General features: G+C 41.6%; 12 protein-coding genes and 1 long non-coding RNA gene across 23 annotated transcripts; 7 read left to right on the top strand and 6 right to left on the bottom strand.

Annotated features, from left to right (window-relative positions):
- Positions 1–2,272: 2,272 nt before the first annotated feature.
- Positions 2,273–18,112, top strand: scara3 (scavenger receptor class A, member 3). The gene is made up of 12 exons (XM_061812941.1): positions 2,273–2,704; positions 10,892–10,927; positions 11,035–11,079; positions 11,178–11,297; positions 13,251–13,331; positions 13,405–13,514; positions 13,617–13,861; positions 14,299–14,518; positions 14,917–15,005; positions 15,223–15,415; positions 15,505–15,682; positions 15,749–18,112. Exons 1-12 carry the CDS (start codon positions 2,698–2,700, stop codon positions 16,177–16,179), a joined length of 1,755 nt encoding a protein of 584 aa, XP_061668925.1. The 5' UTR covers positions 2,273–2,697; the 3' UTR covers positions 16,180–18,112.
- Positions 18,113–31,031: 12,919 nt separating this feature from the next.
- On the bottom strand, positions 31,032–37,890 carry LOC133497030 (adenylate kinase 7-like). Of its 2 annotated transcripts, none has more exons than XM_061813194.1 (18): positions 37,684–37,890; positions 37,468–37,608; positions 36,505–36,619; positions 36,329–36,423; positions 36,157–36,267; positions 35,994–36,077; positions 35,829–35,917; positions 35,658–35,748; positions 35,438–35,515; positions 34,387–34,536; positions 34,135–34,263; positions 33,799–33,895; positions 33,586–33,714; positions 33,444–33,506; positions 33,162–33,359; positions 32,003–32,220; positions 31,288–31,446; positions 31,032–31,189 (listed from the first exon to the last, which is right to left on the bottom strand). In XM_061813194.1, the coding sequence occupies exons 1-18, from the start codon at positions 37,756–37,758 to the stop codon at positions 31,157–31,159; spliced, it is 2,055 nt and encodes a 684-aa protein (XP_061669178.1). In that variant the 5' UTR covers positions 37,759–37,890; the 3' UTR covers positions 31,032–31,156. The 2 variants fall into 2 exon arrangements, with proteins under 2 accessions (XP_061669178.1, XP_061669177.1); XM_061813193.1 differs by having other exon boundaries at positions 31,364–31,446.
- Positions 37,891–43,981: 6,091 nt separating this feature from the next.
- On the top strand, positions 43,982–51,595 carry actc1a (actin alpha cardiac muscle 1a). The gene is made up of 10 exons (XM_061813195.1): positions 43,982–44,052; positions 48,044–48,243; positions 48,788–48,997; positions 49,675–49,827; positions 49,944–50,072; positions 50,159–50,354; positions 50,440–50,601; positions 50,746–50,937; positions 51,078–51,259; positions 51,345–51,595. Exons 4-10 carry the CDS (start codon positions 49,699–49,701, stop codon positions 51,486–51,488), a joined length of 1,134 nt encoding a protein of 377 aa, XP_061669179.1. The 5' UTR covers positions 43,982–44,052; positions 48,044–48,243; positions 48,788–48,997; positions 49,675–49,698; the 3' UTR covers positions 51,489–51,595.
- A 1,318-nt stretch (positions 51,596–52,913) lies between these two features.
- LOC133496998 (rho GTPase-activating protein 11A-like) lies at positions 52,914–55,625 on the top strand. Of its 2 annotated transcripts, none has more exons than XR_009793910.1 (8): positions 52,914–53,200; positions 53,282–53,378; positions 53,796–54,052; positions 54,593–54,744; positions 54,823–54,930; positions 55,029–55,185; positions 55,254–55,332; positions 55,393–55,451. XR_009793910.1 is itself a non-coding variant. In XM_061813135.1 (8 exons), exons 1-8 carry the CDS (start codon positions 53,025–53,027, stop codon positions 55,517–55,519), a joined length of 1,170 nt encoding a protein of 389 aa, XP_061669119.1. In that variant the 5' UTR covers positions 52,914–53,024; the 3' UTR covers positions 55,520–55,625. The 2 variants fall into 2 exon arrangements, 1 of the variants encoding a protein (XP_061669119.1); XM_061813135.1 differs by having other exon boundaries at positions 55,012–55,185; positions 55,393–55,625.
- Positions 55,394–59,275, top strand: LOC133496999 (neuroendocrine protein 7B2). Of its 2 annotated transcripts, none has more exons than XM_061813136.1 (6): positions 55,394–55,521; positions 56,488–56,701; positions 57,301–57,450; positions 57,545–57,657; positions 58,430–58,483; positions 58,662–59,275. In XM_061813136.1, exons 1-6 carry the CDS (start codon positions 55,519–55,521, stop codon positions 58,776–58,778), a joined length of 651 nt encoding a protein of 216 aa, XP_061669120.1. In that variant the 5' UTR covers positions 55,394–55,518; the 3' UTR covers positions 58,779–59,275. The 2 variants fall into 2 exon arrangements, with proteins under 2 accessions (XP_061669120.1, XP_061669121.1); XM_061813137.1 differs by lacking the exon at positions 55,394–55,521 and adding an exon at positions 56,060–56,179.
- A 117-nt stretch (positions 59,276–59,392) lies between these two features.
- Positions 59,393–60,587, top strand: grem1a (gremlin 1a, DAN family BMP antagonist). Its single transcript, XM_061812312.1, has 2 exons — positions 59,393–59,454; positions 59,569–60,587. The coding sequence occupies exon 2, from the start codon at positions 59,577–59,579 to the stop codon at positions 60,108–60,110; it is 534 nt and encodes a 177-aa protein (XP_061668296.1). The 5' UTR covers positions 59,393–59,454; positions 59,569–59,576; the 3' UTR covers positions 60,111–60,587.
- A 150-nt stretch (positions 60,588–60,737) lies between these two features.
- Positions 60,738–84,729, bottom strand: fmn1 (formin 1). 3 transcript variants are annotated; one of them, XM_061812309.1, is made up of 19 exons: positions 84,572–84,729; positions 82,926–84,457; positions 79,367–79,539; positions 73,803–73,911; positions 72,674–72,735; positions 71,910–72,529; positions 71,631–71,769; positions 70,951–71,038; positions 70,388–70,449; positions 70,220–70,308; positions 69,943–70,072; positions 69,462–69,608; positions 68,836–68,895; positions 68,624–68,744; positions 63,833–63,925; positions 62,492–62,543; positions 62,250–62,399; positions 61,721–61,802; positions 60,738–61,608 (listed from the first exon to the last, which is right to left on the bottom strand). In XM_061812309.1, the coding sequence occupies exons 2-19, from the start codon at positions 84,343–84,345 to the stop codon at positions 61,564–61,566; spliced, it is 3,642 nt and encodes a 1,213-aa protein (XP_061668293.1). In that variant the 5' UTR covers positions 84,346–84,457; positions 84,572–84,729; the 3' UTR covers positions 60,738–61,563. The 3 variants fall into 3 exon arrangements, with proteins under 3 accessions (XP_061668293.1, XP_061668295.1, XP_061668294.1); XM_061812311.1 differs by lacking the exon at positions 84,572–84,729 and having other exon boundaries at positions 82,926–83,162; positions 83,239–83,374; XM_061812310.1 differs by lacking the exon at positions 60,738–61,608 and having other exon boundaries at positions 62,215–62,399.
- Positions 84,730–88,086: 3,357 nt separating this feature from the next.
- Positions 88,087–184,713, top strand: ryr3 (ryanodine receptor 3). Its single transcript, XM_061812966.1, has 105 exons — positions 88,087–88,259; positions 100,860–100,979; positions 106,204–106,308; positions 110,510–110,584; positions 110,764–110,842; positions 111,070–111,182; positions 114,443–114,542; positions 114,943–115,036; positions 115,968–116,042; positions 116,698–116,854; positions 118,069–118,233; positions 121,018–121,139; positions 121,778–121,958; positions 123,383–123,518; positions 127,774–127,869; positions 127,981–128,099; positions 128,518–128,651; positions 128,883–129,124; positions 129,338–129,530; positions 129,756–129,972; positions 131,956–132,060; positions 132,180–132,283; positions 132,750–132,833; positions 133,623–133,782; positions 133,898–134,042; positions 134,931–135,136; positions 135,419–135,593; positions 137,688–137,896; positions 138,064–138,227; positions 138,378–138,426; positions 138,544–138,704; positions 138,875–139,037; positions 139,517–139,603; positions 141,816–142,042; positions 142,931–143,143; positions 143,222–143,822; positions 144,269–144,469; positions 147,604–147,706; positions 147,792–147,926; positions 150,014–150,287; positions 150,370–150,484; positions 150,597–150,729; positions 151,660–151,763; positions 152,403–152,538; positions 152,760–152,943; positions 153,252–153,354; positions 153,448–153,568; positions 154,329–154,498; positions 154,614–154,834; positions 156,517–156,607; positions 156,879–157,019; positions 157,317–157,480; positions 157,655–157,733; positions 157,820–157,909; positions 158,013–158,156; positions 158,828–158,890; positions 159,212–159,287; positions 159,399–159,522; positions 159,670–159,785; positions 159,879–159,946; positions 160,947–161,068; positions 161,171–161,220; positions 161,328–161,388; positions 161,474–161,712; positions 161,805–161,886; positions 162,394–162,524; positions 162,624–162,742; positions 162,929–163,127; positions 163,225–163,319; positions 163,426–163,571; positions 163,696–163,783; positions 163,872–163,964; positions 164,249–164,416; positions 164,586–164,645; positions 164,784–164,918; positions 165,237–165,349; positions 166,327–166,711; positions 167,802–167,914; positions 168,011–168,062; positions 168,149–168,205; positions 168,774–168,873; positions 168,944–169,023; positions 169,108–169,184; positions 169,265–169,338; positions 171,482–171,562; positions 171,643–171,731; positions 172,088–172,216; positions 172,295–172,399; positions 172,495–172,576; positions 172,663–173,945; positions 174,035–174,087; positions 174,155–174,317; positions 174,653–174,739; positions 175,102–175,287; positions 175,714–175,844; positions 176,439–176,481; positions 177,332–177,459; positions 178,218–178,278; positions 178,361–178,507; positions 179,596–179,730; positions 179,925–180,081; positions 180,193–180,257; positions 182,683–182,783; positions 182,852–182,903; positions 183,975–184,713. The coding sequence occupies exons 1-105, from the start codon at positions 88,212–88,214 to the stop codon at positions 184,068–184,070; spliced, it is 14,793 nt and encodes a 4,930-aa protein (XP_061668950.1). The 5' UTR covers positions 88,087–88,211; the 3' UTR covers positions 184,071–184,713.
- Positions 114,580–137,200, bottom strand: LOC133496897 (uncharacterized). 3 transcript variants are annotated; one of them, XR_009793884.1, is made up of 9 exons: positions 136,465–137,200; positions 131,023–131,136; positions 129,741–129,865; positions 129,300–129,540; positions 128,998–129,147; positions 123,425–123,566; positions 120,181–120,325; positions 118,061–118,219; positions 114,580–115,005 (listed from the first exon to the last, which is right to left on the bottom strand). It is a non-coding gene; the product is annotated as an uncharacterized LOC133496897 (long non-coding RNA). The 3 variants fall into 3 exon arrangements; XR_009793885.1 differs by lacking the exon at positions 114,580–115,005 and adding an exon at positions 116,203–116,794; XR_009793886.1 differs by lacking the exon at positions 114,580–115,005 and adding an exon at positions 116,814–116,937.
- A 190-nt stretch (positions 184,714–184,903) lies between the features above and the next one.
- On the bottom strand, positions 184,904–209,905 carry aven (apoptosis, caspase activation inhibitor). The gene is made up of 6 exons (XM_061812965.1): positions 209,630–209,905; positions 206,059–206,227; positions 188,958–189,028; positions 187,038–187,133; positions 186,384–186,678; positions 184,904–185,662 (listed from the first exon to the last, which is right to left on the bottom strand). Exons 1-6 carry the CDS (start codon positions 209,822–209,824, stop codon positions 185,517–185,519), a joined length of 972 nt encoding a protein of 323 aa, XP_061668949.1. The 5' UTR covers positions 209,825–209,905; the 3' UTR covers positions 184,904–185,516.
- chrm5b (cholinergic receptor, muscarinic 5b) lies at positions 199,396–214,623 on the top strand. 4 transcript variants are annotated; one of them, XM_061812964.1, is made up of 3 exons: positions 199,923–200,153; positions 204,616–204,721; positions 210,676–214,623. In XM_061812964.1, exon 3 carries the CDS (start codon positions 210,757–210,759, stop codon positions 212,287–212,289), a length of 1,533 nt encoding a protein of 510 aa, XP_061668948.1. In that variant the 5' UTR covers positions 199,923–200,153; positions 204,616–204,721; positions 210,676–210,756; the 3' UTR covers positions 212,290–214,623. The 4 variants fall into 4 exon arrangements, with proteins under 4 accessions (XP_061668944.1, XP_061668948.1, XP_061668945.1 ...); XM_061812962.1 differs by lacking the exon at positions 199,923–200,153 and adding an exon at positions 202,335–202,441; XM_061812960.1 differs by lacking the exons at positions 199,923–200,153; positions 204,616–204,721 and adding an exon at positions 199,396–199,587 and having other exon boundaries at positions 210,676–214,621.
- A 1,102-nt stretch (positions 214,624–215,725) lies between these two features.
- On the bottom strand, positions 215,726–218,735 carry emc7b (ER membrane protein complex subunit 7b). Its single transcript, XM_061812306.1, has 5 exons — positions 218,383–218,735; positions 217,528–217,647; positions 217,307–217,445; positions 216,752–216,832; positions 215,726–216,303 (listed from the first exon to the last, which is right to left on the bottom strand). Exons 1-5 carry the CDS (start codon positions 218,604–218,606, stop codon positions 216,154–216,156), a joined length of 714 nt encoding a protein of 237 aa, XP_061668290.1. The 5' UTR covers positions 218,607–218,735; the 3' UTR covers positions 215,726–216,153.
- Positions 218,736–218,901: 166 nt separating this feature from the next.
- On the bottom strand, positions 218,902–225,108 carry katnbl1 (katanin p80 subunit B-like 1). The gene is made up of 10 exons (XM_061813130.1): positions 224,841–225,108; positions 224,313–224,378; positions 224,109–224,146; positions 223,688–223,967; positions 223,494–223,609; positions 223,369–223,419; positions 222,229–222,318; positions 220,463–220,564; positions 220,025–220,118; positions 218,902–219,466 (listed from the first exon to the last, which is right to left on the bottom strand). The coding sequence occupies exons 2-10, from the start codon at positions 224,319–224,321 to the stop codon at positions 219,434–219,436; spliced, it is 813 nt and encodes a 270-aa protein (XP_061669114.1). The 5' UTR covers positions 224,322–224,378; positions 224,841–225,108; the 3' UTR covers positions 218,902–219,433.
- Between the last annotated feature and the right edge of the window lie 26,141 nt (positions 225,109–251,249).

The following is a 251,249-nucleotide window of genomic DNA, read 5'->3' as shown; positions in this document are numbered from 1 at the left end:
GAGGTTCGTACAGCTTTAAAATATGTTAAAATAATAATTTCCAAAAAACATAATTGGACGATACTTTCCAGATTCCACCTACTGCAGGTATGGTCTGGAACCTCACCATCGCAATAACCGAGGAAGTTTGAGGTCCTGACCCACCAGTTGAGAATGAGTGCCCTACAAGGACGAAAATACGGTCAGCACGATTGTCTGCAGATTTAACGGACGCCATGAATTTTACCACAAATGCGAAGAGAACGTCTTAGTGAGTCGCCTCTGGCACACGCCGCAATTATCACCGGGGTTGACGCGTCCCACGGGTGATATTGAGCGAGCCGCCGCTAATTGGCTCCAGATGGACTTCAGAAAAATCAAATCGAATCAAAGTAATCGGGGTGATTCTGGTATGAATTTAGCTGGAGCTTTGAGCCCGGTGACGGGCATGAGCATGTTTCCGTCGGAATGTGTACTGATTTAGAAGCGAGGCACGATATAATTCTTTGTGATCAAAGGACCGCTGAGAGATGTTTGTCATTGGATACATTTCTGGTTTGGATAATGGCGCTTGTGGCCTCGGAGCAATGCAGGGACGTAGACGTCACACAACAAGGATGTTACGCTAAAGTGTTAGCTGCAAAGAATTTCCTCCAGGATCTTCGGCGTGTTCTTGATTATTTTTTTTTCCTGCGTTCGTCGACTATCGTGTTCTATTTTAAAAGAACCTTGCAAATGGATAAAAGTGTTTTCATAGGTGGAAGTTCACCACAATATAATATTTGATGTTGATGGTAGGCTGTCTCGTCTCTCTCGTTACCTTTGCAAAGCGTGTGTCATCATCTCGTGTTGCACTTGTACTTCACCAGGTGCACTTACAGTAAAGTGCCCTGCGATTGGCTGGCAACCAGTTCAGGGTGTACCGTGCCTCCTTCCAATTGAGAGCTGGGATAGGCTCCAGCACGCCCCGCGACCCTTGTGAGGATAAGCGGCTGAGGAAATGCATGGATGTACAGTTCCAGTAAATGGCAGTCATCCTAAAAGTATCGAGTACCACAGATATACACACACAAACAGCTCTCCAAGTATCACCATATCGACCGACATTAAAATACAATAATGTAGTAGGCCTGCGTGTTCAGCTCTCGTACACATGATGCAGAGGTTTTATTACTAAAAACTATATTTACAGTATTACTGGCACGGTGGCTCCGTTGTAAAGTGTTGGCCTCACAGTTCTGAGGTCCAAGGTTCGATCCCGGCCCTGCCTGTGTGGAGTTTGCATGTTCTCCCCGTGCCTGCGTGGGTTTTCTCCGGGCACTCTGGGTTCCTCCCACATCCCAAAAACAGGCAACATTGATTGGACACTCTAAATGGCCCCTCGGTGTGATTGTGAGTGCGACTGTTGTTTGTCTGCGATAGGTTGGCAACCAGTTCACCAGTTCAGGGTGGCTGGGACCAACTCCAGCACTCCCTGTGACCCTTGTGGGAATAAGCGGCTAAGAAAATGGATGGATGGATGCTTATTACTCCAACCAACTTTGACATTCTGTACATTTTGAACAGTAACACTGCACTTAAATCTAGCAAAAAGTACCATTGATTCATTTAAAATGTATTGCACATATGTCAAATTAAATCTGTACAGGACTTCAATAAACTATTTAAACAAGCAGTTATTAAAGATTAAATGCAGATGTATGGGAGTTTATGAAAACTTATTGTACTTGTAAAATAACAAAATTATCTCAAAAGATTTATACTTAAAAAAGGAGGCTGTCTGCAGAGATGTAAGTTTCGTTCTAAATATTTGTCGTACATGAGTAATAAAGTACATTTTGGTGTTCTGTGACTATTAAAAACAGATAAACTGGCTGCCCTGGTCAAATTTCATGCTAGATGACAAAAAGTCACAAATTTGGACACAAGGCCATGTTGGGTGCATGAGTACTCAATGACATTGTAATGGCACCTGCTGTCAGGGTTCTGGGACGCCACGTTGTGGTCAGCAAAACGAGAATAGCGCCATCTTGGAATTGTGCTTTTGGTATGTGCAGGTGTTCCCTTCAAGCTGTTTTCTAGCGTTACTTTCCAAGGCTGCATGTATTCAAGGTGCTCATTCTTGTCATGTCCAAACATTTGTTCATCATTAACTCAGCCACAAAACACACCCAGACCCCTCCCCCTTGCCTTGCCTTCTTCTTGTTTTTTGTCCCAGTTCCAGGCCCTCCCTCATGTTTCCAGTTTCTTTGTTTCCCTGTCTCGCGCTCTCATTTTTTCATCTTCCTCCCTCCCTCTGAAAGTTGCACATGGATTCATTTGTGCAGAGGTTCTTTAGTCTCCTCGGGCAGTGGATGGGAAAGGGATGAAATCACAGAGCTCCAATCCCATGCGCTTTGAGCACTTTCAATACCATTATTATAATTCATCTCAAGATCAGACCACGATTAAACGACACGTATACATTTTTGTCTATTTTAAGATGCAAATAAATTAGCTTGTTTTGCACCATTTTTTCCACTCTGGCTGTACATTGAGGAGCTTTTGGACTTTTACCTTTTTTTTTTTTTGTAGGGGGGTGGGAATTGGAAAATGAATGTCAATGCCTCAAGCTGCTGACTGCCTTGACCCGTGCACTTGTTTTGCGGAAAGGAGCGGAGGAGGCTGCGACATCACCACCACAAACACGTGTGTCAAACCGAGCCGAAGTGAGGAACCATGAAAGGTGAAAAATCTATTTCAGACTTTAACAACATGTGTGAACATCACCTTAAAAACAGATTCTGCCACGGGGGAATGTGCTTGGCACACTTCTTATAGTTCAGGCTTTGAATCTCAAGTGGGATTTGAGTGTACAGTATTTTGAATGCTTGTGTAGTTTGGTTTGTTTGGTGGGTGTACCGTGACATTTTTTGTAAGGTAAAAAAATATACCTTGTCTTTGTAAAGGTTCCGAAACACATGTTTATATGTGCTCTGTGATTGGCTGACAACGAATCCAGGCTGCAGCGTGCTTTTTTACTGAAGTCACCTGTGATATATTCCCAATGAGGACAAGTACGACAGGAAATAGATTTGTGTATCATAAAGCTTCATTATTATTGGTGGCCATGTAATAAAAGATGTGTATGTATCTCTACGGACCGAGTAGAATGTTAAAAAACGACTTGGGCAATAATGCTATGAGGCTAACGATGTCACATCATAGTAACAACGGCAGAGTTTAGACTGGGGGTGTCAAAGTCATTTTTGTTGTTGGCCACATTGTAGTTACAGTTTTCCTCAGACGGCCGTTATGACTGTGAAACCATAAAAAAATATTAATCGCTGCATCATATTTAAAACCCTGAAACTTATGAACTAGTTTGGGAATCAGAAATCAAGGGTAATGAGTTTTTTCAGCCATTAATCATGTTTGGCAACACAAAAAGGCATATAATATCTCAACACTATCATTTATATGGCAGTTTGAAAATTTGGTCCAGATTCTCACACGAATCATGGAATTTGACACAGATGATTTGCCTCCGCGGGCCACACAAAATCATGTGGCGGGCCGCACCTGGCCCCCGGGCCTTGAGTTTGACACATGTGGTTTAGACCATCCCCCCCAACCCCCTGGCGTCACTGAGGCAAGGCACCTATTCTACATGAGAAAATATCAGTTTAAAATTCTCAATTTTCCTTACAGTTTTCCTGGGTGTAAATTTTGTGCTCATTGATAGTGGTTGAACACATGGCCGATTAGTGGATTCTTCTGCCATCTAGTGGAAAAGCGTTTATAATTTTTTTGCCTGCCTCTGTTTGTCGCTGGCTTAGATCGATGACCTAAACTGCATTATTTGTCATAAATAAATCAGAATTTTCACACCTATGAAGGGAAATTGGTTAATTTCCGGGTCTAATGTGCCGCAGGACTGTGGTTGGTAACCACTAGGTTAATCACAAGAGGCCTTTCTGGCGAGTGAGAGCGATTGGCGGGAGACCAGGCCACCCTCTCACCCAAAGTGGGCTCAAATAGGCTCCCAGCTGAGCTCCCTGCGAGCCCGATAAGGAAAAGCGGTATGGAAAGTGGTTGGCAGGCTATCGTAGTGTGGTACCTGCTGTGGTAAGACACAGTCATACACCTGCAAAAAGTAGCACATATGGTTAAAATCTACAGCACTGAGAAAGAAGCGCTTTGTTGATCTTGGGTCCAAAACTATAATCTGTCACCTTTTTAAATCGCAATGCGTGTGTGCGCATATTACATCGGCATTACTTTGACAAAAATTTCTGTGCCGTAGCCAAATTTCCCACATCTTGACTCCTCTTCGAGAGAGTAAGAGAACATAAGGATGGAAACAATATTGTATGAAGTCGGCAGCACAGTGACCAACTGGTTAGTGTATCTGCCTCACAGTTCTCAAGATCCGGGTTCAAAACCAGCCTAGCCTGGGTGGGACTCCGGTTTCCTCCCACATCCTAAAAACATCTCTGGTAGGTTAGCTGAACCCTAACTCTGAATTCCCCCTAGGTGTGAATGTGAGTGCGAACGGCCTGCGACTGGCTGGCAATCGGTTCAGGGTTGAACAGTTAACTGGGATAGGCTCCAGCACAGCCGTGACCCAAGTGAGGATAAGCGCTGCAGAAAATGGATGGCTGGATGGCTGGTATGAAGGCGAAGCTTGCCAGGGGGCTTCGAGGAGGGCAAGAGCGTTACATGTTTCCCACACCGGCTTTGTGCTGAGCCACAGAGGTTTGACTGGAAGCCCAAGTGAGACTCGAGGGATACAGTTGGGATGAGGAAGTGGGAGGAAATACCACATGTGGGCTAACAGCTTGAAATGATGTAAGCCTTGACGGCACTAAAAAACAACAAAAAAGAAAAAAAAAAGTCAACATTCAGGCCAATGAGGGCATCACAGTATTAGATCCAACAGTTGGCACTGATGTTGCTTCTTTTCCAAGACTCGAGCTATTTTAGATTTAATAGATTGACTCAAACAGATTAGTCAGACTCTTATTTGCCCTTTTTAATGTTATAAACAGAAAAGTCAACTAATTTCAGTAATGTACTGAACCAATTGCCATTTAATTGGTTCACCGAGCAACAAGTGGCTAATGGTAACAACAATAAGAATAAGAATAAGAAAAGGAATAAGTTAGATTTACATAGTGATTTTCCCAAGGATGCTTGTCATCGACACTTTTTTTTCTGTTGGCAAATCACTTTTTAAAATGTTTCTATCCAAATCCAAATCCCCAAAAAGTCCAAACTACTGTTCTGGAGTCAGCTTTTGCGTTTCATCACTCCAAAACCTTCACAAATGTTTATTTGAGCTCAATATGTGAACCCAAAACTTGACTCAGCACTCTTGTGTTAAAATTTAATGAGATGATTCAATCCATTTGATTTACTGATCATTTTCTTTTCCCGTCTGCTTGGAGGGTTCATGTAGTGTACCTATTAGGATCCAAAATACGGAAATCAGATTTATGTACCGATCCCCGGTTAGCGGTGAATTTATTTCCCACAAGACAGAACAACCGACTTTCCAGATGTAAAATACACAAACTAGCGTGTTGACGCTATGACGATGAAAAGAATTTCTTCGATTAACTCAGATCGGAGAACAGAAAAAAATCAGCAACGACTTTTGAATAGTACAGTGCGTACGGTTGACTTTATTTTAAAACAGATGGTTAGTGTCACACGATGAAGTTTTAATGTATCCTGTCCCTCATTCAAATAAACCTTTACCTTTTTCCATACTTCCTTCGACGGTGAACTCTCAAGCCTGTGGGGTAGGACACCTTTGTTTGTTTCCAGTTCCTCGTAACCATGACAACCCGACCACGTTGTTTCCACAGTCCCTACCCGAATGTTTGATCTGTGCTTTACCAGTATAAGCACGAAGGCAGGAATGTATATCATCTGAATACCTGAGTGTAATTGACCGATTCAGCCGTCTACTGTATGTTGCTATTTCAGCAGGTCCGGTCCAGTTGTTAATCACAGAGTGCTTCGAAGCTGTTTCACATGACGTGAGATTGTGTTTGGATTTGACATCGCCGATGAATAGTAATCACCCCCATCTTGCACCCTTTACCCTTTGAGAATTCTGGGAGGTGGTAAAGTGGTCGGGAGCCACGTGGCGGCGCAGCCAATGAACTCCAAGAACATGTACGGTGTGTTCCGAAGCCAAAGAGTACAACGGCTCTGTTGATGTGGTTTTCCAAAGTTTTTCTGAGGGTGAGTCCAGCCCAGTTCGACCAGGGCAAAATATGCTGCCTCATACATTCCTCACAGGGTGGGAGAGGGTCCGGACGATGGGCGGGTCTTCGCAAGCTCTGGGGAAAGAGTGAGCAAAGTGCCGATCGGTACTGTACGTAACTTTGTAGAGAAAACCAATTCAAGGGGTAGTTCCGAGAGACTTGAATCCAGAATATCTTGACTACGGGGCAGGCACTTTAACCACCACCATAAAATGCCGTAGACAACCACGCATTAAAAGTTATCTAGCATCAAAACAAGTCATATTAGAGCCTTGCTCGGGCAACCCCTGATGGGACAAACCGAAAGTCACAATTTGGTAATTTGGTGGAGACAGGGATTTGCTGTTGGTGCACCCCAGACTCGTTGCCCAAATAGCTTTCAGATAAACATGATAGGTTTGCAGCTTCGGGCCCTTTAAAGATCCTTTTTCACTGCTGTAACACAATAAAAGAATCTTGGTTCTCATGAAGCCTCAACTTCAACTCGAGCTTCACAGTTCAGGGCAAGAAATTTAAAACATTTATATTTATTTTTAGGAGACGACATGTACAGTACATTCCAGTCGGAGGGCAACTAAATAATCAACGGAGATTTGTTAGTTCAAACCCCCGACTTGACGTGGAGCATTTTTTCAAGTCTTGCTTTCATTTGCAACTCGGCTCGTGAAGGAAGACTGAAGACAATCTGTACAACTGATATTCAGTTGGTGATGGTTCCTCTCATAACCACCTGATGAAATACTTATCCAGATAGTATCCTGATAGTCTTCTTCTTTTCCTTTCTGCTTGTCCCGTTAGGGGTCGCCACAGCATGTCATCTTTTTCCATCTAAGCCTTTCTTGAGCATCTGCTTCTCAAACTCCCACTGTCCTCATGTTCCCCCCTAACACCATCCATCAACCTTTTCTTTGGTCTTCCTCTCGCTCTTTTGCCTGGCAGCTCCATCGTCAGCACCCTTCTACCAATATACTCACTCTCTTGTCTCTGAACATGTCCAAACCATCTAACTGTACTCTCTCTAACCTTGTCTCCAAAATATCCAACTTTGGCTGTCACTCTAATGAGCTCGTTTCTAATCCTATCCAACCTGCTCACTCTGAGCGAGAACCTCAACATCTTCATTTCTGCCACCTCCAGTTCTGCTTCTTGTTGTTTCTTCAGTGCCACCGTCTCTAATCCGTAGATCATCACCATTGCTTTATCAACTTTGCCCATCATCCAAGCAGAGACTCTTCTGTCACATAACACACCAGACACCTTCCTCCAGCTGTTCCAACCTGCCTGGACCCGTTTCTTCACTTTCTTACCACACTAAGTGCAACTACCTAACTTCCCCAAATAGTAACCGCCATCAATCTAATAGAGGCCGTGTGGACACAACTAATTGTGTAAGACAATTAACATCTTGGTGGCTGACATGGTAATAATTTTCAGTTTAGTGGTCTGGTCTACAGCGGAGATGTGAGTTATTCGTGCATTAATGCGGTTTGTCTCTTGTTGGGTTCATCTGGTTTATGCTGGATCCTATCTGCATTGAGCTGAAATAGGAAATGGTTGAATTTATTTGATTTAGGAAGAGGACATTTTCCAGCCTTGGTGGTAAATCCTTTACACGTACTGGAAGTCATGACAAGGCTAAATTGTGCACTTGTTTTGCTCTCGGTCCAGTTTTCCATCCACGGTTTGGGCACGACGTCAGTGTTTGGTCTCCGCTGCACAACAGAGCATTTATTACATAATATTACATGGAGAGCTGCAGTTATATCTTTAAACAACAAAGCATGGCTTCTATTCTGTATAGACCAAAGTATTGGGACACCTGGACATCACACCTACATGAAGTGGAAATGGAACAAATGAAGTTATTCTTCCCTTCCTCCACTCTTCCAGGAAGACGTTCTCCAAAATGTCAAAATGTGCCTTTCAGGAGGAATTCATGGAAAACTAAAAACACCCTAAACTGGCTGCCGGTCAGTCGCAGCCGGCCCAGCTCCTTATTGATAAATGAACTGATTAAGAATAATGAGGCTCAATACTCGAGATGGAGATTTTGATTCTTAGACATGATATGAATGGTAGTTTTCCAGCCCAATTTTTTTTATTTTCTTTCCTGATGTCAATTATTGGGGATACAGACTGGGGCACGGGGTCCACTGTTCTTGAATTAAATGCAACCAGAAACCATAGACCTAAAGAATAACAGTAACTGTAAAGCAAAACAAAATATAACTAGATCAAAACCGAGCTGTCTCAATTCATATTCATGTTGCTTATGGCAGATGTATATTTCAATTACACGCAAATGGACACTTACTCAAAAAGAGCTGAATTTATTTTTAGTGGTTGCACATGGTTTGGCTGTGACTTAGCTGTTTAGGTGTGATTTTGCTCAGCCATGTTGTTGCGGCGCTGTCAGCTCAGCACTGCTCCGTATGTGTTGGACCGGCCCGCTTCCTCACTAACGAGTCAGACGGGAGGATTTTTATTATTATTTTTTTTTTTCCCACAGGGTGAAATGAAAACATGAGTGAAGGAGAAAGGGCTGGTGTTGCGCAGGGTGGGAAGGCTTGACGAGCAGACAAATATTTGAGGGTGGATACCCATTTAGGTTCTAAACAATGTGCTGATACTTTAGATTTGCAGGGAAAGTCCAAAAAATCGGCAATAGTTTGGCACTTTGGTAAGGAGACTAAGTTCAAACCCGAATGGCATATGAAAACTCTCAAATATGCATTCTGGAAGCAAAGAATGTCATGTTGACCCAAGATCACCTGGTGTTAAATATGATTTCTGTTGACAAGCAAAGCAATTATTAGTTATTAATGATTGAGGGAAAAACAATTGCTTTGCTACAAGGAATATTTCATCTAAAGTTGACTTCAGTTGTCAATAATATTGGTGAGCCAGCTTAGAGACTTAACAAATAGCTACAAACGGTTTACCATCAAACTGAATCAATGGGTTCATTTTCTTCTTCTTCTTCTTCTTCTTTGTAGTTATCACTTTTTTTTCGATCATGTCAGCCTTGCCCGGATGGAGTGCAACCACAGAGTTTTCATTGTGGCCGCAAGTAAATTTTCTCACATCGAATGAAGGTCACAGTGTAAATTTATGTCAGATGTCAGATTTACTTATCAGGTTTTTTTTTCAAGTTTGGACTCTGGGAACATTTTTGTTGAGATCTAGGCCAAAAATCACAACAGAGCTAAAACTACTTGGTCTTTAAGAATATTTATTTATTTTATCAGGGCTGAAACTTTTTTTTTTCAAATGGACTGAGCTCAATAAAAGGTAATATTACTGATCTACACTCACTTTTTCATCTTTCAGATTTTTAGCTCTAGAAATGGAATAAAACAAAAATGCTCACAGTGACCGTTGCTTAAATTTTCACTATGTGAACGTCATGACACCAACGTTGATGATTCTGACCTTTGCCCTATTCCAGTACTTCTTCCTTTGCTTTCCTTCCTTTCTTCAGCTCCTGATGATGTTGTTTGACCAAATATGGTTTTTGCAGCCTATTTTACTGATCAAAGCTTACACATCTCTAAGGGTATGCCCTCAAACAACATAAACACATATTCCTCGCTTGTGCCATGTGTTTCAGTGGAATACTTATTAATTTTCCATGACTCAAAAAGGAAAAAAAGTGCCCATGTTGACTACTAAACTTGTAATATGACTACAGTCATTACATAATCATAAATTAGAAGCATAAGAGGTTTCTCGTCATTTACCCGCCTTGTCTCTGGAATGTTTTTAAGGTTTCCCTGCAGGTATGCTGACTGGTCTCATTACCTGACATCATGGTTCAGTCTGCGAGTTATGTTTGTGTGTTCCATGCAGTTATTAAAAACATTAAAAAAGATTTAGGTACCAAGATTTTTTACGACCACGGTGTGGTTCATTTGATCCTCTTCTGGAGCTCAATACTCTTTTCATCAGCGTGTGTGACTGGATACATACTGAGTGTGAGTCAGCATGTTCATGGCAACGTTGTATATACATATTTTTCAAGTGTAAAAAACAATATAAAGTACACGGTATATGTGTGGAGATCAACTGGAATCGGAATTGGAATGTTCAGCGCCATTGACGCCGCTCACCCCTGAGCCAGGGTCTTTCATTTAATTATTTCATTGTTCATAATTATTTCAGGAAAATACAAAATACATGCAGAATTTACAAATACATTTTCAGTAACCAATGTTGAGCGAAAGTAATGCAACACATCAACAAACTCTTGATAATGTAACTGTTCGGTGGACCAGATAAAAGAATGGGAAGGGCTGTTTTTTTTTTTGCCCCGAGGCCATACTTTGCACACACTAGTTTTAGGAGCTAAGGCAATCTTTTATCAGTGTTGGAGTTGAAAGTGAACACAAGTCTACAGGTGTTCTGGCTGGTCCACAAATATAAGATACCAAGCAAAGTACTGTAAGCGATCTGGAGTCACTGTGATAATGATAGATACTGTACACCATTCACCAGGGTAGCATGAGCATGATTTTGAAAGATATTCTACACATTATAGCTTTAGATCTCTTAAGTTGTCATGAGAGCCAATTTTAGAGAGGAGCTGGTTTGTATGATTTATGGCAGTGGTGATGAAAATTAATGCTTCTTACATTATGTCTTTCTTCCCTTGACAGAAAGCTATGGAGGGTACGAGAACCAGCTTTTCAAAGGTAATAATATTACGGCCCCCTTGGCGGTCATCCGTTACGTCATAGCTATGAATCTGATGAAGTCAAATGTGATGTGATGTTGTCTTGTTTTTATTTGTGTTTTGTAGAGGAGGAGTTCAATGGCGAGGAGGAGGAAACGCCTCCGTTTAGAGGTGACGGTCACATGCACACAAGTGTATTGACGAGAAAAAATGGCTTTTATTTCGTTGCCAATACAGAATTGAAACGATCCATGTGACGGTGTGTCCAGGTCGCACCCGAGGAGGTTGTGTGAGGTGCCAGCTGAGCCATTCCCTCCAACTGGCTGTCAAAGTCCTGTACGCCTTAGTTGCATTCCTGATCATCACTGTTGTCGTGCTGGCCTCGCTAGGTGAGTTATGATTGATTGTTTAATCAACCGCAATAAGGCAACACCCTGTCAATCCTGTCAGTTATGGACTAACACAACCCGAGCTTTCATGGGAAGAATGTATGGCAATTGAGAGCTTGCAGTGTTGAACATCCACCGATCAAACAAATGGGCGCCATCTTTTTACCTGACAGCTGCGTGTTGCCAACAGATGTTTTACACATCAGCGGCCCCATTTATTGGCTCAGAGAGCAGTAAATTAGAATAATTTACTGTCAGTTGACTCTCAGAGGGGAAGGTGAAGCTCGGTGCTGATGTGAAATTTAAGAAGATACTCTCACACAGGACGAGGTTCAAGTCCAGATTAAAGTACTGTATAGTAAGAAATTAGGCCTGTAAGCCATATAGCCTTTAAAGTAGCTGAACAAAAAATATTATAATAACCACCACTAGTACAAGATACTTACTATTTGTTTTGAATAAGTGCCTTGGTAAAAGCTACAAAAAACAAGAAAAAAAGAAATGGTAATGCAGTGTTGATGCTTGAACACACGTTCAAGTTTTGTATCAATATAAAAGCTTGTTTTCATCCAAAACTTCAAATTTAGAATTGCATGAATGCAGTTTATCTGTAAAGTAGATTTGTTTCCAGCGTTCTTATTTTGTTGTGGAAAAATGATCCTGGTTTATGACAGTAAAGGTTATGTAGTGGGCGGCACGGTGGATCAGCTGGAAAGCGTTGGCCTCACAGTTCTGAGGTCCTGGGTTCACAAGGGTCATGGGGAGTGCTGGAGCCTATCCCAGCTGTCAACGGGCAGGAGGTGGGGTACACCCCAGACAGGTTGCCAGCCAATCGCGGGGCACATTGACAAATAAAACAGTCGCACTCACAATCACACTTAGGGGAAATTTAGAGTATCCTAATAATCTTGTATGTTTTTGGGATGTGGGAGGAAACCGGAGTGCCCAAAACAAAACACACACAGGCATGGGGAGAACATGTAAAGTCCACGAAGGCGGATCCGGGATTGAACCCCGGACCTCAGAACTGTGAGGCCAACGGTTTGTAGTTGATCCACTGTGACACCCTCCAGTGGTCTAATAATGCCTGTACATATTTTGGCCTAGGGCACACATATAATATAAGCAGTCCCAGCAAAAAACTTCAATCTTTACACTATATTGTATTGTTTTTGTTTGATAGTCCTTCAAACGACCTATTGGACCGATTTTTAACACAAGATACTCACTCAAAAACCTGTACAGTTGCCGAATCATGAATTCACAGAAGCATCATGAGTCTCACGGTCACAACAGCCATGAGAATGCAAGGCAAACAGGTGGTCTGCACAAAATGTTCACCCCCCCCCCTCCTCCCCATAGCATCATTTGGACACGTTTATTTGGCCTCGCATAGCCACATCACTCCCCTGAGTCAGCAGTTAGGATATGGAAAATGTTGGAAAATGCAAACCAGTCACTCAAACGCTCTCAAAAACGCTATTGGGAAATCTGTGGGGGGTTGGAGGATCTGAGCAGGCTGCATTTGCACAACCCTAACCCACATAATTTCATGTAAGAACCGAAATCACAGATGGAGATGTTTGAAATTCTTCATCTAAGTCTGCCATAGATTATTTTTTTCAGCAGGTAGCCTTGTACACCACTTTGAAGCCAAACATATACAAATGACAAAGAAATGTGTGTGCAGTCACTGCAGTGTGAAGTTGGATTGTTAGTTACCGTACTTGTCTACCTCCTAGTTTTATTTGTTGTATGTTCATATTTTTTGTGAGTAAACAGTTCTTGAGAACTCAGTCAAAAAAAAACCACGTCTCTTTCTTTCCTCAATGTTGACCTATTCATATTTATACTTAGCTATTAAGTGTATTCAGAAGCTATTCAGCAGTTATGGTTGTGGTTGTATACGACGATACAACAAATATCATTTTCCCCAAACTGTTCTTTCTCCAGTGTTTCGGAAGGTTAACTATCTATCTGAGGAAGAGTTAGTCTATGACAAGAAGATCACCAGGGCACAGAAAGTCATAGACGGTAATGCGTATTCATTATTCATCATACACGTTTTTTTTTTTCATGCTATCTTGAAACATAACTGATATTTTAGAAATCAGCAACTGCTCCGGCTGTCTGGATGTGACCTTGTACAGTGAGGAGATCAGTCGACTCAAACAGGAGTTTGAGGACATCCAGAAAATGTTACTGGGACAAGAGCAGGTACAATGGCTCACTGTGGAATTAAAATCCATGTGTACAATAAGATAACAAGGCTTCACAAATTATTGGTGTTCACCGTACCACGGTTGCTGTCCTTCTCAGGTCCTGGACCAAGCCTCTCAGACCCAGACCAAGCTAACAGCCACCAGCAGACAGCTTAGCACAGATATGCAGAACCATGTCATGTCAATCAAATTTCTCAACCAGCTGCTGGTGAGATACCAAGACCAGGTGGAGGGTTGGAAGGACGTGCTCGAGGAAACGGAAGAGAGAATGAAAACTCTGACGGAGGATCAGTATGACGTTAAAGCTGCTGCCCAGCAAATCAACACGACAGTGGCCCTTAGGTGAGTGGAAAACTGTGAGGATGACAGAAAGACACTGGCCAAAACTTTTTTGTCCATCTTGATATGCACTACAGGTCCACGCTGGTGTCGATTTTTTTGACAATTTGAGGTCTGAAATGTGTAATTAAGAACTTTTATTGAGTTCTACCTAAAAACAAGGGCCCTTATTTTTTTGCACTGTCGTTATTGTCGTAGCATTTTAGTCAGTACTGGCTCACTTTTGAAGGACCACATATGGAAAACATTTGGCAATCAGTGATACTCCAATAAAGAATCACATCAATCTCAGGCTAAAGCTACGATTGATGGAGTTTGTCATGCAGATCTTTTGATTCTTTCAGTGTGTACAATATTCAAAAGGAACATGCATCTGGATCTTAAATCTAAGCTGTTGTCATTGCAGGAAATCATTTATCTCTGTTATCTTTCTTCTCTAGCACTATGTGGATTGATGCCCTGCAGAAAAAATCAGATGAGGAGATTCTGGTCCTCCAGAAGTTGACCAACGACTGGCAGAACTACAGTCATGTTTTAGGCATGATTAAATCCAATGCTAGTGGCAATACCCAAATGTTACGATCCCTCCAAAACAGCATCATTGCCGACCACCAGAGAATCTCCATTTCTTCCGAGATGTACTATGAGCTCAGTCAGCAGGTGTGTGTTTCTGAATTCTGATACTGTTGCTGAGCTTCATGTGAAAGTTGTTTATTCCAGATGAATCATTTAACTACTCAACAGTAAAGTCATGGAACAGAGGTTAATGACTGTGAAGACGCTAGATGATACTGTTGATACTTTATGATCCTCTTTCCATTTTACGCTAAAATTGAAACACAAATATTTACAGTAGGGCTTGGTTCCTATCCCTGCAAATAGCTGGGAGGGGGGGGGGGTTCACTGTGTGTCTGTATTTAGGAGTGGGTGGTTGTGTTTTAGGATGACAAATTTCTGAGTGAAGTTCAATTGATACGCGTTGATTTGCGGGCCGGTGGTTTACTAGGTCAGAGATATGGTTCAGGGGAATGTAATTGACTATGTAATGTCTTTTTCAGGTGATGAACCTGCAGGTCCAACTCGACAATGTGACATCTTTCATGGATGAACATGAGGAGAACATGCATGACTTGCACTACCATTCCAAGTATGTTTGGTCCTCCTCACGCTTATCATGGGGCATCCGTTCTAGATTTACCTGCGATAGGTGGAAAAAGTTCGACATAAAGAGACCATATTAAAATTTTTTTAAATAGTCTTACCCCACCCATGTGCGATAAAAAGATTAACTAATTGAAACACACTTTTTGCCGTCATATACAGTAATATGAGAAATTAAAGCATCACTTAATCGTTATCATTAGATACTATGAAAACCGGACTGGGGAACGTTTCTCCGCCTTGGATGGTCGGCTGAACTCTATCGAGATGGAGATAGAGACGATATCATCCAGCATCAATGCCACCGTCAGTCATGTCCAGAGCATGTATAAATACATCAACATTGAGAGCTCCACCTGCCAAAGCCGCCTGAGCAGACAAATGGAAGATCTGCAGGTTGTTGCCACACTGAAACACCAAAAAAGAATGTGATGGTATGGCCAGACCACATTCTCATGTCCTTTCTCTGTCTCTACCATTTACAGAACATAAACAGCAGCGTCTTGTTACTTCTTAACTCAGCGGACACACTGAAGCAGCAGAACATGTTGTTAAAGGTCCGTTTGGATGTAGATGTCAGGAACCTGTCCATAGTGATGGAGGAGATGAAGTTGGTTGACACTCACCATACGCAACTGATCAAGAACTTCACTATATTAAGAGGTAGGGTAGTTGTTGTGTATATATATGTTTTCTGTGTATCACCTTCATGGAGGCATCCATCAACAGGTGCTTCAGGACCCCCTGGGCCCAAAGGTAACCGTGGAGAGACTGGGTTAAAAGGACCTCTTGGACTGACTGGGGCCAAAGGTGATACAGGCCCAGTAGGTGGCCGTGGATCGCAAGGAGAAAAGGGCTATCCTGGGCCCAGAGGTGTGCCTGGTCAATCTGGCCCTAGTGGCAATAAAGGACTGAAAGGTAATGCAGGACCCAAAGGAGGCCCTGGTCAACAAGGACCACGTGGTGAGAAGGGCCAGAAAGGAGATATGGGTCCAATTGGTAAAAATGGGGTTTCAGGACCAAGAGGTCCTTCAGGGATCCAGGGTCAGACAGGACTACCAGGTATCATTGGACCACCCGGATCCAGGGGGAAACCAGGACCACCTGGGCCCCCTGGACCACCTGGAACCCCTGGACCTCCAGGAGCAGCACAACAATAACATAATCCATCCACCACACAAGAGAGAAGCCAACCTGCCGCCGGAGCCAAAAGACAGTAGCAGGCAGGAATTGGACGCGGACTCAATAGAGTTAAATGGAGCACAAATAAACAACTGAGGAAGAGTTTTGAAAACAAGCCTCCACCCCCAATATAAAAAACCTGCAGTCATTAAAGCAGGACATTTGAAGATGATGAAGATTCCCAAAAATGGTAGCGAGCACTTCCTACAGACAGAACATCATCTGACACCTTACATTTTCGAGTAATTACAGATTGCCTTCATTCACCTTGCCACTACAGATAATAACGGATGTTATTGTTTTTTTTCCAAGGGTAAAACACTACTACTAAGCGATGACCAAACATGGCTGTTATTAAACTCGAATGTACTGACTGAGGATGAGGGTTGTTTGTGCCATACGAAGGAGGGTTACTACTAACTTCAAACAAAGTAGTCTTGATTGATTATCGACATGTAGAGATTTCTTTCTCTGAAGGACGGCACTTTAACGGTTCTATCATTGAAGATGAGCAATTCGTCATTCTGTGGCTTTTCGGAGCAGGTACTCTGAAGATGAGATTTGCATCTGCTGTGTTGAACAGGTGATTGAAGAATTTGAAAATCGAGTTGTACAATTCATTTGAAGTCTCCAGTGGCCATAAGCAGCTTACGACACCGGTACTGTATGTACAATGTTGAGCTTGGACATTGTCATTTTTGCTAAAACGTTGGTGGTGAATGTATTCTATCACCGTGAAAAAGATTTGAACGATTGTATTGTGTTGGTGTCCTAAAAAAGTGGAATGTAGCCAGAAGGCAATTCTCTTAGCATAGGTTATTACATAAAATGTATTTAACAAATTGTTGGTTGAAAGTAAGGGTAAATGCCACAATTACCTGCCAAACTATCTGAGACCAAGACTTCCCTGTGACCAGAGCTCACCAAGAAAAGACAATAACCTTTGGGAGTTGAGACCAAGTCAAGACCAAGATCAAGGCAAGACCAAGACCGGAACAAGCCGAGACTGTGAAAAGACCAAAAGGATAAAAATCAATTTTAAAAACCATGACCATGACTCTTTCCAGACATATTCATTTAAAAAGATGCTGTTACCTACAGTTAACATTAGCTTACCTGTTTTGTTTAGTTTTAAGATTCCCGCTGATATTTAACTTTGTACCCGCTGTTTCAGCAAGTTGAGGAAGGCAGAATTTGCACACCACGGTGTTTTCCTTCGCATGTTGTTTTATATATATGAAGTCTTTTTGGTAGAGGAAGCCAAATTTAATCATCGTTGATTTGGTGGACATGTCTTGCTCTGGACTCTCCTCCCTCAGTTTTGTACTTAGCTTTACTCGCGCTTGCATGCGCATCGCCAAGTTTGAAGTCATCAAGGGGGTGACGAGAGGTTAGCAAACAAACAAACTGAGCGTATTTGTCATTTTATCAAGGTCCATCTGGACCGGTCTTGATGGAAAATCCTGAGTTCGGCCAGTCTGAGACAAGACCAAGACGTTCAAAATGTGGTCTCGGGACCAAGACTGGTCTCGAGCGCTACATTAGTGTAGGGAACAGACATGTCGTCTTTATGTTGGTTTTTATGCTAAGCTAAGGCTAATCAGCTAACCTCGCACCACACACAGAAACTGACGAAGAATACATACCATTGGTTATGTTTGTCAAGTGAGAATAAGGTCTGAGGTTTTTGTCAACTGACTAAAAAGTGCTTTGACTGGTGTATTACCACAGTTTGTACTTCTGCTGTGATAGTAGAGTCATCACTTTTATGCGTGGAAATGTATTTTATATCAAAGGAATAAAAATACATTCATACTATTTTTTTCATATAAAAGGGAGTTTTGTCATGAAATGCAACCGGTTTGCATTGAACAATAAAAGTCGACGTTGAAGCGGTGGTCTTGCTTTTATCCGTCTTGCAGAACATTGTTATTGTTGCCTTGTGAAGGAAAGGGAGCGGCTCTGTTATTAACACAAAACACATGTCGGAGCCTCGCGTCACATTTTTGGGGTTTTCTGCCAGGAACTTAAAGAGATTGTCAAGAATTGCAGTGATCTGCTGAAAAATGTACACATTACATAATTCGGTGTAATGTCGACTACAGTAACATATATTTCCAGTAAAGCACGAATATATGTCCGCCATTTATTATTCTTTGCTATGCTGATATCTCCATTTACAAATCATAGCAATTTTCCTTTCTTTATTTTTCATTACGTTTAATACTTTTCTCCCAATTTCCTTGAACCACGGCAGAGATTTTCTCGCTTTCATATCACTTAGGGTAATATGCACCAGTTCATATTTCAGACTGTCAGGCAGCCACGATCAAATTGAGGTCCACTTGAGAAATATGTGAAACTTAGAGGGGGAAACCTCTTCAGTGTTTATACTGGCAGGAATCTCTTCTTATTTTCATTTTCCCTACATGGTTCTCGTATTGGCAGCTAAATTTGAGCATTATCATATTTCAAGAGGTTGAAGTTTAATAATGCTATTCCCCGAACTCATTTATCTATTTTTTTCCCCACAGAAATGCAAAGAATTTTAGTCTGACAGAGGGGAGAATAGGGGTCGCATTCACCAGTAATAAACTGAAATGAACAGAAATGTCACTTTCCTTGGAAACTATGTAAGGATGCTGAGGAAGAAGATAAACAACAGCAACAAAGAATAATGAATCTTCATGCTCAAAGAGTGAAAACAACGTATGATAGATCGCATATCAAAAGTGATCATTTTTGAGTACTAATCCATTTGCGGCGGTAATATTACCGTGTTCTCTCCTCATAAAGCAGTTTTTGCAAGCGAGTTTTCTTCACAGTCTCTGCCAGCCATATGTAAGCAGCATGTAATGCACGTTCTTGACAGCAAAAAGTTAATTTGCCACCATAATACTTTTCAAACTTTTCGGAACAAAATCAAACATGGAAAAAAAAAACAACAAGACCTTACCATTTCCACGCATTGCGTATGTTCTAAGCAGAGCCAAACGTTTGAGCGGCATCTTCAAAGAAAGGCACAGGAACAATGATTTTGTCAGAAGACTGCCTGGCCGCCTGTTCTGGTACATTCAATATAGTCTAGGAGTATTTAGAAAATTGAGTCCTATTCCTTTATTATTTTTTTTCTGTGGGGGAAAAGCATTTGGGGTTTACTCTAAAACATGAATATGCGATGAAAGACCATCCTTTGAGCTTTTATTTTCTGGTGTTTACATCTCAATCTGATGCATCTGGTTACACACATGCTATACCTCTAAAAGTACCGGATCAAGAATCCCCCCCCCACCCACACTTTTGATCGCAGTCTCGGTCCCATTTTTTGATGTTTGAAAAAGATGATCCTGTTCGGATCAGCTACGGTTTATGAGGCCTCTTTAATGGCCAAGTGTGTAAAAACACAAGGAATTTTTCTATGGCAGTCCGTGCTGCCCTGGTACGACATGCAGAACAAAGAACAACGAACAACATAGCAACAAGAACAAAGAACAAGAGACATTTCTGTTTATAGGAACTATTCCTTATAAGACGTGCAAGATGAAAATTGGTGGAGGTACACAGTACTGATTGGATAACCGCTGTGTAGAATTGTCTCAGCAGTTCTTGTAACAGGCTGTGCTTCCTCAGAAACCGCAAGAAGTACATCCTTTGCTGGGCTTTATTGAGGATGGAGTTGATGTTCGTCCCCCACTTCAGGTCCTCTGAGTCTGTAATTCCCAAGAACTTGAAGCTCTCGACAGTTTACACAAAACATGGACAGCGTCAGTGGCAGCTGTGGTGAAAAATGTCTCCTGAAATCCACAATCATCTCCACAGTCTTTAGATTGTTCAACGTTCCAGGTTGTGTTGACCACACCAAAGCTCCAGTCTCGCCACAATACGCAGACTCGTTGCCATCTTTGATGAGCCCAACGACCATGGTGTTATCTGCGAACTTCAGGAGTTTGAGAGTCGGATGCCACGAGGTGCAGCCGTTTGGCAGACTTCAGGATGGTGTTGTCTTTGTGGCAGGCGACACCGTCAAGCATCAACAGGGTGTAGAGGATGGTGCAGAAGACGTATCCTTGTGGTCTGCCTGGGATTGTGGTGATGCTGGCTGAAATCCCGTTACCAATCTTGACAGAAAGTGGGCTTCTAGTGAAGACGTCTTGGAGCCAGTCACAGAGGGTGGAGTTCAGACTGAGTGTAGACAGTTTATGGGGGAGTCTGTAATGGCCGTGTTATGTCAAAATACAATTTATCTTCTTTCATTACAGTGCTACTGGTCTGTAGTTATTCTAGGCTGGTCTTCTTGGGAAGAAGTACAATAAATTGCCTTGTAAAGCAGGAGGGAACGCTACTATGGATGTGGAAGAGGTTGTAGATAAATGTGAGGACATCAGCCAGTTCATTAGCACATGCTCTGAGGGCCTTCACAGGATGTCGTTTGGTCCCTTGGCTTTGTGGGGGTAGCTATTCCTCAGTGGTTTGTGAAGTTGGGCTGGTAAAATGGTTGGATTGGGTGAGGGGGGGTTTGGTGGTCTGGGTGTGTTTTGGCCACTCCCCTGCGCTGCAGCTGGAGGGCTCACAAATGGGTACAGAAGATGTTGAGGTCATCTGGCAGGCTGCCTCTTGAGCTGAAAGTGCCAGTGGGGTCTTGCAGTCTGAGATGTTTACAGACATTGTGTTCACATACTTAAAAATGAACATTCTTTATCATTATTCAGACATTCACATTTGTTTCTTCACATTTCTTGTTTAGCAGTGTCTGAATTTTTTCTTTAATTGTTGGTACCTTTCTGGATTGTTAAAACCCATTAATTTTGTTTATAAAAACTGGGGTTTGCACTTTCACCAAAAGCTGTAAATCTATGACAATAAACCACAAAACCAGATTGTACAGCCGGGACTAGAAGATGAAGACAACAGAGCCTCTGTTGGGTGGTAGACAATCTTTTTACTTTTTTAGTCAGTCGCAGTTGCAAATACAGAATCTTGAAAGGCTGACCTCATTCTTTAGTTCTACGTGGTGTTTCTGGTTTGCTGTTGATGTGGATGTGTGGTGTTGGTTTTTGAAACGCAGCAGGCAAAAAGGTAAGACGTTTTTTTGCCACCTGGATCATCATTGATCTTTTCATAAAAATGTTTTATGTCATTATCCAAAAATGCAGTATTAATCGTCATAGTATGCTTGGTTCTCCCTGGCCCAAAATCTGAACAGGTTTGCACAACACCATCAGCAGTGGAATAGAAAACCAGCTTCTGTCTGCACTGTTTCTTGGCTGTTGGCCGTAGTTTCTGGGATTTTTTCCAGGTCCAGGTGGGATATACTCTGTTCAGTCATTTCGTTTATTGTGTTTGTAGAACCATTATTGGGAGGATGTAACACCCCCTCCAAATCTCTTTATTTCAACACGACCCACTGTGAAGTGGCTTAAGCGGCTGTAATGTACCCTAATAAGAGTTAATGGCATGTTACCTAACATTTCCTGCAGGTCCAATGGGTTCTATTGACTCACCAATAGGATTTTGTTGCCTTTTTCATTTATTCTCAAGTTTTTTCGGGTCCCTTAAAAGGTATTTTATGGACTGATTCAGATTCTTTGTTTGCCAACTGTATTTCAATTTTTAACATGTTAGGAAGGTTCCAGCAATATGCCACTTTGTAACGGATTGGTCTAAAGGTGTACTGCCCATTGTGTGTATAATAGAGTTCAGCATGCATGCATGAGCGTTTGAGCTAACTTACTTCTACAGACTAAGACATGAGCTAACTGCAGACTTGACAGCCCCCCGAAGAGATTTTTTTCATTGGCAGCTGTAACAACAAATACAGTCCAAGTTGCTATTATTCTGTTTATGTTTGAAATATGGCCGGAATCACACCTGCGGCAGCACAAATGTCGCTAACTATCAGAAAAGGTGCACAGTGCCCAAGACTGTGTGTAGCGAATGCACACCATCAAGGCTTGCCAACAAATGGCTGTCCAGCAATAATACACAGGCTATAGAAGTTTTATGATAATGCAACTCTACCAAAACCAACAGTGGGTAGATGGGTCGCCTCACTCTTTCCGAGTGCCTCGGCCAGTCCGGGGTAACGCCCGGAGGCTCATTTATTCCTGCTGACCTCAGCCTTCAAAATTGCTCTACTAAGTGTCACAAAAAATACATCAACAAATCTGTTCTACAGTCATAAGACAAATTTGAGTTACTGTCTTAACTAAACTTGGTTGGCAGTAGCAAGTGTCACAAAAAAAAAAAAAAAAAGATTTACTGTCTGAACTAAGCTTGGTTCACTCTACCAAGTCTCACAAAAAAAAATCTACATTAGTATTCTATAGTTAAAAGATAAATTTGAGTTACTGTCTGAACTAAGCTTGGTTCGCTCTACCAAGTGTCACAAAAAAAACCTCTACATTAATGTTCTATAGTTAAAAAACAAATTTGAGTTACTGTCTTAACTAAACTTGGTTGGCACTACCAAGTGTCGCAAAAAAAAAAAAAAGATTTACTGTCTGAACTAAGCTTGGTTCACTCTACCAAGTCTCACAAAAAAAAAATCTACATTAGTATTCTATAGTTAAAAGATAAATTTGAGTTACTGTCTGAACTAAGCTTGGTTCGCTCTACCAAGTGTCACAAAAAAAACCTCTACATTAATGTTCTATAGTTAAAAAACAAATTTGAGTTACTGTCTTAACTAAACTTGGTTGGCACTACCAAGTGTCGCAAAAAAAAAAAAAATCTACATCAACGTTCTATAGTTATAAGACAAATACGAGTTACCGTTTTAACTAAGCATGGTTGGCACTACCGAGTGTCACAAAAAAAAAAAAAAAGATTTACTGTCTGAATTGAGCTTGGGTTGCTCTACCAAGTGTCACACACACAAAAAAAATCTACATTTACGTTCTATAGTTATACGACAAATTTTAGTTGCTCTCCCAACTAAGCTTGGTTCGCACTACTGAGTGTCACACACACACACAAAAAAGATTTACTGTCTGAATCAAACTTGGTTCGCTCTACCAAGTGTCACAAAAAAATATAAAGTAATGTTCTACAGTTAGAAGGTACTTTCCAGTGTACGCTGACAAAACTTTGGTTCTTTCTTACCACAATGTGTAGGTACTGGAAATGCTTGTTCAGACTCAACGAGGGCAAAAGTATAATGACATCATTATTCTACAAGTAAATACAATTGCAGAGTTGGTACACGCTTTGCAGCTAGTACTAATCAGTATATAACAACTTCCCACTCTACCTGGAAGACTTTTCATCCCAGTGCGGCATTCAGTAACTAGTTTCGACATTGTCCTTCTCGAGGTTATAAATCATATCAACAGTTACAGCAATGATCATTAAAAGTTCAATGAAGCACACGTTCCTCTGAATGCAAGTCCACAAAATCACAACCTGTCAACTTTTAAAACAAAGCTTTTTCATTTACAAATGGTGCCAGTAAGCTCAATGTTAATAAAGATCTCAGTCACATAATTATCCAATTAAAAAAGGATTTGTAGATGAACGCAGTCATGGTGGAGTTTCAGCATTTAGATTTTTATGATAAATGTACTGTATGTGGGGAAAGTTGTACAAAGAACTGCGTCTTTATTATATTGTTATTATTACATTGTTATTAACATGTAACTTAGTCTCAATTTGTTTGTGCTGCCCAACTTTTTGGAGTGTGTTGCATGAAGACTCACATTATCAGTGAAAGTAACGACTGGACAAGCTCTTTCTTGAACATGATTTTAGTGATTACATTTCAATACAATTCCCTACTATCTATTACATCTGAGTTTAAAGAAGAAAAAAAAAACACACCAATGTGATTGTAAAAGTTTTCATCCCTAGGAAATTATGGAACTAATCCAGTTCAGGGCGCCATGGTGGCTCAGTTTGTGAAGTGTTGGCCTCACAGTTCTGAGGACCCGGGTTCAATCCCGGCCCTGCCTGTGTGGAGTTTTATCGGATTTGCTTTAAGTTTAGAATTTTGTGTAAATAGCCAGTTTTAATACTAAACACAATAAAGCACATATTCTTCTTCTTCTTCTTCTCAACACTCCTTGTTGAAACTTATCCATGTTTTGGAATAAATCTTACCCCCCTCCCCAGAAAAAAACAGCGCTTCAACAACTAATTGAAAATCATAAATGACACACACAGGTTCAATTCCCCTCCCACCCCTAAAATTTTTTTTTGGGACTCCAAAGGCTTTGAAAGGCCATGCTTTTCTTCAGCTGTGGAGCAAAATTCCAGACGGCGAGAGATGCAAATAAATTTAGCTATAAATACATCGCTGATGACTCAATGGCTTTTCCTAAATCATAAGCGTCAACAAGCTTTCAGTCCCCCCCCCCCAGGTCACTCCCATGTAATGTTTTGGGGAGGAGCTGCAGTATAGAAACCTCTCCTCATTTCTCTCCGTGTGTTTTTGAATAACAGAGTCCAGCTGCAGCCGACTTCAACTGACAACTTTATTTTTTTGCGCAAGTTCTGTTTTGGTACTCGCTTTTCTCTCCCTCTCTGTTTTACTTTAAGCGAGAGAGAGCGAGAACGAGCTATTTGATGAAGTGCGGCAGCTCGCCGCACACGGCATGTTAGCGATTACAAATCCAATTAAAATATCTTTGTGTTGTGCAACCAGATGGACAGTACATGGAAAAATTGCCTTTGACATTCAGTAACCACTAACTAACCGAACTGCGTGCTGCATTTATTTATTTGGTTGAGCTTTAATTGCGTGTATGGAACTAGTAGAGCGCAGTTGTCCACCCCAAAAAAATTAATGGAGTGCGGTATTTGTGTTTGTTTACCCAACCGTACTCTAGAAGGCCATTTTCTGGTCCGTAGAAAATAATCTGACATGACGAAATAGTCCCATTTATGATTGTGGGTTGATTTGGGGTGTTGTTTTCCCATAAACGGCAAAAAAAGGAAAGAAAATAAATTCACAAAAACCAAAACATTTATGGACCACGGATTCCATCTATTTAATTTATTAGCTAGCTTTAAGAGGAGCCACTGATGGTGTTGTAGTCCACGCTAATTCCTCTCTCTGCATTTATAGTCAAATTTGTATGAAAACGAAGGGATTTTGTGATTTATTTCACGCAAAAAAATTTGGTCAGATTGTGCAATCTCATCACACTAGTAGCATGCTAACAAGAGCATTGGTGGATACACCCACGGCCCTGGGCAGCTAGAGCACGAGGAATCAGTTGCATGTAAGCAAAGTTGGGGGTTCTGACACGACCACACGACCAGCCTGCAGCACTTTGTACGGGGTCATTATGGGATGTTTTTCAAGTCACTTCCTGAAACACGGAACCTCCATGACACAAGCATGTAAACACCGACAGGAATAAGACAAACAAACTGCTGTAGATGTGTTGTGGTGTCATGTTCTGTTTGAAAGACCCGCACAATTTGTCTCGAGACCTTCGCATTCTTCAAGTTATTGTTATTACTGTCGTATTTATTATGTATCTACTTTATCTGTATCTAGATTTATGAAAAGCTCTGCGTGTCCATATTCCCCTTTTCGTGTTCACAAGGGCCAGGACTGGCTGGAAGTTTCTCCTGAATCCGCTGAAGTAAACAAAAGCTGGCTCCCATTGAACATTTGGGAAGGATTCAGGTATTTGTATCTGAGACCAATTGGGAGTGCCCGTTTTCATCTGGACGCCAGCGCGGACTCTTCTTCTTCAGATTGTTCCAAGAGGATTGGAAAACGAACCAAATCCTGACAAGTTGAGAGGCTGAAACTTTCTTTTTTTTTTTTTTTAAACTTTGGAGTGATGTTTGGGATAATGTTGATGACAAGAACAGTTTCGTGTTGTTTGTCTGTGCCCTTCGATTAACTGACAGCCACTTAGGGGGCTGCAGCTCCCCCACAACCATAGATGGAATACATACCGTATCTCAAACGCAGCATCAGACTGAGATTTTATCTGAGTGGGCCGTTTCCATTACTAATATCATTAACATCCTCGTGATGAATGACAAAAATATCTTGTCTATTTGAACTAAAAAAATGACAAAATAAGTACAACTGAGGTGGCACGGTGGATCAGCTGGAAAAGCCTCAGCCTCACAATTCTGAGGACCCAGGTTCGATCCCGGCCCCACGTGTGTGGACTTTGCATGTTCACCCCGTGCCTGTGTGGGTTTTCTCCGGGCACTCCGGTTTCCTCCCACATCCCAAAAACATGCAACATTAATTGGACACTCGAAATTGCCCCGAGGTGTGATTGTGAGTGTGGCTGTTTCTCTCCATGTGCCCTGCGATTGGCTGGCAACCAGTTCAGCGCGTACCCCGCCTCCTGCCTGTTGACAGCTGGGATAGGCTCCGTCACTCCCTGTGGCTGTCGTGAGGATAAGCGGCAAATGAAAATGGATGGATGGATGGATGGATGGAGTCTGTTAAAGGAACATCATTGGACGGGACAAGACACGAGTAAAATATGCCCTTTCCCTTATAGTTACAACTTTTTCTTTGCAAAATTGCGTCGTCAACCTATCTCGGCTATTTAAATGGAATTGATAAGATATGATCATATGACAAAGTCGCAAACTTTATTGACGAGAAAAACAAAAGTGTGCAGATGTTAGGATCAAAACGCCTTGTGGTGTGGGGGACTGCTTTGTACGCACCCTTGAGCAAGTCTCAACACAAGGTCTTTACTACTGTTAAATAGATTAGTAATGTGTGTGTGTGCATGTGTGTGTGTGTGCATGTGTGTGTGTGTGTGTTTGCAGACAAATGAATATGTTGTGGTGCCATTTTACTGTACTTTAGTGTTCATGTGTGGTCTTCTATTTTTTTGGTGGCTACGTTTATTGTGTGGACATTTTGGCTTGTTATATGATGAGTTCTTTTCACACTTTAAAATGTGTGTGTGTGTTTGGGAGGGTGGGGGGTTGGGAAGGCATGGATGTGTGTAGGCTTCAAGTCCTCCTCCAGCCATTTTATGGAGAGCGTAGGTGTGTGTGGTCCTCATTCAGCATTTTCAACCACCAGCAGATGTTAGAATGACCACCATGACGGTTGTTACTTTTATAATGTGCCCACGAAAATGTGTGTGTCCGTGCGTGTGTGTGTGTGAGTGTGTGAGTGAGGGACCACAATACTACAAAATGGTGGGTAGTGGGATTATTGTAACTGGAAGCCTAGCAAGATAAAAAAAAACAAAAAACAAAAAACATGGTACAGACCACCACTAAAAGACCTTTTGGCACCGCTGCCAATTATACTGCAAACCATGAAGCAATATATAGCATAAAAACTTCTTCTTTTAGGAATGGTGTGGATATGATTTCTTACTGTATATAAAAGGAAAACAGAAGATCTCTAATTAGCCCTTGGGGCAAATTTTATGTTATCCCATTGCTTTGCAGGTCCTACATACAATCAGCCTTAATACTAGATATGGTCAGGGTAAAATAATTGTACTGTCTCACAGTATTTTGTCATATATTGTTCAGGGCCTTTTATTTAGCGTCAAGCTTTTGTTAAGGCAGTAAATCCCAACTATGAAAGGCCATCAGGGATTCAACAGGAAACAGTCCTTTACTAACAAATAAATCTTGATTCATCTACAGTATCGATGTGTCTCACTGATGTATATTAACGAGCAGAACAATAAAATATCATTGGATGGTTGGATGGAGGTCATATGGCTAACACCTACTGTATCAAGAAAAAGGACATTCTGGGCATTTTCCACCCAAATTATTCAACAGGGCATTAAAGATGATTAAAAATTGAATGTTGATGAAAGGGGAGGCAACATGGTGGGACGACTGGTTAGAGTTCAAATCCTGCTACCGCCTGTGTGCAGTTTGCATGTTCTCCCCGTGCCTGCGAGGGTTTTCTCTGGTTTCCTCCCACATCCCAAAAACATGCACTAACTGCACTCTCTAAATTGCCCGTAGGTGTGATTGTGAGTGCGACCGTTGTCTGTCTCCATGTGCCCTGCGATTGGCTGGCAACCAGTTCAGGGTGTACCCCACCTCCCGCTTGATGATAGCTGGGATAGGCTCCAGCACTCTCTGTGACGCTTGTGAGGATAAGCGGCAAAGAAAATGAATGGATGGATGATGCATTTAATGTCGAGTGGCCGGCGACTAATACAAAACAAAACTTGGAACCGACATTACAGAGCCGGTAAATGTGTTCCGTTTTTTTTTTTCCTCCTCCATAATTCTTCAGCACTTTGTAGACACTCAAGCATCTGTGATGATGACTCAGGTTTTCCAAACAGGCCTGAGGGCCAACACACAGCTTTGGCGGCGTCTGAATTCAGGCACCTCACTAAATATTTGTCACTTTGAATCTCCATTTCAAACCTGTTCCTGTGTACGGCAGAACAAAGAAACGCCGTCGTCGAATAAAATCCTGCTCCTAAAGCCATAAAGAATGCGACGTCTCAGAGGCCAGAAACGGTATTAGCGAGGGTCCTCAATCTGCTCAGCGGATAGACGAGTTTTGGGAAGCGTGGGCGTTTGGAAGGACATCGTGTCCTGTAATTAAGACAAAACTGTGACAAAACTGGACTGGCTGCGTACAGAGGAACTCTGTGCCCCTCTGCTTGTGTCAGCAGTATTATGGCCGACCATGCGAAATTCCATAGAACTTTTATTTATTTATTTTTTTTAATTTTCCGACGGGTTAATTCAAGTCCAGTCCATTAAATGTTATAACTGTCATCCATCCATTTTTCTGTACCACGTACGCCGTCTGGGGGTCATTCTTTGCCAGCTGCCTTTGGGCGAGAGGCGGCTCTGAAATGGTCACCAGCTAATCGCAGAGCATGAACCTATGGAATAACTCAAAATTTTCACCTTGTACCTCCAGTCTCAAAGTCTTTTTTACAATCCATTATTTATATTATCAAATATAAAAGATGTCATTTTTCTGCATGTTATTATTCGTGGTGCTTTTCATCATTGCACTGCACACTATTTTCCACATGGCGATTGCACTTTTTCCCCTCTAAAAATTAACGACTCAGATAAAATATTCCATTAAATGCGGTGTATAGTCTTGTTTTTGTTAATTTTAGATTCAGAATAGTCATATAACAAGTAGTCTTAACATCTGTACTGTACTTTACTAATGAATTATCAATATTCCACAATTACTTGAATAGATAGAAGAGCCCACCGTGAACTTTGATTATGATTCAATTTCAGTTTTCACATGACTTCCACTGTACAGTCTTGTCGCCATGGAGCTGATTTTGGATGTGATCACAACTCCATCTAGCGGTCACAAAGCAGAATTGAAGTGTATCCATGACTTCTCTAAAAGCTCATGTTAGCTTTAAACCCTATGAATTGAAAACGTCATCAAAAGAATTGAAATGTTTTTTGTTAAATTATAGCAAATATTGTCATCTCGTTGTTGTTGTTTGAAGCTTTATGACGGTGAACTTATTTGACATTCTGGTCAGATGTGCGCCCCTTCCAGGAAGTCTGCTGAGTCGTGAAGCATGCAGAGACTTGAAGATGACAAATTTGTTATGAGTGGAAAACTCATCAACTCTTAAATCCTGACATCCTGTCACATTTTGTGCTTTGTACTTTATTGAATAACACAAAAGCAACGTGTACTTCTTGAATACGGAAGAACGATAATTAAGTATCAAAATCAGAAATTAGAATCTTCCAAGAGAATTTTTTTAAATACAACTTTTGTTTCGGACCATATTATAACTGTATTGATCCGACATCAAGTAGACTGGACTTTTCTAGACTTTTCAATGTATTTTAGCTTTGATTGGGGGCGCTGCACAGTGTTCAGGTAGTGGAGGGTGGCTTTCCTGTAGAGGTGGCCTGCAACATAAAGGGCATTTTTTCATGCTGTACAAAAGGGCAAGTGCTTGAGCACAACTTGGGAGTCAATCTGTGCACATGCTTGCAGCTTTGTTAATATTACTAGGAATACTTATGGATCGATGTTTATATAAAGCACAAGGTTCTGGGTTCAAAACTCAGCTCAGGCCTTCTTTGTGTGGGGTTTCTGTGGTCCTGTTCTTTCTTCTTTCCACATTCCCCGCAAAAATAAGTTTTTCTGAAAACTGACCATAATTTCCGGCCTACAAGCCGCAACTTTTTCCCCACGCTTTCAACCCTGCGGCTTATGCAGTGATGCGGGTGTTTTTTGTGCATTTTTTCCAACAGCCACAAGGCGGCACTCGGGCGGAAAAGGTAAGCGTGAGACCAATGGAATATATGTGCCGAGAAAGTGACTTTTACCGGTATGTTTTTTTTTAACCGGCCTTGTTAGTGCTGCGCTAGCGTTAGTGCTGTGCTTGTGTGTTGCTTTTGTGTTATTGCCGTTTCTCAGTGATTTTTAGCGGTATGTTTATTTTTTAACTTTCCCTGTTAGTGTCGCGCCAGCGTGTTTCTGCTGTGTTACTGCCGCGTCTCAGTGATTTAGGTGCTTTTTTTTTTTTTTTAACCGGCTCTGTTCGTGCTGTACTACCGTGTTGCTACTGTGTAGCTGCCTTAGTTGTTTTTTTTCTTTTACCGGTATGTTTTTTTTAAACCAGCCTTGTTCGTCCTACCGTGTTTGTTGCTATGTTAAGATAAGCTAAATTATTAAAACTTTGAAAAGTCTTTCTGTGTTTCTTTGTAAATATCTCATGTTTCAATGTGGGTTTCAATGTGGACACTAGCGGCTTTTACACAGTTGTGATGGTATTTCCTTTACAAACATACTGGGTGAGTCTTATAATCCCGTGCGCTCTGTAGGCCGGAAATTACAGTAATTGCTCATGCTTTAAGATTAAAACAATTGCGTTCAAGCCAGTTCAGTAAAGTAACACAAATATTATTTCAATATTTATTCCAAATAATTTTCACCTGTGCCATCATCACCTTACCACCTTATCTTTGATCAGTGCACTGCAAAAAAATAAAATATATATATTTTTTTTAAAATCAATGAATGATGAATCAATCTTTGTCCATCCGAAGAAGATACTCTGCCTGTCAAAAAATGAAAACAAAAGATAGTCACTGTGTAGAATGCACATTTTCATAAAGAGAGAGTCCATAGAAAACACCATGCTAGGATGTGGTTGTACCAAAAAGCTAACTGGATCGTTAGGTTTGATCTTGGAGCATTCTTGCAAGGCTTCAGTGAGTGCCGGCATCACGTACTTCATCAAGTAGTTCCTCAGCGGGAGAGCTTTAGCTTCCAGAAGCTCGTGCTCCTGCCTCTTCACCTCGGCCAAATTATTTTGCTGAAAAAAACAAAACAATATAACAAGTCAGGAAACAAGCTGGTGTACGAAAATAAGATTGTCTTACTCGTCGGGCACAACGTTATGTACACCTGCTGATTCGATTTAATACAACGTACCATTTCAAAAACAATTATGCTCAGTTTTGATTAGCAATAATAAAACGATGGTACTGCATTTCAACGTTTAAGTGTATTTTTTTTGTGCACAAGTTGATGTTCTTTAACAAGGGATGGCTGGCTGGCAAAATTCACATGTGTTTCATCCATGTGACATCCTGTGACTCATCTAGTCTTCTTTTCAAAACAAACAAAATCTTGGACATAGAATTTAGTCTTGGTGTCATGATGACAAAAAGTGAACATCATAATGAAGAGGACTGCTTATAAATAACAATTTTAATGGAAGCAGGAAATGTATTTGTAGGAAACCCCTCATGTGATTTTTACCACTAAAGCTCTTTGTGAACAACAAACGGTGCAAAAAGTACTAAAACACGTACGTTTGATGTTTATTAAGTTTCATAGAAGGTCATTGTCAGTCACTTATTGCGTACCCATGCTTCGTACTGCGCTGCCATCTCAGCCAGCGAGGCTTCTTTCCTGCGTTTCCTCTCGGCCGCTTCTTCCGCCAGTTTCTGCTTCCTCTCGATTTCTCGCCTGCGGTCCTCCTCCTCCTGCTCCTCAGGACTAAGGCCGTAGTTTTTGGGAGCGCCCACCACCTCGATAATGTTGCTCACGATCTGTGTGAACTCGGGGTCGTCGGCTTTCACCTCTAGGCCAAGGAGCAACAGACGCTAGTGGGACATTTCTTGAAAATATTTTGCATAAAGGCCCAAAAATCTGATACTGCCCTGCCTTCCTAATGGCACTTAATGGATTTTAAAGACAGACAGAAGCAAATTTAGTTCTCTTTCTCAACAATTGGATAGGACAAAGATGTCAAACTCAAGGCCAGGGGGCCAGCTCTGGCCCCCACGTGATTTATTTGTGGCCCTCGTAGGCAAATCACGTGTCAATTTCCAAGATTCTTGTGTAAATCTGTGCCAAAATTTCTAATTGTCAAATATCATAAGTGATAACATTGAAATATTACAATCATTTTTGTTACAATACATGTAAAAAGTAAGTACACAATGCATGAACAATAGTTAAAAAAAAAATCCCATGACCTTCGATTTCTGATTCCAAAAGTAGTTCATAAATTTTGTGTCTAAATATGATGAGCTGGTTAAAGATTTTTATGGTTTCACAGTCATAGCGGCCCTCAGAGGGAAATTGTAATCACAATGTGGCCCGTGACAAAAATGAGTTTGACACCCCTGGGAAAGGACAATAGCATCCATCCATCCATTTTCTTTGCCGCTTATCCTCACAAGGGTCGCGGGGTGTGCTGGAGCCTATCCCAGCTGTCAACGGGCAGGAGGCAGGGTACACCCTGAACTGGTTGCCAGCCATTCGCAGGGCACATTGAGACAAACAACCACACTCACAATCCCACCTAGGGGCAATTTAGAGTGTCCAATTAATGTTGCGTGTTTTTGGAATGTGGGAGGAAACCGGAGTGCCCGGAGGAAACCCACACAGGCACGGGGAGAACATGCAAACTCCACACAGGCGGGTTTGGGATTGAGTCAACGCTATACCAGCTGATTCACCGTGCCACCCACAATAGCATTTGATCAAAAAAAAAAAAAAAAAAAAAAGGAACCTTACCAAGATATGCTGGATATATTTCCAGTTCATCAAAGTAGTCCAGGGCAGTTTCCCCGGCCCTGCTGAGTTGTCGGAATCTGGCCAGTCGAGGAACAAACTCATCCTGGGTTAAGCCTCTTTTCTGGGCTTCACTCTGAGGAAGATCTTGTACTTTCTTTGTCAGAAACTCATCGGATGCATCCAGGGCAAACACATATTCTAAGGGGGGAAATAAAAACACATTTTACACTATTTTCTCATTTGAGGGGTAAAGAAGAGAGAAGTCATCAGCAAATGGACAACCTGGAGTGATCTTGTTGTACGAGGGTGTCCCGTTGGGTGAGTCTTGGTTGTCTCCATCTTCAGCTGGACAACAAATATGCATATCAGGCGACTGGATCTTGTTATTTGCTCCTGAGCAACTGAATTACTTGGAGAAACGTACCACTGAACATCTGACTTGCTTGCTCAAAAGTCCTTGGGAACCCATAGAAAACAAAACCTTGGTTTCGACAAGGCTTCGAATTGAGCTTTTCTGTCAAAATTTCTAAAAGAAGATCGTCCTCCAGTCGACCTAATTGCGCAAAGAATTTTGTTGTCGTATGCTCTGAGATATTGAAATATGCTGTAGACTTCATGAAATCAGCAATGGCAAGACCTGCATTATTTTCCATGCTTGCTTTTATGGTTTCCAGTTGATCCTGCGCTGCTTCCTGTTCACTCACCTCAGCGTCACTTCTGGTCACGGTATCTTTCTGTAGAGTATGAACACTGAGTGCAGTATATCTTCTTCTTCTAGTATATATATATATATATATATATATAAAAAAAAATGACGCTGTAGGAAATTCACATCTTAAATTTTCTATAGTACTCGTCCTCATTTATTAATGTCACAGGTGTGCTGGAGCCTTTCCCAAATGACTTTGAGGACGTACATACAGATCTGCAATTTTTTTCGACAGGCAAAATACATTTTTTGGCGGTCACTGACCAGATGAGCCATCTTTTCGTCGATGACCTCTCGGATGTTGATGTGATGTATCCGGTAATGCTCGCATAGCTTCTCTGCCACTTTGCTTTTGCCCACAGCCGGCGGTCCAGTCAGGCAGATTCTGATCGGCTGTCAACGCGGGACAGAAAAAGAGCTTTTCAGGTTTTATCAATATCAACTTCTATCCAAACTGGCAACAGCATTCTAAAACCAACACGCATATTCAATTGCAATTTTGTTCGGCGGACTCACCAGTAATTTTCTCGTGTGTCTGTATTCTTCCACAAGGCCCTCGATATTGTCAATCATGCCACCTTCTGCTAACCAGGTGAAGCTAAAGGAGTCTTTCACAATAAAAGCATCCAGGCGAAGGTCAATGCTGAGATACTCCAACTCCTCTTGCTGAACACAAGATGGAAAACAAGGAATGAAAATAAAAGATTTGTGGGCAATAATGATCTTATGTTAAAATATCGAAGCTATAAAATCAAGCATGTTTTTGTTGCAAATGTCAACATATTTGGAACCCAAAACACTTACTGTACAGAAAACTATCTATCAAGGTTCCGACTCCCAACAGCAATCTACCGTAATTTCCACCCTATAAACCACAACTTTTTTTCACACGCTTTCAACCCTGCACTTTATGCGGTGATGTGGATAATTTGTGCATTTTTTCTAACGGCCGCAATGGAATATATGTGCACAGGAAGTGACTTTTACCGGTCCAGCCCTGTTAGCGCTGCGCTAGCGTGTTACTGCCGTGTCCCAGTGATTTTTACCAGTATGTTTATTTTTAACCGTCACCTGCGTGGCGGCGTTAGCGTGGCGGCGTTAGCGCGGCGGCGCTGGCTTTAAAACTCTCTGTGTACTGTCTTTCTTTGTAAATATGTCGTGTTTCAATGTGGGTTGCAATGTGGGCACTTGCGGCTTTTTCATAGCTGTGGCGTTTGTGGTATTTCCTTTACGAATGTACTGCGTGAGGCTTATAACCAAGTGCGCTCTGTAAGCGGGGAATTAAAGTAATTCACCTTTTACTTTTTACACCTTGGCATTCATACTGAGATCCAATCCAAGAATAACTGAAAAGTATGTAAAAAAAAAAAAACAATCTGCCTGTAAAAAGATGTTAACTTGCAGCAATATACATTTAGGAGATCTGACTTCTTGTTGACATATTGTGTACAAATGGTTACCGTCTTACTTTTTTCACTCTACCTCATTGTTACAGATCTAAATCTTATATGTAAAGTATGTGGCACACCAACACAAAGATTTATCATATAATGCAAACATAGTATACCTTATAGGCCTTCATAGCGATGGCTTCCTTCTCTGGTACTTGGCATATTCTTCCTGGCCCAAGCACATGACTTATGACCTAAAATGCAAAGAGGACAGATGCTCTTTGATCCCGTTTAATGTGAAATGTGTAAGTTGAGTAAAGAGTTTAAAAAGAAATGAAAAAATTGGGAGAATGTTCAACTGCACTACGTTGGGATTTCAATTCAGGCTGTATTTACCTTTACTATATCCATCAGTTTGTTCTTGGAGTCATCAATGGCAAGAATGTATTTCGACTTGGGTTTAACATCAATCAAATTCTGAATGATTCTAGAAAAAGAAATAACAGCCAGTTGCGTCAAACACAATCGACAAACAAACATCGACTGTAGATAAAAGCTGCACGTCACTGAGCAAGGTCAAGCACGTGGATGGTGGGGATGTAATTTGTGCCCTCTCCAAATATGGGAACTTTTGAACACTCGGACAGCCAAGACACCTAAACAACAAATGAAAAAAGAATATAATAACTGAGCAGGAACCAACAAGGACTGATTCTATACTGTAACGGCTACCTTGAAAAAGTAGTGGAAAAGGTTCTCTCCCCTTCCATACTGGATGCCCGCAGCCAAAACATAACCTTTCAGTTTATTTTTTTTCTGTAATACATAAAATCAGATGGATAGTCTTACCATACAAATAACAAGGACGTGAATTTTGCCAGGAGAAAGTCCTTACCCCTGTTCCCAGTTTAAGGACTTGTTTTTCCATGTTGTTGTGGTGTTTAAAGCTGGGATGAGGGCGTCTTTTTCTGAACTCCTCCTCGGTTACAAACGTTTCTACTTCCTCCTACAGGAGAAACGCGTGAGTAAACGTCATCGGCGCGCTCCCGGACACGCTCCACGCTCACCGTTTCCTGAGGTTTGGTCATTGCCCACGTCATCACCGTCGACACCAAAATGAACGTTTTCTTTGACTTGAAGTTTTCCATTTCACCGTGAAGGGCTACAAACGAGCGGAAAAAAATATGGTACGGTTCTAATGTCGGAACAATCAACTATGGAAATCCTTTTCTCTTTGCAAGACCTGTGATTGCCCAAGTTGCCTCCTCAATGTCATCTTGCGTCGCATTTTCCGAGATGTTGTACACCACCACGTCGCAGTCCAGCAGGCGGGGGAGGAGCTCCTCTCTGCTTAGCAACTGGAAAAGAAGAAAGGAAACATAGTTTAACATTGTCTAAACTGGATGGGGCAGCACAGTGTATTACTGATTCCAGCATCTGCCTCACAATTCTAAGGACCGGGGTTCAAATCCTGGCACCCGCCTGTGTGGAGTTTGAATATTCTCCCTGTGCCTGTGTGAGTTTTCTCCGGTTACTTCTGTTTCCTCCCACATCCCAAAAACATCAATTGGAGACTCTAAATTGCCCATAGGTGTGATTGTGAGTGCGACTGTTGTCTGTCTCTATGTGCCCTGCGATTGGCTGGCAACCAGTTTAGGGTGCGCCCCGCCTCCTCCCCAATATTAGCTGGGATAGGCGCCAGCACTCCCCTGTGAGGATAAGCGGCTCAAATAAATGAATAAAATGAATAGACTGACAGTAATAACTGCACACTATTGTTATAAAGGTAGTTTAAATTGAGAGGTATTTCCAATATTTTGGATACTTATAGCTATATAAAAGGGGCAAAATATTACAAAAAGCACTCATGTGATACTTTTATCTAAAAACAATTGTTTCATTGATTCATTTTAAATAATAACATTCAAAAATATTTCTTGTTTCTTGTATACTGATTAATTAACTAGAATTATGAATATATTTCAATTTGAAAACAATATATAATTTTATTATTGGAATTTTGTGGTGAAATATTGACGTATTTTAGTTTTTTTTTTTGTTTTTGCCGTATGAAGAATTGAAGTGACTTATCTGTTTTTAAAATCGAATGTGACCCTTGAGCACAGGTTTGTATAGTATGTAATGTACGCAAATGACTCTCCCCCCTATTTGTTGATTGACCTTTTTAAAAATGAAATGTACTTACCGAATACTGCTCAAGCAAAAAGTTCGCTTTCTCACAGGTGGACGAAGAGGACACGGTGCCGACCACTTGGAAGGCAGGTTCAGGAGACTGAGGCTCGCCGTCATCCTCTTCTTCAACCCTCTCACCGCAAGTCGATAAATACTGTACACGTAAGCCAGAAAATATTATTTGGGCACAGGCAAGTTCTGCTTCATCCATATAACGTTTATACTCCACCTCGGCGATGTGTTTGGAGGAATATTTGTCGACATCGTTCACGAAAATACGCCTGGGGCGTCTTCTGTCACCCATTTTGGATAAATGACAAGGTTGCTAATGTCTATGCACTTGTGTGCTTAAAAAAATGGGCTCAGCATACTAACGATTTCGGCCCCATTGTTTTAGTCTCAATTGTTTACAATGTGCACCTAGGAGACGGTGCGACGCGACAAGGAGTTGACGTCATCAATTAGGGACGACATACTCAGCAAGCAGCAGGTTTCACCCCCGAGGTTCGACCAAGATGGCGACCGAGGCAGACGCTTGTTATCGCAGCTGAGCATTTTTGGATCTCTATCCCTTACTCCTGCTATGTGAGTTTTACTATGCGGCTATAAATGTCTACAAGCAGTGTTTAAACAACCTCCTGGAGTTTTGGGACGCTTGTCCCACAATTTATAAAAGGATATTTTTTCCCCACGGCGGACGATAAACAGCTAAGCTTAAGCTAAGCTAAAAACAAGTCAAGGCTAATCTAAAGAAACAACGGAGTGACTGTACCGAACTTAACTAAACTTGACCATGCTAAGCGATAAAGGAACAAAGCGCAAAGACAAGAATAAAGAAGTTGCCTACCAAGAAGGAATGATTTTTGGCGTGCCCCTTGACGTGAACAAGGCTCGGCGTTCCTCCGCTGACGCTACGTCCAGGACTTCTTCCCATCCTTCTTCGGTCAATATGGACCATGACTATGACTGCACAGGTCTGCAGACCCAGCTCGATGGTGATGGTGGTCTGGTTCCTCTGCCGCCATCTGCCACGGATACTCCAGTCAAACCAAGAGAGAAAAAACAAAAGGCAGAGATGTCTTTAGCTGATCTACAAGCTAGCATCCTCACTGCAATCAATGTGCGCGCCGACAACTTGGAAGGCATGATTACTAAGAATGCGATGAGCATTGATGCCCTTAAAAAATCAGTTGATTTTGCTGAAGTTGAATCTCTTAAATCTAACATGAAGGAAGTCCAGGCTGCTAGCGTAAAATATGAACAACAGATTGCAGACTTGCAGCAAAAGGTCAATGAAGCAGAACGTTATACTCGCAGATGGAACCTCAGACTTCACGGCATCCCTGAAGACAACCCAGAAGACATCAAGGCCAAAGTTATCAACATTTGCTGTTCGATGTTGCCTGGTTCTCAGCAGAAAATTACAGATAATATTGACATTACACATCGCCTAGGGAAATACCAGAGTTCCCAAAACCAGCCAAGAACCACCATCATCCGCTTCACAAACAGATCCACAAGAGATCTTCTGTGGAGAGTGGCAAAAAAGAGCGAATACCTCAAAAACCACAAGCTGAGATTTACTGAAGATCTAACAGCTGAAGACAAGGCAATACGCAACAAGCTGTGGCCAATGATTGAAGCGGCAAGGAAAAATGGGAAAAAGGCTCACTTTGCAGGCACCCGTGTTATCATCGATGGAAAAGAAACACGCCCAGAGAATAGTGATGGTTTGCAGGCTAATACCCCATCCAGTGGTGGATCCACTCACAGTTAAAAGGTCGCTGAACTCAACGCAACTTCACTCAGGATGATCGACAAAGAAAATTGAAGAAGAATGAGGAGGAACAGAAGTGCCTTTACAGGTTGTAAAACACTGAAGACAACAGACAATACAAGGGCTCGTTATCACAAGTATGGCTAAAGTTTTAAGGGAGGAGCGTTAAAATTCAAAGGACAATTTTGGACCTTTATCTCTTCCCACTTAACTTCTTGTCCTTTTCTGGATTAAAAGTTTAAGTGTTGCTAAACTTCTATATGTTCTACCTCATTGATGGTATGTTTAACACTGGTTTATATGTTAATAGGTACATTTTTAAATTCTCAGGGATAGAGATTTTTTTTTTTCTTCGTTACTTGAAACTATCTTTCTATAGTTCTTGTTCTTAGTATATTTTTTTTGTTACATTGTCTTTCACTGTTGTTTCTCTTAATGTCAGGGGGTTAAGACAAAACGTTAAAAGAAAAGCTTTATTTTTATTTGCAAAACAACAAAAAACTGATTTCGCTTTCTTTCAGGAGACACACTCGCTTAAGAACGATACAACTTTTTGGAAGGCCCAATGGGGCAATGACATCTGGTTATCTCATTGTTCAGAAAGAGCAGCAGGTACAGCTGTTTTAAATAATTCCTTCAATGGGAAAATCTTGCACAGTGAAGCTGATACTAAAGGTCACTTTCTTATTATAATTATTAATACCAATGATACCATAATTTTCTTAGTTAACATATATGGATACAATTCAAAAAGTGAAAATGATACCCTATTCGGAGTTTTAGAATCTCGTTTCCTATATTGGCTCTCTAAATATCCAAGCGCAAAGATAATAATGGGCGGTGATTTTAACATTGCTCTTAACGGTCTCAAAGATAGGTGGCCTCCGCGCTCTAATCCCTCATTAGCATCTACTCTAATACAGTTCATGCATAAATTTGATTTGATTGACATATGGAGAGAAAAAAATCCTGGAATGTCCTTATATACTTGGAATAATAAAACTAACACTAGTTTGTCAAGAATAGATTTTTGGCTGATTTCCAATGGATTTGACAAAAATGTCATTACTGTCAATATTATTCCAACTCCTCTTACTGACCATAAAGCAATATCAATACAAATCCTTCTAAACCCTCGTACCTGTCGTAGGAATTCTTACTGGAAATTAAACAGCTCTATTCTTAAACATGAAGCTGCTTCTAAGACCATCCGATCTTTAATTGATCATTACTGGCAAAAAGCCTTACTTGAAAATAAGTTTTGCACTAATTGGGAACTTTTAAAATTCGAACTATCAAAATTTTTGAGGACATACAGTAGTTCAGTTGTTAAAGCAAAAAAAGCTGAAGAAGAAAACATTATCTCAGAAATAACGGCTTTGACACAAAAAAACAGAGCTAACTTATCTGAAAGTGAATCTCATCTCTTAATACAGTTACAACTTAATTTAGATGATTTATATAGGATGAAAGCTGAGGGGGCTTTTATTAGAAGTAGAAGGAGGTGGATGGAGGAAGGAGAACAGAATACTGCCTATTTTTTCCGGCTTGAAAAATCTCATGGCAAACTTAATACTATACAAAAACTAAACATTGACGGAAACATCACAGACGATCCCAAAAAGATAGCTAAATACTGCTCTGATTTTTATACCAAACTCTATGATTCTAAATACTGTGAAGACCTCACCAGCCACTTTATGGTATCTCTCACAAACACTAAGTCAATTGATCTCGGCCTGAAAGAGTCCTGTGACCAACCACTAATAATACAAGAAATTATCTCAGCAATAGATCATCTTAAATTAAATAAATCCCCAGGTACAGATGGCATTACTTCCGAATTTTACAAAGCTTTTTCTAAGCAGTTAGCTCCCTTCCTCCTCGCTCTCTTCTCAGAATGTATTCATAATGAATCCCTCCCTCCAACTTTAACTCAAGGCCTTATAACTTTAACACCCAAACCCAAAAAAGATTTACTTCTTATTGATAATTGGCGCCCAATATCATTACTAAATAATGACTACAAAATTTTTGCCTCAATATTTGCCAAAAGAATGAAATTTGTTTTAGATTATATAATTGATGAGACTCAATCTGGTTTTATGAGAAATAGACACATTTCCAACAATATAAGATTAGTTCTTGATTTAATTGACTATGCAGATCTATGTCCAGACGAAAGTTTCATCCTTTTCTTAGATTTCTATAAGGCTTTCGATACAATTGAACATAACTTTATATTCCATGCACTAGACAAGTTTAATTTTGGCCCACTTTTCAAAAGTGCTGTCCGAACAATGTACAAAAATGGAAACTCATCTATTAAACTGCATGCTGGCACTTCCCCCCGATTTCCTCTTAGACGTGGAGTAAGACAAGGATGTCCAATATCACCCTATCTCTTTCTTCTTTGTACACAGCTTCTCACCGACTCTATTAAGCTCAGCCCATTGAAAGGTATTCTAATAGAAGACAAAGAAATTTTCATAAGTCAGTTGGCCGATGATACTACACTTTTCTTAAAAAATAGATGTCAGATTCCTCTTGCTATTGATGTGGTTAACACTTTTTCTCTTGCCTCTGGGCTCTGCTTAAATATTAAAAAATGTGAACTACTTGCCCTCAAGACTTGTAATATCTCTTCAATCTGTAATATACCTGTAAAAGACTGTGTCACATATTTAGGCATATTTATAAATAAAGATATGGAAACTAGATGTGATTTAAACTTTAATCCTGTTATCGACAAAACTCAGAAAAAACTTAATCAGTGGCTGCAAAGGGATTTATCTTTGAGGGGCAGAATTTTATTAACTAAAGCTGAAGGTATATCCCGGCTCACCTATGCTGCCTCATCGCTTGGTGTTAATAAAAACATTCTAAAAAATATCGACAAAATGCTCTTTAACTTCGTATGGAAAAATAAAACTCACTATATTAAGAAATTGGTTGTAATGAATACTCATGACAAAGGAGGCCTAAATTTTTTAGACTTTCAAACATTAAATAATACTTTTAAAATTAATTGGCTGAAGCACTTCATTAAAGACCCCTCCTCAATTTGGAATTTCATACCAAATTTTGTCTTCTCAAAAGTAGGTGGCCTACATTTTCTTTTACTGTGCAATTACAAGATTGAAAAAATCCCATTGAAATTATCAAACTTTCACAAACAGATGCTTCTCTCATGGTCTTTATTATATAAACATAACTTCTCTCCGCACAGATATTACATATGGAATAACAAAGACATAACATACAGAAACAAATCCTTATTTTACCCTGCCTGGTTTTCTCATAATATACTACTGGTTCACCAGCTGTTTGATTCCGATGGCTTGCTGTTTACTTATGAAGAATTTATATCAAAACACAATGTGTTAATCCCTACTGACGAATTTAAGATAATCATTAATGCAATTCCTGCTGGTGTCTCTTTGCTATTTAGAAGCCCAGCGGACCAAATACCAGCTCCTTTGCATCTTGATCCATCTAAAAGCGAAGTAGGCAGGATTTGTTTCTCGAGAACACGTAAAAACAATCGTTCCATACGTACTTTATTTCAAAGGGACATAGTGTCTCTTCCTCACATAACATCTTATTGGAATCAATTATTACATAATCTTGACTGGAAAAGAATCTGGATCTTACCAACTAGATATATGATTAACAACAAAATAAAAGAAGTATCTTTTAAGTTAATTCATCAAATTTATCCTTCCAAAATATTTATTTTACAGCGTTTTAAAAAACAAATTGATACTGATTGCTCTTTCTGTTCAAACTGCCCTGAAGATAATTTTCACTTATTTTGGTCTTGCCCTGTCTCCAATAATTTCTGGAAAGATGTTTGTATTTTTATTTCTACTTTTATTGACAACAGTTTTACTCTTTGTTTTGAAAATATACTGTTTGGTTTCACGTCTTTTACCTCGTCTAAAAACAGACACTATTATATGATTAATCTTATAATTTTACTAGCTAAATTTCATATTCATAAATGTAGGTGTATAAATAAAAATCCTTGTTTTATTTTCTTTCAAAATGAAACTAGACAGTATATTCATACCATTAAGAATTCTATGAACGCTAAAGCCATTAAAACGGTAAATTTGTGTAGTTTATTTCATGTTTTTTTGTAGAATGTAATCTTCTTTTTGACCCCCCTGGCAAATTGTCTTCTGCGTTGAATTGTATTGTTCTGTTTAATGTTCAATAAAGGAAAAAAAAAAAATGTAACCCAATGCGGGCGAAAAAAAAAAAAAAAAAAGCAGGTTTCACCCCGACACAATTTTCTTCTACGGATTCGTAGATTCGTCAGTTTGAGGTTGAATTTATTGGACATCAAATACATTCAGCAGCCATGCGTCATCATTCATAAGTAGTTCATTAGATGTTGCTGCATCCTGTGTATGAAAGTGTGAGACTGTAAAGTGCTGAGCGTGTGACTGGTGGAAGGAAACAGGGTATGTGGTGCAAGAATGTGCAAGAATGGAATGTTTTAGAACAGACGGTGCTAACTGCAAGGAGGATGCGGAGACGGGAGGACTCGGAGGCAGTTGGTGGAAAAACTACGGTCAGGAAACCACCACCAGGAAGAGCCAGCACGCGAGTCTGCAGGGGAGGAGTCGGGCCAACATCCGGCGGACCAAAGGAGACCAATGAGAGAGCGCCAAGGATACCTGCAGGAGACACAGAACCAATAGTGAATCAGTAGATTGTACTATAAAAATTGTTCTGGGAAACTCGGAGGTAGGGTACGTCGGCTGGTGGCTACAGAGTCGTACAGGGTTGGAATGAGAGGGACCCGAGACCCAGGTGTGTGTTGAAGGAATAAATCCACTCGCGTGTGCAAATGCCGGCTTCCTGATACCTTCCTATTGCAGAACGAGCGCGCGTATTGTTGGATGAGTGGCCGTTGGGTAAGGTCACAAATTGGAGTCAACATTGCTAACTTAAGTTGATGATGATTTAGAAATATAAAATTCCAACAATATGTTTCACTTTGGTAAAGTTCCATTATAGAATATTGTGCAAATATTACGTACAGGTGCAGCTCAAATAGTTAGACTATCAGAAAAGGTCAATTTATGTCAGTGGTTCAATTAAAAAAGACGAAACTCCTATATTTTAAAGTTATTAAATACGCGGGGAAATAATTTTCAGAAGTCACGTTTACTGTTTCTTATGTTTAGCAGTATGGCATGACCATCAAAACTGTAAACGATAAAATGATTAAATCGTCACTCTAGTGCAGAAGTTCTTTCTCTCTCTCTCTCTCTCTCGGTCTCTCCTTTATTTATTTATTTATTTATTTTACACCAAGTACCTCCCCAAAAATATAAAATAAAAAATACTTATCTCTCTAAGTACTACCCTTATGACCACCCCAAATACACTAGGATAATACGCCTTAACGAGGTAGCGAGTTTCTACCTAGAAAGTATATTTAATATTATTGTAAGCCACTATCATGATATGCACTGTTTGACCATCAACAATGCGCTTACAATAAATGTATGTTAAAAAACAGTACTTCATAAATAACTGTCATAATAAGGCGATCAAAATGTACGACATATACAAGTTTAATACAAATGAACTCTACTTAGCAAATGTACTGGACTGTATTGAAAACATATTTAATCCATTATGAACAGTTTTAATTCCATTCATTTAATTCAGTGTTTTGTTATTTTAACATATCACACTTTGAGAACCACTCTTCTGGTAAATATTTTCAATATATCTGCTACAGTTGTTAAAGTGAACTACCAAAATAAAAAACATTTTTCACAATATTCTAATTAAAGGCACCAGAATGATAGGATGGGATGGGATAATATTAGTACTAAGAAAAAAATAAAACATAAATAAGAGACAAATGTAATTATAGAGATATCCATTCGAGCAGGATTTGGTAGACAGTACTTTACATTAAATGAAATTTGTGTTCCTCCCTTGAACCCAGCATACTAAAATATATTGTGAAGTGATATAATATTGAAGGTGAAGAACACAGGAGTCTTAAAAATGTATAAATTAAATATCAACCTGATGAAGACTGGCCTGGGATATATTGTTGATCCCCAACATAATTTTGGTAACGGCTCCCAAATGAGTGAAAATGACGACTGCCGCTGGTATTTTGAATGGCCAAAATGAAGTTAAGAATTGAGGACAATATATAATATATTGTCTTATAATGCTAGGTGTAATCACTTCTAATCGGCAGATAGCATGCAAATATTTTCCCGAGTTTATGAACGGTATGGATAACTTCAGAGCAATAAAATGAGACAAATCCTGTAGAAAAAAAACAAACAATAACTTGGATTTTATTTCAACTGCAATACATTCCACATTAAACTGTCAGCCAAGTGTCCGGCATGAATTATCCGCACTCTACTTTACATCTATTGCGCCGGTGTCATTTATCTTTCTCGTTAGAGCTTTATTTATCCAAGTTTCACACCACCCATGCTGTGATATTCACACATACACACACACCTGCGGGTGTCCTCACAGCGCCGGGACAATGGATCACTGACATGGAAACTTCCAAAGCACCTCATATATTTATAGCGCTGACATTATCTGACAAACTGCTGGCAAGCGCTGCGCGGCGTCTGCAGCACACAGGCCTTAGCACTCAGTAAAACACACACTCGGTGTGCAGAGATACTGAACGAGGAAAGCTGCTTAGGGGATGCCTGGTTTGCCCTTGCCATGTATAGTGACACACTAAATATATTGTTACAAATGATCAATTATTATGGATGTTGATTTTTTTCATTTTGCACTTAACATGACAGGCACAGCTGTTTACAGCAGGCCTGCTTCACATTACAGCGCAGTGATGCATGTTAGCGTCCAGCTCGATAATGCAAAATGCCATCGCTCATTGTCAGTGCCTGCTGCTGCTGAAATAGGCACCTCTGTCATGACAATATTTGGGTATCACTCATCGCGTCTTGCTAAAAACACACGCCGACGCAGTTTGAGATGATGCGAATAAAACTACCGGAGATTTACTGGTAGTTTTGGCTGGAAATTGAAACCGCGTGGACCAGTTCTTCTTTTAATGGGAGGTTTAATGCACTGAAATGTGATGGATGGATGGATTGAAATGACACAACGGTCTCGTCTACAAGTTATGGAGTGTAAATTGCTGTCAAAGTAGGGGATAGACCCAGCTATTATGAAAAAAAACCCAGTTGTTTCTAACAGCTGTTGAAGTGTGTGTGTGCGTGTGTGTCGGAGAGGTGGGGGCTCGTGTAGAGGGTTCAGCTGTCAAGACAAACGGTTTGCTTCCTACGTTTCCTTTTAAGGACGAAACGTGCCTCAAAATCCCAACCCGTTTGAGATCCGTCTGCTTGATCCAGATAAAGAAACAGTGATAAAGACACAAGTTGGTGTCTGCAAAAAGTGCCTGATTGGCATGAACGGGCTCTCTGTTGGTCTATCTATGTCAGTTATGTATATTGACAGGTGGAACAATGAAATGATATTCAATTTGATGGTGGAAGGTACAATAAAGCTGTGAATCGACAACATAAGTCATGATTTCCTGCAAGTACTGTATATCTGCTTTGTGTTCGATGAAATAGGTACAGAGTAAGTCAATTAGTGGGGTAACAAATACAAAATGCTGTAATTCCCGCCCTACAGAGAGTACCTTGTTATAAGCTTCACCCAGTGCATTTGTAAAGGAAATACCATTTGGTAAATACATACACTGCAGCTGTGTAAAAGCTGAAAGTGCCCACATTGAAACTCACGTTGAAACACGAGATATTTACAAAGATGGTACACACAGAGTTTAACGCTAGCACCACCGCGTTAATGCTAGCGCCGCGCTAACAGGGCCGGTTTAAAAAAAAAAGATACCGGTAAAAATCACTGAGACACGGCAGCAACATGCTAGCGCAGCGCTAACAGGTCCGGACCTGTAAAATTCACTTCCACGGCACATATATTCCACCGGTCTCACTCTTACCTTTTCCACTCGAGTGCCCCCTTGAAATGCACAAATTAGCCGGATCAAACGCATAAACCGCACGGTTGGAAGTGTGTGAAAAAAGTCGCGGCTTATAGGCCTGAAATTGTGGTAGTCATTATTTCAGTAGTGAGGTGCCGGGAGGTTTTTCATCTGTAAAATGGATGCTTTGGCTCAATAAAGGTTGGGAAATACAGTTTTAATCAATTGTGATGCTTCTATGCTCATCCAGCAAAAATGTAATTTAAAGTAAACGACCAAGCATTAATGAGCAAATAAAGTAGAACCATGAATACATTGTATCATGGCATTAATCATCAATGGGCAAATCAATCCTTGGCTGTCAACATATTTTAGCGACTGCTGCTGTAAGAAGGTAAATATAGAATGACAATATGGCAACAGCGAGTTTAGATGGGATCACGAGTAATCCATTTGTGGCAGAGCCAAATCCAAATTCCCTTGCTTTGATTAGCCCGATGTGGTGAACAATTCAAAGAACATCATATCATGTTTGCTATCGAGGTATCTTTCACATAAACTATCAGCTCTAAATAAATGGTTGTATTTTCCCACATTTTTCATCAATGTTTAGTCGCACTACTTCAAACTTTTTTAGGTGAATTTCTACCTGGCCGATTGCACAAAATACTCATAAGCGAAGGGATCAGACTATCAAATACACTTAAAAGCTCAGAATAGAAGTAAACAACAAGGCTTGGAACGTCACTCCTGGAAGTACATTACGCATGTCTACAAATAAAATGGTTGATGGCGCGGGAGGTATTTAAATTCTTATTACCCTCACAGGCCAGCTATGGCACCGGCATTGGAACTTGACGTATAAGGAGTCTGGGGGCTTGATGACCTCCAGGCAGCCCGTTGGGGGGGATGCAGCCGCCGGCACCTGTTACACTCCATTCCCCTAAAAGGAGACAAGGGAGCCAATCAGAATGGTGAAGGGAGGCCTGCTGCACAGGACATCCCAGGGAATCTGTCGTCTGCTGGAGGTCTGCTTCCCGCCCACCCCGCCTCCTCCCGCTCATGCAATATTGCGTCTCAGCTTTCTGGGTGGCGTCCTCCCAAACTTTACACAGGTCGTGACGTTGGCGAGCCCCCTCAGACGCCTCCTAGGCCGTTACTCAGATGGGAGCTCATGTTACTGTCACCTCCTTCGATCACTTACTTCGCTAGCGTTGTGCGAGACCTCGGTCATATTAACACATCTTAAGCAGTCTGCACTGGGGTGAGCCCAGTTGAAAGTATTGGAGCATTAAAAAAATAAAATAAAATAAATGCTGTGTGAAGACAATAATATTGCACCAAACATGAAAGTCCAACTTTTAAATAATTTCTGAAAGGTAGAGCATGACATAATTTTATCAAAATAGCATCAAAATCATTACCTGTGGTTTGATAAGAATGGCTTTTTCCCCCCACACTTATGAATCACAATATACAAAACATCACATAAAATCAATATATAACAATATTGCATAATTTTTATTCTTTAATTCGTTAAATGTGGACCTAATATTCCCATGTCATTCTAAGGCAACATGCCCGCATTTTGGTGGCATCCTCAACATAAGATCCACTTAACTCCCTCATCTTTCGGAGAAGCACATATTTGGACTTCTGTGAACGCCCGAGTACGCCCACCCTCCCCCTCCCCAGCCCAAGCTTGTTGGCGAATATTTAAGGATCCCCTCACACCCTGGTCCTTCGTCCCAGTGGAAACTCCAGTCTTGCATCAAACTCTCGGTGAGTCTGCTTTTGGTGTTGTGACTTTCTGTTTGTCTTTTTAATGGTGGTTCCGAGACGTAGTACTGCAATAGCATGGATGCATTTTAAACTGGGTTCATTTCACAGGAGATAGGGTACAGGTTTTATTATTCTGTGTATGAAGACAATTTGTTTTTCTTTTGGAGATGCTTCAGCGTGAACTTTAGGGCAAAGGGGAAGGATGCTGTGAAGTTGTGAACTGAAAACTGCATCAACAATGTTTATGCACAAGTTTATAAATGATGGGTTGGATTCTAATTTCCCAGTTGGAAAATGTCTTCAACTCCCTCAAACTCCAACGGCTAAAGTGGCTCTAAATGGTGGAATGACAACAGCTGAGGAAAGACCCAGGCCCTCGCTGCCACTTGTCAAAGAATGCAACACCTCAGCTGTTAAGTGGCTGTTGTTTAATAAAGAGATACGCATGGAAGACTGGGGGGAGTGAAGGGTCCCGTGACTAAAAATAGAGCCATGAGGAGGGGGTGAAGCCGTTTCCCATTTTGGCAAGATACAGAGAGATGACTGTACTTAAGAGAGCCTTGGAGCTCAATGTAGTGCAGCAGTGGTTCAGCATCACTGTGAAATGAGTGAAACTCTATTAAAGTGTGCAAAGTAAAAAACTAACCTACAATTAAAAATGTCCTTCTCTATTACAGAAGGCCAATCAAGAACCTAACATAATGTGTGACGACGACGAGACCACCGCCCTCGTGTGCGACAACGGTTCTGGCCTGGTCAAGGCTGGGTTTGCCGGTGATGATGCCCCACGTGCTGTCTTCCCATCCATTGTTGGCCGCCCCCGTCACCAGGTTAGCTAACTCGCATTACCATAAACTCAGCAACAATTCATGCGGAATGAAAGGCTTCTTATTAGCGATCTGTACCAATCTTCCTGATATTCTGAGATATGATGTTTTCTCCTCAGGGTGTGATGGTGGGTATGGGTCAGAAGGACAGTTATGTAGGAGATGAGGCCCAGAGCAAGAGGGGTATCCTGACCCTGAAGTACCCCATCGAGCACGGCATTATTACCAACTGGGACGACATGGAGAAGGTAAGAATCGGTGGTATGATTGCAATGTTACATAGCACCGCCATCATTCTAAATCACGTGTTGCTGACAAACTCTTAATTCATCAGATCTGGCACCACACCTTCTACAATGAGCTCCGTGTGGCCCCAGAGGAGCACCCCACCCTACTGACTGAGGCGCCCCTCAACCCCAAGGCCAACAGGGAGAAGATGACCCAGATCATGTTTGAGACCTTCAACGTCCCTGCCATGTATGTGGCCATCCAGGCCGTCTTGTCCCTGTACGCCTCCGGTCGTACCACCGGTGAGTTTCTCTGAACAATCCCTACCGCAATGTGTTAATTTGGTTGTGAGATGTGGTCTAACAATTGGTGGTGTCTCGTGAACAGGTATTGTGCTTGACTCTGGAGATGGTGTGACCCACAATGTGCCCATCTATGAGGGTTACGCTCTTCCCCACGCCATCATGCGTCTGGATCTGGCCGGTCGGGACCTGACTGACTACCTGATGAAAATCCTTACCGAGCGTGGCTACTCCTTCGTCACAACTGGTAATGACATTCAGAAAAATACCTCATGAAATTGTTAATGCTGTATTGTGAAACATCAAAAGTCTAACACAAACACACCTGGAATCCTCAATGGCTCCTTATTTCAACAACTAAATTGACAAATGTGAACCTTTTCTTCCTCAGCTGAGCGTGAGATTGTGCGTGACATCAAGGAGAAGCTGTGCTACGTCGCCCTGGACTTTGAGAACGAGATGGCCACTGCCGCCTCCTCCTCCTCTTTGGAGAAGAGCTACGAGCTGCCCGACGGTCAGGTCATCACCATCGGAAACGAGCGTTTCCGCTGCCCCGAGACCCTCTTCCAACCTTCCTTTATTGGTGAGATGTGATCCTTTAACAAAAACTCACCATTGTCAGTTTCTGCCTCGAGACCAACAAACTTAGATGTAAACAGTAATAATATAGCATTTACCAGTATGAGGTTTTTTTTTAGAGAGTAATAATAATGTCCTGCATAGGTATGGAGTCTGCTGGTATCCATGAAACGGCATACAACAGCATCATGAAGTGCGACATTGATATCCGTAAGGATCTGTACGCCAACAATGTCCTGTCCGGTGGTACTACCATGTACCCTGGTATTGCTGACCGTATGCAGAAAGAGATCACAGCCCTGGCCCCCAGCACCATGAAAATCAAGGTGAGCAACACTAACTGATTAATTTGGAATAAATTAAGAATCATTTGGTTGATGACTATCTTACCCAACTCTGCTTCACCTTTAGATCATCGCACCTCCCGAGAGGAAATACTCAGTCTGGATCGGTGGCTCCATCTTGGCCTCTCTGTCCACCTTCCAGCAGATGTGGATCAGCAAGCAGGAGTACGATGAGGCGGGCCCCTCCATTGTTCACAGGAAGTGCTTCTAAATCTCCAACCAGTGCCAAAACACCCCATCAAACTGCAACTTTCCTCCCCCTGTCTGTATTTCTACTGTGCCTTATGCTGTATATACATGTACCGTTGTAATAAAAAGAGCTGCTTTAACAGTACTCTGGTGTGTTTTATTAATAATACGCAGTGAGTATGAGGCTGAATAAGATAGACTACATCCACACCTTTCCGACACAGGATGTACTCATTAGGGTCAAGGGTAAACTGAACTAAACTCAGGTGACTGCGCAAAAGGAAGGAAATACTCTCTACAGGTCATCAGCCAATTGCAGGATACATATTGTAAAAACAAACAACCTTTCACAATCAAATTCACACCTATGGCCAAAAAAGGCTCTTCAGTTAACCTAACATACATGGTTGGAGGAAGCCAGAGAAACCCTGAGAGTGCCAGGAAACATGCAAACTTCCAACAGCAAAGCCTCAGCTGAGATTTTAACCTAGAATCTCTCTATACTGTGAGGCAGGCATGCTAACTACTTGTACTGGATACATAAATTAAAAGTACATTAAAACACACACTTTGAATTCAGAGGCATTTAACCTCTGATAAAGAAAGGTTTGCAGTTTCTTCTTTAACCTAGCATTAATGCTAAGATAAGCTTGCATGTTTAAGCGTTCAAGTTCTCTACAGCATAGAGTACAGTAGACTACTCACAAAATGGCAGGATGTACCCAAACTGCATTATAACCTTTACAGGCTAACTTCATCTGACCATGTCCAATGTTCAGAACAAAACGACACTGAACAATTGACTCAACAGTGTGTTGCCATTGTAAGTCGCCTAAGCTAACAAAAAGGCATCGAATGTTTTAATGGGCCAAAATCATCTTGTGGATTTTGCCTTTCATTTCTTTTTTTTTTTAGAGAATAGAGAGTTCCAAATGAATTTAACGCGTGAAGGCTGTAAAGCATAATGGGTTCATCTTGAAATGTCACCTGAAAGCTGAACATTCCTACATTCCTGTGAGTAGTGTATATTTTGAGTACTCTGTTGTCTTTATTCGTGTCATGTTTTGGATTTATGACTTTGTAGCTGCATTAACTTCCCTTTGTTCAAAAGACATTTACAGTCTACCTGAAAACCCTACTCAAAAATGGAAGAAATTTGCCTTATGTTGCATTCAATACAGTTGGGAAACAAGGCATGATCCAAGCTCAAGATGCAAACTCACAATGCTAACCAAAAAAAAATGACTGGTGACCTCAATAAAGACTGCTGATAGTTAAATTATTCAAAGCCAATATTAGCTTATGGATTTTTGTTGGACTGGAAGGTTGAATGGTCAAACTGTGGCATTTGGCAGGAGCTTTTCAGAATTCCCTGCAGCCTAGAATGCAACATCACTTCCTTAACAGCTTTGTGCCACAACCCTCAGGTGATATAAATGATCCCAATGAGGCCCACCTCCTTGACTCACTTGTGTTTTTAACCAAGTGGGCATCGTGTGCTTGGGAAGAGTTTTGTGAAACATCAAAATTTTAAATACCCTCTGCTGTTATTTCAAACATGAAGGTTACTGACAGTGGCGTGATTCGCTTTCACCTTCAAGTCATGCATGGAATAAATGTGAAAAGTATTGAGAGGAAAACAGAGAGAGTCTTCATCGGGGGTGCAAAGATTTTTGGCGTGCCTCTGGAGAATCTGTCAAGGAGTTTCATTCCGGAATTTGGCCTGGTTCCTGGGTGAGTGGAGGGGGGGCTGGGATGGTTGTGTTAACTAAATACAAATTGGATTTGTCTTTGAATGAATTTTTGGTGTCTCAGCTTTGTCGTAGACACTTGTTCATTTCTTCTGGAGCGCGCTGGGACGGTTGGCCTGTTCCGAAAACCAGGCTCTCTCCCTCGCATTAAGGCCCTCAGGGTAGGTGTCCTTACAGTTGAAACAGTCACATCTATTGCAACGTTTCCCAGGCTTTTATTTAGCCCGAGCACACATTTTGCACTAAAATGTCACCCAAACTCCAAAAAGTTTTTATAGAAAGGATACACTACTCACAAAAAGTTGGAGTTTTTCAGTTTCTGGAGAAATTTACAATTTCGGGTGAATTTTAGGTTCTCGAAGCTGAGCAAATGTAAGAGTGTGAACTGAAATTATTCTTGTATGACTAGCAAGAGGAAGAAACACTATGTACCTTTGGCCATCAAGAGAAGCGTTTAATCATTGTCTATTTAAGATGGCTGGAACAATGTATTGCAACTATTGCACACTGCCTTGGGATCAGTGATCTAGTTGTTTCCGCCAAGCATTGAACTTAACAATTCCTGATCGTTATTCCAGGCCAAGCTAAATCGTGGAGAGGCCTGTTTAGCCACAGCCTTTGCCTACGATGTGGCCACCCTCATCAAACAGTTCTGCAGGGAGCTTCCGGAGCCTCTGATTCCGGCAGAGATCCACACTACCATGCTGAAGGCCCAGTCGCTTGACTCCCTGCAGGACAGAACCTTGGCCCTCCAGATGCTGTCTTGCTTGCTGCCTGCCAGAAATGCCTCCTGTCTGCATTATTTGTTTGACTTCCTTTCCAAAGTGACCCAAAGGTTTGAGACAACACTTATCATAAGCAATGAGAGATTTTAGAGCTTGTGAATATTTTGGAGACCTTTTTGCATCCCACTGGGGATAATGCCAAAGTTGGATGTTTCGGAGATGAGGTTAGAGAGAGCCGACATCGATGGGTTGTACATGTTCAGAGCCGAGAGTGTGAGTATATCGGTAGAAGGGTGCTGAGGAAGGAGCTGCCAGGCAAAAGAGTGAGATGAAGACTGAAAAAAAAAAAAGGTTGATGGATGTTGTGAGAGAAGACATGAGGACAGTGGGTGTTAGAGAGGAGGATGCACGAGATAAGCTTAAATGGAAACAGATGACACTGTGTGGCGACCCCTAACGGGACAAGCCGAAAGGAAAAGACTTGTGCCATGCACAATAAGGACAGCCAAGTGTAACAGTTTTTGAACTTACCTTTCTAGTCATTTAGGGTTATGTACAGCAGATGGGGATCATTGGCAGAATAATGCACCTAATTTCTACATCATAACCCTTTTTTTTTAATGTTCTAATGCATGGTTTAAAATTGCCAGATGTGAAGAAAACTTGATGACCAGCACTAACCTGGCTACAGTCTTTGCTCCATGTCTCCTCCCACCTCCTAACAAGGAAGAGATGTCTGAACGACGCTTTGAACTCAGAATCCTTGTGTTGCGCACTTTCATCGAAAAACCACAATTGTTTGGTAAATCCCATCTGGTTATTACTTGTATCTGAAGGGATTTTAAAATGTATTCAACTTGTCATGATCTATGTTCATCAGGAGTGATTCCAAAAGCTGTTATGGATGGCATGGAAGTCCTGATGAACTTCCATCTTCTGAAGGATGCACATTCAAACAAAGAAACTCAAAAGAGGCACAATTTGAAAGGTTGACACAAGATTGACTGAATATCCGAAACAATTGCCGCGTGCGGGCTTTACTTTCTCAGTTTGCTTTAAATTCATACAGTTTTGTGGTCTGTAAAGACTGTGCCGTGGATTCAAAGGAAGTCAAAGGTCAGGCGGCAAGTCCGTCAGCAAAACCAGGAGTCCAACGTGAGGAAACGACCAACTCTCAGGAGGAGCCTGGGTCTGAAGGCTTTCCCGGATATTGTCTTTTTTAGGGCTTGTATGGCGTCTGAAGGTATAAACATAAAAGAAAACAAATTTGCTGTCTCTTGTTCAGACTTAAGCTTGTAACTGCTTGTGTAGACCAAAATTCATCACCTGGAGCTGCCATTTTGGATGCCTTGGATCTTTCTGGCAAATGGTCTTCTAATATGATATACGGGTAGGTAATGAGCAGCTAAACTTTCAATGGGGACATAAACCGAGTGCACTGTGATTACAGGGACCTGCGTCTTGGGACGTTCCCTGGGGTACACCGAGGACAGGATGCGGCCTCACATGCGCTCACTGGTGTGGGGAAGCTACAACTGGCATCCTGGAGTAGACGGATTTCTTTAATGCATGCCTGATGGTGATGTATTTTTGTGATCATTTAGATTTTATTTAAATTGTCATAACTATTTATTCAATTGTGGTCATGTGCCATTCATACCAAATAAAAAGCTTTCTTCCAGGTTTCTTTCCAGTTTTTGACAAGGTACGAGTGTTTCAGTTTAAAATGGGAGTCATACAAATATAAAATTATGGAAATAATGCTATGTCCGGGAACAATGTTTTTGAATGTAAATATTCAGTGTTAAACGTTTGCATCTGTGAGGCAAATATAATAGACTATTTGTCAGGGATGGAATTTGACACTCCGTTTTTGTCTCCTCCTGGTGAGCCATATTTGCAGAATAGCCAATCAGAAAAGTGGATTGTTGGTTACCAAGCAACCGAGGCTGGTTATCCAAAGCGGGAGCGTCTCCCGGAACTCCTGTCAACCTCTTTCAAAATATGCAGCTTTCACTTTTGTAATGATAACCCGATGTCTATTTACACAGCAAAATGAATTTTGATCACAAACTGCGAAGAGGAGCTTTCTAAATGTTTTAAAAGATAAGGGCTCATTTTGCGCCAACAAGTCGTTGCGCGTGTTTTATTCTGACGGCCGGAAGTCAAACTTTGCAAAGGTTGTACCTTGACCGGCATCTTGTTCGGTCGCCAGGTCTTTTTATTGACAAAATAAGGTAAGAAATGGTTACATTAATGGGGATTTATGGTTGCATGAAATTTGGTGAACGTTTTAACGCAACTAATCTAACTGTAAATAAAAGCGGGTTGTGATATTCTGCTACGCTGTACGAGGCTTCTTATTTACAGGCCATAATGGCTTGTTGGTCGACTGGAATAATTCCACCCAATTTCATCCTTTAGCGTTTGATTATGAAATTATGATTTTCGCTCGTCAAAATTCCGTCATGAATGCTCGAAGATTATTTTTTTTTTGTCCCACGCATCTTTCGCATCCTCAGTGTTTGTTTTTGAACACCTCCAGATGACGGAAATGTGGTCAGCGGTGCTCGGGCTCCTGTTGTGTCTGCAACCGGGCGCTGCTGCGGCCCGCAGCGTCCCGGGGGCCGACCAGGTGTCCGAGGCCGACATCCAGCGACTCCTGCACGGCGTCATGGAGCAGCTGGGTATCGCTCGGCCCAGGGTGGAGTATCCCGCCCACCAGGCCACAAATATCGTCGGGCCTCAAAGCATACAAGGTCATGTCAGATTCTGTTGGGGCCTCCACTTGGCTAGTTTTGGGTTTCTATGTGGACTAATTTAGTGCTTACTGTGTTTAAGCACAGTGAATGTTACATTGTCTCACAATAATCTTAATGTACGGTTTAGAAATAAAACTTTTGTCATTTTTGATAAACATTTGGTCTTACTATGCCACTGTAATTAAATATTGGTCATTATGAAGGTACCCGGAGAGTCAAGTAGTTGACACTTTGTGTAAAAAGTTTGAGAACCGCTGATCGAGACCGTTTGATTGTCCTGCTTGCCACAAGACGTCACTGACTTAGATAGATTGAGTGGGTGGGTGGTCTCATTAATATTTTTGGGTGCAAGTGAAATTGGATAATACCACGGCGCCCCTGTTTGGGACTTGTGTATTATTTTTGTCACAGAAGTTACATTATTGGCCTGTGCATCTACTTCAGGCAATATTTTTGATGGCGGGCCGTGAGGTTTTTCATGCCTTGGCACATATTTGGGGAAACACTGTTCTTCTGTAACTCTTAGAATCGGGCACCGACTGTATTCCAGTACTTGATATCAGGCCATAAACCTCACTACCTTTAATTTCCACTAGGTGGTGCTCATGAAGGGCTGCAGCACCTTGGTCCCTATGGGAACATTCCCAACATTGTGGCTGAGCTGGCAGGTGACAACGTTCCCAAGGACTTGAGCGATGATCACAACTACCCGGATCCACCAAACCCCTGTCCGCTGGGAAAGACTGGTACAATCTAGCATTCTATGCACATTTTTGGGGGGTGGGTAAGGGGTACCTTTTGTGATGATTGTGTGGTCTGTCTGCTGCATCACATTCACAGCAGCAGATGGGTGTCTGGAAAACGCCCCTGACACCGCCGACTTCAGCCGGGAGTTCCAAAAGCACAGACACCTTTACGGCTCCGGGAATGAGTACCCCGCTTTGATGAACTGGGTCAGTACACGTGAATTTCCTGCAGCAATCCTCACAAGGGTCGGGGAAAGTGCGAGAGCCAATCCCAGCTATCATCGGGCAGGAGGCGATACACCCTGAACTGGTTGCCAGCCAATCGTAGCTTTAGAAATATACAAAAACAATACAATAAATACTTGCTCGCTACTTCAGAGTTGATTTTTTGCGAGGGTGGTCTTGAATGTAGAAACTCCCTAACTAACTTTATTGCTGTACAGTTCTTTTTGCAGCATTTTTGTTTGTGCCTCTGCTCAATAAATGCAAAAAAAACCAGATGGCTCAGGTTTGACATGTTGCGCTAGCATGTTAGTGTTAATGCTACCCTGCTAGAAAAATTTCTACAGAAGATTTCTAAAGAATTTTGAAAGAACTTGAGGACCCAAGTCCTGTAGAATTTCTGTAGAAATTCTATTGTTCTGTAGAATTTCTATAGAAAATCACAGCCAAAGTTCTGTAGAACAAGTTGTTCTGTACAAATTCTATAGAATTCTATACATTTATTAAGACTTATGATACCCACAATGTCTCGGTCAAAAATGCATGTTAACTTCCATACAAGCTGTTTTTGTTTCTTGCTGGCTGCAAAACAGCGCCAACTCTTTATTAACCAAGTGAGGATGGTGGCAGTCAGAAACTTGAATCAGTTCGTCAAAGCTCTAAACAAACATATCGTTTGTGGTCGCTCGACCTGAAGATTTTTTTTTGTCGCCACATTTGTTTGAAGAAGTCATTGATTTGTGTAATGTTTTTGCAGAACAAGGAGCGTTTGTACCAAAAGCTGAAGGGAGGACCGAAAAGAAGAAAAAGGGTAGCTACTCGTTTTGTTTTTTTCCCCCCACTTTGTATTATTTCTAACCACATCAGAACAGCAGATCTGTGTCAAGACTCTTTGAAGAACTGAAAACGGTCGACTTGGGAATATTAGCTCATTACTGCATGTTGTGCGCTCGTGTCATTATGTTGATTTTTTTTTTTTTTGTCTGCAGAGTGTCAACCCGTACTTGAGGGGACAGAGACTGGACAACGTGGTCGCCAAGAAATCGGTTCCCAACTTCTACGAAGAGGAGGAGGGCGAGGCATCGACCGTCTCTGCGACAAATTAAAGAAGAAGATGGTCACAGTCTTTTCCAATGAATTATATGAAAATAATGCCTGAGATTCGTTTTAAACAATGTCACCAAACTGTTATTTGTTCATGACAATTATGGGGAAGAACTTTGAAAGAAATAATTTCTATTTCCACTTGGATATCAGACCTTGTAAATTTTTAATAAATCAGTCTTTTAATTTGATATAAAGGTAGTACAGATGATTAAATATGACCACTGAAAATATGTAGCTGTTAAAAGCCTAGAAAGATGTTGAGGTGAAAATTTCAAATGCAATTTTATTCAGATTAGTTTGAAACTGGCTATATAGAGATTAAAACACACAATGTTTAATTTTTGTACAGTAAATGTTAACACTTATGTGTACTTATCACTGCAATTTTTACTGGATGCGAATCCTTGCTGTAGCATGTAAAAAAAAAGTGTGCTTCTCCCGATGAAACCATAAAGTCAAGCAATTGTTATTATTTTTGTGAGATTAATTAAAATATCTGCATTGACAACAATGGAATTTTTTTCATCTAAATGGAGACAGAATGCGATCAGGTTTGTGGGTGTGTCTTAACGAGAACCAGAAAGTTGAACGTCATTCATAAAACCTCCACAGAGGACACAACATCCACAGGATACACACGCGTGGACTAATTTCAGTAGAAAAGAGAACCGACGGGTAAATAATAATTTTCCACTTTGCAGTTATTCTGATGTATCGGTTTGTAAAGTGCGTAATATGTGCGTAATAGCTGTGCGTAAAAGTCTCCCTTTTGTGACGGTTTCCTTTCAGCGTCCACGATGAGAAGTCATTCTCTGCTGAGTTTCCCCGCGGTTCTGGTTCTGCTGCTCAGCACGCCGAGGCATACCGCCACCTTTCAAGGCGCTTTCCCGTACCCGAACAAATCCAACCCGAACGAACCGGAGCGCTGCCAGCCACCCCCGATCAGCGGACTCATTTCTCGGGGGATGCCGCCCGGAGCCGCCACCGAGGAGGTTCTGGAGTCCAGTCAGGAGGCGCTGCACGTCACGGAGCGTCGGTACTTGCGGCTGGACTGGTGTAAGACCCAACCACTCAAGCAGACCATCCACGAAGAGGGATGCCTGAGCCGAACCATCATCAATCGGTTCTGTTACGGCCAGTGTAACTCCTTCTACATCCCGCGGCACATTTACCAGGACGGAAACGCCTTTGAGTCCTGTTCGGCGTGCAAACCCAAAACCTTCAGCACGGTCACTTACACGCTGGTCTGCCCCGGACAGACGCCCGGGACCAGGAAGAAACGGGTCCAGCGCGTAAAGCAGTGCAGGTGCACTACAATTAACACGGCTTAGAACCCAAATGGACCCTTCCGTTTCCACTGGGAAGGAAAAGAACGTTTTCCAAAATCTTTTTGGTGACTCTTTGCAAGGCTGCAGGAATTCAAATTTATTAACACCAGAGGAAGCTCCTAAAAACATTTTCATCTTTATATTAATACCACTTCTAAATAGAATGGACTCGGAACAATCCCATTAAGGATCTGACTGTGCACGTTCCTGAAGACGATCTACTTTTTAAACATACATGGATGTTGCCAATGAGAATATAATTGCTTTTAATACTGCATTAAACTCATAAAGTGTAAAAGCATGTGAATAAAATAAATGAGTCATTATCTCGATCAGTCGATTTAAAAAAACATTTTTATACCACACAAACATGATTTGATTTTTGTAAATAATTAATACAATAGTTATGTGGACTGGGTTGACATATGACATAAATGATAAAATACAAAGTCATCTATTTGATCACAGAAAGGGCGATTTTGTTTTTCAAGCGTTCTTGTGTGATGTTTGGGTCTAGTTTCCACGATGTGGAATATCATATGGTGAAAAGTTGGGAGAAAAATTGCTTCATGCTACGTCACAGTATACGCAATTTGTGTGTTTTCTACATTTGTGAATAAAAGCCATCACACCATCGTAATTAGTTATTTATTTGTAGATAAATAGTTTAGCGTTCACAAGATTCCTTCAAAAATCGGCTCAAGATCACCTTGTGACCCTGAAAAGGTGAAGCGGTAAAAAAAATATTGGGTGTGGAATGAAAAGTTTGTTTTATCTACATTTTTCGGTAGCACGACTTTCGTGAAAGTCGTCAGTCTTTATACATGTCAAAGCAAAAGAAAATGAAAAAATTTGAAAATAGAAAAGGGAATGGGCAGAGTTCAGTTCCCTGATTGTGATCCCGATCCATTCCGGTGCAGCTCAGCGAGGACAAGTGTGAGATTCACTTAGTATAGTGGGCACAAATTTCGAGGTAGTCAAACTCGGATTAAATGATAATAAGAAAACTTGTTATACACTGTAGAAGTGATAGATATTAATACTTTACCGTAATTTCCTGGGTCGTCATAAAAACCTTTATTCACTGTGCAGATAACATTTTAACATTATTAATACTCTCACATGTAAAAACAGTACAGAAAAAGGGTTGATTTCAGATGATTTTAGATTTTACAATCCTTTCTTATTTTACCATGGATGTTGACTTAATGTCGCTTCCGTCATATTGTAGTAAGAAGCCAGAACGGGGACGTGTGGAGTACTTCATCACAAAAGATTCCACTTCCTGTTCTGTGGTCAAAAGCGTGGGGGGGACATAAGGGGGAAGCGTCCCACCATTCGCCCAAAGCCAGATGGGAGAGGATGAGCAGAATAGAAAATGGATGTAAAGATGGATGGTACTTCCGAGGTTCCACTGTATAGCATAAATATAATTTCTGTTTTTCATTTTCAGATCTTAAATCGAAGTCATGTTCGCTTCCTTCTGCCGCAGTCGTTCTTTCTGTTGGGAGATAAAACACCATATAAGTGCAAAGAACACATTTGTATAAATTCCTTCATGACATTGATTGAATCCATAATAGATGTGGGTATCAACGAGGTGCCACACTTACCAGACTGTTCGGGATTATCTTTCTGGTCTCCACTTTCTTCTCTGCTGTGAGCTTCTTCACTGACTGCTGGGCCTCCTTTAACCTGTCATAATATCAATTCCAGAAATGTAATGTCAACCAGTCTCTAAATTAAAACAACGCTGCACTCAACACTCATCAGCGTTTGGTTACGTCAACCAATCAGCAGTACGTGTACAGAAATATCGGGACAACTAACCATTACCCAATAAGGAGTTAAATATGGAGTTATTCCCCGTTATCTTCTAAAAATACTTCTTTTGTTCGACGGAGACTTTGTTAGTGTGTTGGAGCAAAACTTTTCATGCCGCTGTCTATCCACACTTCAGGTCCTTGCTTTGGGCACAGGGGCAAAGACATGCTGGAAAATTAGACCGTTATCTTTCTTGTTAAAATGATTAGCTAAGATAAGAGTACTAAGTGATCAAACCCACACTGAATGATCAATTTTTCAATTATGAGTCCAAAATGAGTACCTATATTGCACATGCGTCTCTTTGCGGTACCAGACCTTTCTTTCGTGAAGTTCCGATTCTCCCTTTTCCACCTGGCCTTGAAGTCGGCGCAAAACTCAAACCACAGCATGAAGAAATGACCAGACGCCACCTCTGTTTCTCCCGTTTTCGGCTTCAGCCCAAAGTACACACACAAGTCCTGGAAACTGAGCAGCCACGTAAGAATGAAGCTATTAAGCAATCCACAGCAGTGATATTTTTTTTTAAATTTACAAGCCAAAGATGTTTTTTCGCTAACCGTTTTTGTGCTGTCATCAACTGATAGGAAGCCCCCAGGTGTTCTTTACGTGCTGAAAGGAAATTGACATGATCAGCATCATGTCGTACAAACAGCTACTTGGACATAAATACTGTAGCTACTTTATATTAACTCTCCATAAAAGAGTTTATTGAAGCTAATGATGTGTTGATGTACTAGTAGTTTCTTTGTAGGCTTATAGATACTGCAACCTTCCATCCATCCATATTCTTTGCTGCTTATCCTAGCAAGGGTTGTAGGGAGTGCTGGAGCCAATCCCAGCTGTTAACGTGCAGGAGGCGGGGTACACCCTGAACTGGTTGCCAGCCAATCACAGGGCACATAAGAGACAAACAGCCGCACTCACAATCACACTTGGGGGCAATTTAGAGTGTCCAATTAATGTTGGATGTTTTTGGGATGTTGGAGGAAACCGGAGTGCCCGGAGAAAACCCACGCAGGCACGGGGAGAACATGCAAACTCCACATAGGCGGGCCAGGATCGAACCCGGGTCCTCAAAATTGTGAGGCCTATGCTTTACCAGGTGATCCACCATGCCGCCAGATACTGTAACTTCTACGCTAATTTATACTAGCCCGTTTATGGCGTTTTGCATTATATGTTAGTGTTAAGATAGAATTCTTTTTGAACATATTGGCATTTAAATGTGCAGTATTTCATTTTCTGTTGTTCTATGTGTCAAGTGTTGTTTTAAAATGTTTGGTTTGATTTTTAAAGTATGTGGGATGGTTAAAACTATCCCAAAAGGTTTTTTTTTTTTTTTAAATACGGTCTGTCTATGTCACAAAATGAAGCTAATGACGTGTGATTGGTTTGTGAGCAAAGAAAAAAAATCCCAATTAATGGTTGTTCAGTTTTCTGGAGCACAGCTTTAGCACTTTTGTGGACGTACTCTAGATTTTATTGTACTTGGGATTCTCACTGAAAAACATCTTGAAACATTTGCGATATAATTTTTACAGGGGAATCAGAAGGAATGTTTGGTTCGGACGGAACATTGCTGGATTTGAAGAAATAGATTAAGCGATATAGAAAACGGATGGGTGGGTGCATGGGTTTAGATATTTGCTCACAGGTAAAAAATGTTTTTACATGTAAAATAAAAAGTACATGCTCAGACAAAGACATTGATATGTGTTGATATGTGAAAATGTAGATTACTATTGAATATATGTAAATATCTTGAGAACTTAATCGCTCTCCTATATAGGCAGGCATTCATTTTGTGGAGTTTTCAAGCAGGCTAATTAGCGAAATATTATAATTATCTCTGCCTTCAAGTGATTCATATTTTGGTTATATAAAACTTAACTACTCACCACTGAGAAGAAATGTCTCCATTCTGTCTTTAAATGGCTGCAGATGTTCCTCAGGGGAGTCTGAGCAGACCTTCTGCACGTCGTTTTCACATCCTTTAATAAACAAAAAACATCATACTCAAAAGAGGGAACGTAAAGAGTGGAAAATAGAACACAAGTTGTCGGTGTTTACGGTCCTACGCTCGCCTCCAAAAGCAGTGGAATAATAAGAGCTGGTCATTGTTAAGAGTTGAAAACAAAGATTCTAAAACAATTTTAGTGACAGCAGTGCCAACCAACTCCTTGAGGGGGTCAAGGTCTCACAATTATTGGGTTCAGAAAACTTCATGAATAAAAGTATATGGAATACTGAATGTGTGATTCTGTGTGAGAGAAAGAGGGCAAAAGAGGAAAAGTACCGCTAAAGGCCTTTTCATATTGCGCTTACCAACCCGCAGTATGCCGTCAACACACCCATTCATTGTGCATGAGCTGCGAGCAGGCGAGGACAGAATGGCGTGTCGTGTGGTGGTGTGACGCATTAGGTGGGGGTTTGCTTTCACCACAAAAATGTTGGAAAACATTCAACCGGAGCACATCTAATAGGAGAGGCGCTAGTGATGTAATTGCGGCGTGATAATAGCATTTGACAAACCATCTGCGAAAACTGCCATATTACTCCCTATTACTCAAAGAAAGACTGTAGGGATCTATGAACATATTGGTCACTTACCAATATCGGATGCGAGTTGCTTGGCTTGGTTTTGATGCTCGCGATTCAGAATGCAAGAGATTTTGATCAAGGGTATGATAATAAAAGAACATTTAAAAACTACCTCTAAAAGACAATTTGTGCCAGATCTTGAGAGCTAGAACCGCTATTGGACATGAGAACATGTGAGCTGTGGTTCCAAGTTATTAGCTGTGTTCAGCTTTTTCTTTGGCTTTTTCCCCCCTCATAGCTTAATTGTAACAGGCTTCTGAAAGGTTTGTTAACAGACGAAGAAGGTAGAGGAAACTGAATGTACCTGGACACAGCGAGCTTATCAGCTCAAGTTGCTCCTTAGATGTCACTTTGATTTGAATTGAGATGGCGACTGCAAAATCTGCCGCTTGGTTCCCTGCGTCCAATCAGTGGATCAGAGGAGCCAGTCTGCGCGGGCCAGTCATAATAGAGCCTGCACTCCTCCACCCTGACGCTTGATCAACATCTCCCAGATAAGATTACAAAAGAATACTGTTTTCATTCGGGATTTGTGTAAACTGTGGAGGTCAGAATCTTTGTCTGCATTGTGCACTGAGGCTTGCTTTCTTTTGTCTGGCTTTTGTGCCTTAAAAGTTTGCTTATAAGCGACTGAAGAGGGTGATAGACACTCATGTAAACAGAGCTGTCACTTATGAAAACACTTTTCTTTGATGCCGCATTAGATTTCAGTTGCTTCATAAGTAACTCTTTACCTCGTCGGGACCCAAAATTCATCCTCTAATGCGATGTTTCCAAACCTTAATTAAGCCAAGGCACGTACAGTCACGGCTCAAAATATTCTCACCACAGGGGTCCCGATGGTTTTACTAGTGACCTTTGAAAAATCCTGCCACAAGCCACCAAACAAAAATGTCTGAAAAGTTTATACAGAAAACGAAATTATGACAGTCTTATTTCAGTGAACTTAGTTAGGCCCATAAGGGTGATAGTACCTTCTGCCAGCCAATGAAAGTGCATGAAATTATTCCCACTGTCAATATATGTAGCTGTCACAAATATTTAAATAAAGATATTGTATACTATTTGCTCACTCATTGAGCCACAATATTTTATAGAGGAATAAAGATGATTAGCCACACAATTGGGAAATTGTTATGGGAAAGAGTAGTGGAGGCTAGACTCAGGACAGAAGTAAGTATCTGCGAGTAACAGTATGGTTTCATGCCGAGAAAGAACACCACAGATGCATTATTTGCCTTGAGGATGCTCGTGAAAAAGTACAGAGAAGGTCAGAAGGAGCTACATTGTGTCTTTGTAGACCTAGAGAAAGTCTATGACAGAGTACCAATAGAGGAACTGTGGTACTGCATGTGCAGGTCTGGTGTGGTGGAGAAATATATTAGAATAGTACAGGACATGTATGAGGGCAGCAAAACAGCGGTGAGGTGTGCCGTTGGTGTGTCAGAAGATTTTAAGGTGGAGGTGGGACTGCATCAGGGATTCGCGCTGAGCCCCTTCCTGTTTGCGGTCGTAATGGATAGGCTGACAGATGAGGTTAGACTGGAATCCCCTTGGACTATGATGTTCGCAGATGAAACTGTGATCTGCAGTGAAAGCAGGGAGCAAGTGGAGGAACAATTAGAAAAATGGAGGCACACACTGGAAAGGAGAGGAATGAAGTCAAACAGAATATATGTGCATGAATGTGAGGGGCGTAGGAGGAGGAGTGAAGCTTCAGGGAGAAGAGATAGCGAGGGTTGACGACTTCAAATACTTGGGGTCAACAATCCAGAGCAATGGTGAGTGTGGTAAGGAGGTTAAGAAATGGGTCCAAGCGGGATACAAACAGTTGGTGGAAGGTGTCTGGTGTTCTATGTGACAGAAATGTCTCCGCTAGGATGAAGGGTAAAGTTTATAATACAGTTGTTAGGCCGGCCATGATGTACGGTTTAGAGACGGTGGCAGTGAAGAGACAACAGGAAGCAGAACTGGAGGTGGCAGAAATGAAAATGCTGAGGTTCTCGCTTGGAGTGAACAGGTTGGATAGGATTAGAAACGAACTCTAGAGAGACAGCCAAAGTTGGATGTTATGGAGACAAAAGGTTAGAGAGAGCAGACTTAGATGGTTGAGAGAGTGAGTATATTGGTAGAAGGGTGTTGAGGATGGAGCTGCCAGGCAAAAGAGCGAGAGGAAGACCAAAGAAAAGGTTAATGGATGTTGTGATGGAGGACATGAGGACAGTGGGTGTTAAGAGAGGAGGATGCACAAGTTAGGCTTAGATGGAAAAAGATGACACGCTAACGGGACATGTCGAAAGGAAAAGAAGAAGATTGGGCCACAATATTGAAGACACATCCACAATTGCTTTAGATTCACTGAAAGGATAATAAAAATAAAGGGATAAAATAGTAATGCTCAGTTGATTGACGGACAACTTGTTAAAAACTTAAATGGAACTGAGTGGTAGAAATGTTTGAAATGGTAGGAAACGAAAAACATAAAAAAATAATCTAACTAGGCTGACCATGTGGGGAATTTTATCAGGCCTTTACAAATAAACACACAACATTCTTGGAACAGTACAACAACAAAAAATAAAAGGGGAGTTTGGGCAGGATTCTCTCTCGTTGTGACAATGTTTAGGACATTATTGTACACAGACTGGCTAATATTAACTTTGCCTCCTCAGAAATCGTTGGACATCAATGGATGATCCAAGGCAAAACTTTAGCTTAAACTTCATAACAACTATAGTACATGAGGCAGTGGAAACAAGTAAGCAAGTACAACAGTTGGTTGCTCTTGTGAAAAAAAAAAGCTTTTATCTTTTTAAATACATATTAGATACCTACTCATGTATTTACACTACAACTGTGGGGCTAATATTGCTAATGAGCTCAGTAAGAGTGTGTGGTTAGATCTCTGCCTCACAGTTCTAGGTTCTGGGTTAAGTTTGTCTACATGTCCCCTACGAGTGACTGGCAACAAGTCTAGGGTGCATCCTGCCTCTCCCTCAAATTCATCTGGAATCCGAATGAAAACAAGTGGGGGACAAAATAATGGGTATCAATAACGTTGAAATTCTTACAGTACTGCGTTTGGACTAACATCCTGAATGGGTTTCCGTCTGAGTTCCTGAAGTCAAGTGAGCGTGTGTGATTTTTGATTTGTAACATTCAACAAGGATTACAGAAGCTGATCTGCCGTCAACTCCGTCTGGAAGCATTTTATGTTACGCCGAAAGCAAACCGAGGGAGAGTGAAGAGCAACAATGATGGCGGTTCAAAGAGGCAGTACAATGAGAAGCCGCGATGGACGATCCAGATTACGCAGCGGTTTGGCTTGATGAAGTGATACTACGAAGCTGTGTTGAAAGTTAAAGAAAGCAATCTGCGGCGCACATCTTGGGGCCACACTGGAGCCCGGCCCGATACAGCCAAGATGGTTACGGGTCCGTGTGGAGGCCCGTGCAGAGATGGCTCAGATATGAGCGGTCTGGAGATTGCATAAGTGGGAAACTACGGTCTACGTTTGCTGGCGACGGGACAGGCGCACAAAGGACGGGAGATTTGATGGGCCAAAGGATTAGAAGCTGGATCTAAAAGGCGCCAGTCCAGTATCAGCAGCAAGACTCCTACTAGTCTCTGGATAGAGACACAGAACGTATGCAAACATATTACCATCTCCAAGGATTGTTCCGAATGGGGAAAATAATACAAGATAAACTGTCTTTTGGTCTTTAACAAGCCCAGGTTCTGCGAAGGGCCTTTAGTCCAAAGTATAAACATTTACAGGCGGGACCGGTGGTGGGAAGCCAAAATGAAGAGCTGCGTTGATTTGGGGGTGTTTGAGGGGAAGAAATGCTGCCAGACGGGAGATTTGGTGTGTGGGAAACTCCACAGAAAAACACAAAAAAGTTACACAGGCAGGCTGAGGTTTTTCAAACATGAAAACAAAACAAAATGACCAATCTTTTCTGGTCACGCAGTCTCATTTCATGTTATGGGGAATGATGCTAACCATCTGTAAGGGGTATTCATTCTGTTTTTCGTCCCCCCCACCTCGGGCAGGATTTCCAAGAGAGGGAGGGGACAACAAAGCATACCTGTTAGATCTCTCCCAATCCTTCTCAGCTCTGCATTGAGGTCCTCAAAATTGAGCTGCGCTGCCAGGAAGACATCCTGAGGTTCAGGAAGTGGGAATGCACTCTTTTCAGTTCCGGCATTCTGGCAAGTAAAAATCGACATTAAAGCAGAGACAATCACACTTGGACGTGAATTTGTGAGAAAACAGGTTGTTATCTTTTTGTCAAACTACCTTGTCAACATTTTCAAGATAATACGATACCACGTAGTCCACCAAGCTGATGCGGTTGTCCTAAGGAAAAAAAATTGAGGACTTATTTTTTGTCGGTATATTTTGTTTCTGAATAAAACATGTTTCAGCATGTATTTTCCATTCTGAGATCAATTCATCACATTCTATTATATTTCAGATGTGCAGATGTTGACAAACACGCATGAATGCAAGCTAATGATTTGGTTGAACTATTTTTTTGGGTGGGATGGGATGATTGTTCAACACGCATTGTCATTGACGTGACCCTTAGCATGCGTGACCTCTGTGAGACTCATAACCAGATGTGCTCTGTAGGCCGGGAATCACGGTACAAAACAAATCCAAAATAAATTCCCTAGTGTACAGCCAATTCTTGTTTTAAAACAATCATTCAAACCTGAAAAAAAGGAAACGATTTGCTCAGTTAAATAATTAAAAAGTATAACATTTAATAATTTATGCAATTCATGAGTGTATGGACTGTAAATGTCTGATCACAAGTGGGAGTCCCACTCTTTTCAGGTTTCATATGTGGAGCTTTGGCAAAACTTTGTAGTACCAAGAACTGTGAGCACTGCGGCCCCCCTTTGGTTAAGGTTCAGTACCCTGCTCTTGACATCTTTGAGTTTTGGAAGGATTTCTAGACCGAAGCCGTCAGCCTGGCCTCTCATCCTGTTGCCTCCGTTCATGTGATTTCCCAAAGCCAAGACCAGTCCCAGTACTTCCTTCACCCCATCTTTTTCCAGCAGAGCCTTTATGCAAAAACACACAGTCAATTTTTGTGTTAAGTGAGGCAAATAAATTATCTTTTTTTTCCCCCTGCACTAAATAGTTTATCATTTACTGTATACAAACTAGAATGTTGTTGGAAAACAGTACCTCAATTATCCTGAATAAGTTATTTAAAATTACGGGGATTTTGCCCTGACATGAATAAATTCTTGGGCAAAAATTGGCGTCCGTGGTATCACGGCCTGTCACTTTTGATCATTGAGTACCCTGAGACACCCAAGGGCCCCAAGATTTTATGGGGACACGCATTAGAAGACCTAATAGGGGTGTTTCCTCCGCCATGTTCCTTCCTACCTCACTCACGCATGAGAGAATCTGAAGTTTGTGTTGAATGGACGCCAGCCCGTCGTTGAAGGCTGCCTTGAAAATGACGCAGCGGGCTCGGCCTGCAAAGTCTGGAATCTGCGAGAGCTCATACAGGAACCTACATCACAAACATTCAACAGGGGAAGCAATCGTGTTATTATCCGAACCTCTAAAAGTGATTATTAACAAACTGTGGTTCGGCCTGGTGTTGGCCCAGTCACTGTTCACACACACTCAATCACAATTACGTTCTGTTTATACTGACTGCTCAGGTTTGTCCAAGAATTTAACCTCCTCTTCCTGAGATGTGTTGTAATGCGTCTTGATCTTCTCCAGCTCCTCTGGCTGAGCTCTCTGGCACATTGACATTTTCATTTTAATAACATTTTAATAAACAACTACTCGTATACACGTACTCCTGGCTAATACATACATTTTCGTACAGCGCCTCAATCGTCTCAAGGTCCACCACAGAGTTATCCACAGTCAGAACGGCTGGATAAAATAAAACAACTACCGATGACATTTGTGTTTAAAACACATATTGTGGTTAATTTTTTTTTTATCTCCTTTCAATATTTTTACTATTCATGATTTTTTTTTTTTTTAAAAGGTAGCTAAAACTGTAATTTACCTGCTTTGCCACTCTCAGGATCGAACCCTGGACCTCAGAACTGTGAGGCCAACATTTTACAGCTGAGTCACGGTGCCACCTTCATGCTACATTTCACACTTTATTATTTTCAAGTTTGCAAGCAAATAATAATGTTTGATTAATGGTGGCAACTATAACATGCTTGTTAGCTGAATTCAAAACTCTAAATTGCGAATGGCTCTTCATGTGAATCCTGGTATCAACTCAAGAACAAATCCGAATTTGCATTTAGAAAATGGAACATGAAGCCTGTTGCATTTGAGTTACTGCGAGCCTTTTAGAAAGTGGACTATGTTGTTTCTGAGGATCAGAGAGTGCGAGGTCGGCGGATTGGAACTGACCTTGTCGGATGTCTTTCATTTCCAAGTGGAGGCTTGATATGAGGATCCCGACAGCCTGCGAGCGTTTACTGTCCAGCAGCTTAATGATCTAACGCATAAACAGGCACAGAGGTCTGCTGTATACATTTAGATGCATACTGGTTGTTTATTTTCTTTGCTTGCTAACGGAGATAACACAAATTGAATATATTTGAGGTGATGGTCTCGTCTAGGTCAGTGATTCCCAACCAGTGTGCCGGGGTACATTAGTGTGCCGTGAGCGCTCCTCAGGTGTGGCGTGGGAAGTTATCCAATTTTATGAAATTGCTTAAAAAAAAAACATTTATTCCAAGATATAATGTATCTTTATTCATCTATTTATGCAAGTGAGGCACAATGACAGACAGAACAAAAAAAATCCCTCTTCTATTGGATGGCAGGAAGTATACACAGTAAATAAGTGATCCACTTGACATTTACTTTATTGGTGTGCCGTGGGATTTTTCAATTGTAAAATATGTGCCTTGGCTCTATAAAGGTTGGAAATCACTGCTCTAGGTCATGATGGACATTCTTCTATTAGCCTAAAAAGCACATTTTGGGAATGCAGGAGAAAATCAACCCGAATGGGAAAAACAATGTTAGCTACACACAGGAAAGCTGTAACCTAAATACATTTTGACCACCAAATGTTGTATTACCTTCTTGGCTTTTGTCTTCTCAAAATTTTCCACCAGTGGTCTCCTCTTGGGTCGTGTGGTGGTTTTGGCAAACAGTTCCTCAAACTCGACTGCATTCATGATATGTGGCTCTTCCAAAACATTCCACAGTGTGTTGTTCCTGAGAAAGAGGCAAAATCATTATTGATATTATTTTTGATTAAGTGTTTTGTGTTCAGACCCACTGGGGAAAAAAATTCAATTTCCATAACTCTCATTTTTAGTTTACATGGTTATTTTCATGTGTGGCTTGAAACGTACTTGTTGTCCTCAATCTGAATTCTGGTCCAGTACAGAGGCTTCATGGGACATGAAGGCTCCACCGCAGGTTTTCTGGGAGTTGCAAATAAAGATGGCGGCGTTGAGGAAGTTAAATGCGAGTTGAATGGAGGGGGCGGAGGTGGCGGAGGAGTTGCGTGTGACATAAATGGAGCGGGTGGAGGTGGCGGTGGGACGTTTGGTTGTTTGAGGGTCGGCAGCGGCGTGGAACATGGCAGAGGTGGAGGTGGTGGAATGATATCGCTTGGCGCGTGACATGGGGGGCCTCCCTCTCGCTGACCTGCCAAGCTCAAACTGATAGAAGCCAAGTCCATTTTTTGGGGGGTCACCCTCTGCTGGTGAGTTTGAGCGCAGGCTTTCTTCTGCCCGTTGTCATCGTTCTTCACGAAGGCCTCTCGGTCTGTTTGGATGCAGACGGTGCGGAAGGCTTTGTGTGGAAATATGTCATCTTGCGTGGACACGGCCACGTCTCTGAGTTCGCCGGGTCTGAAGGTGCCGAGCTGGGAGAGTTTGGTCCGAAGCTCAGCCAGGCTGAGCTCCATGCGGGACACTGTGACCTCGTTTTCGAGCCTCAGTCTGCACAGTTCCTGACTGAAGTCCTCCTGAAACATAGCAAACAAAGATAAGTCCAGATATAAATAATTTTTGTCAGTCCTCTTTATCGCAAATTTGTGCGATAATAAAATACTTCCAAACCGACTTCCCTTCATGCACAGAGAGAGCACAATTTGACATTTGAAACTGACCTGTAACTTTTCCACTTCTTCTCTGAATTCTCGCTTCAGCTGCAGAAGTGCTGCCTGGTGCTCTAAAACGAGACAGAACTGGAGATAATTGACATCAAATATTAAACATATAGAAAAAGTAAACGAGAGACCTAAAACAGCACTTTTTTTTAAATTTATGTAGTCATTTTTATACACAATACAGCATTTACTACTGTACAGTAATGTATGTGGAAGCTGTAGCGATAGCTTTGACCGCGTGGGGGCAGTATTGCAAGCCATGAAGGCCCCTTTGGCTAACAGAAATGATTGGATTGTCTTGAATTGCATTTGGTGTGCAATAGGCTCCAGCACTCCCGCGACCTCTGTGAGGATAAGTGGCTTGAAGAATGGATGGATAATGACAGAGATGCGTTTTAATAATGATGACCAGGGTCTATACATATTCAATATGTAGCATGCAGTACCAAAGTGATGCTTCACAGCTTATAAGAGAGTTGGGGAAAAATTATATACATATATATTTTTAAATTTATGAAACAAAGTGTCGTTGGGAAACTTATTAATTTGCGTGTTCTGACTTCCACATCTTCTACGTTTGTTTGCTGTGGACTCGTGGAGTTGTGTTTACCTTGAGGGATGAGGCGACTTATATGATCGATATCAAATATGACAGCAAACAGTACCACTGTCTGCATGCTTTGGAATTGCATCACATTTCCTGAGTGTTCTCAATAAACTTGGTTCTTTCCATTTTGCTTTGGCCTTCAATCAAAATTTAATAAGATTGCCAAACACAATAAAAAAACAACAACATTGTAATACTAAACTACTGAACAAAGGAAAAGTAAAATCAAGGATGGACATTGGGGGCAATGCTGCTTGGTTTTTTCATATCATAGTCATAAGGATATTTCCATAAATGATACAAACCCTCAATGATTTTTTGGATTAATTGAGATTTTTGCAGCACCCTCATATTTTTTTTTCAAAGAGATGCATCTAAAATGATTCCTTAAAAAATAAAAGACTAATTCTGACATGTTCAGAGAGCTCAGTTGCATTTTTAAGACCAATTTCGCTTTTTCGTTCAACTTTACAGGTTCACACTGAATATGTATGAAATATTTGGCCTAGTATACATCATTACCTGCTTCAGAATACTTCAGACCGATTTTCTCCTCCTTGGGTGGTGGCCAGACTGCTTGTAGACGGCCCGGAATTCGTTCTTCTTCTTCTGCTGGACTGGATGTTTCTGACTAGTTTGACCAACATAAAAACAGCAAAAAAAAATGAGAGGAATTTGTATGTTTAACACCAGAACAAACCACAATTCTTGAAACATAAATGATAACTATGACTTTATTTTCTCCCCATTTTTTTTAAATCTGTATGTCTGCATGCCAAGACTACTTATATCCATCCATCCATTATCTGAGCTGCTTATCCTCACAAGGGTCAAGGGAGTTAAAAGTGGATTAGGGTATTTTTTTTTTTTTGGATGGGTTGTGGACAGATTGTTAAAAAAAAAATGTACAGGGAGTTCTCGGTTTAGGATGTTCCCAAAATATGACATTTCAGGGTATAATAGGTGTAAAAACACACCTTCATATGGTAAAAGAAGGTAATTCCCTCAGGAACATATTTTCTGTTTTATGCTTTTATTTTGCTTTCTATGATCAAAAAAGTTGGTTGCAGTTGAGTTTCTTTACACTAGTATAGTGCTCAGAAAATCACTTTTAGAAACGTAAAGGTGTGTTCATGTAAAATATGTACATATATATTTGTTTTTGAAGGCCATTTTTAAAAAAAATATATTTTTCTACCTCTTTTTAAAAGTGTCCCAACCTAGCAAAAATAGGAAAATGTGGCTCCCAAAGTGACAATTGTTCAGAACCAATGTTTTCAAACCTAGGCGATTAAGGATGATTCTTTTATGAATGAGAACAAATACGACTTTTAAAAACTATAATTAGATCAATGATGCTCATACTGTGGATGTAGTTTTCCTCTCCAGGGTCTTGTTGGCAGGTCTCTCAAAAAATGCTTTCAGTGCATCTTTTTCCGTCCAGGTCTTCTTTCTGGCGGCGTTCAGGTCCAATTTCTCTGATGTTTCCTTCTTCAATGGCTTTGGTGTGAAAAAGGACTTGAATGCCTGAAAGGCTGCCTCTGCACCAGTCACTGGCGGTTTTGGGGACACATGTGACCCTGAGTTGTCCTCCTCAGTTTTTAGGTCTCCCTTCTGCTGCCCTTGACCACTTTCACTTCTATTCTCCGTGCTTTCTGCCTCTTCCTCTGCAAGAAGATCTATCTTCTCCTCACACTCTTCACTTTTTTTATCGGGGTTCAACAACAAGGAGATCTGGTCCAGGAAGCTTCCTTGGACTTTTGTCTCTCCCTCCTTCTCAGGCAAGACCCTTCTCTTTACCGCTTCAGTTACAGGTCGGATTTGTGCCACTGTGTTATGTTCAGGCCCGACCAGGCTCTTTCTGAGCACCCGAAGACCACTAAAGAGGGCGGGGAGCTGCCCCTGCTTCTCCATGGCAGAGCCTGGGCAGAAGGTGGATCTGAGTGGAGGAATATTGTCTCCAGATGATGTGACAACATGTGGTCTACAGTCATTTGAGCTGTCTGAAGATGGCCGATGGCTTAGCTCTTCAGTTCCCTCAAATGTCGGCTTTATTTTAAACTGCGACTCCCCCTCAATAGCGTGTTCCGTCCGAGTCACAGCAATCAAGACCCGTTTGGTTTTGGGAACTCTTTCTAATGCGAGCTCCTCACTTTTAGAATCATTCAAAAGAATGACATTCTCCGCGTGAAGATTTGAAGTTTGTATAGCTTTCCGGTCTCTTCTTGTGTCATGGTTGGGTTCTTCTCCAAAGTCCTGCTTGCAGAACATCTGCGCATCACAGTCGGTATTTGTACATTTGGTCTTTTGCAAACTTAGTTCACATTGTTTTGGCTTCTCCTGGTGCTCATCCTGTGAGTTTTCCGCCAGGCTACGACCTTCAGACGAGTCAATGAAGTCAAAATGAACAAGAGCAGGTTGATTTAGTCCCAGATCTTGTCCAACCACAGAGAAGGTATTTTCAGTTTTTACAGCAGTAATTTTCTCTCGGTATATTTTAGCATCACCTTCCTCGGCTTTTTCCTCCTCAGAGTTATTTCCTGTTCCTCCCTCTAGGTCGTAGGTCATCTTTTCTTCCCTCCCAGCAAAATATGTAACGTACAATAAAGTGTCAGCGCTCTCCTCCGGGGGAGTCGGTTTAAAAATCATATCCATCTTTTTCTTCAGCTTCACTTGAAGATTTGGTTCCTCTTGTGTTATGTCTACGTTGTGTTTTTCTGGAATAGACCTGAAAAATGTGAGGACGGCTGACTGTGGCTCCATTTGCAGTAGGTCTTGGGAAGTAGGAAAAAAAATAAAAAATCACTCACTCAAGACCAATTTTCCTTTCTGTTCACATTTGGAATGGAGTAATCCGGGGACAGACGCATGCACAGCATCCCCACATTTGTATGAATCGGTCCAGATTGAAAAGTCTTACTGAATAGCAGACCAGTTTCTTGAGAGGAAACACATCCATGCATGCAGCGTTCCCTCATGTCCAACCAGAGCGTTCATTTTCTTAGCCTAAAAGTGGAAACAGATGTTTATAGTACGGGGTTGCCAATGACAGACAAATCCACTCGGTGATCCTTAAACGTCACGTGGCATGTTCAAGTTCTTCTTCGTCGTCGTCGTCCCTTGCATCATGCTGTCAAGTCTTGTTATCGCCGGAAGCAGATGGAGGCCCGAGTCGTCTTCCCCCGTCGGCGGTCACCGTCTAAGACGGCACCCGGTGCACTCGAGAGCCGTAAGTCAGAGAAAGCCACACGGAACAGATGGAAGGAGGCCACACCCACAGCTGCAGGAGGGCAAACAGGACTGCCACGGATCACTTGTTTGAACATTTGGTTTGCCAAGCCAGAAAGGCCGGGAGGGCTCACAAGTCCCGTGCGTGTATTCTAGTGCAAGGGCAGGCTAATCTGGACCTTGCAGTGGTGTAAGACTCCCCTTCTGCCCCCCCCGAATCAACAGGCTAATTCTGCGCACAGAGAACCTGAAAGTTTACAATGTGATGTCATGAGCCAGCATAAATTAATACATACATTATAAAAATGTAGACTCTTACCTATTCAATTTAGCTTATTTCTCGAGAAAACATCACTTATTTTAAGAATGTTTTTTTTTTCATTTTTGACAAAGCAAATTTACGTTTTTGCTTTCTGAAAGATACAACATATTAACTTAAGCATCTTGTAAAGCCAATTCACAAGTTCCAATGGAATAAATTATTATTATATTATATATATACTATTATGACTATTATTATTATTATTATTGTTATTATTATTTATAAAATCCATCTTTGAGACAAAACATCTTTTAATTTTTTTTTCCTTGTTTTGAAACGGTACATTATTCCAGTATATTTTTGCTGAAGTATAAAGTAACATAAGGCGGCAACCTGGCTCAGCTGGTAAAGCGTTGGCCTCACAGTTCTGAGGACCCAGGTTCGATCCTGGCACCGCCTGTGTGGAGTTTGCATATTCTCCCCTTGTCTGCGTGGGTTTTCTTTGGGCACTCCGGTTTCCCCCTACATCCCAAAACCATGCAACATTAATTGGGCACTCTAAATTGCTCCTAGGTGTGATTGTGAACCAGTTCAGGGTCTACCCCGCCTCCTCCCCGTTGACAGCTGGGATATGCTCCAGCACTCCCCGCAACCCTTGTGAGGATAAGCGGCAAAAAAGAAAATGGATTGATGGATAAAGTAACATTAAGGAGATTGTTCATGATCATAAATACAATGTCGAATCGAAAAATTGAGTTTAAACAATATGTTGTCACCACATGAAGTGTGGAATGTAAATCAGAAAAGCCATTTTAAAAGCCTCATGAATAATCCTGACAGTGGTAATCCATACAAAATTAACCAAATTCCTGTATTCTGTTATTCTGGATCATGATTATATATTAGTAATGTACATTTTGAATGGATGCATATCCCCCCACCCCCAGTCTGGAAATGGGTGTATAAATTTTTCAAATGTTCTTGAACATCACATTAAGTTCTTCACAAGCTGTTTACTTTATTGGCCCGCCCTTGTTTGCTCATATTTGAGGTTAGAGGCAGCAGGTGAGCGACGCGACCTATTATCAATATTGTTACAGCATCGCGATCTCGGTGGCGGAGACATTGTTGTCGCTTTAAATTGCTTTGTTTAATCGCTGGGGCGTGAATAAAGACCCACCCGGGACATTGTGGCCTCCAAGCGAGGTATGTTTCTGTAAGAGGCATATGAATGCAGATAATCCCGTGGAATAGTATTAGACTAAGTGATGTAAATACTATTCAACAAACATAGAGAACCATATCCATCATTTATTGAAATAACATAATAAATTGAAATAATAATTGATAACTTTTTATAGGCGGCACGGTGAATCAGCTGGAAAGCGTTGGCCTCACAGTTCTGAGGTCCCGGGTTTGATCCCGGAGATGTCTGTGTGGAGTTTGCATGTTCTCCCCGTACCTGCGAGGGTTTTCTCCGGGTACTCTGGATTCTTCCCACATACCAAAAACATGCAACATTAATTGGAGACTCTAAATTGCCCCTGGGTGTGATTGTGAGTGCGACTGTTGTCTGTTTCCATGTGCCCTACGATTGGCTGGCAACCAGTTCAGGGTGTACCCCCCCCTCCTCCCCGCTGACAGCTGGGATATGCTCCAGCACTCTCTGCAACCCTCGTGAGGATAAGCGGCTCAGAAAATGGATGGATGGATGGATGGATAACTTTTCATAATTACTGTAGTACATACGACTTTGTAAAAAAATTGCAAAGTATAATTATTGTGTTCATCATATGGATTTCATGTTAATATTTGTAATGTACTTTTTAATGCGTGCCTGATGGAGTAACATAATTATTGCTTGTTGTAATTAAATATTGCTTCCTGCACAAGGTTTACTGGAGCTATCAAAAAAAGTTCATTTTAATATAATTGACGCTGTCCCAAAACTACAGCTGAATTTCACAGCTGAACTTTGTTAAGAAAACAATTATAAGCACAATAACTAATTTACATGCAGATCGAAAGAAACTAAGATTGGCACACAATGTTGAGAGTAGGAATAATCCGAATTCTCAATAACGGCATCATTTCAAGTTTGAGAATCAGCAACAGGGTGGCATTACATCCCGAGTTATGTAACCAGAAGAAACACAAACCTCCTTTGTTGTCGTCCGAGGCCGTTCCCTGCATGTAAATGGCTTTAAGACGACAACGGTGGTTACGAGTGAAGCATATTGGTCACTTTTATGGCAATTCCGGTTTAATGAGGACTTTCATCTTAATGCTTTTGCCTGATGCAGACTCATTAAACGTTACGTGAAGGCATTTTTAATATGTGACAGGTTCAGGGCCATATCATTTATACCACCCACTAAACCAAGTGACAAAAATTAAAATTCTCACAAGATTATGGCCCCTGTTGCTGAGAATTTAGTGTAGCATGAAATGAGCCTTAAATCCTTGTAACCTTCTTTTGGATTTTGGAACTCAAACAGAATCATATGATTCATCCTGCAATGGACAAATGATGTTTTGGACTGTAATTAACAGAGACAGGACAAAAGCACGATCAAGCTCGTTACACTCTACTCACGCTTAGGTCTGGTAACACGGGACTAGGTGTCCTGCTGATATCATCTTCGGGGGCGGTGATGCGCAGGAAGTCAATTAGCTTGGGTCGAGAAGGATGAGAGAACCACCTGCGGAACGACAGAGACTCCTCGATCTCCCGCTGCCAGAACTCCTGCTGTTTCTGCAGTGCTTCGTCTGGAGAAGACGAGAGGATTTCAAAATACACAAATATATAGTTGATCATTTACCCACCTGCAACATAGTACGATTTGAATGGGTTTTTGCACGCCTTCATTGTCATACCACATTTTGCCAAAGCATACAGAACAGCTGAGAGGGACAAGGAGATCTTCAAATAAACTCCAGTAATAGCAGTAGTACAGGAAATAAACACGAGAGGAAAAAACATATGAACCCTTGGAAATTTCTTACATTTCTGCATAAATTGGTCATAAATTGAAGACTGATTTTTTTTTTTTTTTTTGGTGTGTCCCCCTCGACTGTTTATATGAAGCAGAATGGAGAATCTGCATCCTCTTTTATGCCAGAGCAGTTTTACTGTGTCACAGTGGAGGCTTTGAGCTTCCTCTGTGATTTCTTGGCACTGTATTTTAATTGAAGTTTATCGAGGTTCAGAGTTCATCAGTTGAACAAAAGAGAATTTCTAGAAGGGCAAGACTGACAAAAACAAAGACAAAGCGCTAACTGAACAAAATGAGAAAAGCAAATCATTCCATATCTACCAAAAAAACCATTAAATATAGATGTTGCATGAGACTGTACTGCTACACCCTGGGAAGGAAGGACAGGACAAGAAAGGACAGGACCATTAAATCAAAAGAATGCTGTCCACTGAATCTTTTTCATTATTATATTTATTTTTTTAGCTTCTCGATCAGAGACACGTTTAAATTTTATTTTCATGACCAGAGCAGCTTTACGTCATGTTTTCAATCTAATCTCATTGATTGGACGACAGGTTGGATCACATCTGTCTCTGAGTAGCTCTTGGAGAATCTGTAGTCTAGTGGTTCACTTTTTCCTCCCTGTCGTGTGAATTTTGACGTTATTTTAAATAAAAATACAGTATGAAAACATTATTTGTGTGGCATTAGTTTAAGCACTTTTTATTCTTGTGATTGATCAGACCACATTTTATGACCAATTTGAGCAAAACTTTAACAAATTCCATATACTGTACTTTTTTTCTCCCACTGTATATCTCTGTAATATTTATGTATGCTGACTTTCCGTTTGTTGTTGCTGTGTATTAAGTAGCAGTTTTTTGAACCTTTATATTTACTGTAACACCTGTGTCAGTGTCCGGTAGCCGATCTACAGCAGTTTGCTTTGTGTTAGTAAACACATAAAGCTTACATATTACCATTAATCTGTCTGATTTACATTCAACAAAACTATATCAATTTGTTGAACATTTTGAATGTTTGAAAGTCCGATGTTTAATTCTCATTTAGTTTATGTCAGTTTTGCAGTAACGTTCAACTGGGAGTGCCGAACAACTTGACTTCTTATTTGGAGAACTGTGAACAAGACAGTGGGAACAAGTGCCAAGAATCCATCTATCCATCAATTTTCTTTTGCCGCTTATCCTCACGAGCGTCGTGGGGTGTGCTGGAGCCTATCCCAGCTGTCAACGGGCAGGAAGTGGGGTAGACCCTGAACTGGTTGCCAGCCAATCGCAGGGCACATAGAAACAAATAACCAATCGGACTCACAATCACACTTATGGGCAATCTAGAGTGTCCAATTAATGTTGCATGTTTTTGGGATGTGGGAGGAAACCGGAGTGCCCGAAGGAAATCCACACAGGCACGGAGAGAACATGCAAAATCGACACAGGCGGGTTGGGGATTGAACCCGAGACCTCAGAACTGTGAGGCCAACGCTTTACCAGCTGCTCCACCGTGCTGCCAGCTCCAAGAATACCTTTGATTAAAAAAAAAAAAAAAAATTATTGTATGTTTTTCATCGATTGCAGATGTTTTTTTTTTTTCTGTTTGTCGACACTCCCTGGAGCAAAAACCGTACAGCCGCAAGGTAGCAGGCATTTGAATGACAGCAAGGCTGGAAACTTGTTTTTAAACAAATATTTTTTATAATCTGAGGCTTAAGGAAAGCTTAGGTCAGAGAGTAAAAATCTTAACCTAAACCATATTGCCACCATGAGGCAATACAGTAAAACATCAGCTTCACCTTCATCTAATAATCTAAATAATTCAAAAAAAAAATCATTCAGGATATTCTCGAGACATTGCCAGCGTAAGATTGTAAAACATGGCACCTTTGACAACACAAAAAAATTAAGATAGTGGATTAACAAACAATGACAGATAAATCACAATAAATCAAATTTTGTGTCAGATATAGTGTCAGATATACTGTAGTCCTACCATAAACTGTGCCAAACAAATATGAGATGTTAAGATGTGGCGACCCTTAACGGGACAATCCGAAAGAAACGAATGTATATCTTGTGTAAATGTTATTCGTCTTGCTAGTCAACGACTATTATGAGTCGTTCTCCATTATCCTTTAACACACACACACACACACACACAACACACACACACACACACACACACACACACACACACACACACACACACACATCGTATTCACTGGCCTAATCCAAGCAGCAGCAACAGACAAAACCAGACTATTCAAGACTATTCAAATCTGCCCATTTTAAAGTATTTGTATTCAGAAAGAATGGTCCTTTATGCTTTGTATACTCCTGAAAGGTGGACTACTGCTAAACTGTATTTTAAGCTCATAAAAGTACTCAGTCGTACTCTGGCACAATTGAATATGATACATTACAAGTACCGTAGCTGAATTTATATGAAAATGGTGTTTAATTTGGTTGTAATGCATATTACACATAAAGTATTAGCATTATTGTAAAGTTACGTACATTTGAGGTATGAATCGCACTGTATCAACTAATCAATTGACATCTCTTTTATCGCATTTCATTCGATCATGCCAATGCAAAGCAAGTGATTTTCCGTTCATTTTCTCAAGCGCTTGTCCCCTTTTAGGGAACCTGCAGTCAATGCCAGCTGACTTTGGGGCAAGAGGACAAACCAAACACATTCACACCATGATCCACTTCAAAGAACATGCATGTTTTGGGAACGTGTAAGGAAACTGGACTCTCTGAAGAAATCCCGGCAAGGGATTTGTGGCACATAACAACTCCAGAGGTGAAATCCAAACCCAGAACCTCAGAACTGAGACAGATGTCCTAACCACCATTGTGCCTTGCTGCTCTCAAGCGAATTTTGAGGAATAAACTACACACTATATTTGGTATGTTCTCCATCCATAGAGTTGCATGTACAATCTTACTTCTACATCCGAGAGTTATTTCTGCTCAGTACTTTTCCTGTTATCCTGATCATTTTACTATCCCGACACTTCTTGTGTTCAAACTGTTGCAGCTTCGAGTTATGTAATGACTAAATATGAAGATGAAAAGCTTTCAAAATAATGGATTCAAGAGGCAGACATTAGAAATACAGTAGTACTGAAAGATTCAAGAGCTGTGTATGTTTTACCTGGGGACAGCAGGTCGTCTTGCTCAACGTCAGCTTCACCGAGGCATCTGTGCGTCTGCTCTCTCCATCTGCGATTAGTCCAATCGACGTTCTCCTTTTCGCTCCAGCTGTCCTTGGCTAATCTTGTCCAGAGTGCGCATCGGTCACATAGTTCATCTTTGCGCCGATTTTGCCTTGACGTGAATAAAGGCAATGTTGGAGACCGATGGGGCATCCCTGCACTTGTTGACAAGCAGCCTGCCAAAGAATTGTTATGCGCTGTTGAAATGTGCCGACCATATGATGGCATTCTCATGGGTGTGTTCTTATTTACGCTTTCATGTTCTCTCTGCGTGCATAATGACAACCACTCTTTGTTCTCTCCCTCCATCTTCAGGGCTCGTTGGAGACTCTCACTCAGTTCCTCGCCCAAACAACGGAGCTCGTCGACCAGCCGACGCTTGTCATATTTGCAGTCCTTGTCTTGGGTCTGGATTTGGGGGCCGTGCAGAGCCTTGTTGTCCATACACCTAGCTTTCGACGAATGAGACTCATCTTTTACATTTTTTCGGATCCAATTTGAACTGGTGCAGCTCACCCGACCGATGATGCCTTCCACCTCCTCAATCTTTCGCATTACGCGGGCTGCGGTGGCTGCCTGAGAATTTAGTTCCACTATCTCGTTTTGAGTATTGACCTTCGATTGTATCCTGTCCGCGTTACCTTCTTCAATCCTCGGTTCCGAATCAAAAAGGGAGCAGATGTCGTCATATTCGGAGAGGTCCGTCTCTGAGGAAGTCTCTTCCTCTCGGCACGAAAAAGGACATTTTCCGGTGACGCATGAAGAGCCTTTGGCAGAAAGCTTTGAGTGCTTAAAGTCAATTTGTCCATCATCCTTTTCAAACACTGAATCGCCTTTTGTCTCCCTTTCCTGCGGCAAAGTGGAAGGCATGCAAATGAAGTTCCTCTCTTCTTCAAATTTATCCTCAATTGTAGGAGTGCTTGTCCTCCAGAATTTAGGTAGCCTTCTTGGCTTTGGAGGGTGTGGTGGAGACTTGAGGTGAAGCAAAGGAGTTCCGGTGCAAACAAATCCATCTGTTCTCATCTTTGGTCTCCGAATTTCAGTGCTATTGACGTTTGTCTTGCTCCTGATGCTTTGTTGGTTGCCCATGTTCATGAAGGTCTGGTATTCCGAACACAGCAGCAGCAACTCTTTCATCCACACTAACTCAGATGAGCCAGTTAGCCTGAATTTGTCAAGACCAAGTTTGGCTGTCTCAACCAGACCCTCCTCCTTGTAGAAATGGGTTTGTTCAGGTTGGTGGTCTTGAGGTTCAATAGAAGGGCAAAATGGACCCCTGCTGAGAGATGTGCACAAATCGCTCATCTCATTTCCCCTGAAGGGGATGTAGAGGTGCATTGAGGCGTCGGTGCCCTTCATAGTTTTATTTAAGAGCCGTAGATCAAAAAAGTTTATGGTTCCTTTGAGTCCTCAATGCCGTGATGTAGATAATATTTTACAGATCGTCTGCTGCTGCACTGCGGTATGAATCCTGCCACACAAAAAAATATATGCATGTGAATATATTTCTCTCAGATTTGTCAAGCTATACATGCACAAAAATTGAAATATACAAGCAAAAATTTGAGGTAGATTTGACATATACCTTCCACTGCAAGATCCGCTAATGTAGGACTAATTTCACTACAATGCAGTTATTTGTAAGAACAACAAGTATAAATGTCAAGTATACAAAAGGCACTCCTGAGGGTACCTCCAAGTGACAAGCAATTTCAAAAATTGCCTTTTTTGATCTTTCAAGCGTCCATAACTTAAAACACGCCCCCTTGCTTTGATGTTATTCAACAGCCCGTGTACTGAAACCTTGAGAGAAAAAAACAGCGCAATTATTTGAAACATATAGCTCGGCTATGTTTTGCATGTCTCCTAACACACATACCTGTATTTCGACTTCCTTGCCACAGCAACCTGAGTGTTCTAGTTCACTCGCAGCAATGTTCTGAGTTGTAACCAACTGCTCATTGGCAGGATCGAGAGGCTTTCTCTCTCAGCCACCGCCTGGTGGCATTTGGACAGCTCTGATTCGCTCAACATATGGAAATCACTACTAAGCCCTTGCAGACTGACAAGTAATCAGGGGAACATGAACAAACAGACGGCGAGTTGAGTGAGGATTTGCACCAATCTCTCTAATCTGCTTGATTTAATAAAACTGAAAAGATACAAACCAGCGAGGGTGCAATTCCACTTTGACACTTGTTGCGCAGTGGATGGAAGTACATATATGTACATGCTTATAAGCTGCTCATTTGGCAGGCCAGCAACCCATAAGAACATGATGTGCACTATTTAGGTCATCAGCGTGCCAGTATGCGCTCCACCCGGCTCGGTGCGTGCACCAGCCTAATTGGACCCACTGCCCAAGCTGTTTCTGATGGATTACACAAGTTAAAAGAAAATCAGCAGCTGTTACTGTCACTGAAATCACCAGCAATAACATGCACAGGTAATCGGAATGATCTCTGAGCCAGTGGAATTATCAAAATGCTTTCCCCCCCAAAAAAATCAACACCATTATTACAAATGTAGAATAACACAGGATTAAATCCTTTAGGTTCAGACAAAAACTATACCAGGAGGTGCACAGTACAAAATTATATAACATTAAAACGACTAGTGTTTGTCATTAAAACACAAGCAGGCTTTTGTTGGCATGTTTATGATCTCTTTTTGCATTCTAGAAACATCACAAAGCTTTGGAACTTAAAAGAAAAATAACACACAAATAGCTTGGCCTTGATATGACATAAAGCTACAGTAGGGATGGAATTACATAAATGAGTAGTTGACGGGAAAGCGGAAAAGACAGTAGATGCTACGTTTAAATCATGAGAGTTTCGATTCCTTAGATTAATACTGAACTTTAGCCCATGTGATTTGATTTAGCTCCATTCCATTTACTCAACTTTCCATGTCTCTCCACGTCTTTTGGTAGTTCTTTCCCAGATTTTTTGGAACATCTTGCAGACATCAAATTCAGAATGATATTGTATAAAATGAAATAACATTTGTGTAAAATATAAATGCAATGAGCTCATCATCTGGTTTATGTCAACTTTGGACCTCAAAGAAAATCAAAGAATTCGTGAAGAAATTCTCTCGCATTATTTAAGCATTTAAGACAATGAAATAATTTTTGTGATCATGTCTGACCTGAATTAGGAGAGGTTTAGTGTCATTTGACTTGAAGCTGTCCATGAGTCGAGGGGAGCTGGACCCGAGAGCAGACGGAGGCGGATGTAATGTGGTGAACAGTTTACAGTATTTACAAAAGGTGATGGAGGTGGTCCAAGATACGCTGGCAGGCGGCGCCATGGATAGGTGGCTGGCTTTGTGGCAGGAACTGCGTGGGAGAGGAACACAGGGGAGCACAAGGGTTAACGAGGGAACTTTCTGAGTAGGTGGATTGTGGTGCCGTGAGGAAATTCTGCAATACTTTGGCGAAAGGGAAGGAAACAAGCAGGCTTAAATAGTAGTGGGGATGATGATGGCTGATGGAGAACAGGTGCTGGAAGAGAAGGCGGGGGGGGGGGGGGGAGGGGGGCAAGAGTGAGAGAGAGAGCGAGAGCAATATGTGAAACAGACAGTGAAACAAAAAATGAAACTTGTTTTTGCGCACTGTATGTAAATGGCTTCAACTGTATGCTCATAATTCCTCCATTAGAATGTACTTTGTGCGTGTTGAGTGTGAAAGGTTGGTCGTTCCTGTTCCCTGTGAGTGGGTGGTGACCAGTCCAGGGTGTACCCTGCCTCTCGCTCGGATATTCTGCTGCCCTAAGCGATTCGTAGCGATAAGAGATGTAGCCGCTTATCCTCACAATTGTCGCAGGAGTGCTGGGGCCTACCCCAGCTGTCATTGGACAGGAGCCAGGGTACGCCAGCCAATCGGAGGGCACACCAAGACAAACAGCCTCACTCACAATCACACCTAGGGACAATTTAGAGCGTCCAATTAATGTTGCATGTTTTTGGGATATGGGAGGAAACCGGAGTGCCCAGAGACAACCAACGCAGGCACGGGGCGAAAATGCAAACTCCACACAGGCGGCGCCCGTGTGACAGTCTGAGCGCTCCTGGCGCTGAAAAGTCTCCTTGTGATTAATGCGCACCCTGGAATATTTTGTAACCTTCTGGCCAGTCTGAAACATCCCCATCCATCCTTCAACCTGTGCCATCCGACAGCTTGTCGGCGACTGTTCATGTTCGCTATGGACGTCTCAGAAAGACAAACGCAGCGAACGTAGATTAGGGTTAGGTTATAACATATGTTAGCTCCCTCTATGTAGAAGAAGGGGAACTACGAGACCGGGTGATTTCCCAGTAAATGTCAGCTAGGAACCAAGAGGTCCCCTGTTAGTAATCACAATGAGACTTTTCAGCTCGGGGGAGCGCTCAGACCGTCACACCGGGATTGAACCTGGGACCTCAGAACTGTGAGGCCAATGGTTTCCAGCTGATCCACTGTGTCACCCTTTTTGTAATTCTTTCAGAGCAATTCTAGAGGAAGGGACAAGGGGGCGGGGGGCATATTATCGGGTGCTCATGAGCTATTTGGTAATTTACATAGTATTGAACAAACGTGTTTAAAAGCCACAATGTGGTATCTATTTTTATTCTCATGTTTGTACTGTACATGGGCGGTACGGTGGATCAGCTGTAAAGCGTTAGCCTCACAGTTCTAAGGATCTGAGTTCAAATCCTGGACCCCTGTGTGGAGTTTGCATGTTCTCCCCGTGCCTGCTGGATGACAGCTGGGATAGGCTCCAGCACTCACACGACCCTTGTGAGGATAAGCAGCTCAGATAATGGATGGATATACTGTAAATTATTTCAACTTTTGGCTTCACCGCTGCACCAGTCTCAGGATAGAAGATATTTCAATTATGTTCTCACTGTTCATCAGGCAAAAGCGTATTTTGTTTATGACGATATTAACAGCATTTGCGATCATGGATAAATGTTTTGCTTGGCTGCTGGTCCGCACTGCTGATGCTGCTTGAGGAAGAGGAGGAGGAGGAGGAGGAGGAAGAGGAGGAGAGAGGGCGTAAAAAGGAGGGGTGGGTGGGGGGGACGGGTCCTCGAAGAGGGGGTACTGGGGGTCTTCCCTATATGGCTTTGGACGAGCTCCATGCTAATCACGGCCAGGGGAGCGCCGCTTCGCGTTTCTCGCACTCGGCATTCCGTGGTGGCTCCCACTGTGTGAGCGAGAAAGCTCCTGCGCAGCCATGGCCGAGGGCGGAGAAGGCGAGGACGAGATCCAGTTCTTGAGAACTGTAAGTACTGTATTTAGAATTGCTTGCCGTTGGACGTAAATCCCGCATCCTCTTCCTCGGCTACAAATGGCCATTTAATGAATGGGGCGCGTTTCCTTTCTGCACAGTTGGATGTGAGTTTGGAGTTGGGCTTGGCTCCGGCAAGCATAATGGTGGTTTTTGGGAAGTTTGAAGCGTACATTTGCACCCGCTGTGGGTCGCCGTGCACTCGGGCTCTACGGGGGGAATGGTAATGAGGTTCTGGTGTGCAGGTGCAACTAGGGGGGGACTTCACCCCACCTTTGGCTGCTTTTCAAGACAATATCCTCTCACGCTTCTCCTTTAAATTTTTTTTTTTTTTTACATAAGACTCGAGCTATTTTCGAGCCTATTCCCTGTTTGCTCCATGAAAATAGTTGAAACAAGTTGCGCACACGTTGCGCACGCAAATCGAGACTACAGCATTTTGGATGTTTGACGCAGGACCCCAGGAGGCAAAATCGGCGGTCCCAGCAGGAGAAACATTTTTGTAAATGATATGCATGTTGGGATTCCCCCCCTCGTGCCACACGTAGTCTTCGGATTGTGGTTTTGTAGCATGAAGACAAGGCACTCCTGCTGAATTCATACACAGAATGGATGCTGAGAGTCACACCTGCCCCTTGAGACACATGTGAGGGATTATAAGGCACATAAATGCATTTCTGAAACTAACCTTTGAATTATTATTATTATTTTTTTTGCTCTGGAGTAAAAAAATATGTGGCTGCAGCGTCATTGCTGCGGAGAGGTGAGAAATAATTCTAGCAAGTTGCAACCCGTTTCCTGGTCCTATAATTAAAAAAAAAAAAGTATAGATACTGGCTAGTATGTCTGCATCGTCGTTCTTAGGTTGTGGGTTCATTTCCCAGCTCTGGTTTTCTTGTGTTTGCATGGACCTCCAGCACTTATGTGGATTTTTTTAGGGTGCTCACAGATTGCAAGAAACATTCTTAATGGTTATACAAGTGTATAAATAACCACTATTATTAATAAAACAACAACAAGAAAAAAACAAAATCTTAACTTGGTGCAGTGCGAAGGTACACTAAGTTGGGCCAATTTGGCAACATTTTCATTCTTTTTATTATTGTTAAAATGGGTTACACAATGTTAATTGTAAAACAATAACACAATTCCTGTCACGAACCAACAGTGCACGGGCGGACCCAAATGCAGGACTCCAAAACGAGGACATGATGTTCAGTAGGTTTTATTGTAAACGAAAGTCAGAGTCACGACAACACAGTCCAAGAAGGTGGGATCCAGAACACAAGAAACAATGTCCGATAACTATGAGTCAACTAAAGAGCATAACCAAAAGCGTGACTGAACTATAATGGCGCAGTGGCGGAGTAACCCTGGATGTGGGAAAACTTTTCACTTTGAGGCCATAAATGGAAAACAAATGAAAAACAGCAAGTGCACCGATAACGAGTGCGATGTAATGACGTATTATTCTTATGCTACTACGGCTGCCTATTTCATTGCGTGCTAGTTGTAACCTCAACGTGGTACGTGAATGTACACCACCTGTACACTTTTGATAGTAAGTGAAAATGTGCATTGAATATCTGTCACGTACCTTTTATTTTTTATTCTTCTGCCAAGCCCATTTGTGAGGCTTCATTTTGTTCTGAAACATGCGTTCATAAAATGAAAAGAAAAGGCAAAAATCATAATCGGGGTTAATTCTTCGACACCCGCTAAACTGAAATATGCTGACATCTCATGATGGATGAGAAGTTTTATTTTGATCAAGAGGTTTAGCTAGAAAGCTCCAAAAGTTTTGAAGGTCACTCGAAACTTTAAATTGAGCACTGACAATGAACACACAATTTGACTTCACACAAGTTGGACTGGACAACTGGATTATTAAGATTTTAGAATCAATATCTTTTGCATCTATCTATGGTAGTGATGTATCATGACAGGCAGAGCGTGCTTTTCCACTAGATGGCAGACAATCTGTGTCGTTTCCTGTTGCCATTCAACAAACTGCGGCATGAATGAATGACGTGTACAATTATGAAGCATCTTTGAGTGTCCTGAAAAGCCCTGCATAGGTTGGATAAATTATTATTCTTATTCTTATTAGTAGTATAATTTTAAAACACATTTTGTTCCGGTGACCACACCCAGATGTCAAATAATTGAGGTAACTGACACGACATACCGACCTCGTGCTGTTATAATTAATGGCATCTATTGACATGTATAAGTGAGTGAATGTGTTGTCACTCAATTAAAGCCATAAGTAAAACATACACGTGTGCGTGTTAATGCGGAGGCTCGGTCGGTGGCAGGGGAGGGACTCTTAACAGCTCCTAATGCTCCCCATGCCAGTCATTTGCTCACCGACGTCGCCGGGCCTCCGCTGTCAGAGTGGCATCCGAGTCATCCGATGACAACAGCAATTTGAGAGGGACAGGGGAGCGGAGGGGTCGTGGAGGTCCCCCACCCCCCCTCCCTCCCCTCCGCTCCCCTCAGCTGGGCTCGAGTCTTGTTATCAATCCTCAGCGCTGAGAGAAACATTCACTCACTGAGAGGCCTTAAAATAAGAGTGCAGATTTGAAATGCGGGACTTGAAGTCAGGTGAGATTGATTGAAGAAGTATCCGGTTAAGTGATGACGGGAATAGGTGGAAGACGCGATAGGTATCGGAACATCGGCCATCCCGGCTAAAGGAAATGAAAAGGAAACAACATATGGGCTCCACTCAGATGGGCACAAGAAGGATGTGCTGGGCTTGAGGGCAAGGATTTCAGGTTCTTCCACATCAAATTCATACAAGAAAGGGTCTAAGGACCTTGATTTGTGGACTGCTGAAAAACAAATCGCCTTTTTCCATCTCAATCGTGACCCCAATAAGGATAAGGTGTATAGATACAGTAATAGGTGGATGGATATTTGATCGTGAGGTGTGTCAGACCTTTTTGTCCATAATTTTTTCATTTCAGGTGGTGTTTTTCAGTCGTTACCTCTTCTGTAGACATACAGTGTGATGATAAAGTCAAAACTGTCACTAGCGCAGTAATCCAAGCCATGCCTGTGGAGGAAACTCCCATCAAGGTGGTGACAGAAGCATGAACACCCCCCCCCCCTCCCTTGATGTTTAATGGGGGTGCAGTTGGCAGCGATGAGAGCTGGAAAAAGAAAGTGAAAGAATAAAAATGTTACACCTCCACGGGGGGGGGGGGGAGCCTCTGTTTCGGAAGTAATGCATGTCTACATTAAAATGTATACAACAATCCAAGTAGGTCTATTATAACATTTCCGTAACAAAGTATCGCTGTCCAGGTAATAATGATATGTTGCTTCTCGTTTTATTTGACCGCAGCAAAAATAAGATTGCCTTGTTTAGTGGAGGGAATGCCTCTTTTTCCCCATGCCCAATTTAGAAAGCTCAATCTTGCATACAACATCGTAATAGCAACTTTCCTCTCTTTTAAAGCAAAAAAAAAGATGGTTCATAATATGTATTTCTTTACCAGTTTCCAGGATAGCAGAAACTATTACTTACAATCCGTCCCAAGATGCCAAGCCTTCTGAAAACCGTGAAAGTAACATGCTAAATGTTTTTCCTATTTTATGTAGCTACGAAGTATAGTTTTGTTAAATGGCGTAAACAACTGGCGCACAGAATCCATGAGAATTTGATGGAAAAAATTACATTTCCAAATTATCTTTGGGTTGAGCAATTTGGCAACAGCAGTACCTGTCAAGCATATGATGTTACATTTTTATGTATAGGTTTGTAAGATCTTATGGGGAGCCGCAATCTGTCATCAAGTTCTGCTTGGTAAATTTGGCTACCGTGGAACTTGCATACTGTTGTTCCAAATAAAAAATAAAAACAGTTTAGTCATACATGTGAGGCAAAACTTATTTAAAACTTATTTTATGCAGTCAAAAAGACAAGTGCAAAAACTTGAAAGGCTCATCAGGTAACTTCTGTGAGGTTATATTCTGAGTTGATGTGAGCCTTCCGCATTCTAAGTTGCAGGGGTTCATGTTTACCTGTTTTAAGGATGATGATGATGATGATGTCCTTGGCACGCCAACAAGGTTTTGGGGCAACATTTGACCAGTCATGCATTCGTACTCTTTTTATAGTGATAAATTGTGCAAAAATAATGATGGGGGAAAAATATGTTTTGTTGTGATCAATATGCAGGTGTACTAGAATACAATTATGTGGAAAATGTTTTTTTTTATTTCATATAATATAGTGGAACATCTGGTTACGAATTTAACTGAAACTTTCGAAAGTAATGTTTCCCATTGAAATGAATGCAAAAGACATTAATCTGTTCTAGCTGCAGACTGACCTTTCAGTGCGTTTACCTTATTTTGATGGTTGTGTTGTTAAAAATAAACACTGTGATATACGGAAATGCTCATCACCTCACAGAATTCAGAGCCAACGATGTTTATGCAGGGCTAGAAGGAATACAAAGTTCTGAGCCTTCTGCAGCAATGCCAAGACTTTTCATGAACTGATTTTTTTTCACAACAAACCGGTTTTCTTGCAAACTTATCAAGGGTAAATCCATTCTCCCGAGTGTTCAAGCAATGTCCAGCAATGCAATGAGCCAGCATTTTGGCTAACACGGAGGAACAACGAGCTACCTTCCCGGATGTAAAACTAATGGAAACAAACGAGTCCACTTGGGGGCGCCGCTGTCCTTTACGTCACTTCCTGCTTCTTCTGGAAAACAAATCCCTCGAGAGGATTTTCATGGCGGGAATTACAAAAAGCTGTATACGTCAAAATCATGTTTTGTGGTGAAAAAACGCATGGGCCCATTTTGGCTGTTGTTTTTTCATTAATAGCGTACTAAAAATATTCCATTTCATGACAGTAGCCCTTTAAATACTTTATATAATGAAATGATTTAAGAAATGCATTTATTTTTTGCTTAAAATGTATGCTTTTGTAGTAGAGTAGGCTAGGCTGGGAGTGCACTGCCGTATCTGTAGCGACTCCGCCCCCAGCCTTTGTAAACTTTTTTTTAACAAAAGTGCAGAATAACTTTAAACAACAAATAATGAGGGGGGGAAAAAAGCAAAGAAATTTTGTTTTTTATTTTTACAAAGTTAACAAAATCTTTGAAACAAAACAAAAATGCAGAAATGCTAATAGAACAGAAGATTATTAAAGTTCACAAGAAAAAAGCAATGCAAAACTATCAACTATCAAATCTCTTCGGTGGGGTTGACTCACCCCCTGGAAGTTCTTTTCTTTTTCCAAAGAATTTATCTAGTGTTACTTCTTTGGAGCCATGATTGGGGGTTAATAATCCTCAATAGGTAGAAAAAACAGTAAGTAAAAGTAGCTACCAGGACACCTCTGTGTACAGACGCTGCGTTATACACAATAACAAAGCGTGTCGTGGGTCAGCTGGTCGGGCCGCGCGCATTATGTGATTTCAGTTTTTTTTTGGGGGGGGGGGCATTCGAGTACTGGATTTTCATTCGAAAACATGAGCAAAAAAAAAAAATCTCAATTTTCGTTCGAAAACCGATTTGTTCGAGAAAGGGGATGTTCGAGAACCGAGTATTCACTGTACTTCCATTCTATACGGGTAGATTTGTAGAGCGAGTGTTGATGACAAAGGTAAGCGTCTCCCCACTGTGATGTGAACTGCTTTGACAGTTGCAAAAGGTTCTCGTCAGTCATTGGTTTTGAAGCACCGAGACCCCACTGCCAATGCGGATTATTTACAAATGCTAGTGGGTGGTGTGAATTTCATTGTGGGTTTGTGTGTCTTTCAAATAGCAATATCATGAGCCTCTTTTACACAGCCCATGCAGTGTTGCTGCAATCGTAATTGCTCCACCAGGCTAATTATTAATTAACAAGTGCCTCCAGTATCTGTCATAAACGTATGACAGCAGTGGCAGATCACACCTGTGTCCTATTTAGACGCCAATGCTGCAGTGTTACTCTCATTATTACTTGCTTGTTGGCATAACATCCCCTCCCTACACAGTTTTGTCTCTGGTACAGAAACAGCGCCGCAATGTTCCCGGTGAGGAAAACGTAGCTATGGATTTATTGATCAAAATGGTTTTGACCTTTGCAGCACGTTGGGCTCTGTGCTTTTGGTTTTAAATGCAGGCCCGTCATTTCAGTGTCAAGAGTTGCACTGGGAAACAGATGCACTGCTCTAAAGGTCCTGAAATCCCCACAGCGCTGATAAATCTGAAAGTGCACGAGATGCATAGTAGGTTGTGTACATCATAACTGATGCATTTTTTGAGGTCTTGCTGAACTGAAGAGTTCTGCAAAAGGAATTTGGTGCCACTATTCGCGGCTGTTACAAAGTTACAAGGAGTCACTGCAAGCTGCTTGTTTTCATTTGGAAATGATTACGTAAATGTTGCTTTCCACAGTGTGTTTGAGGACATGCAGTCAAGCAATTGGCTGGGTTTTGGTTGCCAGCAAGCTGTCAGAATATTCTTAAAACGGCCTTTTGTATTTGTTGTTGCGTATCCGTCTGGAACAGCTGCTGGAAGTGTAGAGGTGATGTTTTGGTGCTTGATGAAGCAAGAAATCATGAAGTTGTATGTTCAAAATCATTTTGATCATACTGTTCTTGGACATCTGCAATGCTGTCTTGCATTAAACTGTGGTGCAAATCTGCTCTTTGCAATATCTATAATTACTTCAAATAATTTAAATAATCAAAATTTAAATGAATTTGACAACTATTTAGCTCATTGATTCATTATTTAAAGCATTTTTATGAAAATGTCCAACTCCTCTGATTTCAAGCCTCTCAACAGTAAATATTCAGATTTCTGTCGTGCTAAAGTAAAACATTTCCATAGATCTTACTTTGGAAAACAATGATCAACACTTTTGTCCATTTTCTCACATGTTACAGACCAAATCAGGAACTGAATAATAATCAACTTGTACAAAAAATAATAGTCTGATCTGTTACAAAATAATGGTTATTTTTAGCAATATGAAGAACCCTCCAAAGCACCACCTTCTATTTGTTCATAAAGAAAATTTGCACTATATTGTATACAAACATAATAAAAAGAGAATTTGAAAAATATGAGAATGTAAACATGAAGTGTATTTACTGTACGCAGCGTAGTAGTCATGTGTCGCATGTGAGCTTTTAAGGGGCGTAAGTCAGGAAGACCGTTTTAAATTATTACGTGTTTTCTTTAAATGTCTATTAAAGTAACCCTGGCTGACATCTTTTACTGATCCGTGTGATTTATGCGCTTGTCTTGTCCATGCGGAGTATGTGCCAGTTTCCCCTCTTACACATCCAACCCGTTTAAAAACATCAGACAGGATTCACGTCCATCCAAGCTCCGTTTACGGCTTCTCATACTCAGCGTGTCTGTGAAATGGCTGCCATAAATCCATATGCATGCGGACGAAGGCTGGAAATTTCCCGATTGATACAGGAACAGCATATAAATCTCTGCAATAGCTGTTACGCATCAACGAATACCGGAGGGCAAACTAGCTTGACTGCTGACGCTTATTTCATTTTTTGGAAATCTGGAGCTGAGATGCATGTGGTGCATTCCTGATTTTGACCTGGGAGGCAGCGAGAACGATTACGCTGTTTCCCGAGAACGAGTTTTTGAAATCAGATGAACAGAAGGATCTGTGGTATTAATTTTTGACAAAATACCTTTGAAACAATAACTTCTTTTTGCCACTGGCCTTTTGGTGGACTTCCATATTTTGTACTTTCCTGCTCCCATTTCATGCCGTGTATAAGTATATCATAAGTAACAGGAAGATGTGCAGTGGGATAGTCAAATTGTTTTGAGGGAAGTGTGTGATGTTGACGTCACAATATTGGCAAAATCCTCTCTGATCAAGTCTCAGATGTCACCCGACTTTTTTCTGTTTGCTTTCCGTGTTATTAGCAGAACTTCATCAAAAACAAATTAACTTGCAGTTTGCACTCTGCCTGGCAGTTATGAGAAATACCTTTGACCTTTCATTTAGAAGCACTCGACACTGAGGCAGGGATTTAAATGTGTTACAAGTGATCGGTTCCCTACAGTTATTTCCCACTGTTGATCAACATTTTCTTGTTGATGAGCACGTGGATAGCACGCAAGACAAAATAGCTGGGCTGAGGGATCGAACAGCGCCACCTTTTCTCAAGTTCCCATCGGCAGCAGAGGCGGGTCACTTGCGGGAGTCTATGTTGCACTCAGAGGTTCTCGGGTTTCGGGCCGGTCGGTACATCTATCGTTGCCGCAGACGCTCACACACAAACGCACACCTGTCACTATCTGTTATGGAACATGCTCAAGAGATGTGTGGTGAAGAAGAATGTTATGAAGATTGTAAAAGTAAAGACCGCAAGCGTCAAAATATGAAGGATCTCCAGTTATGGTGTTAAAGCGGGCACAAATCAAGCTGTTGGTTTGAATGGAGTGTTGAGTCGGTGGATGACAAGGGGTCAAGTTCCTGATCTGGACTTGGCAGCTTGATAGAGCAGCCACTTGACCCTTACTTACCTCCTAAACATAGTCCCGATGCTGTTCTCTAGTGGTCTCGCAGATAGTCACGTTGCTGCTGCTGCAAGGATCGCTTTGCCTCAGATTTACTACATTCTTGGGACAATATCAAGTTAGGTCTAAAGAGAGGGACGATAAGCTTCATGAGAAATGATGGACAATACATTTGTTTTTCAAAACGTTATACCAAATACAAAACCAAATGCAGCCCTATGGGGGACACAAACCAGTGCAATCTGTAGGCCGGTCCCAAGCCCGGATAAATGCAGAGAGTTGCGTCAGGAAGGGCATCCGGCGTAAAAACTGTGCCAAACAAATATGAGCGTTCATCTAAAGAATCCCATACCGGATCGGTCGTGGCCCGGGTTAACAACGCCCGCCCCCGGCACTGCTAACCTGCAGGGCGTCGGTGGAAATTCAGCTACTGTGGGTCGAAGACAAAGAAGAGGAGGAAACCGGATCCAGCGTCAGAAGAAAAAGAGGAATGCACAGAGCCTACAACTGAGTCTAGGGACTTTGAATGTTGGGACTATGACAGGAAAAGCTCAGGAGTTGGTTGACATGATGATTAGGAGAAAGGTTGATATTCTGTGCATCCAAGAGAGCAGGTGGAAAGGTAGTAAGGCTAGAAGTTTGGGAGCAGGGTTTAAATTATTCTACCACGGAGTAGATGGGAAGAGAAATGGAGTAGGGGTTATTTTAAAGGAAGAGCTGGCTAAGAATGTCTTGGAGGTGAAAAGAGTATCAGATCGAGTGATGAGACTAAAATTTGAAATTGAGGGTGTTATGTACAATGTGGTTAGCGGCTATGCACCACAGGTAGGATGTGACCTAGAGTTGAAAGAGAAATTCTGGAAGGAACTAGATGAAGTAGTTCTGAGCATCCCAGACAGCGAGAGAGTTGTGATTGGTGCAGATTGTAATGGACATATTGGTAAAGGAAACAGGGGCGATGAAGAAGTGATGGGTAAGTACGGCATCCAGGAAAGGAACTTTGAAGGGCAGATGGTGGTGGACTTTGCAAAAAGGATGGAGATGGCTATAGTGAACACTTATTTCCAGAAGAGGGAGGAACATATACTGACCTACAAGAGCAGAGGTAGAACCACGCAGGTAGATTATATTTTGTGCAGACAGGCTCTCGATGGACAACCGAAGCTCCCGGAAGACTGTACAACGACAGCCAAGGTGATCAGAGAGACAGGCAGGAGAGTACTTGGTGTGTCATCTGGTAGGAAAGGGGAGAAGGAGACTTGGTGGTGGAACCCCAAAATACAGGGAGTCATACAAGGAAAGAGATTAGCGAAGAAGAAGTGGGATACTGAGAGGACTGAGGAGAGGCGAAAGGAGTACATCGAGATGCGACGTAGGGCAAAGGTAGAGGTGGCAAAGGCTAAACAAGAGGCATATGAAGACATGTACACCAGGTTGGACACGAAAGAAGGAGAAAAGGATCTCTACAGGTTGGCCAGACAGAGGGATAGAGATGGGAAGGATGTGCAGCAGGTCAGGGTGATTAAGGATAGAGATGGAAATGTGTTGACTGGTGCCGGTAGTGTACTAAATAGATGGAAAGAATACTTTGAGAAGTTGATGAATGAAGAAAATGAGAGAGAAGGAAGAGTTGAAGAGGCAAGAGTGAAGGACCAGGAAGTGGAAATGATTACTAAGGGGGAAGTCAGAAAGGCACTACAAAGGATGAAAACTGGAAAGGCAGTTGGTCCTGATGACATACCGGTAGAGGTATGGAAGCAATTTGGAGAGATGGCTGTGGAGTTTTGACCAACTTATTCAACAGAATACTAGCGGGCAAAAAGATGCCTGAAGAATGGAGGAAAAGTGTTCTAGTTCCCATTTTTAAGAACAAAGGGGATGTTCAGAGCTGTGGGAACTATAGAGGAATAAAGTTGATGAGCCACACAATGAAGTTATGGGAAAGAGTAGTGGAGGCTAGACTCAGGACAGAAGTAAGTATCTGCGAGCAACATTATGGTTTCATGCCTAGAAAGAGTACCACAGATGCATTATTTGCCTTGAGGATGCTAGTGGAAAAGTACAGAGAAGGTCAGAAGGAGCTACATTGTGTCTTTGTGGATCTAGAGAAAGCCTATGACAGAGTACCAAGAGAGGAACTGTGGTACTGCATGCGTAAGTCTGGTGTGGCAGAGAAGTATGTTAAAATAGTACAGGACATGTATGATGGCAGCAGAACAATGGTGAGGTGTGCCTTAGGTGTGACAGAGGAATTTAAGGTGGAGGTGGGACTGCATCAGGGATCAGCTCTGAGCCCCTTCCTGTTTGCAGTGGTAATGGATAGGCTGACAGATGAGGTTAGACTGGAATCCCCTTGGACCATGATGTTCGCAGATGATATTGTCATATGCAGTGAAAGCAGGGAGCATGCAGAGGAACAATTGGAAAGATGGAAACATGCACTGGAAAGGAGAGGAATGAAGATTAGCCGAAGTAAAACAGAATATATGTGCGTGAATGAGAAAAGTAGAGGGGGAAGAGTGAGGCTACAGGGAGAAGAGATAGCGAGGGTGGACGACTTCAAATACTTGGGGTCAACAATACAGAGCAATGGAGAGTGTGGTCAGGAAGTGAAGAAACGGGTCCAAGCAGGTTGGAACAGCTGGCGAAAGGTGTCTGGTGTGTTATGTGACAGAAGAGTGTCTGCTAGGATGAAGGGCAAAGTTTACAAAACAGTGGTGAGGCCGGCCATGATGTACGGATTAGAGACCGTGTCACTGAAGAAACAACAACAGGAAGCTGAACTGGAGGTGGCAGAAATGAAGATGTTGAGGTTCTCGCTCGGAGTGACCAGGTTGGATAGGATTAGAAATGAGCTCATTAGAGGGACAGCCAAAGTTGGATGTTTTGGAGACAAGATTCGAGAGAGCAGACTTCGATGGTTTGGACATGTTCAGAGGCGAGAGAGTGAGTATATTGGTAGAAGGATGCTGAGGATGGAGCTCCCAGGCAAAAGAGCGAGAGGAAGACCAAAGAGAAGGTTTATGGATGTGGTGAGGGAAGACATGAGGGCAGTTGGGGTTAGAGAGGAAGATGCAGAAGATAGGCTCAGATGGCAAAAGATGACACGCTGTGGCGACCCCTAACAGGACAAGCCGAAAGGAAAAGAAGAAGATACCACATACAAAACCAGCTTCTAGTGTTGCAGATACTGATACTTTAAAAACATGAGAAAGATGTAACTTGGAGAATCAATCCTCCAGCACAGAAACTGACTGGTGGCCAGCGCAGGCTACAGCGCACCCACCAACATAATCAAGACAAGAGAAAATGGATGGATGGAGCTAACATTGAGTTCATGCATCTGTTATAGCTTGATCTTATACGGTATGATCATGCAGAACAATGAAATATGTCATTTGTGATTAAAAGAAAAGATTAAAAGACTTGTCGAGAACCACGACACGTTCACATTATAGCAACAGGGCGCTAGAAATCTCTGCTTAATGAGAAAACATAACCAGATCATCAGCATGGGAGAGGAATCACTTTTTTTTTTTGTAAATAATGAAATGATTTATGGTCACTGGTCACATAAAGCCAGAACCCAGAAGTTACCTAATCAAGAAATAGAATTTCAATAACTTAAAATGAAGTCCAGTTTATGAAAGTAGCGTCACATCCCATTAAAAACTGTTAGGAATATTTTTACAACAGGACAACAACTTTGCAGCGCTTGTTCGATCAATTATTTAAAAAAAAAAATCAAGTCCGTAACTTTGATGCACCTCCACCAAGAATCAAATGCATGGCAAACCACTATTGACACGTAGAGAATTTTTGTGTACAGAACGTAGTTTAGTTTTTTTTTTTTTTTTTTTTAGATGAGGGCACATGTTTGTAACACTGACTGAAATCTGTTAATGGTATTTCCATTTTTAGTCCTGGCAAATTTCTTGTGTTTTTATATACTTGTATATTTGAATAAATAAACAAAAACACAATCATTACAGTTTTCTAGCCGTCTGGTCTATTTGTTTGCTTGCATTTTAAAACTCCTCTTTTAACCTTATATAATCTTCTGTCTTCTGGCAGGACGATGAGGTGGTTCTTCAGAGTGTGGCCACCATCCAAAAGGAGCATCGCAAGTTTTGCCTGGCCGCCGAGGGACTCGGGAACCGCTTGTGTTATCTGGAGCCGACCTCTGAAGCAAAGGTGAGGAATGCAGCAGGCAGCTTGTACGGGACGGACCCTGGGGGGTGAATGTACCCTGATCTGGGTATCTGAAATAAAGACCACCAGGTTGATTAAAAACAGCCTATATGTCGAGACTGAACTGTTAACAAAAGTGGAAACTAAAACGGCTTAGTTGATCATTTGATCGTTAGTTTAAGGAGGATTAGGTCATTGGGGGGTGTCAACCATTGTAGTTACAGTTTCTCTTAGAGGGCCGTTGAAACTGTGAAAGCATAAAAATCCTTGCTCTCCTTATCATGAACTAGATTTTGTCACTGCCAGAACACGAGTTTGGACCCAAATGTACGACTCGGGAGGCGTAGAGGTAGTCCGGGAAAAGTGTTTAGTCGGTCCAAGGTCGGGGATCAGGCAGGCAGTCAAGGGGAGCAGCGGTAACCAGGACGTCAGGCGTAGGAGGTGGTTTCAGCGGGCAGGCAGGGATCGGTACACGGGAGATCAGGAACAGGATTGCGAGAGTGCGGGAACGAGGCATTAAGCAACAATCTGGCAAAAGCCAGACCGTACGTGTGGTTCTATGTAACTGTGACGTAATTACTAGCGATGAGCCGGAGGTGTGCGCCTCCGCTTATTGCGGCAGGTGCGTGCCGCCTCGGGGGCCGCTACGGCCAGGACAGGGACCGGCAGGGCCATGACAGATTTGGAATCAGAAATCAAGGGTAATGGGTTTTTCAAAATGTTCATTTTTGGTGACTAAAATACTTGCAACATTGCAAACAATTTGAAATTTTAGGACAAAAAATCATGGAATCACATGATTTGCCTTCACAGGCAACATAGAATCATATGGAGGGCCGGATCTGGCCCCCGGGCTTTGAGTTTGACACCTGTAAAGTAGGTCCTTATGATTCGACTTACTTGGGTTCTGAAATGGACTATACCAGACGATTCAAACGGTGAGACTGGAAATCGTCTTACTCCGAAGCCGCAGAATGATGTAACGGGTACTGTAGAGAACTTTTATTTTCTTTGGAGTCAGATAACAGAGTTTCCCGTGGTTTTGTACTTTTTGACAAAAAGATTGAGCATCCAGCGCATAGTAGCCCGCCGCATGCAGATGAACTCAGACAATACTTTAGATTGCAACTCATACAATCACACCCCACCAGCTGCCGCTACGCTTGAACAATAAATCACATGCAAACTCTGGCGAATGCTTCCAGGCCGCAAATTACATTCGTATAATGCATCTTCTTTCTAATGTAATTCGATGTTTCTCAACTGAGAGGTTTTGCTTATTAAATGTACCCTGGTTGAACGATTCCAAGCTATAGTTATCATGCATTTATGAAAAGAATCTCTCGGCATACCACCAAACAAAAATGTCCTAAACACTAAAACAGTTTACGGAAATCTGAAGTTACTCACAAATTGACATTAGTTACTCAATGTGAAATCTGGGCTTGTTTTCTTTGAGCACAAACTGCTATCCGGTGTGAACAGCAACAGGTGGATACATCATTTAATCATGCCTTCTGCCATCTAGTGAAAGAACATTTCATTCTTCTGCGTGTCGCCAGATCACGAAAATGAATAACAATTTCCAGACCAAATATGTGAAGCCCAGCTGATAGTTTGAACAATGGTTAGGAAACGCTCAAATTGTAGCACAATTCACTGTTGTACAAAAATATGTCAATAATGGGTTTGTCATCAGCACATTTATGGTACAATTTTGTGGAAATCTTTTGTATTTTCTGCATAATCCTGGTGACAAATAAACCAAACCCCAATAATCAATCTCTGCACGACTTTGAGACTGGTTAAGCAAATACATGCATCCATCCATCCATTTTCTGAGCCGCTTATGTTCACAAGGGTCACGAGAGTGCTGTTAGCCATTCCCAGTTGCCAACGGGCAGGAGGCAGGGTAAACCCTGAACTAGTTGCCAGACAATTGCAGGACACACAACATTCGCACTCACAATCACTCTTAAGGGCAATTTAGAGTCTTGAGCATGTTTTGGGGATGTGGGAGAAAACTGGAGTTCCGTGAGAAAACCCACGCAGGCACAGGTTTGAACATGCAAACTACACACAAGCGGGGCTGTGATTTGAACCCTAGTCCTGAGATGTGTGGGGCCAACGCTCTCACCAGTTGCACTACTGTGCCACCCTAAGCTGATACAATAACAGCTCAAAGAGCAAGAGCTAAACTGTAGTCAACAGGACCTCTGCTGAAAAGAAACAACTGGCCAAAAGAGCTCCCAAAAAATGATTTTTTCTGTCACTGTGTTTTATGGTGTACTTACAGCTAATTAGTTAAAGCAGGTGTCCTGCTAGGAGGTTTCAAGTTCAAACACATGCCTTCCACTGCAGGGGGTCAGGTTCAGTTCTCGTATACGGCGCCTTCGGCTTGGCTCGGACGTAAGTGGCAACGTGTCGGAGATCATGTGGTTGTTGGTCCGCCTGCCAGGACAGCCACCTACTGTAAGCCACAAACATCCACAAAACTTCCAACGACAGCTCAAGTTCATCATTATGTTCTGATTTAAGGAGTACAATTTCTTGATTGAAAACCCGTTGTTTTGCCCTTTATAGCCGGAAAAACAGAACAATCGGCCCTGTAGCCACTTGGCAGAATTACCAGTCCTCAAAAGCAAATCCCATTTTCAGGGAGCACTGCAGGGGAAGGCAGTTTTGCTGGCAGTCGGAGTTCCTAAATTCAGTTTGAGAACACGAGGGCACGCTTCACCTCTCCTACCTGGAGCTGTTGCGGAACGCAAGGGCAACACCTGCGGAGCTCGAGGCCATCTGTCACGAACAAGCCGTCCTCTCACCTTGTTGGACCAGGACAATGCTTTGGGCTGCTCGCGTGTCATATGGATGAATGTTTGGGTTCCTGGTCAAAACTGGGCCGGCTGCACCGGCTTGTGAAAAAAAAAATGGCCCCAAAAAATATCTATAAATGGCACATGTGATTCTTGCGAATGTGAGTGCAAAATATGTGAGGTTTCCAAAAAAATGTCACATCATTTGGTACCTTAATAACATTAGTAGAATCCTATACCTGTTTCAATTTTGAAGTTATATTTTCCAACATGAAGCCCATTTCATTTCAGTCCCTTTTTTGTTGAAACACCCTGTGAAGTATATTAGTGGATGACGTTAAACACGGCTCCTTATGCTATTAAAATAATGTTGACGTGATTGGGGAGAGACATTTAATTGTTTGGTCAAGTTGGACCACGTTGTGATCAGCCGCCATTTCTTTGAATGAATCACTTTACCCTTTCTAAAAGCTTCATTTTATTGAGTTTAATCTACACTAAACGTGAACAAATGGGCTCTTTAAAAGGTCGTTGTGAGCACTTTGCTGCTCCCGGATGTGTTGCCAAACTGCAGACAAAATATGATAATTGGAAAATAGGGTAAGAATAATGCATAAGTAATGTAAGAATGCAGCAGAGTTATCCGTGTTACAAGGTCCTTGGACGACGCGGGTGCATCGGTGTCATTTTAGGACACAACGGCAGCGCTGCTGTAAGTTTCGCAGTCAGATAGTTGAACTCTATTGAAAATTTTCCAGCCATCCATTTTGTACCGCCTCTCTGGGTTGGGTCGCGGGGGAAGTAGCTTCAGCAGGGATACCCAGGCTTTCCTTTCCCCGACCACTTTTTCCAGCTCTTCTGGAGGGATCCCGAGGCGTTCTCAAGCCAGCCGAGAGACTTAGTCTCTCCAGCGTGTCCTGAGTCGTCCCCGGGGTCTCTTTCTGGTGGAGCCACCTCATCTGGCTTCTCTCAATGCGGAGGAGCACCGGCTGAACACTGAGTCCCTCCCAGATGACAGAGCTTCTCACCCTATCTCTAAGGGAAACCCTGAGGAGGAAACTCAATTTGGCCGCTTGTATCCGGGATCTCGTTCTTTTGGTCGCGACCCACAGCTCGTGGCCATAGGTGAGGGTAGGAACTTAGATCGACTGGTAAATTGAGAGCTTCGCCTTTCGACTTAGCTCCCACTTCACCACAACGTACCGAATCACTGCAGACGCTGCACCGATGAGTCTATCGAAAACAGCTGTTGACAGTATTTAGACAATTAATTTGCCCCCAGCGTAGTGAAAAAATGGTTCGTATGTCGGCCTCACAGTCGACATGGTCATGGATTAGAATCCCGTCGCTGGTCCTCCTGTGAGGAATTACCATGTGCACCCTGTGCTTGCCTGGGGTTTCTAGAGCTTTCTCCCACATTCCAAAAACATGCATCTTTGAATTGAATTGAAGACTATAAAATTTGTCCAAAACTGTAAAAGTGTGACTGCCTGTTTTTCTATGTGCCCTGTGGGCAAGGCTCAAGTTCTCCTGCAAAAAAACTCTGTGGACAAACAGTATAGAAAATGGAGGGACAAATGGTTTTGATTAGCAGCATGATTATTATTTTAAAATATGAAACAAAATTAGAATGGCAGCACTATGAAAACAAAGTTCCACATTTTTGTTCGTGTATGCTTATGTGAACAGGCTACTTCTGATTCACAGAGGATGACGCAAGACTGTTACATTTTTAATTCTGGGGCAGAGAGAGTGGTTGCATCCAGATGCAGATGACAGAGACTAAATTAACAAAAGTGGCAGATGATTGTCATTTTGTAAAGTCAAATCACATTGATTGTATCGTAGACCCATTACAAGAAAAATGATAAATCTCCACAAGCTTTCATCGGCGATCGCAATCTGACTAACGTACAAATATTGTTCTTCATGTTGAGCGGCATCCTTGACTAGCTATGACAAAATACATGACAAATGCAAGAAAAAAAAGAATCTAAAGTCAAAATGTGTTTGTGGAAATACATTCCAGCCGGATGATTATTAAGGTATAGCAAAGCTTGTTTGTCGTTGTATTTAACAGCGTTCTTCATCATCTTCAGCACCTTGCTGGCAACGCGCCAGGATGCCCATCACTTCATTTACGAGGGCCATCTCTATTAATTACACTCGGGCCTTCGATCTTGTATGACTTAATTTAGTAAATGATTTGGCCCGCTGGTGCGTGTTTGTGTTCATTCAATTCAGTTCAGCGTGATAGATGATGATAAAGATTGGGGGGGAATAAACTTCTCTTTGAGCAGATACTTCAAAGCAAACTTCCAGAGTCTTATCTACAGCATGTTTCTTCCGCTAATGTTCTTTTCCTTTTGTCTCCCCTACATCCCCCATCTCCTTGCCTCCATTCCATCCTGCAGTATGTTCCCCCAGACCTGTGCATTTGTAACTTTGTGCTGGAGCAGTCGTTGTCGGTGCGAGCCCTGCAGGAGATGCTGGCTAACACTGGACAGAGCAGCGAGGGCGTGAGTATACAGGACTACGTCTTGTGCACGGAAACACCCAGAAAGCCTGAATGGATGGCAACTTTCCATCAGTAACCTTTTGGATGAAAGATGTAATTCAAGCACAAAATCAATCAGCTTTTATGAATTACAGTATCGTGATCAGGATGATAGACTGCACGGGTGCACACAAAAGAGTTTTTGCCTCACAGAGTATTGAATTAAAATAAATTCCTTCCTAAAATGTTTTTTTTTTTTTGCTACAAGAGAATCATATAGTGCATTACATTGAAAATGCAGAGAGTGCATCTGATGTATCCTTGGAGGAACTTCATTAAAAGTTGAAAAAATGTGTTTCAAGGCTGCAAACTTTCCAAAGTGAAACCAAAATGTCAGACGTCGTTACAATGCCGCTTGTGGGATTTTGATCAAAAATCCAACTTTTTGAGGAGTTGACTTAAAAATTTAAAAAGTGTCTGGAAACATGTGTGTCACCGTCTGAGTACTTTCCCGAAAGAGATGCCAAACTAGTTTCCGTTGTTGACCGCATCGTCCCCTCGGGAGGCCGGTTGTAATAAATGTGTAACTCGCTAAGGTTGTAACGGTATGCGAAATATTTAAGTTCAGTACATACCTTGGTTTTAAGGTCACTTATGAGTTAGCATTTTGTGCAGAAAGAGAAGTAAATGCAAAATAAATTGCTTAGCTATTGTAACAGGGATGGATTTGTCATTTTAGGACAAGTGCAACAGTTTAAACATGAGTATTACACTATTTAAAAAACAAAACACCAATGATGTTTGTTGTTGCTTTGGCTCCATCTGAATTGCCCGCAAGAGTCTCTTAAAACAATTTCAGAGTGCTGCTCTGGTATCTGGAGTTTAAACTTCCGATTACCGATGTTTTGTATGTTTGTCCCTGAATTTTGTTCTTATTTTTTTTCTGCTAGTTTTAAACAGAATTAACCAAAGAAAAGTTGTAGTAAGCGTGCACTCAAACACCAAAAGCTCAGTTATGAAGGACGTCATTGTGTGTTATATGCAGCATGAAGCAATTCTCAATTTTGACTTCAAAAGTGACTGATGAATGATAGAAATGACCTGAATGCTAAATGAATTTTCATTTTCCAAAGGCTCATTACATATCGACCATTAGTCCCCCTCTGGAGCGCTTGAACACAATTAAGGACTGTAAGTGAATTCCGAGGAAGGCTGTCACTTTTCATTTTCGGGTCCACGTTCGCGATATCTGAAGTCAATGACAATGAAAGGCCATTTTGGTTCGGGAGCGGAAATGATCAGTGAGCGCTCTGCAGCATCTGTAATCGCAACTCTGAATTTATCCAAAGCGGAGTTGGCTCTTCTCTTATCGGCTGCTGTCCAGCTCACTTGGCGTGTTTATTAAGTCGTCTATTGAGAAGGCGAGATACTGGGAAGCGAGACCGGCGTCCTATTAACGGTAAAATCGTTCCTCTGCTGGGCCTCTTTGGTTTGTAAACCCGTCACATTCTCAGATTGAGTCATGCTGGGAAGCTCCAATAGCAACATTTTGTGTCATTTGATCTGAGGGCAGATAGTAAAACTTGAATGCAATTTTGTCGGGTCAGGTCTTCATTCCATTTTTTTGTGCTTTTAAACATTAATGACTTGCTGTGTACACCACTTTCCATTTCTGATTCCATATAAATCAGCCCAATTATAGTCTAATTGTAATTTAGAGGCGTTCAAATTTGGAGGTTCCACCGATGCGATCTGGAAGGCAGTCAGGGATATGATTAACGAGTGAGTTACAATGAATTATTTCTCTCTTGAACACACATATGGTCGGTGTTAGTTTTTAAAAACAAGTTCCGTTCATGATGATCGTGATAAACTGCTACTACCAGACCAGACCCGAGTTTTCCAAGAGTCTTGAAAAGATAAAAACCACACTTGGCGTAGGTCATTGTGCAGCATAGTTCTAGCACGATAAACACAAAACGTCTAGCCTTGACTGAACCGGCGTGCACAACAGGCCTTATTATCTTATTTTTGTTTACCCTTGTTGCATTGTTATTGGCCCGGCTTGCTGGATACGCGCCTCACTGCTGGCAGCTCTCCTTTTGGCAAGAGAACACGATGTTGGCTGGAGTACAAATCCATCTCCTACTCCTTTCCACAATTATGTCCCATTTGGGTCTTTGTTGCTGTTGTTTGGTTTTCGGACTCACTCACAGCGTTTTTGTTTGGATGATACCACCAGAGTGGCGGCCATGATGGTCCATCAGTTTGTTTTTCCATGTGTGTGGATGAGAGCTGTACGGAGCCCCTAAAGGGACATTGAAGAAAAAAAAAAACCTAACTGGTTTCTCATTGTAATGAGAAACGTTCTCATTGTAATGAGTAAGTTTCTCATTGTGATGAGTAACTAATCCATTGCATGTGTGCATGTATAAAAGATCCTTATTCCATATTCAGGAAGCTATCACTAGCAGGTAAATAAGCTACGACTACCTGAACACAGGAAGCTACCGCTCGGAGGTAGATAAGCTACGACCCATAGGTAGCCGTTTTTCGACACTCTCATTGTAATGAGTAACTTACTCGTGAGTTACAATGAGTAACATACTCATGAGTAAGATACTCATTACAATGAGTAAGTTACTCATTACCATAAGTAAGATACACATTACAATGAGTAAATTACTCATTACAATGACAAAGTTACTCATTACAATGAGAAACCAGTTAGTTTTTTCTTTCCTTTTTCTCAATTTCCCTTTAGGGGCTCAGTAGAAACCAGTTAGTTTTTTTTTTTCAATGTCCTTCTTGGGTCTCCGTCGAGATGTTCTGACCAACAAGCCAAAAGATGTGAAGCTCATGTGTAAACATTGAAGTTTTGGTACGTGTGACATTTACTTGCTAAACATACAACAGGCACCGACTCTATTTCATGACCGGACTGGAATGTGCTGGTTTTTTTTTTTTTTTTTTTTTGTTTTGTTTTAAACAAACGGGTCCATCAAGCTAGACACTTGAACTCTAAAAAAATTCAAACTTGAGAAACGATCAATCGTCGAAGATGCGACTTAACACCTCACCTCCTTTCCTAAAGCACTAGCACAGCCCAGCTGGCCAGCAAGCTGTTTAGGATACAGAACACCGAGAGGGTCACCCAAGCAAAGGTCACCATTCTTGGCGATGATGCGTCAGCACAACAAGCTCGAAATACAGGCCGGCTTGCTGTGCTCCTTGACACCCAGCTGTTGCCGTGTACTTTTCAAGTTTTTATTTGATGAAACGCTTATGGCTGGGTTTGTCAAATATTTGGTTGCCTGAACACAATTTGCTGCAGTTCATTTAGCCCCCCCCCCAAAAAAAAAACAAAACATTTAATTGTCAATATCGTTGTTGTCCAGTGTTCATTGGATTCTTTTTCTGTGAATATAAACAAAAAGGTCACTGCTACATTCTTATGGGCTGTAATGTGAAAAGGTGATGATTTATTTTAATGACCATTTTAATATCAACAGTGAACAGGTCCCTTTATTTACTTTACTAACACCTTAGTTTGACTTTACAATATGTTCTCTTTTTCCCCCCCTCGTGGCACTAGAGGTTGATTAAAAAGGTAAGCAAAAATGTACTTCTTTAATACCAGTGGTGCTGTAAAAAGTGCTCATATTTTAATTCTTTTTTTTTTTTTTGGCTAATCTGATTTCCCACTGTGTTATGTTGTCTGTTGTTGGATGGATGTTTGACTAATTATGTCCTTTTTGGGCAGGGGTGTCAAATTCATTTTTGCCGTGGGCCCCATTGTAGTTGTGGTTTTCCTCTGAGGGCTGTTATGTTTGTAAAACAATCAAAAATTTTCATCGCCTCATTATCGTTACATTGATTTGGAATCAGAAATCAAGATAAATGGGGTTTTTGACTATTGTTCATGTTTGGTAACACAAAAACGCTTGCAATATGTCAATGTTATCATTTATGACATGGAAATTTGAAATTTTTACAAAAATCCTTGAAGTTGACGCACACGATTTGCCTTCACGGGCACCATAAAACCATATGGTGGACCAGATCTTGCCCCCGGGCATTGAGTTTGACACCTGTGTTTTAGGGGCTCCGTAGCTGCCCTTCAGTTGGTTTGAAAAATGGATGCCATAGAACAACCGGGATTGTAATTTAGAAGTTAGAAAAACCAGGACGGAGATAACCCAGCACTTTTCATTTCCCGGCAGGCGGGTCAGGGGGGCGGACATCGGACCCTGCTCTATGGTCACGCCATCCTCCTGCGCCACTCCTTCAGTGGCATGGTGAGTGGTACGATGTAAAACCGTCACAAACACTCCATTGGGTACAAAGCTGTATCATTCAAAAAGCCAATTGTTTTCACATTTCAACTGGTGCCGGGCAATTGTCAAACACAAAATTTGCAGGTAAGGTCAGAACACAGACAGACTGGAATTCATATTTTCATTTTTTTTTGTTTTAGTACCTGACCTGTTTGAAGACATCTAGATCTCTGACAGACAAGTTGTCGTTCGATGTCGGACTAGAAGAAGATTCAGTCGGTATAGTATAACTGCATCTTTGATTCCTCTTCACTTTTACCACTCTTGCTTCGACCTTGACCCAATGTATCGACAGAACATCTTCCTCAAACGATGGTTATTTTTAACACACCCCAGAATAGAAAGTTGCCGCAAACCCTGCGAGGGTCAGCGGGGCGTCACATTTATCAGCTGTTGTACATTCCAACACCTCGTAATTGCAATTGGAAGCTTGTATGTGTGAACAGGAGAGGCCTGTTGGTGGACCATCCATCCCGCCTCCAAGCAGAGGTCAGAAGGAGAGAAGGTCCGCATCGGAGATGATCTGATTCTCGTCAGCGTGTCGACAGAACGCTACTTGGTCAGTTGACTCCCTCGGGTTCTCCATCGTACTGGTCCATTGTCCGTCAATGCTATATATCCATCCTTTACTTTACCTTTTTTTTGACACATTTTGTTCCTGTCTTATTGACGCCTCAAGGTTACTTTTTCTTTTAGAAAATTTTTGCCAAAAGCCAAAGGGGGGAAAAAAAAACTGTTCATCCCTTCATGCTGCTGAATTGAAGTGTCAAGTTGTACTTTTCCTGAAGATTTTGATATAATCTGGAATTCTGTGACCTCAGGGTGCAATTTTTCCCGATCCAATCTCTGTAAATGACCTAAAGTAACCTTCACCTTATAGTCCAACCAGGCAGCACGGTGGCGCAACTGGTAAAACGCTGGCCTCACGGTTCTGAGGTCCCAGGTTCAATCCCGGACCCACCTGTGTGGAGTTTGCATGTTCTCCCCGTGCCTGCGTGGGTTTTCTCCAGGCACTCGGGTTTCCTCCCACATTCCAAAAACATCCAACACTCATTGGACACTCTAAACTGCCCTGAGGTGTGATTGTGAGTGCGGCTGTTTGTCTCTATGTGGCCTGCGATTGGCTGGCAACAAGTTCAGGGTGTACCCCGCCTCCTGCCCATTGGCAGCTGGGATAGGCTCCAGCACTTCCCGCAAACCATGTCAGGATAAGCGGAAAAAGAAAATGGATGGATATAGTCCCACCACGTTGAAGACTTTGTTTTAAGTATTCATTGTTCACCTACCTTGGACAGTGACAGACGCCGATTCACTTTCAGTCATTTTTTGAACAAGGCAAACTGTCAAACACAGAAATACAAAATGAAGACACTCACAGGGAGCATGGAGAAGACAATCTGAACTAACAGCGAAATAAATAATAGTTAAATTGAGTTATAAGCTTGTTCATGCAAGAAATTAAACTTGTAAATGAAGGTATCACTGGGTTTCCACCACCTGACTTCGTTCGTCCTGAACACTTTTAAGCTGTTCTCCATCATTACTTTTTTTCAGCAATGAGCGCGCGAGTTGCTTTGCTCTTTTTCAGATCGAAATATTCCCTCCCATCACTTGCAAGTCAGCTGAGTTAAATATTGATTTGCCTGTGTGTCGGCTTTGTCTGCTTTGCTGCACTGTCATTGTCTAACTAGACAAGCAAGGCATGACAAGAAGTGTGTAGGGGGGAGGGGGGGGTGAAAATCTGGTTATCATATTTCTTTTTTGCACAGCTATACCTCCAAACTTGATTCTGAAAAAAAATGTTGAAGGCTCAAGAGAGGAGGATAAATAGCAGAAAGGTGGCGCGGCGACATGGCAAGCATACTAAATCGAGCTGCGCTGTATTGTTGTGGCCATTTAGACGTGCAAATGTGCTTTTAATGCAAAGCTGGCAAAAATCCAAACCTCCACGTCCTCCGCTGGGAAATCTCTACCGGATTTGGCTTGAGTGTTTCTTTCGAGGAATGGGGCACTTGAGAAACTTCAGGCAAAAGTAATCAGAGCGCCATTACGGTTGCTGATCGTGCAGGTTGATGTGCGGCCACAGCAAGGACTGAAGCTTTGGCATCTTGTATCAAGTGGCATCCCTACAAACATTCTAAAACTGATATTGTAATGAAAAATACATATAACATTATTCACTTCAATGTCTAAATGAAAAAATAAATATGAGCGGAGAGCACGTCATCCATGCGCAAAGTTGCGGAAGTCTCAATCGACATCCAAGTGGTTCCCATATTGGCTGCATCTTCTGTCCATGACGTCACACTGGGACATTCGCCATTGAAAACACACTGTGGCCCCTACTGTGGGACATGCCGCTTCTGACACGGAAGCTCTTTTCGAAGAAGAGAACATCTCCCAACCGAGTGAAGTGACTGAGGCAATATTACCCTATCATTTCGAGCCATATTTAGATGAAAACCGCATACAGCCAAACCAACTCCCCGCCCGATCAACTTCCACCCGGCAGTGTTAAAAAATAAGCTGCCCGTGAGCAACGACGACGCTGCGGCCAAACCTCCTCCCCGTCCAATCCACCTCCGCGTGGCGGAGATGAGCCACCCCGGCGGCGCCACGTCCACCGATCACGGCTTCGGACGGAGTGGCACATCGACACATTTACCACCCCTGATTTACGGATTATGTCCCCCCCCCCCCAACTAATATTTTTTTTAGTAGCTGACACCTTCCTGTCATTTGGAACCCACAAAGCTCTCGTCCTTTGCACCTGTGCAATCCATTTTTCACGATGAACCGGGTCTTTTGAAAAAGTATGAAGAGCGAAACCAGTTTTCGAGCAATATCCAGCAATATAACAAGCCGGCATTTTGGCTAACACGGAGGAACAACGAGCTACCCTCCCACAGGTAAGACTAGTATAAACAGATGAGACCGCTTGAGTGCGCTCCTGCCCTGAACGTCACTTCCTGCTTCTTGTCAAAAACAAGAGGATTTTCATGCCGGGAGTTATAAAAATCTGTGGACGTCAAAATCATCTTTTGTGGTGAAAAAACACAAGAGTCCATACCGGCTGCCGTTTTTTCATTAATAACATCCCAAAAATGGTGCATTTCATGACAGTGTATAAAAATGATACAAATGTGCTTGAGGTTCATTTGATTGATTATGAATCAATCCCAAACTTGATAGTAGGAGAATGGTGCACATTTACAAAGTTTATTGTTAATTTGAAAAAAACAAAAGCTAAAGTAATTTAATAGCTGTTCCACATTCAGCAAAACACTTTCGGGTCAATGGCAGAGCCCTATCACACCACACTTCCCAATGATTGTTTTTAAGAATGAAATTCGGTCCTTGAGCACAAAAGTTTACCCGCCACCCACTCAATTTTTCTTCAGGGGAAGATGGAAGTCATTGTTCAGCATACTCACATTTTGTTGAGCATCCACAAACTTGTAAATCCTGCCCATTGGGAGGCTGGAGCGACTCCAAGCGCGTCTGCAGGAAGGATTTTTTTTTTTTTTTTTTGTTAAGGCATTGCTACGCCGGGAAGCGCTGATGATGCACTGGCGCTTTTTAGCCAGCAGCCTTCAAACACAGTTTGGCAGCACTTGTTGATGATTGCAGAGTTTGCTGAAATATCTTTTCAAACCCCAGCAGTGGGAGTTCACCCTGTCTCTGTCTCTGTGAGGCGTTTGCTGATTTTTTCATTTTATTGTATTTATTTTTTGTGCTTGTCTGAGCTTCCCGACTGCCAATGTTGCTATTTTACGCCAGGCCGTTCTGTTTTTAACACGGTGGCTTCTGTTCTTGCAGCACCTCTCCATCTCCAACGGCAGCATCCACGTAGATGCGTCGTTCATGCAAACCTTGTGGAACGTCCAGCCAACCTGCTCCTCCAGCAACATGGCTGTCGGCAAGTTTTCAGCATTCGGACATACATATTTTTACATATAATGACTTTTTCTATGATTGATGATTTTTTGGGTGGCATGCCCAAATGTGCTTTCCAACTGGTATAGTTATAACAACATTTCTTCAAAAAACAAATTGCTTTCTCATTGCAAGTGAAGGTCATTTGTCACCCTGAAAAAATAAAAAGTCAAATATTGAACTAAAATCTAACTTAAACTTGAGTTCAGCATTAAATTTAGTTTGGTTTAAACACATCTTGTTAACATTTGAGATCATATCAGTGAGAATTGGCTATATTGTGGGGCTACAGAATGACCTCAATTTAATATTTTTTAGAATACTCTAATCTCTATTTCCCTAATATGAATATCAGGAGTCTGAATTTTACTTTGTTTCATTAGGGTATTTGGTTGGTGGTCATGTGATGCGTCTCTGTCGTGGCCATGATGAGAGTTTGACCATCCCTGGAGCAGAAAGGAGTGAGAAGGAACAGAGGTAGTGTGCTCAATTTTAGTTTAGTCACAAATTGTTTGTACAAGATTAGATTTTTTTTTCAAGTGACTTTGTTTAAGAGTAATGAAAAAACCTTGACAAATGAAAAATGCAAAGTGGGCAATAGGACAAGATGAATGGATTTGGTTTCTGTAATGTTGCAAGCCTTTGCGACTGTTAGAAAAGATAAAAATTACAAGCTGATCATGCAGAAGTGATCAATGAGGGTGATACGCTCTTCCCGTGTTATGCACAGTAGTTACTATTTTAGTCCAGTATCAGGCCTTCTGTACACTGATGGCCAGAAATCTACTTGAGAGATGCACTTTTTTTCATCATGTAGCAATCTAGATTTGTTCATTACTTTGCCATTTGTACACGTGTACACTACTGCAGAGTTTAAATTCAGCATGAATCCATATGAAAACAAAAACAAACAATACACATTGAAATAAAGACAAAGCTCAGAAGACGTTGCACAATATGTTGAGGTGGAAATAGATGAGCATGCAAAAAGAGACAAATTATAGCGTTGAAAAAATGTTTTGCCTCATTCAATTTCACTACTGCTGTGGAAAACTGCCTTCTTCAGTTGAGGTAGACCATATATTTTCACCTGTCCTTATTTTGGTGTTCTCAAAAAAATGTATAAAAATGTTATCGAACTTAGTTTTATTTATTTACAATGTTTTCCAACACTATTTACCATTTATCTATTTATTTAACTTGTCAAACGTGCTAATACTACCACTGCGGGTCTTTGGCATTTCTTCAGTAAACTACCTTTGAAGTGTGTTTCACAATGAATATCGGAATTAAACTACTGTATGTTGCAGCCCCTACTTTAATGGCAAATGATTACATTGAGCTTTTGCACAATATTTAATTTTACATCAACAAAAAACCCCACCCCTCAACTTTTATGTGCTTCCAGGATAGTTAACTATGAGGCTGGTAAGGAAGCGTCAAAAGCCCGCTCCCTGTGGCGACTGGAGCCTCTGAGGATCAGGTGGGTTGAACATCTCAGTACATCAATCCATTTTCTCTGCCGCCTATCCTCACGAGGGTCGCAGGGAGTGCTGGAGCCTATGCCAGCTGTCAACAGGCAGGAGGCCGGGTGCACCCTGAACCGGTTGCCAGCCAATCGCAGGGCACATCGAGACAAATAGCCGCACTCACAACCACACCTGGGGGAAATTTAGAGTGTCCAATTAATGTTGCATGTTTTTGGAATGTGGGAGAAAACCCACGCAGGGATGGGGAGAACATGCAAACTCCACACAGGTGGGGCCGGGATCGAACCCGGGTCCTCAGAACTGAATACATACTCTATATATACACATGATAGATAGATAGATAGATAGATAGATAGATAGATAGATAGATAGATAGATAGATAGATAGATAGATAGATAGATAGATAGATAGATAGATAGATAGATAGATAGATAGATAGATAGATAGATAGATAGATAGATAGATAGATAGATAGATAGATAGATAGATGGGCATTTCTTCTGAGCTGCCACTCCCAATTGTTGCTCCTCCAGCGAACTCTGTTGACATCTCTTTCAGTCTCCTCTACCACAGGAGATATCGCGAGCCGCTCGTTTAATGTGAATTGATTCCGAAATCTAAAAGCTTGTGACGCGTGCTACGTGCAGCTGGAGCGGAAGCCACATTCGCTGGGGTCAGGCCTTCCGACTACGCCACCTCTCCACCGGCCATTACCTGGCCTTGACCGAGGACCGGGGACTGATCCTACAGGACAGAGAGAGGTCTGACACCACTGCGACATCCTTCTGCTTCAGACCCTCCAAGGTCAGTGCAGTCTCTTGGGACATTCGCCAAATTTAGACATCACAAGATAGAACCTTCGGGGTCGAAACTGTCGTCCTTGTACTCTTTAGGAGTGACACAAAAATATGGGTTTTGTGATCGAAACACATTTTTTAGTCCTGGAAAAGGTGCAATTATCACAGCTATGATTAACCTTACTGACCAAATCCCAGTTTCTACAATGTCTTTCCATTTACAAAAGCTGTTAACCGCACTAAGGCACATTGATGTCGACTGTGACTTTACACACGGAATCTTAAACGGAACCTTAAGCAGTCTTAAATTTGACTTTCCAAACTGAAGGCTGCATGGGCCACAGACTAAATAAATGTTGCTGTGTTTTATGTGACAATTTTGGGAAGTGTGATGGTGTTTGGACATTTTTATGAATAATAGATATCCGAATTTACAGAATCACTAAACACCAGTTGTCCATTACATAAATGAGAAGGCTTCAATTTGATCAAAGTGGCTTAAAAAAAAAAAAAAAGAGTAAAAAGTCTTAACTGGGATCCCTGAAAGCCTGCAGATACTGATACAGATAATGCCAATGCAGGAAGAGTCCAATTTAGTTTTTATACTCATGTTCCCTGTAGGGATAATTATTGGACTCCAAAGTAAAAGTTGTACCTTTTCCAGACACCCCCCAACAAAAAAAAAAAACGAAACCAAAAAAAAACAAAACATTGAGGTTGCAAAAATAGTACCTTTGAAGGTACCACCCAAGTGGCAAGCCACTGTGTTCCTAAAAATACAGTATAATGATTTATTTTTTTCTAAATTTGAAGCGTATTGCAAGCTGCTAAGTCTTCATTCTTTTCTTTTTTTTTATTTCGGGAACATTATCAACATTGTTTGGAGAGAAACATACATACTATTTTGGTCTACTGACTGGGGTGAATCGAAATGTCTTCTGCAGACTTCATTAAGTACTTCTTAAGAGAGCCTGTAATCTCCTAATGAGCTCATCAACTGCCATCATTTTTTTTGTCCGTTTTATAATTGCTCGGCAGACGACATTTGTCTTATGGTAATTGGCTGACTTACTGCCTTTTACCCTTTGTGGGTCAGGACAAACCCACTCTTAATTTAAATAAGAAGCCACATTGGCGTCTTTCTGTGTCCAGCATCGTGTCCAATGTGTGTGTGTGTGTGTGTGTATGTGTGTGTGCACTGCACTATACATACTTAAACAGGAAAAGAGTGAGTCGGGCCCAAAGAGAGACGTTGAGGGCATGGGAGTGCCGGAGATCAAATACGGCGATTCTGTCTGCTTCGTCATGCATGTGGCAACTGGACTGTGGCTGTCCTACCAAGCGCCTGATGCCAAATCGTCTCGTCTTGGACCTGTGAAAAGAAGGGTGAACGCACGTCACACATCACATTTGGGTCGACAACGCAATCAACTGTCAACTTTACAGAAACTCTTTTTGCAAGACCAGTCGATAATTTATTTAAAGATTCACAAGATGAAACCTTTTAAGTCCAATGACCTTAAGGTAGTCCAAATGGGATTCGACGAAAATCTTTAAAACATATGGTTCACATGTTATTAAAGTTTCGATTCATGAATATTTTGGCAGTTTTAACATTTTACTGTTGTGAACTTTTTTTACACTTGGGATCTTTGCATTGCAAAATAACGTCCTAATACCATCGGTCATTAAAATAGAATTCCTTATTGATATTAGGGGAACACCCTGCTATATTGCTATAAGTTCTCCCACTTGGAAATCATGGAGGGGTCTGAAATGTTCATCGTAGGTGCATGTCCACTGTGAGAGAGATAATCTAAAAAGAAAATACAGAAATCACAATGTACCATTTTTTAACGAATTATTTGTGTGTTACAGCTGCAAATAAGCATTTGAACACCTGAGAAAACCAATGTTAATATTTGGTACAGTACCCTTTGTTTACAATTACAGAGGTCAAACGTTTCCTGCAGTTGTTCACCAGGTTTGCACACAATTCAGGAGGGATTTTGGCTCACCCCTCCACACAGATCTTCTCTAGATCACACAGGTTTCTGGGCTGTCGCTGAGAAACAGACTTTCAGCTCTCTCCAAACATTTTCTATTAGGTTTAGGTCTGGAGACTGGCGAGGCCATGCCAGAACCTTGATATGCTTCTTACGGAACCACTCCTTGGTTTTCCTGGCTGTGTGCTTCGGGTCAGTGTGATGTTGAAAGACCGAGCCACGACCCATCTTCAATGCTCAGATTGAGGGAAAGAGGTTGTTCCCCAAAATCTCACAATCCATGGCCGCGGTCATCCTCTCCTTAATACAGTGCAGTCGTCCTGTCCCATGTGCAGAAAAACACCCAAAAACATGATGCTACCATCCCCATGCTTCACAGTAGGAATGGTGTTCTTGGGATGGAACTCATCATTCGTCTTCCTCCAAACAGTTAGTGGAATAATGACAAAAAAGTTCAATTTTGGTGTCATCTGACCACAAAACTTTCTCCCATGACTCCTCTGTATCATCCAAATTCTCAATGGCAAACTTGAGACGGGCCTTGACATGTGCTGGTTTAAGGAGGGGAACCTTCCGTGCCATGCATGATTTCAAACCATGACGTCTTAGTGTATTACCAACAGTCACCTTGGAAACGGTGGTCTCAGCTCATTGAGCAAGTCCTGTCGTGTAGTCCTGGACTGATTCCTCACCTTTCTAAGGATCATTGAGAACCCACGAGCTCATATCTTGCATGGGGCTCCACTCCGATTGAGATTGAGTGTCATGTTTAGCTTCTTCCATTTTCTAATGATTGCTCCAACAGTGGACCTTTTTTTTTAACCGAGATGCTTGGCAATTTCTCCGTGGCCCTTTCCAGCCATGTGCAGTTGTGCAATTTTGTCTTTGGAGAGCCCTTTGATCGTGGGCATGTTGCAAATTTGAGTCTTCCTGATTGTATGGGGTGGACAGGTGTCTTTAGGCAGCTAACCACCTCACACATGTGCATCTGATTCAGGATAATACATGGAGTGGAGGTGGACTTTTAAAGGTGGACTAACAGGTCTTTGAGGGTCAGAATTCTAGCTGATAGACAGGTGTTCAAATACTTATTTGCAGCTGTATTACACATATTGCAAAAAAAATCATACATTGTGATTTCTGGATTTTTCTTTTTAGATTATCTTTTTCACAGTGGACATGCACCTACAAAGAAAATTTCAGACCCCTCCATAATTTCCAAGTGGGAGAACTTGCAATATAACAGGGTGTTCAAATACTTATTTTCTTTACTGTATACTCTGTTTATCTTTTATCAATTTTAAGATGAAAAAAAATAATAAAATACCTGTACTGTAGGATCACAATGGAACAAATGATTTCCTTCTTATTCTTCTTCCATCCATCCATTTTCTGAGCCGCACATCCTCACAAGGGTCGCAGGAGGGCTGGAGCCTATCCCAGCTATCATCGGGTATGAGGTGGGGTACACCCTGAAGTGGTGGTCAGACAATCGTACAGTTTTTTAGTGTGACACGAGAAATGCTGGTCGCCACTGGGCTCCCACCCAGGAACATAAAACATCTCCCTATGCAGTTGCATGTATGGCAGTCCCTGTAGCATTGGTACCACGCCAAGGCCCCTGACATGGTAGGGGGTGTAAATCAATTTACACCACCTTACCCTTCTTCCTGATTTTAGTGTTTGATTACAGTGAGTCGATTCAGAGCCCCTCCCACAAAGATGGGCATGCAGGGAATGAAGACCTCCCTGAAGGCCTTACAACTGCAAATAGTATGGTGCTCTAATTATATCAATGTATACATACTATGGAATGCAAAAGTGGCTCTAGATTAGACTTGGTGATTTGTGAAAACATATCTAACGTGCCACTGATATGTGCTATATATGGTTTTAGTATTAATAGTTTTTGCTAGTATGCCGAAATGAAACACTGAAGACACAAATCTAAAAATATTTTTTAAAAACTAACAACAAACGATAATAAAACAATACTTGCAATATATTGTTAAAGGTGAAGACGAAAAGCAATTTTGATACCCATGGAAGGATGGGTATATAATGCAAGTACATGATTGTTTGCTTAAATGAGGAACATAAAATGATGTGATGGACCTTGAGTTTGATACCTGTGGTCTATGTTGTCTGTGTTGTCCTAACATAGGCCTGCCTGCATTCTGAAGGCCACATGGATGACGGCCTCACTCTCCAGCGCTGTCAGCATGAGGAGTCTCAAGCTGCTCGCAACATCCGCAATACAACGTTCCTATTCACCAACTTCATCAAGTAAGGAGTGACGGCAAAGCTTTCTGGGAATTTGAGCAGCTAGGTCAGGTCATTAGCAACTGAAATTATGGGAGGGGGCCACAATTTTGGCTAACCTAGCCAAATATATGACAAAAAATGTCATTTTAAATAATGACAAAATAGCTCCACGCTAGTTTTTGTGATCAAAAAGCACAGCAGCTTTTGACACATTTTCTCATATTTAATTTTGGTTCCCAGCTTGCATTACGCAACGCAATGCAGAACCTTCACAGCAATAACATTATCTCTTATTTAACTGTGAGGTTACATTTATGTTGCATGTTCTTTTCATCAAACCGTGACTGTGGGTTGAATGCAGCACAGTAACCTCCTCGTCAGTTACGTTGTATGCAAAGCTAAACGCTAGCTGGTGCTTCACTAGCTGTGTAAGAGGCTATCATGCTGTAGCTGGTAATTATACAATGAAGCCTCTTCCTTCCTCTGAGATAAAAGACCCCCGTTGGCCTTGTGCGACTTATCGGCGGCACAAATTCACTCACGGCTGACAGCATCTCAAAGCAAGTACACAGACTTGCCTTTGAATTTGCGACCTGGTGGTCTCTCTAACAAGACACAAAGCTGTAAAATTTCACCAGCACCCTTCCATCATTTTTAAGGGCTTTGGACGGCACCACGGCAGGTGTATCTACAGAAGTGGCCGGCTACGTAGAGGAGGTGCTGCAGACTCTGAATGACCTGATCCAGTACTTCAAGCAGCCCGACTCTGAGCTGGAGCACGAGCAGAAGCAATGTCTCTTGCGTTCGCTCATCAAACGTCAGGACCTCTTCAAAGAAGAGGTGAAGGAGAACCCAGTGGCGCTCGACTTCATTATGCAATGCGTCGTGCAACGTTAACGTCTCTATGTTCACTGTGGTTTGCAGCGGCACTCACAGGCCATAACATTAGGGATACCTTTTAACTGACCTACAAGCAAAATACTGTAGTTCTACACTGCTCCAAACCACAGTAATTTCAATTTTGTTTAACTGATATCTCACCGGCAATGTCCATTTTATTAGCTCTTAACAGATGCCTGTAGAGTTGGTAAAAGTACTTGCAGTCTGCAGTCATTCACATTTGAAAAATGTACGGGTGCGGTCAGTCATGCTCGCAGAAAAGGTTGTGGGTGTGATTAGGGATGGCCTTAAAATAATTTACTGGATTAATATAACTGTAAATTAAAAATAAAATAAAAAGTAAAATAGATAACTAAAATTTCAATGTCAGAAATGATCATTTCCAATTTCAACTGGTATTAGTAGAACATGATATAAAAAGGTATTTAAAAATGTTCATCAATAGAAATTCTTGATCTGACAAACTTTATCTGAATAAAACTTAAATGCACTGCCCTGTCAAGGAATAAACACGAACGGTCTATACCCGCAATGTTTTGAAGATGCTGAAAGTTTGGTTCAACATAATCGGCGTTCGTAGCAACAAGCTAGCGATACATTGTAACAAACATTAGTGTCACCTATTGTGATGTGTAGTTGTGGGGACAAGGGGCAGGCATCGCGCGACTGCCATAAATAGGGGGCCGGCTTGCTAGAACGCGCCTTCACGTGCATTCGCTCGACGTATTGGCCACACCTGAATCAAGCAACGAGGTGGATGATAGTCTACCGTCTTTTTTTGGGGTGGTTGGGTGGGGTCGGGGGGCACGTCATCACACTGCCTCGCGATCGACGCAATGAGATGACATGGCTCATGATGTTGATGACTTTCGACGTAAATGCGCTTGCAGTACGTGAAGCAGCTCTGAAGATGTGCTTTTGGCCTAACTTCCGTACATGCTCAGCACAGTTAACTTGCATTTCCTGTTTCCGGGTAAATAGTGGTTGTTTTGGAGCAGGCTCGTTCAGTCATCAAGGTTTATTAAATAAACACGTAAATTAATGTCAAGACTACACTAAATAAGCGACGTCTTTCAATATCTATTCTTTCTACTCATAAATTTTACGTACGGGATTTTTTGTTAAATGTGAGAAACTGAGTCTGCACTTAAGTAGAAGTACTGTATAGATACTCTGTTAAAAGTAGAATTTCTGACACAATTCCCTTACTTAAAAGTACAGAATGCCATGTACTGAAATCCAAAATTATCCATCCAGTACAAACAGTGATTTAATGCCAAAAACGACACTAATAAAAGAAAAATGTTACTCTCATTAAATTGATTATGAATTAATCGTGTTTCTGGCCACGCGTTTGTTCTCAGGGCATGCTGGCCCTCCTGTCAAAATGCATCGACCGGATGAACCTGTACAACAGCGCCGCCCACTTTGGTGAGATGGCTGGGGAGGAGGCGGGGGCAGCGTGGAAGGACATCCTCAACCTCCTCTACGAGCTCCTGGGTAAGTGACCGCGAGTGATGGATCTCTCGGCATCATCATCTGTCGACCCTGCCGAGACATGCATAATTCATCTTCCTCTGGCGCATCCCTCCTCCTCCTTTTCCTTTAACTTTTCACACGCTCACTTTTTCTTTTTTTTCAGCGCACTCTCCCTTTGCTTCACCTCCACGTCCTTCATCATTGTACAGAATGTCTGCATTTAGGTCACATCCCTCTCTGAGAACGCTGAGGATATGAAGCGGTCTTTTGCATTTCGGAGCAGCAAATTAAAGCCGCTGACAAAATGCCAGCTAGCAGAGGTGTTGACATTAGCCTCCTCTCGTGGGGGTCTGTAATGGCTTGTGAATGCTAACACTGAGAAGTTCTTCTTTGGACAACTCTGTCTTAGCTCATTTGTTTCACTGTCATCGACACCTTCCCACCCTCAGTTCTCCTTGACTCCCCTTGTATTCATCACCACGCCGTCACCATCCAGCAACTGCACCCAAATATACAAATAAAGTGCAGCCTACTGGCACTGCATATGCTGAGAATCCATCCATTTCCTCTGCCGCCTATCCTCACGAGGGTCGCGGGGAGTGCTGGAGCCTATCCCAGCTGTCAACGGGCAGGAGCCGGGGTACACTCTGGAGTGGTTGCCAGCCAATCGCAGGGCAGATCGAGACAAACAGCCGCACTCACAATCACACCTAGGGGTAATTTAGAGTGTCCAATTAATGTTGCATGTTTTTGGGATGTGGGAGGAAACCGGAGTGCCCGCAGGCACGGGGAGAACATGCAAACTCCACACAGGCAGGGCCGTGATAGGGATCGAACCCAGGTCCTCAGAACTGCAAGGCCAATGCTTTACCAGCTGACCCACCGCACCGCCTGCTTAGAATTATTGTCAAAAACTTTGGTGCATGCATTTGCTTAGCTTTGGTATGCAGTAAGTCCTGCCCACAATCTGTGCATTATAGTTCAGTTGTCTCCCACATGAAATGGAAATGGGTGCCATTTCCGATAGATGAGCACATGTAGGAGATATTTTGCGTCAGTTTAGACGTTTGTGTGTGTGTGTGTCGGGTTAGTGTGAGTGGAATGTAAATGTTTAAGATCATCAAACAAATGTAAATGGACAAATTTAACAGAAGTTCACTTAAAACTGCTGTCTTGCGCCATGAAATCATGCTAAATGTTTGAGCGTACACACATATATACACATACACATATATATTATACACAGTACTGTATCTCTAAAAATGGAATACACCGTTCCCCTTTTTGTAAATATTTTATGAGAATATTTCATCGGACCGCACTGAAGAAAAGACTTTGCTACAATGTCAAGTTGTCTCAGAGTACAGCTTACTGTATATGTATGTATGTGCCAATTTACTGTTCCCTCAAAATAACACTTAACCTCTGGCAACAAAGTTGTGTTATGTTGTGTGGGGCGACACGGTGGGGCAGCTGGAAAGCGTTAGCCTCACAGTTCAAAGGATCGGAGTTCAAATCATGCTCCCCCCCCCATGAGGAGTTTGCCTGCTTGATATGTCCTGCGTGGGTTTTCTCCAGGCATTCCGGTTTCCTCCCACATCCCAAAAACATGCAACATTAATTGGACACTCTAAATTGCCCCTAGGTGTGACTGTGAGTGCGGCTGTTTGTCTCTATGTGCCCTGCGATTGGCTGGCAACCAGTTCAGGGTGTACCCTGCCTCCTGCCCGTTGACAGCTGGGATAGGCTCCAGGATGCCTCGCGACCCTTGTGAGGATAAGCGGCAAGGAAAATGGATGGATGTATGGATGGATGTTGTGTGGCCAGCATTATTCTGCAGCGCTGCTGCAACTCTCTGGGGCAGGGATAAAGTTCTCCAGAGCTTCATTCTGTTTGTTCTACATTTTAAGATAACATTAGGTTCAGGATGGGAAAGGAATAAATTAATTCTTCATTCAATTGTTGTGTTAACATGGTTGCTCATGCGGATTATTAGTGGGTTAATTCATTGTCGGTATGCCTTGTGGGTTTTTTAGCATATTCCAAAGTCCTCATCAGTCTGTAACCACTCATTCATCTTGTCTCTCGTAATTTCAAACATGCATCATGCACAGTGCACATCCATGACCTTGCACTCCTCCGCAACAATGAGCTATTCCTTTTTTCTTCTTCCCTTCAATTATATTGTTGAGAAATGAGTTTTGTGAGGAACCAGTGAGCTTTTTTTTTTGTTTCTTTTAAAGTATTCGCTGACGCAGAGGATCACAGTGCCACAACATTAGATACACTAGTGGCTTGAACATCTCCCTCTCAGTCCTGAGAGTTGGAATTTCAACTCGGGCCTCCCTCTGTGGTGTCTGCATGTTCTCCCTATGAATATGAATGATGTTTGGCGAGGTTCATAGCTGGCGAGGCACTAACAATCGTGGATTTATAAATTTGAGCTCAACAGAGTGGCGCATTTGTCATGAATTATTTTGAAAAGAGCGGCTTATTTATGGGCTTGATGTTTGAAGCAGATCTTTAAGGTGCATCTTCCTCAAGTAAATTCCTTTGCAATTGGTAGTCCAGTTTTGAAGATTCTTGGTTAAAGGTCAAGTGTCATGAAATGCATGATTTTTAGAATGTTATTAATGAAAAAATAGCAGCCGGTATGGACCCATCCGTTTTTTACCACAAAACATGATCTTGACGGATATGGCTTTTTGTAACTCTCGCCATGAAAATCCTCTCAAGGGATTTGTTTTCAAGAAGAAGCAGGAAGTGACGTACGGGGCAGGAGCGCCCTCCAGTGGACTCGTTTTTTTCCATTAGTTTTACCTGTGGGAAGGTAGCTCGTTGTTCTTTCGTGTTAGCCAAAATGCCGACTCGTTCCATTGCTGGACATTGCTTGAACACTCGGGAGGATGGATTTATTTATTATTTCATAAGTTTCCAAGAGACCCAGTTCGTCATGAAAAATGGATTTCACGGGTGCAAAGGACAAGAGTTTCGTGGGTCCCAAACGACAGATAAGTGTGTATACAGCTACTAAAAAAAATAATAGTTTGGGGCGGACCATATAATCTGCCTCTCATAACGTGACAAAAGATCCGCGTATGTATGACAGGGGTGCTAAATGTGTCAGTGTGCACATCGGACGGGTGCTGCGTCGGCTCGTCAGCAAAGGCTGCCGCGTCGGGCTCGCGGACGGCGGTGGCTATGAACAACCCTGCCGGCAATGGCGCACTCAGCTGCGTACGACGACAACGCCGTAAAGCAGCCCGGCTTGGCGCCGTGATAAGCCACCTCGGCGCCGAAAATGAGCCACCCCAGCTGACAAGGCAGCTGGGTCGGCCTTCCCGGCCTTGTCGGCCGGGGTAGCTCGTCGCGGCGCCGGGCCGCGATGGATCATCTCCGGCGCGGAAGTGGATCTGACTGGGAGGCGGTTTGGCCGTGATCTGCATATTATCTAACTATGGCTAGAAACAATAGGGTAATATTGCCCCGGTTGTGAGATGTTCTCTTCTTCGAAAAGAGTTTCCGTGTCTGAAAGGGCGTGTCCCATAGTAGGGGCCACAGCGTGTTTTCAATGGTGAATCTCCTGGGTGACGTCAGGAGATGCAGCCAATATGACGACCACTTGGATGTCGAATGACACATTGCGCTTGGATGACTTTCTGCTCATATTTATTTTTTTGTATAGACATTGAACTGAATAATATTATATGTACTTTTCATCTATTTTAGAATGTTTATAGGGATGACACTTGACCTTTAAGGTTGCATATTGTATCTTCCATCTGGAATGAACAGACTGTAGCTGTGTACATGATTTTGGAATCGAAACTCGATTTGTTCTCATAGAAGAAGGCAATGATGTCACCTTGTGTACCCTTGTATGCAGTGTGTGGTTGAGTTCATTAGTAAGTTGTTTGTCTATATCCTGTTTCTGCCCTATGATTGACTTAAGACCATTCCAGCGGGTACCCTGATAAAGTCAGCTTCAAACTCACCTATGACTATAATGAGGAGGGGTGTTCCGGAAATTGGATGGAAATTCACAGTGGTGTAGAGCCTGTAATGCATCATAATGAGAGCTGCTTTTAATATCTGGGCCAACCTTAGTACATTAATTGGGTAATATATTCCAAAAACCTCTCGGCATGCAGTTCTACTCCACTGCAAATTCCAATGATCCTTAAAAGTGAAAATATATATCACTATGGACGTTCAGATACACCATTCCAAATGTTGCTGGTTGATTGTCTTTTAAATATATTTTTATCTTGCTCAGCTGCACTAATTCGCGGAAACAGAAACAACTGCACCCAGTTTTCGCAGAACCTCGACTGGTTGGTCAGCAAGCTGGAAAGACTTGAGTCATCGTCAGGTATAAAAGTATTTCTCATTTGCCTGTTTTAACATTATCTATGAAATTGAAACTATTACATGTACAATCGGGGATGCATTTCTTCATATAATGACAATTTCCTCATTTTAGGGATCTTGGAGGTTCTGCACTGTGTCTTGATTGAAAGTCCCGAGGCTTTGAACATCATCCAGAGAGGACACATCAAATCCATCATCTCTTTGCTGTACAAACACGGACGTAACCACAAGGTGTCAAATGACTGCATCTTTTTTGGCCCCCAAGCTTATTGGGAATTCAAAGTTTGACAGTAAATCTCACAGCCGAGCCTTTAATTCCCTTTGCTTTCACTCGCTGCCTCGTGATAATAACAAAACTAAACCCAGTACATCGCCAATTTAGCCTGAGAGGCAATTTGTGTTACTTTACTGAACAAGTCAAATCCAATAGTTCAAGGACGATTGAGTTAGGATTTACTGCACCCTTTTGTTTTTATCTGTATATGCTTTTGGTCTCATCTGATGTTCAGCAGTGGAACCTTTTGTGAATCTTCAAACAATGAAAAAAAAAAACTTTAAAAATAGTCTCTTTAAATCTTTCGGTATAACCTTGAATGAAGCTCTTTTATGGTGGTCGTATATACTACCTATTTTCTTTGTTGTCTTTCAGATTCTGGATGTCTTGTGCTCCCTTTGTGTATGTAATGGTGTGGCGGTGAGAGCCAATCAAAATCTGATCTGTGACAACCTGCTTCCCAACAGGGACTTGCTTCTTCAGACCCGACTAGTCAATGATGTTCATAGGTATGTGAAGAAAATCTGTTTGGTAACTTAAATCCGGGCTTGTACAGGTGATTGCACCTCTTAGATGCTTAGGTGTTATTTGAGGTTGATTGAAAGTACTTTTACCCAATACCACTTTTTTCAAATTGAATTTGAGAACTTGCAGATACTAATTACCAGATACTGCTTATCAATACGTGATCATGCTTGAAATGATATGTACTGTACACACACCTCTGTTTTCACCTCAAGCATGAGGCCGAACATCTTTTTGGGTGTGGCTGAAGGCTCTGCCCAATACAAAAAGTGGTACTTCGAACTGGTGATTGATCAGGTGGACCATTTCGTAACGGGCGAATCCACCCACCTGAGGGTGGGCTGGGCGAACACGAAAGGCTACGCCCCGTATCCTGGTGGAGGCGAGGGGTGGGGAGGCAACGGCGTGGGCGACGATCTCTACTCATACAGCTTTGACGGTCTTCACCTCTGGTCAGGTGGGAATCTTCACTACTACTGACTGATGGTACACAAGGCAAATGAACATATGTTGTTTAGTTAACATATAAAATAATAATAATAATCATGAGTACAACCAACAATTCCAGCCTTATCTGTCCATTTTGGATAAATTCAAATTTGCTTGGATGACTCTCCTGACTAACCACCCACCTCTCCGCCTGTGTGTATGTGTCCTTCATTTTGTCCAGGTCGCGTCCCACGGGCAGTGGCCTCCATTAACCAGCACCTGCTGACTTCAGACGACGTGGTTAGCTGCTGTCTGGACTTGGGCTCCCCCAGCATGTCCTTTAGGATCAACGGGCAGCCCGTGCAGGGCATGTTTGAAGACTTCAACACGGATGGATTCTTCTTCCCTGTCATCAGTTTCTCTGCTGGTGTCAAGTATGTTTCACTGGAAAGTTACCAAAAGAAGGCAAAGTGGGTGAGGTCTGCCTAATGGCTTCCTTTCCGCTGGGGTCTTATTACGTAATTGCTGATGTGTGGGAAGTGCTATTTGCTGAAGTTGAGCCCCAAACACTTAGTCGAGACAAAAACCCACAGCGAAGCAGAGTCTCGGATTTTCTTGCCTGATGTCACGCAGTGTTCTGTCACCTCTTGCTTCATCAGAGTGCGTTTCTTGTTGGGTGGACGCCACGGAGATTTCAAGTTCCTGCCCCCCGCCGGTTACTCTCCGTGCTATGAGGCGCTGCTGCCAAAGGAGAAGATGTACGTGGAACCTGTGGAGGAGTACAAGAGGGATCACGAAGGAGTCAGAGACCTGTTGGGAACAACCCAGTTTCTCTCCCAGGCCTCCTTCATCCCCACTCCGGTTGACACCAGCCAGGTGAAGGCACTTCTATGCTCACAACTAGTTTAGTAATGTACTTTAATTTGAAACATGGACACCCTGCGATATTCAACTGCTAGCTTTTTGAGTCTCACTGACATACATATACTATATTGTAACATCACTATTATTAATTCATAATAAGATGGAAAGCGTTGGCCTCAGAGTTCTGAAGACCCTGGTTCAATCCCAGCACTACCCATGTGGAGTTTGCATGTTCTCCCCGTCCCTGCGTCGGTTTTCTCCAGGCACTCCAGTTTCCTCCAACATCCCAAAGACATACAGCATTACTTGGAGACTAAATTGCCCCTAGGTGTGATTGTGAGTGCGGCTCTTTGTCTCTATGTATCCTGCGATTGGCTGGCAACCAGTTCAGGGTGTATTATCCTGCCTGTTGACAGCTGGGATAGGCTCCAGCACTACCGCGACCCTTGTGAGGATAAGCGGCTAGGAAAATGGAAGAATGGATGGATAAAAAGATGGATTGACAGTCAAGGAGAACAAGTTTGCTACAGAAAGAGGATGTTGGGAAGAAAAAAGCAAGCTTGGGGATATATTGAAAGGCTCAGGTCACTCCCATTCACTTGAACGGATAGAAATCGCTTGGATCACATTGACGTCCATGTTTGTTCAATTTATATCATAAAGTCACAATGAGCATTATTGTAAAACACAATATAAAGTATGCTTATTGGAGATATGTTTGTAATGTGTCTGTAGGATATGGTGGCAGCGGCCTGGCTCCCACTATTTTAAAACGTGGAAATGTATTTTTAAAGTTGAGGTGGATTTTGATTGGCTGCAGTCTGGGACATTATTAAATGGGAATCCCCGCAGACAACATCAGCGGCAGAGTGATCGGCCACACAGAAAACTAGGGATTGGACACATCACTTGGTGTACGCCAACCGTAAAACAATGTATTTTCATAACAATATGGGATGTATAGTGAACAATATAAGAAATGGGAACAATATCAATAGTAAGTGGTGCATTTTTTATTTACATGAAGTTGAAACCACAGCAAATAAGATAAATCATCCTCACCTGTCAATATGTCCCCTATAATTCCCTAGCAACCAGTCCAGTGGTTGGAGTGAGGGTTTGGTCTATGGCCCAAAATACAGGTGGGACAGGCTCCAGCTCACTCGCGACTCCAATCTATAGAAAATGGATGAATGGAAACATTCAATTAAATTGCATTCATTATAGCCCAGAAGTTGTCTTCAGGTACTTTACACACAGAGCAGTTAGCCTCAAGCACCACAATCCCCAGTCATCAAAAGACCGACTGAAGCCCACCTAAGCAAGCACTAGGGAACCAAGGCATGGAAAAACTTGGGAAGGACCCTTTAGCAGACCCAAGACTAAATGTGCAGTGAGCATCTTATTCTTCCGCTTGAGTTAGAATAGAGAAGAACTATCGATGATGGCCATTTCCACAGAGACCTCAGGTGGAGGGATCCAGCCGCCTTTCAGCATGACCAGGCTGGCACATTTGTTCAGTGCAGAATCTTCCACGGCAACGCCTCCAGGGAAGTGGTCCTTATTCTAAGTGGTCTGTGCAGAATCCCTAGAGCAACCGTCTCAGATTCGGTCATTGTCCGGTCATTGGCCCCTCACCGAGCAGTAGAGGAGGGAGGAAGAGATAAGAGAAGCGGGAGTAAAACGGGCCTGCTTGGATTTTAATTCAATGCCAAGGTGTAAACATCTGTCTTAAATTGAGATTGAAATATTCCAGAGTACTGGAGCCCAAGTAGGAAATAGTCTAGAGCTTCCAGACTTTTTTTGTTTTGGGTCTCTGAAGAATTAAAAAACAGGCATGTTGCGAACATAGGTTTCGGGACAGACCTTATTGTACCACTAAATCAGCAATCTCTAAATATAAAGTCCCAATATTTGCACAGGGGGAAAAAAAGCAATACAAAGTAATAAGACTACCATCATGCTGAACCATCCGTTCCCCTTGTGTCTGCACAGATTGTTCTTCCGCCACACATGGACAACATCCGAGACAAGCTGGCAGAAAACATTCACGAACTGTGGGGGATGAACAAGATCGAGCTAGGATGGACGTACGGCAAGGTACACCTTGCGACGCAGTGTCATGCAGTACGCATGTACTGTACTTTGCGTGTGTTTGCCTTTACTTATTGGTAAAATGTACATGTTTGATGGGCAATATTAGATCATCTTATTTTCAGGTTCGGGATGACAACAAGAGGCAGCACCCGTGCCTTGTTGATTTTACCAAGTTGCCTGAAACAGAAAGGAACTACAACCTACAGATGTCAAGTGAAACACTGAAGTATGGTCCCCTTACTAAACGGTCTCGTGAAAGCAAATCTCATAAATGTTGTGTGAGAGCACGTTTAGGTGAGAGCAAAACTCAAACCCAGAACCCAAACTGATTGGCTCCCAAATGCTGGCTCCTGTCACTCTAAAAACATTTGATCTGGCTCAATAAAGTGACCTCGCCTTGTTGTGATCTCATAAACATAAAAGTCCATCATCACATTGATCATCATTTTATTATGAGCTGGAGGAAGAATATACACGACACATTCGAAAGGTTTGACAAATGCATTAAAAAGTCAATGGCTGTTGGTTTTAATGGCAATCCTTTTTATACACTATCTATCTATCTATCTATCTATCTATCTATCTATCTATCTATCTATCTATCTATATCTATCTATCTATCTATCTATCTATCTATCTATCTATCTATCTATCTATCTATCTATCTATCTATCCATCTATCTTTTTCTCAGGACCCTCATGGCTCTTGGATGCCATGTTGCCCAGGTCAATATTCACGCAGAGGACGATCTGAAAAAAATCAAACTTCCCAAAGGGTAACGTAGTATTTTTCACTTTTGTGTGATCATATTTTATAATTACAATAATGTAAAAAAAAAAAAAAGACAGCTTCACAGGTGTTTTTTTTTATTTGATTTATATATATTTTTTATATATTATATATAATTTTTAATAACAATCATAGTTGTGGTTTATAATAAGGTATAAACTATGTATGCAATGATTTGCTCAACAGCCAATCCCTGGGCAACTATAGACAGACAGCCAATTATATTCACAGGGGGGGCAAACTTAAAGTTATGTGTGAAAGGGACGGGTCATTTTTAGATTAGTTAAAAAGAAAAAAGTTAAAATGTGAAATAGTTTATTTTAAACAATTGACATAGATATTTTGATTTTTTACACAGATAATAGATTTTTTACATATTAATGAACACAAGAATAATTAGTTTTCATTTTTAAAGGTAGTTATATACAATTATTAATTACAACATTCACATTCATTTTTTTATGAGAATGATAATATGAACCCTTTTTCACCAACTTTGGGGAAAATTGCTGAAATATCCATTGACCAATCATCCATTTATCTGCTTATTTGATCTCGACTCGTGGGGGTTTGGGGGGAAGCATCTTAAATGGGCAAGACCAAACTTCCCTGTAGCAGCGCTGAATTAATACAATCAATATTTTGGACTTTTGGACCGGGGTCCAGATTCAAACTCTCAGCCTCAGAACTCTGAGACAAACGTGCTGCTTACTACCACAATAGTGTTTAAAAAAAAATTATGTTTTTTTTTTTTTTTTTACTTTTTTGTCTCTAGCTACATGATGTCCAATGGATATAAGCCTGCGCCTCTGGACCTTTCTGATGTGAAGCTGACGGCAGGCCAGGAGGTTCTCGTTGACAAGCTGGCGGAAAATGCACACAACGTGTGGGCCAAAGACAGAATCAAACAAGGATGGACATACGGAATCCAGCAGGTAGAAATCTGTTTTCTCCGCTATTACGCTCGTTTGAAGTTGACTTAATAGTGAATGGCATCAAGCTGGTTAACAACTTAGAAGTAATTTTTTGTTTTTGTTTTTTTGCGTCCAGGATTTAAAGAGCAGGCGGAATCCTCGCCTGGTGCCATATGCTTTACTTGACGAGCGCACGAAGAAGTCCAATAGAGACAGTCTGAGGGAGGCCATCAGGACGATGGTTGGCTACGGGTATGGCATCGACCCTCCAGACCAGGAGGGTAAGAAACTTTGACACACTTCATGATACTCTCACTTAATACATTTTTTCTATTTAGTGAAGTTATGTCCACAAATGTGAATATTTACAACTACACGTATACTATTTCTACCCTCCCCCCACGAGCCCCCACTCTTGGGTTAAAAAGAATGTTCACAATCACATTTGAAACATGACAATTGACTTGCAGGTCAAAACTACAGAATGTGATGTTACCCTAATTGTAAGGAATTTTAAGCTATAGGAACAAACAACAGGGCAGCACGGTGGATCAGTTGGTAAAGCGTTGGCCTCACGGTTCTGAAGTTCTGGGTTCAATCCCTGACCCGCCTGTGTAGAGTTTGCATGTTCTCCCCGCCATGCCTGCGTGGGTTTCCTACAGGCACTCCGGTTTCCTCCCACATCCCAAAAACATGCGACATTAATTGGACACTCTAAATTGCCCCTAGGTGTGATTGTGAGTGTGGATGTTTGTTTCTGTGTGCCCTGCGATTGGCTGGTTCAGGGTGTACCCCGCCTCCTGCCCATTGAAAGCTGGGATAGGGTCCAGTACTCTCTGCGATCATCATGAGGATAAGCGGCAAAGAAAATGGATGGATGGAACAAATAACAGGAAAGCAGTTTGGCAGGCAATAAAATAAATAGTAATGATCAATCATACAGAAAGCAGCAATGTGTTTTCAGTTATCTTAAAGTCAAAAAATGTCATGTGTAAGATGCTTTTGATTATGATTTTACAACTCCCCAGAACGCTTCCTCGTCAGCTTATCCAGTCATTGAGATAATATACTATTGATGTTGTTGTCAATATTTTGTTTCCTTTTTTAATACAGATGATGAAAACAGTTATTGTGTGTTCGTACAATTATTTTTGAATGATTCCTCCCAGCTGTCCACGTGGCGGACAATCAGAGCATTGAGACTCTGCGATTCTTCCGCGTGGAGCAAACATATGCCGTGAAAACGGGAAAGTGGTACTTTGAGTTCGACGCCCAGAGCGGAGGCGACATGAGGGTTGGCTGGGCGAGACCTGGCTGCAGACCTGACGTGGAGCTCGGAACAGACAACCAGGCCTTTGTCTTTGATGGATACAGGGTAAAACTGGACATTGCACAATTTCAACCATCATTCATTTTTTTAAATCCTTTCTCTCAATTTTCCAAAATAGGCACATCTTAAATTAAGATTAGAAATTGACACTAGGTGCTAATGTAATAGTGAATGGTTGGTTGTATGCGTCCCCCAATTAACCAGCGACCAGTCCAGGATGTGTCTGGTCTCTCACTTAAACACTTTTTTTTTAAAAATATGATTCCAAATATCTTTGACCACGTTGAAAATTGCAACAAAACAATAAACTTTGTTGATTTTCTCAAGGGTCGACGCTTGCATGCAGGCAGCCGCTACTTTGGGCATCCGTGGAAAAAAGGAGACGTCGTGGGATGCATGATCAACATGGTAGACAAAACGATGATTTTCACCCTGAACGGCGAACTCCTGATCACCAACAAAGGCTCAGAGCTTTGCTTTACTGACTTTGAAACAGAAGACGGTGAGAGTTTCACACTTTAGTTCTGTGAGCGCTGTATTCACACTTTATGATAATCAAGAAAGAAAAAAAAAAGTAATATCCTAACACTGTTAACAAAACACAACAGAATTAGGCAAAGCGTGCTCGGGATGGACAGCTCCTTTTTTTCCTCAGCCAAAATTCCACTCAGCAACAGAATCCAAGCAAAGTACCGTAATTTCCGGCCTATAAACCGCGACTTTTTTCACACCCTTTTAACCCCCGGCTTATGCGGTGATGCGGCTCATTTGTGCTTTTTTTTTTTTTTTCCCTAACGGCCGCACGGGGGCACTCGAGCGGAAAAGGTAAAAGTGAGACCGGTGGAATATATGTGCCAAGGAAGTGACTTTTACCAATATGTTTTTTTTTTTTTTTTTTTTTAAACCGGCCCTATGGACAGGTTTCCGAAGACATCACCACAGTCCCAGGAGTCCCTTGTCTGCCATTTTGAGTGTCTGAAGCAAGTTAGCGTCTATGTCAACAGAGCAAGCAAGCCCCTTTCGTCCGATAATATGGGCTACACATGCCTAGTTTGGGGCTGTACTAACCGTGCTGAATCTGGGCAAACAAAGAGGTAGCATTTTGATATTTCAAAGGTAGTTGTCAACCAGGGAAGTAAAACCAAGCAACTGTCGACAGAAAGTTGTTAAGGATCAACCGGGCAGGATTTCTTCCTGATCCAACAAAGAGACACTACAAAGTTTGCTCGGATAATTTCGTAACACGTAACGTTTTCAATTAAATCCTTGAGGCAACAAGGAATGAACAAATTATGTGTCCTACACAAAGGTATGACAGAGAATTCTTTATTATAAAGACTTAAAGACTTTAAGAGAAAAAAAAATCGACTTACATTTTTAACTGCAGAAGGGGGTAACCAGTAAGACCTTTCTTCTATAACTGTCTTGCTATCCCGTAATTTTAATGAAGCCTCGACTGCATAAAGAAGGGCAGCCACGTGTCAACACACTTCTCCAAGACCAGCCATACAAGTACAATGATGGGAGAGAACGCAGCCATCTTTTTGGCGTATGATGCAGGGACGTAGTAGTGGATCGGTAGACCTCTGAGAATGTCTCGCTCGAGCCGCCATTACACACTTATTACCGATCACCCGTTGCCGTACATCTTGAACCCACCCACTTACAAAGTAATTGTAGGCTTGTAGAGACTTGTAAGCCTTCAGTTCATCAAGGCTATATGCGCTCATAGAATTCACGTGATAATTAACAATATCGGATATGTAATGTCAGGGTAGCCTTCCACATAGTCACTCCAGTCGCTTGCTTGAAATTCATATGGATCTTTACCGCCAATGTCCTTCAATTTCTCCAAGTATCTGGCTCTGCTTAAAGCATCAAACTCCAAAACGTTTGCATTTGCTTTAAACGACGTCATAACTTTTACACCAAACGGAAAAATTAACCATCGAAAAAACTTCGCGGTTCACCATTCAACTATGTTCTCTGAACTCTAAGACACACAGTATGGCATCCGTCGCAAAGCATGATGGGTAATTGGAAATCTATCCTTTAGCGCCGCGCAAATGTTAGAGCCACGCTAGCGTCTTGCTGTTGTGTTACTGCCGCGTCTCAGTGATTTAGGTATGTTTTGTGTTTTTTTTTTTAAACGGCCCTGTTAGTGCTGTGCTATCTTGTTGCTACTGTGTAGCTACCGCAGCTGTTTTTTTTTTCCCGGCATGTTTGGGTTTTTTTTGTTTAACAGCTCGTGCTACCATTTTGTTGCTATGTTAAGCTAAGCTAAGGTATTAAAACTTTGAAAACTCTTTCTGTGTACCATCTTTCTTTGTAAATATCTCGTGTTTCATAGTGGGTTTCAAAGTGGGCATTTGCAGCTTTTACACCGGTGCGGCTTATATATGTACCAAATGGTATTTCCTTTACAAATGTACTGGGTGACGCTTATAATCAGGTGCACTCTGTAGGCCGGAAATTACGGTATATAACATAACACATGCATAACAGTACTACAGTAATAAACAGATGTTTGTTGGATAAGTTACACAAATGGCTGCTTCTTATTGACGAACCCATAAACAAATCCCCCCCCCCACAGGTTTTATCCCGGTGTGTAGCGTGGGCACATCTCAGACAGGCCGCATGAACCTTGGGAAGGATGCCAGCACCTTTAAATACTACACCATGTGTGGCCTCCAGGAGGGCTTTGAGCCCTTCGCTGTCAACATGAACCGAGACATCACCATGTGGTTTAGCAAACGCCTTCCCACTTTCGTCAATGTACCACAGGATCACAGGGATATTGAGGTAATTTCTGGAAAAAAATAAATAAATCTTGGCCTTACTTGTAGTATATGGATAAAGATACTGATGTACTATATTATCACATTAAGGCATTGCATTTCCAGCAACTGGAGTTTATGTTTTTACGTTTATGAAAATAAAGATGACCAAGAAAATATATATATGGTCAGGTGACGAGGATTGACGGGACAGTGGACAGCCCCCCCTGCCTTAAGGTCACCCACAAGACATTTGGCACCCAGAACAGCAACAATGAAATGATCTACTGCCGACTGAGTATGCCTGTTGAAGTCTTTTCTGCAGACATGCTGCTCGAGGAATCGTTTAAACTCAGGTCAGACATTTTTTTTTTTTCTGAAGAGCAAATTGCCATTTTTTTTCGGTCTTCATTTTTCCTGTGGCAACGTCAGACTGATAGATGTGATCACTTTGGTTAAATTTGTAATGATCCGCTCCGCTGGCATAAATAATTTGTTCTCTGCAGCCATCCTCCAAGGGAAGACGGCGCTATGTACTACGGGAGCATCACAACTGTAAATTAAACTATACAGTATTTTTTTATTTTTTATTTTTAATCAAACTTAACCTAATATGACTACTGATAATGGTTGCCAAATGTATTTTTTTTCCCTGCCATGTGCTCTTGGCAGTACTACCACTCGGTACGAGTGTTTGCCGGGCAGGATCCTGCGTCTGTGTGGGTGGGCTGGGTCACGCCGGACTATCATTACTGTTCCAAGAACTTCAAAGTCAACAAGACGAGAAGAGTCACTGTCACCTTGGGAGATGAAAGGGGTCGGGTCCATGAAAGGTAAGTCCCCTCCTTGTATCTTGAATGATGGTTGGGGTCATGGACTCACTCAGGGAATTCTTGATCTGAATGAAACATTTTATCCATTCTCACTCTGTAATGCAGACAAACCATGGCTCTCTCCCCCCTCTCAGCAACTCTTTTTTTATTTTTCTTACTATCGACATCAGTATCCAGAGAAGTAACTGCTACATGGTGAGCGGAGCGGACGCAGTCGGACCTTCTTCCTCCGGCCGCTCCAGCTCTGACGTGGAGATTGGCTGCCTGATGGACTTGGCAACCGGCTTCGTCTCTTTCACTGCCAATGGCAATCAGCTGTCTACCACATATCAGGTAAATAGGACTACAGCGTGACAAAATAAAATTGTAATTATCAATTTTATTTAGATTATATTAACAGTTTGATAAGCACTCTATATTTATGATGAAATATATACTGTAATAACACTGGTTATAATGTTTAATAACACTCAGGGCCATAACAATAAACCCTGGACTCCTTTTGTATTCCACAAACATTCAAGCAATTTGTCTTCCTTAAAGGAAAAGTTTTCACCGCAGTAAATTACTCCCGCACAAGTGTGACCTTTCTCTATTCCACCGTCTTTTCTATTGAAAACACATCTGCACAATAACTCTGGGCGCACCTTGGCTTTTTAAACATGCTGAAACGTGCCTTTATTGATGTTAACCACACGAACTGGAAAAGGTTCCACTGCCTATGTTGAAAGTGGAAAGTCTTTTTTGGAAATGATGAAAAGTGTTGTACTGCATGAGCCGCCAAATGAGCTGACCGGAGTTCTTGTTTGCAGGTGGAGCCAAATACCAAGCTGTTCCCTGCTGTGTTTGTACAGCCCACCAGTCCAAACCTCTTTCAATTTGAATTTGTCAAGACGAAGGTTTGTATTCCACCGTAAATAAGCTTTCATAGACTATGATAAATTATACTTATGTACACTGGAATTCCAAATTGGACAAATTTATTAAGATTTGGGACGGGGGGGTGGGATCCCAGGGGGGGGGATCCCAGAGGGAAAAATGCGTGTCCATTCAATGGACAACTTTATAAAAACCACTAGTAATGCTAAAGGTAATTTTAAAATGACAAGTGTAAAATGAAATTAACCAATGGAAATGGGAAGACAAAACATTAAAAATCTTGCTTAACATTGCAAATTGACTTGTAAACATTTTTAACCATTATAAAGGTTTAAAAAAAGTACAGAGAAGGTCAGAAATAGCTACATTGTGTCTTTGTGGATCTAGAGAAAGCCTATGACAGAGTACCAAGAGAGGAACGGCAGTACTGCATGCGGAAGTCCGATGTGGTGGAAAAATATGTTAGAACAGTACAGGACAAGGCGGCACGCTAGATCAGCTGGTAAAGTGTTGGCCTCACAGTTCTGAGGACCCAGGTTCAAACCCGGCCCCGCCTGTGAGGAGTTTCCATGTTTTCCCCATGCCTGCATGGGTTTTTCCCAGCCCTCCAGTTTCCTCCCACATCCCACAAACATGCAACATTAATTGGACACTCTAAAATGCCCCTAGGTGTGTTTGTGAGTGTGGCTGTTTGTCTCTCTGTGCCCTGCGATTGGCTGGCAACCAGTTCAGGGTGTACCCTGCCTCCTGCCCGTTGACAGCTGGGATAGGCTCCAGCACTCCCTGCGAGCCTCGTGAGGATAAGCGGCAAAGAAAATGGATGGATGGATGGATGGATGGATGGATGGATGGATGGATGGATGGATGGATGGATAGTACAGGACATGTCTGAGGACAGCAGAACAGCGGTGAGATGTGCCGTCGGTGTGTCAGAAGAATTTAAGGTGGACGTGGGACAGGGATCCGCTCTGAGCCCCTTCCTGTTTGCGCTAGTAATGGATAGGCTGACAGATGAGGTTAGACTGGATTCCCCTTGGACCATGATGTTCACAGATGATATTGTGATCTGCAGTGAAAGCAGGGAGCAGGTGGAGGAACAATTAGAAAAATAGAGGCACACACTGGAAAGGAGAGGAATGAAGATTAGCCGAAGTCAAACAGAATATATGTGCGTGAATGAGAGGGGTGGTGGGGGAAGAGTGAGGCTCCAAGGAGAAGAGGTAGAAAGGGTGGACAACTTCAAATACTTGGGGTCATTAATACAGCGCAATGGAGAGTGTGGTAAGGAAGTGAAGAAATGGGTCCAAGCGGGGCGGAACAGCTGGCGGAAGGTGTCTGGTGTTCTATGTGACAGAAGAGTGGATGAAGGGCAAAGTTTATAAAACAGCGGTGAGGCCTGCCATGATGTACGGAATGGAGACTGTGGAACTGAAGAAACAACAGGAAGCAGAAATGGAGGTGGCAGAAATGAAGATGTTGATATTCTTGCTCAGAGTGAACAGGTTGGATAGGATTAGAAATGAGCTCATTAGAGGGACACCCAAAGTTGAATGTTTTAGAGACAAGGTTCGAGAGAGCAGACTTCGATGGTTTGGACATGTCCAAAGGTATTGGGAGAAGGGTACTGTGGATGGAGGTGCCAGGCAAAAGAGCGAGAGGAAGACCAAAGAAAAGGTTGATGGATGTTGTGAGGGAGGACATGAGGACAGTGGGTGTAAGAAAGGAGGATGCACGAGATAGGCTTAGATGGAAAAAGATGATACGCTGTGGCGACCCCTAATCGGGACAAGCCGAAAGGTAAAGAAGAAGAAGAAGATAAACGTTTTAAAAAAAAAAAACACTAGACTAGCAAAAATGATATATTCACTAATAAACTTAGAGGGATATTATTGCTTTTACTTGGAAGATTCACATAAACTCCACAGCTGACCTGTGACATACATAAATGCAGTGGGGCTTTAATTATTATTGATGACATGCTGTCGCTTTCGAAATATTGCACTGAGTAACCAGAAAACATAAAAGCTGACTTCTCCTGTCTTGACAGCATCCTGTTCTTCCGCATTCATTACACTTTTTTAGCTTTGTAATTACTGCTCCTCCTCTGTGGTGACATCACATGGAAAGACAAAGATAAAGCTCAGCACATTTGAGTTAATCCTTTTAGATACTGACTTGAGTCTCGTGATTACATTACCTTTATATCCTTTCCCTCCTGCCTCTTATTCCCAGGATGCTATGCCAATCTCTTCTGCGATATTTAAGAGCGAGCACAAGAACCCGGTGCCTCAGTGCCCACCACGACTGGACGTGCAGACCATTGTAGCAGTCCTGTGGAGCCGTATGCCAAACACCTTCCTCGGTGTGGAGACCGCTCGAGTCAGCGAGCGACACGGCTGGGTGGTCCAGTGCTCGGAACCGCTGCAGATGATGGCTGTGCATATACCTGAGGAAAATAGGTGAAGTGAAATCAAATGTTTAAAAACTGAAACTGAAAGATCAAATAACTTGGGGTTCTGTTCACGCGGGAGGGAAGCTGAGCAGGTGACCGACAGACAGATCAGTGCAGTGTCTGCAGTTGAGGATCGTCCGTCTGTCCTTGTGAAGAAAGAACTGAGCTTCAAGGCAAAGCTCTTGGTTTATCCATTTCTCTAACTTCCTACCTGCACCAATAGTCACAAGCTGTGAATAATGACTGATACAAATTAGTTTCCTTCGGGCTTTTCTTTATAGATAGGATAGGATGAGAATTCAGGAAGGAGTCAGTAGAACTGCTGCTCCTCTGCCTTAAAAAGGAGTCAGATGGCATGGCATTGACATCTGCCTCCTAGCCACCTACCTGGTGATGTGTTCTGGGTACGTCCCGCTGTGCGTTGAGGCACAACCGAGTGTCTTTTGGCATGTGCTCGGCACAGGGACAATTTGGTTGCACAAAGTCAGTCTTTACACGTACACCTGAGATCATGTCTAAGTCTCAAGAGTTCAATGTGATTTAGGTGAATTTGATTGGAGCACAAGCAGAGACAGATATGCATGCTCCTTGGATGTGTGGGGGAACGTATTCCATTCATAAATATGTGATCATCTCATACTGCATTCAATCAGGGTACTCAATCAAATTGTCTGTAGCCACACAGGCCAAGAGCGGTGACAATCAATAGATTGCTGCAATTACACAACGTCCTCTTCTGCAAAGAGACAGCTCCACGGGAGACTGCCAATGCGGCACATTTAAAGGAAATTAGAGGAGCCGCTTCGATTGGCAGAAGATCTGTTATGGCTCTGATGCAGCAATTTTTGTGGGATGCTGCTTGAGACCCTCTTCTTTTTTCATCTGCTTCTTTCAGGTGTTTGGATATTTTGGAGTTATCAGAACATGAAGACTTAAGGAAGTTCCATTATCATACACTCAAGCTGTACGGTGCCCTCTGTGCCCTTGGTAACACTCGTGTTGCTCACGCCCTATGCAGCCACTTGGACCAATCGCAGCTCCTTTATACAATCGACAATCAGTATCTCTCTGGCATGCTGAGGGAAGGCTTTTATAATGTCCTCATCAGGTTTGTTAGCTGATGAGCCGAATGTGCAGTCCTGTCTAATTGCTGAACGGGACCACTGATTATTATTCTCGCTTCTAGCATCCATCTTGAAACGGCGAAAGAGGCTCGCCTAATGATGAACAATGAGTTTATCATCCCCGTGACAGATGAGACGCGCTCAATCAAGCTGTTCCCCGATGAGTCAAAAAAGCACTCTCTACCCGGCGTAAGCTTAAGCACGTCCCTGAAGCCAAGGGTCAACTTCTCCCCCACCTGTATCATCAGCACCAAGCGCCAGCAGTATCTCCACAGTCCCCAAATACCCCTGGGCATCCTAAAAGAGAAGGCCATCAGTATGCTTACCGAGGCCGTGCAGGGTGGCGGCATCCACATAAGAGATCCAGTGGGCGGGAGTGTGGAGTACCAGTTTGTCCCCATCCTCAAGCTGATTGGAACACTGTTGATCATGGGTGTCTTAAACAGCGAGGAGGTGAGACTGATTCTCCTCCTGATCGATCCCAATGTGTTCGGGGAGGGTGAGGAGGCGAAGGTGGACGAAGTGGCTCTTCCCAGCGGGAAAGAGGAGGGGAGCAAGAGTGAAGAGAAGGCTACGGAGGCGGGGGAAGAGGACAGGAAGGAGAGCAAGGTAGTGGTCCGTGGTCTTCTGGAGAAGTCTTTGCCTGAGTCTGTCAAACGGCAGGTGAGAAAAGTGATGGTGCAAATGCGCATCAGTGCCATTTTTTACCATTTAGCATCTTCAATCACCCTAACATTTGAAGAGTTTGATTTCAAAACGAGACATAGGCATTTTTTTCAGATTTACGAAACTCGCGCCAAAATTATCCATTCGGATCTGGATAATTTTGGCTCGAGTTTCGTAAATCTGGAAAAAAAAAAATGCCTATGTCTCGTTTTGAAAACAAACTCTTCATTTATATTTTGTTAGCTCACCTTAACTCATGTAAGTATGGGGAGAGCATGCAAATTATACATAGCAACTGTAAAGACAAATCCAACTGTTGAAAATCCATCCCATTTTATAACGGTTGGATGGACATTTGTTATTGTTCAGCCTTTTCGGAAATTTGATTTCTGCTCAGTGCAATTCCAGTTCCTAAATGACTTCCTTCCTTTCTTACTTTGCAGATGTGCGAGTTACTGCATTATTTCTGTGACTGCGAACTGAAGCACCGCATCGAGGCCATCGTCTCGTTCTCCGACAACTTTGTTTCCAAGCTGCAGTACAACCAGAAGTTCCGCTACAACGAGCTCATGCTGGCACTCAACATGTCCGCCGCCGTCACGGCCAAGAAGACCAAAGAGTTCCGCTCACCTCCTCAAGAGCAGGTAACAAGAATGTCATTTATATAAATGTGAATGCCAAACGCAGAAGATTCGTCACTGCTTGTTTGGAGTCTGCTTATTCCAAGAGTTCATTTGTATTCCAAATGAAATATCTTGGGAATGTCAGACTAAATGAAATTTTATGAGCTGACTAAGAATTCTGGACTGGTGAAAGGGTAAACTGCTTTCAGTCCCCAATGGTTAAATTCACAGCATAAATCAGAAGTGCTACGTATTTTAATTAAAGCACCTCTCAACTTAAAAGTACACAACAACACAGAAATTGTAAACACTTAACTCTTGATCACTTAATTAAGAACCATGAAAGTTATCTAAATTCCCTGTGAAGCAGCTCTTCATTCGGTACTGGGTTTTGGAACCAAAGCAATTGAGGGATTATAGTGAGTACAATAAATGAAAAACATGTCAAAACCACTTTTGATTTTACCATTCTATATCCTTAGAATTGTGTAGAAGTCCTTTTCAAGGTTAACTAGAACCTGGATCGCAATGTGTTGGACATTTAATAAACCAAATGGTCACTGTAAAACAGGTTTAAGGAAATTGATGAAACCAGTTTATATTTAATCCCTGGTTCCCTTTCCTTTTCTTCATTTGTCAGCATGTAACATACATTTTGACGATGCAAAGGCCTTTGATCATACACTATTTTCACTCCCTTATCAATTTTCCTTTTGTCTGTTTGGAAATTGTTTTGCAATGTTTTATAATAGCTTGTTTCAGCCATTGAAATGATCAGTATTTAGTCACCTTTGTGGATTATAACTGTAGCTGACTGTTAGTGTGCTAAAGGCTCAGATCTTAGTTCCCAATAACTGATCCACATTTAACAAGCATCTTTCTCGCTGAGAGAGACATCGACACAAGAAGAAAACCACCTCATTATTCTGAGCATTTGGTAGTCCTCGGGGTGCTGTTGTGGCCCAAAGATCACGGTCACAGGGTTGCACTTCCTCTGAAGTTCCAAAACCTTGCCAATTAGTCCAGCCCTGACGGCTGTACTACTGTATATAAATCGGTTCTGGTTGACAGCTGGCTTTATATATATATTTTGTTAAATTTTTTTTTTAATGCCATGTATTGTGTATGTGTGTATATATATATATATATATATAGGGATTAGGGATCCCTAAAATGATAATCGACTAATATATATATATATAGGTTTTTTTCTTTTAATAGTCGATTGTATCATTTTAGGCATCCCTAATCCCTACGATACACAGAACCATGCAAAATTCTGTAACCACCCCTGACTTTGGTGTTTTAACGTCGGCATGACAGATAGTAAATGAGTAGGATATTTAGTATTAGCAGGTTTATGGGAAAAAAAAAAATTACAAATCGACAAACATTTTTTTTTGTTTTTTTTTTTTAAAGAGGTGATGTACAGGCCAAGGAAGAACCCAAATGGACACTTAGGGTCCTAATTTTTTTAAAGGTTAATGGTTGCAAAAACTAGTAGCAACTTAGCTGACTGTGGTGATTGTGGAAAAGAGGAGACTTGGGCAATGGGGCGAACTAGTCTTTCTAACCCTTGTGTGAACATCTTTAAAATGCCAGGAACAAAAATTAGGCATGGAATTTTCGAGTTTCAGAATGATCTCTGGACTGACTTGGAGACAGTCACAAGAAGGAGTCATGCCAAATCAACTCTGACAAAATGCTTTTGAATTCTACATTTTCTTTTCTGAATTTTTTTTTCCAGCAAACTGTGACTATTGGTGCTGACCTTTTTTGGATGCAAGTTTTAAATCCACTGTTATGCGGAACGGGCAGATAGATCCAATTCCCACACATTGAGGGAGATTACATGAAACAATATCGCTTTTGTTTGGGTGCTGGCTTTCTCCAATATTAGATTAGATTTTATTTGCAGTAACTCATCCATCATTTCAAATTTCATTTTGTGATGGCGATGCTCTCCCAAATTTCACATGGTGAAAACCACCATAGCTAACTAAACTGCAAAATTCTTTTTTAAACACAACAAACTGCAACACATTTACACTTGTTGCCATCAGTATGTGCAATCTGTTAGTCAGTACAATAGAATATTTCATTTAGCAGCCACTATGAGGGGTTTTACTTAATCAAGCCAAAATTTTTTTTCAACATTTGAGTCACTATGGCATTTCATGAAAATAATAAACATTGTCCAATAATTTTCATATGCAATAAGCACCGAACACAACTCTTTATTACATGAGCGGCAATTCTAGCTGAGGCAAAGTGTCTTAACTGGGACACCAATATTGTAACCCTGTGAATTAAGTGGTCAAGGCTCACCCTGGCAATGACATATACCGGTACTTTAATGAAGTATTTAACATTGTAGACAGTGAACTTGGTTGTACTTTATTGAAGTATTTAAAAAGCATCCATACATGCTACCTTATGCTTTCGGCTCATATCTCGATACAGCTATACTGTATAGCTACATAGTTAAATACTTAAAGTACAACTGAACTCACGATTTACACTATTAAATATGTCTGTAATGTACGTACCACTGTACTCTGTTTCCTATCCGGTACCTTTTTAAATCTCGTGCATGGATGTTCCTGTATGCTTTAAGCTTATGTTGCTATATAGTTACATTCTTTCCGGTGCTAAACGTATATGTAAATAATGTTTGAAGTGCATGTTTTGAGTCAATTATTTCTTCGCTCATTGTTTTGTTGTCTGCTGGTTGTGCCGTTTTGTTTGCTGTGGTGTAAAGATTTTGGTTTGGTGTGAAACTGTGGGTGAACATGGTGTGTTGACTCATGACTCGCTTCCACCACTCGTAGTGGGGGGTAAAAAGTGTAAGCTTGTTCTTCTGCTTACAAAAATAAAGGTGCAGTTGCGCCTCACTATCTCGCGAGCACCACCCTACCTGCGCGTAATAATATGGTGCACCTTGTAAGTGTGTTAAGTACTGGCATTGCACCCGCATCTGAGACTGCACCTTTTAATACAGTGCGCCTTATGGTCGTGAAAATACGGCACTGTACTATTCTTTAAAAATAAAATGATTGCACATTGTTTGATTTAATCATAAGCCATTTTGTAGTTGTGGAGCAGCTCACTGTCCTGCATAGCTTTTTTAGCTACTTTTTCTGTTTCCTGGATAGATCAACATCCTGTTGAACTTCTCTACGAGCGATGACTGCCCCTGTCCTCAAGACCTGCAGGAAGAACTGAATGGCTTCCATGAAGAACTGCAGCTGCACTGCGGTGAGTCCCACTCACACAGACTGGTGACAGCTCATGGGGTCTGTACACGCTTGTGGAATCAGCTAAAATGTGTTTCTTCTTGCAGGGATCCCAGTGGAGGAGGACGAGGAAGAGCAGGACACGTCGATTAAAGGACGTCTCCTGGCCTTGCTGTACAAGATCAAGGGTCCGCCTCAGAAGACTGAGGAAGAACCTGAAGAGAATGAGCAGGCTTCCCCCAGTGAGTCATTCTTTACTTTAAACTCAAGTGTGGCAGATGGATCCCGACAGCTATATTTAGACGGACAATGTCTAAGCAGATATTAAAGGGTAGATGTTGCCAGACAGTTCCAGTATTTATTCCTCTGCTGAGAGCAATTTCTTTGTACTGTTCTGGTTAAAAGAAGACTAATGGACATCCTGTGTAAGACACTCTTGTATAAATTTTAATGCCAGACTCCCACGTCTGCTGTTAATGATTGAAAGTTTCAAAGGTGGAAAGAAGATGATTCAAAATGACTCAATGACCTTGTTTCATGTTTCTAAATTTGGTTATGATCATACTGAAGTGTTAATCTCAATGGTCTCATATCAGACTTTTAATGGCACATCAATCAAAGCACAGTATGATCATTGCCGATTCATCTCTCGGTGACAGCATTTTTTTTCTATGATTGACTCACCATTGTCTTTCGAGAAGGGAGAACCTTGGATTTACCCCACAGTTGACAGATCCTGGGTTCGAATCTTGGCTCCAGCCCTCGTTTTGCGTGTTCACCCTGTGGTTTTTTTCTGCGGATTCCTACCACATTACAAAACTATGGATTAGACTTGACTAAGTTAACCCTTTCCGGGCAGGGGTTGCAATTTTGCAACAGGTTTAATATAATTGACAATTTTAAATCCAGAGTATCATTTTCTGAAAGTATCAGATTTTTCTCTCTACAAATTTTTATTTGGTCCAGAGAGGGTTAAGAGTTTCCCATCAGGGATAATGGTTTATTTCATGACCTGCATTGACTGGTGACCAATTCAGGGTGTACTACGCTATTTGCTCAAAATAGGCTAGAAAATGGATGAGTAAAGAGTAAAAATAACAATTATAATAAGTGTAAAAGCAGGTAAAAGTCTTTGAATTTAAACAAGAATGAGTGCTACACACATTGTTTTGTGAGTGGAACTGAAACAGCTGATCAGTATTGTGTTTTTTCACTTATTGGTAACTGACAGATTTGAAAGCAGGGAGCATGCGGAGGAACTATTAGAAAGATGGAGACAAGCACTGGAAAAGAGAGGAATGAAGATTAGCCGAAGTAAAACAGAATATATGTGCGTGAATGAGAAAAGTAGAGGGGGAAGAGTGAGGCTACAGGGAGAAGAGATAGCGAGGGTGGACGACTTCAAATACTTGGGGTCAACAATACAGAGCAATGGAGAGTGTGGTCAGGAAGTGAAGAAACGGGTCCAAGCAGGTTGGAACAGCTGGCGAAAGGTGTCTGGTGTGTTATGTGACAGAAGAGTGCCTGCTAGGATGAAGGGAAAAGTTTACAAAACAGTGGTGAGGCCGGCCATGATGTACGGATTAGAGACAGTGGCACTGAAGAAACAACAGGAATCTGAACTGGAGGTGGCAGAAATGAAGATGTTGAGGTTCTCGCTCGGAGTGACCAGGTTGGATAGGATTAGAAATTAGCTCATTAGAGGGACAGCCAAAGCTATATGTTTTGGAGACAAAGTTCGAGAGAGCAGACTTCGATGGTTTGGACATGTCCAGAGGCGAGAGAGTGAGTTTATTGGTAGAAGGATGCTGAGGATGGAGCTCCCAGGCAAAAGAGCGAGAGGAAGACCAAAGAGAAGGTTTATGGATGTGGTGAGGGAAGACATGAGGGCAGTTGGGGTTAGAGAGGAAGATGCAGAAGATAGGCTAAGATGGCAAAAGATGACACGCTGTGGCGACCCCTAACGGGACAAGCCGAAAGGAAAAGAAGAAGAAGGTAAACAATTACCGTATTTTCCGCACTATAAGGCACACCACAATATAAGGCGCATAGAATAGACGCTACAGTAGAGGCTGGGGTTACATTATGCATCCATTAGCTGGAGCTGCACTAAAGACTCAATATTGATCCATATAAGGCGCACCGGACTATAAGGCCCACCGTCGGCTTTTGAGAAAATTAAAGGCTTTTATGTGCGCCTTATAGTGCGGAAAATACGGTAAATGTCACTTCTGTGCATTTCAGATCCTGGTAAATCTTGGGCGTGTGACCACATAAACCAAGATTATTTTGATAATAAATGTTGTTCTCCCTAACTTGCTCTCCCCAGCCAATTTAAAGGAGCTGATCTCCCAGACCATAACCAGCTGGGCCCAGGAGACCCACATGCAAGATCCCGAGCTGGTCCGAGTAATGTTCAGCCTGCTAAGGAGGCAGTACGACGGCATCGGGGAGCTGCTTCGTGCCATGAAGAAATCCTACTCCATCAGCGCTGCATCCGTGCAGGATGCTATTAACCTGCTGGCCTCCTTGGGTCAGATCAGGTCTCTGCTGTCCGTCCGCATGGGCATGGAAGAGGAAAGGCTCATGATTGATGGACTGGGGTAGGATGATGTTTGCTGACCCAGTATGCGGTGTGGACAAAATGAACTGACTTTCACAAAATCATCTGCCCTGCGTATTTAGGGACATCATGAACAATAAGGTTTTCTACCAGCATCCAAACCTCATGAGAGTCTTGGGCATGCACGAGACCGTAATGCAGGTCATGGTCAATGTGCTGGGAGGAGACAAGTCACAGGTGGGTTCTTGCTCAGCTAAAAGTTTACTCCCTTTAAAATATACTGTTGTGTCTAGGGCACCTTCCAGATTGTTCTTGTAGCCCTAACATTGGCTCTTTTCTTCCTCCACAGGAAATTGCCTTCCCCAAGATGGTTGCAAGCTGTTGTCGCTTTTTGTGCTACTTCTGTCGTATTAGTCGCCAGAACCAGAAAGCCATGTTTGACCACCTAAGCTACCTGCTGGAGAACAGCAGCGTCGGGCTGGGTAGGTAGCGACAGATGGGTACATTAGTTTTTTTTTATGACCGTCTGGAAAAAAAAAAATAAAATAAAATAAACAAGCCTGCTGGACAAGTGGTTAGCACTTTGGAAAGTTGCTTGTGTGGATTTCCTCCATTTACTCTGGGTTGCTCGCATATTCCAGTAAATAAGTGTTTCTTGTACAAGATTATAAGTGTGCCTCAGACCTCCTGACAAATAGTGGTTTCAGTTTGTCATTTACATGTGTTCATAATAACAGAGTGTATTTTGAGACACAAATTTTTTAAGTTACAGGTATTTGGAACTGAAAAATATAGTATTGCACTTTAAAATTAAATGAATTTACCCATCCATTTGCAACATGAAAATTGTCAAATTTATCTTTAGTCCCTACCAACACAAAGTCTTGTGTATTTTTTCCACACTCAAATTCATCCCATGGGCCGGATTGTAGCCATTTGTGGGCCAGTATTGGCCCCCAGACTGTATGTGTGACACGCCTGCTCTACATTTTGAAATTATTATTTACAGCTAAGAAAACAATGCCCATTGTGGCCAACAGTTGTGACATCCTAGAAAAACCCCACAGCCGTCAGAGGTGTTGGAAATCCCTTTTATTGGCTGTTTGATTAAATAATAATCCATAATACAAATGATTATCTTGAAGTGTTGCCACTGATACAAACTGGATAACAACAGAGAAGAAGTCTGCAAACTCAGGAGGTTATTTAAGGTAGGGGGGCAGGAGTGATGAGTCACAGTACTGCTGATTTCTTCTGCTTCTAGCTTTTTAATCAAAGTGGCAGGAATGTTTTCTCAGTTTTTTTCCCCCCTCTGTTTAAATTAAACGAAATTATTTAGTGTGTGTGCGTGTGTGTGTGTGTGTGTGTGTGTGTGTGTGTGTGTGTGTGCACGCGCACTTGTGTTTTTGTAGCCTCTGAAGCAATGCGAGGATCCACTCCACTGGATGTTGCTGCATCATCAGTGATGGACAATAATGGCCTGGCTCTGGCCCTGGAGGAACCTGATCTAGAAAAGGTGAGTTTTTGCTTACAAACGAGAAAATCAGAACAGTGTTTTATCGGCGAAAAGTAGATAGACCTGCCACAACATTGAGTACAAATACAAATATTTTCCCTTTACAAAGATGTATATTTGGGACTGTCAGAGGTATTATTGTGAAATTTTTAAACTATTGATCATTTATGACACAACGACATGGTTGGTGAGTGAAGTTCAGAATTCACCATTAACATTTGTTTCTTTTATCATGCCACCACCATTGAAGTATGTTATATCAAAAATAATCATCTGCCAATTGGTTGTTTGCAATACTGTAGTGGAGAGTTGATAGCTAACTCGGAATCTCACGCGGTTGCTATAAATTGTCTTTGACGTGACAAAAGAAATTGTGCAATGTCCACATATCCTGTGTTTTCCTGTCAGATTATAATGAGACACACAACCAGGCCTATGCATCACCATGGAAAGTAAATTCTTAGTCAGCAAATAGAGGCCCGATGGCATCTACGCCTTCTCAGAGGGAACAAAATTAAGAATGACTTTGTACCGCGAGACAACGCTTACTCAGCAAATCCATCAAACTAACAGTCACTGACAGAGTGCACGATTAAAGTACCCTGGAGTGAAATTGTGTGTGTGTGTGTGTGTGTGTAGGTGGTGACATACCTTGCAGGATGTGGTCTTCAGAGTTGTGCCATGCTGGTTGCCAAGGGTTACCCAGACCTGGGATGGAATCCTATAGAAGCGGAGCGTTACCTGTCCTTCCTGAGGTTTGCGGTCTTCTGCAACGGTAAGTGAAATAATCAAGCATCCAATTTCGTTGTATAATCATGTAATGACAATAAATGGCATTCATTGTGACACGTTACAGGAAAAACAAACCTTTGGAAGTCGGTTTTATACTTTTGCAGAGTGACCATTATGAAAGAACATTTTCACGACTAGCTTGTTCTGTTAGACGTTATCAAACTCAACGTTCATCATGATTCAGTAAATATTTGCACGTCCAAGGTGAGAGCGTCGAGGAAAATGCCAACGTGGTGGTGAAGCTGCTGATCCGACGCCCCGAGTGTTTCGGCCCCGCTCTGAGGGGAGAGGGGGGCCAGGGTCTGCTGGCAGCCATGAAGGAGGCCATTAAGATCTCTGAGGATCCTGCCCTCGACCTGCCCAAACCCTCTGCTGGCATCACGACCGGGTGCCAGTCCAATTTCTTTTTCTAAAATCGTGATTTTACGATGGCTCATTTGTTAAATTCAATTGCACCTGTAGTGTGACTCGCATGGGTTCTGACACAACATTCTGCTTTTCTTTTGGACTCTGGCAGAGCACAATAAAATCAATAATAAATTTACTTATATCTGGAGTCCATCATACTGAAAGCGTGCATTATATGGCCTATAAAGAGATTGTGTTGTGCCAGATTTTCGTTTCAAAAACTCTCAGTGGATTTCGGATTCCCATGTTATAAGTTTCCAATAGGTATTGTATGTATCTGTATTTTAGGTCGGGTGAGGAAGAGGAAGAAATAATCCACATGGGCAACGCTATCATGTCTTTCTACTCGGCCCTCATTGACCTGCTAGGTCGCTGTGCCCCAGAGATGCACGTGAGGCTAAAATAAAAAAAAAATAAAATAAAGATTATTAGACCCAATCACATGGAGATTTCCTCACCTGAAGGTTTTTATGTCTCTTGACAGCTCATCAACGCAGGTAAAGGTGAAGCGTTGCGTATTCGAGCCATTCTACGCTCCCTGGTTCCGACCACAGACCTGGTTGGCGTCATCAGCATCCCCCTCACAAAGCCTGCGGTTAGCAAAGGTGAGTCTAGATAATTATGTATTACTTCAAAATTCACCCAGTCTCAGTTATTCTAAATCATCCGGGGAACTCAGCTGCTGGATCCACTAGGTATTGTGCAAGCAGAATTTGGATCATGGTGAGCTATATTATGGCTGTCAAGGACTGTGCATTTGTATTTTTTTTTTAATATTGGTTTTAAAGGGTACAATTTTTACAGAAGTGTAAAAGTGCTACAAATAGTTGGGTCTCTGGAGTACCAGCAAAAACCATACATGAAATCCTTCGTTAGCTGCCCATTTCTGAAAACAGGACGGTGAGCTAACCATTCTGAATTTTGACGAATTGTGATGTGTCACATTTGGATAAGTTAAATTAGCCAGTGGGGGCTTCACCTAAGTGCCATTTATTTGCAGTCTGTACGTGGAGCGGTGAACATCTGCTCTGGGGCAGTCTCAAAGTCTTTAATTAATACTACAAACATTTGCTATAGACATGTTTGCAGATGTGCCTTTAAATTTACATTCCAAGAGTGACGTTATTGAGAGCTGCATTCAACAAAAACCCCTGCCCCCAAAACCAACCATGTACTGGTCTGAATTTGATATCTTCCATGTCTCTCAAACACATAGTTTCAGTTCTGGACTCAAGAATTCATGTGAATGTTATGTTGTAACTTGCCATTTTTTATGTTCTGCTTCCAGGTTTCATCACACAAAATACACATTGACAAAGTGTTCACAGAGGTCCGCCATTAACTAACCATGTGCTCAACCTACAGATGGCGAAGTGACAGAACCCAATATGGCAGCCTGTTTCTGTCCGGATCACAAGGCCCCCATGGTGCTCTTCCTGGACAGAGTGTACGGTATTGAGGACCAGAGCTTCCTCCTCCAGCTGTTGGAGGTCGGCTTCCTGCCCGACCTCCAAACTGCTGCCTCTTTAGACACGGTAAATAGGGACCAAAAATGAGGAGGAGTGTAGTCATGCATCACTGTCTTCATTAATTCCATCACAATACATGTTACATGTACACGAGTCCGAGTATTCATTGTCTGTCTCACAGGAAGTGCTGAGTACCACGGAGACGGCGTTGGCCATGAACAGGTACATCGGCTCGGCTCTGCTCCCTCTGCTGACCCGCTGCGCTGCCTTGTTTGCCAGCACCGAGCACCACGCCCAGCTGATCGACGCCACGCTTCAAACCATCTACCGCCTCTCCAAAGGTCGCTCCCTCACCAAAGCGCAGAGAGATGTTATTCAGGAGTGCCTTCTGGCTATTTGCAAGTAAGTCTGCCGAGGATAAACATGCGAGAGGTGTTTGATTCTACACGGGGGCTACAAAGACTACGGTCCCTTTTGAAGTCTGCCGTCACTTTTTAAGCGGCCTGCACTGGGTTGCGAGGCAAGACCATAGTTTTTTACTAATTACACATCATTTGGTAAGATGAGCCTTGGGATCACATTTGTTTTCTTCAATTTCTGTTCTGTGTTCTCTTAGTACAGTTTGCTTTTGTTTTGGTTCAAAATATGGATGTGTGATTCCAATGCCATGCAGTAGAAGGTCACATCTTCTGTGGTTGGGCTACAGGGTCACTGGACACCCCGAAATCCTCTGTAGTTTTATCCCTGAGCTGATTTTGCAATAGGTGGCACGCTGGAGCAGCTGGTAAAGCATTAGCTTCACAGTTCTGAGGACCCGGGTTCGATCCCACCCCCGCCTGTGTGGAGTTTGCATGTTCTCCCCGTGCCTGCGTGGGTTTTCTCCAGGCACTCCAGTTTCCTCCCACATCCCAAAAACATGCAACATTAATTGGACACTCTAAATTGCCCCTCGGTCTGATTGTGAGTGCGATTGGTTGTTTGTTTCTATGTGCCCTGCGATTGGCTGGCAACCAGTTCAGGATCTAACCCACCTCCTGCCCGTTGGTTGAAAAATATGTTAGAATAGTACAGGACAAGGCGGCACGCTGGATCAGCTGGTAAAGTGTTGGCCTCACAGTTCTGAGGACCCGGGTTCAAACCCGGCCCCGCCTGTGAGGAGTTTCCATGTTTTCCCCATGCCTGCATGGGTTTTTCCCAGCCCTCCAGTTTCCTCCCACATCCCATAAACATGCAACATTAATTGGACACTCTAAATTGCCCCTAGGTCTGATTGTGAGTGCGGCTGTTTGTCTCGATGTACCCTACGATTGGCTGGCAACCAGTTCAGGGTCTACCCTGCCTCCTGCCCGTTGACAGCTGGGATAGGCTCCAGCACTCCCTGCAACCCTTGTGAGGATGAGCGGCAAAAGAAAATGTTTTTGCAATAATTCTATTTCTAGCTTTTCATACCTTTACCGACACTGATATATCGGTTTTTACCATTCTAAATAGATTAAGGAAGCAGTAAAAATAAAGTGGTACTCAAATCCTTCAATTTTTTTTCTTGGATGCTTACTTTGTGGGGTCGGGGGCAGTTGTGACAACCCTGCCCCACACAATCAAATGAGCCACAGAAAATTACAAACAAATTGTCGTAGACTCAACTCTAATGGGCATTTTCTGGATTTCCACATGGTTTTTAATACTAAGTGGAAGAAGGTACTACTCGTACTGTACTGTACTGTACTGTATTAGGATTAGTTGCTCCATCTAGTGGGGACGTTGGTCAAGCCTTTTCATGCTTTGAGAAATTAGTACAGTGACGCCCTGCTATTTGTGGGCAATAAGAACTGAGCCCAGGTGCAAATAGTGAAAAAACCACGAGTAAACACACACAAACGGTTTCATAAGTGTCCACTTTGATAGTACAAGCTGAAAACGTGTACGCATATGTTGATGCTTGCAGCAACAACTCTCGTACATTTTCCCACGTGTTGAGCTAAGATGTGCTGCGATAGAAGGGCAAAATACTTGATACAGCAATGCAGTGATGTGCCACTGAAAACTCCAACAACAATAAGTAACATAATAACATCAAATGACAGGCATCTGCGTCCCTCCATGATGCAGCAGCTGCTCAGACGTTTGGTGTTTGACGTTCCCATGCTCACGGAATACTGCAACATACCTCTACGGGTAAGATGGTGCACTCTTTTTGGCCCACCTACTTCTTCTTGATACTCTGAAATAATCAGTATATGCCGATTCCACTGAAAGCTTCAAAATCAGGTCACATCAGTGCACAAAAGTTTTCTTTATCCAGGAAGGAAAATGTGTTCAGAACCAAAGTATCGATAACAGTGCTTATGCACTGGTAATGTGTAAAACTTTAATCCTAATTCAAATATGTACATGACTGTGTGGATTGCAGGTTTTAAAGCATTTTGCTGTATTGTTTGATCTGTAGCTTCTGATCAACCACTATGAGCAGAACTGGAAGTACTATTGTCTTCCATCTGGGATGAACAGCTTTGGCACAGCCTCAGAGGAGGAGCTCCTTCTCACCAAGAAACTCTTCTGGGGTATTTTTGACTCACTGTCTCAGAAGGTACAAATAAATGTATCTTTTTCTTTTAGATTGAAATTATTTACTCATTGTCTAACAACCGTGCTGTGTTTGTTGCTTCCATATCGTGAATTTCCCGCACCCAAGTTTATTCTTAGAGATTAGAGCAGGTGAAGCGAAAGCTCATTGATGCAGGAGTGAGCAATGGCGCTAAAACACATGAATCATTTATAACTCCGTGACAGGCCAACCTTTTTTCACCGGCGTTCACCGCTCAAGTCATTCATCCAATTGCTAAGTAGACTTGTCAATGTCCCGCATGTCTTTCTCTTTTGGTAGAAATATGATGCCGAACTGTTCAAAATGGCCAACTGCTGCCTTTGCGCCATTGCCGGAGCCCTTCCACCCGACTTTGTTGATGCCAGTTTAGGTGCAACTCTGGAGAACCACGCGTCGATTGATGGAGAGGGAAACTTTGACCCCAAACCTATAAACACCGCCAAGTAAGTGTAGAAGAAACTGCAGGATAATAAAAGATATCATAAAAATAACCATTAAAAGCAGTGTGTTAAATAATAAAGGTATTCAGTGACCAGAATGTTTACAGCCAAAATATTTACATAGTGTGGCAATTTAGTCCTATAAATATTATACACTTAAACACACTCTCCTTGCAGTATCTCCCTACCTGAAAAGCTTGAGTACATTGCCAATAAATACGCAGAGCATTCCCATGACAAGTGGTCTGCAGAGAAGGTTTGTCACAACAGATGTGAAACCGAGACATCAAAGACACAGTTGAGAGAACCTGTCTTGTATTGTACAATGTCACGCTCGTCCAGGTATCAGCAGGGTGGAAATATGGAGAAAGTATGGAGGAGCATGCCAAAAAGCATCCCCTGCTAAAGCCTTACAAATCTCTGAGCGAAAAGGTAAGCCCACACTAAAACTAGAAGGAGCATTAAAACAGAGATTGGCACTTTTTTCATGCAGTACAGAAATAAATGCGAGCATTTTTTTTTTTTTTTATGTTAGGAGAAAGAAACATACCGATGGCCGGTGAGGGAGTCGTTGAAGAGCATGTTGGCGATGGACTGGAACATTGAGAGGACCAAGGAGGGAGAAGCCATGTTTCAACAGCGTGAGAATGACAAACAACAAAAGAGTTTCGAGACAGAGGTAAAGTCATGCTAAATTATGACATTAAGTTTATGTTCATTCTGTCCAACACATCGCACATTTTCTCACTTCAATTGTATGCCAAAGAGAATACATACATGGGAATCCAGCAGTCCCAGTTGTTGTCATAAACAATTACAAATGGGGAAATATATTAAACGTAATCCCATTTTTCGTCTCAGTGCATCTTTTAGTACACCACTGAACAAGGTGGAAATGTGGGTAGGACTAACAGTCCTTAAATGGTTAAGGTTCTCTCTGGTGAGAAGGAGTTATTTTGTAACCATTGGAAGTGTTCAATCTCATTGAACGACACTGACATATGGGGGTCCCTCAAGGGTCAATTCTTAGACCCCTTCTGTTCAGCCTCTATCTGGTACCTTTGGGTGAAATTCTTCAGAACTTTAATTTTGACTATCATAGCTATGCAGAGGACAGAGTTAGTTATATATAGTAGTCATGGAAACATGAGTTCAGAACATTTGGAGAGATTCTCCCATTTAACCTTCCCTGGTCGATAATGGAAACTAATCGGCAATCCTTCAGTCCATCAGCACATCCATCTTTTTTGTACAGCTTATCCTTTTATGACATACTGTATGATTGGTGAAGTATGAATGATTTAACTTGAACCATTCATGTTCCTGTTGTCCATTTTCTGAATTTTGTAGGTGAATGGATTCACTCCTGCTCCAGTGGACCTGCACAATTTCACATTGTCTAGAGAACTGCAGGTTAGTATTTGCATGCGCTGTCTCGAACCAGGGATCCATCATGTTGATATACAGTACTTTGCAGTATATAGCTATTTATAGGAATTTGGTCCCAAATACACATACGTGCAGTGCATGTGCTGAATAGTAGAGTGCTTCAAAATGTGCTATGGTGATGATAATTGTCTGGGTGATAGAACTTTGACTATCCCAAAATCCCAAAAAGACAATTCCTGTTTCCGTCATTGAGATATACTGTACATATTGTTAGACAGCTGGTTAATTAAATTTTACCATTCATGACTGGAGTTGTCAAATTTTGCCACATTTTGTCACGTGCAGGGCATGGTTGAGGTGATTGCAGAAAATTATCACAATATCTGGGCCAAGAAGAAGAAAAGCGAACTCATGAGCAAAGGTATTATCACATGCTCATACTGTATTATACTGTAGTTAGGGTGAGATTGTACAATACTTGATGCAATAATTGTTTGATAATATTTATTATGAAATGGATGTGACCCATCAGGAGGAGGGAGCCACCCGCTGCTGGTACCCTATGATACCCTGACTGCTAAAGAGAAATACAGAGACAGAGAGAAGGCCCAGGAGCTCTTCAAGTTCCTGCAGATAAGCGGCTATGCAATCACGAGGTCTTACTCATTAATCATACTCAGTCATATTATTTCATTTCACATGCTGGTTTTGTGAAGTGGTGACCTGGTCAACTCCGTTTTTGGCATTACTGCATCACTTTGGTGATATGAACAATTGCCACCCTGTTATGTTTCATATTACAGAGGTCTGAAAGACATGGAGCAGGACTCTTCATTCATGGAAAAGCGATTTGCATACAAGTTTCTCAAAAGGCTGCTGAAATGTGTCGACTCTGCCCAGGAGTTTATTGCACACCTTGGTGAGTTTAGAACCTCTTAAATACTGATAAAAGACGCCATTCCTTGCTTCAACGGGTCCAAGCGTCGACTAAGATTGTCCACTTTCCTTCCAGAGGCAATGGCCACAAGCGGGAAGACTGACAAATCACCTCATGACCAGGAAATCAAGTTCTTTGCAAAGGTCTGGGAAGCCGAGGGATGTGGCTGGGGAATTTTCACAATAAACAAAATTAAGAAAGGTCCAAACAAATTTAAAGCGCTGTTACTTTTTTTGTACATCTTTTTCATGGCACCAACAAGGTATTCTTTTCTGACGAGAATTAGTGGCATAATGACTACACAATTCTGATGTATTGACAAGCGAAATTCACCAGTCCACAGGATGCCAATACATTGACACTCACCAATAATTGATGTTGAGAATGAAAATTACTGTGGATGAATATGAGGGACGAAGGAAGAAGAGTGAAGCTCCAGGGAGAAGAGATAGCGAGGGTGGACGACTTCAAATACTTGGGGTCAACAATACAGAGCAATGGTGAGTGTGGTAAGGAAGTGAAAAAACAGGTCCAAGCGGGGTGGAACAGTTGACGGAAGGTGTCTGGTGTGTTATGTGACCAAAGAGTCTCCGCTAGGATGAAGGGCAAAGTTCATAAAACATTGGTGAGGCCGGCCATGGTGTACGGATTAGAGACGGTGGCATTGAAGAAACAACAGGAAGCAGAACTGGAGGTAATAGAAATGAAGATGTTGAGGTTCTCGCTTGGTGTGAACAGGTTGGATAGGATTAGAAATGAGGTCATTAGAGGGACAGCTAAAGTTGGATGTTTTGGAGACAAGATTCGAGAGTGCAGACTTCGATGGTTTGGACATGTTCAGAGGCGAGAGAGTGAGTATATTGGTGGAAGGGTGCTGAGGATGGAGCTGCCAGGTAAAAGAGCGAGAGGAAGACCAAAGAAAAGGTTAATGCATGTTGTGAGGGAGGACATGAGGACAGTGCATTTTCGAGACGAAGATGTACAAGATAGGCTTGGATGGAAAAAAGGTGACATGCTTTGGCGACCCCTAATGGGACAAGCCAAAAGGCAAAGAAGAAGAATGAAAATGATTTGAAGTGCAGTAAACCTTTTCTGTTTTTTGCATTTCGCGTCTCCTTCCCTTTACAATTTTCTTGTGTTCAGGTGTTGCTTCCGCTGACAGATCAGGCTTTTAAGAACCAGTGCCTCTACTTCCTGTCCACGCCCAGCAAGAACCTGAGCAGCTGTGGTTATGCCTCCACCAAGGAGAAAGAGATGGTCACAAGGTACTACACTGTAAATATTCCATTTGTTCTCAAATGCCATTGCATGGAAAGGTTTCGCTGGACATCTTCTTCCTGCTGGTTCACTTTATCCGTCTTTTCCAGCCTTTTCTGTAAACTGGCAGCTCTTGTCAGACACAGAATTTCTCTTTTTGGTAAGGCTGTCCTATTTCACACGTTTTGCCTTGCATCTTCTAGTCTTATAGTTATACGGCACACATGTATATAGTTTTTATATGTTTGGTACATTTTCCTCTGATAGGAAGTGACTCTTCGATGATGGTGAGCTGCCTTCACATTCTCACTCATTCACTTGACACCAGGCAAGCATATTCCACAGTTCTCTCTCGTAGCTTTTATTACACAGGTATTTGCACCACAAATAACTCTCGGCGATTCTTCTCTCAGAACAGTAATGAAGTCAGGTACGGAGCTAGTAAAAGCCGGGTTTCGGACCTTCTTCGAGAATGCAGCGGAGGACCTGGAGAAGCTTCTAGAGATGCTCAAACTGGGGAAGTTCATGCAATCACGTGCCCAAATGAAAAGCGTCAGTCAGAGCATTCACTACGTGACCGTGGCGCTGCTGCCCATGCTCACTGCTTTATTTGATCACATCAGAACGCATGAATTTGGAGTGGACCTGCTCTGTGAGTTTCTCTTTACATGCCTGGCGTTTAAGTAGGATGCATTCATCTTCATATATATCTATTTATGTAAAAACGTTGTATTTGTGTTTCAGTGGATGATGTTCAGCTGTCCTGCTACCGAATCCTGACTTGTCTTTACTCTCTTGGAACAGGAAAGAGCATCTTTGTGGAAAGGTACAACCACTGACCAATATTGTATCAAGACAAATCTCCCTTAAAATTACATTGACATTTTTTGTTGGAAAAAAAAAAAAGTCAGTGGCAGTTGACTCCAGCTTCTTGAGGTTTCACTCCTTTATCTCACTTATAGTAGTTGGACTATCAGGGCTCACTCCAAAATAAGCACCTCATGCTAACTGACTCAAGTGGTCCTTTCTGTAGTTGAGTGGATAAATGGGCCATTTAAGTGAACCTTGTATCAAATTCACCTCTTCACTTTTTTGTGCTCAGGCCAAAGCAATAATATTGGATCAGTATTTTAAATTGAACTGAGGAGTTTCATTGAGACGAAAAAATGTTCTGCTGCTGTTTTATAGGTCACTTGCGGATTAATGAGACACAAATAGCAGGATCTCGCTCGATATGTATATGAGTGGAAAAAAACTTCTGCCTTGACAATCTTAAAAGTTGCTGTCATTGTCTAAAATTGCAGTTCATCACGATGTCCGTGTTGCCTTGCAGGTATCTGCCAGTGCTTGGTGAGAGTCTGGCTACACTGGTGGGCGCCATGCCTGTAGCGTTCCTGGAACCTCACCTGAACAGCCACAACCCGTTGTCCGTCTTCAACACGAAGACCGCACGCGAGAGGGCCAGTCAGTGTCCCACTTACATACTGTCAGAAATATCTTTTTCCCTTTTTTTGATATTCTAATGCATTACAGAAAATACACGTTAACATGTTACCTCTCTAGTTCTCAGTATGCCTGATACGGTGGAGGAAATGTGTCCAGAGATGCCTCGTCTTGACAAACTGCTGAAGGACGTCAACGACGTCTCAGAGACGGGTGCACGCTACAGTGAGATGCCTCAGGTCAAAAATGGCTGATCTGCAAATGCTGGGAAAATATCAAACATAACAGATCATTTTACTCCATTGGTTCTTTGTGAGGTTTAATGCATGTCAAAATTATGAATCTTTGCGATATGTAAAACGGTTCCACAGGAGCATAAGATATCTCAACTAATTCAACTTATCTGAAATTCAACTTTCTTGCAGGTGATTGAAGTGATCTTGCCCATGTTGTGCAATTACTTGTCCTACTGGTGGGAAAAAGGCCCAGAAAACCCTCCTGTGGGTGGTGAGTGCTGCACCATGGTGACGTCAGAGCACCTCAGCATCATTCTCGGGAACATTCTCAAGATCCTCAACAGTAACCTGGGCATTGATGACGCCCCCTGGATGAAGAGGATTGCAGGCAAGCCACTCGGCAAAATGGAAGACCAGAGGATTCTAATGAAAGCCAAAGCAGTATGTGCGTGGACAGACTAAATCCATATTGTCTCTGTGTCTAGTCTACTCTCAACCAATCATCAGTAAAGCAGGAGCCGATCTGCTGAGAACCCACTTTTTGCCAACGCTGGACAAACTGAAAAAGAAGTCGGTGAAGGTAGGAACAAGACAAAGTAACTGCCGTATTAAATCATCACCACCTTCGATTCAGTGCGGCCTCTTTTCATTAAGTTTAGACTCCAGAGAGAAATGATGTGTTGTAGGTTGTGTCTGAAGAGGAGTTATTGAAGGCTGACGGCAAAAGTGACAATCAGGAGGCAGAGCTTCTTATCTTAGATGAGTTTGCTGTGCTCTGCCGAGACCTCTATGCCTTCTACCCCATGCTCATTCGCTATGTAGACATTAACAGGTACAAAAAACGGCCCTCATTTAGCTACTATTCAGCTCTTACAAATGCATTTTAGTTATCTCACATTGATGTAACCGAGCATCAGTACTATATTATTTTTGTTGCATCTTTTTGTCTGGACCAGGTCGAGTTGGCTTAAGGAGCCTCATTCGGACTCCACAGAACTCTTCAGGATGGTGGCAGATATCTTCATCCTCTGGTGCAAGTCTCATGTAAGTCATACATTGAGCAACTTTGCAGACATCACAGTACGCCCCGACAAACATGCTCAATACAGTTTTCTTTCTCCGCTGAACTCAGAATTTTAAACGCGAGGAGCAAAACTTTGTCGTACAGAACGAGATCAATAATTTGGGCTTCCTCACTGGAGAAGGCAAGACAAAAATGTCCAAGGTATGTCAAATGATGGCTCTGTAAGAGTGACGGATCAGTTTTATAAAGCACTGTATGTCTTGGCAGCAGCAATTTGCTTTGCTAGGCAAAAAGGTAGATTGGATTGGCAAATCTATTTGATCAATGATTACTTCACACAGCAACCTATAAAGGGGACACAGATCAATAGTGTTTAGAAAAAGATAATGCTGACAAAACAAATAGACTGCTAACTATTGTGCATAACAGAGAATCTATTACATAGTTGAACTAGGCTTTGAATGAGCTGCTTTTGCTCACTTCAGTCTGGTGGCGACCAGGAGAGGAAGCACAAGCGTCGTAGAGGGGAGTACTACTCCATCCACACCTCTTTGATTGTGGCTGCTCTGAAAAAGCTGCTGCCCATCGGCCTCAACATGTGCACCCCGGGAGACCAGGAGCTCATCTCCTTAGCTAAGATCCGCTACAGTCTGGTGGGCTTGCGCTCTTGACATTTAACACAATTCTGTTGTTTTACTGCCTTACTTTTGTCATTTACAAATCAATCATGTTGATTGTTGCTAATTTTGAATTTCAAAGACTGTACACGGATACAGTTATCTGAATATGTCTACCAAGTTTTGTGTCTCCTTCTGGTTTTAGAAAGATACTGACAATGAAGTGAAGGACCACTTGCGCCAGAACCTTCATCTGCAGGACAAGGTACGTTTTCATTAGTCACCGCCTTGAAATCTGAATTAACATTCACAAGCTGCCAACATAGTCCAACAAGAGCCAATAAAAGTGCTGTATCGAACGTTCTACCTTCATAATGACTTGTGGTCTATGTTGTTGTTGTAGTCCGATGACCCGGCAGTCCAGTGGCAGTTGAATCTCTACAAAGACATCACAATGAAGAGCAGTGAGCCGGTTAACCCCGAACACATCGTGGATCGGGTTCAGAGTATCTCAGCCGCAGTTTTCCATCTGGAACAGGTAATACCAAAAATCTCAATTTTTAAGATCAGATGCATCGAAAACACACAAGATTACGTAGAGTTATGTGCAAGCCTTTTTAAAGACTTAAAAGTTTGAAGTGACATTGTCAACAGAATTCAAAGTATGGTTGTCATTTCCGGTAGTATAGAACTGAAGTTAATGTACATTAACTCATTGGCGAAGAAGTCATATTTGAAACTTTGGGAAAAACAAGAAAAAATACCTAGGAAAATAGGATACCTTTTGCAAGTCAAAACCCAAAACATAACACTTTCAGTGAGTATTTGAATAATTTTTGCTGTTTTCGCTTTACAGGTAGAGCAACCTTTAAGGAATAAGAAGTGTGTGTGGCAGAAGTTGCTGTCCAAACAACGCAAACGGGCTGTGGTGGCCTGCTTCCGCATGGCCCCCCTCTACAATCTCCCTCGGTAAATCTCCTTGCTTGAAAAACAATGTATATCATTTCAAGATTGGTATTCATTTTTAAACACATTAAAGTGAAGATTTTGTTTCTTCTTAGGCTAACAAGCAATCCCCATGTAGTTGTAGTGGGGGATTGGAAATTGTGTGGCCATGTAAAACCCTCATCCCCTCCTTATTGACATGATCTCCTCTGTGTTGTTTTCTTGCATAAAACTACCTCATCCCTCCCCCAGATACAAAAATAATAATTACTTCCTGAATGGCTATCGGGAGGTTTGGCTGGAAAGGGCATTCAAAGCCTACAGCTTTGACCGCCTCTTCTCGCTGCTGACGGTAAAGTGAAACTACAGGGCGAATGTTTCATCTGTTCAATCCCCCCGCCCCCCTTCATCCACCAGGCTGTCGACAGATGTGCGCCAAGCCATCGATTCTTTTAGCACTGTGGATTCTGATTGGTCAACGAGAATGTGTCAGCGATGTAAAAATATTCACTTATCGAATCGAGAAAATACCCTTGAAAGAATTAAAGTGGAATGGAAATAGAACCAAAGTTACATGAGTTAATAGGCTCATTAAGTAATGTTTCCTGACTGCAATATTAAAGTGTATTATAACTAGAGATTGAGAGCGATTATTGTCGTCATAAGAGCTTGATTTTTAGTTTTCGTTGAAAAAGCAGACTTTCGTTTTTTGTCATCTTGTTTTGGATCACGTTAATGAGTGTTCCGAATGTTGCGTCTGTGCATGGATTCTTTTTCAATCAGATGTGTTTTTTTTTTTCATTGACCACATGTGACCAGTCAGAAAAGCCAGTGGATACCACACCACCCTGTCTGAGATGCACTATTGTGGAACCTCCCCCACCCCCTTGACATCACTCCTTCCTGCCACCTCCTAAAACTCACCAGAACCCACCCTAATGCCACTTTACCTCCCTCCCCCACTCCCCTCCATTCCCCCCTAATGTATCCCCGTTCCCCAGGCATCGTGCTATCAACCTCTTCATCCCGGCCTATCAGAGAATATGGATAGAGGCAGAGGAATACTCCTTTGAGGAAAAGCTAGTTCAGGATCTGGCAGTAAGTACTGGACGGCCCTCGCCCGTGTCCCGTGTGCCCTGCGTTGGCACCCCTCGGCCAGTCCTGCCCGCCGATCGGCTCTTTAGCTCCGTGCCCGTTGAGTCTTGGGAGCGCACGCGGGCGGGGACCTCGCCCAAAGCATCGAGGGCAACCCGGTCTAGGTGTATGAAACCCTTCAAACAGAGATCCATTCGAGGTCAAAGACTGCATGATCGGCTCAGAAGGCACAGGGCCAGCTCTGGCACTCACAACTCTAGAAAACCAGGCTATACCATTCCGACAGCAGTGGTAAGGAGGGGTTCTCGCGAGACACCGTCGTTGCTCCATGTTGTTGGCTGTCAGATCTGGATCAAACCCATCAGTTGTCCTTTGGCTGTTCTCTGTAAGTCTGTAGCGTGAAGGTGGTGGTACAGTAGGTTCTGTGGACGTGACGTCAGTGGCATGCTCGCGGCGCCATGTGAAGATGACATTTCACATTCAAACTCAGTGCTGATTGCGTACTACGTTTATCAAGACTCTCGAGATTTGTCAACAAAGGTACATTACAAGTAATCTCCACAAAGTAGTTTTCATTTGTTAATATGATTGTGGAAATACGGTAAGCTCCCCTGACCTATTGCACGGTTGGAAAATGCGGCAATCACACAGAAAGCCAAATTAATCCACAAAGTCAGCACCCAGTGTGGGTTGGCTCATGCAAAACCATCTACGCATTGCATACAAATCATATTTATTAATCGTGACCCTTGAGAGTTGTTAATGACACCCTTGCACAGTTACCTTGCAGACTTAAAACAAAGAAACCCTCATCGGAATAACCATAAATCCAAAATGTTCCTGTAATAGTGGTGTATTATGACATAATGGTGCAGGCAAATGTGCTGAAGTGAATTTCTTCAAATAATTGCATAGGGGAAAAAAAAGGAAACAATTTTTTCAAGATTAGAAAAATGTTAACTTTTAATTCAGGAAAAAAAAATGGTGGTGCGTAACTGTGACAGGGTTCCTTACAGGTATAGGAGGGAAGTGTTTGAATCACACAATCGGATGCAGATCTAATTTAGGTTGGTTCGGGTTGGAGTGGCCTTCAGTTCAAACTCTTGGCGATCTGGGATGTTGTCGAGCTCATTTTTCATGTTCAAAATCGCCGGATGGCTGTTTGCTATAACACGCATGTGTTTGTAAACCCCTCTTTACTCATCTTGTCCTTCCCACAATTCATCGAAACACGACAAATTGCATCTGCATGAGTCATTTGAGTGTTCAATCGCTCTACATTGAACACGTTGATTATCGGAGGAGGTAATGGGGTAAAAAGAATGATTAGCACCGTGTTAAAATGATGCAATGCTCATTGTTCACACCTTTTTGGCTCCAGAAAACCCCCATGAAGATAGTGGAGGAGGAGGAAGAAGAGGTGTCTGAAGTCCAGCCAGACCCTCTACACCAACTCATCCTCCATTTTAGCCACAATGCTCTGACAGAAAGAAGGTGTCATATTGGAATAAATCCACATTGGAGAAAGTCAACGTTGCAATGATTGTTTTTTTTTTTTTTTTTTTTTTGCTTAAATCGTCTTTTTTTCAGTCACTTAGAAGAAGATCCTTTGTACATCGCATATGCTGACATGATGGCAAAGGTCGGCCTCTTATATCCAATTAATTGATAAAGCAATCAGACATAACTTGATGAACACGGATTGAATGTCCATCCTTGTATTTCCAGAGTTGTACAGAGGATGAGGAAGAAGAGGATGAAGAGGAGAAAGAGAAGACATTTGAGGTACATGCCTGAGGCCAGCGATCGCCAACCACACTGTTCAGTCTGATTGTCAGTTGTCCTGCCGGAAATTACCCAAAATTGTCTGAAACTGCAAAAAAAATGTTACCGTATTTTTACATCTATGGCAGCAAAGTATAGAGACGGGCAAAGCAATGAATACATGCTCTTCCAGCAGGTGTCAGAATATACAGGTAACCTGTGTACCCGAATAACATTATATTCAAGGCCCAGATTTTACACTAAATATATTTACATGATTTAGTGCACTGGTGTTAAAGTGGTGGCCCGGGGGCCAGATCCGGCCCGCCACATCATTTTACGTGGCCCTCGAAAGCATATTAAAATTGCTAATTGTGTTTGGGTGTAATACCGTTGAGATATTTGGAAAATAGTTGGAAAAACGTGTTTTTATAGGCTTCTGCCTTCAAAACTGGTTATACATCAATGTGTTGCGTATACTTCAATGGAGTTACAGTATATGTGGTAATCTTTCATTGAAGTCATAACTTCAATGTGGCCCATGACAAAAATGAGTCATGCACACGTGTGTCTGTTTGCTGGTGTTCAGGAAAAGGAGATGGAAAAGCAAAAGATCTTGTACCAGCAGGCTAGGCTGCATGCCCGTGGTGCGGCTGAGATGGTATTGCAGATGATTAGTGCAAGTAAAGGTAAACATTGAATTTTGAAATAAATGTGCATTTCTATGACAGTTACTTGCCTGACAAAAACTTTCATCAGGACACCTTGGCCCCATGGTGACTTGCACCCTCAAACTTGGCATTTCAATCTTAAACGGCGGTAATGTACAAGTTCAGCAAGTGAGCGTCTATATACATCCGGACATAAATATCGTATGCATTGCGGTCTTGCTATAACTGGATTCATTTTGACCTCTTCCCCAGAAAATGCTGGATTACTTGAAAGAGAAAAGAGATGCAGGGTTTTTCAAAAGCCTCTCAGGACTGATGCAGTCATGCAGGTTTGCTGTGTTTTATTATTCATGCGATGGAAAAAAAAAAAGTAGACTCTTCAGTGTATAACTGAATTTGTTTCTGCTAGCGTCCTGGACTTGAATGCATTTGAGAGGCAGAATAAGGCAGAAGGACTCGGTATGGTGACGGAAGAAGGTTCAAGTATGTCCTCATCGATGTCACTTAAAATGCAGTTTTCAAATTTCCTAATTTTGGTGCCAGGTGGTTTTAAATAATAGGATACATTACAGTCATGGTGTAGTGGTACACACCCCTGCTTTTGGTGCGGGCAGCATGGGATCGATTCCTGCTCAGTGATGGTGTTGATATCTTCCCTGCGACTGACTGGCGAGCAGTTCAGGGTGTCGTCCGCCTTTTGCCCGAAGCTAGCTGGGATAGGTTCCAGCTTTCCCGCAATCCTTGTGAGGATAAGCAGCTTGGATAATGACATGACATGACATTACAGTCAATATAATTACCTCAAAAATACACAAGTTATTTTCATGAGGCTTTGCAGGGGATGGCACAAATGATCTCACTAAAAGTGTGGACACAGATTTCTATTTCTCCACCCCCCCCCACCCCACCCCCCTTTGAGTCACTTTAAAAATATCAATGGAACAATCTATGGTTTTTGTTTAACAGTTAGGCTTTGGTGGAGATCTGGATAAAATCGCATTGTAGTTATAAATTGAGTACAGATACCTCCGTTACAAAACAAGTATGCAGGACTGCCCTTGGACAGTCGGACAGAAGCGTGGCTGCCATTCTGCACCAGCCGACCACCGCCAACAATCCAACTGCGTTCATTTTTAGGCAGGATGGGTTAAGTGTCCTGGCCATGGAAACAAGAAGAAACGGACTATCCTCCGACTGCAGCGGGTACACTTAGTCTCAGCACCACCCCTGCCTGGTTGATGGACAAGAGCTCAACAGTACTCTGTTGATTGTGTTTAAAGTTTCCAATGTTGAGGTTTACATGGTGGCTACCAAACACAAAAATCCTTACTCTAGGGCTCTCAGAAACACTAGCACTTGACTCATCACTGACACAATCTTGTTCGGAGAATCCTGGATAGACCGTTCTAGAACAGCGATGCATTGGAGTGGAGTTGGTTACCTGGTGACATTGCTTGGAAGTGAATTACTGCTGATGCTCATTGACATAATATCTTTCGTGGAGGTTGGACTAGATTGAGAAGCATTCCCATGATAGCAATGGGGTGGCCTTGCCTTGCTTTTTGGTATAAACGCTGATGTCTTTGTTTAAAAAAAAACAAATCACTGTATGGTCTTACATGTTTGGGGGTAACCTTAAAAAAATGATATTGTGATTTAGTTTTCTTCCTTTAACAAATCACTGTTACGATGACAATTTCTTCTATCATGACTGAAGTAGTTGCACAATTCATAAAAAAAGGTTTTCCAGAAGAATGAATGCATGGCTGTTGTTCCTCCAATGTATTTTTCATACTTTTGTATTTTAATTCACTGTCCTCTCTTTTACTTATGTCTTCATGTATTGTCTCTTTCCTCTCCATTAAAAAAAACAAAAAACAAAAAAATACATCGATGGCAGTCCACACCGAGCGGGGTAAATAACTAATTAAGAGCATCGTCATATGCTTTTGTTTCAAAATGAATGTCTCCATCTAATGCATGTGGAATGATTGATGCTCAGGCGCCATATTGCTTAGCCTATGTGTTATTTCTGTTCCCATTCCTTTTTTTTTTCTTTTTTTCTACGGCAAACGGCTTCATTGTCTTCAAATATAAGAATGGGGTGAACTGAATGAGCTGCGCTTTTCCGTAGCTTCAGCAGTTTTATCTTGCTTTATGGACTTGGGCCCTATTTCACCAAGCTGGCTCGATCTGCTGTATGAAATGTAATTTACATTTTTTAAAATACTTTCTACACACACAACTTTGTTGGCTGGATTATCTGATCTGAATTTGAAGTGAATATTTGTATCTTTGTGTGTTCTTATCTGAAAAGATGAATCCTTCATTAAGCCCTCGCAAGGCTTGCATGTGAAAGTTATCAGACTTCTCTCGCTTATGGAAATGTTGTAGTGTTTCACTCGAAGTCAAGTACTGTATACAGGATTTATTACTTTATATTTAGTCCTGAAGGCCACTAAGCGTGAAATATTTTTTGAACATGGAACCTCTGCTGCTTGCTTTGTATGCATCGCTTCTTAGGAGTTAGATTCAGAAAGATTAGTAAGGATGTTCACGTTTAAAGATGGAACTTATTCAACCATGTGGCATAAATCATTAATAGTGTCCTTTTTTCCCCCGAAAGGTTCAAAGGTGTTACTGAATGATGAGTTTACAAAAGATTTGTTCCGGTTTTTGCAACTTTTGTGCGAGGGGCACAATGGAGGTGAGTTGAATTGATCAAAGTTCTGCAGCCTTTCTTTTACTAAGCAAATTAAAAATTTAATACATGTCCCTTCCCATTAGAGTTCCAGAACTTCCTGAGAACACAAACTGGAAACACAACAACGGTTAATATTATTATCAGCACTGTTGACTACTTGCTGCGCCTTCAGGTAGGTTGATAGCATAAATGTAAATACCGTAATTCCCGGCCTCCAGAGCGCACCTGGTTATAAGGCTCGGTCCACAGGAAGAGTTTAATCCTAGCGTGGCGCTAGCATTAGCGCGGGGCTAGCATCAGCAGGGCATTAGCGTTAAACTCTTTCTGTGTACAGAGGCTTATAACCAGGTGCACGAGTGGTAGCGCCACACTAATGCTAGCGCCGCATCACTGAACAAACCGCAGGGTTGAAAGCGTGTGAAAAAAGTCGCAGCTTGTAGGCCGGAAATTACGGTAGATGTACCAGTGCAGGTATATCTATTGTTACAGAACACAAGTTTGATATATATATATCTTCTTCCTGTTTAGGAATCCATCAGTGACTTTTACTGGTACTACTCTGGTAAAGATATCATCGACGAGACTGGAAAAGTTAACTTCTCCAAAGCGTTGTCTGTGGCCAAGCAGATATTCAACTCATTGACTGAATATATCCAGGTAAAAAAATACAGTACTCAGCAATATAATGTGCAATAAGTATCCCTTCACTCTCATGACGAATGGTATGTGATCTAGGGCCCATGTATTGGAAACCAGCAGAGTCTCGCTCACAGCAGACTGTGGGACGCAGTTGTGGGCTTCTTGCACGTTTTTGCAAACATGCAGATGAAACTGTCTCAGGTACTCAACAACAATGTTTTGTTTACCCAAACAGCAGGTGTTTCTGTTGTTCTTTCTTTTGAGGATCATTTTAAGGCATGTTCCATACCCTGTAGGATGTCAGTCAGATTGAACTGCTAAAGGAGTTGATGGATTTACAGAAAGATATGGTTGTCATGCTACTCTCTCTGCTAGAAGGTAACAGACTGACTCTGTTGTGGCCTGAATTGATCGTGTGGTTCGTAGATCTGGTAGATTTATGCAAATGTGTGTTACCTTCCTAGGCAACGTTGTGAATGGAACCATCGGGAAGCAGATGGTTGACACCCTCATGGAGTCTTCTAACAACGTTGAGATGATACTGAAGTTCTTCGACATGTTCCTGAAGCTGAAGGACCTGACAACGTCAGAAAATTTCAAGGAATATGACCCCGAGTGTAAGGGTGTCATTTCAAAGAAAGAGTTCCAGAAATCGATGGAGAGCCAAAAGCAGTACAGCCAATCGGAGATCGACTTCCTCCTCTCTTGCACGGAGGCCGACGAAAACGATATGTTCAACTACAAGGAGTTTGTCGAGCGATTCCATGAACCCGCCAAAGACATCGGCTTCAACGTGGCCGTATGGCTGACGAATCTGTCCGAGCACATGCCACACGACACCCGGCTCGCCACCTTCTTGGATCTGGCCGAGAGCGTGCTGAGCTACTTCGAGCCTTACCTGGGGCGTATCGAAATCAACGGCAGTGCAAAACGCATCGAGAGGGTCTACTTTGAGATCAGCGAGTCCAGCCGGGAACAGTGGGAAAAGCCGCAAGTCAAGGAGTCCAAACGGCAATTCATCTTCGACGTTGTCAATGAGGGAGGCGAGAGCGAGAAGATGGAGATGTTTGTCAATTTCTGCGAGGACACCATTTTTGAGATGCAGCTGGCCTCGCAGATCTCTGAACCAGATGCTGTGGAACAACTGGGGGAGGAGCAAGAGGAGGAGGTATTCACCATCCTAGATGAACTAGCTGGTGAAGAGTCGGGCTCCTCAGAATCTTCCTCTGCTTTCGCTTCTGCATGCAGCTCAGTGAAGAAGAGCTTGCGTCACATACGGCAAATTGTTTCGGTTAAAAACGTCCGCAAGAAGCTCAGGAAACTGAAGAAGCTGAGCATGACAGAGATGGTCACATGCTTCTTCTCGTTCTTCTGGATGCTGTTATCTGGCTTCTTTAGAGGAATCTGTAACCTCATATTTGGTTTCTTCCACGTCATCTGGTCTTCCATGTTTGGCGGCGGCTTGGTCGAAGGTGCCAAGAACATGAAGGTGACAGATATCCTGGGAAATATGCCTGATCCTACTCAGTTTGGGATCCACGGGGATGCGATTGAAGGAGAGAAATTAGAGGCCATGGAGTCTTCGGGAAGTTCTGACGCGGCCATGGTTCCAGTGGCAGACATAGCTGAGGTTGACACTATGTTGGAGATGCTGAACGTGCCCAAGAGGGAAGGCGGAAAGCTTGTGGAGCACGGCTTGGGGGATGTTTCTGAGCTTGACGGTGAGACCTCTACCACGGACCACAAGGTTTGTTGACACTCTGTGAAATCTTCACTTTTCGTTCAAATCAGATCAATCAATACCTCCAATGAGTGATTTTTTTTTCTGTGATCTAGAAAACAGCTGCCAAGGCTGATGAATCCCCTGAGAGTGAACCTGAGAAAGCAGAGTGAGTATTTAAGAAAGAAAGTACGTGTAAAGTACAAAATTGACTATAACGCCAATGACACGTATAGCACGGAGAACAAGGAGAAGGAGGACCAACCGAAGAACGAGGAAGCCAAGGAACATGCGACTGAGGAGATGCCCAAAGCGAAATCAAGCCGAGTCAGGGAAGCTTCTCCTGCCTTCATGTCCAATGTTTTTTCCACGCTTGATGTCTATCTGACCAAAATGCTGGTAAGACGCCAAATTACAAATTTATTCACCACGGTACACAGTGTACTGTGAAAGTTTTAAACAGTCTTCTTCATGTAATAATCTCATTTATCGTAATAACATTGAGAGAAACATTCATGGAAGGACCCTTTTCTGTTTTTTTTTTCTTTTCTAAAAGCAGTGTACACATGATAAGACTTACAAGCGTGTTATTTTTCCATGTCACGGTACATAGTCGACTTGAAGTACTTGCTGTAGACTCCTTTCCACCCCCACCTGACAAAAAAAAAAAAAAAAAAAAAAAAAAAAGAATGTCACAGTGATTCTCACATTTCTTGTCATCTTTATCTGGACAGAATTATCTGGCTCGGAATTTCTACAATCTGCGTTTCCTGGCTCTATTTGTGTGTTTTGCCATCAACTTCATTCTGCTCTTCTACAAGGTAAACAACAATAGCAACAAAAGCTTCGCATCACCTAGCTAACAAAAACTCCAGTACGCGAGCACCAAAAATCTGGACAGTCGAGGTGGAAAGCAAAATGTCTTTGCAAAAATAATAATGCTCAGTTTTGATTGACGCTGTCGGGAATGCTTCAATTTAACAACATGGTAATTTTATTATTGTGGTTGCCGATTGCATTGATGTAGAAGGTGTACTGCAGCATATTTACAGCTGATCTTTTATAACACAGTTACTACATCTGAGTACTTTGGGTGGGGGGAAAATAAAAAAAACTTCCCGCTTTGTTTGACGAGAATATGATCGATATCAATGACAAGTTTAGCGCATATTTTCCAATTTAGGTGACAGCAGAAGCGGAAGGAGATGATGAAAAACACTGGGGGGCGGATGACGAGGACACGCTCTTTGACATGGATGAGTTTGTTCTCCAAGAGAGTTCCGGCTACATGTTGCCAACCCTGCGCTTCCTGGCCGTATTCCACACAGTCATCTCGCTCGTGTGTTTGGTGGGGTACTATTGTCTGAAGGTGAGGGTCTTCGCAAAGCATCGTTGCTGAGCAAAGCAGAAGACTGACTTTCTCGCACTGTTCCATTTCCCTCGGTCCCGGCACGTAGCAAAGGCAAAACCTCTCCAACATCGCATTTCTACCTCAAACTGCTTTTCCATACGGGGCGTTAAAATGACTAAGATGCAATGAAATGCAGACTTGAAAAGAGTTTAGTCATAGCTGCTTTGGATTGAATTAGATGAATTAGAGGCTGACAAAAAACACATCTGTAAAACTTGTTTTAGTTTTTTAAAAAATGTTAAATCAAGCATTAAAGATCTGTAGATCAGCTGTCAAACCTGTTCGCGTTTAGCAATTCAGTTCTCACCTGTTTTGGGGGCAAAGCTTTAGTAGATCAAGCCCTAAGTGTTTTGGTTTTTGTGACCACTATTGTGGAACTTTAAGGTTCCTTTAGTGGTGTTCAAGCGAGAGAAGGAGATCGCCCGGAAGCTGGAGTTCGATGGCCTTTACATCACCGAGCAGCCGTCCGATGAGGACATCAAAGGCCAGTGGGATCGACTTGTCATCAATACCCCGTGAGTCAAACCACATACTTTTACAGTAGGCCTCTAACTAATAGACAAGTTGCCTGTAAAATCTCTTGACAATTTAGCAAACACAAAAAATATAAAATGAGGAGTAGAGGTTCAACTTATTGATATATATATATTTGGTCGCTTTTTAAATTTTGGTTTATCCAACAGTGTTCGTGTCCTTGTTTAAATAAAGTTGTTGCACTCAACATGACCTGACGGACGTGACTTCCATTCTATCGTTTTGCTAAGTCTGTATATCCAGTTTTGTTTCAGTTAACCACGATAAACATTGTACGTTTTCTTTAGTTGCCATAGTTGGGAGGTTTATTGTACTGAAATAAGTTAGTGAACAGGGTGCCAATAATAAACAAATGCAAGGTCCTGAGTAACAATCGAGTACATAACATGTCTCATCAATTGCTTTTTTTAAACATTTATGAAACGTCCTGTACTTCATTCTGCGCATATTATTATAATGATACAAGCACTCTACTGTGTAGTCCTACATTACATCTTGATGTCATATAACATTGTCAAATAATTATTAATCAGTGAAAGAAGAAAATTATTAGCTTTTTTTTTTTCCTATTATAGGTCCTTTCCCAACAACTATTGGGACAAGTTTATCAAGCGCAAGGTGAGTGTAAACCTCATCATATTACCATCACGTATGAGTCCCTACAGTACCGGCCTATAAATCGCGACTTTTTTCATACGCTTTCAACCCTGCGGTCTATGCGGTGATGCGGCTCATTTGTGCATTTTTTCTAACGGGCGCAAGTGGACACTTGAGCAGAAAAGGTAAGAGTGAGACCGGTGGAATATATGTGCCGAGGAAGTGACATTTACTTGCCCGGCCCTGTTAACGCTGCGCTAGTGTGTTACTGCTGTGTCTCAGTGATTGTTACCAGTATGTTTTTTTAAACTGGTCGAGTTAGTGTGGCGCTAGCGTTAGTGCGGTGCTAGCATTAGCGTTAAACTCCGTGTACCGTCTTTCTTTGTAAATATCTCGTGTTTCAATGTGGGCACTTACGGATTTTGTAAATATCTTGTGTTTCAAAGTGGGCACTTACGGCTTTTACACAGCTGCGGCGTATGTATGTACCAAATGGTATTTCCTTTACAAATGTACTGGGTGAGCCTTATAACCAGGTGTGCTCTGTAGGCATGGAATTACGGTATATTTCTTTTTTTCACACAAATGCAAAGATGTTTTTTTCTGGTGTGTATCCACCCGAATAACAATTTTGTTTCGAGCTGCCTTTCAAGCCACTCATGGTCACTGTACAAACAAAGTTTGAAGAAGTACAATAAAAATAACTAAACAGAAAGGCAATTGATGTTTTCTAAGTATGCAGAGCGGGTGGTGATGTTTGTGTGAGCTTGGAAGGAGAGTTTGGCGTTGAGGATGACACTAATGGCATTTTATGGGAAAAATTGTTAGACATTGGACTGCTTCACCTCCCTCTACGCGTGTGTGTGTGTAGGTGATCAACAAATACGGGGACTTATTCGGAGCCGAGCGCATCGCCGAGCTCTTGGGCTTGGATAAGAGTGCTCTGGACTTTGACCCCACAGCGGAGACGGTAGAGAGGGAAGCGTCGCTGCTCTCCTGGTGAGGGCGCAGCTGCAGGCTCGCGGGTTGCCATGTTTGACTGATGTATTAAAACACACGCTTCAACTGGCGAGGTGTTTGATACTCGAGCGGCAAAAGTGCAGCAACTGAAAATGTTTATGGTATTATTGTGTGTGTGAGTGTGGGTGGGGTATTTAAGAAGAACGAAGGGGTAAAAAAAGTCAAGTTTAGATTAATGTTGTTTTCTAACGATTTTTTTACTAAAGCATTTTAACCCTTTTAGACCTAATATTTAGTTATTTCCGTATTTCTAGTGATTAATTTGTTGTTGCTCTTTACTGTTGATCCTACACAATTTTTCATTAAACTAAAAATAAACTACATACTTTTACAGTACTAGTAGCATAATGGTTTATTTTTTATACTTTTAGTAGCCCTATTTACGCTGGTGGTGGAGTAGTACACACTGCTGCCTTTCACTCAAGTTAGCCATGGACTGTTTTGTAAAACAAGCTCAGTCCACTCGTGATCTTTTTTCAATTTTTCATCATCATTTCACATCCTCAAGAGGGAATTCATCAATGAATAATCAAAAATCAATTATAGTGGCATAAATGCAAGGCCTCATTCTACAATTTTGGTGAGGGGCCACTTCACGGGATAGACGTGGTCGTCTACAGCGATCTATTTGTAGTAGTCCACGTTTTAAAACTAGACTCAATTCTTGAGTCAATTAATTGTTCGTCACTGCCTTGCATTTGAACGCCACCACTGTGCTTTTGTGCTTCTGTTTGCAGGCTCGGCTCCATTGATACAAAATACCACATTTGGAAACTGGGAGTAGTTTTGACTGACAACGTAAGTAGATATTGTATATAGAGTCCAAATGCGCTGTTTGTGTTTAAAAAAAAAAAAAAAAACTTACGTCATTCTTCTCCAGTCTTTCCTGTATCTAATCTGGTACACCACCATGTCCATTTTCGGCCACTTCAACAACTTCTTCTTTGCTGCTCACCTGCTGGACATCGCCATGGGCTTCAAGACCCTCCGCACCATCCTGTCATCCGTGACACACAACGGCAAGCAGGCAGGTGTCGCTACCAGCAGGGGGAGCCAGAGGACAATTTTGAAGTTCTGGCTCAGATGTCGAAGTCTTGGACGGATTTCGTTTCAATTGTCAAAATTGTAGTCATCCTGCAGGAAATTAGGAACTCAGTGGTTAGAGCACTGGTTTGGTAAACCAGGGGTTGTGGGGTTCGTATCCCACTGGGGCCTCCACTCCCTGAGGAGGGTTGCGTCAGGAAGGGCATCCGGCGTAAAAATTGTGCCAAACATATATATATATATGTGTTCATCTGAGATGATACGTTGTGGCGACCCTGAAAGGGACAAGCCGAAAGAAACAGACACTGCAGGAAATTAGGACTATTGAGTCGGATTAGAAGTCGTCATGAGCAATCAATGTCAATAAATATCATGTGGCTGTGGTATTTGTCATACAAATGAAAAGAAACATCCTTTCACATTGCTACTAAAATTCATATATTTACGTATTTATGCGTGGAAGCCCAAATCTAAAAAAAAACTAATGAAGAAAACAATCCGCTGTAACAAAAGTTGCTTACTAAGTCATTATTAAATGGAACTAGTATCCAATGTGCTGCCCACTATAAATAATTTAATTGGATTAGAAATTACTTTTTTTTTTTTTTTTTTAAATGTAGCTATTTAGCCATGTTAGAGATAAACTGAAAATATGAAAAGTTCCGGCTTTTCTCAAAAATGATGATTATGCACGCCCAAGAGGAAATTCAATCTACGCAAAACTTTAATGTATGAAAATTATAAGACTACAATCCTAGCTACTCAGTTGGCTATATTTAATCCTTGGTATTCAACCAACCAATAAATCAATAGTAACATTAATATTGAACTTACATGTTAAATTTTATTCCTACGTATACAATGGGGTTTGTATTTACAAAGAAAACTAAAAATTATCCCATATTTCCAGTCAATTCCGTGAATTTACAAACATTTCACAACATTAAGACGAGCTCGTCATTATTATTGGGATTTATACTTTTTGGGACATTCTGCTTTGGCGGTGTGCCATGAGATTTTCGGGCCATGTCTCAACAGCAATTATTCCAAAACTGTTTTTTTTTTCCCTAGTTGGTGCTGACAGTTGGCCTCCTGGCGGTGGTTGTGTACCTCTACACTGTGGTGGCCTTCAACTTTTTCCGGAGGTTCTACAATAAGAGCGAGGACGAAGACGAGCCCGACATGAAGTGCGACGACATGATGACGGTACGACCGGCCGCCACATTCGAACGAAGAGCGATCAGGAACGGAAGCAAAAATAATGCACGCTCGTCTGAATAATTATGGGGAATTGCTGCTGCCTTCAACCAACAAAGCTCTGATAACTCATAGTGTGTTCAATTTGTTTCTGGGTAGCTGAGAATTTGATTTCAAATCCTTTTGTGTCTTCCTTGCAACAGTGCTATCTGTTCCACATGTACGTGGGCGTAAGAGCCGGGGGTGGCATCGGAGACGAGTTGGAGGACCCGGCCGGAGACCCCTATGAGCTCTACCGCATCCTTTTCGACATCACCTTCTTCTTCTTTGTTATTGTCATCTTGCTGGCCATCATTCAGGGTGCCTTACCGTTCCTCCTCACTAAATGTTTTATTTTATTTTTCTTTAAATGATGGGCTTACTTTGCTTTCGCGGGTGCCGCGTTCAACGGAATGTTCCGCCCTCCTGCAGGTTTGATTATTGATGCCTTTGGTGAGCTGAGAGACCAGCAGGAGCAAGTTAAGGAGGACATGGAGGTGAGAAGTGGTTGAGGTTTAAACGGGAGTACCAAATTCAGGAAAAATCAGGGATGAGAATGCCCAATTTGGAAAAACACTGAAAATGTCTGCCTTCAGGGGAGTGGGAGGTGGGGTTCAAAGAGGGGTGCGCCCCCCTTTGGGCACCAACTTTTTTTTTTTTTATAAAACACACTTTTAAATGGTGACCTCTAACAATGTAAATACAGGGCAATCATAACATTTTGAAAACTTAAAATATGAGTCCAAACAGCCAAAATAATTTTGCCAAACTTCAGACATAAAAATGTAGACAGAAATTTTCAAATAGGCTACTGCACTTACAAGTTATACTTCAGAAATAAGTACACAAGTAATTTGTTTATATATGATATATATAAAAACTTAAACTACCTGTAATGTCATTTACTACAATAAATTAAAACAAAAATATTTTATGTACGTATAATTAACTGAGTCTGAAATTTTCAGGTCACGTAGCCCTTATATGACAGAGAGAGAGAGAGAGAGAGAGACAGACAGACAGAGAGACAAGACAGACAGACAGAGAGATCATGAAATATAAAAGTGGGGGATAAAATGCATGATCTACAGGCCAGTGCTACAGATAGGCCTAATCGTATTAACAGTTGTCAGTTATATAATACTTGAGAAATTTACGTGTTTAAAACGTACCTTTGTGTTTCCTGGTTTGGATATGCTCTTGAATATTTTTTGCTCCTCGGCTTCCATAATTGATCATATTGGAACACAGAGTGCACAGCGCATGGCCGAAAACGTCCGCTTTTTGGATGGGTTCAGTTAGACATGTTGATACAGTTTTCGTTCCCATGTGTACTGTTACACATTTTTCAAGCCATGCCCATCTGGAACAATTTTCTACCCCGTGGTTTTTATCAATTTCCCTGGCACGATCTTCATCTTTTGCCATACTGGCAAGTACGTATGTCTATAAGTTACAACTATGCCGTAGTAAACAGAATGCTTCTCTATGAAATGTTAATAGAGTGAAAATACCGACGAAATACTGCCAAAATGCTGCCGGAAATCGGAACATTGTTATTATTAATACCAAATTTAATGCAAAACGAGAGCAATGCCGTAAACAGATAGCAATGCCGTTTTCCGCTATCACAGCTACGACTAATTTCACAACGAGCGTTGCCGATAGATGCCGTCGGCCGGTCTTGATCACAGCTTCGCCCCGCGTCAAGCTGTACCCTAACCCAAATTTTCTCAACTGAATTACATGTTTCACAAAAATGACATTTTCAGCTGAAAAAACAGAAAATTCTCATCCCTGAAAAGCGCTCTCAAGTCTTCAAATGATGATCCATGCATATGGTGCATTTTACCTCGGGGAATGGCATGGGTATCGACCAGGAAATGGCTCTCCTCGTCTCCAAACCCAAATTATCTTATAACCCTGATAAAAGAACATAAAAGATGATACAATCGAAGGAACAAATAATAGGCGTGACATGGAACTTTTAACCAATGTACAGTGGCAAAGTCAAATAAAAAGTGACGAAGCGGAGAAAGGGAAGCTTGCCGATTTGCTCATACAAGTGGAAAAAATGAGTTGCTGTCAAATAAAACTACTCAGCCTTTTATGTGATGGGAGGTATCTCATTGAGGAAGTCAAGAAGCCTGCTGAAGGGATTTGACTACATTCTCTGCACGTTTGAAAATGTTTTCCCGTCAAAAATGTGTAAAAGGTTGATGGATAAAATCTGGGAGTCTTCCAGAAAATGAGACGGGCCTCACCTTGTTAGTTTAGCTGTGCCTCAACTCAAAAGTATTATATCTGCACTCCTCAGTTTTAAGTCAATATCATTTTTGTGTTGGATGGACTGATTTTATTTTCAATTCAAATTGCCTCATACATTGAACTCTACAATTAATCGCTATATATCGTTATTGCTGAAACATGATAATTTTTACAAAGAAAGACGGCACACAGAGAGTTTACTGCTAGCGCCGCTGCGCTAAGAGGGCCGGTTAAAAAAATGAAATTAAAACCTACTGCTGAAAATCACTGAGACACGGCAGTAACACACTAGCGGAGCGCTAAGAGGGCTGGACCGGTAAGTCACTTCCTTGGCCCATATATTCCACCGATCTCACTCTTACCTTTTCCGCTCGAGTACCCCCTTGCGGCCGTAAGAAAAAAAATGCACAAATGAGCCGCATCACCGCATAAACCGCAGGGTTGAAAGCGTGTGAAAAAAGTTGCGGCTTATAGGCCTGAAATTAATGTACTGAGCGCTCACTCCATTGTCATCATCACGGTTGATTGAAGTATTTAGATTTGCTGTGGTATTGATTGGTTTTGTGACATCAGGACATTTCCAAAGTTAGGAGGCTTACATACAGATTGTCATCTAAGGGTAATTCTGTTCTCCCCCCTTTTGGCTCCTCCCAGACCAAATGCTTCATCTGTGGCATCGGGAACGACTACTTTGACCGGACACCTCATGGTTTCGAAACTCACACCTTACAGGAGCACAACCTTGCAAACTACCTGTGAGTGCTTCTGACGCTCCCCCCCACCCAATAAATCAACGCTCGCTAACTGCATTTGCTCTCTGCAGGTTCTTCCTGATGTACCTGATTAACAAGGACGAGACGGAACACACAGGCCAGGTACGTGGACGGCGACTACGCTGAATAATTCAGTTTCGACTCAGGTCCACGATACAAGAGGTGACCGGTGAGATCTAAATAGGAGGGTGAGGAAAGAAAACCACGGTGAAGATTTCCGACCCTTCCATCAGTAGGTTTCACTTGTTTCAGCCCACTTGATGGATTGCATAAGTAGAGCTTTGCGGCAGGAGGAAACAACGCGTGGGTTCACTTACTTTTTTTTTTGCCATTACCTTGTTATTCCCCTCCTTGAAAGATGCACTGTTTTATTGAAATTCTCAAAGCTGCAACAATAACGCACAAGACAAAGTCTTTTTCCACATCACAACTACACGTCACCAAATCGGCAGTCATTTCAATGCCGAGATCGTATTATTTCTCATTTTGCAACACGCGGCTAATCCGATCGAATCGTAACACGACGCCGTCTATTTAAACGCGAACGGGTCGTTTTACCGAAATAGAATCCATTCTGGGATATTAAAGCGACGCGTCGTAATGTTCATATTAGTTACTACAATAAAAGTTGCGCAGCTCAAGCGCTTTAAATGCAATCATTTAATGACAAGGAAGGTCTAACTGTGGATCAGAAACATTTAAGCAGTAGAGTGTGAGATGGCTTGAAGATTTATACGAGCCATAAATACTAATTAGACCTTTTCCACACTTAACACGGGTATTAAAAAAAAATTAAACGTGCTCCAACACTCCAGGAAATTGGGGAAAAAAAAGAAATCCTTGTAGAATTTCCAAGCCGAGCTTGCCAGAGCGAGTTGGCGCCATTACCCCTAACAATAATGCCATCTTTGCCGCCCTGAAGAATTGGCAGGTAACGACATAATTTGAAGAAACATCAAATCGAGGGAAAGAGGAATAACGCGCACACAAAAGCGTCAAACTACCATCACAGAAAACTTCAGATGCTTCCAACTCAAGATGTTCCACTATATATATATATAATATATATATATATATTTTTTTTTTTTTTTTTTAACAACAGACATCCCGCAGGGATGTGAAAGCAAACTTTAAAGCTTCATTCCAAACACCGACCGTCCTTTTCCCCCCCAGGAGTCGTACGTGTGGAAGATGTACCAGGAACGATGCTGGGACTTCTTCCCAACCGGGGACTGTTTCCGGAAGCAATACGAGGACCAGCTGGGCTAAAGAAATCCAACGATACCTGGTGATTTTCCTCAAATTGGCACAGACTGGAAACATGACGTCGTTCGTGTTAAGATGAAAACCTGCTGATAAATGTAGCAAAACAATGACAAAAACAAAAAATGACACTGAATTTGGGATAGATGGGAGGCATCCAAGTTGGTACCAAAAAGACACGACGCCTCTTTTATGCAACATGTTGTCGCCTTTTCACCTGCAATGTTGAACACATGAAACTTGACATCAAACACATATTTTTTTGGCTCACCGCTGACACAAAAATGAAGCCTCATATCTGCCTTTTAAAAATTTGTTGTAAACATGACTCGTCACTTTATGATACACTTTAAATGCCAAAGTGCCTTTGAAGAAACTATGCAAAAAATAAAAATTAAAAAAAGGCTTTTTTGTCCCTCGACAGTGCTCATGCTAATTTTGGGGATTTTATGTGAAAGGACAAAAATTATATAAAATCTAGAGGTGTAAATGTTGCTTGTTTTTTTTTTCTTATGCTGCCTGTCTGCACTTGTTTCCACAATAGAAAAGCCAAACTGAGAACAAGTCAAATACACAATGATGCCAAATCAGCTGCTATTTTTTGGAAATTTACATTATACACACATGTAGTAGTTTTGCATTTGTTCAAGTGAGACGTGGCGGATGAATAAAGTTTAACTGAGGCAATAAAACATGACTCCTCACTTAAGATGCGATAATGACCTACCTATTTCCTTCAATATAGAGACAAACATTATTTGATCAGTCATAGATTTAAAAACAAAAAAAAGATCAGAGCAAGACATCAAACATTTACTTAAAGGAGACAATGTAAAGCTCTTCGTTACCATGACAACCGGGGCAAGGTGGGGTACTGCGACAAGGCAATTGGCTACTTGTTTGCAAGCAGCCCCACTCTATGTACTCAAAAGCAAGCCCCCATGAGGAAGAAGTGAAAACATAATTTATATTTTCACTCACGGAGGGGAACACAATCACCAAGCCGCCAAATTATACTTTTAACAATTAATGGAAGATCCTGCATGTGCCAACACTGCCAGTCTTTTGACTCTAAAACAACAGGGCAACCAATTGTCTTCTGTCCCCTTTAATTTCAAAATAGTTATCATCATTGTCGTTCCAGCAATTCTATTATATTGCGCATTTATAATGCCACTAGTTCTCTTTTTTGATTGGCTGGGTGCGTAAGTAACTAAATATGGTTCCTTGGCCTACATAAGCCTGCACATTTGTTAACTTTTTAATTAATGATCATTTAATTGTGTGTGCGCACACTATTTACAGACTTTTAAGTGCACTCAATCTTAGCTCTCGATGGATGCAACGTCCGGACATTTGGGCATTGCAGCTTCGAAAATCGGCACGGCAAACTTCAGTCCAGATTTTTGCTTGGAGCTCATGCCTTTGCTATGATCCACCTCTCTGTGGCGGTCACGAGATCATGCTGTCCAACCAGTCCTCCAGGTCCTCCTCAGTCATTTCCTGCTTGACTGAATTGGACACGGGAGGTGCAATTTGCTCGTCTTTGGGCTCCTCCATCTTCTCTTCGATTGGCGCCTCGGTCGCTGTGTCAAACTCTACAAATTGAAAGAAGACCTCAGTGAAAGTTTTTCTTTCCGTGGGTACAAGAAGCCAAGCTAAACAACTACCATATTTTCCGCACTATAAGACGCACCCAAGAGCCTTTTTCATTTTCTCAAAAGCTGACAGTGCGCCTTACAATCAGGTGCACCGTATATATGGATCAATATTGAGCCTTTAGCACACCCCATCTAATGGATGCATAACATAACCCCAGGCTTTACTGTCGTGTCTGTTCTATGTGCCTTATCATCCGGTGCGCCTTATATATATAGAAAAAGTTTTAAATTTGGTGAGTCATTGAAGGTGCGCCTAATAGTGCGAAAAATACATAACTAAAACAGGAATTGGCTGATTAGCGTTTACGGAAATTTGAGTGAACTAATTGAAGTCAACCAGCTGAGGTGCTGTTGATTGAGTTTGTTTGTTTTTTATTTGTTGTCTAAAGTAGGGGTGTCCAAAGTTCGGACAGGGATCTATTTGCGGCCCCCTGTATGTCTTTTATATCCATTTATATTCAGGCAAAGAGCACACCGAGGGATGATGATCATGATGATTACTCAGCTCAATTCACACAACTATTATAACTGGAGTTTGGACCATTAGGAGATTCAATCAATACATAACATTTGGAAATTAATTATTGTTATACAAGGAAATGCTACCAAATGCACATCTGCATAAAGAACTGAACACATTATTACATAGAGTACTAACCTTTGAGCACACCAGAGCTCTCAACGTTGACAGGCTGGCCTCCCGAGACGGGACACAGCGGTTTCGCTAAAGTGAGCAGCTGGTCCAGCTCTTCATCCACGTCGTCCACCGAGGGTGGAACGGCACTCGAGGGAGCCGGAATGTCAGCACTGGCAGCTAAGCTTAAAGTCTTGGTGATATTAAGAGTGCTGCTAGGGTCTTTTGAAGCTTGGGATGCAGGTCTGAATGAGGAGATCTTGGGCATCTCCTGTTGGGGGGCCAAAGTCATTGTGGGGAGGTGGACTGGTGTTGAAACCTGAAATATAAAACAAGAATACAAGGTCTCCATATTCTCACACAGATGTCTTCATTTTAACACTTTCCTGGTTTAATAATCTACATGGTTCCCAAGCCTCGAAAATAAAATCCTCATTTACAATGAAAACTTTTTTTTACAAGTGTTCATGCAGTAGAAGCATTCTTGAGTGGTTTAACCTTAAAAATCCTCAATGTGTTTTGAAGACGAATTGAACTACTCCTTGTCCAAACGATTTATTCCAATTGATTTTTGTTGTCTTCTCATAAAGCTTTTAATCTCAGAGTGAGTCTCCTTTCTCTAATGTCGTTAATCCTGCACGAAGTATATTATTCTTAAGAGGAAACAATATTGAATACCTGTACTAACTCAGCTTCCAGGTTGAGCCTCTGATGAAGAGGCACTTGTTCAAGTCTCTGGGCCAATGCTGGGAGGTCCAAAAACATGGTAGACATCTAGACCAAAAAGCAAAAAGTCAGCACGGGACATCTTGACTTCAGTGTGCTCATACATTCAATGAAGTAGTCCCTCTAATGCATGGGTGCCAAAGTCATTTTTGTCCGGGGCCACAATCTTGTTTCACTTTCCCTCAGCGGGCCGTTATGACAGTGAAACCATTGCTCATCAGATTCTTTCACTCACACAACAAATTGAGGTCTAACTATTTTTAAAATCAAAAGGATAATACTTTGACTGTAAAAAGGGGATTGGTAGTAGAAAAATTCTATATCGCAACATTATTGTTTATTACATAAAACAATTTGGAATTTTTCCTTCAGATTTTAGCAAGAACTGTGGATGTTGACGCAAATGATTTCCATTTGCGGGCCACATAAAATAATGTGGTGGGCCACATTTGGGGCCCGGGCCTTTTGTTTGACACCTATGCTCTAATGTGTTTAAACATTAACCACAATGCAGTTTTACCCCAAGATAGATGATATTTTGTGCCTGTTGACTTCTAATAAAGTGAATACATATTAAAGGGGAAATCCAGTGCTTTACATGAACAGTCTATCCAATAGGTCATGCAATATGTACCCTATTTTGACAATGTGATGTTAAATCTGCTCTCAATTAAGTGTTTTGAGAAGATTTTTATCGACAATTCCGAATTTTCAGGGACGCTGCCATTTTCACGAGACACATGACCTACGTGCGCGGATGTGACGTGTACCGTGGCGCATCAAAGGCTCGATTACATGGGACATCATTTATGCCCACCGCCGATTTCTCTGATTTATCCTCATCTGATGAAGAAACAGCAGTTTCGGTTGATCGGGAAGACGGCGGAATACCTACATACAGATTTTAACCTGCGGCTGTAATATTCAGAATATGAATATTCAGATGATTATTCGGGCGGAATAACGTGGAATCTGACTAGTTGGAGGCTTATGGGCGACATAAGTGAGTAAAAAAAGGCCCCCGGGACCTCCGAGCCTGCAGCCGCAGATGGTCCTTCGGACGAGAATGATGCGGACTCTGACGAGCGAGCTCCGGCAGCGGGCCGCAAGTCGAGCTTTGGTGGCGGCGGAGGCCTTTAGCCTAGCTTCGGCATCCGGGGCTAACTGCCTCCGCCGCCTGGAAGCTCGGCTCGCAGCCCACCGCGGGAGCTTACTCGTCAGTCTCCCCGTCATTCCGCCCGAAGAACCAATCCGAATATTCAACATTAATTACAGCCACAGGTTTAAATCTCTATGGAAGTATTTCTCTGTCTTCCTGATCAACCGATACTGCTATTTATTCATCAGATGAGGATAAATACGAGAAATCATCGCTGGGCATAAATAGTGTCCCATGTAATCGAGCCTTTGTTGTGGCACGGTACAGGTCACATCCGCACACGTAGGTCATGCGACTTGCGAAAATGAAACCACCCCTGAAAATTCGTAATTGTCGATGAAAATCTTCTCAAAACACGATTAAACGAGAGGATTTAACATCCCATTGTCAAAATAGAGTACATATAACAAGACCTATTGGATACACTGTTCATGCAAAGCACTGGATTTCCCTTTTAAGTACCATTTACTGCTTTAATCAACTCATCATTGTCCATTTGAACTAATGCACCAAAAACACATGGTGGCAGTAAATGATAATTGTACAATTCTTACACATTATTATCATTGTCTCCAAACTACTGCCAATCGCTACGCCGTAAACACGGATGCTGATATTTAATAAATGAAGCTGTTCTAAAATGCGCAGTGTATTTTAGGTCACCCAGACGGATCAATGGCTCTCAAAGCAAGCAAAGCAGAGCTCAGAATTACCTGACCAGATGAAAATGTGTCCTTCTCCCAGTCTTTTTCTTCAGAAAAGCGAAACTGAGTGACACAGTCCCCTGAGGAGGACAGTGGAAGGTTATTACATTCAGCCATTTACACGCAAAGAAAAGATGACATCTGTGGGTCAAGCTTTGCAAAGCAATCAATGGCGTCGTGTAAACAGTCAAGATTTAGAACCAACGTGACGCCATTTTGCTCCCAAAACAAGCCCACCGAGGGCTCTCGGAAGCACAGAAGCACTGAGGTTGTGTTGTCAACAAGTCGGAAAGCTGCAGAAGCACGTTCATCTGGCAGACCTAACTTGTTAACATCTTTTTAGCGCGAATGGCGAATGGTGTGAGAATGGACATGCTGGAACGCATCACCCACAAGGACTGCGAAACGAGAAACACGAGCAAGCCGTCGGGTCTGAAGGGCTCTTCAAAGCTCTCATTATAATTGGGCTGATCTCCACATCCAAGCAGGAGTATGTAATTTGATGTCCAATAAACAGGTGGCTGGTAACGTTGCAGACAAAGCCATTATGGAACCAAATGTAATGAAAGATACAAGGTAAAATGTATCATTGTCCAGAACAAATTGTGTTCAACGTTGAGCGTTCGGCTGTATTTCAGGATCAATAAGAGTTTGATCATACAAAAGGTAATAGACCATTGCCACCAAATATTTTCCCCAACTGCCAATGCTTAAAGGAGTCGATCTGTGTCGGTGCCATAAAAACAAATGAAAGAATAAGAAAAACATTCTTTGCAACAATCGCACTTTAATGCGCAAGTTCACATCTTATATTTCTCACAATAAAATCGAATCTCACTGGAGATGGTGGCCCCGAGACATGAACTGACTCACTATTAAGTACATCGAGACACAGCCCATGTTCCATAAAGTCAAGAGCCTGCAGGGAATGATGAGCGATTAACTGATCAATAAACTCCTCTCATCATCACGAAAAAAGCCACTCTGCACTGCTTATGATGAAAACAACCTCATTAAGAACAAGAATTGGGAACTGGAATGGGTGCATACGCAAGAAGCGAGAATTAGAGTAGTGAGCAAGGTACAGGAGGTTTACTTTGAACAAGGGGATCCAAAAAAAAAAAAAGCTAAGTCAAAGACTAACGACGGTGTCTTCTTGGTCCAAAACACGGCCGCGCTCATGCTGAAAAGTCAGCAGGTGTGCCGTCAGGACGAAGTCACAAACAGTGGACATGGGTCAGTCTGACAAACACAGATGCCGCCTCAGTTGGAGACCTGACAGAAGAGCGGCAGTCGGTCGCAGTCTGCCGGGTGTGCCGAATATTGCAGACGTGCTGCTTTCAGGTGCAGCACTTGGGGACCATCTGCACTTTGCTTTACAGGGAGTGATGGGGGTCAAAAAGGAGAGGCGGCGGGAGGGCTTTTGGTCTCTGGCAGGAAGAAATATGTGTGAAAAGAACCATTTTCAAGGTTACAAAGGCTGAAGAATGTCAGCTTTAAGTGACAGCAGGAAGAAACCATATAACAGCTGCTGGTGTACAACAAGACAGAGACTTGAAAACAAATGTTGAGGGTAATCATCAATTGTTACCTGTAGAAAACCCAGGAAACGTAAAAATCAGTTCAACTCCATTTTGCTGCAGTTGCTCCCACAGAAGCAATGTCTTTTTATTTCTTTTAGCCACTGGGCAGATGGTAAGATTCCAGGAGGAAGAAAAGCGACACGAGCGACAGCGGCAACAAAAAAGACACAAAAGTGATATTTTTTTGTCTTTTTCAAACAAGCATAACACACGTCCATGAAAATGAATTGGGAATTATGTTTCTCAAGAAACACCAAACCATTAGCATTTGGAACCGAGCTACACAGAACAACTACTACCACTGAACATAACTTTTAGAACACCACTTGTAACAGTACAAAAAAAAAAGAAAGATAAGGGTTAGGGTTACAAAGAGTCACACAACTACGTAACTAGCTAGCAAACTAACTAAATTAGATTGTTTACTAACTTAACCGTACGGTTTTATCTGATCGACAACCTGTTAACTTGTTACCTTAGTGACTGACTACCGAACAAGCTAATGAGATGGTTGAATTCTTGGTTTAATCACGTGGTTGACTAACTGCTTTTAATGAAATGTTTTTTTGCCTTAGTTTTCTAACACCAACCTACTAGCTACCTGACAAACCAATTTACAAGCTAATTGAATTTGATTGAACAGTTTTGTCCTTTGGCAAGTTTAATTTTATGGTTTCATCCAGTCAACAATTTGCAAAGGGAGCAGCTCACTAAGGAGTTAACTAAATTGAATTAGATGGTTAAATCCCGTGATTTAACTCCAAATTATTTCTGCTAACTAATGAGTGACCTACTAGAAGCAACATAATTCTGAAAATCTCTCCTAATATTCACCAGTCTCTAACTTGGGACACAAAATACTTAAAACATCACTACAAATTACAGCCTGCACAATGAGATAAACTGGCTCTAAGAAAATAAAAGTGATTGCAGATCCACTCAATGTTTAGTCTGAAATCTCAGTGGATATGTAATCCTCGAATGCAATCTGAGATCGTGGCATCAAAACTCACCATCATTTCTCAGACAATCCACAAAGCGAATGAAACATGTATAACGGTGTCACTGAAATCCCATTATCCCCACTTCTCTGTTAATGGAGACGGTCTAGGTTCCAGCGCACAAATTGGCTCTGCAGTACAGAGACTCATTTCTCTTGCTTTTTCAGCTCTTATGAAACAAATTTAAACTGGTTTGTGTAACAGGGCAAATGGGAAATCTGTGGCAGATGAAAAAACTGAGCAGCAACAAACTCCAGTGTTTACGCTACTACTCCTCAGCCCAATATCGCTTCACCCCCTAACTCTCATCCTATTCCTGCTCAATCTCATTTGGTCGGTGACTGGTGAACAACCTCCCTCCTACACTAAAGAAGCCCTATGACACCCTGAACCTCTTTCCGTGGAAATATCAACTCAGGTAGTCAGTAGGCACTGACATAGCCATGGCAACAAGCATCTTCTGTCAAACTTCCAAAAAGACAATGGCTTTGGGGAGGTGTGCAGAAACTAAGTAGAGAGAAGAAATAGGGATGGAAATTATAGTTGTTTTTTTTTTTTTTTTAACTCAATCTCATTCCCAATTTCTATAAGTCTTTCTAAAAGTCTTTTGGCAAAGATTATTCAAAGATGTAGTGAATACATTGGGGCGTATTGCGTCGTCGTCATTTACCAATGAAGTCTGAGGGCCCGATTTACAAAGATCCCAAATAGGAGGCGCTAAATATTGTGCATGTTTACGCCGAAAGATTGCGTACACGTTGGTGGGAATGTTGACCAGGACCGACTAAGATTGCAATCCTGGTCACGCCTGGTTAGTAGATGAGCTAGCACATCTGTTTACATACACTTATTTAAGTTTGTGTCTGCTTTTGCAAGTGAAAACCTTTAGTTAGTAGTAGAGTGTGGTTTTTGTAAATGTAAAAAAACTTCAGTATTTAGCATTAGCAGTTCCGTTTGGGCGGCACGGTGGGGCAGCTGGAAAATATTGGCCTCACAGTTCGGAGGTCCGGGTTCAATCCCGGACCCGCCTGTGTGGAGTTTGCATGTTCTCCCCGTGCCTGCGTGGGTTTTCTCCGGGCACTCCGGTTTCCTCCCACATCCCAAAAACATGCAACATTAATTGGACACTTTAAATTGCCTTTAGGTGTGATTGTGAGTGCGGCTGTTTGTCTCTTTGTGCCCTACGATTGGCTGGCAACCAGTTCAGGACGTACCCTGCCTCCTGCCCATTGACAGCTGGGATAGGCTCCAGCAGTCTTGCGATCCTTGTGAGGATAAGCAGATAAGAAAATGGATGGATTGATTAACATCTGTCCCATCATTGACTGGCGACCAGTCCAAGGTGTAGTCCGGTTTGTGCTCGAATTCAGATGGGATAAGCAACAGCTTCTCGCAACCCTGAACAGAATAATCAGTATCAAAAATGGATGGATGCATATTTTCGTTGGTATGTTTTAACAATTCATGTTACTTTTAATGATAGGCTGGTCAGTTTTACCCAAATCATTTCTATGGCCATTGTTTCCTGTTTTGTATTTATCATCATGTATAATCCTTCATCCAATTCTCCATGCCACAAACTTGATGCCGAAGTAGCACCCGCAGCCTCCCTGTCACGCCTTTTTAACTAAAGCAATTAGACCAACAAGACAGAGCAGAAAACTCTATACACATCGATAAATCACTTCTTGTGCTAATTGCAATTAAAGTCCTGAGTAAACCAGGCGGGGAAATAAAGAGCGCTGAAGCTATTTACTTTTTACTTTTAATGGTGATTGTGTTTATGTCAAAGTCATATCAGAGGAACCTCAATTCACTCGAGGTTTTATTCTCATCAGGCATGTGTCGTATTTGTGTGCAGACCGTTAGAGGTATGAAGAAAGAACTCAGACGATTCCTTAGAACCTAACTGAATGTTGTGAGAATTTGAAGGCCGAGAAATTGTTTCTGCAGGATGTCTCCAAACCAAAAGTATTTCCTTATTGAACTTCTGCATTTTTTTTAAAGGAAAAATATGACATTATCTGTGTTTCCTCTCATAATTAAAAGGGAGGAGGGTAAGAACAATGCACGCAGTGGCAGCTAAATAAAGACCTGGTACTTTGCCGTGAAAAGCAACAAAGTACCAGAAGGCTGAGACATTTTGTTTTTTACCCGGGCTAAAATAGTTGCAAAAGCAAACAATTCACTCTTAGAACTGTTTTTTTTTTTTCAGCGCAAAAGAGAAGTCTGAATCAGCAGAATAAAATCCCTCACAAACAGTCACTAAAATGTAAAGGATCACTCACCACTGACATTGCTTCGTCATTGAAAATCATCTCCATGAAATAATAAAGACCAAGATTCTGAAATACAACATATCATCACTTTAGGTTATTTAGGTTAGGTTAGAGGTTATTAGAAAGAGGGAGCTAAGTCAGAGGGCGAAGCTCTCAATTTACGAGTCGATCTACATTCCTACCCTCACCTATGGCCACGAGATGTGGGGTCGTGACCGAAAGAACAAGATCCCGGATACAAGCGGCCAATATGAGTTTCCTCCGCAGGGTGTCTGGGATCTCCCTTAGAAATAGGGTGAGAAGCTCGGTCATCCAGGAGGGGCTCGGAGTCGAGCCGTTGCTCCTCCACATTGAGAGGAGCCACATGAGGTGGCTGGGGCATTTGATCCTCCTGGACGCCTCCCTAGTGAGGTGTTTGGCTGCTTCAGGAACCATCAGGAAGAGCTGGAACAAGTGGCTGAAGAAAAGGAAGTCTGGGTATCTGTGTTAAAACTACTTCCCCCGCGACCCGACCAGGAGAAACAGTAGAAAAAGATGGATGGATTCTAATAACCCAATAGAACTCAAATACAAACTAAACTGGCTCTATTTGAGCTGTGAATCTTCTCATTCAGCAATGTCATTTCATTCTCAGGGCGTTGACCTGATCTCACCTGAACTCTGAGTTGTCTTAGATGGCGCCCAGCCTCTCATCAGTTCATGTACAAGGTTATAGTAGGACAGCACAAGCCAGGAAATGCAACTATTTATACTCAATGCACTCCTAACCGCAAATTGTGTCATTCTTTTGGAATGCAAAACGAGAGATCCCAAGATTGCATACAGTGATGCCACTGTCCTCCAACCGTAGTCGTTGGATGGAAACTCCATCGCTGATATTCCATTCAGTTATTATAATGTTGCGGAACTGCCTCAAAGCCAAAAGAGGCTGTGTTTCTATTAATTGGTGGCAGAATTATTGATTCTCTTTGGAATGGACGAAAGGATGGTATTGAATGTGGGAGATAAATGTGTCGAAATCCACCTCCCCTGTTGAAATGGTCTTTCCACCTTCATGTAGATGGCCTCTTGGACTCCTCTTTCAGTCATGTTTCTCACTAACCGATAAAGACATCTACAAATAAAATACACTTGGGGAAATAAAAACCTGACACAACGTGTGTGTTGTGAATACAAATTGGACAAGATTCAGAGGCTTCCAAATTTGTAAATATGTTGCTTCAAAATCTGCAACTACAGTCAATAAACCCATCGGGAGGCCACATTACTGCAATCTCCGCTGCTTGTGATGGCCAAACAACAATTTCATCTTTGATCGCCACATATTGATTTTGAGCACATGAAAAAAAGATGCATGCAAAGAAAACCCAAGTTATCTGATCCTCACAAGGGAATGTGTATACTTCATTTTTTGGAGAGCAAATGCTCAAGATCCACTTTCACATTACTAAAACTTTAAGATTGTTCAATAATCCAAAATTATCTGAGATCAGATCAAACACGTACTCATCCCTCATATTTTACCAATTATGGCGATGACAACTCATTACAACACTTAGTGACAACAATGGCAAAAATGAGTAAAGGTCTAACAATCTGACTCAGCATATATTGCAAACCTTGATTTATACAAATTTCGTAATTAAAATTCATGGGTGATTAATGACCATTAAGTCAGATAACAAAAAGAAAGGGGAAAAACAACCTCATCGGTAGTGATGCTGAATAGACTGTATCCATCCATCCATCCATCCATTTTCTGAGCCGCTTATCCTCACAAGGCCCAATCGCAGCAGTCATCAGGCAGGAGGCGGCGTACACCCTGAACTGGTTTTCAGCCAATTGCAGGGAGATGGAGACAGACAACACTCATGCTCACAATCACACCTAGGGGCAATTTAGAGTGTCCAATTAATGTTGCATGTTTTTGGGACCTGGGAGGAAACCGGAGTGCCTGAAGAAAAACCACGAAGGCACTGGGAGAACATTCAAACCCAACAGAGGTAATGCCGGGATTTGATCCACAGTCGTCAGAAATGTAAGGTCAACGTGCTACAGCCACTCCACCGTGCTGCCCAGAAATACGTGAAGGTAGCAATTTATGATTACCATTCCAATTGTTGTATGAAGTCGAGGATTTTATATTTTTCTCACAGATGTTTCCAATTCAATATAATTTTTAGTAGACCGATAAACCATAGTGAAAATAAATTCAATGCGGTTAGAAGCCAGTACAAATGCCTATAGCAATTCTTAAAAACAAAATGAATGAATCACACCTTACGCTCGGTTTATGCTTAACGCAGCCAAGGTCCGCACCACTATGCGTGGCGAAATTAACAAAAACAAAAAGAGAAAATCCAATTAAATACAAAATGTAGTGTGACGTAGTTATATGACAATATATGACACTACATCATTGCACATCGTGAATAAAAGACTCAAGACTGAAAACAGGTGCAGCTATAATGTAGGGCATCCCTCACTAATTAATCAAATACTGAACTGTACAAGTACATGAAAGAATCATCACTTCCCCTCTGAAATTTCCCAACAAACTGCATCTTCTTATGGTAAACACAAAAAGAAGAATCCTTGTGAGTCATTGTTGTTTTTGTTACGTGCTGTGCTGATATGTTACAGAGTTTACTCGGTGGCTAGCATATTATCATGTAACAACAATTTGAGCCGTGACAACAGAGGCCAACAATTGCTGCTAGTTCATTTTTAAAGGAACCCGGTCTGATTTCTCTGCGATGCCAATATTTTTAAACACTGCATTGTCTATCATAAGTTATCTAAAAAGTCCTTTAATTATTCTAGCATTTAACAAATGTGATATAATTGTGGTCATCTTAATTGACATAAAACAGGAACGGTTAGTCTGTTTTCATGTCAGACAGCCAAGAGAAAAAAAAGTTTCTATAGTAGTGCTCGAGAGTATTGGCACCCCGGGGGTACCAATATTTGCTTAGCATGACTGTATATGCAGCTGCTACCTGTGGAAAAATCAACCATAGATTTCCCCTGATTCAATCATGGCTGTCTTCTCTCCACCTGCACTAGTATCTTGCTCATTGTGTTTGAGAAAATTATGTAATTTACAATCCAAAGAGTCTTTACTATATAGTAGTCTTAGACTTTGGTTCTGATTCGGTAGCTACCACAATCATTGCTTGCAACAACCCAAAAGAGAGCAGTCAGTCTGGAGCAGTCAACAAGGATTCACATTAAAAGATGAGACCGCAATTAACGCTGTTACTAATTCTGGGTGTGAATTTTTCATCCCAGCATGAGGACCCCATTAACCAGACAGTGGGGAGTATCGTACTGTGATGATGTGATTTAAAAATAATAATAATAACTGCATCAGGATGATTAGAGTATAACGTTTATAGATATAAAGTGTAAAATATTGGAATGGCAAAGTCAATTCCTTTGTTTTTGTTGTACGCTGAAGGCACTCGGGTTTCAGTTCAGAATTCCAGCATTTATTCATATTACATCTAGATGTGTTAAAACTCAGGACTGGGCACTTTCTGTTTGAAGGCACCGACTTCTCAAGTGAGCGAAAGTATTCGAACAGATATTAACTCAACTTTAAGTGGATGATATTTAAATAAACAATAACATTAATATTTAGTAACATAAGCCTTAATTGTAATAACAACTTCAAAGCTTGCGATCCACTGACTTCACTGTTGCATTCTTCATTTGGAATGCTTTTCCAGGCCTTTAATGCAGCCTCTTTCATTTCTTGCTTGTTTCTTCAGGAGGTAAAATGCATGCTTTATAGGGTTATGGGCCTATATAAATTGTGCGTAACCGTCAACACAAATAAAAATATGAAATGTAGAGGAGGTGAAGGACTGATGTTACTTTTCCTGTTATTCTTTTGTTTTATCAGGAGACTTTGGAACCGCTTTAAATTGTGAAAAAAATGTGGCTTTGCCTGTGTGGAGTTTGCATGTTCTCCCCATGCATGCGTGGGATTTCTCCGGGTACGACAAGCGTGGTAGGTTAACTGAAGACTCTACATTGCCTGTAGGTGTGAACGTGAGTGTGAATGTTTGTTTGTTTACTTGTATGTCCCCTGTGAATGGCTCGTGACCAGTTCCGAAGATCGCGAAGATCGGCTCCAGCATGCCCATGACCCCAGTGAGGATAAGCAGTATGGAAAATGAAGGTTTCATGGCAGTGGCACATCCACCTCTCAGTTCTGAGGATCAGGATTGAAATCCGGCCTCACCTGTGTGGAGTTAGCATGTTTTCGCCGTGCCTGCGTGGGTTTTCTCCTGTTTCCTCCGACATCCCAAAAGCACGGACAGCAAATTCATTTAAAACTCCAAATTGCCCGTCGGTGTGAAAGTGAGTGAGAGGGATTGTTTTTTTGTATGGGCCCTGCGATGGGCTGGCAACCAGTTCAGGGTGTACCACGCCTCTCGCAGGCAGTTAGCTGGGATGGGCTCCACCATAGCTGCAACCCCAGTAACGATAAACGGTGTAGAAAACGGATGGATGGATTGCCGTTGACATGTTCCCCATACGACAACTTCTCTAATTACATCCATTTCCCTTGTATAAGTGCATTAGTCGCATGATGAATGCAGCAACAAGGTTGACACCCATGAGCTTTATCCAAATAGAATATTAAGTTTTATATCAATGAAACACTTTCAAAGCCTTTAAATAATACTGTCTAAAGTGCCGATTGTGTTAGACCAGTGATCCTTAACTAGAGTTCTGTCATAGATGATGCTAGTCTTTATTTATTATTTTTTTTTACCATGTTACTTCATTCAAATAATGCCCCACTACAGCTAGTTATAAGCTGACACGCCACATTCTATATCTTATATATCCTCTTGTTTTTCACTACAATCATGATTCTTAAAATTTAAACTATACATATTATTCACAGCTTTAGAGCGTTGGCCTCACAGTTCTGATGACCGGGGTACAAATCCCAGCCCCACTGGTGTGGAGTTTGCATGTTCTCCCCGTGCCTGCGAGGGTTTTCTCTGGGCAATCCGGTTTCCTCCCATATCCCAAAAACATACATTAATTGGACAGTCTAAACTGCCACAAGGTGTGATCGTGAGTGCAGTTCTTTGTCTGTATGTGCCCTGCGATTGGCTCGCATCCGGTTCAGGATGTACCCCGCCTCTTTCCCGATGACAGCTGGGATAGGCTCCAGCAATCCCGCGACCCTCGTGAGGATAAGGAGCTCAGAAAATGGATGGATGGATATATTATTCCCTCAGTTGAATGGTCAACACATTTAAAAGAATGAAATACCCCCTCCTGAAAATTACATTAGAATATATTGGTTAACTGACTATACTTGCAATTTAAAACTGTCAATCATTGAAGTCCATGGTCATTTTCACAGCTTTTAATTACAAGTCCCCTAATAGCACTTTAAACTCGTCATATTTTCCCGGATGAACACAACGTGTCCAACAATATGCACTACAGAGGTTTAAGCAAATTATTGTCCTTTGTTGGCGACACCAACATTGACTCCTCCTTGGACTCCTCCCACATCTGCTCCACTGTAATTATTCTACTCCAACACCTCCTCACCTTTTTCCTCCACCCTCTTCCATGTTGCTCAGTACCCTGGTACAGGATGAGGCTATCAGACACGTGGGCTTTGGCTCTAATAATGGAGAATCAGCAGTTTGGGTGAGGACCGGAGTATTTCAAAGATCCTTGCTTGTGAGACTATCATGCAGCATTGAGGACCCACAATGGAGTTAATAAAACTTACAGGGTGAGTGAAAAATTATTTTCTGAGCTTTCTTTATCTTCTCATCAGAAAATATACATCGCTTATTTTTTTTCATTTGATTTGTTTCACACTGGCTTGGACAGTTAAATCCTCATTGTATAGGGGGAAAAGGTTTGAACAGTACCGACGTGGTCCCTAGCCATAGAAAACAGCTGTTGAGTCTCGTCCCAAAAATAAACTGGACCGTTCAGCACGTTATGGCACAATATCGAAGCTCCTTAGCAACTGATGAGGATGTACGACGCCGGGATGACCGACTGATATTTGACAAGTCAGTTTTTCACCTCGGCGGAGTGACGAGCGGGGATGAACAAAGTCAGTGAGAGGGAGCAGGGGAGGGGACCAAAGAGCCTGCAAGTGAATGTGTGAAGCAAATACTCAGAGGGAATCAAAGCGCTACAGTGGGAAAGGCAAAAAAAAAAAAAAAAAGCCATTGGGACTCAGAAATTCTGGCTGACGGAATAAGTGAAGAAAAAAATTTGACAACGAACTGGCTGAGCATCCATTTCATGGTGGAGGATTGTGTTTTGTCGACAAAGTCACGAGGGGTGAGTCTGTATTCTGTTTGAAGTGGATATTATGACAGGAAATTAAACATGAACACTTCCCCCGTCTCAAACTGTTCAGTAAAATTAGATTTGAAGGACTGAAATATTAATTGTTGAATGAGCAGCTGGTGTTGTAGCATTAAACAAAGATGTAAAAAGTGCTGAGCCATAGAAGTCCGATAGTACATATTGTAGAATCGATTTACAAATGGTGACTTTATGTTTTCTAGACAAATTACAGACCTGATAATTAACCTTGCCCATCTCTAAAGAATGTGTATAGCAGTGTCATGCGTGTCTATTTTGGAGTGGGAGGTATGAGAACTAAGATGATTACATTTAAAGCATCATTAAAAAAATATGTGGGCGGGAGACCACATGCCTCACATCCCAGTACTTGCCACAATTGAATTATAAGAAAAACTGCAAGGGTGCCAATATGTTTTAAAGTCAGGAAGTTGCAAGATGCGGCTAAATATTGCGTTTTCTAATAACTGATGTAAAAAAATAATAATAATAATGTGGCTTTCAGATGTTTATATATAGTGATTGTGTCTCAGTTTTATTTGAGGAATGCAAAAGTCAGGGTTTCTTATCCTTTACTGAACCAAGGCACCCATTTTACATCAGAAAAATCTTACAGCATTGATGATATCATCTGAATTTACTCAGAAAATGACAGCATTTGTTTAATTTAATATATTATAATATTCACTACTTCACTATAATATTATATCATACATTCACCCATGACATGAAACCCATTACTTATTCTGTTAAATGAATACTAATAGGTCAACACAGGTTTATTGTATCTTTTGCCATCCAATGGAAGAGCATTTAATTGTTATGCCTGTCTGTTGCTGGCATAGAGAGGATATTTGATATTTAATTTTCAGACAAATTACATGGAAATTGGATTCTTTCCTGCGGTACCCCCGGCGATCTCTCACTGCACATTGGGCGTCACTGGCATTAAGTATGCTTTCATGCAATAAAACAAAAGAAAATGTATCACAAATTTTATTGTTATTTTTTACTCTTGTTTTGGAAATGGGGTATTTTACAATTTATTTACTGCAAAGAAAAGTAAGCACTCGAGAAAAATGCAATCCACGAAATGTAGTTCTTTCAATGTACATAAAGTGGGTATAAAAGTCCACACACCCCCCCTTAGCAGAAACCTGAAGGTTTTTTTTGCAAACACTGACTGAGGAACTGTTCATAAGTCCCTCCACACCGTTACTAGCAGCTCTCACGATGCTTCACTGTAACCATGTTGTTCTTTTCGTGATTCGGAAAAGATACTATTGGGAATAATTGCCAAAAAGTACAACATTCTTGCACCGGGACACATTCTCCAACATTACTTTGGGAAATTTCATGCGATTTTTGAAAATGTAGGTCGGCTTGCATAATTTGCAAAATTTTTTGTAGTTTATCCGGGCTAGTAACACTGTGCCGTGTCTACAAAATATCAGGAAAAAAGCCTACTAGAACACATGAACTTTATTTGGGGTTAATCAAAGGCACTTTAAAAAGTGAAAGGCATGTGCACTGGTGACTCCAATTCAACATAAGTAAGAACTTGATTCTCAACTTAGCCACAAGCCCCAGTTACGAGAGGGTGTGCAAACTTGTGCAACCATATTATCTCATCTTATTTTAACCTGAACTCTGAAAAAGATGTATTATTTAAAAAAAAAAAAAACATAGTAGTAGATGTTACTGGTCACATTAATGGTATATGTATTTATAACCCCTAACCTCCTGCCTGCTGACAGCTGGGACTGGCTCCAGCACTACCGAGACCCTTGTGAGGATAAGCGGATCAAAAAACGGATTGATAGGAGTTTTCTTGGTCTTTTTTTCTACCACAAAAACCTGGCATTTAAACGTGCGTGTTGGAAGTTCATATCCACGTAATATAACAACTCGTTTTAAATATGCCTTTTAGAAAGTCTAAAACTGAACACAAAAATGTGAAATTGACATTTTCTTATATAAAGAATGCACACTATACACAGTTCTGCCCTTAAGTGAACCTTTGGTAAGAAGTATTTAAAGATGACCACATGTAGACTGTTCTGTAGGATGGTAGCTGAAGTGTCTATGATCAAAGCTGCTGTTTTTAGCATCACGCCTTCTTCCGCTGGCTTCACTCTCATCAGTAAAAACAGGAAGAGTGACTGAGTGCCTGGGAAGCTTTCTTTCCTATGTGTTCCCATTGGGCATTAAATCGCCATCCAATCAAGTATCCATAACAACACTGGAACATACAAATTAAGGTATGATTGCTGCTATTCATATGAGTTAGGAAAAGTATCTATTTAGGTAAATCACCGATGCACTAATGTTATTTCCCTTTGTCTCATTATGATTGAGCTTTGATATATGTCCATTAGGGGCCTCAGTAATCTACGGCTGCGGGGGAGTAGGATTGATTCTCGTGCTAATGTGTATGGATAGATGAACGCATTAAGATGTAAATAACTATCCCAGTATAGTTCCCCCACCCATATAGAGATGACACACTTTGAACAACGAGATGGTAAGGTGTGTATTCCCCGTAGCAACAATCAATAATCAACCCCCAGCAATGATAGGATAGACACCTGACGAGGTTTAAAAAAAAAACAAAAAAAAAAAAACGCCTCTAGGATAAAAACACTTGATAGCCATTAACTCCTCCAGACGTCACAGGGAATAATGTGTTTTAACAATCCCAGCAGAGCAGAGTTCTCCTCTGGTTCATGACTGCTCCTTCAAGCTACAGCAGCATTTCTCCACAATAATCAATTTCAACAGACATGTGTTTTGAAATATGTCAGATCGAATAGCAACAAAGTTACTTTCTTTGATAATAGACTCGGCCATAGGAAGCAATGAAAATGGTTTACAGCATCTCTTTGTGAATCTTAGCTCTTGAAACGAATGAAAGTAGAATAATTCACAGTGCAGTGATAAAAGTACTCTTTGGGTCAGTCATCCATGAGGAAACAATTTTTTTTTTAAAAAAAGCCAAAAGGCAGTCAATAAAAATCATGTTCATATAACATTTTTCTGTATTTCATGAGAAGCACAGCTTTAAAACATTTTTGTTTATTTTTACAAATACAAGTCTGCCTGCAGTACTTTGATGATTATGGTTTTCCTTTCAATAAAAAGTTCAGGTTGGTATCAAGTATTCTCCCCATGCTCCCTGAAACATTTTCTAAATATTTTCTAATGCTTCAAATACATGACACTTAAAGGAAGGAAATGTGGCATCAAATACGCTGCAATATACGGTTATATAAATTGTGATTATATAACACCCCTGAACAGTTTCAGTTGGATCTACCAGATGTAAGGACTATGGCATATTAAGTGATTTAAAAGCTTTCATTTTACAGTTTTCTAGTGAAAACCGTACCAATTTTGACTACTGTCACAGTAAGAGGTGTGGGCTTAATACACCAAGGATCATCAGATTCAGTAGAAAGAATCAAGGGGGAAAAGAGAGAAAAAAAAATTGTCCACTTGCAATTTTTGAATTCTAACCACAGTTCTTCTCAATCAACTTCCCCCATGATCTTAAAAAACAAAAACTAAATGCCTCTATAGTTAAGGTCTGGTACAATTCCTCTAAACATGGATTAGCATGAGCAAAAAATATGTTGAAATTCAACTGAGCATTTTTAAACTGTTTTTTTCAAGTATTAAACGTGGCCCCGGTAGTAAAGGAAATAAGACAGAGCATCGACTTGATTGAAACAAAATATTTCTCTAATCTCACTCATGCTGAACGCCTCCACAGCACTGTAGGTAAAGCTGCGCTCTCGACCCGAGTGCCCCGGGAATTGGTATCTCAAAAGCACGGCACGAAACATGGCAAAGGTTGAAAAACAGTGCTCAGGGCCATTTGTAGCCGGAAATACACAAAATCTGCACATGTGAAAAAGTTGCAGGGAATGAAGTCTCCTTGTGACTTGGACTTTTGGCACAAAGTGGGGTAGGGGGTGATGGCGCCCAAATTCTCAGATTGAAAACATGATGGGTCAGTTTTGTACTATCACAAAGCTGCAAAAGGACAGTTTGACGCTAGATTCCTGATTTCAGGGCTAACTTAATTGCTTCGAAAAACATTGCCTCCCACGTACAATTAAGTATCCTCTAGAGAGCATCGGCCTCTTGTTGTACAGTATGACTAATCTGACAATGTGGGCAAAAAAAAGACGAGATACTAAGCCACACAAGTTGCGAGTGCACCTTTGACATGTACGCTACAAGAGAAATTTTGACGCATAATTTTAACACTCTCTAAACTATAACAATAGTCTCTGGGTCTAAAAATGTACAGACAGCTCACACCGATTAAGTTGAAATACCACATGACTGAGTTAACGTGCATCCTTACAACTGATGATGGATGACAAGGACTCTACCTTTTTTTTTCATCTTAAAATCAAATGTGTTTCAGAGTGGGGGAAACTGTGTTGCGACTGGTTAGAGCGTCAGCCTGACTTTTCTGAGGTTCAAATCCCGGCCTCACCTGTGTGGACTTTGCATGTTCTCCCCGTCCCTGCGTGAGTTTTCTCCAAGCACTCCGGTTTTCTCCCACATCCCAAAAACATGCATTAATTGGAAACTCTAAATTGGCCTTAAATCCATGGTAATCCATACCAATTAATTAGAAGTTTCTCCTGATGTGCAGATTGTGTGTAAAGACAGGGGTGCAATATGCTTAATGTTCATGTATATTTTGCTTAGCAGTTAACATTTTAATTGTCTAATGGATGGATGGTTTCTTTCGGCTTGTCCCTTTCAGGGTCGCCACAGCGTGTCATCTCAGATGAACGCACATATATGGCATACATATTTGGCACAATTTTAACGCCGGATGCCCTTCCTGACGCAACCCTTCTCAGGGAGTGGAGGCCCCAGTGGGATACGAACCCACAACCCCTGGTTTACCAAACCAGTGCTCTAATTACTGAGCTACAGGGCCTCTGATTGTCTAATACCAAATGAAAGCAATAAGCAGTGAATTAATGTATATGCTTAATAGTAATACAACTGCCAGATTATATATAATGTTGGATGCTAGCACTAACACAACATGAGCTGGCTGGTCCACCAAAATAAACCACTAAAGTAGGTGCAGGGTCTGACTGCACATTATATACTGGGTAATTAGTTGGGTTTCATTATGATTTGCCCTATCCTCTATACATTGGTTTAAAACCTTACGGGGACTACCAATTTACTGAGTCGGAATCTAACTTGTGCTTAGGTACAAACGTGGAGGTCACAGCTGTGCTGAGATGACAGAAAACTCCGGACACAAATAGACAAAGACAGACAACTTGGCCTGAGAATCAGATAGAGATTTCTGTTGATCTCACTCCACACTGTAAATTAAAGCAAAAAAATCTGCAGATGGTTTCAACTTAAACTTACTTCGCCTCTAAACTTACTTCGCCTCAATGCGCACAAACGATCAAAGCAGAGTGGCTATAACAACATGAGAAAGCATATTCATGCATTTACAGTACTTTTAAGAAGACGTTTACTAGAGAAATAGAAAACAGAAAGAGAAAACAGTGACTGTTCTTTGCGGCCAGCTGACAGCAGTGTCCATACAAGGCAATTAAAAAGGTCCCTTAAGACAACAACTTTTCACTAATTAGGATTACTGAGACAACCCTCAGACAAGTGCAGTCAGACTCAGTGGAATATTTGATGCAGGGGGAATTTCCATTTCTTCATCCCTTGCAAGGAAAACAAATTTTAACTACACAATCCAATAATATGGTAGATTGATCTGACGTTATATGCACGGTTCAAACAGCATTACGCATTTGTAAGGACTATAAAATATCAGAACAACTGACAAACAACCCTCGTACAGACCACATCTTACCTGCAGAGCCCAACAGCACATGATAGTCAGTTCCTCGTATAGTTGGCATGTTGTCTGGGGTTTCCTGCTTCTCGGAATCCTCATAGCGATCCCAGTTGGACTGCAGTTTCCTCCTTGAGAAAACTGTACTGTGACCCTCTTCATCAAAGTCATCCTCTTCAACCTCATTCTGTTAGAAATAAAATATGTGAATAAGAAAGAAGGGATTTATGTTACACAGTAAAAAGAAGGTATTCACTCAAAAATTCCATGCAAGTGTTGAAAGATGTTTGTCGCAAACACAAACTGACAATAATGCCACTTTGCAACATATCATCGCATGTGAGCAGCATTGGTGAATAAAGAATTTTGAGTGCTTCATATCAGTCAGTGGAAAACCAGTGCACACTGAGAGTTCATCAGGGAAGCCATGGTAAATGGTCCAATTTAATTTATTTGTCTGAAACAGATTGTTGGAACTGAAAAAATGTGACCAAAAAGAGTTTCCGTTTGTCACTTAAAATTCCGTTGACACAGGCTTTTTAGTTCCAGAATTGGCCACGGTTGTTTACTGGTGCTGTGGCGTAACACAGAAAAAGATTGGGACTGATGTATTTCTGGGTCATAGCTATGCAGTATTACTTGATAAAATTGCAAAAGATCTGCCTCGTGCCTACATGGCAGCCATGTTGAATGTTAGTCATTAACATGGAAGGTTATTCAAAGAGATCATTCTATGGAATGCCAGAAAATATCAACAGATTTCGGCAATTGAACATGATGGATGGTGCCCAACCAAAATATACAAGCCTGTGTAGCAATCGCTTCATTTCAGTTAGGAATTATTCTTCTCAATCTCAAATTACCAAGAAGTATTTATAATGCCAAATTGGCTCATTTGAGAATAATGTGGATTTAAAAAAAAAAAAAAAAAAAAAAACCGTCTGTCACAGCACAGAGGTTAACGTGTGGCCGCAATCGCTTCCGTGTTCACGAGCCACCAACCCGTCGTCTTTCCCCCCCCCCCCCAATCATAGTTGATGAATGTGAGTTTGTGTAAAACCAAAGGTCATTTATTTCAACATGGGTATTTGTATGAATACCAGCTGAAAAGCTCGATAGATTTCAGCAAAGGTTAACGCGTGGCCGAAAACGCTTCTGCGTTCACGAACCGTCTCCTCGTTACTATGTCGGATTTATTCCCGATTGAGAACAGATCCAGCAAAAAATTATTTGTATGTGTGGAGACTTTTATACGCTTTCAAAGTTTTCTGTGTAAATCTCGACAAGTTACTCACCAGATCCATTTGTATTCCCAGTTGTCCAAGACAAGCGGAAAGGAATTAACAGTCCAATTTCTTATCGGCGAAAACATCGACTTCGGCATTAAATATGGGTCCTCTATGCCAGTGATACCCAGACAGTGTGCCGGGATACATTAGTGTGCCGTGAGCGCTCTTCAGGTGTGCCGTGGGAAGTTATCCAATTTTATGTAATTGCTAAAAAAAAGCATTAATTTCAAGAAATAATGTATCTTTATTCATCTATTTATGCCAGTGAAGCACAATGTCAGACAGAAAAAAAAATCCTATTCTATTAGATGGCAGGAAGCACATACAGAAATCGATCCATTTTTGGTGACATTTACTTTTGTTGGTGTGCTGTGGGATTTTTCAAATGTAAAATATGTGCCTTGGCTCTATAAAGGTTGGAAATCACTGCTCTATGCCATGTGTCTCTCATTTTTCCACCTACCTCCGTTTATTATCACCTTCTAAATGTTTTACGGTATCAGACAAAACGATGGCTTAAGGTTAGGACTAGTGTAGGTTAGGGTTTGTGGGAAACGACGCTCCCAAATGTAAGCCATATACTGTACTTATTTTCCTTTCTTGAAGCATTAGGGCGTGTTCTACGAGGACACAAGAGCCAATCGTGTAGAAGTAAGTGTCCTGGAGCCAGTAATACTGTATTGGAGAAAGGCATGTCCTGCCTAGAAATTGTGTGCAAATCTTAATAACACTTGCTCAACATCAACAATGTCACAATGACCAAGCACACAAGCATGGTAAGTTTAGATAAAATGTGAAACTTTCAAATATTTCAAAATATTTTCAGCATGTCTTATAAATTAAAACATAACCCAATAAATCAATCCCTACTGTTTTCTACAGAAAACTAGTTAATAAAGTGTTCCAGGATTAAACTATAATTGAAATATTAATCCTTCACTTATCTTTGTTTTAAGATCAAACAAAAACAAGAACTACAGGGACTTCCTGGGGTCAGTAGGATGTCTTATAAAGTGAAAATTTACTGTAAATAAATACATACATACATACATACAAAACTTGTTCCTTGATGTTTGCCCTGTTTTAAATCGATCCCTTATCGTTCATGTGATTTTTTTATTTTAAAGAACAACATTATGTGTCAAAGTTTTTAGTCAGTCCAGCCAAGAATGGGTCTATCCTTAATCTCAAAATACATAATAGAAAAGACTGCTTAACCAAAGTTCTAAATATTTGTAAACTATGCTGTGGAGTGGCAAAGACAATGAAAAACTGATTTTTTAAAAAACATTTTGTGAAAGGATTATAACGCTCTCTTTAGCATTTCTATCTTGACATGGACAACGACATGGCATTACAAATTATAAACAAAAGAATATTTGTCTTGCTGCCTCAACTCTTAAAACCTAGCAGTGGCGTTTTCTTCTCGCCACCAAGTCAGACACAAAACAAAGCTCTGTTTTTGTGAAATATAAGACCACAGGCTGTAAGAGATGCCCGAAGTAGGATTTTTATGATTGCAATCAAGGAACCCATATATCCCAAATGATATCTCTGTGATTGCAATCACTGGGCCCCTATTGTTTCTTTTCCACCGCTGTCATTCCAACAACAGGGGACTCAGTTGACAGAAGCTGCCTGAGGAAACGCAGGAGAACCATCTAGTGTCGTTTTCAAGGCAAACAAGGCCCATGGATGCTGTTGAAGTGCTAAGTGATCAAATGTGTACATAATTCAAGTGTTTAATTATTGAGCCTTAATCAAACCACGTAATGCTTACAAGACCTCCCCCTCACCTTGTATTACCTCCACACCACATGAGGACCGATGTGCTTGATTTTTATCATAACACTGAGGTGCTCAGCATTAAAAGACGCTTGTTATAAATAACATCATTTCACCAATGGGTTTAATTTGGAACATACACGTTTACACTTAAAATGTACACTCTGTACACACTAAGCTGATGTTTGTTTGTTTTTTGTTTTCTATCACCTCATGCAAGATAAAACGGTACAGAAAATGAAAGGGTGAAATAGTTCACAATGAAATTCCAGTGTGGTGTTAACTACAATGCAACAAAGTATTTGGATTGGTCAAGAACTGCACTGCATCTTAACAAATACCAGCTACCACAATGCGAAGCAGTACCGCTATACGTATACAAAAACTGACCACACTCATAACCGTGAAATACCTTTCAAAAGTGTTATCAAAGCTTGTCATATTTCACATTTTACCACACATTTCGAGAATTCAATCAGAGATAAAAACGTGTTTGCTAGTGCCTACTCATTTACCCGGTGTTGGAATTCCGTTGCTTGTGCATTTCCGCCACGTCCGCGACCGCGGTGGCGATCTTTTGTACCGCGGCCGCGGTGGTGGCCTCCTCTGCCTCTGCCTCTGTATTCGCCGCCAAAATTGTCGCCGTCGTTTCTGCCACGGCCACCTCTTTTCCAACCTCCTCCTCTGCCTCTCGTCGGTCTACCTTCCATGACAGATCCACTTTTTCCACCGGACAGCTTTACGTGTCGTACTAAAATGTTTCTATTGGTGTTCTATCTAACACTGTCCCGCCAAACACGCTACGCAATGTGAGAATGGTTCCGGTCTTCTTCTGTGTTTTATTCATTTAGAAATCAAAATCATTCTGAAATATTTAATCGTGCCTGTTAAGGTTGATATGATTTTTATAAGCAACTAGTTGAATGTTTAATTGAACACAAAAACAGAAACATTGATTTATCAAGTGCAAAATTTGGTTTTAACCCATTTATGGGCAGGGTGGTAATTTTTTTGCCACATTGAGATTAAAGTCTCCTAACAGGACACAATCAATTAATAAAACTTCTTTTTCGTCACATATAACAAAGGGCAAAAAGATGTACCCTCTCGCGGGCAGCGTCCCAAAACTGGGACGGGTATGTTATCAGTTCTGTGAAGTGGTACATGTTAGAGATATGTTTATTCATTAATTCTTATTCTAGAACGACGCTTACGCATTTACGCATTAATGATACTGATGGATTTGCATTTTTGAAGACAAACTTGGTTGCATACTGACCTTTCTCCCTTCCTTCTCTTGGAAAACGCTCCAATTGTACCTGAGGCAGCCATGTTGGGTCACGAAGGAAAGGGAAATAACTCCTTGCTAATTTTGACCCATGAGTTATCCTCTCCTGATACCAAAATATGACTTCATATTAAAACACATAAATATTTTGATGTACTGAAGGATATAATGCGTGAAAATCATGATGTCCCAAAAATGGGACGCTGCCCATGAATGGGTTAAAAAGTTTTTAAATATTGACTTTGTATCTTAATGTTTTCCTCTATTTTACAGGACATATCTTACCCTCAATGAAGTCACAGAGAAGACCTTCTAAATAATCTTTGAAATTATCCACCAGGGAGATAGCACATCATGGATGTCGATCCTCTAAACAGCACTTTTGACAACACAACACATATCCAGTCTGCGCCCCATAGCCTTTGGGAAGTTATCACCATAGCAACCGTCTCTGCCATTGTCAGCTTGATCACGATAGTTGGCAACGTTTTGGTCATGGTATCCTTCAAAGTCAACAGCCAGCTGAAGACGGTCAACAACTATTACCTGCTGAGTTTGGCCTTTGCGGACCTCATCATAGGAGTCCTTTCCATGAACTTATACACCACATATATACTGATGGGTTACTGGTCCTTAGGAAGCCTCGCATGTGATCTTTGGCTAGCTGTGGACTATGTAGCGAGCAACGCTTCAGTTATGAATTTACTAGTCATCAGCTTTGACAGATACTTCTCCATCACAAGGCCACTGACTTACAGAGCCAAAAGAACTCCAAGGAGAGCCGCCCTCATGATAGGCCTGGCATGGTTAGTGTCGTTTGTACTGTGGGCACCACCCATTCTGTGCTGGAAGTACATTGTGGGAGAAGAAAAGGAATCCGAGGACCAGTGCCAGATTCAGTTTTTAACAGAGCCCGTTATCACATTCGGGACAGCCATCGCAGCTTTCTACATCCCAGTCTCCGTCATGACTATTCTCTACTGTCGGATCTACAAGGAGACGCAAAGACGCACAAAGGATCTGGTAGAGCTTCAAGGACTGGCAAGCGATCATGTCTCGGAGGGAGCTAAACCCCAGAAAAAAATGATTCCCTCTTGCTTCCATTTTACCAGAGAGAGGAGAGAAAGGAGCCAGGCCTCCTGGTCCTCCTCTAACCAAAGTAACGCGACAAAGACTACCATTAGGTCTGACGAAGTGTGGGTCAAAGCTGACCAAATTGCTTCATTTAATAGCTACTCTTCATCCGACGAGGAGGAGCATCACGTTTCCATTGAGACCCCGCAACGGTCTTTGAGGGATAACGGTCAAAATGATAAGAATGGCCAAGCGACGGATTATGCAGAAGATCAGTATTTTTCATCCCCTTCGAAAGAAAGCAGTAAGAAGTGCATTTCGTATAAGTTCACACCTGGCTCAAAGGGTCATAAAGGCAGTCCTGGACCCGCATCTCCTCGAGCTCCTGGAGGCGAGCAGAAAAATGCCTCACCTTCCTCTTCCACCGCCTCCAAGCCGATGGACCCAGGTCTGAAGAACCAGATCACTAAGAGGAAGCGAATGGTGTTGGTGAAGGAGAAGAAGGCGGCGCAGACGCTCAGCGCCATCCTCCTCGCATTCATCCTCACGTGGACTCCGTACAACATTATGGTACTGATCTCCACATTCTGCGCCACGTGCATCCCCACGTCCCTGTGGCACCTGGGCTACTGGCTGTGCTACGTAAACAGCACCGTCAACCCCATGTGCTACGCCCTCTGCAACAAGACCTTCCAGAAGACCTTCCGGATGCTTCTGCTGTGCCAGTGGAGGAGGAAAAGAGGCAAGGACAAACTGTACTGGTGTGGACAGAATGCCAATGTCAACAACAAAATGACCGGATTGGTTGGTTGACTGCGGTGTCATGTTGCCCGTTTACCCGGGTCATGGCAGGGCCTGAAGCCTATCCCGGCAGACCGGATCATGGTCCGGATGCTGTTCAGGCTGTTTGTAAATGGGGCATTAGGTGGGTATTGATCCACATCAACTACATGAGTCGGTCAGCAATGTGAACCAGTACACTACCAATCTGTACCAGTGTATCATCTCACATTAGATAACTGTCACGTTGCTATGAATCTTTGTAAATTATATTGTGTTGTGTGATCAGCATGAAGTGCAGCATGTGATTTTATTTTTCTGTGAAGTACACGGAAAACAGGTTTTAGACAAAGTCAGTCAGATGTTCTACAGTTATTACAGTAGAATAAGAAGGAAACTGGAAAAAGTTATTTTTTTCATTTAGTGTTAGCTATTGAGTTACTTGAGTGTCATTGACTGCCATCTCATACACTGGAAACTTGACACTGAAAACTGCACGTTTTAAAATGTGAAATTCCTTTAAAAAAAAAACAAAAACAAACACACAAACAGTGAAGAAAATACGGATTTGAACACCATGCTTTATTGCAAGTTCTCCCACTTAGAAATCATGGAGGGGTCGGAAATTTTCATCGTAGGTGCATGTCCACTGTGAGAAAGATAACCTGAAAATAAAATTCCAGAAATCACAAATGTATGATTTTTTTTAAACGATTTATTTATGTGACACAGCTGCAAATCAGTATTTGAACACCTGAGAAAACCAATGTTAATATTAGGTACAGTAGCCTTTGTTTGCAATTACAGAGGTTAAACATTTCCTGTAGTTGTTCATCAGGTTTGCACACACTGGAGGAGGGATTTTGGCCCACTCCTCCACACAGATCTTGTCGAGATCAAAAAGGTTTCTTGGGCTGTCCCGGAGAAACACGGAGTTTCAGCTCCCTCCAAAGATCTTCTTTTCAGGTCATTGACCAATTCCTGTCGTGTAGTCCTGGACTGATTCCTCACCTTTCTAAGGATCATTGAGACCCCACGAGGTGATGTCCTGCATGGGGCTCCACTCCGATTTAGATTGACCGTCATGTTTAGCTTCTTCCATTTTCTAATGATTGCTCCAACAGTGGACCTTTTTTCACCAAGGTGCTTGGCAATTTCTCCGTAGCCCTTTCCAGCCGTGTGGAGTTGTACACTGTCTCTGGTGTCTTTGGACAGGTCTTTGGTCTTGGCCATGTTACAAGTTAGAGTCTTACTGATTGTATGGGGTGTACAGGTGACTTTATGCAGCTAACGACAGGCGCATCTGATTCAGGGTAATACGTGGAGTGGACGTCGACTTTTAAAGGCAGACTAACAGGTCTTTGAGGGTCAGAATTCTAGCTGATAAACAGATGTTCAAATACTTATTTGCAGCTGTATCGGAGAAACAAATCATTAAAAACATCATTCGTTGTAATTTCTGGATTTTTCTTTTTAGATCATCTCTCTCACAGTGGACATGCACCTACGATGAAAATTTCAGATCCCTCCAAAGCAAGGTGTTTAAATACTTATTTTCTTCACTGTACATTATATCTAAATCACGTAGGCTTGATATTTTAAAATGATTTATCCTATGAATGAATCATTTAGGTTTAATTAATGACTTGGTAGATTTGAACTAATATTGACTTATTTTTATTCATAGTGGTTGCAGTACATTTTGTTCCAAGGGCTGATCTTTTGGCTCTGCGTTACTTTGACAGTGGTAATATAGCAAAAAGTATGAGATTGTAAACTGCTTTATTTAACATATTAAAGTACAGAAAAATAATAAATGTCAGGTGTTTAGCTCTTGTCTAGACAAAAAGTGGAGTACATATCTGTAACAACTGGCTTTCAATAGTTCTGTTTGATGTCTGATCCTGTATTATAAACATATTTGCACTTTTATGCCATTTGATGATGTAATGTCATACTCTGTGCCTTCTGTTCTGCTCAGAGGTCAAATGACTTATTCAATCTGTGGCGCTTGTTTGTGCATTTCAGTGAAAGTATGTCTGTGTAACAATGTGAAGAGTGAAATACAAATTCTGTCATAGAATTACATTTCTTTTTTTTCAACTGTGACGTTGCTTCTGTCCTGATTTATATTTTTACAAGTTGTTTTGCGATGGCTTAATAGTAACGGTAAGCATATATTTGAGTTCAGAAGCAAAGGTTTTACACTTGCACAGACTGTTGAGATCCAATACAAGAGCTGAAATATTATTTGTACAAGTGTAACTTGGGCGGCACAGTGTCTCAGCTGGTAAAGCACAGTTCTGAGGACCCAGGTTCGATCCCGGCCCCGCCTATGTGGAGCTTGCATGTTCTCCCTGTCTCTGCGTGGGTTTTCTCCAGGCACTCCGGTTTCTCCCACATCCCAAAACTTTGGAACATTAATTGGACACCTGAAATTGAACACTAGGTGTGATTGTGAGGGCAACTGTTTGTCTCTTTGTGCCCTGCGATTGGCTGGCAACCAGTTCAGGGTGTACACCGCCTCCTGCCCGTTGACAGCTGGGATAGGCTCCTCACTCCTTGCGACCCTTGTGAGGATAAGGGGCCAAGAAAATGGATGGATGGAAGTGTAACTTGAACAGAAATTCATGGTAGTCAACTACAATGATGCACCTCATGAGTATCCTGTTGTTTATGGTAGATAATGTGCATATAGGTTTTTACACATTGTAAACCGATTAAAGTTAAGACAGCTAAATTGAGATTTGTAACCTGAACCTCAGAACAAGAATGAGACATGCTAACCACTAGGGTAGCACATTGCCTGTAGCTAAACAATATAACCAGAATATTAGGCACATAGAGAAATTTTCCATCCATCCAGTCAAGCATTTTCTTAACCGCTTATCCTCACAAGGGTCACAAGGAGTGCTAGAGCCTATCCCAGCTGTCAACGGGCAGGAGGCGGGGTACATCCTGAACTGGTTACCAGCCAATTGCAGGCCACTTGGAGACAAACAGTTGCACTCATAATCACCCCTTGGGGCTATTTAGAGTGTCCAATTAATGTTGCATGTTTTTAGGATGCAGGGAGAAACCGGAAAACCCAGACAAAACCAATGCAGGCACGGGGACAATATGCAAACTCCACACAGGCAGGTCTGGGATTGAACCCGGGACCTCACAACTGTGAGGCCACTGCTTTCCAGCCGCTCCACCGTGCCGCCTAGAAAGATTCTATAAAATTTAATTGTAATATCCAGGTTTACAAAATGTAGATCACAGTGAGTTTCGGTCCACTTGAATTTTTCAAGTTATAGTTCTCAAGTAACTAAATTATATTTGATTTGGCCAGCGCATGTAGCCTCTTTTGAAAACTGAAGAAAAAAACAAAACTACAAAAATAATTTAGTTTGAGAAGCCAAAATGGTCTTTGTTTCAAGTGAATACCCTTTTGTTTTACACAAAATTAAGTAAAGCAGTAGAGTCTTTACAACGTTGGTTTAATAAACCGTAATTTATTTATTCAGGCTTTTAAATTATATCTTAACATCAGTCTTAAAATTAATTCAATTAAATTGTATTCACAGTCATTAACGAGAAAAAAAAACTCAATATGTAAAGATGTCTTTCAGGTAGTGGAATTAGCAGCAAAGCACAAGAAAGGAGAAGCAGAGAAACGATTGCTATGGATTAGAATCACATAGTTGCAGCGAACAAAGAAAAATTGCTTGTGCGAGTATTTCTGTTAGAACTTTATAAACAAAAACATGCATTTGTAAATTCTAAATACTTTGCATTTGTTCATAAAGAGAACTGTACAACATACCCATGAAAGGGGGGGAAAAAAAAAGACACTTAAAGATCCTGCATCCATGACTTGACGTGCTTTTTCTGGCGCATGAGGTACGCGTACTACCTCCTCTTGACAGCCGGCCTGGTGCCTTTGCTGCTGCCGCCTGCTTTACTGGAACCCTTGGAGCCAGAAAACAGCTTGGTCATGAGCTCGGACACATCTGGGAGCTCAGGGTTGGGATTCAGCATATTCATGGACTGCTCCATTTCCTGTGATGTCAAGTAAGAAAACGGGTTGACTACATAGCTTACCTTAGTAAGATGAGACAAACCTCTTGGAATCAGCTTGTAAATTGATTTGCAAATTTAAGAACAGATCATTTTAGTCCACTGAAGTCTTTTAGCTTTCACTATTGAAGCCATTCACTGACATCACAAATATATATTTTTTGTACTATAATTGTGTTTTCTGTAGCTTTTCATTGTTTTCATAAATAAAGCACACTATCGCTTTAATTCACTGCCAATTACCAATTTTACCAATTAATTAACTCCAAGCTTTAAAATGTCACTGTAAAGTAGTAAAATGGCCTCATTAACTAATAGATTATTCTGATCAAACCCGAGTAGTGCTCACTGAGTTTCATTCAAACATTCAATTCAATGAATAACCATATTACTGAAATCCTCCCAGATTCTTAGTTCAGGATTGTCTTACCTTTCTCATTTCTGGATCATTAGTGTTGACCACTTTGGGTAGTAGAACAATAATGAGGAGTGGCAGCACCATCATCATAACCTTTATGGGCAACAAAGTCAGAGAATTCATATATTGGAGCAAGAAGCATAAGGTAGTCTACCACCAGAACTCCCCCATCAGGACACACAGGCTATTACAGCTTGAATGTGAAAGTTTCTGCCTCCCCCCCCCCCCCCCAAAAAAAAAGCGTGTATTCCTTTAAAACTGTACAAACCATGAGTCCAAGTAATAAGAAACCACCTTTAACATTATCAACGTTAAAATCAAGTGTTTTGCTTTTGCTCAACAACTAAGTGAAATCACTTGTTTTTATACTTGCGGCTATTAAGAAACTGTTGTAATGACACGCTTACTCTAACTTTCTCACTGTCCAGGCTATAAGGACAGGTGTTGTCCAGAGTTTGCGGAGTTGCAGAGCCGATTTATGACATAATTAACTGGACCTGATCAATAAAAACCAAAATGACCAAAACGGGGTAAAGTGTAATTGTTAACCATGACTTAATATTTTACCATTGGGTTCATGAGGAAATCAGTCCATCCCCAGGTTTCCCTTTTCATGAAGTAGCTGTGAATCCCACTCGCCCTTACTTGGAGAGGATATGGTTGTCGGATTACTTCGGAAGTCTTAATGTAGTTCACAAGACGCGCTCTGAAAAAAAGCAGAGTAATGGGAGTGAGAAGGAAAGGAGCACATTTAACTCAACCTAAATGGTTTCAAGAGAAGCACTTACCTCATTTTCCCCTTGGATGTAATATCAACACGCACAGGCTCAAATCTGTATCCCGGAGTGACAATTTCGACGACGTAAGACCCGGATGGGACATCGTTAACTGCAAAGCTGCCATCAGTTCTACAAGTGTAAAACAACTTTCAGTATCATTCATTGACATTACAGATCACCTCGTTCATCTATCTGTCCATCCATTTTCTCTAGTGCTTGTCCTCATAAAGGTCACCGATGAGCTGGAGCCTGTGTCTGGAGTTTACTCTGGGCGACAAGCACTAAGGGCATCCTGAACCGGCCACCACTCAACTTACAGTATGGTGTGAATAATTTTTCAGCATGCGTTAATGTCTTCTGACCTTAACAATACCATTACTAGCATTTTTGACAAAGATGCATCACAAAACACATTGTCGATTTACGTCAATTTAAGGGGAGTATCTATTAGCTCGGAGGTGAATAAAATGATACCCAAAGTAGGTATTGAGACTTTTCTCATCAGTGTCAAAACAGTTTAGCTACATTTATATGATAGAAACGTACTTGTTTCATCCAAAGTCAGACGACTCGCTGTTGTTTGGCTTCTTATTGTATTAGCTATTAGCTGTCAGGGCACTGCAAGGGGCTAACCTCGCCACAACGTAAACGGCGTTTCATGTTGTAAAATTGTGTTTCGATAATGACGGTTGAGTTAAAATGTTATTTGCAACAAACTGACCAAATCTGAGAGGACCAGTCATCAATGAGGTTCTGGGTAAACACATTTGCTAGATGCAAACTAGCTAGCAAGCTAATGCTACTTTGCATGGTTAATTCATTAGCCTGTGTAGCTTTAATGTTTGGGTTATTATTTTTTCTTACCTCAAAAAGCCCACGTAGTCTTCACCGTCTACAAGAACTCGTGCTGTGGAGACCCAATCTTGTGTTTTTACACCTGGAACGATGGCCCTTCCCTCGATTTTAAACCGATCTGTGGTAGTCTGTGTCGATACACCTGCGCCAGGCCCGGTTTCAACATCAGTGAAACACGAAGCTACGACGAGAATAGCCTGAACTGAAAGCCACAAGAGCGGTATTTTCCCCATCCTGGATATTGTAGTTGTCAAAATTAAATTAAAAAAGTAAGCGCGTCAACATGTAATCGTCGTTCAGCTGAGGCAGACGCCGCACATCAACTGTGCGCCCGAACCGTGACGTCACTTCAAAATGGTAACCTTTATTGTTCCCACGACAGACACACGAATTTCCTATTAAATCATGATGGTAATTTTTAAGGATATTAGATTTAAAATTTTTGTTTTGTATTTTTTTTCCCCCTTTTGGAAAGGCGCCATAGCCCTGAAAACTGCAACCACATTAAAAGTAAAGGGGGGAGGGGAAGAGGTCTTTATCAAATTTATTTAAAAGATTAAAAGAATAACTTGTCTTGACATAAAGTTCAAATGACACAACATAGAGGACATAAGATGCACACTCATAACTTAAGACTCATGCAAATTCAAGTTCCTGATTCCAAAGAATTTATAAGCATTTATAACATGAATCCAACTCCGTTTGCATTCTGTGGCCACAAGCGCTGTAGTGAGAGAAAACTAGCTTGGCTGGTACTACATAGGGCAACATATATCCGGTCTCATGGAGGTCCACGTCATGTCCCCCTTTTTTCAGACGGTCCACTTCAATGTGAAGCAGTCACTCCCTGTGCTTCCTCTGCAGAATTGTGCTCCCAGCCCTGCGTAAGGGTCTCAAGCAATAACGAGTTGTTTTGAAGTGTCAAATTTGTTTTCAGTGAAGAGGTTTTAAGGAACAAAACCATGATCCAGTCCATATGTTGGATGTCAACATCCATACAAAAATACAGCCATGATCTGGCAGTAGTGGTAACATCCTCGGCGTGCTACATGGATAACAGTCAGGGCAGTTGAAGGACGTACGCCTCAACGGCCTGCAACATTGAGACAGGGGACAGCATTACCTCAAATGTCAGACTGAATGAATGAATGTTATTAAATACACGCCATAAACACAAATAAAACAGCTGGTAGAGTAATTAAAACACAGGGCAGGCCAAAAATATGCATATACATAAATTAACTTGAGGAAGAAAGGTGCACAACGATGGAATGGAATAGGGATGGAGGGAAGAGGCGCGGTACCACTATTAGGGTCTCTACCAGGTAAAGACACTAAAACCCACACCCAGACTTGAAACCCTAATTAACGTTAACTAACATGGTTAGTTGGTGTTGGCTTAATAGCAGCTGGTAGACTATGCTCATCCTGGAGCAACAAGATGTGAGTTTTTATAATGCATTTATGTTGAACGAACTAAATATTTTAAGTTTCAATGTTATGCTAATGTTAAGAAAGCTATGAGCACAGCAGGATAAATCACTCAGGTGGAAATTGAGCATCTAAACAAGATTAACAGCTTTACTGGGTCCGATAAATGCCAACTAACATTTTGGTCAACACCTAAACATACACAATCCTTTGTTCTCACCTTTGCGAGGTCTCCAGTCGAACCTGAAACCAGACATAGCTTGGCTCCATCCTTCCACAAATCCCTTAGACGATGATTCAAGACTGCAAAGTTCCTGTAGTAGGAAGGAAGAAGAACAAAAACTCAATTCACCCACACGGAAGTGTTGAGTTTGGCCTTTTTCCCTAGAAGAAAGCTTAATCTTCTACAGTAGCAATGTAATCACATGCTGGTCTTATCTAGCATGTCCAGTTGTTACACTATGAAGCGAGTGAAAAGGGCCTGTACTTTTACAGAACCATCCGACATTAGCATATTGCAAAAATATTTCCTTTAAAGCATTGAATTTTGATGATGATCAGTATTTCTAATCGGTAAAAAGCAGCATACAAAGCTGCTTTGAGAGCTATTCAAGACTAGCATCTGTCTGTGACATCCAGAACTATATGTAGGTCCCACCTGTTGTCCAAACTGTCCTGCAGTCTTTTCTCTCTCCTGGAAAGGTCTGGCCACCATTTCCTAATGACAGCCTGAACCCAGTGTAAAGCCACAATAATGTGTCTAACAAAGGACAAAAAAATAAATAAATACAGAAATGTCAATTATAAAAGATGACCTGTGATTTCAGGGGAAGAATGTACAACAGTAGAGGGAGCAGAGTTGAGCTGCTTCAGTAGGTCAGCTAATTTAAATTGAGTGAGTGGAAATGGATCTTTTAAGCCGATAGTTACTGTAACTAATTAAGTAAGTCTGACCACTTACATACCATAATTTCTCGCGTACAATGCGTCCTGAAGTATAATGCGCATCCCCCAAGTTTACCCCCAAAAAGCTGGAAAAACCCTTATACTTATGTACAATGCGCACCACCAATTTACTGCTACCCATATGCTCAAAATATTGGGAATTATCTGCATTTATATTTTGTTAGGTTTGTACTTTTTTTTTTTTTTTCAAACAACTGTCCGTATGAGAATCATTAATAATAATAATCATTCTGCATGTGCTGATGTAGCCGTAATATAATCTCGGGACAGGCCACAGGACACGCTTGTCCTTGTTCCTGTAATTGTCAGAACAGAATCCCTCAACCAACTAAAATAAATGCTCAATGATGGCATAACATTTTATTAATACTGTTGATAACATATTACAGTCTTAAATAAATAATTAACACTGTTTGACTATTGACATTTTTTGCATTAAATATTTGTGCATAGTGCAGTTTATCCTCTACATTACACATCCTTGGCCAAGACTTCAAAAGCTACATCTGGCTGATCTCCAATCTGAAAAATATCCATTGTCGCTTTGGTGACTTGGTCCAGTTCTGGTGCCTCCTGAATTCATGAACAGTGATCCTATTTTGCTCCCACAGCATGTCATCCTCTGTGTCATCCCATGGCGTTTGTGGGGAATCATTTTTTGAATCTCAAAAGAGTTATGGTTCCTCAGCGCAGCCACTCGCCCACCTGACGCCATAGCTTTCCGAGGGCGTCAGGTGGCTATCAAAACAACGTGAGCTCAGACTACGTAGTGACGAGAGTAATGGGCACATTAAAAAAAAATAATAATAAAATTTAAAAAAAATTAAAAAAGCAAACATTTAAATTGTGTGCGCTGTTCCGTTTTTTTTTTTTTTTTTTTTTTTTTTTTTTTAAATGTGTCCATGACGCTTGTATTACCGAGTTTGAGCCAAACGCTGTTTTGATACCCACCTGAAGCCATTGAGGCGAGCTAACATTGTTTCGGACTGCGGCGCTACTTCCGGGTTGGTGGCGTCATCGGCACAAGTGACGACTTTTCTTTTAAAAGTAGCTGCACAACTAGCCTTTGTAATCGACATTTTTTGACTTGGTTTAAGTGAAAAGAAACTCACAGGCAGTCGTTTCTGATCTTTGGTGCAGTACCAACAAACATGCTACACTAACAATCGTAAAACGCAAGCTCCCCGAGGAGGTCATAGAGTTCAGGTTGGGGGCGCACATCACCGTAATAAACATAAATGCGTAACATAAGACATCGAATATCATATCGAAATGTATCTGTATACCTTTTTTTCTTTAACCACTCTCTGTATCTGTATACAACTATACAATGTGATTGTATTTTTAAATTTTTCATCCATACCTAAATATAATGCGCTTTATTATCTTTTTGAAAATATTTTTGGAAAAATTTGTGCATTATTTGAGAAATTACGGTAGATATAGGGGGACACTTACTCTTCATATTTACTGGCGAGGATCACTTTGACTTGGGGTATGAGGTCAACACAGCATCCAGGTGAAAAACACGATGATTCAGATTGAAGGCTGGGAAAACCAAAAACAAACAAAAATAAATAACAAGCAAGTTGATTGCAGAATATGAGAACTGACTTTTCATGAGGTGTTTAGATCAGGCGTAAGCAGGTATTTTTTCAAAGGGGCCAAGCCAAAAAGAAATGGTCGTGGATACCACGCAAGATGTTAACTTCAATTGTGTTTTATATTAATTTATTCATAAAAAGCAGCAATTTGTACTTCTTTTTGAAACATGCTGCTTGTGTAGCTATTGTATGTTATAATTAGAAAATATAAATGGCCATTAACATTATTAGCAGTCATCAAAATTACAAATGCTGTACACTTAACATTTATGTCAACAACATCACAACAGTCATAAAGCACGTTCACATGTAACGAGGGAAGTCCTAATCTGATCATGTGATCAAAAATTGGGGTCAAGCATGTGATCAATTTTCAAATGATAGAGACTTGTTGAAAAATATCAGTTTTAGCCATTGCCTTAGACATTTGAAAAGTGATAAAGTCACAAAATAATTCAAAGGTACCAAGGTCTTATTAAATGAAGCTTTGTTATATATTATTCAATACACCTTTTCAACTTGTTTTAGTGGCAGTATAGAATAACTATGCTCTAAAGTCAATGTTTTATTCCATCCATTTTCTTCACCGCTTATTCTCACGAGTGCTGGAGCCTATCCCAGCTGTCAACGGGTAGGAGGCGGGGTACACCCTGAACTGGTTGCCAGCCAATCGCAGGGCACACTCACAATCACACCTAGGGGCAATTTAGAGTCCCCAATTAATGTTGCATGTTTTTAGGATGTGGGAGGAAACCAGAATGCCCAGAAAAAACCCACGCAGGGCACGGGGAGAACATGCAAACTCCACACAGGCGGGGCCAGGATCGAACCCAGATCCTCAGAACTGTGAGGCCAACGGTTTACCAGCTGACCCACTATTCCACCTATGTTACATTAATTAAATGAAATTCTATTAAATGGAGTTGTCCAGTCTCTCATACCTAAGTGATTTAATTGCAAAGCATAATTACAAATCAAATCAAAATAGACTCACTCGTTTGTTATGACAGGTAAGAGGTCAAGCAGCACTCCTGTGTCTTGAATTCTGTGGATTACAGAGAATTAATATATCAACTGACATCAAAAGTGACAATGAAGTACAAATAGAAAATGTTGTACATAATTAGATAAGCCACTAATTCAATGGCATTTCTTCGCCATAGTGTTAGGGCCACTTTAAGTCGTAGATTCCTTCCAAATAGGATGTGAGACACTGCTTCGTGATCCTTTGATAGCTATGGGAAAACAATGAAGAAAAGGTGTCAGAGAAGTAGACCAATGTTTCAAATTGAAGCTTCACTGGGTATTCTGACCTCAGTAAAGTCACTGTACTTGGACTTGGGCCCTGCCATCTTCGAGGCCTCTGCAGCATTCAGAGCGGGCCTGCAGTTATCTTTGGAGTGATTGCCCCGCACATCCAAGCATGTCACCTCGTTTTCTTTGTTGGCCATGCCGGGGTTACGGGCCCGACCAACATCGGATGTTTTACGGTGCAGCTTTAAGCCCACCTCCAGGGAGCGAGAACTCTTCCTCCTGCAAAGTGAGGACCTCTTTTCCTTGCCTGGACTGTGTACTTTGTAATGCGCTGGGAATCTGTTAATAGGGGAAAACATGTTGAAGGTGACTTTATTTAACTATAATTCAATACAAGACTGTGAAAGGGTGTGTTATAGGTCCAGTGACTAAAGGAGGTTAACTGTGACACATCCCTATGACCATGGATCAGAGACTCACCTTTCCTTATCTAATTCGTCCTTATTTCTAATATCCACCTAAAACAGAAGGATAGGGGATGAGGCCACTACGGCCACGTCTCTATCACAACAATACCACTGCACTACAATGCACTATTTCACTGTCACGAGGAATTTCTAAACAACCACACACTATTGACACAATAAGGCATGCTACTATGCTATAAGCGGGCACGCTCCATACCTGCTTCATTGTCTTTGAAAGATGCAGGCGAGATCACAAGAGGCCATTAGACGTTTCCTTTTTGACCTTAAGAGAATTGCGGTTGATAGAAAAGCACATCATTTGTCACGATTTAGGTAAACAATAAAGGGGAAAACAATGGAGGGAAACCTGTCATATAAAAATATAATGTTTGGTCAATTTAAGTTATAACTATTCTAATTTTGAAAGGGAAACAATAACACACTAAACGCAAACAACTGGTTTGATGCTAGTAAGGTACTATTTTAAGCATTAGCTTGACTAGCGGAACAAATGTCGTCTTTACCATACCATGTTTTTCCCAACCCTACGAATATCAACAACACGGCGAAACATATTTAAAATGCCAATTACAACACCCCATTTTCGTAAGGTCTCGACGCCTTAGCGAACTTAAGTACAGCTAGCCACCTGCAGCTGTTAGCATGTAGCTTAGCCAAACAACATACACAACTCGGCTAGGCTGCTAGCTGTGAGCAAACTAGCCGCTTAGCCTTTCAAACTTACCTATAACATCACTTCCAAGCCACTAGCGAGATTCAAACACCGCATTTGAATACCAACCAAGGCATCTTTTCAAGTGACATGTATTCCCTTCGGGTGTATAGATCCAATACGTGGAAAAACTGATCACACTGTACTAGGCCAACTCTTGTTGAGCGTTCGCTGGCGTTTCAGAAGTTTTTGCACCATTCAAATGGAACCACAGCTGCTGTGTGGGGATTGTGGGATTGATTTTGGCAGACGAATTTGGACTTTTGGCGACCGCTACTGGGCATCTGGAGAAACGTCAATCCACTGTCATAGAAATACAAATGACAATGACAAAACTAGGTAAACAAATATACTGGTTTAGCGGCCATGTTGGAAAGATTGACGTTCTCATAGAAAGCAACGCATGTACACGGAATCAAAGTCGTTACTTGCTCATTCCTAAACCGATTTTCATGCAGATCGCTGTTTTCTCAATGCCAAAGCATATGCTGCCAATAATACCCACACAAATAGATAACCATCCATCCTTTTTCTGAGCTGCTTAGCCTCACAAGGGTCGCGGGAGAGGAGGAGCCTACCGCAGCTATCTTCGGGCAGGAGGTGGGTACAACCTGAACTGGTTGTTAGCCAATCGCAGGGAACACAGAAACAAACAAGCATTCACACTCAAAATTACACCCAAGGGTAATATAGAGTCTTCAATTTACCTACCATGCAAGTTTTTAGAAACCCACGCACATGTAACACATTTACAGAAATTGACTTACTCGCTATCAGAAACGCTGACCAAAATTTACAACTTAAATTTTAATATTAGTTCAATGAAATTGTACGACTGTCATTCCAACATTGTATTCACTTCACTTTGTAGTATTTCCTGTAGATACGGGGTTGTATTCATAATGTTGTGTTTACGTTGTTATTGGCATGTTTATCAAATTATCTTTTCCTGGCAGCACTGCTTCCAGTCTGTGTCTGTGTCAGACTGTTTCGCTCAATCGGATTTCAGCCTCTCTTGTCAATTTAATCTGCCTGTACCCTTCTGAATCAGTGGTGCCAATGTGCAATATCTTAACTTAGATTAGCATTGGGTGTGTTCCTTTAACTGTTAAGATTTCAAATTGTCCTCACAAGGCCAGCTAGCTGACCCATAAGAATGTAAAAAAAAAAGTAATCTTTCATCATTTTCCTCTTATATATATATATATATATATATAATATATATATATATATATATATATATATATAACTATAATTATAACTAATAATTATAGATATACTATCGAGAGTGCTTGGAGAAACATGGTGGAGTACTGGGTGTTCAGATTGAGTAGGTTCTGAATTTTAAAAGAATAAATAAAATTAAAAATGAATAAAAGGCGGTACGGTGGGTCAGTTGGAAAGCATTGGCCTCAGAGTTCTGAGGACGAGTTTGATCCGGGCCCCGCCTGTGTGGAGTTTGCATGTTCTCCCCGTGCCTGCGTGGGTTTTCTCCGGGCACTCCGCTTTCCTCCCACATACCAAAAACATGCAATATTAATTGGGTATTAATTGGAGACTCTAAATTGCCCCTAGGTGTGATTGTGAGTGCGGCTGTTTATCTCTCTATGTGCCCTCCGAGTGGCTCCTGCCCGTTGACAGCTGGGATTGGCTCAAGCACTCCCCACGACCCTGGTCAGGATAAGTGGCTAAGAAAATTGATGGATGGAAAATGAATACAACTCTGAATAAAGAAAAAAAAACATTTAACTAAACTGATAACCCAAGCTTCAATCATTTTTAATATTGCCTCTGGTATAAACAGTCCTCTGTGCTGATAAAAGTGAGCAAACGCAAATGTGTAATGAGAATATAATGAGATTAAATCACAATGATGATGAGAATATAATCAGATGACATGTTTTGGATGTTTATTGGACTCGCCGGAGCAGCAAATACTCCATTAGCTTCCTCCGGATCGCTGAATAATTTGACAGAAATGTTGAACCGGCGGCCACCTTTCCCCTCCAGACATGTTTGCATCTCCTTAGATTGGCTTTGCAGTCAGCGGACTAGGATCCTAATTCATCCAGACGGCCTCTCCGAGAACAGAGATTGCAGTGTATGAAGCGACTCTCGCAGTCTTACGTAATGTCAACACAATTAGCAAAATTAACTTGCAAAGGATTCAAGTAAATTCAAAGGCAGCGGGCTGAAGTGTTCTCACTGTCTGATCAAATGGCTTCATGAGTCCAAGACCAATGAGAAGCAGGCAAGATGAAAGCGTGTAAGACAATGCAGAAATGATTGCAAAATAAAGCATTGAAATAGAAATTTGGGAATAGCCCATCCAGAGCCCAAACCTGAATCCGATTAAAAAAATCTGTGCAACAGACACCCACACAATGTAATCACCTTTGCAAATAAATTGTAGCTACCATCTAGACATACTAAACATAGACAGTAATCAAAAGCTGCTGTAACAGAGCATTATTCAAAAATATGCGCACACTTATGCAACAGTATTAACACATCTAGTAAGGAAACATGAGGTGAGAGATTATGTTGTGATGATGTGTTGTGCTCAAAATGGGTCCATTTTATTTGGTCGCCACAGGCAAAGCCGCAGGGAGAGCGTTAACTGCGGTATTTAGCATTATGCAAACACAACCAACCGTCAGTTTTCTATAATGCTTATCCTCGTTAGGGTTGCATGTGAGCTGGAGCCAATCCGCGCTTAATTTGGATGAGAGGCAGGGTACATCCTGGACTGGTCGCTATTTAATCGCATCGAGAATAAATAAGCACTCACACTCACAACTTTAGACAACTGAGTATCTTAAACGTGGAGAAAACCAGTGAGAACAGGTTGGGCTGTTCTTCGAACCCCGAAGCTCAGAGCTGTGAGCCAGGCGTGCTTACCACTAGCCTCACCATGCTACCTATTCCAAACCAATATAATTAAATTCAATACAAATGGGTAGAAGCGTGACACATATGAGAGCCAGTACAGTTTTGGTGCAGATCTTGATGAAGGCACAAACTGAGGAGTGTATTAATTTTATTTCTGCAGATGTAAATACAGTGTTTTACTCTAATATTTGACATCATATCTAATAACTATCTAACAACAACAACAAAACAATTGGTTGAAGACTGTAAATTATCCACAGTGTAAATGTGAATCTGAGTGTGACTGCTTGTTTGTGCCCTGTGATTGGCTAGTGAAAGTGCATGAGCAACCAGTTCAGGGTGCCCCCCACACCGCACACCTTAAATCAGTATAATTGTATACTACAGTTAAAATAATAAATGTAATCATCCATCCATCTATCTTACATTATGCTTGTTGTCAGGGCTGAACTGGAGTTTGTTATATTTGATTGGACACACCCTAGACTGGTTGCCTGTCAATCATAGAGATTATTATTATTTTTAGAATTATTACTATTGTTATTATAAGCGGCTCAGATAATGGATGAAAGGGTGCATTTAGTTTTAATCGTGTATATCGCCATGCCAGTTGTACATTGAAAGTGTTTCAACACTAGATGTCAGTGTTTGCCTATGTCTACTAGAATTATTTTTCATTTTTTTTTGTATCCAGTCAGTGCAAATATTGAGCCGTCCTTTCAGGTCATCTATCACACTGTCACAGGCCTTTGAGCGGGTCCCTTACAATTCGCATTGCTTACAACAAAGACATAGCCAGGTTCTGCAGGGCTCGACAAGAGTTATCGGTACCATTTGGTACCCAAATTAGATGATTGCAAGCTTGGAGAAAGCGCAATGCAGGTTACAATCAACCTGCCTTGTAGCATAGCTTCAAAATGCATTTGAAATTTGTCCCTTTTATTTATAAATAAAAAATGATTAAATAAAACCAATTATAAAATTATACTATACTGCAAACCCCTCCCCCATTTTTTTTTTTTTTTTTTTTTGTAAACCGGTGTTCCCAGTGAAAACCCGTGTAAACAAGGAAAATTTAAGCATGAGGCCCACTGCCAAGATTGAAACCCAGAACTTCTGGACTACGAGGCAGATATGCCTATTAAGTAACAATACTGCACTGGTTTGGCATAATGTAACCAATTTCATATGACGAGCACTTGACCAATAGATTCAAATGGATTGATTTGCTGATCTATGAAGGACTATCCATACGTGAAGAATGCATCTGTGTATACTGATCATTTTATAATACCACATTTCATTTTCATTCCCCCCCACACCCCCAACCCACCCCATCACCATGACCATTTCATTTGAGGACATCAAACACACCTCTGGCCAGGATAAGCACTCTTGTAAACGTTTATGACATGTGCATACACCGAATCATGATAAAGTGCTCCCATAGCAGAAGCTGTAAAACATACTTCCAAGAAGTATCGGGCACAGGCTGCAGTGAGGATCCCCATATAGTCAAATATTGTTGCAGCAAAGATTTATTGTTTGAATTTATGAGTCGAATGTATGTCTTGGCTTGGGATCTTTATAAAATGTTCACTACTGCGGTATTTTCAAGGGATCTAGCATGAAACCCAGAGGAAATAGAGTCATCATAAAGTATGTGCAATTCTTCTCATGTGTATCCTATAAGGCTTCATCTTCTTGAGGGCAGCAGGTTGACCCTAAACCAGGAATGCTTACTTTATGTTTAGTAAATATTTGATAGCTATAGGACAAATAACTACTTGGCACTTCCAGGGGGTAGCGTAGATTTTGAGTCGTTAGACAAAAATAACAGACACAGTTTACAAATGTCACTAATGTCTTACATTGGTTGTTTCACTCTTTACTATGCTGAATACTACTGCATATGCGTGAATTAAATATAGTATTTAGCTCTTGCCTATAGTATGGAAAATGTGCAGCCGCACACGCACAGTAGACAAAATTACTGGTACTCTTCTGCTAAACAAAAAAAAAAAAAAAAAGGGAAACCCAGAAGAGTCACTGATGTAATAAATTTTTTTTCCTGAAACTTAAACTCAAATAACTAATTAGCTTTTAAAACCTTTGGTTTTAAATTGTGGTCTGACTGAAATATATTAAAAATAAAAAACAAAACAACTGTACAGAAACTGTCAAAATTCTTGACAGTGCCCTTCATGTTTTTTTTTTGCAGAACCTTTTCAGCCAATCACTGAAATCAAAGGATTTTTGAAATGCGAATGAGATTACAGTACGTGTATTTTGGGAGACTCTCGGTGTGCAACTTGGTCACAAATTGGTTCGAAGGGAGCCTACTCAAAACTTCGTTAATATGAAGCACATCAGTTGCAAAGGGACAACTGCGTTGAGAGTTCTTTAAGTAAATCATTTGTGGCACAAGAATACAATGGTTGGACAGTCCATTGGGAATCTGATCTAAAAAAACAAAGCAAAGCAAATTTATTTGTATAGCACATTTCATACACGAGGTAACTCTATGTGTTTTACATAATTAAAGGCAGATGAAAAGAAAGAGATAAAACATTTAAAACTGCATAAAAACAATAAAAATAACAAACAAAATATTTTTAAAAAAGACAATTAAAACAACATACAGTGCAAGTAATATGATGGAAAAGTGGATATATTCTAAAAAGAATGAGAAAAAAAAGAGTTTTCAACCTAGATTTAAAAGCATTCAAACTTGGGGCTGACCTCACATCTGTTGGCAACTTATTCCATTTGTGTGCAGCATAATAGCTAAATGCTGCTTCATCATGTTTGTTTTGGACCCTGCGCTCCACCATTTGACCTGAGCCAGTTGATCTCAGAGCTTTACTGGGTTTGTATTCCATAAGCATTTCTTTCATGTATTCAGGACCTAAGTAATTTGGTGATTTATAGACCAGTAGCAGAACTTTAAAATGTATTCTAAAGCTGACTGGAAAGCAGTGCAAGGACTTTAGGATTGGAGTTATATGCTCTGACCGCTTTGTTTTGGGAGTCCTTTCAGAGGACCATAACAGTAGTCAAGTCTACTTGAGATAATAGCATGGATGACCTTTTCCTGGTCTGCTTGACACATGCAAGACTTCACTTATGTTCTTCAGATGGTAGAAGGCAGTTTTTATGATTGATTTGATATGATTGGTGAAAGTCAGGTCAGAATCAATCAGAACACCAAGGCTTCGGACTTGGTCTTTGGTTTTGAAAGATAAACAAAAAAGAAATAAAACAAAAGTAGTCGTAGTTAGTACACCTGAGTCACAGTCGAGAGGTTCTGGAGTTTATGTTATCCTCATACTTAAATAGGGTTTATCTAGGTACTCTGGCTTCCTCCCCCATTATGTAAGGTTCATTGTAGACTCTAAATTGGCCATAGGTGTGTATGTAAGTGTAGCTGGTTCAGCCTGTGATTGGCTGGTGACCATTCCAAATTTCACCCTGCTTCTTCACCGTAGTCATCTGGAATAGTGTCCAATTCGTCCCTCCATTAGAAATGGGTAGGAATACTGTCCAAATCTGAACAAGTGTCCAGACCTCAAACTTGCGGTTGAACAGCCACTCGGTATGTATTGTGTTTGAGATTTAAGTGTCCACTGTGGGTTCATCAAACGATTCCTTTACCGCTTCCAGCCATGACATCAGGGTTAACCAATGTGTCATTCCGACAACTTAATGGACCACTTTCTGACCAATGTTTGGACCCACAGCGCATCCCAACTCTCCTAATGTATTAGCCAATCCTCTTGCCTCTGCCTCCTATTGCTGCTGTGCTTCAGTCGAACCAAAAATAACAACCGGTCTCCTGCTCGCTCACTCAACCTGCAATTCTCAACGAGGAGTAATTGGACAAAACTAAAAGGCCCGTGACTCAGGAACCACTTAACTAAAAATATCACACGAACGAGTTACCAAATGGCAACAACAGAGGCAGAAAACAGCTGCCAGGGGGGAGGGGGTACTCTTGTAAAATGTTTGTATTTGCATTCAAGCAGGCTAACACTTCCCATGCAGAACTAAACAGCTTTGTCGCTGAACCACACGGAAATGTCTGGAACAGCTTTGCTTCCTCCCGCTCAGAGGGCGTGTGAATTATACAAGAAGGTGGTGGGATTGGGGAGTTGGGGGGGGGGGGGGGGATGACAAGCAGGCTGACCAAACGTCACTACCATCAGTGCAACATCCAGCCACTGGTCAAAATGTGACCTGAGCCTCAAAGTAGAATTGAACAGAAGCCAACGTGGGACGCAGATGGAAGAAACCTATGCCAGCTGACTTAAGTCGAGAACCGAAGTCTTCACTTAACTGAAAATACTCCTTTGGAAATGTGTAACAAACCTGGAATACCTGGAAAAAACATGCTAGTATGGGAAGAGCATGCAAAGTCTACATGAGGGGGCCGAAGCTAAGATTTGAACCTCAAACCTCTCGACCACAGCTGTCAAACTCAAGGCCCGGGGGGGCCAAATCCAGCCGGCCACATCATTTCATGTGGTCATTGAAAGCACACAAACATGCACACAAAACATCTCTGCGGTGATGAAATAATTGTTGTTCAACATCGAGTACAAATGTGATAATTTGTATATTAGGGATTGTCACTGTATCCTGTTCAAGTCTAATTACCGAGAGTCCAGACTGTCATGCTTCAGTCACTGCCTTGGCTGTGTTTGTAAGTGGTTAGTGAAGAATAGCAAACATCGGACTCTTTCAACTGGAGCAGTAGTTTATCGCTAGGCACTTGTTGACAAAACAGACCACCTAATTTAGGGGTTTGTCTGTATACAGTTTGTGTGGTTTTCTGGTTCCTAAGTCAGCCACATAAACTCTCCCAGCCCAGTCTCATAGCGCACACAACACCAGACCAGCATCAGAGAACATCGAATTGATGTCATTCTCCCTGGCTTTTCATATTTTGTGTGATGCCACCATACAATGTAAACAGAGATCTAATGACGGCAAATAGCAAAAGGCGATGATTGTAAGATTTCCATGTCCACTTTACAAGCCGTTTATCCTCACAAGGGTCGTGGGAGTGCAGGACCCTGTCCCACCTAACACTGGGTCAAAGGCGGACTACACCCTAAAGACCCTGTTGACATAGGAAACATAAGAGACGTTTAACCTGGCTAAATCAACTTGAATAATAAAAGAAACCAAATGTATACAAGAAAGGGAGCTGCGTTTAGTCTGTACGTGAAGCCGCTAGCCTCCAAACCAGTAGTTTTTCTCCCCACGTCTTCACGGTTTGTTTTTATTTTATTATAACAGTTATCTTTTTTTTTTTTTTCGCTTCATAAAACTGCCAAAAATACTGGGCTTTTATAGGGCAAGGACCCACAGTTGGTAACTTTAACTAGAGTTGTAATAGTCGGTTCACGGCAATTTTAGTCTTAAAGATTAAATGATTGCATGAAGCGAGTCAACATAGAAATGTAAGGCTGACAATGGATAAGTTATGATTAAATATAAGAACTGTCAAGCTAAAAAAAAAAGGACTGCATGTGCAACCAGATAGGTTTGCCTTTCATCTGCTATCTTAATGCAAATGCTAACACATACTGGAAAAAGCCACAGGCTAATGATTAGCATCCATCTGGTGGTGTTAGTCAGAAAAACAACACTCATAGGCATATATTCTTCATCTCTGCAGAGAACGACTAATATTACTACTGTACAGGGAAGCTGAGAGTGTCTCAAGTGTATTTTCTATGTCGATCTTCTCTTGCCCCAGGGTAGCCAAGGGACACATACCAGAATGATTGGGCGAATGATTATTTCACAATGTGCATTAAATCCGCTATATACAGAACGTCATGGGACCAACGTGGAAAACTTGATTGCTGATCTCCTGTGTGTGCGAACAAGCATCACTAGAATTGATGACTGATTGATTGTTTGAAGCCATTATTTGTGTCATGGCTGGCAAAAGTTGAACACCAACACGTGTATATAGATATGATATGATACATGAAAACACGAGTAAAGCCTGAACACCCTGTACTGTCATCTCCGCTGGCTCTGTGGTGACATTTTGTGGTGAAATTTTAGATGTGTAAGGTTCCTCTGGGTACTTTGAAACGGTCCCTTTCCCTATTCGCTCAACCAAGGAGAAAGTATTTTCTATTTTAACAAGTGCAGAAGTAGGTTGTATGTTTGCCAAATTTGAGGGGAAGAAAAAACAGTTTAGTTATTTTTAATTCAAATTTAATTATATAATAGGGGTCACGGTGGCACAACTGTCTAGAGTGTTGGCCTCACAGTTCTGAGGACTGGGGTTCAAATCTAGGTCCAGCCTGTGTGGAGTTTTCATGTTCTTCCTGTCCCTGTGTTGGTTTTCTCCGGGCACTACGGATTCCTCCCACATCCCAAAAACATGCAACATTAATTGGACACTCTAAATTGCCCCTAGGTGTGATTGTGAGTGCGACTGTTGTGTGTCTCCATGTGCCCTGCAATTGGCTGGCAATCAGTTCAGGGTGTACCCTGCCTCCTGCCTTATGACAGCTCGGACATGCTCCATAACCCCCGTGACCCTCGTGAGGATAAGCGGCTCAGAAAATGGATGAGTCATTATATAATAGATAATATATAATATAATATAGTATTTGGCCTAGACGTTTCACTGTACATTGGACCTAGAGATTGCTATTCGCCCCAAACTGTCCAGATGTCAGCAAGCATTGGAATCTGGTAGCTGCTTTGCTTATTCTTAGCTAAAATACAGAAAATTCATTTTAGATGGTAGATGGATTCAAATTTGTAAACAAGCCTACATGTTTTATATATCATAAATAGAGTACAATTACTTGTAATATTGCTCGGCATGTTTGCCTGCACTTTGACTCCTCACAATCTTGCTGTCCCGCATTCCTGCCGGCCTGATTAGTCGCTAAGCCTTCTGTGCTGTTATTATTGCAAGAGGTCCCGGGTCATGAGACCAAAACAGCAGAAAATTCCTACTCTCCAGACCCCCATGTCCTTCTTTAAGGTTATTTGCATTAAATATGTGAATTGCTCAGAAATCTGAAGTACGAATGGAATGAATGAACAGACTAGTTTTGGCTGAAGGCCTGCAGTTCCTGCTCTGTGACCTGTTGAATACATTTGTTCCATCTTTCAGTAACGTGCCGGAATCATCATTTGTTTTTTGTGATTGTCGTGAGTATGACAGTTTACCTAGATTTTGTAATGCATGACCAAGTATGTTATCTTAACTGTTACGATGTTGAAAAGTAGATTACAAATAAGGCTTGATAGCTAGCAGTCGTGGCTCTGCAGTTGTAGCAGCTGTTTTTCTTTCTTTCTAATCATTCAAGCTTCATTTAGCTTTTCCTCAAGAGGGTTTCGGGTAAGATGGAGTCTACCCGTGCTGACATTAGATCACATATAGGAAAACACACACTAATATTCACACACGAGGAGAGCATGAGAACTCAACACAAGAGCTGAGGTTCAAACCTAGAACCTCAGAAGTGTATAGCAGATTTGATAACCACTATGGTATTGTGTATGAAATATAGAGCAATCATTACATTGTGATTTTTAACACCAGCAATACTATTTCAACCTTTATTTTTTAATAGACTTCTTTTATTAGTGCTAAGACTGTTAAAACGTTTTTTTAATTGCCTGTAAAGTACAAAGATGAAATGATGGTGACACTTCGAACTTAGAACAGATTATTTTTATGATATTTTTGTGTCCACTACTGCACTGTATTACATCTTCCGTTTTCAGTAACCCTAAAAAAAAATGTCCAACTCTCCTGTTGACAACCTTCAAATGAGGCAACATGTAATTATGTAGTTTCTCACTAACAGAGTGATTGAGGACAATGACACTTTGTCATTGTCAACGTTATGCACTAGCACACTAAATAGAAAAACCCAGAGTGAAATTCTCCCGCTTTTGAGATAAGTAGAAGAGTCACCCTGACAAAAACATTCCTGGTCAGAAAGATGGCCATTCTCCCACACAGTTCCCAAAACAAAAGCATTATCATTTTGTTTATCAGCAAGGCACATCTCATGTTTCTCATGTGCTCATGAGTGTATGTCTCGAAAAGACACAACTTAATCAGGCAGCTGGAATTTCAAGGGATCGCATTACGCAGGTAAGGCCCGAAGGAATGCGGTATCCACTGTACTTATCAACTCATGACCGGGAGCTGATGAAAGGTAGACCTTCTGGATCATTAAATATGATGTAACTGACAATGGTGACAGTCTGGATGCCGTTTGATGCTGGGCGCCTAAAAAATGGCAGATGAGATTTGGGGCGGGGGTGCGGGCGGGGTGGTGGTGGGTAACACTTGGCAACTGAAACTACATAGCACAGAGACAAAGGCTAGATTGGTGCCAGAATTCCTCTGGACCACGCATATTTTGTGTTTGTCGACGAATTATGCTACTCACTGACCATTGGAGAGGCAGTCGTGGATGCAGTGACTCAAGAGGAGCTTGAAGGCAACAAGAACATCCCCCCCCCCCCCCCAACAGGAGCAATTCATTCAAATGATTTAAACTGACACTTTGAGTGATGGAAAAGTCCCAGCTAAATAGTGTAACTTATTCATTCTAGACAAATGAGCTTGTGAGATCTTTGCGCGACTTATTCAGATGATTTATTCTGATTCATATATTTTTTATACAATTTATTATAGTAAAATGGGTATAATATACCATACAAGGTGAATAATAAAGGTTCCAGGACTGGCGTCACAAAAGCTAGAAGTGACGCCGCCGGAGTCAGACACACTTTCTTAGGCTTCTCTGCCACATCTTCGTGCACACATGGAAAGATTCTTCTGGAAGCCCGTGTAGCTCCGTCATCATGTCCACCTTGATGCTGTCCACATCTTCAAAATGGTTCACCTTAATGGCCCCCTTCAAAGAGAGAGAGAAAAAAAAACATCATATGGCATGTCAGATGCTTAAGGCATTATTAGATGGTGGTGAAGCAGCCATGTTGCCACAACTCTTCTGTTGTACTAAACAAACCAAGCGCCACAAGATCCTTTGAACTTTGTAGACATGCTCGCTGATCGTTGACACTGTGCCTTGAAGAATGCAATCAACGTAGCTTTAACTTTGAGCTTCGACTGTCTTGTCGTCCTTGGCTTCAGGGACATTGGTCTCTTCCAGTAATGGCTCTGGTGGTCGTAGTCAAAGATCCGCGAGTTGTCATTGGTGATGGCTCTCCCGAACAACTCTTCTCACTGACTCTGTTCATTGTTTTCTAACCTGACACAGTCATGGTTATATACTCCAGGATGATGACATTTAAGGGGTAAAGTCATACTTTGTAGTACGGGTGATGAAGATACTTTTGTGACACGTCACATATTCTGTTTCTTGTCAATAATTGGACAGCAGCATATCAAGCGGCAGCTTTTCTCAACCATTTTGTACGGAGCAATACTTCCATACAGATTTGAACCTGTGGCTGTAAATAATGTTGAATATTCGGATGGTTCTTCGGGCGGAATGATGCCGGAGTCTGGAAGTATTCTTCCGTATTCCCAATTAACCGATACTGCTATTTCTTCATCAGATAAGGATAAGTACGAGAAATCGGCGCTGGGCACAATGTAAGCGAGCCGTTGGTGCGGCACGTTGCACGTCAAATCTGCGCACGTAAGTCATGTGACTCACGAAAATGGCAGCGCCCCTGAAAATTCATAATTGTCGATAAAAATCTTCTCAAAACACTATTAAATGAGAGAGAATTTAACGTGACATTGTCAAAATAGGGAACATATTACGTAACGTATTGTTACACTGTTCATGCAAAGCACTGGATTTCCCCTTTAAGTGTACACCCCCATTTTGCAGAGAAGGTTTTAAAACTGTAGGTGCTAACCTTTTGTCCAAACCCCAACCATCTGTTATTGATCCATTTTCTTTTGTTCATGTCCAAATTAGCGTCAAATGGGATCTGAATACACTTTGGGAAGGGGTGGGGTACACCATGGACTGGTCGCAAGCCAGTCGCAGGGCACATATGGACAACCATTCATACTCCAATTCACACCACAAACAATTTAGACTTTTCACTTAATGTAACATGGATGTATCTGAAATGTTCCAGGAAGCCGGAGTAGATTCGATCTTTTAGGAATGCAGTACAGTGATTAGAATTTGGGTTATGATTGCATATTGTTTTGCTCATAATGTTTCATAGTGTTTCTCAAACCCAGTGAAATTGCACCTCATTATAATCAACACCAATTTATAGGGGTTAAAGTAAAGCAATGTAACTAAGTTTATTCTTATGTAGTAGTACTCAATGGAGGTGCATGGAATAAAACATGGAACCTCTGCAAGCTCCACAACTTCAACCTGTAGGTTATATTCTTCTTATTTTATGTTACTCTGCACCCAATCTAAACACATTTAACAGAGACCTTAGGAAACCGCAGATGATTCTTCCAAAGATCAAATGTGGATTTAATCATTTTCACTTTTGGCAAATTCGGTAACAGAGCAGCGTAGAAAAAGAGCAACGTGTGTGGATGTTTATTTTCACGTGATTAAAAAAAATCCCCAGTTTGATTGTAAGAGATGGTTGATTTAGAAAGGTCACTGGTAGTTTCTCTTTCCAGCAACTTACTGCTGTTGCACAAGCTAGAAAAACAACAACTTGTCTGTCAATCAGGCAGACAGAAGCGAAGTTGTCGGATGGAGATGTAAAATCTGCAGTGAAGCAAAAGCGGAAAATATCTTAAAACACTTGGTAGATTTCTCTTTAAGTGATTTTCTGATTAAATGTTTGGTTCACATCAAGATATCCAGACCTCTCGATGAGTCTTGAAATATTTTCTGGTGGAAAACAGCCGGCAATGCTGGAGCGGATGACAAGACAAAAAAACCTGTCCTTCTTCCAGACATGCAGAACTGAGGCATTAAATTTGAAAAGCAAACAATTATAAAGCACTGGGCAGTTTTCACGGAATATGCAATCAATCTAGGATTCAGACAGTAACGTGACAGTGTCAACGTTAGTCATTGGATGTATTGGAACATGATTAAAATATGTGCCATAGACAGGACAACAAAAATGGATGACATCACATATTAATTGGAAATTCATAGCAAACAGCAAAAAGAAAACGAGATGACTAATGAGTTGACGCTTGTATGTGAATCGAGACGTGTGCAATCTGATAAACAAACGTGACGTGATTGTTTGGGTCCGTGGATGACATTTCTGTCTCTTGCAAATTAGCCACTGCTCACCCTGCCTTTCTGCCCTGTAGGATATATCAATGTGATCTCGTTAATATGACGACTTGGTGCCAATCTTAAAGCCGGCAACTTGTCCTGGATATAAAAAAAAAGCAAATGTAAACTCCCGTGTGACATAAGACAGTAAAATCCTGGATTGTATTTTCACTTGTGAAAGCAGCACTTCATTACCAAACTGCAGAGTTTTACTTTTCAGTTCTACTGAAACTGGTACTGGTATGGGCCAAGTTCGTGGCACATCCAGCGGGCACATCACCAAACATGCAATAAAGCACATAATGTGTAATATTTTAAAAAACAGTATCAAATTTATACTGGAGAGTTTGATCAGTACAGTAGACAGGACAAACAGTAAACATAAAGAACGAATAACCAGGAAGACCGACTGCATTTAGAAAATGTAATGCAAACTGTCAGGGATGCCAGACATTATGGTAGAGGGCAGGGTGTCGGATAGTGAGGGATTGCGTGTGTCCACTGTGACTGAGTGGTTCTCGTACAATGCCCTTCTCTGTCTGCATCTTCCAGCCAGCTATGAGGGGCCACTCTCTCACATACCCAGTTACCACACACCTTACCACCAAATATGTTACAGGACCACGGAAAAGGGATATGGGCAGTTGGGTCTTTGCATATTTCTTTTTGTACTCCCTGATCTGCTCATGAAAAGAAGGAGACCCTGATGTCCTTGTGGTTAAAAGTACCTTTCAAAAAGTAGTCAAGAAATGTAAAGCTACCACAAAGACTACTCCTATTGCACTACTAATACTGATGACCACAATAATAACATTAATAGAATTAGGTCTTGAATTTAGCTCAGCACCACATTGTACACCTTCAACAATTCATCGGTTATCGTTACGAATTTGAATACTTATATGAATCCATAATACTGTGAAGAAAGACACAATCAACCTACGATAAAAAATTAAAAATTGTTTGCGATAACTAGCAGCGGCAGCACAGTGGATCAGCTAGAAAGTATTGGCCTCACAGTTCTGAGGTCCTGGGTTCAATCCCGGCCCCACCTGCATGGGAGTTTGCATGTTCTCTCCGTGCCTGCGTCCTCCACATCCCCAAAAACATGCAACATTAATTGCACTCTAAATTGCCCCTAGGTGTGATTGTGAGTGTGGCTGTTTGTCTCCATGTGCCCTGCGATTGGCTGGCAACCGGTTCAGGGTGTACCCCACCTCCTGCTCGTTGACAGCTGGGATAGGCTCCAGCACTCCTGTGACCCTTGTGAGGATAAGCGGCTCAGAAAACAGATGTATATTGACATCGTTGCTTACAGATGAACTTTCACTTAGTTTCGTAGTTCCTAATTTTAGTCTTGGTCTGAAGATGGGAAGATTAATTGTTTGAGGGTGTCTTAGAATCTGTTGGATTTTGTCTGTGCTTGTCTCATACAGTGAGGACTCTGGATTTATTCCCAAAATGGGGGCAATCCTACAGGGACAATATTGCCCCACTTTGTGTGACCCCCCCAGCACAGTCCTCCACCACCAAAAAAGATTGCTGTCCCTCAGGTTCAGAGTTGAGTGTGTTAACCAGCAGATTTAAAAGGCCAGGGTTCTCAACCCCAAGGAGCTTTTAAGGCTTTTAATGTGTGAGGTGTGACTCATGCCGGGATCAGACTACAGGATTTTCAACAATGGCCCAGACATATTTTGTCGTCTTGTAGTGTGACATAATTTCATGACCACTGATTTGGCCCGATAGCCCTCCGATGACAAAAAGACAACTATCTGGCAGCACACCTTCACGTCAACCACTTGTTGAATCATTGAATCATAACCAATCTTTGTTGAATCATTAGCATTTCATTGTCAAAGAGAGCCAACCGTTAGATGCGATGTTTGGTTTGTGAATAGAATTGATTATTACTTGGATTCAAATACAAAACAGATTGGCAAATAATTCAAATGACTCTGACGCAGGTGCACATGAATGACCAAGTGCTGGATTCGATTCAGAACTTGCCACTTCAACTGTATTTCGGATCCTCTGTCTCTTTGGTTGGAGGTCCAACCAAAACAAATGCCTCGTTCTGTGATAGCCATTTAGAAATGAGTTGTTTTTGTATTTTTTTTCTTTATTAGATTTATTAGATAATATCCTGTCAATGTTTTCTTCTTCACAACAGACTATATTCCCAGTTAATGATGAATGCACTTCTTTCTTTAGCTGATAGACTCGTCCAATTATTATTTAATGCTTGTAATGACACGGGTGGCACATGGAGGACTAGTTAGAACATCGGTCTCACATTTCTGAGAATCCAGGTTCAAATCACAGCTCGCCTGTGTGGAGTTTTTATGTTGAACCCATGCTAGCGTGGATTTTTTCCGGGTACTCCTGCATCCCAAAAACATTCTTGGTAGGTTAATTGAAAACTCTGAATTACCCTGCAATTGGCTGGCGACCAGTTCAGGTTTTACCCTGCGTCTTGCCTGAGGATAGCTGGAATAGGCTCTCGCGCGGCTGCGACACACATGAGGATAAGCAGGAGGGAAAAAGAATGAGTGAATGACACCAGCATTGCAGCAAGTTAATCAAAATTCCATTGTATGTTCAAAACGTTGGGCTTGAGAAAAACATGTGCCGACAGGTGATGCACATAGGCTTGGTTGAAATACGATGGAGAAGAAATACTGCGATCAGGGTGTTCCAGAGATCTCTATCAGTTGATCCGAGACGAGCGACAGAGGTGAGCACAAGGATAGTCACAGAGAGCATCTGTTGGACTCTTATGTAACTTAATGAGGTTGTGGTTTCGAGGGTTTGGCTTCAGACAGAGCAGCGCTGTGCTCAGGGAGATGAAGAAATACTTCACCATCATACTTTCCGCTCACAGTCTATGGCGCTCTATGACAGATGTGGAGAAATGCAAAAAAAAAAAAAAAAAAAACGTGACAAAACACACACACATTTATGCCTTATTTTCTGTTTTAAAAGTTTGCATGTGCAAAACCTGGCACAAACTCGATTGTTCATGCAGTCACGCTGATCTTCTCATTACACACCCAGGACTGCATTTGCCAAATTGTTCGTTTTGTTACTTCCTTGGAGGAGTACAATATATTCAAATAAATTAATTTTAGACATACAATGTAATTTAGCAAAACTGTGATAACTTTCAACGGTAATTTTGCAGCTTTAAATAGCGCATCTGAAAGGCAGGTATAAACCAGCCTGCAAAGTCCTGCCAGTGTAGGGTAGGAACATGAGAACTTTTCAGCTCTTCTAAATGTTTTTAAATGCCCCAAAAACAAAAAAAACAAACGAAAAAAAAAACATTCTAAAATGTTGTCTATTGAGCAATGCAGTTTTAGAGCTTCTGAACGATTTAAGGGTTGACTTTGAGACAGTTACAAGGAGTCATGCCAAATCACTTGTTTGAAAACTCCTTTAAAATCGGCCTTTTTGGGTAATTTTAGCCCACCGTGACAATTGGCGCTGGTCGGTACTTTTTCAGGTCTTCTTTCCCAAGTTTAAAACAGTTTTACACAGTATTCATAGAGACATCCAATTGCGACCTGAATCTGTTTGCTGGCTTCCCCTAAAATTATCGGAAGGATCCATTTATTTTGCGAGTAAATCAACATGGGAGATATTGAGGGTACTGCATTTCAAATTCTCAGGGTCAACAGTCCTGCAAGGCTTAGTATAGAAAGGAGGTGAACAAACAGGTCTGGATTCGAATGGGAAAAGAACAGTGTCAGTCCAAATTGGGATCAGAGTCTACTAGGATGAAGGGAAAGGTTTATAAAACAGTGTGGTGAGGCCGTGATGAACAAAACAACACGGGGCACCGCTGGAGGTGGCAGAAATGAAGATGGTGACGTTCTCTTCAGAAGTGACAAGGTTGAGCCCATGTTAGATGTTTGGGGGACAAAGTTATAGAGACCAGACCAAGATGGTTTGGACATGATCAGAGGAGAGATTGTGAGTATAATGGCAGACTAATGATAAGGTCCGAATTGCTGGTCAAGAGATCTCGATGACATGCTGTGGTGACTCTTAATGGGGCAAGCAAAAAGATTTTGGATCTTAGAAAAACATCACAATCTTTATAGGTCACAAACAACACAACCAATAATAGCACACGTAATCTGTTATAGTGAACACACCATTTTTGGGATTTTAGTAAATCAGGCTGCTAGATTTTTACGAATGCACAAGGAAGCATTCTGAGCTACTCAGTGATTTTATCATTCTCCCACCCACTGATTCAGCTCATTCTTCCTCTCTGAGTGCTGAAAGATTTATAGTTTGACAGAAAACAGAAGCTTTTCTTGTTTTAAGGACCTAATGAGTAGAGATAGGCTGATAAGAGTTTGTCTAGACATTGCACACTGTGTGAATCTGGACTCTCTCTTATCTGTCTCATATATATATATATATATATCCATCCATCCATCCATCCATCCATTTTCGGAGGCGGGCACATAGAGACAAAAATTCACACTCAGCTCAGGCTCAGCTGGAAAGCTATGGCGTCACATTTCTGAGGTCTCGGGTTCAATTCCAGATCTGCCTATGTGGAGTTTTCATGTTCTCCCCGTGCCTGCGTGGGTTTTCTCCGGGCACTTCGGTTTCGTCCCACACACCAAAAACATCCAACATTAATTGGACACTCTAAATTGCCCCAAGGTGTGATTGTGAGTGTGGCTGTTTGTCTCGATGTGCCCTGCGATTGGCTGGAAACCATTTCAGGGTGTACCATGTCGCATGCCCGTTGACAGCTGGGATAGGCTCCAGCACTTCCACGACCCTCGTGAGGATCAGCAGCTAAGATAATGGATCCATCTTCTTCCGCTTTTCCAGAAGATAAAATGGACAGATGGACATTCAGTCCAAACATAGTTAATTGGGACACACCAATGAAACGTTGCACTGATTTCTTTTCCTCTGTCCTAGATAAAAAAAAAAATGGGTAAAATTTAGACTTTTAGAAGGAAAATCCAAGAGAGGGATGATGGGAACAGTCCTGTAGTGGACCAGATTGAGCAAGTCAGAGCAAGCGGAAGTGCTTCTGCTTCCAGGAAGGAGAAATGCTACAGTTATTACTATATGTATGGATGTCCGGCTTGAAAGCGTAAAGTTGTTCCAGTCATCTGTGGATTATTACAATGGAGGGATTGTGTTTGTGTAAATTACCTTCTCCCCCATGCTAACTGCAGCTATAAACGTGTCATCTCGTGCCATCTTTGGAGATAATTATAGAAAACAGTGGTGAGTACTTGTTACAATGAGTTCACCAAAATGGTTTAAGTAAAGAAAGCGAAACGAGCTTTTGGCCGTTTAACTCTTCAGAAGCCAGCAACCCCCCTCTAAGACTCAGCCATGTTGGCAGGCTGAGTTGTTCGAAGCAGCCAGTGTTGTACAATTACTCTTTTGACCTCCCAGCTGCCAGTTCGCAATGTTTTAGTGCATTCAGATGCAGTCTGAGCCACCTGCAGCAGCCAGGCCTCTACACTTAATAGCCAAATGAAAGGCTTGACTCTGCAGCATGGCGTTCCGACAAAGGTGCTGTTGTTGCAGACTGGGCTACATGTCAGTAGCAAGGACGAATGTTTGGCATATGGTGAGAACTGAGACTCGTCTTTTCTTTTACACTATTATACTTCTACAGTTATACATTCCAGGTGTTTGGTCAATGTTTGAGTTCTCCACTTGCAGCCATCCAAAGAGACTTCCTCCAGTTCTATACGCCACCCCCCCACCCCTGCACTCCTCCCAATATGATATGGTCCTAATTCCCATTATTTATGTTAATGTAGGTAATTCTGCATCAAACTAACTTCATGGATTGTGATTTTAGATACTTGAGAAGGACATATTTAATGCATATAAATTACCTTCAGCATATGAATGAATGTTCTTCTAGATCTTGATTACATCGTCGTGTTACATACATTGTCCATTTTTTGGCTCATTCGCTGTAAACACACATGCACACAGGAACGCTCACGAAAGTCCAAATAACATGGAGGGACACTGTTGTTAATTTAACTCTTGTGCTAATTGTTCAAGAATAGATTTGTACTGTTGAATATTGCATCGCCAGAAATTGCCTGATTCGTGAGGGAACAGGCCGACATCGAAGGATTTCCCAGATCACTAGTTCAGACTTTTTGGATGTCAATATTTATGATTATTACGCATTATCATTTTACTCACCAGGATGATTGAATATTAAAATCATGGGAGGAGCTGGAGTTTAGTGGTCGGGTTGTTCATTCATTCATCAGAGTAAGTGACATTGTGGTCGGAACTGGTTACATTTCTGAAGACAATGAAGCCGAATCATGGCAGTTATTGTCAATGTAGCGCAGGCCTCAGACGCAGATCAGACATTTGCAACCACAAGTAAATGAATTAGATCTATTTCAACATATTTTGTCTTGTTTCAACCACAGCATGTGCTGGACAATGAAACTGAAAGAGACTCTTGTCATGTTTTTCAATACATGCAAGTAGGATGGATTTGGGAGTATGAGTTTTTTGTTGTACTGTTTACATTCCCCACCACTGTGATGTGAATGATGGGTTATTCTGTTTATTTATTTGGAGAAAAAATGTTTATCTCGACATTCCACGTGGAAATACTGAAAGCAACTTGCAAGTATATCCAAATTTTGGGATTACGATATTCACGGTAATAATTTGTACAGATGGTGCCAATAATCTTGTGAGGTCAATCAAGTTTTGCAGGATTGTTGTCACACAGAAAACTGATTTTGAAAAGCCTTCCCAAGAGAAGATGCTGCCCATATCATGAGCCATTTGAAGTTGAAAATCAAAACGTGATAAGCAACATCTAGGATTTATATGAGTTTATGTCCAAGATTTCTAAGGAACTGTTCAGGGAAGGCCTGGATTCAATTGAAATAAAAAGGTGGTACAAATAATACGAGTCAACTATCAGGTCCTTAGTAATGTACATCTGCCTCACAGTTCTGAGGACAATCTGCCCTCAACTGTGTGGATTTTACATATTATCCCTGTGCCTGCGTGAGTTTTCTCCGTGCACTCCGGTTTCCTCCCACATCCCAAAAACATGCATTGATTGGAGACTCTATCTATCTATCTATCTATCTATCTATCTATCTATCTATCTATCTATCTATCTATCTATCTATCTATCTATCTATCTATCTATCTATCTATCTATCTATCTATCTATCTATCTATATCTATCTATCTATCTATCTATCTATCTATCTATCTATCTATCTATCTATCTATCTATCTATCTATCTATCTATCTATCTATCTATCTATCTATCTATCTATCTATCTATCTATCTATCTATCTATCTATCTATCTATCTATCTATCTATCTATCTATCTATCTATCTATCTATCTATCTATCTATCTATCTATCTATCTATCTTTCTTGAGATATATAGCTATATATTTATTTTTACTGGTATATGCTGTGGAATTTATTTTCACAAAGATAATCATTTTTCCATTTCTGGCGTCAGCATTATTATGTAACAAAAGGACGAAACACCCAAACTCTGGCGGTGCCAAAACAAACGTGAGTGGCCCGAGCAGGTAAAATCTGCTGGTATGCTGAAACTCCCTCCTAATTTTAAATGGGAAAACACATCTTCCAAAAATGGATTAGGATGATTAAAACAAGTTGAGTTTAGACTAAATATGAAGAGTAGGTGCCGAGGGTCACGTTGCCCTTCTAAGAGCTGGATCCCTCCTTGGTTGGCTATGATGGAACGTCTGCAGAAGATTGAACTGGAAGCGCAATGAATGAAACCATAACACCAAAGGAAAGCACAGCACACACAAACCCAGCGACTAAACATTTCCAAGGGAAGTAAATTTACAATTGCACGTAAGCTCTTGTGCATTCTTCTTCCCCACTCCTCTTTATCCCTAATGCCCAGAATGTCATGCTCAACGCAAGAACTGTGTGTATAGATTTAATGGCCGAGTGAAGGAATATGGTGGTTTATTTTCCATTTTTGAGAAAACATTCCAGGCATGAATGAAGGCAGATGGGAGAATGAGGATGAGGGGCGATTAAAGAGCCATGTGGAAGCATGAGAGACACAAATTGTGAATGTGGAGCTCGTGATTTTTCAAGGTTTTGCAAGGAGGCACAGCAACACACCAGGAGAGGCCAATCGTGAGTGCTTCGTTCACCAGACAGACTGCCGTGTGTTCGTCAGGACCATGACATGCACCCTCCTCGCTTATGAAAGCTGCCTCATAAAGTTGGTGAATGCTGTCTGCTTTCGCCTGCCTCAGCACCACAGTGCTCTCTATATTTTCCTCTCCTGATACTTGAATGATGAAATGGACAGAGGGCAAACATGACCCGCACAGACATTTCTTTATACCGCTGATATACACCTGCAGCAGAGATGGTGTCCATTAGGGGAAGTTGCTTGAGGAGACCTGGGGTCAACATCACTCCACAGTGGACCCAATATTCCCCTCACAGCTAATAAAAACAGTACGTACCACAGGTGTGACCCTGTGAAGTTCAAAGCTCATTGGGTGGATCCACCCCATGAGGATGTGGAAGTCTAAGTTAGTTAACTCCAGTTGATTTTTGTGAATGAAAGACAAAGTTATAATTTAGGAGATCAGTGTTGGTGTTTTTTGTAGTAATTTACACAGATTCCCTTTACTTAAAGTGCTAAAAGTGAGATTAAAAAAATGGCGTTGGCCACATGTATAAAGTTTTGCATTCTTATATATTGGAACAGGTTTAATATTGCAATATTGATATTCTGTCCGACCCACAAATCCAGAGTTGAGATAGGCTCTGAACATACCCCACTCCATAGGATAGTAACTCAATTTCTCTATTTGCCAGACATGCAACAATTATGACTTGGATCACCAAGGAAGTAAAATCCCCCTGTGCTTCTGTAGCTTCGTGTCAGGCTTCCAACTTCCTCCTGTGTACAAACATCTAATTTAGAAATACAGTTGAAAGATTAAAAGAGTGTATTACCCATAGGTGTGAAGGTGAGTGTGGATCATGTCAACCTGATGACTGACAGGTGTTCAGACAAGGGTATACCCTAACCAGAATCCAATTTTTAAAAAAATACTTCAAACTACATTTCCAGCGACAGTAGCCAAACATGTCTTTAGTTGCGTTCACGCTTGAACTGAAGGGAACCGTCTCATGGTAGACTCTGTGAATTGAGACCCTCCCCTAAAGTGGTGTCAGTTTTGCTTATTGGGTGTGCACCAGGGTTTGACGGTTCAAACCACATTCTCTGTCAAACCACACCAGAGCTTGTTTTAACTAAAGCAAACAAGTGTGAACACATCTTCAATGGTTCTGTATATCTATTTGGTGAACTGCTGCATTATTCATGATGTAGGTCAATTCCCAATTCATTACTAAGTACCCGAGAGAATTATAGAAAGATTCTTCATTTTTACCAAACCACATGGGGCCACAGAGTTAACAAAATGTGCAATATAGTGGTTGTCAGGGGATAATTTTAGGTGCCTAAGAAATGTATCCCATCTACAAGCACAATTCCCCAGACTGCCTCGTTGTGCATACAAGCAATAAAGCGAGAGGTTGTTTTAATGGCCATTAGTCGGCTAGTTTTTATGTTAACAGAATAATGCAAGCCATACCAAACCAATTTCCATGAAACGCTGTGTCGTGATGGCAGAAAGACCAAAATTCAAATGGAAGAATTTGTTTTCGCTTCATTGTATCCAACAACAAGTCAAAATAAATTAAGTTAAACTTGTTTCTCCATTGTGGGACTAATAAAGGATTTGATTTTAAGTGCTCCATCATCCACATATTTGCTGGACAAGTAACAAAGACACAGACAGAAAGAAGTGGATGGATCATACTGAACATACCCCCACACTTCCCAGGATCCATCACCAGATCCGAGTTTCTTTCTTGCTAGGAATCTGTTTCACAGCAGCACAAACTGGTGTGGATGTGGTGAATGAAACTTTCTGTCAGGAAGAAAGCAGGAAGCAGGTCAAACCTCACATATCCATATGGAAATTTGAATTTGCCCAAGAAGACCTCCCGATGCTTCATCAAACACCCAGCCTTCAGAGCGCTCCAGGAAGGTTCTAAAAGGATTCTGAAGGGGATAAGGTAGAAATTGGATGAAGGTGGAACTGACTCCAAAGGTTTAAAGTCGGCGCTGGAGAGCAGAGAGTCTACACATCTCTAACTGTCGGCCTCTGGCAAAGCCGGCTGGAACTGTTACCTGCACGCTGGTGCCCAGTTGATTTGATCCATGCCAATGATACCTTAGTATGGACACGTTGTGTTTAGTTTGGAGAGGTGGGACAGAAAAGTTGCTCACTCAATGCACTCCGAGAGAGGAAATAGCCGAGGTGTATCGCTGCAAGAGAGGGAAGGTGTTAAGAGTGATTTATTAGCTGTGGAAATGGCCTCTGTGAAGTCAAACTGGCTTCCTGGATGTTCCAGATGCAATGCAATTCTGAATGAACAGTTCTCCTATTATGCCCTCATTACGTTTGGCACCTTATGCTGACCTCCCAGTTTCTCTTGTCTAAATAAACGACGATAATTGAGAATGAAATTATTCATTTTGAGCTTCTGGAGCTTGTAACACAAGGATCTTTTTATCATGTTTTTCTGGGTCTCAGGTTCATGTCTTGTCCACTCGTTTTTTTGTTTTCATCTCAGTGTACTTGTGACAACCAATCAGCTCCATCTAGCAACTTGTGTTTGTCCAGTTGTGCGTTGTTGTCTCAACAGTTTGTTTGTATTTAGTTCCCTGGGTTTCTTGAGACTTTGTTGCTGTAAACACATATTGCTTGTCATGTTATATTGGTGAATTTCTTCCAGGTGTGACTTTGAATCTCGATTTTCTGTTTTTGTCAAGAAAAGTCATTTTAAGTCCGAAGTTTACATAACAATTTTCCATAAGGTTTCCCTTGATTACCTCAATAGCCTGCGCAGTAATTTCGAGAGTTTATCAGTCCAACAGCGCTGACTCATCTGAAAATGTGTCAAAGGAGAGGGCTAACAAAAGTTTACTCTATGAGTTGAACATCGAAGGAAAGACTGGGAATGCTTACTTCAACATTTGAACTCCACTTGCTTATTGACGGTAATCGCTGTAGGAAGAATTGTGGATAACCTTGTCATATCTAGTCAGGCTGACCCAAATGTCCCTATCAAACCTCCTCCTCTCACGAGTTTGGTGGTCCCTTTATTTCCAGGCAAACATTTATCTGTCTAGCTTGTCTTGTCATTTTGACGCCGTTTATAGATGGAAGATAGTTTTACTTTCCACTAGAGGAAGAGTACTTTTTCACCTCATTTTCTTGGTCAAAGGTTCAGAAGCCTTTTTGTGGAAAATAGACAACAGATGGAGACTTTCCCCCCCCCCCTCATTGATTAGTCTTACTTTTACTTTCAAATCAGATTGTTCAACTCAAAACCCATCAAGTGTTCTGTAATTTTTTGCTCCTTCAACAGTGACAGCTGTTCAACAGGCCTTCCAATAATAAATTATCTGCATCATTTCCCTCAAATGTCAGAGTTCAAACAAGTTAAGGTTAGATGATCTCCATGCATGTCTTGTCTCTGCGACCTTTTTTTAAAACAATACGATGAGGAGGGCTAGGCTCTCATAAAGTTTAGGGCTCACCATTCCAGTTGTTCCTTTTTTTTTTTCCATCTAAAATAACCCTAATGGGAAACTGGTGTTTGTTCAAAGACGAGGATCGAGAGTCCAGCCTGCGTAGATTCCGAAGGAAAGCCCAGACTTTACTATCAAAAGACAGCAGTGGGGTGAGCAGAAGACCATTAGCCAAGTTTCCACCGGATAATACAGTTCAGCTCAGCTAGTGAAATATGGTCAGGAACAGTAAACCCTGATCTGGTTTGTGTTTCCACTAGTGTGTGTGATGGCTGTACCCGTTGGAGGAATCCAGCCAATGCAATTAACGAACATGATGTCTTCAGTGACATTTGCAAACGCTTCTGTCACAATGCTAGAGGGGTAACTGGCATCACTAGCTTCACATATTGTTACAATATCATCGATTTTGCCTTTAAAATAAATACAAATATAAGATTGACCGACGGTTGGCTCGTTAGTGAAGAAATGTGAAGTCAAGGTATCGTTGTATTCCAGTTAGATTATTATGCATCAGAAAAAGCCCAGCAGGTATAAATGTGGTTTTCCTGATATCTAGCATTTTTTTTCTTTCATACAAAAGCATTACTAGCAACATCA

Source organism: Syngnathoides biaculeatus, chromosome 23, assembly GCF_019802595.1.
Source record: "Syngnathoides biaculeatus isolate LvHL_M chromosome 23, ASM1980259v1, whole genome shotgun sequence".
NCBI classification, from domain to species: domain Eukaryota; kingdom Metazoa; phylum Chordata; class Actinopteri; order Syngnathiformes; family Syngnathidae; genus Syngnathoides; species Syngnathoides biaculeatus.
Note: the sequence above shows the minus strand (reverse complement) of the source record. Positions and strands in the feature narration are given on the sequence as shown.

Coding starts and splice junctions, on each gene's coding strand:
- scara3 (XM_061812941.1), top strand. Junction 13,515..13,616: donor TGTTACTGGGACAAGAGCAG/GTACAATGGCTC, acceptor TGTCCTTCTCAG/GTCCTGGACCAAGCCTCTCA. Junction 15,006..15,222: donor GACTTGCACTACCATTCCAA/GTATGTTTGGTC, acceptor CGTTATCATTAG/ATACTATGAAAACCGGACTG.
- LOC133497030 (XM_061813193.1), bottom strand. CDS start 37,758: ATGGGTGACAGAAGACGCCCCAGGCGTATTTTCGTGAACGATGTCGAC. Junction 35,749..35,828: donor CACGTGCTTGACCTTGCTCA/GTGACGTGCAGC, acceptor TTCTTTTTCTAG/AATCATTCAGAATTTGATTG. Junction 34,537..35,437: donor TCGCTATGAAGGCCTATAAG/GTATACTATGTT, acceptor TCTTGTGTTCAG/CAAGAGGAGTTGGAGTATCT.
- actc1a (XM_061813195.1), top strand. CDS start 49,699: ATGTGTGACGACGACGAGACCACCGCCCTCGTGTGCGACAACGGTTCT. Junction 49,828..49,943: donor TTGGCCGCCCCCGTCACCAG/GTTAGCTAACTC, acceptor TTTTCTCCTCAG/GGTGTGATGGTGGGTATGGG. Junction 50,355..50,439: donor CGCCTCCGGTCGTACCACCG/GTGAGTTTCTCT, acceptor TCTCGTGAACAG/GTATTGTGCTTGACTCTGGA.
- LOC133496998 (XM_061813135.1), top strand. CDS start 53,025: ATGAAGGTTACTGACAGTGGCGTGATTCGCTTTCACCTTCAAGTCATG. Junction 53,379..53,795: donor CTCGCATTAAGGCCCTCAGG/GTAGGTGTCCTT, acceptor TCGTTATTCCAG/GCCAAGCTAAATCGTGGAGA. Junction 54,053..54,592: donor CTTTCCAAAGTGACCCAAAG/GTTTGAGACAAC, acceptor TAAAATTGCCAG/ATGTGAAGAAAACTTGATGA.
- LOC133496999 (XM_061813136.1), top strand. Junction 56,702..57,300: donor CGGGCCTCAAAGCATACAAG/GTCATGTCAGAT, acceptor AATTTCCACTAG/GTGGTGCTCATGAAGGGCTG. Junction 57,451..57,544: donor CTGTCCGCTGGGAAAGACTG/GTACAATCTAGC, acceptor TCACATTCACAG/CAGCAGATGGGTGTCTGGAA.
- grem1a (XM_061812312.1), top strand. CDS start 59,577: ATGAGAAGTCATTCTCTGCTGAGTTTCCCCGCGGTTCTGGTTCTGCTG.
- fmn1 (XM_061812309.1), bottom strand. CDS start 84,345: ATGAAGGGCACCGACGCCTCAATGCACCTCTACATCCCCTTCAGGGGA. Junction 70,450..70,950: donor AATGAAAGACATCCGACAAG/GTCAGTTCCAAT, acceptor TATTTTATCCAG/CCGTTCTGACTGTGGATAAC. Junction 68,896..69,461: donor TCAAAGATGTCAAGAGCAGG/GTACTGAACCTT, acceptor TTTTTTCCTTAG/GACAACCGCATCAGCTTGGT.
- ryr3 (XM_061812966.1), top strand. CDS start 88,212: ATGGCCGAGGGCGGAGAAGGCGAGGACGAGATCCAGTTCTTGAGAACT. Junction 133,783..133,897: donor GGACATACGGAATCCAGCAG/GTAGAAATCTGT, acceptor TTTTGCGTCCAG/GATTTAAAGAGCAGGCGGAA. Junction 175,288..175,713: donor TGGGGTACTATTGTCTGAAG/GTGAGGGTCTTC, acceptor TGGAACTTTAAG/GTTCCTTTAGTGGTGTTCAA.
- aven (XM_061812965.1), bottom strand. CDS start 209,824: ATGGAAGGTAGACCGACGAGAGGCAGAGGAGGAGGTTGGAAAAGAGGT. Junction 189,029..206,058: donor TGTGCTGTTGGGCTCTGCAG/GTAAGATGTGGT, acceptor TGTCCTCCTCAG/GGGACTGTGTCACTCAGTTT. Junction 187,134..188,957: donor ACACATTTTCATCTGGTCAG/GTAATTCTGAGC, acceptor TTTTTGGTCTAG/ATGTCTACCATGTTTTTGGA.
- chrm5b (XM_061812961.1), top strand. CDS start 210,757: ATGGATGTCGATCCTCTAAACAGCACTTTTGACAACACAACACATATC.
- emc7b (XM_061812306.1), bottom strand. CDS start 218,606: ATGGGGAAAATACCGCTCTTGTGGCTTTCAGTTCAGGCTATTCTCGTC. Junction 217,446..217,527: donor ACATCCAAGGGGAAAATGAG/GTAAGTGCTTCT, acceptor GCTTTTTTTCAG/AGCGCGTCTTGTGAACTACA. Junction 216,304..216,751: donor ATGATCCAGAAATGAGAAAG/GTAAGACAATCC, acceptor TTGACATCACAG/GAAATGGAGCAGTCCATGAA.
- katnbl1 (XM_061813130.1), bottom strand. Junction 223,968..224,108: donor GACGAATTAGATAAGGAAAG/GTGAGTCTCTGA, acceptor CCCTATTAACAG/ATTCCCAGCGCATTACAAAG. Junction 219,467..220,024: donor CGACTGGAGACCTCGCAAAG/GTGAGAACAAAG, acceptor TCAATGTTGCAG/GCCGTTGAGGCGTACGTCCT.